We start from the raw sequence: 243569 nt of genomic DNA on the forward strand, positions 1-243569 counted from the left end.
TCGCGACCGTAGCATATCTTCGCATAACAGCTAACGACGATTCAATATATATAGCTCACGTAATGGGGAAAACGAGAGTCGCGCCGGTAAAGCCGACAACGATCCCGCGACTTGAGCTGCAAGCTGCCCAAATCGGTGCGCGTTTAGCCGTAACTATTGAGGAGGAACTTGATATCGAAATTAACGAAAGGATTTTTTGGACAGATTCTACTACCGTTTTACAGTGGATTAGATCGGGACCGCGAACAAAGCAAGTTTTCGTGGCAAATAGATTAGATGAGATCAATACTATTACACGCGCAACGGAGTGGCGATGGGTACCGACGGAACACAATCCCGCGGATGACGCAACGCGTCGCTCGAAAAAGCCAATGTGCTCCACCGATCGTTGGTGTATTGGTCCGTCATTTTTACGTGAACAGCCACATTCATGGCCAAAGGCGAAAGAATTGAGTGAGACAGAACGAAAAGAAGCTGATAATTTGGAAGCGAAAAAAGAATTCATAAGCGCGTTATGTGTTGATAACCCGAACGGATGGGAAGTGTCTGCTAGAATTAGAATTTTGGGTTGGAACAGAATCGTAAAAACTGCGAAAATTGTGAGAAAATCATTTTATACATGGTGTTTAAAAATTAAAAACAAAACCCGTAAATCAATAACAGAGGTCCCAGAGGCAGCGAAAAGTGAGACTTCCGTGCAAGAAACTTTAGCCGCGGAGAAATTTTGGTTTCGAAAGATTCAATCTACGTATTTTCCATTAGAAATCGAACATATTAATAAGGGTGTAGAATTACCGAGAGGCAGTAAATTAATTGGATTACGCCCATTTGTAGATTTCGAAGGGCTATTACGTGCTCGAGGACGTGTATCAAAAATTTTCGATCCGAAAGATGGGAAATCCAAGCAACAGATTATTGAATTTGAAAATCAACCGATTATTTTAGACGCGAATCATTACGCGACTAAGCTACTAATAGAGTCTTATCACAAACGCTACAAGCATGCAAACAACGAGACTATCGTAAACGAGCTACGCCAGCAGTTCTTTATCTTTGCTTTACGAACCCGTCTCAGATGGCTCGCGAAAAAGTGTTTTATTTGTCGGCTTCGACGCGCTAAGCCACAGAACCCGCCTATGGCAGATCTGCCTGCGTGTCGTGTAGCTTACGATCAATGGCCCTTCTCTAATTGTGGGATAGATTACTTCGGGCCGATATTCGTAAAAATTGGACGGCGACGCGAGAAAAGATGGGGGGTGCTATTTACTTGCATGACAACACGTGGAATTCATCTTGAATTAGCCCATACCTTAAGCGCTAGTTCAACTATCATGGCCGTACAGAGATTAGCCGCTAGAAGAGGTTTTCCCCAAAAAATATTCAGCGATAATGGAACAAATTTTAAAAAGGCCAGTAAGGAATTGCGTGAGGCGATTCTCGAAATCGACACTGGGAAACAAAAGGCTTTCGCGGAAAATCATAGATTTACGTGGACCTTTAATCCTCCAGACGCGCCCCACATGGGGGGAGCGTGGGAGCGGTTAATTCGGAGCGTAAAAGTCGGAATTGATCACGCTTTAAATGAACAATCCGTCAACGAAGAAGTTTTACTTACTCTATTTGCTGAAGTAGAACATATGGTCAATTCAAGGCCATTGACTCACGTGTCGGTAGATCCGAACGACGAGGAAGCGTTAACGCCGAATCATATTCTATTGGGCAGATCATCGGCACACCTCAAATTAGCACGTTATGAGACTACGATTTTGAGTCCGCGTAAAACATTTGAAATCGTACAAAACTTAGCTCAGGGATTTTGGAAACGTTGGTTGCGGGAATACCTGCCAACGCTATTACTAAGGAAAAAATGGAATCAGCAGGTTCCTCCGCTACAAGTTGGCGATATAGTTTTAATAATCGATTATCAAACACAACGAAATGCATGGAAAAAAGGGAAAATAGTAGAAGTTTTCAAAAATAAAGGCGATGGGATAATCAGATCGGCGCGAATTCGATCAGGAAAGAGTTTTCTCGTACGACCAGCTCATAAATTAATAAAGATCTTCGGCACAACTTAGTAAAAAATAATAATATTTTTTACGGGGGGAGGATGTTACGGATGTAATTTGAAATATGCTCTCACAGAATTTTTGGACAAAGACATTGCGCTTGAATCATTTCATTGCGCCGCGGACTGTTTGCTAATCGATGCGCGCGTGCGATGTCGAACTCGAAAACAAGATCGAGTGACCATGCGTAACGACATCGACACTCTCATTTTTAAAAAGAATCTCTAATCTGCCGACATTTGTCGGTTGGTTCCTTTGTTGTTAAGTTCAGTTACGGCCTCTTCGAAACGCGAAACTTAAGCAACACTACGAATATTGTTTAATTTAAGATAAGCGTGTGAGAGAAGCGTACGCCGCATCAAGCTGGGTTACGATTTAGAATCAAATTTTGACTATTTACCATTGCTACGATCACTGCCTCCAAACTCGCAAAAATGCATACATCGCTAAAAAAGATGGCAAATGCATTGTGGCAATCAGACTGGTTGAAAGGTTACCTTTCAAAGCTGATTGTCGACGACGGACATTGAGCGTCCGTCACCCCGTTGTTTGAGCCGAAAGCCGGCGATATCAAACAACGCAACACGAGCCACCAAAACACGGCACAATCTTTAGCGCACGGTCGGAATCATCACAGACTTCGACTCGAGCCAATCAAACAGAGAAAGGAGCAGTTGACACATGAATAAGGAAACCTCATTGGCAGGAGGTCAAGAAGTTCACGCCTTCGACCTTCGTGCGAGGAAAGGGAATTGAGATAAGAAAATTTTTTGATCGGACTCAGCTGGCGCGGCGACGCGTCTCAATCATTCTAGATCCGGTACTTGAACAAGCAGTTCGCCTATCTTTAAGCACGCGTGCGTCAACTATATTTCATTAATTGTACTTCCGTTAATTATACCTTTATACTCTTTAGAATTACGATTCTCGTGTCGACACAAATTTAATCCTTTCTTATTTTAACTAGTTTAGCCGGCGAACCTTTATAAATGTAATTTGTATCGTTAGTTGTTAGTTTGATTGTAAGCTTACTTTGATTACGAGCGTTCCGGTTTATTTATTATTTTAAGTAGTGTTATTGTGAATTAAATAAATCCGGTGTTCTTTATATTAAATATTTTAAAACCCCCACTCTCAGTCCTTCTCACCCTAACACATAGAATATAAATTAGTACTTGTACAATCCTTTTTAATAATGTTTTTTACAATGCCACAGGTAAACTATCTTTAACTACTTGATAAATCATTTACAAGGCAATCTACTGCTAGTTACAGTTTTGCTTGCTCGAAGAGCACCAAAATCTACAGATATTCAAAAAAACTTTAGATGTCATAAAAAATTGATAAAGACCCGGATACAACTGTTGCTGATAAAAAAAGAAAATACGATAATGTTTGCTAAATTTTCTAACAAATTCTATTATATCAAAGAATCGATCCATCCAATTTTATCGGAACCGTTCTAAAGTTGTGATCATAGTTTTTTTAAATCATGCGTATCTACGATACTGCGATTGCGAATCTTGCAAGGCACTGCACACTCGGATTCGACTGTCTGAGGAATTTTAATAGTTTAATGAATCGATATATCGAATTTTATTAAGAAGTATCTTTTCGCTTCACAAGCATGAGTCGGTAAAAATGGTTTGCCGGTTTGGTTGCTCGAGAAGGGAGACTAGTAATTTTAGCGATTGATAATTTGCAAACGCAAAAAAAAATTTTATGAAATTATATGTGTCTATTGTATATATTATTAAAATTCATCAGCAATTGAATTCGGTATAGTCATGAATGTAGAGTTGAATAACTAAAAATAAAGAAATTCAAAAATGAAAAACTTTTTTAACTTCGGTAATAAGTAACGAATGATTTTGTAAAATTAATCAGTTTTAAGTGCAGAATTCTTGTCAGGATGAAGTTGAAGTTGAGACGTTAAGCAAACACGTTACGAGAAGTTTCACAATTCATTTCTCATGTTTACAGAGTTTGACTGTTGCCTCAACCAGCAACCAGACGCTGAAAATTGACTGTTGAGTGTTATATGAATACCGTACCAAAGATTCAAAATTGTTTAAAAAATCACACATTATTGAAAAAGGACGGAATATGTCTTGTAAAAATAAGTAAAAGTGTACGCGTCGAAGAATAATAATTGTTTCAAATACAAAATCACTAGAAAATATTCCGCAATCCGTAAATTGTTTTAGCTACTGAAAATTTCATATTCAGTATTAAATTTCTTAAAAGCGCAAAACTAAACTGGAATTAGAAAATTATCTAATTAGTGTAGTTTTCGTGTAAAGTGTTACTTACATTTTCTCAATAGAGAATATTTTCATTCAAAGACGTTATAATTTTAATTATTGCTACGTTTTGGCTATTTATGTATCGTCATCGATAATATTCAAACGTTAATGTCTGCAGGTATACAGTATATGGTTTTCCTCCAGATAAAATAGACTTATTTCCAACAGAATGAGGGCAAATAGCGTCAATATATAGTATGTGGGTAGGAATGAGCATTGAATAATTTCAATGTCACTATATCTTTCAGGATGGTAGCCTCTTTGTGTAGCAAATTGAAATCGTTTTTCGGATCATTTAAAGAATCAGCACTGATTCTAAAACCACTATAACATCATTCATAAATTGCGTAGACAAGCAAGTTGTCCCTACCAAGTTCTTGTCTTCGTTCGGCATTCTGTTCGAGTAATTGACGATGTTTTTGCACACTTCACCATCAACTCGTACATTGATTTCATCTTGCCAGAAGTGATAAAAGAACTCAACAAATTTCTTGTTTGTTTTCATCGTTTGCCGGCCATCGAAAATAGACTCCTACCGAACAGAAGATGGAACTTGTCGTCTATAAAAATCTTGTGTTCCAGAAAATTTTCGACATTGTTGATTGTGATGGAACCACTTAATCAGATCTAGATCTCGAATCATGACTATAGGACACACAAAGTTAATAACGCGGCTGTACTTAGTATTCGAATGAGCGTTGAACAGGTCAATCACGGTTTCCGAGATGTGCTTTCGGCAGAAGAAAGGAGCCATGTTACTCAACAATAGCTATCCTACTACGTATGAAAAACCATTTTCTGTGAAATATTCAACAGATGTTTAAAAGTAGTAATAAATAGTATTAAGATAGCCACACATAAAACGTTAAATAGCGTTAGAGCCCATAGTTTCATGATGTATAGAGGTCTTGCTCTCCCAATATTATACCAATCGAAAACTAAGGATTTAAGACGACGTGTCGGTGCTCGTATGAGCAGCTGCAGTTCTCTTGTTACGACAAATGACTGATCCTAATGTCTCCTATGATGGAAAATACTACAAAAATACTGCATTGTCAGGGAGATATTCGTTTTTCTCTATCTCAGAAGCAAAGGTATTGTCGCACAGAATGACACATAATTAAAGAATTAATTCGCAATTTATTTTTGACACGAATGTTTACATTTGTATAGATACGAGTTCTTATAAGTGACTTTACTTACTATAAATATATGTATCATCTGTTTTGGTAACGAATTCGACAAATTATCTTATTTTTCAGATGTCCTCGCCAATTGAGATATAGTGTGCGTGTATTAATGGACTTGAGGCGGTCAAGGTTGTTCTGGATTAGTGTTATGTAATATTGCAGTAGAACTATGCAGCAACATACGATGAGATAAGATAAAGATACTGGTTTTTCTCTCACTAATAAATAAGCTTATTAAAAATATAATTCATTTACTTTCGTGGTATGATAGATAACCAGAAACCTCCATCAGGTTGTATGGAAAAAGTTTTTTTACTGTATTTGAATGGAGCACATGTTTTCTCATTGGCGCACAAAGTATATTTACTAAGCAAATGAAACAACAGAATTTTTATTTCTAAAATAGCGAATCGATTGCCAATACAGCTCCTCGGGCCTATGCCAAATCCTAGAGTAGTCGCATCGTTTATTGTAATTTTTTTGCCATAATATCTGTCAGGATCAAACTGATTAGGATTGGCATAATGTTTGGGATCTCTGTGTATAGCAGCCGCAGGTATCCAAATCGTCGATCCCGGCCGTAACATTATTGGCTTGCCACCAGGCAACGCCGGTGGCAACTCAAAAGGTATTTTACAAACTCGATCCAGAAACGAAGCTTGTCCATGCAAACGCACTGTTTCGTGAAAAGCTGCATCAAGATATTGCATACCTGCGATAGCCTCGTACGTCGGTTTGCCGTTCGTTTCTTTTATTATTCCATCGATTTCTTCTTGTAGCTTACTCTGCACGTTGTGATGGAGAGCAAGTTCATGAGCAAAGGCACACAAAACCGAGGTCGTTGTGTCAAAGCCCGCGAAGAAGAATACAAACGCTTGACATGTCATCCCGTTGATATCGAATTTCACATTTTTTTCATCTAGCTTGCGCGCGTCCATCATCAGTTGCAGCATGTCAGGCCTAGTAATACCATTATCGTCTCTTGTTTTCACAGTCTCGCTTATGACGTCAGTGAAAAAATCGCTCAATTCTTTGCTAAACAGTCGGATCTTCAGAGCCTTCATTATGCCGGGAAATACTCGGGACACAATAATTTTTAAACCCAACAATGGGCCTATAATTGCAGCTTTTTTACTGAGAACGAAAAATTTATTTGTTGGATTTCGAAGTGAATCTATTTGAATCCCGAATGCGCAAGAGGCTATCACGTTAGTTGTGTATCTTCCAAATAAGTCTTTTGTATCGACTATTTTCAGTTTTTCACTCGGCTGCTTATCAATAAAACCCACGAAATCATCAGCACAATCCACCATCAAGCCAAACATCATTTTCATTTTACTCGACGTAAACGATGAACTCAACACTGTTCTCGAATCTTTCCATCTCTGTCCCTTCAAATTGAATAGATTCCCGCCGAATAATGGATCGAGGCTTTCATCTCCAATTGGATTGTGATCTGGAAAATAGTCGAAATTCTTGATGGTTATATTTTTTATTAGTTCAAGATCCCTTATGACGAACACTGGCTTTGTAAAGTTGAAGGCACCGACGTATTTTGCATCAGAATCGAGATCGTATAATTCTTGGAACACTTGAGTCATGTGTTTTCTACGCAATATGGGTCCCGTTAAGCTTCCTAGAATAGGCCATCCAGATAGGTACGGAATTTCCAATCGTTCAAAATAGGAATAATTATTCTTCAAGTAAATGTATATCAAGTAGACGATAACAAATAGAAATGTGAGGATATAGTAATCCATTGTTGAATAGACCGAGAGCAATTGAATTTGCTTTTACATTAGATCATTCGTCTTGCACGATTGTAAAGCAACTGGCTTGATAGTTAATTATCATCTTTCCCCTCGTATCCAGTGTATCCCCTCCTTCGTACCACTTGCAATATGCTTCCCACTTCCACAAGACAACTATCTACTTTGCTCTTAACATTGAAGCATAATAAGTAATTTTGTAAACATTAACAAAAAACGTACATAAAATTTTATCCATTCAACTATCGCTCGAGCTACATAATGTATAGAAAAAATTTGCATAGAGTACATTTGCTTGATTAATTGATGCATTCCAACATTGACAAATGTGTAACTATCAATAAATACTTACCATTTTTTACTTACATTATAAGATATTAAATTTGCTGCTCTCTACGACTGTTCTAAAGCTTCAAGTACTTTAAAAGTATTCGAACTAGAGGTTTCACATTTTTTAAATAGACCTTTCTTTTGATTCCTCAGTATAGGGTTTCAAAATTGTAACGTTATACATTTGATTAATAGCTGCATATAATAATGGCTGCATAATAAATTAATATATATAATGATACAAAAAGATTTATATACCGTTACGGAATCAATAGCCTGGGTATGGCGCTTTTTTGCTGTTTTTCCTTTGATGTTGAGAGGTCCAATTGGATTCCGAAGGTACAGTATGAGTATAGTATCGATCATTTTCGCAATGGTATTATGTGGCTTGGTTTTAAAATTCCTTTATGGATCTGCTCTCTACACTATCAATGTTTTAAGGTAAAAAGATTATTTGTTTTCTATTCGATGCAGTTACATACATTGATAAACTGGAAATATATATTTCAGAACACTAGAATTATCGTTGTCAATAGTTATATATAACGGTATACGGCTACTAAACGCTGTGGCATTTATCGATGGAGTGGTCATCAAATTGATCTACGGAAAGGAGGTATTGTGAAGCGTTCTTAAGCCGTGTTATTAATTTCAATTAGAATAATGTATGCATCTTTTAAAAAAGATTTTAGGTTTTTTTGAAAATCTTGTAAAGCAGGACAAATATTTACGTAACATCGGCTTTCACGTTCAGTATACTATCTGTACGAAAAAAAGCCGTTGGTATATTTCTACATTATTAATTTTCTTGATTACGCAAGTACTATCTTATATACTTACAGACTTTAAAAGGTAAGAGGTCCGCATAAATTGCCGATGTGTCTTTCACTTTGTAACTTTCAACAGGGCCAGGCCATTTTTGTTCAAAGCCTTCGAAGTGTACTTGACTCTTGTACAGATTAGTAACATAATGCTCTTTGCTTGGATGATACTCAATGTTGGTTGCAGATTTCAAGTTATGAATGAAGGAATTCGACGCAGAATGTCTAAAACAAAAATAAATGATTATACGGTTCTTTATTCAGGAAATTATTCCAGTTAATATAAGTATTTAATAACTAACTTTAGTAAAATTTTTAGATACAAGACAATTATACATTCTTGAAAACATCGGCAAAGGTCCATTCAGAGCTCTGCAATATAGCTAGAAGAGCTATGAAACCATTCATTATAAGCATAGTAATATATCACGTTTCCGTGTATTTATATTCATATTCAAGCATGAAAGTGCACTCATTTTTTTGCAGATAAATTGCGTTATCATGACGTTCGGCATCACCACATCTATTATATATGTGATTTTTATTGAACTGAAAAATAGACTCAGTGCTAATCATGCCTTCTTTTATTTCACTTTGATCATGACATATGTTTTACTAACGATCCTCATTGTCAGCAGTTGTAATTGGACCAGTCAAAAGGTCAAAATTTGTATAAAAATTTATCTAGTACTTTTAATTAAAAAAAATTCCTTGTTATAGGCAGCTGAAACTATGAAAATACTTCATAAAATCACGATGGAAAATATTACGAAAGATCATCAATGTCTTGATGAAATGGTCTGATCATATTTTATATCGGATACGTCTTCTGGCTCATTGAGAGAATACTTTTTTTCAGGCACGTGCGTTTTGCATGCAAATAGTTCATCATAATCTGCAATTCAATGCATGGAATTTGTTTCCCGTTGACTCTACGCTTCTGCAGTCGGTAGTAACTTTGAAGACTATGCTACTACACATTCCAACGGTCAATTTGTATTTTAAGATCTGCAATTTATTTTTTTAGTTGGCAGAAGCAGTTACAACTTATTTGGTTATTTTGATACAATTTGATCCTTTAATAGCTTAAACTATAATACTGAAAATTATTTTTGCAACGGTGAAAAATATATGTACTATTTTACAACATTAAATGACACAAGTAGCTAACGTATTTATAAATTAAATCCAATTAGCTAAACTGTTATACCACATATTGTCAATCATTAAAGTAAAAACAACAATGTCAGTAAATGTGAACATCTAACGGATCTATAAAAGCATTAAAGCAAATGAATATTAAACCATTTTCTGAATTGACCGTACAGTTCAGATAATGTAGTGAACTGCAAAGAAAGAAACCGTATAAATTTTATTGTATCTTGATAATTGTTACAGGAACTTTTTATTATTAAAGTTAAATATGTATTACGATTTGTACACCGTCTATGAGTCAGTAGGATGGCTTTATAGGCTGATGGGATGTTTCCCATATGTCCTTAGTGGACCTAAGAAATCAAGATGTTATGTGTTGAGTACGATAGCAGTGACGTTCAACATTTTGTTCTTTATTATGGGTGCAAAATATTTTTACGACTATTTAAATATGGTAAAACAACGTTTTATGTTCTCGTGAGTATATATTCTAGAAAAAAGCGGAACATGTGTTCTTATATCGTTATTATTTTTCAAATATCTTGTTGTTTCGGAAGATTATTATTGAACTTCTTTTACAGGATGGATGACGATTCTTTATCAATTCTTATTTTGGCACTGCGACAGTTTTTCAGTATCGTCTGCATATTAGATGCTATGATTTTAAAGATCTTTTATAGTAAACAAGTTAGTTTTGACAATGTTGTTGTTGCTTCCATTAAGTATAATTTTTGCCGTTCCAGATAATTTTGTCTACGAAACAACTTGCCATCCAAGACGAGGTATTAAAAAGCTTTGGATATCAATTCAAATATAAACAAGCAGCCAAGTTGAGCTTTATAGTAGTAATTATAATACTACTTATCTCATATAGTATAATTAATTTAGAGTTTTTAACACTAATAGCACTGTAAGAAATGAATGTATTAAAGAGATTGAAATAGCGTTGTCCTAAAAACTCTTGAATCTGTTGTATAGGCCACTTCCTATGATGTTAAGAATTTTTGGGAATTTGACCGTACTGGTTCAATTCACTAATATTACGTTATTCTGCTTTCTGATAATTAACGTTGGTTTTCGATTTAAAGCACTCAACAGTTGCATCAATAATCGAAGATCCGATTGTAGTAACACTCTTACGGTATACGTAAAGCCATTTGACAATTAATACCTATTATGTATGTAAATAAAAATTCATTAACATTAAAGCATCAATTTACAGGTAATCATGATTAAAGATATCTTCAAATTTATAAAAGTATCTGCTAACGTACACGCCAACCTCTGCAAAAAAGCAAAATTTATTAACAAAGTCTTTACTGTTACAATAGTACGCCAAACTTATGATCTCGTAATAATATAGAATCAAATCAACATAATTTATTCATTGGTGAAAATTATTTTAATATGTTTTATGTTAGGTTGCAAGTATTGTCAAAGTATTTTTTTTATCCGCAGCAATGTCATATTTCATATATCTTGGATTTAAGTTTGGTAGAGAATACGTAGCGTTTGAATACATGCTGCTCTTCTTTAGTGTTCTGATTACAAATATTTCAATATTATTTATGATTGTACTTAGTTGCAATTGGACATCCAGTCAGGTACAAGCATTTTTAATTATATCTGCAAACAAATTTGAAAACGTGCTATTTTTTGTTTGAATTTTATAGGCAAACAACACCGTAAACATCCTCCATCAGCTAGCTTTAAAAGAAATCTATCTAAAGGATGAGTCATTAAGACGTATTGTAAGTTAATACTTTTATTGAAAATTATTAAGAAACTTTAATCAAATTGTTTTAGATAAGGACATTCTTGGTGCAAATTTCTCATCACGGTCTAAATTTTACCGCTGCTCATTTATTTTCTATTAACTCGGGATTGTTGCAATCCGTGAGTATTATTATGGAATATTAAATTGATAAAATATTACAATTTCTTCTATAAGTTTCAGTTTACAATAGTTATCACGACATATCTCGTTATTCTCATAGAAATTAATCCAAAAGTTATTTAAATGTATTAACTTCAGATATAAGTCAGTGAGTACAACTGTTCCAATGAAACCTATACGCATCTCGTTGATTGCACAATTTACTATTTTTGAAAAATGTAATACTATAAAATTTAATTCATATCAAATATTGATCGACTATGGAAATAGAAATATTTATCACCTTATTACCCATTTATGCAATTACTATTTTCGCGTATGTTTGTTTTTTTTTGTAGATGTATGGTGTATTTAAATCAATCATTTACATTATTTTGAGATGCAGATAATAAATGAGCATTATGTGATATTAATCAAATCATTTTTCTAGAAACACAAGCCTCATGCTGTCTCCGTTTACAATGTTTCTTGTGTGAAGACCATAGCTCGGCTATACCTGACAGATTACGACCCCAGCATTATCTATACACTCAAGTTAAGGCACAGTAATAACAGAAAAATAGACAAATGTTATTTTTATTTCCATCGACAATGTGTCTTGTATCGAGTAATTATCAAGCTGTCGAATCATTGACAGAAAAAAGAAATTCCATCAACAATGTTTCTTGTACAATCCACCCTACAAGCTACCGGATGATTGACAGATTACAAACTCATCATCATCTATTCATCCAGCTGAGGCACATAAAGAGAAAAAAATGTTACAGTACCTTATAGCGAACACATAATTTTTCTGACATACTATTTCCATGGATAATGTTTCATGCAGCAAGCACCCTCCAAGCTATTGAATGATTGGCAGATGACGAACCCACGATTATCTACATACTTCAATTAAGACACTAGAAAAAGAAAATACAAAGAATAGGGTTACAGTATCTTGAAACTAATAAATAGTCGCCTTCTATGTACGTTATCTACTTGCTATTTCCTTGTATCAAACTCCCATATACTAGCGAATGATTGACTGATTTTGCAAACCCGTCATTACCCATGCGCGGAACTTGAGGCACAATAACGCGAAATAAAAATAAAACTGCTGTTGCTACCTCCGTCGTCGATGTTTCTTCTCCATGCTATCGAATGATTGATAAATTTGATCTCACCAAATCAACATGGCTTCAGACACCACAGGTCGACTAATGAAGTGCTAGTAAATCTAATACGTGTGAAGCCTTCGTAATCAAACAACACTTGGCAGCTTTATGTATATGATATGGAAAAAGCATACGACATGATATGGAAAAAACGAGTAATCAAACTTATGATTGAATTTAAGATCAGAGGAATGATATAGAGGAAATATGATCAAGTTCGTAGCCAACTTTCTGAAAAAGAGATTCATAAAAGTAAAAGTAAACAATACATTGTCTGACAAATTCGAAATCGAGAACGGTGTCCCCGAGGAACAGCAATGGGTATCACACTATTTTTAATCGCCATAAATGTATTTAAAAATCGTATACAAAAACCCGTAAGACATTCCTGCTTCGTCGATGACTGCACAGTCCTAGTAGCAGGGAAAAATCCAGAAACGACAGCTCTGTTACTCCAAAACTCACTTGTTTATCTTTTGCTGGAGATATAAATTAACGGAAATTGTTCGTATTAACAAAATGACAACCGCAATTTTGAGAAACTGCTTTGTAATATGTTTAATATTTTACCTTCCCAGGGTAATGATGTTACCTACAGGATTTTCTCAATGAATTGGCTGGAGCTTCGAAAAGAGACCAGAAAGCGGCTACGTTTTATGATGTTGTCTGCATCCAAAACTATTCCACTATTCAATAACTTCATAGTAGACTTATCGCCTGAAATGTTTTTGAAGGTGATCCTGTGGAATAATTAAGTTTAATAATAAAGTTTTTCATCTAAATAATATTTGATAATGTTCATAGATATTGAAGGTTTCATATTCTGCTTTCAATTTACTGCAAACGCAAAACTGAAGTATTGCTTTGAAATTAGCATATTGTTGCAGTTTTATGTAGAGTAAATCAATATTTTTTTTCTGGGATGCAATATTTTTTTTAAATTTTTGTTAGATGTTTGTTATGCTGTACAGCATAAATAAATCATGATATAAAATTATATTTCGCAAAAGTTTACATTTGTTATTAAAGTGCTTAAAGATAAAAGATCTCGCTTTCTAATTAGCATTATAATGAAAACAAAAGTTATTAATTAGTATTTCTAAAAATACGTTCTTTGATGAAAGTTGCTGAGAATAAAAATATTAATAATTAAACAATTTTTCAATTAAAAAGTTTACAATTTTATACAATTTTACAACAGCTACAATCAGATCCATTCAAGTCACAACATATAACATTTACGAATACCAATTTAACAAGTGGAGATAATCAGTTGTTGTTAATACCTGATCAATTTAAGGTTTGTTTTGTTGCATAAATATAGTGGTCTTTTTCTTGCACCGTAGCATTTAAAAAAGTGCACTTTAAATTATCCAATATCTAAGTATCTTATAAACAATTATTTTGTAGAGTACTATTAATAACTCATATTTGTGAACTTGTAATTAATAAAACTAAATTATAGTTAGTATGTCAAGATGAATAATGTTTCGTAACGATACGTTAATATTCATATAAATGTAATACTTAACACCTCTTTAATACGTACTTCACACAACTAAGTAGATACTAAACTTCGGCTGTGTTTTGCGTCACAGACATCCACGCGTTCTCCGCTAGTCTGACTCAATGTGAGTTCGTTACTATAAAAATAGAGAGCGATCAATTGTTTCCCCTCAAATGAAAAATGATCGCAAATATGACTAGCAACTAGACGTAAACGCTCATTTACAATTAACGGCAACGTAGGTAGCGAGAAAAGCCACACAATAAGCTCTTGTTGTAAATATAGAAATGTAATTTGAATCTTATTAGAAGGTCTGCGTACAGTGTTTCAGTTAGTCTTTTAAAACGATTCGTGGTACGAAGATTATTTCAAATTAGAGCTATGAACTTTAATATTTATTTTTAACGAAATAAAAATGATCAATTAACTATCAACTTGAAAATAATTCTTTTAAAAGAATAAGTTGAGAAGAAATCACTTAAAAGATATCGTCATTGAAGGATATCTTAGAAGAAATTTCCAGATAATATATCTTGTTGACAATTTATTAATAATTTTACGAGAAAAAAAGAAAAAAAGTTCGTTATCTCTTTTCATCGGTTATTGTTTATAAAAAGTTATTTAACGGAAAAGTAATCTGATTTATTACTATTTCGCCATGGAAAATGAAATCGACGAAACCGGAATCGAATATAAAATTTTTGCCCAGACTTTTTTCTTTTTGAAACTTGCTGGATTTTGGAAACCTACGACTATGAAGCATCGTTGGTTGCGATCATGCTACGATGCATACACAGTTTTTGCCTTCATTAGTATTAATTTGATCGCTGGTGGAACATTTTTAGAGATTATATTAGCGGAAGACGATATGTTATCTCATTTTTTAGAAAATTGGTTTATTACAGCCATCATTACGCACACAAGTTACAATGGTCTAAATATTGCGATAAAAAGAAGACAAATTGTCAATGTACTGCAGAAAAAGTTCATAGCAGAACGCTGGACAAATTTGCGAGATGCCGAAGAAATGAGAATTATAGAATCTTCTAAAGACATCGAACAGTAAGTAATATAAAATAACATACAATAGCTTTATATCACCTTTCTATTCGTAAAAAATGCACATACCATTTAATAAATCTATTTTACAATGTAATCATTTCTGTCTATCTATTATCGTACTTTTTTTTGTTAGAAAAGTATTGAGATATTGGATGGATTTAATAGCAGTGAATGCTGTAGTGAACCTGCTTAATCCGATAATCACTGAAAATCCAGATAATGATTTAATAATAAATAGCTGGATACCTTATGACAGAAATGTGCCTTCTTGTTTTTGGATGTGTTACACGCAACAAGTCATTAGCTGGACGATCGCTACTATTACTAACGTGTCTGCGTGCACTATTATTCTTAATTTCATCGAAAGAATTTGCTCTCACATTCGAATACTCCAACGCAGACTAACAATGTTACCTGAGCTAGTACAAACGGGGGTGATAAATACTGCCAAAGATGAGTTGTTCTATATAAACGAATGCATTCTTGATCACCAGAACATCTATGCGTTAGTATATTAGCACAATTTTTTATAAGTCCAAAAACCAATCCTCTTACTCTCTTATAAGATCATTATTGTGTAATTTTTTTCAGTGCTGTAAAGGATATAAGCGAAATATTTTACGCTAGTATGGTTATGCAATTTATTTTAATTTTTTCTATTCTGTGCACAAACATATATTTTTTATCGAGTCAACCGCTGTTTTCTAGTGCTTTTATCGCGGTAGCTCTCATTTTGTGCTGCATGATGTCGCAATTTTTTCTCTTTTGCTGGTGGGGATATAAATTAACTCAAATTGTTCGTATAAATTCACTACAATCACGATGGCAAATAAATATTCTCTGTAAATAGCACATTAATATTTTATGTTTTCAGGGTAATGAGATTGGTTATACAATTTTTTCAATGAACTGGTTTGAGCTTCGAAAAGAAACAAGAAAGCGTCTACGCTATATTATGCTGTCTGCATCAAAAAATATTACATTATTTGACAATTTTATAGTTGAATTATCACCCGAAATGTTTTTAAAGGTGAGGCCATGAAATAAATTATTTAAACTATGCGAGCCAGAATTACATTTTTTATATATTTGTTTTAGCTAATGAAAATTTCATATTCAACATTCAATTTGTTAAAAACGGGAAGCTAAATTATCATCAGAAAATGATCAAATTAGTGTAGTTTTCATGCAAAATCGCTACTTACGTTTCATCAATAGATAATATTTTCAATTATGATGCAGTAATTTTAATTATTTTTACGTCAGATATTATAGTGACATGAAGTTTGGAAATGTCACAACTATTTAATTTATTATTGTTAAACTCAACGATGAAAAACTTGGCCGATTGACTGCAATTATTATTATAAAAGTATAATGATTAACAGATTAATTAGTATAAAAGTATAATAATCTAACAAAGTTGCTGAGCGAACCATAGAATATAAATTAGTACTTGTACAATCCTTTTTAATAATGTTTATTACAATGCCACAGGTAAACTATCTTTAACTACTTGATAAATCGTTTACAAGGCGATCTACTGCTAGTTACAGTTTTGCTTGCTCGAAGAGCACCAAATTCTACAGATATTCAAAAAAACTTTAGATGTCATAAAAAATTGATAAAGACCCGGATACAACTGTTGCTGATAAAAAAAGAAAATACGATAATGTTTGCTAAATTTTCTAACAAATTCTATTATATCAAAGAATCGATCCATCCAATTTTATCGGAACCGTTCTAAAGTTGTGATCATAGTTTTTTTGTATCATACGTATCTACGATATTGCGATTGCGAATCTTGCAAGGCACTGCACACTCGGATTCGACTGTCTGAGAAATTTTAATAGTCTAATGAATCGATATATCGAGTATTATTAAGAAGTATCTTTTCGTTTCATAAGCATGAGTCTATAAAAATGGTTTGCAAGTTTAGCTGCACAAGAAGCGTGACTAGTAATTTTAGCGATTGATAATTTGCGAACGAAAAAAAAAATTTTTATTAAATTAAGTGTGTCCATTATATATATTATTATAATTTATTGGTAGTTGAATTCGGTATGGTCATAAATGTAGAGTTAAATAGCTAATAATAAAGAAATTCAAAAATGAAAAACTTTCTTAACTTCGGTAATAAGTAACGAAAGATTTTGTAGTTCAAAAAATTTGAAAATGCAAGAACATAATAAAATATTTAGGTGGTTAATAAATGTAGCCGTAGTAGTTAAAGCAATTCTATTGGCATCAGACTAACCTTATTATGCCGATGTGCAGAATTCTTGTCAGGATGACGTTGAAGCGTTAAGCAAACTCGATACATGAAGTTTCACAATTCATTTCTCATGTTTGTAGAGTTTGACTGATGCCTCAACCAACGATCAGACACTGGAAATCGACTGTTAAGTGTTATATGAATACCGTACCAAAGATTCAAAATGTTCAAAAAATAACGCATTATTAAAAAAATACGGATTATGCCTTGTACAAATAAGTAAAAGTGTGAGGGCCGAAGAAAAATAATTTTTTTAAATAACAAAATCACTAGAAAATACTCCGTAATTCGCAAATTGTTTTAGCTACTAAAAATTTCATATTCAATATTAATTTCTTAAAAACGCAAAACAAAACTGAAATTAGAAAATTGTCTAATTAGTGCAGTTTTCGTGTAAAGTGCTACTTACACTTTCTCAATAAAGAATATTTTCATTCAAAGACGTTATAATTTTAATTATTACTACGTTTTGGCTATTTATGTATCGTCATCGTTGATACCCAAACGTTAATGCCTGCAGCTATACATCATATGATTTTTCTCCCGATAAAATAGACTCATTTCTAACAGAATAAGGGCAAATAGCGTCAATATGTAGATAGGATTGAGCGATTAATAATTTCAATGTCACTATATCTTTCAGATTGATAGCTTCTTTACCTAATAGTACGACACAATACAAATCGTTTTTCGGATCATTCAAAGAATCAGCACAGACTCCAAAAACACTTGTATCTATAGTATCATTCAGAAATTGCGTAGATAAACTCATTGTCCCTACCAAGTTATTGTCTTCGTTCGGCAGTCCGTTCAAGTAATTGACGATGGTTTTTGCACACTCCGCCATCAACTCGTGCATTGGTTTTATCTTGCCAGAAGTGATAAAAGGGCTCAACAAATTTCTTGTTTCTTTTCATCGTTTGCCGGCCATCGAAAATAGATTCCTACCGAACAGAAGATCGAACTTGTCTATAAAAATCTTGTGTTCCAGAAAATTTTCGACATTGTTGATTGTGATCAGTTAATCAGATCTAGATCTCGAATCATGATTATAGGACGCACAAAGTCAATAACGTTGCTGTACTTAGTATTCGAATGAGCGTTGAACAGGTCGATCACGGTTTCCGAGATATGCTTTCGGCGGAAGAAAGGAGCCATGTTACACAACAATAGCTATCCTGCTACGTATGAAAAACCATTTTCTGTGAAATATTCAACAGATGTTTAAAAGTAGTAATAAATAGTATTAATATAGCCACACATAAAACGTTAAATAGCGTTAGAGCGTATAGTTTCATGATATATAGAGGTTTTGCTCTCCCAATATTATACCAATCGAAAACTAAGGATTTAAGACGACGTGTCGGTGCTCGTATGAGCAGCTGCAGTTCTCTTGTTACGACAAATGACTGATCCTAATGTCTCCAGTGATGGAAAATACTACAAAAATACTGCATTGTCATGGAGATATTCGTTTTTCTCTATCTCAGAAGCAGAGGTATTGTCGCACAGAATGACATAATTATGTGATGATGCGTCATCACTTGAAAATCACGCTGCCTTATGCTAGCCCCGCTCCCACTAGAAACGCGCGGCCAAGCGTCTATTGCCATACACCCGTCCACGCACTCCCGGACCTCGCGAACTATGACCTCTAGAAGTCCCCCTGACCGATTCGCACGACCCTTACGCTCGCGTACAACCCCTCGCGCACTCACGACCCGATCCGACAACCCCCCGGGGAGCTAGAAGCCCCTAAAGTCTCCAGCCGCGATCAGCTGATCGCAAGCCCCCGTTAGTTAGGCAGGCATAGCTAGACTAGAAGTAGGAGCGACCGAGCGCGTGAGAGCGAGCGAGACCGCCGATGCTAGACCGATCGGAAGCGAGCGAGGGGAATCGGTAAGACCAACGAGCGGTAGATAGAAGAGGATAGACAAGTGACGCTATCTGACCGGCCAATCGTTATCGGCTTAGGGGTGGTTGGACTTATGAGAGAAAACCGACGCTATCTTCGCGACCAGTAGGCAAATTAGGCGCGAAGGACCGACCAATAAATAAATTGCGCGGGTAAAAAACATTAATATAGACGGCGCTGAGACCTGACTTAGCAACAAGCTAGCCAATCGGCAACAACGAAGGGGAAGTAAACTAGGAGAAGCGGCGCGTCGCCGAAAAACGGCGCGCCAGTAGTAACCGTTAAGCCTCGACGGTAGGACGTCCGCCGAGCCTCGCTGTTGCGCGGTACTAAGGAGTGAGTACAGATAAAGTAAAAGTGAGAGAGATAAGTACAGCAGAGGAAATAGTGAGAGAGATAAGCCTAGCAGAGGAAATAGTGAGAGAGGAGTAGATATAGAGAAAGAATAGTGAAAGTGAAAATAACAGAGGAATTAGTGAGAGAGATAGGCATAGAAAAAAAGGAATAGTGAAAGTGAAACAACAACGGAAATATAACAGAAATATAACGGAAATATAACAGAAATATAACGGAATAACGATAACGGAAATATAACAGAAATATAACGGAATAACGATAACGGAAAAATAGCATAAAAATAATAGAATAACGATAACGATAATAGAATAAAAATAATAGAATAACGATAACGGAGTAACGATAACAACAAGAGTAAGTACCCTTCCCTTACTATCGATTTTCTATGCATGATCAATAATCGCGAGTTTGCCGCGCATTGTCGACCGCCGCGTTTTCGGGAGTGCCGTACGACCTTCGCGCGTCCGACAGTAGTATTCGACCGCTTATTGCTAACCACCGAAAATCCTTTGTCGAACCGACGTATAATCATTGTCCGCAATTTGAAGTTGTCGAACGCCGCGTTTTCGGGAGTGCCGCATGACCTTCGCGCGCATTACGCCTTGACCGAAAACGTTTGCCGTTATCCCCAAGTTTTCTTATTACGTCGTTTCTTTGTCCCGCACCTGAAATAATCGCATGACCGCCGAATGTTCGCGCGTGGAATCCCGCATGACCTTCGCGCGCCCGTTGCCGTTGCTTTATATGTTTTCGCCACCGACCTTTCGGGTATAGTTTCGAGTCGCCGTGTTGCTATCATCCGTGAAACGAGTTTTCCTTAGTGCGCGTCTTTGGATTCCTTTCTGAGTCGATCTAAACATCACACGAGTCGCGTTAGACCTTCATTCGACCGGTAGAATTCGGATACATTCGCTTTTATTTTGTTCGCGATCGTCGCTATAAGTATCGTCAACACCGCGAACAGTAGTTAATCTTCGCGTGACCGACCGAATTCCTGAGCGCAATTGTTTTGAACGAACTGGAATTCTCGCCGCGAATAAACAAACCGACGTTACGTATTCGAACCGTATCTGAAGTCCGAAACATTCAACCGAATGATTGTTCGTCTAAGCCGACTTCGTGCCGTAGTACGCCACTCGCGTCCCCAGTAACCTAAACCAGGCTGACCATAGCAACGGGTAGATCGCTGGGCTGACCTGGGAAATTCTTTCGATTAATAAACTTGAGTTACCCTTAAGCCTGATTTATTATTGACTATACCCACTTGATCGCCCATCCCCCGTAGCTTTCGCGATCGGTGAGATTGGTAAACGCGTGCGCGAATTCTCCGACTGCCCTGATCATCGCCTAGCCGATAACCACCGTCGCAGCCACTACGCCACCAGTCCAAGGAAGGAGCTATTCCCCCTGAACCACTAGCCGTCAACCGGGGCGCCCCTGAGACGCCCCCCCTCGATGTACCCGCTTCTGGGTTAAGAGCCGCCATGCCCCGAATTTTCTAGCTAGCCGAACGAGCCGCAGCCGTGGGTGGCCTTGAAAACCACCCGTTGCCCCCTTCTTTCCCCTTCGCTCGACACGATCTAGACTCGACCGAATCGTCGCCTAGGACTTCGCGCTCCCGCTTCATTCCTCACAGGTGATAGCCGGCCACGCGCGCAAGAACACCGACGGCGACGAGGAGGGGGGCAACGGGGAACCACCCGACCTCACAGCGACCAGCAGGACCACCGAGCCGAGAACCAGCCAACGTTGCAGCGCTACCACGCTCTCCTAACGCGAGAGCACGGTAGCTGGCGCCCAACTCAATAAAATAAAGCTGCACACGTTGTCTCGGCTGACTGCGCGCCGCTGGCGACAGTGCGAGACCGGAGAAATACCGTCTGTTATTTTTCCCCTCCCTCTCCCCCGTCGCAATTAAAGAATTAATTCGCAATTTATTTTTGATACGAATGTTTACATTTGTATAGATACGAGTTCATATAAGTGACTTTACATTTTACTTACAATAAATATATGTATCATCTGTTTTGGTAACGAATTCATCAAATTATCTTATTTTTCAGATGTCCTCGTCAATTTAGATATAGTGTGCGTGTATTAATGGACTTGAGGCGGTCAACCTCCACCGGGTTGTATGGAAAAAGTTTTTTTGCTATATTTGAATTGAGCACATGTTTTTTCATTGGCACACAAAGTATATTTACTAAGTAAATGAAACAACAGAATTTTTATTTCTAAAATAGCGAATCGATTGCCAATACAGTTTCTCGGCCCTACGCCAAATCGCTTATTGTATTTTTTTTGCCATAATATCCTTCAGGATCAAACTGATTCGGATTGGCATAATGTTTGGGATTTCTATGTATAGCAGCCGAAGGTATCCAAATCGTCGATCCCTGCTGTAAAATTATTGGCTTGTCACAAGGCAACGCCAGTGGCAACTCAAAACGTATTTTATAAACTCGATCCAGAAACGAAGCTTGTCCATGCAAACGCACTGTTTCGTGAAAAGCTGCATCAAGATATTGCATACCTGCGATAGCCTCTTACTTCGGTTTGCCGTTCGTTTCTTTTATTATTCCGTTGATCTCTTCTTGTAACATAATCTGCACGTTGTGATGGAGAGTAAGTTCATGAGCAAAGGCACACCAATCCTAGGTCGTTGTGTCAAAGTCCGCGAAAAAGAATACGAACGCTTGACTTGTCATCCCATTGATATCGAAATTCACATTTTTTGTATCTTGTTTGCGCGCGTCCATCATTAGTTGCAGCATGCCAGGCCTGGTAATACCATTATGGCATTTATCGATGGAGTGGTCATCAAATTGATCTACAGAAAGGAGGTATTGTTAAGCGTTTTTAAGCCGTGTTATTAATTTCAATTAGAATAATGTATGCATCTTTTAGAGAAGATTTTAGGTTTTTCTGATAATCTTGTAAAGCAGTACGTAACATCGGGTTTCACGTTCAGTATACTATCTGTACGAAAAAAAGCCGTTGGTATATTTCTACATTATTAATTTTCTTGATTACGCAAGTACTATCTCATATACTTACAGACATCAAAAGGTAAGAGGTCCGTATAAATTGCCGATGTGTCTCTCGCTTTGTAACTTTCAACAGGGCCAGGCCATTTTTGTTTAAAACCTTCGAAGTGTACTTGACTCTTGTACAGATTAGTAACATAAAGCTCTTTGCTTGGATGACACTCAATGTTGGTTGTAGATTTCAAGTTATGAATGAAGGAATTCGACGCAGAATGTCTAAAACAAAAATAAATGATTATACGGTTCTTTATTCAGGAAATTATTCCAGTTAATATAAGTATTTAATAACTAACTTTAGTAAAATTTTTAGATACAAGACAATTATACATTCTTGAAAACATCGGCAAAGGTCCATTCAGAGCTCTGCAATATAGCTAGAAGAGCTATGAAACCATTCATTATAAACATAGTAATATATCACGTTTCCGTGTATTTATATTCATATTCAAGCATGAAAGTGCACTCATTTTTTTGCAGATAAATTGCGTTATCATGACGTTCGGCATCACCACATCTATTATATATGTGATTTTTATTGAACTGAAAAATAGACTCAGTGCTAATCATGCCTTCTTTTATTTCACTTTGATCATGACATATGTTTTACTAACGATCCTCATTGTCAGCAGTTGTAATTGGACCAGTCAAAAGGTCAAAATTTGTATAAAAAGTTATCTAGTACTTTTAATTAAAAAAAATTCCTTGTTATAGGCAGCTGAAACTATGAAAATACTTCATAAAATCACGATGGAAAATATTACGAAAGATCATCAATGTCTTGATGAAATGGTCTGATCATATTTTATATCGGATACGTCTTCTGGCTCATTGAGAGAATACTTTTTTTCAGGCACGTGCGTTTTGCATGCAAATAGTTCATCATAATCTGCAATTCAATGCATGGAATTTGTTTCTCGTTGATTCCACGTTTCTGCAGTCGGTAGTAACTTTGAAGACTATGCTACTACACATTCCAACGGTCAATTTGTATTTTAAGATCTGCAATTTATTTTTTCAGTTGGCAGAAGCAGTGACAACTTAGTTGGTTATTTTGATACAATTTTATCCTTTAATAGCTTAAACTATAGTACTGAAAATTATTATTATAACACCCAGTCAGGTACGAGCATTTTTTATTATACCTGCAAAAAAATTTGATAACGTGCTAGTTTTCATTTGAATTTTATAGGCAAAGTACACCGAAAACATCCTCTATCAGCTAGCTTTAAAAGAAATCTATCTCAAGGATGAGTCATTAAGACGTATTCTAAGTTAATACTTTTATTAAAAATTATTAAGAAACTTGAATCAAATTTGTAGAGAGAGAAAATCATGTTTCCTCTGGAGCTCAATATTGGCGCTTCCGACTGTGTGAAGGCCGGGGTGTCAACCTAACGGCTAGTTCTGTGAACTATCTTCCGGACGGTTATGCAAATTGAGGGGAGCTAAGACACTTGCAAAAGGTTCTCCGAGCTGTCAACACCACAGCCGCCAGTCTCCGCTTGTGCTGATTGGCATTCGACTTTGTACTGAAACCAACATAAGGAGAGCAAGATCATCGAGGCCCCGAAGAAACGAATCAATACGCTACTCATCGGAATGAATACAAGAAAGCAAAATCATCAAGGCACCGGAGCGACGGGTCAACCACAGCCTGTTTCTCATTATGAGCTAAGTCCTCAGCGTTGATGTTTGTCTGCCTCATTTAAATATTTGTATACATTTTATGTTGTGACTATGATACAAGATTCGCACGAATTATTACGGTTACTGAATGCGTCGGACTCCGACTGTTTGAGAAATAATAAATAGTGTTAAATAGATATTGTTTTCTTATTATAAGCCGGTTGTCCGAGGTAAAAAAAGTAATTGTTATAAATTGTTTTAGATAAGAACATTCTTGATGCATATTTCACATCACGGTCTGAATTTTGCCGCTGCTCATTTATTTTCTATTAACTCGGGTTTGTTGCAATCCGTGAGTATTATTATGGAATATTAAATTGATAGAATATTACAATTTCTTCTATAATTTTCAGTCTACAATAGTTATCACGACATATTTCGTTATTCTCATAGAAATTATTCCAAAAGTTATTTAAATGAATTAATTTCAGATATAAGTCAGTGAGTACAACTGTTCCAAAGAAACCTATACGCATCTCGTTGATCGCACAATTTACTATTTTTGAAAAATGTTATACTATAAAATTTAATGCATATCAAATATTGATCGACTGTGGAAATAGAAATATTTATCACCTTATTACCCCTTTATGCAATTATTATTTTCGCGTATGTTTCTTTTTTTTTGTAGATGTATGGTGTATTTAAATCAATCATTTACATTATTTTGAGATGCAGTTAATAAATGAGCATTATGCGATATTAATCATATAATTTTTCTAGAAACACAAGCCTCGTGCTATTTCCGTTTAAAATGTTTCTTCTGTGAAGACGATCGCTCGGCTATACCGTACAGATTACGACCCCAGCATTATCTATACACGCAAGTTAAGGCACAGTAATAACAGAAAAATAGACAAATGTTATTTTTATTTCCATCGACAATGTGTCTTGTACCGAGTAATCACTAAGCTGTCGAATCATTGACAGAAAAAAGAAATTCCATCAACAATGTTTCTTGTACAATCCTCCCTACAAGCTACCGGATGATTGACAGATTACAAACTCATCATTATTTATTGATCCAGCTGAGGCACATTAAGAGGAAAAAAAGATACAGTACCTTATAGCGAACACGTAATTTTTCCGTCATACTATTTCAGTGGATGATGTTTCATGCTGCAAGCACCCTCCAAGCTATCGAATGATTGACAGATAACGAACCCATCATTATCTACATACTTCAATTAAGACACTGGAGAACGAAAGTACAAAGAATAGTGTTACGGTAGCTTGAAACTTATAAATGGTCGCTTTCTATGTACGTTATCGACTTGCTATTTCCTTGTATCAAACTCCCTTATACTAGCGAATGATTCACTGATGATGCAAACCCATCATTACCTATGCCCGGAAGTTAAGGCACAATAACGAGAAATAAAAATAGAAACGCTGTTGCTACCTCTGTCGTCGATATTTCTTCTCCAAGCTATTGAATGATTGACAGATTACGAACCTATGATTTTCCACGTACGTCAGCTAAGGCATAAGGTATAGCAGAACGAATGAAGAACTTCTTTGCTGTTCCTTTCAACTTATAAATAATAATTTTCTACGCCATCGATATGCTGCTTTTAACACAAATGTTAACTACATACATACTACCTCAAACTGTTATGTGATTAACAGATCACCAACCTTCCATTACGCACATTGATAGAAGTAGAATAAAAGATTTCGATAAAGAAAAACGTTGCACCACCTAACTGTTACTGGCAAATTTTTATTCGATGTGCTGTATCGTTTTAGGTTTTGAAGAGACAATCTTATTACTTGCCCTCGGATCATAACACCATTGTCAGTACGTATGACACTCGATGCTTCTATTGGACATCCATTCGTAGATGGGAATCTTTCGAAAGTGTCGACTGAAAATAAAAAAAATTTTACAAGATTGTTATTACAATCTCGTGTGAAATAAAAACAGTACATCTCATTAATGTTTAATGTTTAAAGCTGTTATTTTTATTTCAAAACTAGTAATCGTGGGATATTAGTTATTCAATAAATAAATAAATGATACTAAAGATTTGATGTGATTATTCCAATAAAAAATGATAACTCTAAGTAATACTAAATTCACGAATACAAAATAAAATGTCTTTCGAATTTAGTTTACATTGTATCATTTTAACTTACGCTATCGCTGTTGAAAATTAGAACGCTACCATTGTTTGCATTACCGTAACTAATCCAAAATTTAACAACAAGCTACATAGTGAAAATCTGCTACGGTTCTGTAGGCTACATAGATAAAAGGCAATTCATTTTTCTTTAGTAAGTGGTAATGTATTTGCGCACTAATATTTCACAAACTTTGAAAATAATTAAAGGAAAATAAATGTAATGGTTAATCGAATTGTCATTGAACATAAAATTTTTCCCCATACGTTTTGCGTATTAAAAGTTGCTGATTTTTAGCATCTACGACAATTAAAAATCGTTGCCTGTAAATGTATTGTCATCGTTACGCATTTTTTTCAATTACTGATATTCTAATGCATATTGCAACGACAGCTGTGAATCAAATAATATTCGAAAAGCAACATTTTTTACAACAATGGAACATTGATACGTGATAACAATATATTAAATGTTACAGTAATAGTTTTAAACGTATTATTTAGAAGAAACAAAATAATCAATATTTTACATTCGTGTATGCTGCTTAGTAGATGTGCTGAATTACGACGGAGAAATTACCATTATAAGTGAATTTGAAAAGAAAATCGGTCAATTAATTGTAAAAGACTAATTTTAGTTTAGATACGGATTTTAGATGGTTGTTTTTTATTATGAAATAATATTTGCTTTAAGAATAATCATGTATAAAACAATCTATGCTCAAGAATTACCTAAAAATTGTTTTTTTATTTTTTATAGAAACATAAGACGACTCTGATTCATAGTGCTGATCTTCATCTTAAGAGTGCGCTGAATTTGATTGTTAATAAAATCCCAAAAAACATTTTTAAAAAAGCGCTACACGCCTTGTAAGAAAAACATCCTAACATTTTCTTGGATTTATTATACACATCAATTCTATAATTAAGTTATTCCCAATATTGTTCACGTTGGAGATGACTACTTAATTTATTATTTTATCGTGAAGTTTGTGCTCGTGTAAATATATTTCAATGCAGATTGAAATCGTTGCCTGGGCTCCTCGGAAAAATTAAAATAGACGATTTTAAATTTAAGCAACTTAATATTTATTTATTTTTTAAATATTAAATTTAATAATTGAATTTCTAAATGTTGATTGGTAAGATTTTCTTTGAATTTGTCTTTGGATTTATTACCTATTGCTTTTAAACTTATATCTGTATCCATTCTCAATATGCACAGCAAGAAAACTGACTAATACATTTGATTAATTGGTATTCACGCAATTTTTATTGAATATCTCAGTTTTGTGCATAAACATATATTTGTTATCCACATAAGATCTATTTAGTGTTGATTTTATCACAGTTATGCTATGGTTCAAAATTTCTTTTACTTCTGGTATGGATCTAAATTATCGCAATGTGTATATTTCAATGATTGATTTTCAAAACTGACCTTTTGGTACTGAACACCTAAATGAATCCTTTTTTCAATCAAGACTGGAGAGATTTGATACACAATTATTACGATGGACTGGTCAATACAGCATAAAACTTCAATAAAGATATTATATCAAACAGTCTAACGTTATTTAACAACTTTATCATAATTTTGTCACCATGTTTCTGAAGGTTAGTATTTCAATTTAACTAATTTTATCATATACCAACTGAATGATTTTATTTACTTGCAGATGGTGAAGCTATGGTATTTAACATTCAACTTGTTAGAAATATAAAATTAATCAAAGGAAGCGTTTATCGGAAACAATATTTAACTATAATTAATTTTTAACTAAATAAATTACAAGATTTATATGAATTAAATGAAAGTTATTGTGCATTAGTACTACTGTTGGTATATGTATATCTGTATTGGAACGCAAGCTTTCTATATTCGTTTTAAATCGAAACTAATTTAAAATAAATATTAAAATTTTCTATAACATAAATTTTGTTCCGCAATTTTGTGCGATTATTCCTCAAAAAAGTATAATCCCAAAACAATTTAATAGTAATTCTGTTATTTCAATACATGATTCACTTCAACACTACGAAAAGAAATGCACTACATTTTCAATGAATGTAACTTCGACAATGAACGCGCCTTGCGCTTATTGTTTTAGCTTCTAGTAAGTAGCCAGTGTAGTCCAAGTTGCCATGGAAATGATATCAATTTTTTTCCCTTACAATGTAAAGTGATTGTAAGTAAGATTAACAACGTAATTGATTGGCATAAAAATGATGACGTAATTGAATATAAACGACCACTTACGATGCTTAAAGTATATTATGAGATAAGAAACGGAACGCACATCTATATGTACGCGTAGTCGTGTTTTCTTTGGTTGAAAAATATACTTAGTACGTAAGTTTAAGATCTAAAAAGCTGTGCAAGTTCGTTTCGTTACAAACTACCAATCGTATGGAAATATATCACGAGTAACTCGTTTGAATTATTGTCATTTCATTATGAATAAAATGACAGATGCAACAGGAATCGAAAACATTATTTTTCCCAACACTTTCTTTCAATTGGCAATTTGCGGAGTTTGGAAACCAACAACTATACAGCATCCCTTGTCAAAATTATGTTTCCGTCTGTTTTCAATTTTTTATTTTAGTAATATGGCTTTTTTTATTATTGGATCGTCAATAGATATGCTAACACCAAGAGAAGATATGCTATCACATATTTTGGAAAGTTGGAGTCTTACAGCTATATCTTCTCATACATTAATTAATTGCATCAACATAGCAGTGAAGAGAAGAAAAATTATTAAACTATTAAGAACAAAAATTGTTATAGAGCGTTGGACATGGTTGCGAGATAATGAAGAAAAAGAGATCACAGAGAATTCTAAAAAAAACGAACAGTAAGTTTATTCATACAATAAGTATAAGTAATATCGTCGCTTAAATTTTTACTTACACAATTATAATATACGTTTTGATGTCAAGATTGACAAGTGACTATTTTGAATTTGCAGGAAAGTCCTTAAATATTGGACGACTATAATATTAATTAATGGAATGTCGGCATTACTTACTCCGGTAATTGGTCACAATCCAGATAATCACTTGTTGTGGGACAGCTGGCAACCTTGCGATGTGCGTGTATCTTCTTGCTATTGGATATGTTATTGGCAACAAGCAATCACTTACACAATTGCCAGCATCGCTGCCGTGGCCGCAGGTTCCCTTACTCTCAATTTTTTGGAAAGAACTTGCTCGCACATTCGAATACTGCAACACAGATTGATGTTATTGCCTGATCTAGTTCGAGCGGGAGTCTTAAGTACTGCCGCGGATGAGCTGCTTTATCTAAATGAATGCATCAATGATCACCAGAATATTTATTCGTTAGTATGCTCGATTAACGTATTTATTCAGCAAACGCATTCTTTGAATTTGATTGTGAAAGAAGAAAGACAATTTTTCTATTATACGCATAACTTTTACATTTTTAGAACTACAATAGAAATAAGCAAGTTATTTTACCCTGCCATTGTCGTACACTACATATTGGTAATTTCTATTTTATGCACCAACATATATCTCCTATCAAAGGAGCCGATTTACAGTATTCATTTCCTAGCAGGAAGTCTTTTTCTATTATGTATGCTGTCGCAATTCTTTATATTTTGTTGGTTGGGGTATAAAGTAATAAATACAGTTTGTATAATTTTGTTATTTACGCGTTTGTGGCTCGAACAAATATTTCGTTTAAAATTAATCAAATTTTTTTTATTTCCAGAACACTGAGATTACTTATACAATTTTCTCAATTAATTGGCTTGTACTTCAGTCGGAAACTAGAAAAAGACTACGTTTCATTATGCTATTTACATCCAAAGAAATTCCACTATTTAACGATTTCATAGTAGAATTGTCACCCGAAATGTTTTTAAGCGTGAGTTTATCACATTGCTTATTTTAAACTGTTTTTTTCACAAGAAAATTCCTTATTTTTCTTTTAGATGCTGAAAATTTCTTATTCTGCATTTAATTTATTGCAAACACATAGCTAGAATATTATCTACTGTAGACGGGGAATTTTTCAAATCTTAAATGTCATATATACAAAAAAAGTTGACTCTCTTAAATACTCAATACACTATTGTAATATTTATTATGACAAAAAGTAAATTTTAGAATATATTTTTTTTAATTAGTTTTTAATTAATTTCTTTTAATATTATGAATTTTAGTTACTATTATATTTTGAGTGAAGCAAAAAAATCGTAAAATCAAGATAATTACTTTTTGTATTGGATCTTCATTTTAGATTTAATTAATTTACTATCACCTATTCAGAACATATTATACCATTCCTATGATACTTTTCAGAAAACTGTACTTTCAACATGAATCGCAATATATTATATACAATTTTCATATTAATAATGAATAAAAAATAAATATTCGTTTGAAAAGGTTACATCATATTTTATAAATAAGCCTTTCATTGACAAACAGATAATTAAATACTAAATATAGGAGAAGTGTGGATAGAAGTTTTGTCCGTTTATTTTTCACAATGGAAAATTGAAATATAATTTGCTGGTTCCATATAGCCGCTGATCTAGATTTAGACATATAAAGGAAGATATATCATACCAAACCCAAGATCTAGAGATGCTTGTTTCAACTTGCTTGAACATTTTTTGTTATATGTAATAGCTATGGATTTCGTATGAAAGCCTTTGATTAATAGTACAGGGAAAACCCTAATTATTCTATTTAAAAAAAAGAAAATACCGAAACCTGTTGCGATTTGTCATGTGATCATCACAATTTCTGACATCTTCTACGTGATACTATCATTATAGGCACTTGGCTCAACATTTTTCAATTTTCGAATATATATTCACACAGATGTAGAACGTCCGAACAGCTTTTGGTTGTAACAATCAACGAAAGAGTTTCTAAGTTTTATAATTGAGAAAGGCAACTCAATCTACGAAGTACCAATCACCTATACTTGAAAATCACGTGATATAATCATTTATCTAAAATTTCTTCAGAAGACATAACATATTTGCTATTATTACTTACTAATCTGTATATAACATTGCTCTCAATTTCATGGAAAGGATTGATTCCCACTTTCGGATACTTCGACACAGATGAACGTTGTTGCATGATTTTATGTAAATGTAAGTATTAAATACCATCAAAGATAAATTATTTACTTGAATAAGTATTTCTCACTTTCAGAACATCTATTCATTAGTACATTATATTAATACAATATATAAATCATCTACATATTAATGATGACTGTTGTTGAAGTTTTCTAGTAAAATGAGAAACAATTTCTTTCTATGTACTTTTGTCTATTGCTTTATACAAAAAGTTGAGTTGAATATTTAACACTGTTATTTTTTGCCATTTAATATGAATGTTGTACATTTTATGTCTATTTATTTATTATCATTTGTTTTTTTGTTCGTGTTAAAAAATATTTCACTAATTAACAATTTTTTAGTAAAATGATCACTCGAAGTGCTTTTTAACTACATTAACTTAAACTTAAGTCATAGATTTTAGAGTAGGCTACTTGAGTTTTACAAGTACATAGCATATCTTAATTGACAGAAGATGAAAGTATGAGTAATTAGTTAAATATTGAATATTTAATACTTTTTAGACAACTTTTACCACGATATGGAGTAAATTACAATAGTTTATATTAATTATCATTCAGTATTGTTGATTGAATATTCGAGATTTACTTACAATGTTAAGGAAAATAGAAACTTATGTATTTCAGGGTAAAATAATTATTTTTTGCTGAGAATGCATAACTTATATATTATAAAAGTCAAAACTCATATAAATAGTTAATAAAAGTTGATTAATTTATTGTTTTAAAGACAAAATTATGTTATTCGCGTGACATTACCTAGACAGTAGGATCAAAATATATGAGAACAGTCATTTCAAGTAAAAATGATTAGATGATCTATCAAGTAATAATAAAATGAAACTATAACAACTTTAAGACTGAATAATTCAAAACTTTAAGAAACTTTAAAGAAGAATTGGATATATTTTTGGTATGTGAGCACATTGATAATAATCTAGCAAAATCTTAATGTTGGTTCAAGAGAATGCACTGTAGTTATGACGAATACAGCTTAGACAACTGCCGCGTTTAACGCATACGGCTTCTAACTTCGAACTGGTATAGTCGTAGTTGCCATGGAAATGCAATCAATTTTTTCCCTTACGATGGAAAATGGTTTTAAGTATGATGACTCACAATTATAGATAAACGTTTTCTTGTGATAGAACATATAATGAGAAAACAAGCAGAGTAAAACTTCCTGGTCAGTTAAGAAATGTACTTTGCATACAATTTGAAGTTCTAAAAAAACAGCTGCTTGAGCTGGTCTAGTGAAACATTTCGATTACATCAAATCTTTTAGCGAAAGAGTATATTAAATTACTACTATAACACTATGAATGAAGTAAAGGATAAAATACCCCTCGAACATAAAATCTTTTGCGGAACATTTTTTTATTTAAGGACTGGTGGATTCTGGAAACCAACAACTATCAAGCAACAATGGTTGCGATCATGCTTTAGTTTCTATACAATTTTTGCCGCTTTTAGTATTGGGCTTATTGTTGTTGGATCAGTTGTGGACATGCTAACACCAAAAGAAGATGCATTTGGTCATTTTGTAAAAAACTGGTGCCTTACAGGTATAGTTTCTCACACATGGTCGAATGGTGTAAATGTTGCACTAAAAAGAAAACGAATTCTTGATGTCTTACAAAAGAAAATAATGATAGAGCGTTGGACTTGTTTTCGAGATCCCGAAGAAAGTAAAATTATAGAGGATTCTAAAGATACAGAAGAGTAAGTAAATGAGCATCTCACAATAACTGTTTCGTATCACATTTTATTTACAAAAAAATGCACGCATCGATGAAAAATTGATTCTTATATAATTGTTCTCATGCTCTTTGGATAGTCATCACTCTAACCTTTATTTGAAGGAAAGTACTCAAATATTGGATGAGTTTAGTATTTGTCAATGGCATAATGAACATGCTTGTTCCGGTAATTACTGAAAATCCAGATAATAATTTGATGTGGGATAGCTGGGTACCTTGCGATAAACGCGTGTCTTCTTGCTTTTATATATGTTGGTCACAACAAGTAATTAGTTTGCGACGGGGGAGAGGGAGGGGAAAAATAACAGACGGTATTTCTCCGGTCTCGCACTGTCGCCAGCGGCGCGCAGTCAGCCGAGACAACGTGTGCAGCTTTGTTTTGTTTAAGTTGGGCGCCAGCTACCGTGCTCTCGCGTTAGGAGAGCGTGGTAGCGCTGCAACGTTGGCTGGTTCTCGGCTCGGTGGTCCTGCTGGTCGCTGTGAGGTCGGGTGGTTCCCCGTTGCCTCTCTCCTCGTCGCCGTCGGGGTTCTTTGCGCGCGTGGCCGGCTATCACCTGTGAAGAATGAAGCGGGGGCGCGAAGTCCTAGGCGACGATTCGGTCGAATCTAAATCGTATCGAGCGAAGGGGAAAGAAGGGGGGGCAACGGGTGGTTTCCAAGGCCACCCACGGCTGCGGCTCGTTCGGCTAGCTAGATGTTTCGGGGCATGGCGGCTCTCAATCCCAGAAGCGGGTACATCGAGGGGGGCGTCGCAGGGGCGCTCCGGTTGGCGGCTAGTGGTTCGGGGGATGATAGCTCCTTCCCTGGACTGGTGGCGTAGTGGCGGCGACGGTGGCTATCGGTTAGGCGGTGATCAGGGCAGTCGCGTACGCGCTTACAAAACTTAAACCGATCGCGGATGCTACGGGGGATGGGGCGATCAAGTGGGTATAGTCAATAATAAGGCCGGCTTAAGGGTAACTCAAATTTATTAATCGAAAATATTCCCAGGTCAGCCCAGCGGTCTACCCGTTGCTATGGTCAGCCTGATTTAGGTTATTGGGGACGCGAGTGGCGTACTACAGCGCAAAGGTCGGCTTAGGCGAATAATAACTCGGTCGAACGCTTCGGGCTTCAGATACTATTCGGATACGTGATGTCGGTTTATCTATTCGCGGAAAATTCCAGCTTGCTCAAAACAATTGCGCTCCGGAATTCGGTCGGCCACGCGAAGGCTAACTACGGCTCGCGGTGTCGACGATATTTGTAGCGACGATCGCGAACAAAATAAAAGCGAATGTATCCGAATCCTACCGGTCGAATGAAGGTCTAACGCGACTGGTGCGATGTTTAGATCGACTCGGAAAGGAATTCAGAGACGCGCACTCGTTTCACGGATGATAACAACACGGCGACTAGAAACTATCCCCGAAAGGTCGGTGGCGAAAACACATGCAGCAACGGCAACGGGCGCGCGAAGGTCATGCGGGATTCCGTGCGCGAACATTCGGCGGTCATGCGATTATTTCAGGCGCGGAACAAAGAAACAACGTAATAAGAAACTTGGGGATAACGGCAACGTTTTCGGTCAAGGTATAATGCGCGCGAAGGTCATGCGGCACTCCCGGAAACGCGAGCGTTCGACAACTTCAAATTGCGGGCGATGATTATACGCCGGTTCGACAAAGGATTTTCGGTGGTTAGCAATAAGCGGTCGAATACTACTGTCGGACGCGCGAAGGTCGTACGGCACTCCCGAAAACGCGGCGGTCGACAATGCGCGGCAAACTCGCGATTATTGATCATGCATAGAAAATCGATAGTAAGGGAAGGGTACTTACTCTTGTGTTATCGTTATTCCGTTAGATTTATTCTATTAATTTTACTCTATTATTTTTCTGTTATTTCCGTTATCGTTATTCCGTTAGTCCTGTTATCGTTATTTCGTTATTCTATTATTTCTGTTATCGCTATTTCTTTATTCTATTATTTCTGTTATTTTTTCGTTATCGTTATCCTTTTATTTTATTGCTATTCGTTATTTCTGTTATGCCTACTTCTATCACTAGTTTCTTCTACTATTTCCACTTTCACTGTCTCTTTATGCCTACTTCTATCACTAGCTTCTTCTACTGTTTCCACTTTCACTATCTCTTTCTCTATTTCTATCACTAGCTTCTTCTACTATTTCCCTTATTCTCACTCACTTCTTCGTACCGCGCAACAGCGAGGCTCGGCGGACGTCCTTCCGTCGAGGCTTAACGGTTACTACTCGCGCGCCGTTTTTCGGCGACGCGCCGCTTCTCCTAGTTTACTTCCCCTTCGTTGTTGTTGATTGGCTAGCTTGTTGCTAAGCCAGGTCTCAGCGCCGTCTATTTTGATGTTTTTTACCCGCGCAATTTATTTATTGGTCGGTCCTTCGCGCCTAATTTGCCTACTGGTCGCGAAGATAGCGTCGGTTTTCTCTCATAAGTCTAACCACCCCTAAGCCGATAACGATTGGCCGGTCAGATAGCGTCGCTTGTCTATCCTCTTCTATCTACCGCTCGTTGGTCTTACCGATTCCCCTCGCTCGCTTCCGATCGGTCTAGCATCGGCGGTCTCGCTCGCTCTCACGCGCTCGGTCGCTCCTACTTCTAGTCTAGCTAGGTCTGCCTTAACTAACGGGGGCTTGCGATCAGCTGATCGCGGCTGAAAACTTTAGGGGCTTCTAGCTCCCCGGGGGAGGGTCGGATCGGGTCGTGAGTGCGCGAGGGGTTGTACGCGAGCGTAAGGGTCGTGCGAATCGGTCAGGGAGGTTTCTAGAGGTCATAGTTCGCGAGATCCGGGAGTGCGTGGGCGGTGTATGCGGTCGTGGCTGTTCTGCCGCAGTGCCGGAAATATTTGTGTGATGACGCATCATCACAAGTTATACATTCTCCAGTATTATTCACGTGTCTGCCGGCACTATTGCTCTTAATTTTATGGAAAGAATATGTTCCCACTTTCGGATACTCCAACACAGATTGACGTTGGTGCCTGATCTCGTGAAAAAGGGGGTGTTAAATACTGCTGAGGATGAGTTATTTTATCTAAACGAATGTATCCGTGATCATCAGAACATTTATTCGTAAGTATATAATGCATCAATGCAATTTTTTCATTGCCTAAATAATTGCTTAACAAACAATATGATTTTCTTTATTTTATTTACAATGTTTATATTTTCAGTACTATAGTGGATATAAGCAAAATATTCTACCCTGTTATTTTCATGCATTTTGTATTAATTCTCTCCATTTTGTGTACAAATATATATCTGCTATCTACCGTGCCACTTTTCACTGGTGATTTTACGGCCGTAGCTCTATTTTTATGCTGTATGATGTCTCACTTTTTCATCTTTTGCTGGTGGGGATATAAATTAACGGAAGTTGTTCGTATTAACAAAATGACAACCGCAATTTTGGAGAAACTGCTTTGTAATATGTTTAATATTTTACCTTCCCAGGGTAATGACGTTACCTACACGATTTTCTCAATGAATTGGCTGGAGCTTCGAAAAGAGACCAGAAAGCGGCTACGTTTTATGATGTTGTCTGCATCCAAAACTATTCCACTATTCAATAACTTCATAGTAGACTTATCGCCTGAAATGTTTTTGAAGGTGATCCTGTGGAATAATTAAGTTTAATAATAAAGTTTTTCATCTAAATAATATTTGATAATGTTCATAGATATTGAAGGTTTCATATTCTGCTTTCAATTTACTGCAAACGCAAAACTGAAGTATTGCTTTGAAATTAGCATATTGTTGCAGTTTTATGTAGAGTAAATCAATATTTTTTTTCTGGGATGCAATATTTTTATTGAATTTTTATTAGATGTTTATTATGCTGTACAGCATTTATTATGATATAAAATTATATTTCGCAAAAGTGTGCATTTGTTATTAATATGCTTAAAGATAAGAGATCTCGCTTTCTAATTAGCATTTTAATCAAAACAAAATAGTTTATAATTATTATTTCTAAAAATACGTTCTTTGATGAAAGTTGCTGAGAATAAAAATATTAATAATTAAACAATTTTTCAATTAAAAAATTCAATTTTACAACAGCTACAATCAGATCCATTCAAGTCACAACATATAACGTTTACGAATAACAATTTAATAAATGGAGATAATCAGTCGTTGTTAATAGCCGACCAATTTCAGGTTTGTTTTGTTGCATAAAAATAGTGGTTTTTTTCTTGCACCGTAGCATTTAAAAAAGTGCACTTTAAATTATCCAATAACTAAATATCTTATAAACAATGATTTTGTGGAGTACATAATCAATATTTCTAAACTTGTAACTGATAAAAATAAATTATAGTTAGTATGTAAAGATAATAAAGTTTCGTGACGATACGTTAATATTCAATTAACTATAATATTTAACATATCTTTAATACGTACTTCACACAACTAAGTAGATACTAATCTTCGGCTGTGTTTTGCGTTACAGACATCCACGCGTTCTCCGTTAATCTGATTCGATATATGAGTTCGTTGCTATGAAAATAGAGAGCGATCAATTTTTTCCCCTCAAATGAAAAATGATCGCAAATGTAATAACTAGCAATTAGATGTAAACGCTCATTTACAATTGACGGTAACGTAGGTAGCGAGAAAAGCCACACAATAAGCTCTTGTAGTAAGTTCAGAAATGTATATTGGATCTCTTTGGAAAGTCTGAGTACGGTATTTCAGTTAGTCTTTTCAATCGATTCGTGGTACGAAAATTATTTCAAATTAGAGCTATGAATTATGCTTTAATATTTAATGTTTAACAAAATAAAAATGGTTAATTAATTATCAACTTGAAAATAATTATTTAAAAAAATAAGTTGAGGAGAAATCACTTAAAAGATATCATCATTGAAAAATATCTAAAAATCCAGAAATTTCCAGATAATATATCTTGTTAGCAATTTATTAATAATTTTACGAGAAAAATAAGAAGAAATTTGGCCATCCTTTGCCAACGGTTATTGCTTATTAAAAAGTTATTTAACGGAAAAGTAATTTGATTTATTACTATTTCGTCATGGAAAAAGTGGCAGACGAAACCGGAATCGAATATAAAATTTTTGACGAGACTTTTTTCTTTTTGAGAATTGTTGGATTTTGGAAACCTACGACTATAAAGCATCGTTGGTTGCGATCATGCTATAGTGTATACACATTTTTTGCCTTCATTAGTATTAGTCTGATCAGCGGTGGAACATTACTTAATATAATATTATCGAAAGACGATCTGGTATCGAATATTTTAGAAAATTGGTTTCTTGCAGCCATCGTTACGCACACAAGTTACAATGGTTTAAATGTTGCAATAAAAAGAAAACAAATTATAGATGTACTACGGACAAAGTTCATGGCAGAACGCTGGACAAATTTGCGAGATGCTGAAGAAACGAAAATTATAGAAGCTTCTAAAAGTACAGAACGGTGAGTAATACAAAGTAGTATGTAATAGTTTTGTATCATCTTCTATTCGTAAAAAATGCACGTACCGATTAAGAAATTAAATTTCCGCTATAATCATTTGCTGCCTATCCATTATCATACTCTTTTTTATTAGAAAAGTATTGAGATATTGGATTGATTTAATAGCATTAAATGCTATAGTGAACATGCTTAATCCGATAATAAGTGAAAATCCAGATAATAACTTAATAATAAATAGCTGGATACCTTGCGATAGGAACGTGCCTTCTTGTTTTTGGATGTGTTACACGCAACAAGTCGTTAGCTGGACAATAGCTACTATTACTAACGTGTCTTCGTGCACCATTATTCTTAATTTCATCGAAAGAATTTGCTCTCATATTCGAATACTCCAACACAGACTAACGGCCTTGCCTGAGCTTGTACAAAAGGGGGTGATAAATACTGCCAAAGATGAGTTGTTATATGTAAACGAATGTATTCTTGATCACCAAAACATCTATACGTTAGTATATTAGCACAATTTTTTATAAGTCCAAAAACCAATCCTCTCACTCTCATAGAAGATCATTCTTGTAAATTTTTTTTCAGTGCTGTAAAGGATATAAGCAAAATATTTTACGCTAGTATGGTCATGCAATTTATTTTAATTTTTTCTATTTTGTGCACAAACATATATTTTTTATCGAGTCAACCGCTGTTTTCTAGTGCTTTTATGGCTGTAGGTCTCTTTTTGTGCTGCATGATGTCGCAATTCTTTCTCTTTTGCTGGTGGGGATATAAATTAACACAAATTGTTCGTATAGATCCACTACAATCATGATTGAAAACAAATATTCTTTATCAATAACTCATTAATGTGTTACGTTTTCAGGGTGATGAGATCGGTTATACGATTTTTTCTATGAATTGGCTTGTGCTTCAAAAGGAAACGAGAAAGCGTCTACGTTTTATCATGCTAGTTGCATCAAAAAATATTACGTTATTTGACAATTTTATAGTTGAATTGTCACCTGCAATGTTCTTAAAGGTGAGGCCATGAAACAAATTATTTAAAGTATACGAGCCAGAATTACATTTTTTATATGTTTGTTTTAGCTACTGAAAATTTCATATTCAGCATTCAATTTATTACAAACGCAAAGCTAAACTAGCATCAGAAAATGTTCAAGTTAGTGCAGTTTTCGCGCAAAGTTGTTATTTACATTGCGTTGATAAACAATATTTTCAATTACGATGCAGCAATTTTAATTATTGTTACGTCAGATATTATCATGACATATAAATTTTAAAATGTCATAACTATTCAATTTGTTATTGTTAAGCTTAACGATTAAAAACTCGGCCAATTGAATACAATTATAAAAAAGTATAATGATTAATTATCATCTGAAGTGTTACTTGTTCTGCGAAAATTGCTAAGTGAAAAATAGAAAATAAATTAATACTTACATAATCGTTTTTAATAATGTTTATTACTATTCAACAGGTAAACCACCTTTGACTACACACGTTTCAAATATCGGGCGACGGTGTGATCGGGAAGCATTCGTTGGCGAGTCGTGCCGACTCCTTCCAACTTGAAGCCACTAAGGGGTGCACGAAGTAAGCCCTCAGGGCTCAATCCCGAGGGATATCCAGCTGGAAAAGCACTCTGTAATACTCCCACGTACTTCCCCTATGGGTTGCAATACCTTGCACCTATGAGGCTTGAAGATCAAAAGTTCACCGGGATTGTCGTCACCAACGACCACCGTGAGCTCATAGTTTGGGAAAGCAGGAGGCTTTCGCGACAATCTCGGTAGACTTTTGAGCCCATAAAGCAGTGGTCATGGTTTTCTTGAGTCATGAAGATCTAAAACTCGGATTCGACATTCTGAGGAATTCTAATAATTCAATGAATCGACATATAGAGATTTTTTGGGACGCCTCATTTCACTACAAAATCATGAATTAGTAAACGGCTTACCAGTTTTGAGTTTACGCGAAGCGTAACTAGTAATTTTCTTGACTGATAATTTGTGAATGCAAATAAAATTTTTAATGAAATTGTATGTGTCGATTGTACATATTATAATTCATTACACGTCAAATTCGGTATGGTCACAAATATAGAGATAAATAGGTAAAAATAAAAAAAAATTTTTTAATGATAAAATTTCAATAACTTCAGAAGAAAGTAACCAATAATCTTTTAAAGTGAAACAGTTCTAAGTTCGAAAAACTATAAACATACGACAACGTAGTAAAGCATGTCGGTGGTTAGTGAGTGTATCCGTAGTAGTTACAGCAGTTGTGATTGGCATCATGCTAACCGTATTATGCCGATGTGCAGAATTCTCGTCAGGATGAAATTTAAACGTTTAGCAAACTCGTTACGAGAAGTTTCACCATTTATTTTTCATGTTCATAGAGTTTGACTGTTGCTTCAACCAGCGGTCAGACGCTTTAAATTGACTGTTAAGTGTTATATGAATACCGTACCAAAGATTCAAAATTGTTTAAAAAATCACACATTATTGAAAAAAGACGGAATATGTCTTGTAAAAATAAGTAAAAGTGTACGCGTCGAAGAATAATAATTGTTTCAAATACAAAATCACTAGAAAATACGCCGCAATTCGCAAATTGTTTTAGCTATTAAAAATTTCATATTCAGTATTAAATTTCTTACAAACACAAAGCTAAACTAGAATTAGAAAAATTATCAACTATCAAACCCGAATAATTCAAAGTTTTATAAAAAATTAGCACAACAATAGGAATCTACAAAAAATCTAACGTAGGTTTGATAAAGTGCACCGTGCTTTCGACAAACGCAGATAAGACAATGTATCGAAATACGCATATTGCGTGTAGGTTCGATCTGTTGTAGTTTTAGTTGCTATGGATATGCATCAATGTTTTTCCGCTGGCAATATGAAGTGGTTATAGGTATGATTATGCTAAATTATGGATAAACGTTCACTATGATACTTATGATCAAATATGCAACAAGAAGGAAGTAAACACAGTAGAATGCTAGAATTTAGGTAACAAATGTATCTTGAGCACAGGTTGTAGATCTAAAAATACCGGTTCCAACTCGTTGGTCAAAGACCGTCATTCTATTAAAAGTTGTTGACGTGAAAGTATTTTTAATTATTTTCATTTCACAATGTCTAAAGTTATAGATGAAGTGGCAATAGAGCATAACATTTTTTTCGATACATTCTTTTGTTTGTCATGTTGTGGATTATGGAAACCAACTACATCAAAGCCTCGTTGGTTTCATTTATGTTATAACCTTTATAGAATTTACGTTTCCATCGTCATTGGTCTGATGGCCATTGGACCGCTTACGGACATGTTGACAACAAGTAACAATAATTTTGCTGAAATCATGGGAAACTGGTGCTTTGTAGCTACAGTTACTGACACGTGGTTGAATAGTATGAACGTGATGCTCAGGAGGAAACAAATTATGTATGTCTTAAAAACAAAGGTACTTATAGGGCGTTGGACAAGTTTGCGGGATGCTGAAGAAAATAGAATTATAGAGGATTCCAAAAATGTGGAACAGTAAGTGAATTAATAAAATATATTTTTTCAATGCATGACATTTCCGTTTAAAAAAATATACCTCTGACGGCATTGATTCTCCATAATGGTTATCTCTTCGCGAACTCTCTGTTTAGTTACCACTTTAAAATTTTAGAAAAATATTGAGATATTGGATGTGTATAGTGATAGTCAATGGAATACTGAACATTCTTAATCCAATAATCGGTGACAATCCAGATAATAATTTAGTATGGAAAAGTTGGGTACCTTGCGATAGAAGCGTATCTTCTTGCTTTTGGATTTGTTGGGCGCAACAAGCGGTCACTTACATGATCGGCAGTACTGCCCACGTGTCTGCAGGTGCCATTGCTCTCAATTTCTTGGAAAGAATATGCTCCCACTTTCGAATACTTCAACACAGATTGACGTTGTTGCCTGATCTCGTGCAAAATGGGGTATTGAGTACTGCTGAGGATGAGCTACTTTATTTAATCGAATGTATTCATGACCATCAGAATATTTATTCGTTAGTATATGACATTGATACAACTTTTCAATTATTTAGGCAATAATTGTTTGACTTTGTAAGGGGAAATCTTTTCTATTACATTTGTAAACTATTTATTTTCAGTACTGCAAGAGAAATAAGCAGAATATTCTCCGCTGTTATTTTTGCATACTTTGTAATAATTTTCTTCATTTTATGCACAAATATATATGTTTTGTCGATCCTACCGGTGTTCACTAGTGCTTTCATGGCAATTGGCATTTTCCTGTGCTGCATGATGTTACAATTCTTTCTATTTTGTTGGTGGGGATATAAATTAACAGAAACAGTTTGTATTATTTTTCTGAAATTTATGACTTAAAAGATATTTTTAATTATTTATTAATGTTTTACATTTTTAGGGTAATGAGACTTGCTATACGATTTTTTCAATGAATTGGCTGGAGCTTCGAAAAGAAACTAGAAAGCGCCTACGTTTTATTATGTTATATACATCTAAAAGCATTCCATTATTCAATAACTTCGTAGCAGAACTGTCACCAGAAATGTTTTTAAAGGTAAGTTGATTGAATAACTAAAGTCAGTGTTGAAAAATTATTACGACATTACGGAACTGAATGGCAATAAAATCGATACAATAATAATTGTACAACAAATTCTAAAGTCCTTGTATATTTATAAACGAAAATGTAATGTTAGACTCGTTCAACACTGAGTCGAGGTAAGATTTTTCATAACATTAACATTTTTTATTATTTTTATAGATGCTAAAAACGTCATACTCTGCATTTAATTTATTGCAAGCACAAAGCTAGATTGTTATAAAAACCTATTTTCTCCTCAAGTTAATGCAGTTTTGTGTAGTAGACCAAACAGTACGCGAGTGATATCAGGCAATGTCCAAAACTGAACTGTGAAGCAATCAAGAACCGTTGCTTGTAAGACTTGTTATCATTGAAATGATTTATAAATAATTAATATTATTAAACGTTATGCGTAAAAAAATGTAAACATTGTGTTAGTTCAATAAAATAATATTTTGAACATTGAAATATTAGTGCTTTTTGTTTAGAAGAATCTTAAAGTCCCGATACATAACATACAAAAACGTTCATACTTGCATGTCCAAGGTTGCTATAAACGTGGTATCGAAAACGATATATAAACGTCATTATTTTTGAAAATTATAGCAAAAGAAGTTTATTTTGACATAAAATTGTTTTTTTTTCAACATCTCAAAAATATTTTATAAATTGGCCTATCAAAAAAAAAACTTACTACTTCCTGAAGAAAATATTCTAGAAAATTTTTAAATGAGGCGTCGAGGTGATATTTTTGATAGAGCCTTACATCACCTAAAGATTTCTAAGGGTAAGACATACAATTTAGTTAACCCGTAATAGTATCAAAATTCTCTCTCATGTATGTTTTCAGCTATTCAAAATTTCATATTCAACATTTAAATATCGCAAGTGCCAAACTAATTATATCAGTGTTCTGTTTGAAAACCATCGTCTTTTATGAATTATTCTGAATAACTGTCGAACAAAGAAAAAATATATAACATAAATAGATTGTCTTTAACTACATATGATATTAAATTAGAAAATTAAATTCAACTTTAGTACAGTAGTTATGCGCGATGTCACTAATGTATCACAGATGATACAGTATTTCAACTTAAAATACATTGAAACTTCGAGATAAGAGTAAGTAAGAGTATATTAAACTTATTCACTCCATATAAAAATTTACAAACAGTATAATAAAGACTTTTGAACAAATATATGCATATTGATACGTAAGAATTGTTTAATATACTTTACGCATAAATTATGATATTTAATTTTTCTTAATCAAAATTGTCATGCCACTATGAGATTAACTATATATAGGGAATTCTAGTGTTTTATTAAGATGCATCTAATCTATTTGTATGTATAAATGTATAACTTCCGGTTATCTGTAAAAAAATCGTCGCGTGATAGCTAGTAGCATTGCTATGATTTTTGTTTACTAGTAGTTTTGTGGTTAAAAAAAGAACGAAAGATTAAATTGTAAATAAGTTGAAATAAATTTATTCCAGTTCAACAGAAATATTGTTATGCCTGCGCTTCAGTTCATGAGTATGGAAAAGCAAATATTTTTTACAATGACGTGTAACCTAAAGTGGCGTGAAATTGAAGAAAATTTTTTACCTAATCAACAAGCTTGCGATAGAAAATAGATATAAAATATATTGTGTGTAATAGAAGATTATACGTACGTTATTAAATTTCAAAATCGAGGACTCCCTCATATACACCGGTACTTACTAGATTAGCCGATGATTATAAACTAAGCGCTCGTGAACCGATTGATAAATATTAGAAAGAGGTATAAAAATTAGTACAGTTAATTGAACGATCAAGAAAAAGAAATTATTAATATTATTTAGAACGCTGCTCGCAACCACTCCCGCAATCTCAATTACTTATACATTGATAGACCAGCCATGGATTTTCACATTAAATATCTTTTTACATTTTCATAGCAGAGATATCTTCAATTCTGTTCAAGTAATAAATTGAGTTAACTTTTTACGATGATATCTCTGAGAAATGGTAGACAAATGTATGAATAAATAAAAATAATTTAATAGTCAAACGATAATTTGATTTATTATGCTGATAGTTTGAATTATTTAGAAAGGGAAAAAGAGAAAACCAACTTGGTCTAATAGCCATTATCTATATGCTAAACATCTAAAATTCTGATACATAATTATTAGGTTCAATTTGTTCTTGAATCTGAGTATTGACGGAATTTAATATTTATTTGCAAATTAACATCGATAGCTGTTCAACATTTCAAATCATTGAATTACTTTATATATGTAACATTTTATAGAATTTTTAACGCCTGTAATAATTTTGATGTGATTCATACATCAAACTAAATAATAACATAAGCAAGAAATGAATGTGCGAAATGCGCTTGATGACACTCGTAAAAGAAATTGGATTGAGCAATGGAATCTAGACGGCAAAAATAGAGCTAAGAAGTTCTATACATATGTTTATCAGAAAGCGTAAGGGTTCAGACATAAGTAAATAGTTTAGGATATAGATATTTGCTATAATAGTGTAATTATTAAATTATCGTCATATGTGTGCATATATGACTTATGTGAGTTTGAAATAAAAAAGTTGAGTGGGAAAAAGATAATTCAACAGAGTGAAAAGTATATCTAAAAATGAAAAAAAAAATTAATTATTGAAACAAAATTTTTAATAATCTTTTTCATAGCAGATGCGAAAAAAATATATTTATACCTTAAAACAAAAACAAACAAAGTTTACATCGAATGAAAATTGAACGACAGACTGCCCCTCTCCAAGCCTCGACTGGCCACGACGGGGCGCTCGAACTAGTATCGCTACTGGCACGCTCTAAAACATTACAGTCAGCTGAGTCAACCAATCTCCCAACACTTGAACATAGGACAGATGTATTGTGATCGCCTCAAAACATACCGGCAAACATTTAATTTATTTATTTATACGTAAATAATTGTGAAAATTTTCATAAAAAATGGAAATTTGTGATATTTTGATAGACGACGATTTAGAAATTCAAATTTTAGATGATAAAAATAATAAAGACTCTACTAAAACAACTCCATTAAAATCAGTGAAAGAGACTTCTCAAATTAATCCGGTACAGGAGTACCTATCTATACAATTGAATGCTGTACAAAGTCAAATAGACCAAACGGTTAATAATATTGAAATTATTGACAGTGTTACAAAAGAGATTTTATCAAATTTGTCCAACCAAGCAGCTTATCGAGCAGATGAGCTGTTTGATTTGACGGACTCTGATAATGATGTAAGTAATATTTTTATTTCTTTTATAAATTTTGGTTTATTCTATATTCCTTTGTCTTTAAAGTTGTTCTCCAGTACTGGTGAACCAGTTATTAAAAACAGAAAAAAAAAGAGAAGGAATAAGATTTTTGAAAAGCAAAGAGTAATTGTTGTAAAAGATGTTTGGCAGCGTATTGTTGATGATAAATGGGTGATTGGAGTAGTTATAAAGAGCACTACCACATGGTAAGAAATTTCTGTATAATTTATATTTTTAAAGATTGTTCAACAAAGAAAATATTTTATACTTTATTTTTATAATTGAAGTAATACATATTGGAAAATTATTCATTGAAAGTATATGTTTCGTATGCAAATTATAAGGCTTTGATATCACTATATACTTAAAATATTAAATAACTTGAAAGATTTATTCGATGTATCTTATATGATACATATTAACAAGGAACAAAATAAATTAAGACAATTAGATTTCATTATCAGTGAAACAAATATTTTTTTATATTTCATAAGTATATTTTTTTTTTTACTTTATAAAAAATGATCAATGTTCGGAAATAAATATTTAACCTGGACAATTAAAATTTTTCAACTCGTTCAATTCATGTAGAATTCTGCTTATATTTTTCATTCTGATTTTATTTGATACAATTCTTGTGATAGAATGAAACTTTTATTACAATACTGAATACTCCAAGTTATGAGATGCGTGATAAGAAACTTATCAACAATTTTATCTGTTGCTTGACCAGTAAAAAAGCTATTTATATTCTATACATTTAGTGCAAAATTTTACAACCTAGATTACTGGCAGCATTTTTGGAAAAAATTAGAACCTGCATTTTCTTTTACAAGAAATTATCAATTTTTGTACAATTTGAAAAATTTTTTTAAAGTAGTGTTATGTTTTTCATATTTGAAGCAAATATAATTTTGCTTTTATTAAAAAATGTTTTACAATTGTTTTCTCTACAATGCTGCTGAATTCAATCCAGCCATTAATGATAAATTTAATCTCTTTAAAAAAACATTCTCAGCGTCATGTTTTATATCACAAATGTATAAACGATGATTTACAATTTTGAACTACAAAAATAATGTATTTAAATTCTGCTTCGTTTGCAGAATTATAGGTGCTCCTTTTTATTTGACCTTTACATCTTAGCTTATTTCAATATAGTTATACTCATTATTGTTCTAAATTGTTTATAGTAAAAGATTATTTTTATATAGATACTAATATTAACAGTTAATAAATTTTTAAGTATTCAAAGCATCACAAATGATCCCGTATCCTTATCTATAATAGTAATTAAAAAAACGTGCTTTAAAATCTCATTATACTTAATTAATACAACTTTTTATCTTTGGTGTCCCAATCATATTTCATGTAGGCTCTTATATTCATCACAATAGCGTATAATGACGTAAATTTCATAACCAAATTTAAGCACTAATTTTTTTTTCAAACAATCTATTAAACAATAAACTGCTGAACAAGTTTCGTTGAACACATAGAAATTTTAATATTCATTCAATGTATCATATTATTTTAAAAATGTTTCCAAGCGATTCAAAATTACAGTCATTGCTTAAAAAACTTATAAACAATATCAAACGATACAAATTTGCTCGAAGGAGCGGGTCGCGCGAACAATATATTTACATAGAAAAACTTGCTTGAATCAAATGCTCTACAAGCTCCGTAGTAATTATGTGTATGTTTTATTTTTATCTTGACCTGCATCAGAATAAAATCAAGGCTTTCGATGGTTGTAATTCAACGAATTATAAAAAGTGTCGTGACCTTGGGAGAAGCAGTAGATTATTTAGTTTTGCAGACTAACTTTGTTACTTCGTCTTGTCCGTTCTCCAGATATTCCGTCAAGGAATAACCGAACAAAACAAAATCGTACCTGGAAATCGAAAAAAGAAATTAAATTTAATTGTCTTACTCTACTTTACCTTACGTCATAAAGATGATGATTTGTTAACAAACCTAAACATTTCATAGAGTTCTTTTATTTGCGTCTTGGAAAGCTGTGAGAAATATTGCTTAACGACGTCTTTCGTCTGGACACCCCGAGTCGGATTTTTCCATTCGGGTTTTATGATGTGACCCACGCGAGCATGCTTTATGAGGTAATTCTGGTCGTCCTGAAGAGAAGAAGGAAAATTTGCTGTCAGCTTTTAAGGGTGGAATAGTCAAACCAGCAAAAATTGTTTTCTGATTCTTTCGGTGAAATTTCAGGAACATTTCTCGTTATTAACGAGAAGATAATCTGCCTATAAAATTTTCACTCAGCGGAAATTCAGAGCAGATAAGAGCGAAATATTTCGTCCACATCGAATCGATATGCGATACGAGTGAGACTTAAATTACAAGATCGCAGTAATGTTATTAGCGTTTTTCTTTTACGAAAGACAATTCGATTAACTCGAGCAATCGCAGCGAAGAAAAAAAAGCCAAGTCCTCGTCATACGCCGTCTACTTGGATCTAGGCCGTTCCGATTGCATCGCGAGCGAACATTTTTTCTACTTCTCCGTGTCGTTAATTCGACGTGCAACGCGCTAAGCTTCGAGAAAGGCAAAGCGCTCGGCGTGTGCAACGCGAAAACGAGGCTGGGGCGGCAAGAGAATAATCGGACGACGCGCCAGGGAGCTTTGGTAATTCAGCGCCGCGACGTTTATTATCGAAGCCCTTGCCGCCGTGCTCGTTGGAAGAAAGCGGCGCGCACCGCGGCTAAGCCACGCCGCTCGATTGCTCGCCGAGGCTGCGCGGCTTTTGAGAGCGCTCCCATCGATCCGCGGCTTTTCAGATCGCGCCAGTGCTGCGTTTCCGATTTCGCGCTGCTCGCTCGCGATCGCCTTTCGGGTAGGAGCTTTCTTTGTCGAATCGCTGATAATCCCGACACGGCGACGCGATAACGAGAAGAAAAAAAAAAAAAAAACAGGGATCGCTAATTAATCGCGGCGGCATTCCGCGGCTATCAGCGGGAGCAGGTTCGCCACTCACGTGAAGCGTCTCGAATTTCGCAATGACATCAAAGCGCACTTGGCACGGCGTGCAGAAATTGGTGATCGGAGTCCAGTGCATGTCCAGCTCTTGGCCAGCTTTCCACTCGCAGAGCAGCCATCTCACGAATTCCTCGAACAGCGGGTACCTCGGCCCGTGTTTGCCAGCATTCTTCGGGCTCTGTGCGACGGACGTGGAAAACGAGACAAACCAAGAAAAGAAAAAGAAAGAAAAAAAGAAATATTCTTAGTTAGTCTAATCACTTTTCCATTTTCCGGAAAATCGTAGCTTCGCTTTCAGGCAGGACTCAAAGAGCCCGTCTCAAAAATTGAAACCGCTTTCCGAAAGCTTTCGCGTGTCGCACTTTTTTTTTCTCTTTTTTGGCTCAATCGAACAATCGTTCATCCCGGAGAGAGGGGGAAGGGGCGCTCCGTACAAGCGCCACGCGAATTTTCCGTAAGATCGGTTGGTCGAGCCGCGGGAACTTCCCCGAGCAAGGACGGCAGTCACCTTGGCGCGGTAGTGGGCCACGATGTGGGAGCCGAGCTTGCTGTGGAAGGTGTGCGGCAGGCTGTGCTCCAGCTTGTCCCGGTAGGCGCTGAGCAGCCGCTCGAACGGGTGGCGCACGACGAGGAAGCTCACGCTGTCGTTGAGGAACCTGGCCAGCTCCTCGGCCGTGGGCCTCGGGTACTTCTGGCGGGCCAGCGACACCGGCACCGCCTTGGACGCCTTCAGGAACTGCGCGCTGTACCTGCGGGCACAGGCCACGATGAGAGCGGCTGCGTCGCGGCTGCGTCGCGGCTGCGGCCCGCTCGACCACACTTACCCCGCGAGCAGATTGAAGTTGTACATCCACGAGGTGGACGCGGCCTTGAAGACGTTGCACCAGATGAGGTGGTGCTCACGGTTCACCAGGAACTCCCAGGCGTTCGGCCGGTGTAGCGAGTCGTTGCCCGGCCTGTCGAGGCCCTCCTCCGCGCAGCGCTCCGTCAGGTACCTGCGTCTCTCGTGCATGCGCTGCTCGATCTCCGACAGCCGGTCCATCTCCAGCAGACGCTCCTCCACGCTCATCGCCGCCGAGTCCTGCCGATAAGCCAAGGTTGGCGCTCGTGCTCTCTGCTCGTGTGTCGGCGGGGGACTCGTCGACCGGAAAGGGGAAGGGGGAAACCCGCTCGAGGAACCCGGCCCGCACGAGCGAGCTCGGCTAAATCACAGTCAGGCCGCGTCTCTAATTAGTCCGCGAAGCCTCTGCGCGGTGCTCTTTCCCTTGGCTGCGCGCGAAAGCGGCGCAGTTTGGCAACTGCGCGTCAAGCCCCAACTGCATAATGCTGGACTTTGGATTACGAGCGCGCAGTTAGCGCGATCAATTCGACGACGGGGCCGGGAGAGCAGTTGCAATTAGCGCGACGCCTCGCGAGGTACCGAACGTACTGGACGATCGATGCCGGCGAGAAGGCTTCTGACGAAACTGGACACAAGGGTTCAGCGGCTTCGCGGTGAGGCATTGGCCACGCAAATCCCGGCCGATTCTCATCTCTATTCACGCGACGCATTCAATTTGCAAATAATCAATCGCACGCTCGCCCGAGGCCTCATCTCGATCTCCTCCGCCTAGCGTCTTGCGCACGAGGGCCTCGAGTGGAAGTGAATTCATCGACGATCCACTCGACGGCGACAAGTGCCTATGCGTATCTCTTGAGCGCGCATCGAGCTTCAAACTCGGCGAGTTGAACCTGAAAGCACAATAGGGAAAAAGGAATACGGTCGACGACGAAGGCGGCGCAAGCGAGAGAAAAACACAGTCTCCGTGCGGATTCCTCATCGAGTTGGAAGACACTTCGCGAGGTGGTCTCCCGCCCGAGCTACCCTTTACTTCCTTACCACGCCGCCTCGGCCCGCTCGCGTGCAGCGTAAAATCAATCGACCCGCGTCCCGATCCATTTAGGCGTGCCGGCTGTGTCAAGGCCACGTCGGGAAAACCGCTCGCACGGCTTCCGCTTATTGATTCGCCAGTGAGCGTAGTAGGCCACGCCTCGACCGCCGCGTCGTTTTTTGACAAGTTTTTTAACCCTCCAAAATTGCACCGCACTCTCTCTCTCTCTCTCTCGCTCAGGGATTTACGAAAGAGGCGGGAAACGAAGGTATTTATGAAGCTCGAGAGACTACTTTTTTTTCAGTGCTTTCTTCGTCGTTGTTGTCGAAAAGTCGGCCTTCGACGTGACTTATCTCGTTTTCACCGGCACGATTATTAAAAATGAAGGAAAAAAGGAACAAAAGGAAGGACCGGGGGGCGATGGCGAGTGGGGAGGGGGGCCGCTTTGGAGTAATGAGCGGATGGAAAAGCTCCGACGACAGCGACGACCACGCGCTGACGATGATCGACTCGAGAGCCACGGGACACAGAACGCGAGCGATTCCGATGTGTAAGCGCATCAACCTATAGCCATCGCGCGCTCGTTCTACTTAGAAGCGCTCGCGTACAAGTCCACAAACAGCGGCTTCTCTAGATGCCTCTATTTGATAACCTTCGAGGGCTAGGCAAATTGACCGCGCTTGCCGTCGCGAGGTAAGCATTTGCTCGTCGCGACAACGCAGCGGGGAGGTGGGTATATCCCCGCGTTGCGCGCTGTCGGACGTACACACACACACACACACACACATGCGCGCGCGCACACGTTGTAACGTCCGACGGCTAGGCTCGCCCACGCGCGCGAACCAAGCGCGGGAAGCGCGCGAGACTGGCGCTACACCAGTTTACCAGCGCGCGGCCCGACGCTCGTTACTGCCCCGCCCGCCGACACGAGTGTCGATTTTCGAGCGGGCCGTCGCGCCCAAGACGCCGCGAATCGCGAGAGATAAGGTTAAGGTCGAGCGAGGCATACGCGACCGATACGCCGACGATTGATTGCACCGGGAAGGAGCGAGCTTACACCGTTGATCGACTCGGCTCGCGAGCCGTGAGGAGCGCCAAGCGCGAGGACTCCACACCTCCGCGATCCCTCGCGCGCGACGACGCATCGGAATAAAGACGGAGAGCCGCTTAATCCCCGCCCCGTAATCTTGGAGAGAAGAGCACGGCGCGCTTTGCCGTCCGCGTGCCGAAACCTCTCTGCCATCTGTGTCGCAGTGCGCCTGGATCGTTGCCAGCGACCTACTGTAGTGCGTTTCCACGTCGATTTTCGCGTGTCGCGACCCGAACGGAACAGTCGAACGATACGGACGCAGGCGAGCGAAGAGCGCGTGCAATGAGCGATGAACGGCGTGGACCGACGGACTATTGCAGTTCCTGTTTTGTCCTGGCAAATCGAAGGCTATCGGACGAGGAGTCGCGGGAGGAGGAGGAGGTAAATCGGTGATCCAGACGCAGACCGGACTCTTTTCCTTTTTCCTTTTCTTTTTTCGCGGCGCTAAGCCGAGTTTTGCTCTGCGACGATGACTCAACTCGAAGCGCGAGCCATTTAAACGGCCATAAAGTGTTTCCGCGCGAGCTGCAATTAGCATTTTAACCGCTCGATCGTTACAATCTCCGTGGCATTGAAGCTCGAGCCATATGACTCGTGGCGGCCCCAATCAATTTTACTGAATGAGATAACGGCGATACGCAAAGCCAAAGAGAGAGAGAGAGAAAGGAGGGGGAGATTCAATAGAGCTTGACGAAGTGATACTAACTGGAAAAGCAGAAAAAGACCAACTACGGAATAACGAATGGAGGTAAAATGAAGTAGACGCGACTTGGGAGGACAGGGAAAAAGACACAAAGAAGGACAGGAGATTGCTATGAGAGAACTTTCAACTTGGAAAGTATAATCAGCTGTCTGCGCTCGCGCTCTTTTTGTCCCGGTGCTAACACAGGAAAAAAATTGTAAGCGATGCTGTTTTCTACTTCTCGTCGTGCCATCTTCAAACGGCGTATTTTTTCTTGTTTTATTACCCGACGATAAGCAGTTTGTTCTTTCGCGTGTACGGCGATCGTAAATCACTTTTTTTTTTGTTTAGCCGAAGGCAGCGAGTTTTTCGCCTTGTTTTTTATTTTTTCCTGGATCGAATCAAAGCGGACAGGAAAGAGGAGTTTTGCCGCACATTTCGTAAGAGTAATCGCAAGCGAGTATTCCGCGTGATTTCGCGAAATTCAGATCGGCAACGGTCCCGGCTCCGCACGAGCAGCGGCGCCCGCGGTCGAGCGGCGCAATCGTCGCGCGGAGACCGGTATTTATCCTCCGGCCGCGGCCTCGTATTTTCCATTCGTCAAGGTGGTGGGGACTCGATTTCGCGCTTGACGTCGCGTACCATCTCTGTTTTCGTCCCTCTCGGCGCGCCGTTATCATCGGCCTGGCCGCGCGGAAGCCGCTAAGCGGAATAATATGTATCGGATGCGCGCGTCGCGGTTACGTAAAGGCGCGCTACGTCCGCGCGCCGCCATCCTTTACGTAAAGGACGCTAAAGCGCTGTTCCTCTCTTCTCATCCGCGAGTCGTTACCCTTGACTGCCTCCAATCGGAGCGACGCCCCGCTCCACCGCGACGGCACCCGGCGACGCGCACGCGAGTGCCGCGATTACCGTGGAAATGCGCAGTCCGCGAGCGAATAGCCGCCGCGAGTTTCGCTCTTCCGCTCTTCGCTGCGCCTCTTGGCAATGAGAATAGCGCGGCCTCGATCGCGCGCGTTTCGAAGCCACCGAGATGGACTCGTCGCCGCGAGGGTCACGCTCGCGACTAAAGGCCTCGCGAGATCGCACCGCACGCCCAGCCACGTGGCGCCCTTTACGCGCGCTTCGCGAATCAGCACGTTCATCGGCGAGTCGTCGAAAGTCGAAAGGCGACGAGCTGCGTAACCGCGGTATCGATTGCAAGTGCGGCGCGCGAGGCTGCACGCGGACTCGTCAAACATTTAGACGCCCGTAACCTTCGTTCGCGGCGACACTTTTACAGCCAAGCCGCGAGCTTCGCGTCGCCGGAACACGTACGCCCAGTACGCCGCAACGGGGCTTTTACTTTGCTCGACCGGGCTCGGCGTTGTCGCTGTCTTCGTACTTGGCTTCGCGCGGGGAGATAACGACGTCTGAACTCGACGCTCGCGGGGAAGAGGAGGGCGCGCATTAAGCGAGAAAGAAAAATCGAATTTGCCGTCGTCCCGCGCTCGCATTCCAATAACTCGAGTCGAAATAAAAGTCGAATGGCGAAAATTCAAGCCTCACTAGCTCTCGAGCGATTTCCCCGCGAGTCCGCCCTGGAGCAATGCGTCCATATATATAAATATACATATACGTGCAATCGCGATTCTTTTTCCTCTCTCCCTAACGATTCGTCGTAGTGTATATTTTTCCTCTCTCTTTCTCTCTCGTCGCAGCTAAGGCTCCGCTCTGATTTCGCGTTGTCAAAGGATCGTCGTTCAAACATAAATCCCTGCAAGAATTGAATCCTTGACGTGGCGATGCAAGCTGATCGGGAAAATATCGGGCTGCCTTCGAGCGCAACCACCGCTTCCCGGTGTCATACGCGCAGACGGGACGTTTGCATTCCCGGCGTCCCGCGCCTTTACTAATCACAAGCGCGTTCGCGAGCTTTTGTGGAAATTCACGGGTTGCGACTTTTGCCCCCCCCCCCCATACTCTTCGACCCAGAGCTTTCGTCGAATCGAACTGCTCCGATCTCTGAGCGAGATAAAAGAAACGAGCGAGCAGCTCTTGCGCAGGCACGCCGTTCGTTAAGCCTTTCGCAGAGAGCTGCCAACAAAGGAAAGCTCGCCGGAGACAACAGCCGCGCGGCGGCGAGATGTATCGTGGAAAAAAAGAACGGCCTGCGAGCCGATGAAAGCAATAGAGGGACTATCGCCGCGCCGCGCGCACCACACACACAGCCCAGCAGCGCGGATCTGTTACATCGATAGCGACTGGCCTACTTACTCGCAGCCTTTTCTCTTTCGGCAAACCCACTGGTCGCGGGGGGCGCGGCGCGTAAGGGCCACCGGCCGCCTCTCGATTCGCGAGCGCAGTGGTACGCGCGAACGCGCAATCGCGATCGCGTTGCGGGAAAACAGGGGCGAGAGCGGGCGGACGAACAGGAACGCGCGCCCTGCGGTAGACCCGCGCGTGCCAGTTTATTTGCGGGGGGGGGGGGGGGCTTGGCGGGAAATCGATAATCGAAGCCACCGCGCGCTCTCGCTGGAAAGATTGGCGAGGCGAGTAGTCGCCGAGGACTGCTTTCCCGGTTGGCCGTCGAGAAACATTCCCGATCCGCACTCATCGAGTCGCCGGGCAAGCAAACGCGCTCTAATCACACGGATAAAATCCCGACTTTGTAGCTTGTTTTCCCTTAAACACACACACACACACACACACACACACACACACACACACTCTCTCTCTCTCTCTCTCTCGTCAAAAAGCGCTAAGGGATCACAAGCGACAAATAATTTAGCGGCTGCCGACAGGTGCAAACAGTAAAAAATGCAGTGTGTCTGTGTGCTCCAATTATTACGTAGTAGATCCGATCGGACTTTCTCTCTCTCTCTCTCTCTCTCTCTCTCTCTCTCTATTTATCTCGGGCGTGGAAAAGTTTTGATGGAAAAGTCACAAGGGTGAAACAGCTTTTTTTTTACCACTACTCGTCTACGCGCGCTCAAATCACGTGGACGAAGCCCTGTTTGCTCTGACTGATTGTTTGACATTTTCTCCTGCCCGGAGGAAAATCGATCGTTCCATTGTTCGGGAAAATCGGCAACGCCCGAGCGCGAATGGTTCTCGTTCGCTCGCGCGAATCCCGGACGAGCGACGAAATTCACACAAAAATTTGAGGGAAGCGCGAAGCGGAAGTCCATCTCGCGTTACGTAACAGTGGGACAACACCTGTGACGATCGATCGTCGAGCGCCGGCGGAAGAAGCGCCGAGCGAGCTAACTTGGGGCGACGCCACGATTATTCAGGGCGAGGAAGACGCGAGAGCGGAGCGCAGCCCGTCGCCAGAGATCATCGGAAATAGAGAAAGAGAGAGAGAGAGAGAGGGAAGCGCTGGAAGATTAATGCGCGACTTCGGGACCGTGAGTAAAGTCGCTGTCGCATTGGGCGCATTTCTCGGCAAGTGCGCCGAAGACCGTCGCTTCCTCGCGCCGCGCGCCTTACCCCAGCGAAGGCGTACCTTTATGTTTCGCCGCGAAGTTGGTCGGCCTAATTACAAATTTCCGTGCGAAATGCGATTCGATTCGCGGGCGCCACGCGAGCGAACCGCAGCGGCTTCGACCTTCCTTTTTTTTTAGCGCTTCGCGCCTCGAAACGAGCGCGGATCGATAGAATCTCGCAATCAGTATGGTTCTCTTCGCTCACTTTGCCCACTTTCCTCGTTGTAAACCCAAAGGGATCGCACGTCGAATATAGTTGCTCTGACTTTGCAGACGCCTCGGTCACAGCAGCGCATTAATTTTGATTACGAATATAATACTACTGCAAATTACTTTCCGCTCGGTACAACTTCAGAGCTTTATCTTGGTTACCAGTTCGCGCGCGGACGCGTCGCTGTCTAGAAAATCAGCCCATACCTTCCCGCGAATTTCTGGATAAGCTCACGCGACTCGCCGCCAAAATTCCCCGGCAAGAGATGGAGGAGCCGCCGGCGTTTTTTGCGAGCGAGAGACCGAGAAGAAGAGCAAAAGGAGGGCAATTACCTCGAGGCTAATGTGCTGCCGCGGCAGTAGGCTGGTGTTGGTGCCGTTGCTGGCCCCGCGCTCCTGACTGGATAGCCCGAGAATCACGAGGGTGAGCACCGCCGCCGCTACGAGGGCACGACGCAACGCCGACAGCACGTGCCTGCGTGGCGTCATCTTCTCCCTGAGAGATGCCTGCACTGGTCGCCTCTTGTACTCATAACGGACTGCAACACATTCGCCCTGGATTAGTGACGGTTCACGGGCAAGCTCCGCGTTTCCCTCGCGGCCCCGAGTCCAAGCCCACGAGCATTCGCAGTTGCGGGCTCCGCTCTCCTCTCCCCTCGATTCTCCTCGAGTATCGATAATTACGAAGCGAAAATGCAAACCTCTCGCCAATTCGCAGCTGCCCGGCGCGAGGGCAGAGGAGCGAGGGAATCGATGGAATGGCAATAGAATTTCTTTTTTCATCTTCAATTAGCTCGAACCGACCGATCTCTGACGAGCTTTCCTCGTCGAAAGAGAAAATAGACATTCCCCCTTGCCAACGCGGTCGTCACTTTCGACGAGCAAAGGGAGAAAGGAAAATTGCGGGATTTTCATTTTTGTTTCAGCGCGCAAACGCATAGTTTTAATGGAATCGCGATCCCCCGTGAATAATGCATAACCGTTGATTATCGTTCGATATTTCTCCCTTTTGGTCTCTCTCTTTCTCACGGGCTTTTTCACCGGCGACGCATATGAAAATGCAACATTTGAATAACTTATGGATGCTCGAATAGCTACTATAATTTTATTTGATACTTACGGTAACTGTAATATTTCACATCGCTTGAATATGCGTAACGCTTTACTCGAAGAAAAAATAAATAAGAAACCTCGCTAGATGGTAATGCCATTTATTATGTAGCTAAATTGAAATCATATTCACTGAGACTCCAATAAAAAAAAACGTCTTATTATTCGTAACCTATTTGAAAAAGGCTGAGTTTTTTAAAATCATATATAATTTTATAGCACAGCATTGCGTTAGGATGCATATCAAAATGAAATTCGAAATGAATAGAAATTTGACAATTTGTAAATGTCTTTCAAGGATTGGTTAAGCAGTGCCGGTCGACAATAATTTTATTTTACAATTTGAACGTTACCTGCGCAATGTTATAAATACCGCAAAAACTCTGCTGGTATTGATTTTCATCAATCTCTCTAGCAAATCCCGGTAGTAACGGATAAAAGTAGATGACAACAAGATAACGATATGCGCGTTTGACAAATCAAATTTCAAAATTCAAGCAAGTAATAACAGTCTCCATGGAAACTAGAAAGTGAAAGGAAACAAGCACATGAGTATTAGCGCCATTCGCGGACTTTTCGTGCATTCGATTGCTTAAAGTCATCTGTCGTTCTAAATAAGCCTTGTTATCTGAATGACTTATGGATGCTCGAATTTTTCCGGTCTGCTTTTTCTTCGTCATTGAAGCGCGCGTCGATGGAGAATTTCGTTAATCATCGACGGACAAACGCACTCGTTGCGGATCGGCTGTTCAGGCACGGTAGTCACGTATCCACGCGCTAATTGGCCTCGAGCCACGCATAATAGAAGAGATAGATGAGCCCGACGAAATTCTAAGAGAGAACAAAACTGACTTCCGATTGAATCTCAAGGCTGATTCGCGCGCGTCGTAATACGCAACGCGCGTGGCGAGTCATGGAAACAGCGCGCGTATCACGGAAGTGATCTCGAAATGAAAAACGTGCAAGTGCGGCGCGGTTGCGCGCGGTCTCTTCGGCGGAAAGCCGACGAGCCCAAATCAACGCTGCAATGCGCCAGCGCGGCATCGGAACGGGCGTACGCCCGCGAAACAGTACTCCGTCGCGTTCGCGCCCGCGCGCGTGAAATTACGACCGAGGCCGTGGTCCGCGGCGCCGACGGCGCTCGGACCGTGTCGTCGAGCGACTCGCGCGATACGCGGTGCCCGTCGTGCCCTTCCGGTCGATCGACGAGGCGCTAATGGGGGGAATCAGCGCGCCAAGGTGTCGATTAACGCGACGCGAGCGAGACGGCATTTTCCCTTTTGCGCGCGAGCCGCTAATTGAAACCTATATGTATACGCGCGGCCGGTTCGCGTGCATACTTGTCGCCGGCGTTGCTTGCTGCTGAACTTCGCATCGCCGGCGCCGTGGACTCGCGGGGCTTTTTTTTCGTAATTGCGAGACTCGAGAATCGCCGACGAGTGGCGCGCAGACGGCGATGCAATTCCCACCGAGCGCCTCGCTCGTCACGCTATCGTCCGCGTGTCGAATAAAATTTGCCGAGATATTCGTGCTGCATTTCACATCCTTGACTATTTCGAGGTCGCTGTATTCACTTGTAGAGATCGAGAGAGAGAGAGAGAGAGAGAGAGAGAGAGCTAGTGGCACTGCGGGGTTGCGCATCGATTTCACAGCGCTGCAGATGTAATTTTCGAAATCGCACTATTACAAGATTATATATATTTTAATGAATTGTTGTTTTGCTACACCAAGCTCAATTGAATTATTCGCGCATGGCAATGCTCTCGTTTGCGTGCGCTCATGTGCGAGCCTCTCGTTTGATGCTGCCGCTCGATTATTTTACCAACGAATGACAACACAAGAAAAACACGAGATGGATAAAACCGAAGATCCGCGTGCGTTTAGGGGAGGAAACTACGCTGTAAAAGTAATTTCTCTCCGCGACAGCAGCAAAGTGTAAACAGATTTCGGACGGGACGGAGAAGGGAAACTAATTACTCATCGTGTCCTTTTCGCATATATATACGCGAGGAGGGGAGTGTGGATAATTAAAAGCCGCCTCCTCGCGACGACGATCGATTCGAGCCGGTAAGGAAGGCCATTTAGCCTACGAGAGACGCGCGAGAGAGTCAACTGAATCGTTTTGCATATTCATTCGCGTATCTCCAAGCGCATAGCCGATTAATTCGCTTATACGCCTATAGATCTATATCGTTTTCGACGCGGAGGGTTAGAACTCGCCGCGGACTTGGTGCGATTATTGCCCTCGAGTTTCCAGAATGCATTATCGGCTAATTGGGTTCATACTCCGGCGAAAGTTTGCCCTTCCCTTTCCCGCGCTTTTTGCCACTATTTTGGCTTTTCCTTTCGGAGATTGACGTTCAATTGGTCGGCGAAACGGTAAATAGATCGTACGCGCTCGCGACGTCACGACGGAAAACTAATATTGGCTTCGTAAACGCCGCTATACAGTTGCGCGATTTTCCAAAGCGTAACGCCTCTGCAAACGTCGTAAAAAAAAACAAATGGAAACCCGAACCCCACTCTTCCGCGTCACCCGTTGCTTTTCGATCTCCACCTCGTGCGAAATGCCGCTCGCGATTCCGGCGAATGGGAAAACCGGCGCGTCGGCGAGCAGCAAAGCGGCAATGAAAAAAAAAAAAAGAAAAAAAAAAAAAGAAAACACGTTGCCTGCGCACGGTGGGAACTGAAGCAAAATCAAGCAAAGCCGCAGCGTATTCGGATAAATCCCAACCCGTCAATCTAGCCGCTATAATAGATCCTCCTCGTGATCGAAAAACTGCCCTTTCGTCACGTCTGGTTGGTAATCCTTTGCTCTGCCTGTCCACTTATCGCGCGCCGGGCAGAAAAGCCGGGGAATAATGAGAGAAAACGCCGACTATTGGCTTTCTGTCGACCGCACGCGCAGCCTCTTAGTCGTAGTCCTCTTCAAAGGAGGCTGTGCGGACTTTATAACGGACAGCTTCGTGGCTGGTTCGACGTTGAATCCTTCGTTCGCCCGAGACAGAGAGAGAGAGAAACGACGCGTTTCGCGAGAAATATTAAACATTCATTGCGCGACGTTGTCGACTCGCCGCGCGTCGCTCGGCCGTCACAACAACGCGCTCTTTACACGCGATTTGCTGTCCCTTCGACGCCCTCGTTACACCTGTCAATCGAACTGCACGCCCTATTCTATTTAATCGGGTTATGGATTTGCTGTACACACTTTCACGATTGAAACTCCATCACCTCTCTCTCTCTCTCTCGCTCACTCTTTCGAAAGAAGGATGCGATTATTTGAATTATCTGACCGTCTCCTCGACACATCCTACCAGCGAGATATAACTGTTTCGTTGACAATGAATGAACTGCGATTTTTCTTGTCGAACGCACGAGTGCGTATCGCTCGAACCGCGAGTCGGCGTACGAGTCAAGACAGTGATTAAAAAATTGATCGTGGCAACGCAAACACGCAGATATGCGCGCTGGAGATGGCTTTTATGTAACGCGGCCTCTCCGCCGAGCGACTTTTCTATTCGATTGCACAAAAAGAGAAGAAAACCTCGTTCGCGCGTGACTGCCCGAAGTGGCTTCCCCAGTTGGCGAAGAGTTACGTATCCCGCCAGACGGTCCTCTCGACTCGCCTCTCGGTTGCCAAATCGCTCGGCCACCAACGGGAGGAAGACGAGCAAGAGGGAGAGCAAGAATCGCCCATTCATACCTGCGGATCGCAAGGTACGGTCCACACCCTGTCGCGGAGCTTGCAACATCGTGGCGACGCGACTCCCCTCCCCCGGTCGTGCACTCCGTGGGAGCTACTCACTTTCGCCGGCTGGCATGTGACTGCGGGCAACGTTCCCTCAAAGAGCGCCGGTCGACGGGCGACCGAGCATCCTCGGGATTCTGCGGCCACTCGACAACAAAAACACGTGGTGCTGGCGGAGCCGTGCACGGGGTCTCTTCAGCGCACGTTCCACCGCGGCGACATTCTACGGCCGACTGACTGACGCCGCCGTCGCCGCCGTCGCTGCTGCTGCTGCCGTGCGAGACCGGCGGCCCGCTCGACGCCTTGCTCTCTCTCTCTCTCTCTCTCTCCCTCGCTGCGCGCGCCTGCGCGCCTTCGACGCTGCGCTCCGTGCCCACATTTCTCGCCCTCTGGCTCTCGCATCTCCGCATTGTCCGGCTTGTCGTTTTCAATGCTCATTGTATTCCTGCGCTTTTTCATTATTCACGCGGAAGCGTCAAACTTCTCGAAGCGTCGTTGTTGTTTCGAGAGCGTGCCGAGCTTCCCACTCGGACCTATCTCCCTGCCCTCGCGGCCCTAGGGGTTGTCAAAACATTGCCCGAGCTTGAATAATGTGCTCTCCAATCCCGTGGCCACCGTCGAACGTGCAAGTCTCCGCGACTGTCGTCTCCCGGAGGCGCGCACCGCGGGAGATGCCCTCCAGCAGCGGCGAGCCGCGCTCGCCGAGTTGCCCTCTCCGATTCGGCAGCGCCATGGGCCAGTCGTCGTTACGCGTTGTCGAGGCGATCGCAAAGGCGCGCATCGCCGCATCTCTACCCTTCGCTCGACTTGCCTCGCTCCCAAAAATAATCGTGCCTAACGCGCGCGTCCACACGGCCGCACGCGCTTTTTTTCCCCTCTCGCGAGAGACTCGGCCGCGCAGTCGTCGGTCGATCCCCCGTTTGGCAAGGCGACGCGCACGCGCCGCAGATAGTGGCTTCTCTCTCTCTCTCTCTCTCTCTCTCTCGTGCGCGCACTTTGTGCACGGCACATCGGCGCTCTGTAATAATTGATGAGATTTGCACGCCGAGACAACCGGAACGCTACTCGGTCGTGCCGCTTCTTTCCTGCCGTTTCACTCGCGTTCCCCTTTACGATGCCGCGCTGGTCTGTCGCGACCGGGTTGTTGAACGCGCGGTTCCCAACACTCGTTCGGATGAAGACTTGTCGACGGCTTTGCCAAGTCAATGGGTTATTTCTGTCCACGGATCGCGAACTCAAACCTTAGCTGCCGTATCGCCGGGTTTTTCATGTTTCCCGTGAAAAGCCGGCACCGTCCGGAGTCGATTAGCCAAACGACGCCCGAAGCTCGCCTCGTTGAAGATAAAAAAAAAATTGGCGTACTCTCACGCACAGGTCAGTGGCGCGAAATCGGAGACGCCACGCGCGCTACTACTTGCTCAATCCCATCGCGGCTTGACATTATGACAATTTGCACCTCGCGATCAGCATCGTCGAATGGCGCCGTCGCGTGCACGTACGGCCCAACGGACGACGACCATTGGAACTCGATTGCCTTCGGCGTGGCAGAAATATATATATCCTCGCGCGCGCGAGTGAAAGAGAGAGAGAGAGAGAGAGAGAGCGAGGCGACCACGCACTTCGGCCCGAGAGTGCCGCTTCTAAATTTGTACGGACACGCGAGCGCGCTCGGTCTTTGGCTCGGGTATGACTGCGGCGCGACAGGCTAGTACGACTCGGCAGTGGCCCGTCGTAAGAAATTTTTCAAGCGCTCGGCGGTCACTTTCGGACTTTTAGCGACGCGTGCTTGGCAGCTTCGCAACGTGCCTTCTTGGGCTCGAACGCACGACGAAAAAACACGGAAAAGAGACAAACGCAAAACGCGTTGCACGAGAGCTTCTTACGGCATTGAGCCTTCCACGGTTTTTCTAATTCTACGTTTTCTCACAATCGAGCCGCGATCGCTACTCGCCACTTCTGACGGAACGCACGCGACGATCCACGCGCGCTCACGATTGAGAGACAATGCAAGGGCCTCAACATACTTTGCAATAATAATTAAAACGCGACAACGTTTCGAATCGCGTTGTCGAAGAGCGACGTGGCTCGCGCGCGCGCGCGTACTCGAGTCGTCCGGTAACCCAACTCTGACTCACAAGATCGTGTGCGCGGAGCTCTGAGAATCTTTTTCTTTTTTTTTTTTTTTTTTCGCAATCGAGCACTTCGCGAGAGGACACAATAGCGCGAGTATCGGAAAACGAGACGCGCGCCAGTCGCCGACTAATTACCGCGGCTCTCCCCCGTCGCCTTTTTTTTCCTCTTTTCTGACGGCAAAGCAGAGAGCCGTAAAAATCGTGACGAGCACAAAAGCTCCTGGCTGCTACTGGCGCCGATTTATTTGACAAGCTCGCACTAGCGATGCCTCGCTTTATGTGTGTGTGTATGTGTGTGTATATCTGCATGGGCACGGCTGCATAATCGACGGCTATTGTGTATGCGTGTTTTTTTTTTGTTCCTCGTTGGAAAAAATATCTCCTGGAAATTAATTTCCGGTTTATCGGCGGAAACTGCTCATTTTCACGCGGTTCGTTACGATTGAACGGTCGTTCGATGAAAAACAAAAAAATAAAAAAAGAAAACGAAATGCGCGATGCGTTCGAAATCGTAGGGATATTAGATACAGCGTGAAAAATTGATTTGGTTTAGATTGTTTTCCGCTCAATTTCAGCTGGTCGTCGGAGTAACAGCGCGCTTTCTAATTTTCGCATGGAGCTTCGGCCGTCGAGCTCGAAACCGCGCTCGCGCTGCCGTGACACGGTGCGCGGCCGTAACGAGCTTCTGCGCCTAAATATATACGCAGTTTCAAAGTCGACACGCGACAGCTCGCTGGCTCGCGTCGAGAATGTAATGGCCACGTAGGATAATGCGCAAGCACACACAAAGGATCATCGCGTCGACGCTGCTAACGTCGATAAAAGTCTCTCTGTGTGATTTCTTTTTTCGGCCTCGCTTGAAATATGCTACCGCTGATATAGTAATTTCTCTCTTTCTCTCTCTCTCTCTCTCTCTCTTTCCCAACAAAGCCGCTTTTTTACTCTGATGCCTCGCATTATTCATCCGCGACGCTGCACAATTTTTTTTCTCCTTCCATTCAAGAGCGCACCGTTGTTCGGAACTCGTCTTTTATTTTCTTTTTTTTTTCTTGTCCCGCGCACGTAAATACACGCGAAAGTAAAAGGAAAAAAAGAATTCGCGTTTGAGAGCCTCCAAATATGCGCAGCGCCGGACGTTTACGACTCGACCGCGCGTCAACGGTGCATTCGCAAATAGGAATTAGCCCTCCCTGAAATTACGGCGCATTCTCTCGATAGGATCGCGGCATCGGCTAAATACGCTCTCTGTGTCTCGGCGATAAAACAATGAAACGTTCCCGCAGAGTACATTAGCCGGGCACGCGAGATCAGTTAGCGCGAACGCCCACACCCGATAAGTTTTTATCTGGCCACAGGGCGCTTTGCAGTTTTCGGCAGGGGCTTATCGATCGTCGACGACCGCCTTCGCTATAAGGCCTTATCTGACTTTCTACTTCCTTCCGAGAAACGCGCGCGCGAGATAATCGAGTGATGTCTATATATGCCGACATGCCTTTTAACCCCCTCAAGGGATCAAACGGTACACGCATATGCTTTCGTTTTCCCTCCTGCTTGCGTGGCTTTTTTACCGATGCTTTTCGAGGAGAGAGAGCGAGGCAGAAGGAGATCTGACATCGTCAGCATTCTATAATCTTGGCTTCTTTCAGTTCCCTTTCATTGTGGGAGCTTGATTTTGCCGATTTTATAGGATTTTAGGACGCGACATGTATTTATGACGAAGCTTTTGTTTTCCTTGTCTGACAAAAATAATTATCTTTATATTTAATTTGTATTTGTTAAAAAAAGTTTATTCATATTAAGAGTACTTATAATGAAAATCGTTTAACAATTTAAGATTTTTTTCGCGATGTACATTTATTTCATGATTTCGTATATCGTTCGGTGAATATTGTCGACTGTACATCCAAAGAGCGCGAAAGCTCTGAAAACTCCCAAAATTCCCGGAGACCCAAATCGTCAGTAGCTGGTAATCCATTGCCGAAATAAGAAAAAATAATCTGCATTGAGTGAATTTTGCGAATCAAGTGAAAGGAAAAAAGAAAAAGTTGAGAGTTTCATGTTGTCTCGCAAACAAGTAGAAATCCCACGGACACGCGCGCTTGGTGACAATCCCATTGCCGATATAAATTCTCGGAAAAATCACTTGGACGCGTCCCGTATGCGGAAGTCCGTTCTCCGCCCCCCCCCCCTCCGGAGAGTTTTCGAGTGATCGGGAGATACGAGCAGCGTGCGTGTAGTCAGGCGGCGCGCGAAATCATTAGTCTGTTGCGATAAGTTTCTTCGACATTTGCGTCGTGCGGGTATCGGTGCTGATAAAAGCGCCGTTAGTCTTTATCGACTTCAGAGTTGGGTTTCATCTGCCCTCTCTCTTCCTCGACTTCTTTCCCGATCCCCCCTTCCCCTGAAGACAACGCCGATCGCGATGTTTACGGGTGGTCAAGCTCACGCATGGATATCTGAAGTTACGTTGCGACGCGAACGTTTGTTTTAGCGATAAAAGTACATAAACTAAAGAAAAATTTTTTTTTTCAGCGTGCTGAAGGAACCCACGTTATACATGTGCCCGATAGGCCACGAGGACAACTGCTCGGGCATTTCAGCATTCTGGACGCTCGACAATGGATTATGGTTATTAGCGGAGGACATCGACTCGATGGAGGAATTGGTAGCGACGGCAGTTTTCGATTTACCGCCATTCGACGCCGACAACACGTGTCACGAGGTGCACGGCACCATATTCTGCGAGTTCGACGGCAAACTCTTTCAAACTCCCGTGCCGTCCGTTAAGCTTGAGCCAATCGCTGTCGTCGACGGCAGTTGTGCCGTGGATTTTGACCAATTCAAATTCAGCATTTTGACGCTCAAGGTACGTAATCTTCTGCTTCGGTCGATGTACGCTCGAATGGCAAAGTTAATAAATGGAATTTTCTAGGCGCTGTCAGTCGATAAGGTGGTGGTATTGCCCATGAACCCGAACTCTAATACAGGCAAACGATTGATGAAGTTTCTGGAAACATATGCATTCCAAGAGATTGACAAAGTTTGCGTGGTGCGCGACATTGGCTCTCTGCAGTACTGCATTCTCGAGGTGCTGCAGACTACGGACGACGGCGACTTGAAGATTTTCCTATCAGCCAGGTATTTTTTTAGAAATTGGAAAGGTAGACTTGGACCTCTACCGACCTGCCGCTAATGCTTGCAGTTTCATCAATTGCAATGTTGTCCCGTTTTGTCTCGACAGGTCGGCCGGTCAGCTCTCTACGATGGTTCAATTGATGCGAGAGGACTTCCCGGAACTAATAGATCTGGAAAAGCAGCAAATGTTGGATGACGCTGCCGAGGTTCTGTGCGAGGAGCTTCAGCTTTATCTTACCTGTGACGACGAAGCAAAGCTGCAGCGCGCTCGAGTGAAGACCGATTTACTCATTCCCTAGGATACTCAAATCTCTACATAGATATTATTATTTTTATTTTTGTAATCATTTTAAAAGATTACTGTTTACTGCGTGCTGAATATCATTTAGGTGTTTTTATTTTTAAGCTAAATCGTCGAGCAATTAAAATTTAATAGACGCCTAAATGGTTTTGTGTGATTTAATTAATAAGTTAAATAAATTTATATCGAATTATTGATAATAAACATCATGTTTCATTCGCTGTAACTTTGTTTTATTAGTGCTACAGTTAACCGAGGCTCTGAAAAAAAATTTAAAGCATACAAAACAGGATCAAGGTATAAAAAGAAGTGTACAATAATAGGCAAATTTTTTTTCAATTTTTTATTTTGTTAAACTATATAAAGCACATATTCATAGTAGATGTTCTGAGTGAGTGAATGATGAGTAAGTGACTGAGTCAGTATGGACCTCGCTGAGCACTTTTGATAAAAAATATCATTATCTGCAATTTACTGCACTCCGCTGTCTGTACAGATAAGTCCAACCATACGTAACAATTTTTTTTATTTTATGTTATTTTTTTGCCATACTATTATCATCAAATAATGCAAGCTTTCATTAAAAAGCTCAAAAGCTTCATATTAAATTTCGTTGACACTGGTAAGCTGAATAATGTTTGTGCGCAGAATATCGTCGTCTACCAAAGATAAATTTTGAAAAATTTTCATTTCAAATTATTCGTGAATACGCTTTTATTATAAAAAAAACAATACAAGGAATGGAAGAAATAAAAGAAGCGTTTTACTGGATGGGTGAATTTCAGGATTTAAGCCAATTTTGAAAGCTGTCGCTTGTTGTTTTCGCGCAAGTTTTAATAACGATGAGAAATCAAGTTCTACGTGGAAAAATCAGAGACACATGCGCTGCGCTTGGAAAAATTTTTTAATTAAAAAGTCCACTCTTGTCGTCGTATGGGGTTGGAAAAGAGCGAGGAGAGAGAAAGAGAGAGGTAGAAAGTAAGAGAGAGAGAGAGAGAGAGAGAGAGAGAGAATTCCCTCGTTGTCGAAAACCATTCTTTTTAATTAATCCCGGACGCGTAAAAGCCTCGGACTCGCAGCTTAAAAAGAGCAGAGACAAAAGATCGATCTCATTTCAGCTCTAAGGCTACTTCAATCTAATGCGCGGCCAACGACCCTTCTCTTCGTTTCTTTAATTTTTCCAACGAGCTTCGGTATTTCAAACGAGTAATCCCGCGATGAATTCTGACGTCGCGGATAACGAAGCTTTATCGGCTAAGCTTGGATTACACCGTGAACGCGCGGCCGCGGCAAAAACAATTCAGCACCACAAACGACCAAAGCTTATTCTTTTTTTTCTCTGGTCTCACTGATAAAACCGAAAGCTTTCTATAAGAACAGCGGAACGCGGTAAATGGATACAGTACTCGCTCGCTTCCTCATCATCGGTCTGTTTGTCATTATTTGCTCGCAAACTTTGGAGAACGTTCACTTTTCTGCAAATGTTCGTTCGTTCTGCCTTTTGTTGACTTAGGTTTGTTTTAAAATTTAGAAGATTACAAAACGACGCCTTTGCTCGAAGTTCTTATTTAGGGTTAATTCGAAAACATCGCTTCGTGACATCTCGACCGTTTTTCCAACGCGCTCTTTGCCCTTGTGTCTCGTTCTGTTTTTCCTTTATGTATAATTATTTATATAATACGCGTGATCGAGCGAAATCGCACGCTACTTGATAAATCGTAAGTGTTTCTGTGATTTTTTTGTATACTTCTACGCTTGTTCGCGCTCTCTCGTAATATATATACTTTTCATCATTTTTCATTTTCTTTTTTTTTTGTCTAACTAACGCATTCGAACGAGTTTAACGAAGTTTTTATTTCCTCTTGGTATTATTTACGTCATCTTTTTTTGTCACTTATTTTGCCCACTTTTTTATTTATATAGAAAAAGAGAAAAGCCGACTACGAAAAAGTCGATAAAGCGAGTGGTTTTACACTGTCGGCAGCGTCGATTTTTTTTCGGTGAAAAGAACTCGGATTTATACTTTTTTTACTATTTAATTACATTATATATCCATTTGCTTAGAAAAAGAACAGAGGTGAATTCTCACTGAGAAACTTCTCTCACATGACTCACTCTAAAAAGTTCAACTCATCTGTATAGTGTGCTTATTATTTATTTTTTTATTATTTTGTTATAATTCTTGTTTTATTTTTGCGTCTCATGTTGTCTACGTGTTTACATATCAAATATACGTAACTGAAAACTGGTATATTCAATATGTAGTTCACTAGTGTATTCTTGACTCAGATTTCTTTTTTTATTTGTTGTCTAATATTTACAAGAAAACGTACAGACATACGTTCGTTTTTTTTCACCGCTCATTCATGTCAACGTTTGCTTCTGCGGTTTCATGAAAGTTTTTTTTTTAATACGTAACCCTATATATACTTTTCAATTTTTTTTTCATACTTTATGTGTACAATACATTATGTTCGCTAAGGCATTCATTATGGCAAGTATATTTAAAATTGCTGGTTTCAGGACATATGCTTGAAACTTGTTTATCTTCTTATTCCCTTTTTTCATCAACATATCTGTGTTTTTTTTCTTCCGAATAAAGAAAATGTAACGCTTTGAATATATATAAACTAAATTCTCTTTCATATAGTTTTTTGTGATAGTAAAGACAGAAAATACATTATCATAGTAGTTTTTGCCTTACACCTGCCCGTGAAAAATGACATCCCACTTTTCTTGATTTCTACATAATATTCAAAACATGGATTTTTAACGGTTGCAGTAAAATAATCATCATCCTACGTTACGCAATACTTTTATAAAAATATCAACTCGTTTATATATTTGTCCTTCCAACATAAATGAAAAATACACATTTTCATTGAATGAAAACAACGACAGCGAAGTGTTACGCCGAACAGCGAGTATCAAGAAAACTGAGAAGTCAATTTATACGAATAATCTTATTATCGTCGTCTCTTCGTTACGCGTTTTTTTACATAGGCTGCTTTTTCTCTCTCGTCGCACTATACAAACGAAGACGCTCGCGCCGCACTTCGATGTCAATAGATTTATACACAGAATATAGGCATTCTCGCACATCTCACGCAAACTTTCTCTCGCTCGCTAGAAAAATAAATTCCATAGAACAAGTGAACTTACGCCAGCTCGATTAACAAAGTATTAAATATATAGCGAATAATTGATATTTATATATCCATCTCTTTGTCGTTAATTGTATCAACAGCCGCTTGCCGAACACTTTCGCAGTGTAGGCGCGTGATTATGAATTCTATTGTTAATTTCTTATTGAGAATGGAGTGAGTATTGGAGAGACTACAAATAAACGTGCAATTATTTTTTTTTTCGACGCGCGACATGTCCGGTAATGAGAAATGCAACGGAATTGTATTTCGGGGAGCGCGATTCGCAATAGTTATGCTAATTCAGGATCAGTGGAAGGCTAAATTCAATTTGCGTAAATTCGCAGTAACAGATAGTAGATTCGATCGATAGAATATAATTGTCGCATAAAAATAAATCGTCTAAATTCAATCAATCTAGGAACTTGATTCAACATTCAATTTCTTCCCATAGGATTACCGACGAAGCAAACAGTATCAGCGAGATAATTTTACAAATGGTCGTTATTTACATATAATCTAAAACTCGCACCTCGCTTGTTTTTTAAATGACTTTCATTTTCTTTTTTTTTCTTTTTTTTTTTCTTTTTTTTCTGCTTTTTTTAGATTTTCCGCTACGACGAAATCAACGAAGAGAACGATGGCGAGGATATACCAACTACGAATGATAAAACGATCTATCTAAATTGTTCTATAGCCCCACAGTGCCTATTTAAATGCATATTCACGCGCTTACACCGTCGTTGCTATAAAAGCCATATGTGGGATTCATCATACGTGTGCGCTTTTGTTTTTCTTTAGTTTTTTGTTTTGTATTTTGCTGCAAAATCCCGGCATCACACGTACAATATACTACAATCGTCTCGTAGAAAATTGACACTAGGGTGATCGTTTTATTTGTTCACTTTTTTATCCTTTTTCTCTTTTAAGGCGTACTACAACTGGACTCACACTCTTTCTCATTCGCTCTCACTATATATGAACGCGAGAAACGGAATAGTACGTATGTCGTATTGTACTTGCTTTTTCAGACTTCAATTTTCAAGTCGCAGTGATGAGGTTATTGCAATCGATTAGTCTCGTTTTATTAGTTTTGTATTACTATTTCAGATGACGTTTTCACTGATGCGGAAGTATTTTGGATTTATAATTGATTTCTTTTTATTTTGCTGTTAAGATGCTGCTGCCGACTGAAAACTGAAGTGTGAAAATTTCACTATGAGAAAAGCTCCGTTCAGCAATTGCACGAATATAATCATAAACATGGTTTTACTGTTTGAAACGCAGCCGTACAGCAGGATAATCAGCCATGCATGAAGTTTTTATACTTTGCAATAAGTTTAGAAAACTGGAAATGGAATTATCATCGGGAGTGAAGATAAAATTCAGTTTGAATTTATACGGTGATAGTTACAGAAAAGTGCATTTATTTTCGATTCTAAATAGCGAACGAACGCTAATCATGCTTGATAATAATTTTCGAATAATTTTCTGATATGCAAGGTTTATTTATTTATTTATTTATTTATTTATTTATTTTAGACATTTCCAGTTTTCGAGCTTGTTATGTATCACGTTCGCGCTTGCATTATAGAAAAAGATATTTTTGTCTCTTTCACCAATCCCTCGCAGCCAAAATTTACACGCTCGGCATTTGCACTCAGTTAATACTTGGGAGTTTTGTTTGTTTCATTTATGTCTAAATCACTATAGATGATACTTGGCCTACAAAGTTATTCCATCCTCCTTTTTTTTGTTAATTGTAGCATTTAAAATTGCGCAAAATCGTCGCTTTCGATAAATAAGACTGCAGAATATTTCTTAAAATTAGTAATTGTTGACTATATACTGTAGCAGTAATCTCCTATTTTCATCGTACAAGTTTTTTTAGAAACTATAGAGTTCATTTTTATTGCGCGATCGATATATCCGTTTTCGAAATGATTTCAGTTAAAATATTAGTAGAATAGTAGATTGTTTTTATTACTCATTTAATTGTTTTATGCAATACGTAACGTACGTTTATTTTCTTTTTCTCGAAGTGTTTTCAAATGTTTTAAGGCAAATTCAGGGATACGATAAATAAAGGCAATAAGACCTATCATTTTTGCTCTACGAAGACGAACAAAAAAATAGACATTGTTAATTTGCTTACTCTGATACTCGTAAGTATGTTTACATATGTATAAGTGTTCATTTTTCTTCTCATTACGCGTGCGAATTCTTAAGTGTTTCTTTTTTTTATCTCGTATAAGACGTATTTACATTATATGCAAGTTATATTGTATTCTTATTAGGTATGAATGCACTGCATGCCAGAAATGAAGAAAGCACTCTTACGCTCTTTCCCCCTTTCCTTTGTTATCCTAAAATAAAATGTCTTGCATAAGAAACTCAATACGCGAACTAATGTTACAAAAACTTCTAGCCGTGAAAAAAAACAGTACGTGAAAAGTATTCGTTCACAGAAATAATACTTTGTCTAATTTATCTACCTATTAGAACACGTCAGCGAAAGAAAAGTTGAACGAAAACCGTCACTTCGGTTTCTCCTTTTTGATATTATTGCTACGTCAATGTCAATCACTTTGTTTTACACGTGTATCTCTCGTCAAAAATAAACAATTATGTTTTTGTCAACGGCTCGTTCGATAAATTTGACGCAAACTTTCAACCAGGAATAACTTAGTCTTCACCGACTATAAATATTATTTTTGCTGAGAATATAATATTGTATGAATATATTTATAATTCGTCTAATAATGCAGTTAATGTTCTATTAATCATTGCAATTATAATAGTAACAATAAATTCATCATATTTATAGTATTTATAGTAGTAATCGCATCGTCTAATAGTTTTTTTGTTCTGTTTAAATTTGTTTTCCCTCGTATTTTACAGTACATCGCATTCGTTCGTAATGTAGGTATATAAAGACTTCGCTCACCGTGCTCTCAGCGACTTTCTCACGAGCCCAAAGAGCACTCAACAAGATAACAACAGTTCACTTTGGGCTCTCACTTTTTTCTTTCCTTTCTTTCAAGATTTGACATCTCTCTGACATCGCGTGTATAATACCTGCTTTTTCCTCAAATCTTAACAGTCTTTCAGACTTCAAGTTTTTGTTCTACAATTTAATGTTTACAATTGACATTCGTACGTTGAAGTATTCGACGTTACCGCAAAACAAATTTCCTAAACAACGGAATGTAAAGTGGAGAAAAGCAGAAGGGCCAAACTTGCCGCATAAAAATGCACAATTCCAATCGAAGACGTTAAAAATCCACGTATACAAATATCAATTGCAAGCATACGTCACTTCCTCCCCCACACGGTAGGTTTTTATTTGTGTTAGCCTATGGAAACGCCCTTTCCTTTTATTGTACAGAAGTCTGTATCGTTACGCTTTTTTGCTACTCAAGAATAAAGTTTTGTTCCTTGGAAATAAAAACTACAACTGCCTTGTCTTATCCGTAGCTTTGTCAACTTGCTTTTATATTATTATTATATCGCTTGTTTTGTTTTATCTTTTTTTTAATAGAAAATCGTGCGTCAGTTATATTTTAATTATCTTTTTGTTAACCTTTCATCTGCTAAGAGTTTTACATTATATTTATCTGTATATATATATATATATATATATATATATATATATATATATATATATCCTAATAACAGACAACGTAACACCACCTTTTCGAACTTTTCATTATCAGGTATACACGCTCCGATAAGCTCTCTCTCACAATGCTCTGCAATCCAACAAAAAAAGTCAAAGAGTCTTTCGTCTCTATTTTCGCATCGTGCACTTTCAACCGAATCTCACGCACTTCTTTTTACGTTTTCTCTCTCCCACCCTCCCCTCCTTCCCCTCCCTGCCCCTCTCTCTCTATCTCTCTTTTGGCGATATTACTTTTTACAAAGGTTTGTTTGTTTGCTTGTTTGTTCGTTTCAACAATCAAACGAAGAGCTTGATAGGCTTCAGCAGTACTAAAGATGTGTTCGTTCCTCTTCCGTTCGCGTTTCGGGAGAGGAAAGAACGCTCGCACGGAACTCCCACGTCGGTTAAGTTATTCATGTGTTTTTCAGCTTCTGTCAATTGTAATACGTCCTGGGAGAGCTAAATTTCTTGCGCCATGACGAACGAAAAAAAATATACGCGCGTATTTATAGTTCACAGCACCAAAAGATTTCCATCTAGCATCTCTGTGATTCCGCTTGGAGGAGGAGGGGGAGGGGGGATTTGAACGCACGTGGTCGAGTCCCGTGAAAGCACTTTAGTACCGCTCCACGGGCTAGCAGGAGTGTCGTCATTGATACGAGTCCTTGTGGAAGGTGTCGCTCTTGTGGAATATCCTACGGTTTTCGCTTTTCAGCTCCTGGCTCGCGAAGTTGCTTTCCGACTTCGGCCGCGGCAGCAGTCCCGCTGGCAGCGACCTCAATTCCATGCTGTGGACCTGACCAATGGACAAAAACGCAATATTACAAATGTCTTCTTTGGTTTTTCGGAAAGAGCGTTGCAATCCTGAAGTAACTTTCGGAAGAAAAGTCAGCCTCGAATGATTTCAAATTACTTCGGGATTGGTATATAATTCGATTGCAAGAAACAAATAAGAAAAAAAAAATACGTACGTTAAATCGGTATCAAAGTAAAAAAGAAAGTAATTCACCGGTTTTTGCAAATTATTTGTTGTGCAATTAAATCACCACTATTGTTTGAGAATTAGTAAAGTCGATGCTTTTGTCAATCGTCATCATTTGCCGCCGTGTAGCCAATAACAGAACTTGGATTAAAAAAGGGATATACAAAATTAACAATGGCAAAAAGCTGACAGTGAAACCGCCCTTTCCATGCCCGCAACCAGTGCATTTTTTAGTCAGTCACGCTCTCTTTTTCAGCATGCACAAAAGCGAGCCGGTCAGAAAAATAGGCCAACCTCCTGGCCGACTGGTACAGTGCAATTTTTCAAAGGGGATTTCCAAAGGCTCAGAATTTATTTGGCTCAGTTTCAGGAACAAAAAAAATACATTTGTCTGAACACTATTAATCCGGCAAACAAAATCTTTTTATTGTCGAATTGCCATTAAAGGATAACTCATTATCTACAAAAGAAACGGTAAAACTCATTGGAGCTGGGAATCACAAAAAGAATCGATAATCGACTACAGCGAATTATGTCCAACAGAATAATTCCTTTTCTATTCGGTAAAAAAGAAAATTAATGCTTTAATTTATCATCTAGAATTGCTAGTGTAAAGTGTATTTTAGTCGAAATAATGACTAAACCGCATAAGTAAATGCTTATACGTTTCGGAGCACAAAATAAATTGTCTTATACGAATAACAAATTAATCGCCAAATCAATAACGTACGGCAACATCAGTTCCAACGACGCAAAACGAAAACAAAACATGAAAGAACGAAGACGAGACAGAAATGAAAAGAACAATCGGCGTCTCGAGTAAGCAGCATCTTGCGGCGACATCGTCATTTTTTACGGGCAACATCGACGGCACATATTTACCGATTCCTCGCTGGCGCTCGCATGGGTCGCCTGCTCAGCTAAAGCGTTCACCACTGCGTTAATGGTCTTGGACTCGCTGCCAAGGTCCTCCTCGCGATGGGCAACCAGATTCGGATTCTTGCCGATTTTGTTCAGCCTGTAACGTAGCAAGAGCTCGATTAAGCGTAGGGAATGTCGCACGGGACGTAACCATCGATTAATCACGCTCTGACCGTGAGAAACCTTCGACAGCTGCAGCAGCCTCACCCAACTTCTTACGATCTTCGCCGCGGGTTCTGAGCATCTTTTACTGTTTCTTTAGGGGCGTTCGATAGTGCATTAAATATCATACATTTGTTAAGGTGTATAAAGTGCGTGTTGCCTCCTCCAGACACTTATGTTTTGGTTATTTTGCTCGTTATAGATTTGCTTTTGCTTACAGTTTAATTTTGCAACCTTCTCCATAATTGTGCGCCAACATACAATTGTAATTATTAGCTTCTCGTGCTCAAATTAATGTCATTTGCCATTACAAAAACAAAAAAGAAAAACCATCACACATTCGTCAATAACCCAAGATGAACTTGTATCTCAAGAATCATTTGCCTAGAGTATGAAATCAACGATTGCGTATATTATTTAATGCGTCTTCGAACTTGCAAATTCAAATGCCAAATATCGGTACCGTAACAAAAGTGGTGAGAGATATCAGGTGAGCGCGCGACTGCGAAAGGTTTCGATTAATGACGGAGTTTGTTTGTCGACAAATTAAAACGTAGATGTTCTGAATCGAGGGTGATTTATGTTTGCATGAAAAGGTTGCCGTGTTAATTGATAGATAGCAACACACACAAGATTGTTTAGCGAAATAGCAACAACACTGTTTTTTTTTATAGCGAATTAGCAAATTTTTAGCAAGAAGTTAAAAGGGTGGATTGTTTGCGGCGACATGTGTTTAAAGCACGCACACGCTTTCCTTCTTCGATTCGAAAAAAAGCTCTTCTCATTCATCAAACAGCATGTTTATCAAAGTGATTCACCACCCGTTTACTTCGTGGATGAGTGCAGCGCCAACCTTTCTGCAAACTTGCCGATCTTTGCATATTTGCATTTCTACCCTTTTGTAGTTGGAATTTGGAAAATTTTTTTACTTGAATTTTAATTTTGCCAATTGGTTTATTGAACGTATATATCGTTTCGATTGTTAAAAAGCTCATTCTGTTCTGTACTGAACAACGGCTTCTACCTTCACTCGAAATGATTGTTTGTTACGGCAATCCAATCTTAAGCTATCGATTGACGTAATTACGAAAAAAGAAGGAAAGCTTATATTCAAAGCTCATTTTTTAAATATTTTCAGATGATAAAAGACGCGACAACGTGGAAACGTGAAAAAACGTGCAAGAGGTCAGGACAAGACACTTATTGATCCGTCCAGAAGCTCGAGAGTGAAAGAGGAAATCAATCGAGCGAATGAGGTAGAAACCTGCAGTAACGCAGTCGGTACAGCAGAACGTACTCGCGAGGTAAAACATCCGCAAGCTCCGCGGCGCGAAAATTTAGTCCAAATTTGAATGAAAGAAATCAACAAAAAGGAATCAGATGGTGGGCGCGACGGAGAGACGTAGTAAAAAGAGGCGTATGGCTGATCTTGTCGATTCGGACAAGTGGGTGATCCACACTGAATTGAGAGACAAAACAAGATAGAAAGAAAAGGAAATCCGGTCGATTGGCCAAAAAACATCATAAACAGAGTATCACACATATATAAAAGAGTGAGAAAGACAGAAAAGAGAGAGAAAATTTTTGGCTTGAATGTGGGGCGAGAACTGTAGATGGTAAGAGAGGGGTGTTCGGGAAAACAGGGTAGCGATCGACATCTATGGTATAGCACACCAACTCGATAGAACAAACCTAACCAAAGCTTATACCTCTCGGCGGCAACGCTCTCCATGGTACGGCGCATCAGCGGGTACTGATCGAGCACAGCGTTGAAGTGGTCCACGGACAGGCTGAACAGATTGCAGTAGGTTTCGGCGCGCACCGACGCGACTCGCCTCGCGTTCGTCAGCAGGCAAATCTCGCCAAAGTACGAGCCGTCCGACAGCGAGGTCGCCACCTCTCCGTTCGCCATCACGATGTCGACGATGCCCTCCTGGATGAAGTACATCTTGGAGCCGATCGTGCCCTCCTTTATGATTATGTCACCTGCGATGCGAACCAATCTTATAGCTCATTTGCGAGTTTCGAGGGGGGCGTGGCTGGGGCTGCGACGCGAAACTTTCGCGGATATGGTCTTTTAAACTTTCGTAGCGCGTCTGGCTCGCGGACCAAGGAATTTAGCTCTCGCGATGTACTACGCACGGCTAATCTTCCGAAAGTTTAGGCGAGAGCTGCGCGGCGAGGATCGACAAAAAAAATTCATTACCGAGCCCCGAGCTGCGGCGTCCACAGTTTAATTAGTTGGCGACGTGAATTTTCGGACGCGAAATCGTCCCGAAATGACTGAACTTTTTGAAATCTTTATCGTTAACTTGTCGACGGCGCAGCCGTCAGAAGAGAAACAAGTAAATAACGAGTGAAGATAATTGTACCTGGCTGGAAGACTTCGTATCTGAGCTTCGTAACGACGTCCGAGACAAAGTTCGAGTCCGCGTTGGCAAAGAACGGCACGGACGCGACCAGTGATCTGCAGTTGTAATTGATGACATCCTGAAAGGAAGATGGAAAGTGAGGAGGAGCGCTTGCTTGGCAAACGACCGATCGACGAAACGCGACTTACCTCTCGCAATTTCTCGGACAGCTCGCCAAGAATGAGCTCCTCGTCGAAGAACTTTCCCTGGTAGCGGTGTTCGAAGTACTCGGTTATCCTCTGGCGCATCTCCCTCGGTAGCTTACGGTAGGCCATGTACTCCTCGACTTGTTTCACCTGATTTGGAACAAAGGCCCTTGGTGAATCCGGCGCCTACTGCGTGCGACGCGCGAAGCGAGAGCTACTCGCCAGTTGTTCACCGATAATCGTATTTCTCAATTGCGAAATGGACAGTTGCTCGAGCGACGCGCCCGTTTCAGAAAACGATGGCGCGCAATAATACAAAGCGACAAACAAACGAGAAAGTATCTCGTTACATTTGCTATGACAATGGGTTATATCGATCATCGCGTTAAATGTAAATTCCAGTCACGTATCGAATCGGAATCAGAGCGCACAAACACAGCAACGAAAGGGAGGAGAGGTGAAGCCTTGCCTTCTCGCGATATTGTCTTCTGGAGGAGTCGAGCGACTGGATGAGATTGGTCGCGTGACCGAGGAACAGAGCGTAACACGTTGCCCCGCTGATCATACTGAGCATCGTCAGCCACATGTCAGTCAGCGATTGCGGCGGAAATCGCCCGTAACCTATGCACAGCATGTGCGACATGGCCTTGAAAAGTGCCCACGAGTATTGCTCCAGCCAGAAGGAGTCCTGCAATCAGACCGGCGAGATGACATTAACTTTGCCTGCGCCGCTCCGCGAGGAAGCTCCAGATCTCGATACTCACCTGCAGCTCGTTGATGGCCACCCAAGAGTTGCTCGGGAAGCCTTGGAGCATCGGCACGAGGAATTGCAGGCAACCGCTCCAATGACCGATGAGGAGCATCATGCAGATCAGGTTAAAAATCCGCATAAACACCGACGCCATATTCAGGAACTGCCAACAACCAGGCCCACAGTTTTAGTCCCGTCGAGCAGCCTTTCTTGTGCTCACCCCCACGCAATCTTTCACTTTCCACCCCCATACTTTCCTTCGCATCTCTTTCCACGTTGTATAGTAACAAGAAAACCAATGGAGATTAACCAACAACAACAAAATAAATTACAACGTCAGGGGAGACAGTAACGAAATTTGTAATCAATGTAAAGAAAAAGACAGTAATTCCATCCCTCTCGACGTGCGACTTATTAATTTTTTTTTTTTTTTTTTTTTTTTTATCAACCCGTCACCAGTCAGCCTCTCATTCATTTTCCACAGTCATTCAGAAGGTAACCTTAAAGCGTCTTTGCGCAGTGTACAGCTAACAAGCGCATTGTGCTTCGTAACATGTAAAAGTCCAAACATAAGAAGAATAAAATTAAAAAGTAATAGACTCGTTTATAATGCACCTCTCAACTACGCTCTCTTTTTTTTGTTATTGCCTTTCTCACACACTCCATCAGATTAAACTCCAAAAAGAAAAAAAACAGTAATTAGCAAATAAAGAAGTAAACAACGTCTGCCAACAGAAAAAAATCAGCAAGTAACAACATAATCAGTTATGTGGCTAGCCAGTTAATGAGGCGTTGCGTCTTTATCGAGAGCATTTTTTTTTCTAAAGTAAAAACAAAAGAAAAATAAATGATTTTCGTCACTGTCACCGATGCTCTCATCTAAATCGTCGCCGTTTCAAAAAAAAGCATGCTACATTAAAAAATTACGCACGACGACTAGAAACACAAACAAAGAAAAGTATGTAACGCAACAAATATGTACATCTGTCGAAATAACTAAGGTAACATAAGGAAAAGCGTAAAATATAACTAAATTAAATGGGTTATGTAAGCTACAATGCTGAAATTATAGTATATGCCATTTGCAAATAAATCGTCATTCTCAGATCGTCTGTATAAATCTCCATTCTCACAAAAACATAGTAATAGTGATAACAAAAAAGTATAAAATAACTCGGCAAAAGAAAGGAAAAAACGAAAACATCACTTTTGCAGTCCAGAAATACAATGAGCCAAAAGAGATCTGAGAACTTTTGGTGCTTCATGATAAATGTCACTAAAATTCATAGATTTGGAAGGAAGACATTGTAAAATACCTTGACCAACAAATAAAGAAATATACATATAGTCGCAAGAGAGAAACGTGCCAGTGAGATAGTCAAGTTATCCGACGAGCATGTATTCTTTTTTTGAGCGACGTACGTGCTTAAGCCGCCTTGGGAGCTTTTTTTCTTTGATGTTTTTTTTGGGGGGGGGGGGGGGGGGGGGTAAGTGACGAGGAAAAGTAGAAAAAAAAAGGAAAAGTAAGCGAGCGACTTTCAAGGTTTCGAATCGGCTTTGGCCACGAAGGTACTAAGAACGTTCAACGGCAGCAAAATTTTCTAGCTGAATAGAGCGGCGCGGGGCATTCGTGGGGGCGGGCCAGGGTGGCGAGATTGAATATTTAAAGCCGGGCGCGCACACGTCGAATTTGAAAAGAGAGTAATGGCCGCGTCGTAAATTAGATTAACCCGAAAGTGACACAGATTGAACCTGAATGTATTACAAATCGAACAGCTATAACACAACATTATCGTGCTGAATCGGCGAGTATTAGCAATTGACTGCATTAACCTCCCTCCAGCGGCAGAATGCGACAATCCAGCACACATACGCGAGCGCGCGTGTCAATAGAAAATCTGCTGTTAATAATTCAAAAGCTCGCCGGCTAAATCCAATTCAAGCTCTCGGGGCTGAAGCAGCTACGTCGCCTCTGCAATAAACAACCGCGCTGAGAGAAACTCGCGGTTGGAAAAGCAAAAGGAAATGGGCGAAATATTGATGAACATCATTGCAGTCCTAATATATATGTATATATATATATATCAAGGAAGACTACGTTATAAAAAGGGCACTTGACCAGTGCGTGTCATTCTTTTTTCGTTGTTTTTGGGTCACGCGCACGTACAAAGCTTTGCTCGTACGCTCTTTTACACCCCGAGGAACTCTGGATGCACGTATGTGTAGGCGGTCGGGTAACAAAACTTCAGCTTTATAATGGGGATGACAATTTTCTAAATGTGACCCTTCCACGCCTTCGCATCGTGTGGAAACGCGTTGCCGATAGGTGTTTAAATATACTGCAGACAACAAAGATATAAAATATGAGCATATGTTATGTTTATAGATATATATGCGCGATGTCAAGAACAACAGCAACAACAACGACAATAACAACAACAAAAGTATAAAAAAGCAAAGAAATATAACAACAAACAAGTAAAAGAAATAATAAACAAAAGTAACATAGTATCGTCGAATGTCGTAAATAGGCAACACACTCGCGCGCTCTTTCTCTCCTTTCTCTCAAGATAACACGTGAACATGTGATAATACACCAAAAAAATCAACAGAAAAAACAACGGCAACAATCTTGTGTTTTCACAGCAATAATAGCAGCAACGACAAATAAGCGGTTATCAAGCTAAAAAAAAAAAAGGAAAAAGAAGCTGTTCGGTTTTGTCGAACGCTGTGTTCTATATTGTGTCTTAGTTTTTTTTCAAAGCGGTGTAAGCTCGCACACACAAGGCCAAGCGCTTCGGCAGAACAGAAAGCGCATCGTATACAAAGCCCAACGAATTACTGCTGCTAAGTTCCAAAAAAACAACAACAATAACAACAACAGCATCAACAACAGCTACGGTAGGTCTAATTTAGCTATGATAATTTTCAGCATTCCACACGCAAAAGCAATCATAGATGTGTGCCTGTGAGTATATATACAGAAATATATCCGTAATCTGGGGCTGGATCTATTGTTTATAAGCGGTGGTAGGCCTTTTCCCTTCCTCTCCCGTTGTACAACTGCTCTATGCTGTTTCTGCTCGCGGGGGTGTTGAATTAAAAAAAATAACAACGTATAACACACACGTACAGAGTGGAAAATAAAAACGCACACAGAGAGACGGGGAAACGAAAAAGTAATATTCTGCCGAAGAGCCGCTTACGCGGCGCAAATCGATATTACACGGACGAAAAGAAAGGGAACAATAATAAAAACAGTTACGAGGAAGTGGCAAAGGCATTGCGATCGTATGCAAAAGTTTGGTGTGAGGTTGACTTTGTAAAAAAACAAAAAAAAAATGAAACGGTATTGTGCAAGAGTATAGATCGGTAAAGCGCGCGGTTCACAAAAGCGACAGAGAAGGGACGCCCAATCACGTGCGTTATACAGGCTGTCATAAATTCAAAAAGGAGCATTACGCCGGCAGCCCGTCTAGCGATTATCGGCAACTAGGCCCGTAACCTATCGTTTACTCTATATGCCTTTTGAAATCTTGTATTATCCGAGCGTACTTGGTTAATTTCAACTTTATGCAGACTATATGCACTATTCAAAAATGTTACATGTACAAAAAATGTCAAAAATCGTTTGAAAAATTCATTTGTGTGTCTGTTTACGAACGAGTGTGTCTACATTGTACTCAACCCTCACATTAAAAAAAAAGAACAAGTCCGATAAAATTGTAGATAGCAAGAGATTCAGATTATATGCATTAAAAGATAGAAAGTTGCAAGTCAAGAAAGTAAGTGTAGAAAGGTTTAACATATAAAGTTGAATCATAGAGTTAGAGTCAGTAGTAGAGTACATTATTTTGGTTTAAAATTAATGTTTTTTAAGAGTTAGTTTTAGTTGGAATTTTAAATGATATTACAAAATGTCTCGAAATCTCCGGTTCTTGAGCGAACTTCTTCTGTGCGCATCGTATCTTCAGATGGCCTGTCTGTCAATTAGAGCATTGCGTCATCTTGAAGTGAAGCTTCACACGTGAAGAAAACATCTTCATAAGTTACAGACTATATGGTGGTTAGTTGTATAAAAAATATTTCTTCGATAGGAGCGATTTCGAGCAGTCGAGATTCGGAAAAAAGCGCGCTGTTTGAATGATATATTTCATTTCAGATGGTGTTGTAAATGGGTTAATTTTTGGCTGTACTAAAAAGAAGTCACAAACGTACACATGTAGACAAACCTTTAATGACACTCGCGTGAATCCCAAGCTATGATAAACTCTTCCCATCGCTATATACGGGTGCCAATAACACTGTTCTGTATATATGAAATACGTTTATAAGCGTAGCCTATATACTGTGATTACAAAGTAATCTAAAAGAAATATGTAATGTAACAATATGCGGCGCAAAAAGATTGAAAAGCAAATGTTTGTAATGTAGAAAAACAAAAGATGTAATAATAACCAACGAGCCAATCAGCGTGCAGCTCCTCCTCCCTCCACTGCGCTCACACGACACAGCAATTGCGACAGAATCTAGCAACTTCCAATCGTAACAGAGGCTCTCTGTCTCCGTATCACATAGATCATTGCCGATTAAGGACTTTGCGTTCTCCGAAACGTCGATTGCAAGTCTCGGCGGATGTTCCAAGCTATTTGTGCTTGTTTCGAATCCTACGCGACAAAGCCTGCGTTCCGAACCAATTAACAGGGAGAAAGAGATCCTCCGCGGTGATTTAAAAGTCGCTAGCTTTATTTACAATATGCTTTACTTTCCGTTTCGAGGTCATGGAAAGCGTCGCTGGGAGTGCGTGGGTATATGAGAGAGTGAGCGAGCTTTTCTTTTGGTTATCGTTTCTGAGCGCGTTCGTTTAAGGGCGGGTTACCTTAAAAATAAGGTCGCTTTTGCTGAAACCAGACTTCTTTTTATTCATATTGTCAGAGCTTAGGCGCCCCCTCCGCTCAGTGCGTTTTTTTTGTAGGTTCTGCAATATCTAGAAACAAAAGAAAGCCGGGACATAGCAAGACATAGTAAAGAAGAGGAAAAACAAGGTTACAGAGAAAATTTTTTTGTTTGTTCTTCATTCACCTTTTTAAATCATTATTTTTTTCATGTTTTTTTTTTTTTTTTCTTTTTTTGTTAGAAAAGAAAAGAAATCGTTGAAAAGAAAATAATAAAAGAGAATTAATAAAATTAGTAGAGAAAAGAAAAGTTAGACTTTGATTGTTTAATATAGCAAAGTTTTGTTAAAGAGAGAGGGCATCGAGAGGCAAAGATGCAGAGTTTTATAAGGTAGGCCCTTCGCTTTGTTGTTTAAGCTATGGTCGTTTTTATCGAAAGCATTTTTATTTAGTAATTGTTGTTCAAATTCGTCCTTTCACTGACTTGTTTTGCATACTAAAAGTCGGTTCGTATTATTGTCGAAGAAAAAACAATTAAATAAAAAAGAGAAGTAATTGTATCGATTGATTCTGCATATCACATGACGAGCACAAGTGCAGAATATAAATGTTCTATATAGTAATAATCAATGTAAACAACAGTATCACAAATATATATATATATATATATATATAAATATAGATAATTCGTCGTTCACGTGATAGTTTAACTGAATGAAAAAAAAGTAAATATATATCTCGACAAGTGTGTATAAAGTGAGTCGTACAAGTTGACCAGTCATATATAGTACGACAACAAAAGCAAAACGAAAAGAATAAAGAAAACTAAAGATTGTCATTGACAATTCTGTACTCGCACATAGGCAAAACAATCACCATGTTGATATATGTATATATATAAAAAATAAAGCCAATCAATTTTGAAAGCGCACTCCATTTATTCAGTCGCACAAGCGGCATGTATAATCACTGTTACGCTGGTTTGTCTCATCCCAGTAAAATATAAAGCTCGAAAGAAATGTGTAATAAAGTATATAGGCTGTTTTGAAGTCGAGGATTCTTGTTAAGATACATGATGCGAGGGCAATGAGTCAATTCGACACATACACACGCTCAATTATATATGGAAAGCATAGCCACACGCGCGCGCATTCACGACGATCTGTCGCGGCAATAGTATATCGTCTTCTTTACCATATCGCTGACAATGGTCGTTAATTATAGATCTCGAGGGCGAGCCAGAAGCGTTAGGCTGTTAAGTAACTACACTACTTGGATATCTAATTGCTTGGCAAATGCGGATTACCTTTCTCTAAATACACTATTGGTGGAATTGATGCATTGCCATCGCATTTCGAACAAAGCCTCTCTGCGGCATAGGCAGATGTGGAAATTCTAGATTTGTTAAAGTAGCAGCGCTTTGTACTCTCATCCCGTCACTCAACGTACAAATCAATATGTAGCAAATAAATAACGATTATTTGTAAGAGAGAAAGAAAAGAGAACTAGCCGTGTAAAATACTAAGAAGACTGAAAGTTTTGTGCTGTTGTTGATTTCAATGTGGATGGTCGAATGTGTGGTCCGAAATCCAATTAAAAAAAATAATACCGCAACTTGATGGAAAATCTTGGCCAACTTGCACATTGACTGTTCGAGTGGAAGTATGTCGTAAAGAAAAGTCAAACAAAATGTAAACGAAAACAAATGTGTACCATAAAAAAACCTCATCATTTATCATAATTATAACATATTTAGATAATAATTATATTTTAAAATGGTATTTTATCTGATGTTGCTGTAAAGAAATCATGCAAGATTTATAGCGTAAAAAAAGAAACACCAAGATACTTCCTAGAGGTATCTCTATACGTGAATTTCTTCAGGAACCTGCGGCATTTGTCTCAATCACAAAAAATTATTCCACATGTTTGTATGTTATATGCGAAAGCTCACAACACTGAATAACCCTAAGGGATAATTAAATAATACTTCGGAATCTCCAGAATTTCGATCAAGAATATATTTAACGTATCTAAGCGTTCAGCAAGTCACTGGGCCGACAGCAAGTCGACAAGTAGGCATTAGCCGATACTACGACAATATTATTCTTATGTCATCCTCTTAAAACACACATTCGCAAAAAACATGGGGGTCAACGATAACGCCAAGAGGCATATCATTTAATACATTAGATCTGATAGAATATTCTTGCTCTTTTAGCTGAGTAGTAAATCTTTTTTCAAGTACTTTATATTAATTATTCTATGAGATCTTAATTAAATGGTTATCAACCTAACAACTGGAAAGGTTTCGTGCATTGGTCAATACACCGCATATGCTAATTGTCAAAGAAATAAATACTTCATCGCGATTTAATCAACAAAAGTTACAAAATCTTCGACATTCGCTAAGTACTTTAATCGATTATTCAGCTCTAAGTTTGGCTTTGCTCAATTCAGTATCAAAAACTTTGTTAATTTACCAAAAAGGATTTTTTTCAAAATTAAACTTCGAATTATTATTTAAATAACATAGTGTTTTTTTAAGAGCTTGTAATAAACGGCACATTCTCATTGTTCAATATCGACATTATATTTCGTTTCGTTTCATTAATTTCATTCAGCTAGTGCCCTCCTGAAAAGGGTAACGATGAAAACTACAATTTCGCACAACTTTTAGCAAAATATAATTCTCACCGAATTAAAAAAAAAAACGCACACTTATATTTTTTCTGAAATAATTTCTACGGACAGTTCAGTTAGCTCGTTATAAATGTATAAAATTCATCATGCTAACGGTCTTACTCTCGAATCTGTGGGTAACTAGACTGCTTAAACGCACAACCTCAACAGAGACTTTGCATTTGCTATGAGGCAGAGCTTCAAACCCAAAATCCACTGTGTCTCAAACCACAGTGACGTCTGCTCGTTTTCAATCTCAATTTGATGTCTTTTGGCTACGATGTGTGTAGTTAAAAACCTACATTTAATATGTACTCGATTTGCCAAACATCGACTAAATATTACATTATTAATTATAGTGAATACATTTCTAAAACTTTAGATTAACAACATATAACTAATCTCGCGCTGGTTTTAAAATCTAGTTAGTCCAAACATTTATAAGTCATTCTATTGACTATTCCTAACTAACCAACAACATGTAACTCATAACATTGAAAGGTGTAACGCGTTGATAGATCTTCAATTGTAAAATGAAAGTTTTCCAAAGAGAAATCTTGTCTCTTGCACAACATTGTATTATAGTTACAAAGTGTCTATTGTAAATCGTTGAAACATATACTTTCCAGAACGGAATATGAAAATACATATAGACATCAATAAGGTTTTTAACATTGAGAAGGGGACAATCGAAAAAAAAGCTTAAAAAAAGTTTTTATAAAAACAATTATTTTTATACAAGAAATAAGTGATGGCCATTACGAGAGTTTATTCACATTTTAAACAATGATAGTTTTATAGTACCAGTTTAATTGTTCATTTTTTAGTTGTTGATCTTTTATAAGAGCCAGACGTAATGAGAAGAAGTTTTAAATAGCAAGCAAAGTGAAATACAACCTGAAGAGAGGTGATGAAAATGGAAAAGAAGAGAGAAAGAGTGTGCGTATAGAGGTGGCGTAAAGAAGTCAGAAGTAGTTAGAAAGTGAAAAATGAAAAAGAGGTTAGATTAAGATAGAGGCGTGCGAATGAAATTAACAAATACAGAAACAAAGAAATAGTGCCGTTGTTTTCTCGCTCTTAACAAGTTAGTTCTTCCCTCCCCCCTTCCAGAAACGAATCTTTTGTTCAATTTAGCTTCGTTCGCAATCGAAAAAAATTAATTCGAAATCGAAATAAAATGGTCCTAACGCTTGAAATTAAGAGGAAAGAGAAGTTACTCTAAGGATCCACCCCGCGGCGGTAAAAATAATTTCTTTTCGAACGATTAAAATAAACATCGTGGTTCTTTTCAAGAAAAACAAGCAGCTATGAACATCAATGAGAGAGTAACAGCAGGCAGAGCAAGTTGTCTCAATGGTATTACACACTAGGACACAAATGGGCATTGGAAGGAAAAGGTCACACATTGGCATTGTGGTAAACATCAATGGAAAAATTAAGTAAAAAGAAAAGTCCCACACACGTATAAAAATAAAAGGTAAACACGTTCGTTTCACTATGACAATGCACTAGTTTCCATCGATCCTATGAGTAATCAGTGCATGTTTACTTACTATCGCTTTCCTTCTACAATGGTCGGTAGTTTTTACAGCTAACCTCCGCACGAGCGAGAAATGTGGGTTACAAGGGGAATTACGAACAGACACACACGGGCACATTGCCAACTTAGCAGACACAAGTGGGTATAGGACAAGTCAAATATTTTTTTCTTTTGCTCGTCGAGCTTGTCGTATACACCAACAAATGTAACACTCACAGGCAGAATATTATCCTACGCTCGACGTCGATGCGTTTCACGTCTGCATCTGACGACAATTGCAGCACCGCCGCCTATTACGCTTGTACGTGCTGAATTGCCGGCGGCAAAAAAGACATGATTTCTTCTGCACGCCTGACGTGAAATGCGATCGCGTCGAGCCATAAAAGTTCACACGAAGACTAATTTTGTGGTTCTTTTACAATATACGTACGAGCGATCGTTAACGCTTTTGCCTAGTTGGGATTACCTATAGGCGGTTGAGAGGACCTCAGGTTGGTGCAAGAGTGTCTGTCCACTTGTTCAACTATAGCTCTTGTTCTTTAGTTCTTTTAGTTACAGAGCGTGACCGCGACTTGTCGAACATCTCAAGCCACGGAAACATGACAAATATCGTTCTCAGAACACACTGACATTTAGGATCTCAGCTACCGCGTGAAGCGTGGAGCTTTTCCTTTGACTTTGGCCTTTGCCGAAGGAATTCGCAACTGAAAGGAAACTGCTGCTTTGTTTTTTAGCAAACAACTACCGTTTTCGCAATTCGTCGATCGCCCAAAAGCTTCGACAGTCAGTTTATCAGTAGCAATAATGCGACAGACTACGTTGCCATTAGATAATCTCCTTTATCTAAAGCGAAAAGATAATAGAGAGCTAATAAAAACACACACGTGTATTTTCAAAGATCCACGCTCCACCACGGGATTGGTTAACACAGGTATGTGGGCTTGGCAGCAGATCTGATCAAAGCACATACGGCTATATTCACGGCGTTCTTTTTTCTCGTTTATCATCAATATGTACATTACATTACTCAGCGCGCACAGTGTATTTATCGTGTATCATGTGTATTCGGCCAGAAAGGATAATGGGCTGGAGGTATCGGGATTTCTATGCATAGCGTCGCAAAAAGAAAAGATTCAATCAACTAAGAGCTCTATGTGCTTAACAAACGAAGAAAAAAATGTCAAAGACAGAAACAAAAGAGAAAACAAGGAAATCCACGAAGTATAAAAATCAGCTTGTGATCAGTTCTGCTCTCCAGGGAGGACTAAAGAGACTCAGTTACAGTATAGGTTAATGAGAAAACTTGTTACTTGAGACTGAAACGACAAACTATTGTATGCAACTCTGTCTAGTATGTCAAAAAACCACAATCATCAATATATAAATAGTTTAACCAGTATAGTTAGACAGAAAAAAAAATGTAAAAAAAATCAGACAGGATCAGAAAAAAAGTTGTTAACTTTCTAGCTGTATAATATATATATATATATAATACGTAGATATAAAAAACATTAAGGCTTGATGTAACGAACGCTTTGATAGCGAGTGCAAGGGGTGCACACCTTGCTGGTTCGGTCTGGCTGGGGCGGTGTAGCCCGGCGCTCGTAGTGCCTCTCCGGCTGTTGGTAAAGGGGGATCTGCAAACCCATGAGTCGTGCGTTCGCAACACAAGAGCTTCATCATCACCTTGCTTTCTTTATCATACGCTCGAGAAAAAGAGCTTTCGCTAACATCTATTTCTTTATTTCGATTTCGCCGATTTCTTTTTCCATTCTCGAAGACGAAAGCCTTTCTCTTCTCTTTTTCAGACTAACCTGTAGATGCGTGAGATTTCTCTCTCTCTCTCTCTCTCTCTCGCTCGAAAAGCTTTCGCCTTCGCGTCGTCGCCTTAACTTTGTTTCTATACGGCGTTTTTTTTACAAACTTCGTCTTCTATTTTTCTTACTATTCAACGCGGGAAAATGCGTATATTGATCTACGTGGTTTCTTTTTTTCTCGAATTGCCAATGCGATTTACGTCGTTCAGCCAATGTGTATTTAGTTTTTGTTCACTCTTCACTTATTTTTTGTTTTCTACGCATCGTCTGAATAAACCTATTACAGAATTCACTGATGTTTCTGTCCGATAAGGACGTTCATTACATATTGTGACCGAGCAAAAGAAGAGGAAAATCTAATGTGAAGGATTTTTTTACGAGGGATAGGAAAAATTTGCTAAAAAATTAAGATATACCTACACAGAAAAGGAAGCGATAACCTACTTGATAATCATACTTGATCAAAATTTTTTTTTTTTTTGCATTTACGCGAGCGTTCTGATAAGTCGATCGAAGGATAAATAGAACCGAGATATAAATTTTTATGCATGTGGTCCGAACGATTTATCTGACGATCGATATGGAAAAAAATTGATTCTCTACGCAGATAAAAAACAAGAGAATATATAGATCTATCGAGTAAGACAGAGCACGTACAGATAGAGATATAGAAGAATAATTATTTAACATAATTCCTACTCCTTGCTGTCAACACAGAAGAAACAAAAGGCTAACAGGTTTTACCGTATCGTCGAGCTTTTGTTACTTTGAAAAACGCTAAGAGAAATCAAGTTTGTTCTCTAGTATATTTTCAGTTCCGTATTTTCTATTTAAAATATGAATAACAGGGGAGCTTTTTCTACTTTTTAATACATAAAAATCAATGTAAAAAAAGAAGATAATTGACAAATCAAAAAATCGCATCGTGTGTTGTTATCAAACACTAAAACGAACGAAAAAACAATATCGTGTAATACATATAGATATAAATATATAATTATTCTTGTTGATAAATGATTAAAAATTAAAATTTAAGAAAAATGGTAATGACGAGACACTTACATAGACCTCTTCCCATTGTGAGACGTATCGCACCAGTCTCGACAATCGAAGTAACCTAACGAGTGACAGGAGTTTCGCTAGCCTCAGAATCCTGAGGGCACGACCAGCATGCAGAATCTGGAAGGACTCGCTGAAATCCTGAAACTGGACGACGACAAAGCATTTTCCACGATCTTGAATCGCAGCACCGGCAGCTTTTCTCGAATCTCACTTGGTGTTACGTCTCCGAGGCCTCGAGCTTTTCATACGAGACGCTATGCGATTTGTTTTGTCGCACGAGAGCCGACGCGATCTAGAAATCGGCCAGATTTTATTAGAAAATACCGACTCGTATATTGTTCTCTGTACGAGCGTGTCTCCATGTATTTCCTCGACAGCACAGCCGAAAACGGAGCGAAAAGCACACGTGACTCTGCTCCGTCCCGTTCAAGCATCTCGGAATTTCGTAGCGTACAACCAATTGAGATCGAATTTACGCGCGCGCGCATGTATATCCGCGCGGGAAAAGTAATTTCGCCGGTGTGCGTCAAGGCCTCCCGGAAATTCTGCGAGAGAGTCTTAGGAATTCCAGTCGGCAGATAACACGCGAGCACGCCGCTTTTTTACTCGTTTCCGCGCCAGACGGAATTATTAACGATCGCCGCGCGGATGAGGAGGGAACGCGCTGTCACTTACTTGATTAAATATGAGGAAAATGTAGTCTAGCGGTATGGAGGAGATGAGGTCGAGAAAGAACCATGTCCTGAGGTAATGTTTCGCGATTAGCTTTGGGTCCAATATCACTTGCTCGGCGTTGTCCTGCTGCATTATACCTGCGGAAAAGAACAGAGGCAACGGTTTCCAGGTCCGCAGTGGCAGGCTGCCTTGGTCGGCACTGGATTTGCGCTGCTGGCTCGATCTCGTTATCCCACGGGCCGCAGACGCAGACCACGCGAACCCAAGACTCGTCCGCCAGGTCCCCCGAAAAGGGCCACTTCGTCACGAGGCCAGAGCGGCGAAGAACCGATCGGCCGCTAACGCTCAGACGAAGGAGCGGAGATAATACACGCAGCCGTGCGCGCGCGCGCAACTTTCGGCCCGGATACTCCCAAAGGGACCGCGTTATCACGTAGCGCGGCATTTCTCGTCCGAGCGCGAAATGCAAAATTCGCCCCGTGACTCGCTTGCGCTAAGGAGATCCCGCGGGTACCGTTACGCGGATGTTGCCCGCGAGCCTAATAAATCTCAGCCCTTCGACCGTGAAAAAGGAGCGCGCGAGCAATAGGGTCGATTAGCGCTGCGAGCGCCCACAGCTTCTCCTGTTTTCGGCGGCCGGTTGGCGCTCCTAAGCGGACGGCGCTTTGCCTTGGCTGTTCGTTCCAATCGAGTTTCCAGGCGACGATACGAGCTCCGCAGTCGATCGAACTCGAGTGGGAATAGCTCGGCGACGAGGCGCGGAAAGCCACCACAATGTAACGCAATCACGAGGAGCGGAAGGAAAAAGCTCACAACGCAGATCCCTCGTTCGCCGAACAATCCTCATTGTAGGAGTTTAATCAGGCGGCCCATTGACGCCAAAAATATAACGCACGCGTCGCGCGCCGCGCCACGGCTAATTTGTGACGATTGTGAGCGAGGACCCGCAGGCGCGACCCAGTTCCGCGAACTGGACGCGCCAGCACGCGTCGGCTCGTCCGCGGGGCAGGCGGCCCTGGCAGACGGATCAGCGCCGCGCACCGTCAGGCTCGTCGATCGGCGGACGTCTGCCAAGACGACGACTGGCCGCGTGAGTGCCAAGAGCCAAGGTCACATCTTCAAGGCAAACCCGCCCGGAGCACTCGACCCAATTGTAATTTATAATTGCCGTGGAATCTTTGACGGAGCTCGCACGACGCGGGCTGTTGCATATTTCACGCCGGTGTGTCGCGTCCGCCTCGCGCATCGCCGTCGGCCGCCTCGGAACCCGCGAACGATTTCGGCCCGCGGACGCTAGCCGCAGCTCACTTCCTCGTCCTCGATTGAAAGCGATATGGGGGTGAGGGGGGGGGGCGGCGGCTGGAGAACTTACCGGTCCTAAAGTTGACAACGAGGTCTATAAGGAATATCGTATCGGAAAGGCAGTTGAAGGCTATCCACCGTGTGCTCAAGTCGTCATTGAAAAAACTAATAGCCACCGGCAGAATGATTAGGTTGGCCACCAGCAGAAGCAGCATGCACAGGTCCCAGTAAAACCTGAAAGGCACACACGACAAAAAGGTCAGGTTAGTCGAAAGGATGTGCCGTCGCTGCGCGTCCCTCACTTGAAGCGCAGCGAAAGGATCATCGTAAGGCTCGGCTCTCCGAGTCGATTCCCATTCGCGAGAACAATATTGGCGATCGTTGATCGAAGGAGCGGCGAGTGCGTGCGCGCCACCGCACGTGCGGCACCAGTAGTGCGTCACGATCGGTCGTCGCGCCCGAACTGATCGACGCGCCGAGCTACGAAATTTCTCCGACGCAGACTCATCGATCGCCTTGGCATTTTCGTCCCGGTGCGCCTCTTCCTCTTCTTCCTCGTTTAGTCTTTTTTTTTTTTGTTTTTTTCTTCGCTCGCGATTAAATCCTTGTCGCATGACGAACGCCCGGACGTGCCGTTCGGGCAAATGGAATAGCGTCAGCGCGGTCAGTCGGAGAGCGAGGCGACCGGTCGCGCGCGGCCGGTGCACGAAGCCGCGATTACGAGAGCCGCGACGGCAGCGTGATGCGCCGGTCACGCGGGCCTAGATCCCAATTAGCGCAGCTCGTAAAGCCCCCGGACTCGCCCGGCGCGCGCTCGCTAATGAGATGCCCGCGAGGGCGTGCGTCGCGGCAACGGACGCGATTTTATTGGGCGTGCGCGGCTTGTTTACAATGCCGCTTAGCGGTGGACCGCGGAATTATTGCTACCGCCGCATGGCTTCATTGTTTCGCCGCTCGTAAATGGTAATAAATGCCGGTCGACGCTGCCTCGCTCCCGGCAAATGAGCTTCGCAAATGCAGTGCGCCCGGATGCGGTTTATATGCGCGTTCGGACGTCAAACTTCCAGTGGCCTCTTTCAGCGCGCGGAGACTTTGTTGCCAGCGCGAAATTGTCTCCCAAACTGAATGGCGCTTTCGATTCGCAGATGGAAACAAAACAGGGCTTCGTCGCGGCATCTCCGGCGAAGCCAAACAGAGAACCGAGCTCTCTCGGCATTTAATCAGTTCGCTCGTAGCATTGGCCCATTTCTCTTTCGGCAGGTGTATCCCACGCGAACACTAATAACACGCCGTGACTCTCTATCTTTCTTTGTGCCGAGCTAACGAAATTTTCGTCGTTTCGCGAGGTTTTTTCTGCCTTTGGTTTTGGTCAGATCCGCATCGAGCTGCTGCAAAAGCTCCCCACCCCCTCGCCCCATTGATCAAAGAAACAGAAAAAAGCCGTTCTCGACCCGTGATAACTCTCCCACATCTTTCTTCCGTCTTGTTTGCTTGCTTTTCCGACGTCCTCGTAAAAAGATATTGTTAAATCGATGAGGATACGAATACAGTTGTACAATTGTCAAAGAAAAGGTCGATGCTTCGAGCTAAACGCCTCTTGATATTTCGACACGGCGTGCCAGCGAGGCAGCCCGTTAAAAAGCTATGCGTGACAACGACAAGAGGAGGCACTTTTATCGAGGATATCCACTTGCGTCCGCGCGATCGTGCGAAGCAAACGCATTTTCGAAATCCAGTTATTCGTGAGATGGCGACTCGGTTCCAACGTAGGCGAGATTCACCAATTGTCGAAATTAGCATTCAAATACTCCTGGCCTTGTTTCGCTAGTTTCAAAAACAGGCGTTGCCGACTTCTCGAAATGAGTTTCTTTCGTTCGGCTACTCAAATAAAATGCCGACTGTCCAATTTACATATCGACGAACCACGTAACACCACCTAGCGCGATTTGTTCCAATTACACGCAATGCACTGTATACACGCATGAAAACCACTGCAATGACAAAAGTGAATCACTCGAACGGCGATCGGGAAAACCGATAGCCATTCGAATATCCAACTTGTGACCTTGAGCACGTCCAAAGAGAAGATTGAAATTTTAAATCCACGCTCGATGTCCGTCAAGCGAAGGTGAAGGTGCGCGAGTTCGGTAATTCGCCTGGCATTCCGGAGAGTCCACGAAAAAGCCGCTCCCTGCGCGCGGCGGAAAAGGCGCGAAGAAACAATTGCGTGCGAACTCCGTCCGACACGCTATACCCGGCCGAAGACACGCGATATCGTTTCGTCGATGTACACGCGCGATAATTGATGGCTCGCGACTGTTCGCGCGCTCCGATGACACACTCGACGCTTTTATTTACGAGCCAACGCCGCTCGCCTTTTGCACTTTGGCGAAATGGCACGGATGCGATTTCCTCTTCGCTTTTTCGCGAATCGAATCGTCGAGCAAGGTTAATTGAACGTTACGGCTGATATCAAGCGGGATCAGTGTGGTTTTCCGGTATAAGACGGTGCGTCTAATCAACTCGGACTGTACATTTCCCTTTGATTTCCCTCGGGATAAACTGGCGCGGCCTTCTTTTCAAGAGACTTGCTGCTGCTGATTTTCCTCTTTTTTTTACAATCAGAACGTGAGTTGTAAATTTTAGGGACACTATTTCCTTAGCATTTTCGTCGTCGATCTCGTCACTTTGCTCGCCATTTTTACGAGACATAATGACCCACTGCCGTGAACAAAGTTTCCAGAGTCGCAAACGTAAAGCTCAAATTGCGCAAGATTTCCTTCTATACAAAAGAAAAGATCAACGCGGGTATAATAGTTAAAGACTTCCCACTTTCGCCTTGTTAATTAGCAAGACACTCGAAGTTAACGTCTACCTCATCAAGGGAAGAGGGTGTGGAAGCAGAAAAAAGCTGCGGCGATAGAGACTCATGAATTTTTCAACGGATTTCTCTTTTTCTCCGCCCTCGCCGACACACACACAAATGCACACACGACGGCGGCCAAAACGCCTACTTCTTTTTTACTCGGTTCCCCGAGGCTAATCTTTCCATCGCCTGTCTACGCGAATCGTCCGGCGGGAAAGCTTCACGCGAGCGCAACGTGCTTCAAAAATTCAATGCGGATATTATTTATCCGTGCGCGGGGGCGTTCTTCTTCAAGCAGGTTTACGATCTGCTTGCAGCTTTTACCTGGAAAATCGAGGACGAAAGTTAATTCGGATGTTACTTCTTTTACGGCGCGCCGGCAAGTTTACGTCCACGTAAATTGAACTTTGCTGCGGAAGGGGAGGTTTCGTTGGCCGCCGCTGCGTCGAAACAACAACAATAGAAGGAGAAAAAAAAATAGGAATATCGCGATCGATCAAAGCGAACGGACGCATATGTTATTGTACAGGCGTCAATGCCAACGGCAACGAAAAAAGCAAAAGCAAAAACAATATTTCCCGCACGCGGAGAGGCTCGGGTAGGATGAAATATGAAGGGCGAGCGCGAAAAAGAGGCATCCCTTTGTTTTGCCAGCCGAAAGTTTTTCCTCCACTCGACCTCCGCGACTTATACTTGCAAATGGCGCGCACGGAGTGTACTTTCTTGAATATGCTGAGACCTGATAAATCGCGCGTCCGCCTTTTTCTTTTTTTGTTGTTGTTGTGTGCGTACGTGTACGCTGCACACACAACGCTGCCATACATGCACTTCGCTTATTAAATTGTGTACACGCTCTTCTGTGATCTTGAGGATGCGCCTCTTCTTTTCCTTCGCCTTCACATACGTTTTGACAAATCGCGAGATAATGAATACGAAATAAAATTAGTCGTAGTTGAGAGTCATCGATTAATCTTGCTTTGTGAGGCAAAGCGGAAAGCTTCTACGTAATGCGCGTGCTAGATAAGAATTTTTCGCAGACGCTTTCGGGCCGATGCAGCTAGGCGCGTTTCTTCATGAAAATTTTATGAGCTGGAATGGCGCAGAGAAGCTACCTTACCATATAAAATTCCAAACTTGCAATTTTCAACGCGAAATTCCTCCCCGCAACGAAATATCGAACGTAACGATCCTCTTAATAATTAATTACGCTAATGACTTTACGAAAATCCAACAGAACGCACATCCGAACTATTCACGGCACACGGCTGTAAGTAAAACTGCCCACGCGGAAATTGAATGCGCGCAGTACGTCCGAAAATTAAATTTGCAGCGCTCGTAAAAGAAAAACAGCGTAAGGCATCCGAGGCAAACGCAGCGAGAGAGTGAAACACTCTCAAGTGCAGCAATAAAGGGAATAAGCGCGGTGAGTGCGCTTCGCAAGCTCGCGACGCCACATGTTTTTGCGCGCGGACTCTATGTGTAATTTGCTTTTTATTGCACCGATGCAGTATACCTCGCCGAGCTGCGTCTGGCAATTTATTCGCGAGTATGTATGCCTGCGCTTAATTGCGCGAAGTTGAAAAAACAAAAAGGCGAACCACGCTTCGAGTTTCAGCTCGGGTGTCGAGCTTGCGATCGCAGCCGAGTCAGATTAGTTAACGGAACGAGAAGGGTCATGTCGAAACCGACGAGCCCTCGAGCTCGCGATAGAGCGAGCTAGACTTCAAGCGCGATTAAGATCTGCCGAAAAAGCACAACCTCAGCGGAATGATCCAAGATCGTCAATTATTTCGAGTATTAATTCGTTGCGCAAAGGAGAAGAGATCCAATTAGACGAGCGGGAGAGGAGACAAAGATGTTTCACAATTGCTGACGATGTAACCTGGATTCGCAGGATCGGATGCACGAATCCTCGTTTTTAATGCAGTTGACACGCGGCCTCGTTACAGTCCCGCTGCGACCCCTGCTAATGAGCGTCAAATCGACGGATCAATTCGACGGTTCCTACCGAGCGCCGCCTTTACTCGACCAGGCATGCACGTCGTGCAACGATGCCATCGTGTAATGATGTATCGTCGGTTATGTTGATTACCGAGTGTATTGTTAACATTTGAATTTCATAATTTCATGGATTTGATTTGTGCGAACTCACTTGTATCGGATATAATTTACACGAGCGCTTTGGTCATTTTCATAGTGATTGATACTATGACGTGCACTGATAGTGCTGTTTTACCACGTAGTTAAAATTTGGATCTGTCTGAAACGTTGTTTTTTTAAGTCCACGATGGGGAATTTTCTCAATGAGTAGTCCTTAGTCTTCTTAATCGAATACGCAACCAGTCAAGCAAGGGCCACCAAGCGGTAAAACTGATAACGACTTCGCTCTCACTGCTCGTATTCCATCGAAAGATCGACGCGAATTCGTTCAGCAGACTTGCCTGTCAAAAGGGAGCCACTTTGCCTCACTCGAGTACCAAGAGGGAAGCGGAGAAAAGAAATCGATGCGGTGCGATCGCAGGTGGGTCCTTACGTAACGGGGCTCGCGGGGCAGGCCTTTAAAAAGGGACGCGCGCGCCAGGAAAGATATAACGCCGCTGGGCATAAATCGCCTAGCGGCCTCGTCGACGCCGCCGCCGGCTGGACTGTCGACGGTAAATCGTCGCTCTACAGCGATCAATCCGTCGACCGACTGAACACGACAATTCAATTCGATTTTACTCTCTCTCTCTCTCTCTCTCTCTGTCTTTCTTTGGATTTCTCTTTTACCATTTAATCGTTCGTGTGAATAGATTATTAAAGAGAAAACGGTCGACACGCGACGGAGCGGAGATTTTGTTTTCTTAATTATCAACCCTCGCCGCGGAATAATCACGCCTGGCCTGAATATTAACAAGCCCAGTTAAAGAATCATAAAGTACAATAAAATAAAAGTGTTTTCCAACATCATAGTGAATAGTCAGCGGCAGATTCGTTGTCGCGTCGCGAGCCAATTGAAACCACGTAATGTACGAGGAGGCCGCGCAACCAAGAAGTCATAACGCGCCGAAATAATAACACACGATCAATCACCGACGAAGAGGCGGAAGAGTCGTCCCTCTCCTGCGCCGAGATCAATCCAAATTTTGCCGTCGCTGTCGTCGTCACTGATCTACAATGCAACGTGGCGCATGCGAACTCGAGGCCGAAGTTTTCGCCACTGCGGCGCGGATGGATCTGTCTCTTCGTCGCTTCGTCGGGCCATCGTTTGGCGCGGCCGACGCGCATCTTTCTGCATTCGCTTTGATTGAAAAATGTCTTCTGATTGATTTTCGATGCGACTCCTAGTCGCATGGGAAGGGGGAGGGGGGGAGTAATCGCGATGTTTTTTTCTCTTTCTTTTTTTTATTTTTGTCGTGCAACGAGGATTGGAAAAGGTTAATTGACTTCGTTGCCGCGGCATGTCAAACTGACAGTCGTGCAACTTTGATCCAACTGGATTTCACATCGGGCGATGGCTCGTTTGCCGATGCAAAATTTACGAGGCTTTCTCGCGTCGCGCATGGCACAGCGACAATGCGGTTTTCAATTAGAAATATCGTCAGCGCCGAGCGATCTCTCGTCGGCCCTCCGTTCTTTTCGGCGAACGCTCGATGCGCGCTATTACGAAAGCGGGTAACGCGTAAAAGTGTGATTCCCATCGAATTGAGCAACGAGCGAACGTTCCGTATATATTTTTAAAGGCGCGCGGCGAGCAAACAATTCTATAACGCGCGGAATTTGAAGATTGCAGGATTTGAATGCCAAAAAGCAGTGGCGCGCGCGCGCGCACGACTAGAATATGGATTTGCCGGAGGTAGAATAGAGTGTTGCAGCCGTTACAGAGATTCGGTAGAGGCGCTTGGTATAATGGGCTTACGCAAGCGCGCACGGTATTCAACGCCGAGTGCGCTGCATTTTTCATAAGCTTGCGTATAGGCAGCCAGCGAGCTGAAATGCATCTCGATCGAGCGCAGAAGAGTAATTAGACGTTTCCCCGTTGTAATAACCAAATTTTCGACTCCCAGGCCAAGTTACCACGGCCAACTTTCGAGCGTGAATAATTGACTTTACTCTGGCTTCTTCACAAATTTCTCGTTAATTGTTCGAACTCCGCAGATGAACATACCCGCGCGTGAAGGGTACAGCGTCGGCAATTTTTGGAGATGAGAAAACTTTGCCGTCTCCCTCGGATAGTGAATTTTTCAGCGATCACTCGGAGAGACAACAAAAGACGCCCCCGATGTCAAAACCGCATCTTGCCGGTATGCCGCTCTCGCAAAGCCATCCTGCGTCTTCGTAGAGCCGTCGCTCGGAAATAAATGCGAATATGGCCGAGGAACGCGGTGGGGGCATCGCTTGATTGTCGAGCGACGCAACTTGCACGTGGCATACGCACTCGAGGTAGAGGACAGAGAGGTAATATCCGCTTTTGATGCGACGCGGCATATCGAGAGAACTGAAGCCAGCTATTGTTTTATACGCGTCGCCGTTGCCTGCTTCGCCAGTGCTACAGCCAAGTCTCCAAAAAGCCAATGCCTCGATCGATATTGCTGCGATCTTCGTGCTGTTTGGTCGAACGTACTGACGCCACGATTGAGCCCAAAACACCAATCGAATTTAACCCCGGACATCACATCTCGATTTCGTCGCGACACCCACGCGCGTTCGCCAGACGAGCGTGCGAGCTGTAAATGGCAGCGCTACGGCGGCGAGTCGGACGCGGACCGCCAGCGAGGTTCGCGCGCGAATGACATCGGGAGCGATCGAGTCCTAGCTGTCGCGCCGCGTGCGCTCGTAGGCCAATTAACGGCAATACGGCTGCGTCCCATTATCTGCCGCTGCGGCTTGTGTGTGCGCGCTGACGCAAGCGATTGATGGACCTCCTCCTCCTCGAGATCATTCGGAGTGCGTGGCGTTCGCCTGAAACTTTTCGACCGCGCGGCGTCGTTTGACGCCTCTGACGAGGCGTCGCCGAGGGAAGATCACTCATCAGCGAGCTTCCGTCGCGACCGCGTTAATTTTGGAACGGACTCGAATAAAACGGCGTTCGAGCGTAATGGCGCCAATTTGATGTCGTTTGTCGAGCGACGCTGTGCCGATGGTGTTTGCGCGTCGACGGGACGTTCGCGAACAATAACAAATCGCAATTCAATATGTAATTGGCTTTCTTTCTCGAGCTATTGATTTTTGCGAGCGCCATTGCTCGGCGTATTTTCGTTTGCCATTGGCGCGCGCAGTTTATACGCATCTCGTGTCGCAGTAAAAACGCATCCTTCGCATGAAAATGCGTCAAACAATAAGGAACGCTCTATAGAAATGCAGGCCAAGCTTTTTTTCACTTGCACTCCGTTTATTATTCGGCCGAATTTCTCTAGTTGCATGATAAAACCGCGTTAACATATTCCAAAATTCCCTTCGAGGCAGTCCCGCTTACGGTAAACCGCAGAAAATACAATATTCAACGTTGCAGCTTTATCGTTGTTGAACTGTGACTTAAGAAATCGATGAAACACGTACAATTCAAAAGCCGAGTTCAAGGTTGCGTACACGCGAATTTTTTCGAAAGTAACGACGACGTTGAGGTCACGGTCGCCTCGCGTAAGAGAGACATGACTTCGGATTATGATGACGACGCCGTGGTACTATGGAATAAATACACATACACACACGCGCGCGCGCGTACATATATATACGCGTTAAGGCGACACACGGATTAATTAATTAAGCGTCACGTCAATTTTGCGGTTTGCGGGTGAATAATATTCCTATCCCTCCTCTTATCTCGCGTCGACTGTGGAAAATGATGATGATTGCTTTGTCGAGTGACACTTGACCGTGGAAAACAATGGCCGTCTGATTTCAAGCTTTGGAACGAAGAAAAAAAGAATTAAGGAATTTCGCTTCCTTGAAGTGGAAACCTTGAAACGACGATTGCTTAAACATTGTTCTCTGTATTTTTTGTTGTTGTTTTTGCGTTTACGAAGATCACTTATTTTTTAATTGCAATGTGTAAATGTACCGTATATACTTAGAAGAATTTTTTTATTCATCTGGAAAAACAATATATTCACATTTTTCCTTCAATCAAATTCACCTTCGTTCAAAACAAAATAAAAGAAAATGCTTGAGAACAAAAGATATAAAGTTACGGCGACGATGAAGTTCGGAAAATGATATTTACAGTTTGATCAACATAATCGAAAAGACTTAACTTAACAACTGAATATACTAGCGTTTTATTTCTGATATATCTTTCAGTTGTTCGCGAGAACAGTCGTATACTTTCAGTTATTTGTTTTTCCGCAGCACTCAATTTAGATTCACTTTTTCGATTATATGTAGGAAATTGCGAAGTACATCATTAATATCTCGCCATGTGTATTTTCATCTGCAACGGCTATTCAGAAACATCTTTTTCCATGTTCTACAAGTCGCTTTCTCGGCCAACAAACAGCTGAAAAATAAGTTTTTTTCTCATTCACAAGGCTCCGCGTAAATAGTTTAACAAAGCGAGCGATGGCTTGCCAACTTTCGACGCAGTACTTGGCTGATTTCGATCGGAGGATAGTGCGAACAAGCCACGCGTCTCCCTTACGACCGCGGAACCACGGGCTTGTCACCGCGTTTCGCGTTCCCCGCTGTCCACCGTGGCGGGCTTTCGGGGCGTGCGTGCGCGCTTCGCGGTCCGCGGAATCGATTGCCAGGGACGCATATTAAACTGGTAATGTATCGAAATTATATTGGCACATGACTCGGCGGACTCGTCAACAGACTTTCTTTTAATGTATTTTTTGAAACATTTATGCCAATCATCGATTGTCCGTTCTTGTATCATTCCTTTCTCCATATCAGAAATAACAACATTTATTTTGATAATATAATATCGCCAAGAAAATTGTTTGTATATCTCACTAAGCGCATATTTTAAATTTCCAAACATTTCTTTTTCATATTTCAGGATACCAAAAAATATACTATAAAAATATACCGATTATTATAATTATTCAGTCTTGGATTTGACTACGAATTCCTGTCAAAATCTAATATATTGACACTGTCAGGTAAGACAATGAAATTAAGGAAAATCGATGAAGTAGAAATTTATATAGACGCAACTTTCAAACATTTTTTTTCAGAGAACTGTATTTATTATTCGATTTCATCCAAAACAATTTGCTTTGCCCTAACAACTTAAAATTTTGTATTTTAAATAAGTTCAAAGGTTAGGAAAGAAATATTTGAATAAAAGTACATGATTCAGGCACTTTTAATCTATCAAACTTAGAAATAATGATTTTCCAGTTTTGTCATATTAATGCAAGCATCACGTATTGGTTATTATCATCTCTGCATAGATGTTGTCCTTGGAAAAGGTAAAAGCGATTACTTAATCTATCCTTGCTTATAATAATCGATTTTACGATTGTAAGTTTCTTCTGCTAGTTGTTAGATAATCCACTCTGGATTGTAATAAAGGATGTTACCGATCAAAACTAATTAATCATTATGGAATTGTAAATGTAATAAGCTTGGAATGAAGTATTGTAGAAATTATTATCAAAGATAAAAAAGCAATAATACGAATTCCCGTTAATTTAATGGCGGATAATAAAAAAAAAACAATAATAATTTCAAATCGGATGGGTGGCATATAATAATAAAAAACATCGTTACAGGTGCATTCGATAAATGACAAACATGCCACTATAAATCAGCACTCGACTTTTACTGCTGGGCTCGTTCTACTTTATTATCATCACGAAAACTTCATTCGGCGGACTTAATTATAAATGTAATTGAATGATCTCTCATTAATTTTCGGCCTATAGATGTAAACATCAACAATTTCGAAACATGAAGACATATCTAGACCTACACAGGCAATATTGACGTTTTATTTGAAAAAATCTATAAATGTACGAGGGCTAGATGAACCAAGCTTGTCGGCAGGATGTGCTTGGCCTTAAAAGCGAGTTTATTTTAAAACCGAACCTCGCACAACATAGCACGTTAAGGAAACCCGCCCTACCCCACAAAAAAAGAAAAAGAAAAAAGTTTTAATTAGTCCACGATGGGAAAGTTTTGCCAAAAATTTGGCTCGCGTTATTCTTAGCAATCAAAACGTTTGCTGAGAAAACCTCGCCATTCGGAAGGTTTCCGTAATGCATATAGAGTGACGTCAAGGAATGGAAGTTTTTTTCAATGAGTTATGCCATGAGAAAGTGAAAAAAACAAGTGTATTTATGCGAAAAATACGATGATATAATCTTGGCAAACTAACTTTCTACGAGCTGTCCAGACAGATGGTACGCGTTGTATCGAGAGAAATAATAGATCGCCAGAAGCGATAAATTGCAGCGTCAGTTTCAAGTCGAGTCTGCTGCAGATTCCTACTTTATCATCTTGTCTCTTACAAGAGCACGTGGCGCATCCTTATTAAGTATATTGATCGGTGCATAAACTTTTTTTAGACTGTATACGTCCACAGTCACGGATGCACTTTGAATTACATTTTTATGTAATTTTCATACAATTATGAAATAACCATCGCAAAATAATTAACCAATTTTTCATACTCCACTAGTTTTGTATCATCTGCAAATTATACTTTGATATTTCGAAAAAATAAATAAGTAAAAAAAGTGATGATTCTTTTTTTCAATTCTTTTAACAAATTTTGGTTGTAAAATTTGAAAGGTACTTAATGCTCAAGCACGCAAAACGGCAAGGACGTCCTTGCAGAAAACTTAATCGACACAGCCAATCTACTTGAAAGGGCGGCATACAGTCAGAGTCGGCGCAGCAGTGGACAAGCCTCCAATAGTCATAATATACAACGGCTAGCAGAAGATAACTACAATATTACTTACCGACATATAAGGTATTAACGACTTTACTATACAGAGACTGAATAATATTAAACACTTAAGTGTACAGGTAAATTTTATTGTGGCCGATATTGTAACTATTATGATTTTTACTCATATGAGTTTTTCACGATGCCATAAATTATAGAATAAAATATAATATATATTTATGTCGTTTAAATAAAATATACTAAGATATGTTAATAATAAAATAAAACATGTTAAAACGCGAGTAAGTTGTGAGCAAGGAGACCGTCCATTCAATCTCATTCTTATTTATTTATATAGTGCATTATTCAGCATAACTGTAAAGTACAGAAAAAAAGTGTAGCAGTTATGTTGAATAAAAAGGATGTTAAAACGTAATATCTAGAAGATGAGATTTTTAATCTCAAGGACGCGGATTTAAGTCACATTTTGGGTGATTGCTTTTCAAATTTTTTGAATAATTTAAAAATTAACTAAATTTTACGAGTATCGTAATAATAATTTTTTTAATTTTTCAACTATTTGAATGTATCTGAAACCATAATCAATCTTATTTTAATACAATTAAATTCATTCCATTGACATTTTTTTTATTTTTACGAATAGAAACATGAAAGGGTATCATTAAATTATTTAATAATTAATTTTATGGTTTATAAAATTTGTCTGACTAAACATGACCCTTTACTACTACTTTTGTGTATTTTCACTGTTTGTATTCCATGATTTTTTATATATTATTTATTTTTATATTTTCAGTCGTTATCAATAGATTTTCTTAAAGAATATCTTTAAATGGCTAAATTCATTACAAAGTTCGTCTGACAAAATTAATCCTTTTCTACTGTTGCTTGCTTGAAGAGCAAACGTTGTTTTGAAGATTAAAAAAATATATTATGCTTGGCTGTAATTTTACTGCTTTTATAGTTAGCTACAATACTTTTTTTCTTCTGGCGTATTTCAAATTGCTGCATGTAATAAAAAAATTATATTTATCTCTATCTTTTTACTCGAGTAAATGAGAAACTTACAAAACTTTTTTTTTGTTTGTCCATTTTTATGTATTTTTTGTTTGTGTCATCGCCTGTAATTTTTTTAATTTTAAAGATAGCTTCCTCTATATTGTCACATCTGACAATCATGACATCACTAATATAATAGTTTAGTTGCTCAACTGTTGAGTTCAAACTAACAAATTAAATCAATTATTTTAGAAAGTGTATTTTTTTACGTTTTATCCTGTATTTATGTATACGTTATCACCTAACAGTTTTTTACTTGTACACACGTGATTCTCAAAAAAAGTATCTTATTCCAAGTAGAACCGATATTTTACTGTTTTTTTCTACAAGTTTTTTTTATTTTGATAATTAAGATTATTACTGTTATTCATGGAGATCCTTGAAGACTAACCTGAACTTTTTAAAATAGCTTTGTTAAACTTATTTTATAAAGTTTATCTAATTAAACATGATCTTCTACCATTGCATTATTTTTTTTTCAAGCTGTTTTTATGTGTTTACATTTATATTACATGATACCTTGAAACAATTGATTGGTTTTCATAGCTATTATTTTTTTTGGGGGTCAATGAATGTCTACGAGATGCCACCAAATAATGTTTAATATTTCATAAAGTTCGTCTAATGAGCGTTGAGATTTAACTGACGCATATTTAAAAATTTTTGAACTATTCATCAGATTTGTTTCTCTAATACAATACATTGTATTAATTTATCTATCAACATTGATCACTAAAATAAATATCTTCGCCCATTATGTTGAACAAATCCAATCTATTGCATCTACGAATTTCTTATCGGCATGAAAGTAACGGGCTGACGTTGTTCCACGTTAAAAAAATAAACATCGACCAGCAGATCGCGTTTCCCGAAGCTACAGAATTAATTCGTCGTCGATTCTCGTTTCGCGCCGAATAATTGATGCTGACTCTCTCTCTCTCTCTCTCTCTCTCTCTCTCTCTCTCTCTCTCTCTCTCTCTCTCTCTCTCTCCGGGTGGAGAATAATAACGGAGGGACTCGATTGTTATTGGAGCTTATTGTCAAGTGTAGCACAGGTATTGTTTCAGCCGTTGATTTATGGATCTTGTAACAATTCTAACTGTTTGGCCGTTCTGCATACGTAATGTTTTAATTGAAAATTGAAATTTCTCTCTTTTTATGCTTTACATTACATTTCTGTTTTCAGTGAGAATGCCTATATTCATATTCCTATAGTAGTGTTATTAAAATTATTAACGATGAATTTTGAGGAAAAATCGCGAATGTGGCCCGTTTTCAACAAAAGTAGAATTATCGCGCACAATCATTGGAAATGAAACCCATCGTAAAAAACTTGCGACTTCATAAAGAATTCGCATAAAATTTCATAGATGGTCCATGAAGAGCGAAAAACGAGAAGAGTAGCCACAAGTGAGCTGATAACGCGGCTGCTTTTCTGCAGCAGCAGCAACCCGCGGATGCAGATATCTCATCTCTTGGCAATTTTTCCCAGAAAAGATGATGGACGCCAGTTGCGGTGGCAGGCTGTGCCCCAGACCCGATGAAACTTGGCTCTGCGGTCGCTGGAATTGTGTTTCTGGGAGTTCCGTCCGCGGGAAAACGACGAGATACTACTTTTGTGTTGGCGCACGATACCTCCGACATATCTGATATTTGCATTTAGCGAGCAAAAGTGAAATAGAAAATCGTTACAAAAATCTACAATATGGAATCGACGCTTCGTTTTGAGAATATCGCGTTAAATTGAATTCAGGAGTCTCGCCGAAATTTCCAATGATTTCCGTTTCGAAATCTCGTCAACTGTTTCAATAAACTTTTTCTCGGACCAGATAAATAATTGTAACTTTTTCAATTAAAGTCGCGCTGCAACTTCCATTCGACGGATCGTTAAATCTCACTCAAAAAAATTGTAGATTTTTATCAAAACGAGAAAATTAAAGGAGCGAAGTTTACCGGTGATATGAAAGTTAATGTAACTTTGGAATGGGCCCGGGGCTGAGAGTCCCCCACAACGTAAACTAGAAAAATGTCAGAACCACAAAAACAAATAAAAATCCACGAGCCAATCCGTAAAAACATGCCGCTCGACTTGCTACTGGCGCACGTCCGACTCTCGCGAAAACAAGCAGAAAAGAGCAATAGATCGCAGGTGCGCGTCGCCACTCGCTCGGAGATTCTTAATTAAAAACAAAGAAAAGCGAAGGCTTTATTTTAGCGAATAAAGAGCGAAGATAAAAAAGTCGCGTCTATTTTTCGCTCTTCCCCTCGAGGAGAAAAACAATGTATTATTCATAAGCTAAATCGTCGCGGCATTAGGAACCGAAATATCACACACAGCGGAGTTTCGAGGCTTAACGAGGTCGAACGTTGTTAGTTTACACTTTGGATGATACCAATGGCGCGGATGCCATCGATCGATGAGGCGGAGACTGATGATGATGCTACCGTGTGAGTGGGAAAAGTTTTGAAAAAGTCCTCGAAAAGTGAATCTTTCACGTGTATTTTTGCGCAATAGCGCTACTTGTTATAGCACGTTAAGGAACTCTGTCGCAAATGAGCTGGAAAGAGAGCAGAAAGAAAAGCCCTCGAGTAAATGCTTATCGAGGAGTAGGATGAAAGCGATTAAAGGTGCAATCGGTCGTGGCTAATGAAATATTCGATCCTCGTAAATCAGCGATCTCTCAATAGCGTTTTTTCGTTGCTGCACCACTCGTCGATTCGTGTTACAATCTTTCGTGAGCGCTATCACGTTCAGAAGAGAAAGCTTTTTGGTGGATAAATTCAATGCAAATTTTACTATTCCAACGTTGTCCTCTCCCTTTCATCCAATTAGAATTGTCGCTTTGCGGTGTCGAGCGAAACACGAAAATTTCGTTGCAGGGAGGTATCGTAAAGCATCGTTTTTCCGAAGGGAAAGCTAGTGTGGCGTGCCTTATGCAAGTGACGATCGCGCGTCTGCAGCAGTAGCAGCAGCAGCACCAGTAGCAGCAAGTCCTCCCTCGGGGATTACAGTTTCTCCTCGAGCGGCAACCGATTGACTTCCCACGGGGATCAAGGCAGAATAGCACACGCTAGGACGCCACGGCCGGTTCTCGAAAGAGACAGCCTCGGCTCCTAATGTCACGGCCAGCCTTTCGACTCCCCGAACGCCGAGCCCTGCCCCGGCCAGTCCGAGCGATCAAAAAGCAATTAAGCCCTCGGCTGTCAATGAAACCGACGTAACGCGCGACGGCCTCGAACTCAACTGGGCGCGCGCTGTCGTAGCCGGTCAGCGGGCCACTCTCGCGCCTCGATTGATGTTCTGGTATGCGCGACGCGGGGGGGGGGGGGGGGGGGGGGGGGAAGAAGCGGCCGCGATCGCAGTCCGCCTGCACGACGGCCCAACGCCAAGTGGGCCGTCGACGCTCTCTCGCGCTTTCTCCGATCGATGACGTCGCCAAGGCACCCCACGGAGTCCGTCTCTATCGCGCCTAGCCTCCACCACTTTTCACCCTCCTCTCGAATCGTGATTTACACGCGCTAGCTTTTTCCGACGCCCCCGTTGATTTCGAAACAGCGGAACTGGATAATTTTCTAATTAGCTGACTCTCAACTGGGCTACCAAAACTAAGCTGCTTAACGATCTTAAAATTAGTGTCTGTTAAGGCAATTCTTTGAAACACTAATTTAGCTTGGTTTCCATTTTAGAATGCAAGGAAAAGAAGACTTCCGCCAAACATGGGCGCCAAATATAATTTTCTAAATTGAGTAGATCAGTAGATTTCAGTTACGGCTAGTTAAAGCGGAATGAGATTAAGTTTTAACATAATTACAAAATAGACAAGCCATCTAAAAAGTGCCTTTTCGCCGTCAATTAACTTTGACGAAAAAAACCAAGAATCCCACATTTGCCAGAGCCATTAATATAACCTAAAACTCACACGAAGCACAGAAGCTTTTAAAGCTTTAAAACCCTCAGTGCTGATCAAAGCGCAAAGTCGCGAAGGCTTTTTTTCTCTCGTCGCCTTGAAAGCAGATTTTTCGTAAAAGCGCACACGGCGGAACAATTAGATCGCTCGCGGCAAAAGACGAAAAAACCGCTCTGCCATTTTTTTTGTCCGTCGTCGACGATTTATGCGCAACGCACTATACACATCGCTGAATATCTAATAACGCCACGCGGATGTTAATTTGAGCGTTGTGAAATGTGGCGGAATTGAAAATATGTTAACACTAATTGCGACGCTATATTTTTTTCTTCGCGGCTCTTTTGTTTGTTTTTTTTTCCTTTTCATTGTGCGATGAATTGTCATCAAGTAACGCGTATTCGCGTTGTTCCACTCTTTCATCGAGAGCGCGATCGCAATAATAATCCGACAAGCGAGCTTTTCGCTGCTAATGAGGGAAAATTACTAACGCCGAGTGAATCATTAATCAACGTTACAAATCCCCGAGCTTTAAAGCTGCAAACAAAAATTTACGCAGCCGCGATATTTCCTCCAGTTGCTAGCCTGACTAAATCATCGGCAGGCGAGCGAATAAAAGAGCGTGCGTGCTTTCTGCGTCGGAGGAAGTCATGACGACCGCAGCGGCGCTGCGTAAGCGTAATGAGGGACACCGAGATCGATATCGCGTAATCGTTTTCTTCATTTTCAAACGAGACAGTGCGGAAAATCGCACGCGATAAAAGTTGCGAGTCGTCGACGCGACATTCTCCGATCAACGGCGCCGAGTTATGAAAACATTTTGCCGCGCGCTGGAGTGTCGTTCTCAACGTTTCAGGGAAATTCAGGTTTCGAGTCAGGTCGAGCGATGACAATTATTCCTCGAGAAGCAGATAAAGTATAAAAAGAACGTGGGCCGTTATGCGCGTGTCGAGTAATGCGGATAATCTCATTCAAAATTTATTTATCACATATAGATGTATGTAAGTTATTCTCTGCCACCTTGTGTGCAAGATGAGTCGTGCGAAGTGATTGCAGATCACTCATAGATTACTAATAGACGACACGTATATATAGATATAACACGGAGCGCGTCGTACGCAAAGGTAGGCTATGCGCACAATCGGAACACAATCAGATATAGATCAACACACGGATAGCATAAAATATTATAAGCTGCGATATGTTAAACTAATCTTCCAGCAACTTGTATAAATATGCGAGTCCAATAGGGACCGGGGGTTCATTAGCGTAGTCGCTTTGTCGTATTGTTATAAGTCGAAAGTCCCCACATACGCTGCAAACTTGTTGTCGGGAAAATTCGGGGAAAAGTTCCTTTGACTACCCGCGCGAGCAAAATAAGGTCCAGACGAGATATTCTCGGTTGCATTGTCGCAGGAGCTCTGACGCTTTATTAAAATCAAGTTCTGCCGATTATATCTTTATTTGATCATTCATTTTTGCCTGATTCAACGCCAAAATTCTTGCCGGTACACACGCGTATCATCAACTCGACCATCATTTACACCACAGCAGCACAGTTTTATGCTCTTCGCGAATAGATGACGACGTCAATAGCACGTCTTTTAACTTAGCCTGTCGCGCTGAAAAAAAACAGCGCACAAAGCGGAAACTACCTGCAGCAGCGCCGAGAGATTTTTATCCGCCGTTCTGAAAACCGTATCGAGGCGAGTGGAAGGTCTCCCGGCGCCATTGAGGAGCGCGCTCGCGTGTTGAGCCATGGCGATTTAGTTAAAATTGGAAAGTGCGCACGCGCGACTCTTGAACTCGGCGAAGGCCGAGTTACAAGGCGAATTCCGCGGAATGTCAAGTTTGAAAAGATTAAAGGAAATTAGCCCGAGTGATATTGGACGCGAGCGGAAAACGATGCCGCGGCTGCAGGCGAGAGCAAACGTTGGAAATTCCGAAGATTGCTTCCGCGCGCTCGTTTGGCGTTGAAGATCAAATTAAACGCGAGCGTCGTAAAAAAAAAAATAGACAAGAAGGGCATCTACTTTCGGAGAGGAACGGAGAACCCGACCTCGACGAACGAAGCCGAGGGAGCGCGTTTGGAAAAAGAAAAATTGCGTCGTAAAAAGGCGTCGAACGTTCGCTCTCGACTCGACGCGGCGGCTTACGCTCGCGAGGATACGCACTGGAAGCTGCGTGCGAGCAGCCTCGCGCGCACAACCGCAATGTCGTACTGTATTAGTTGATTTTGCACGCGCGTCGGAGTGCGAATGCTAAAGCGCGTAACGAGGTACAACGACTGTAAATTTTTTTTTTTTTTTTTTTTCAGCTCTCGCTCTCTTTAATGGATGCAATGGATGCGTTGATTAATCCGCGGGATCGTATTGCCACTCTGTGCTAATCCTCGTTTTTCTCTTTTTTTTCGCTCTCGCTGCGTCATTTTTGACAACGATTTCGAAATTCCTGCGCGACATAACGACCGCGGCGAACCGAAGGCATTCAATGGCACTGCTGTTTCCAACAATTCGAAAAAAATTTTCGAGCAAATGAAACTTGATTGCCAGTAAACAATAAACGCAATTCACGTAGTTATGATTGATGTTATTAACGGCGTAAGTGAAGTCCGTCGATGATAATAATAAGAGTAAGAAAATGACGTGCATGCAAAGTGAGAAGAGGGGGGAGGGGAGCGCGAGATCGACGTGCTTGGGAGAGCGGTGTCGAGCGAATCGCGGTATCAACGATCGCGGCAGCAAAGCGGTGCTGGCGGGACAAAGAATTTCGGTCGGCTGCTCGCGCATGGATTATCGGCGAGCGCGTCGCGCGTGCATCGAGGCGGCCTCGCATATGAGCCATTAAGTAGTTTGCAAATTTAAGCAGCCGCTTCCTACCGGCGGCCAGGCGCTCAAGTGACGTTACGCAATTGCGCGCGCGTGCGAGCGCTATACACCCGGCGATTTCTCTGATTGACGAGAGTTATGGCCGCAGCCGGCGCGCTCGGCTTCGGCGACGATATTGTCATCAGCCTCGATGCGACGCTCCGCGCGCAAGCGATTCGCAGAAGCCAGTGTCTCGCTGATTCCATCCCGGCGAGGCGCGCGGCATTGTCCGATTTGTCGACGCCCGGAATGCTCGCGTCCAGACGCGACGAATAAAGGAAACCAATGACAGCGAAAATGATGCCGCGCGATGGACTTTTCTCTCGCGGACGCGCGGACTGCGAATCCGTCGCACGCGCGGGAATTAACTGTAATTAAAGCGACAGCCTCGCTGCGCGCATTTTGATTGAGTCCGGTTCGCGCTACGCGTCGCGCTCCTCCCGGAATGGAAATCTCGTATTTGATATTCATACGGCGCCGAGCGTTCATTCTCGAAAAAATGACGCGCGGCAATCGCTCGCAATTTCGCGCGATACACCGAGCCAATTGATATTGTAAAATTTGCCGTTGTCGCCTAGTTAGAATTTTACCGCCGTAACGCGGAGAAACTCAGCGGGACCCGTAGCAATCGACCCTACAAGCGAAATACAGCTAATGATAAGCTTAGCTATCTACGTAGCAATTGTTGCTGCTTCTTTTATTTGTGTTCTTGAGCGCGACAGCGATTTCAGGTGTCTCGGCGTTGCGCAGTCCGTCGTCGAAATTGTCATCAGCAGGAGATGTCTGCAACGGACGCGCGTCAGCGGCGCCTCCGATCAAAGTTTTAATGAGAAATCAAAGCGGCGAGAGCGAAAATTGACGCTATATCTCTCGACTTTGCTAACGGAAAAGCGATACTGTGTTGCAAATGCGCTTCTCGCTCGTCGTAGCTCGAGTTCAGGTAACTTCTGGACACAAATCTCAAGCGTGTATAATGCACGTTGATATCAAAGTTTGCTCGCGCGTGTGTACCTCCGTGACATCTCTCGGGATTCAAAGTGTTCGCTTATGAAGAGCGACTCGATGGAACACAGCTGCTGCTTGCCGAAATGGTTAAATAGCCGAGCCGAAAGAGCCTCGCTCGCGAAAAATTGCAAAGGGACAGCTCGAAAACGAGGCGAATGCAAAGTCGAGTGCCTAAGACAACGAGGAGCGATGACCATGACAACGTGGATAATGACGATAATGACGGTGTAATGACGACTATGATGTTAATCGAGTTAGAGAGCAGGATAAATTAGCCCAATCTACGCCGGGCGAGTAAAGCGTTCTCCCACTTGAAGCGTGTAATAACTTAAACTCGAGAGACGGAGCGAGTCGCAGGGTGATGGGCTAACTAACTTCCGGGAATCGCATTGGCGTAAGAATCCCATCTAATTAACACTCGAGAGAGAGAAGTCCGCGTTGGATTTCGTTCGTTTCCGCATTTCGGATTCATCGGTCGCAGTATCGCCAGCAACGACCTTTGGCGCGATCTCGGCGAGAGAACAATCATCCGATTAGCTCGGCGGCTGCGAACAAAGCGCGTAGGCGGTACTCGCACAATTGGATCCCATTGTTCGCCCGCGCTACGGACTCGATTTCAGCTCTGTCTTGATTTGCGAGGTAAACAGGCCGCGCGCGGACTCGCGATCTCGACGCCTCTCCGTCCGGGCGGCGCCGCTCCGTGGATCTCTTTTTCTCGCTTCGGGATGCCAGGGACACTCTGGAGTGGCGCGATAAGCTTGAGATTCCGACGCCGGGGCTATCGAAAAACTGCGTGTGCGTGTGTCCTGTGCCGTTCGTGGTAATTTCGCGATCAACTCCGCATCGACGGCGAATTCGTTTTACTGGCTTGCAAATGAAGAGGAAAGAAAAGAACGATCCATACAGCATGGACGAGAAAAATATTTTCAACTCCCGCGCGTGCGATATAGTACGCGCGTTTTCTTTTTATTTATTTTTTTTTGTAGGCCATATTTCGTGCTTATGGAGCGTTCGACAATCGATAGAGGATTATCGTTCGAGCGTTCGACTCCCAAATCCTCTTTAGCCCAAGCTCTCTCCGCGAGAGACTTCGTATAATCTTCCGTAAACTAAAACCATATTCCGAGTTTCCGCACGAGGTAAACGTTAATGATCAAAGCGTAAACTTGAATGGCATGAAAAGTTCGTGCCGAAGACGGTTATCGGTCATATATCCTTTTCCGGTCTCGGAGCTTTACCTTTTGTTCGATTACGACGATATTTAATCTTGAAAATTCGAGCGCTCTCTCGTGGAAAAATTCTATTCGCCGAACGACGGTAAAACTACCATAATTCAAAGTAAACATCAATCCTTCAAGAGGCTGAAACAGCGAGTCAAAGGCCGCGCACGGTTTCTCAGAAAACTGCCGAGCCGTCAAAATACCGTTGTTTCCGCGCCTGGAAAGTCCCCGCGTAAGCTGCGAAAATTCGTCGGAAAAATTCGAAGTTAAGTTCCCCTGACGATCCCCGCCGAGAGAACCGAGGTCCGGACAGGATATTCTCGATCGCATTACAAAGCTGCTTAGTTTTATCAGCGGCCCCACTGCAATCGAATTGATGCGCGAAGCCGACGGCTATTTCGGTTACGGGAAAGGCATCCGCACGCGCGCGGCTAATTGCGTCTTCTCGGAGCCCATTTGATTGCGCCCTTTATATTTAGACCGCGCGCGCTGCGCCGAGGAGCTTTTGCCTCTCCGCTTCTATTTCGAGCGAGCTACGTGCGGGCTCCTCTCGCCTGCGCGACGCTGCAGCTGCAAATCTGATAAACATATCCCTTTGGAATCTCGGATGACGGCAGTTTGATTGTTCGCCGAGTCAAAGAAAAAATTAGCGAGAGAAGGAGAAGATCGATCGTTCGAAACTCAACGAATCGCCGAAAATCGTTCGTTTCATTACGGAGCAAGCTCGATTCCTTAAGAAGCCACTCGACCCGATTTGACCAAATGCCCAAGAATACGTGCGACGGTCTAAAGCGCGGAAGGATAAACAACGCTTAAGCTAAGTGAATTAAAGAGTCGCGAGAGCGAACGATTATATAGCCAAATCCCTTCGCAAGCGTAAGCAGTTGGATGCAAGCGATTGATCGGGATTATAATTACGCAACCACTGTTAATTGATAGTTGCTAATAAACGAGTTTTCATTTTTTATTTTTTTTCGAGCTCGCGGACGTATCGGATAAAGCAGCCGCCGAGTACTCGCTCCTCTCGACTTGGAAGTTAGACAGTCGTTGGTGCGCTCACACACGACGAGCTCTACTCGTACATTAATGAGACTCGCTTTTGCGTGAAAAGCCGCACCACGCTTCAAAGAGTCGAGCGCACACGTATCCAAGGAATTGCAGTCTGAAGGTCACTCAAGCGCACGGGACTCACCGCGTCGATGCTTTTTGCGCGTGTAACTGTCTTTCTTGGGAGAGGGGAGGGGGGCGAACTCACCGAAAACTGGAGCACGGATGTATGACCCAGTGGCCGGCAGCCTTTTGCCTGATGCGCTCCTTCATGAGGGCCTTCTTGCTGCCGAACAGCTTCATGGCGAGCTTGTTGTCGGTCGGCTGGAACAAGGCCTGCAGTTGGTTCTTGATGAAGCTCTGCTTGACCTCCTGGCCGGGCAGACCGGGGCCCAGCTCCTCCTTGGGCGTGCCGTACAGGGAGACATCGTCCACCCCGAAATGGACCTTGCCGCTTCCCTTGTAATTCATCTCGTTGCCTGCAACAGCGATCCGCTCGGTCAGTCAGCTGACTCCGCTAGGGGGGAACCCATTAATCTTCGCGCGCGGACTTATCGCTTTTACAGGAGATAAACAGGGACGGAGGGGCCTTATCGACTCGACGCTATTTTTAGACGGTACGTAGATCGGAGCCGCTGTGTCCAAGCGCACGTCACGCCAAGAGGAACCAAAATGGCATTAGTCGCGTCTTATTAAAAAACGCGGGTTATCCCCACGCGATCAGCCAACACATATCCTGTTGTGTGGGAAAGTGGGTCAAGACTAATCGAACCACCCGTAAGTTACCGAGGGACAAGGCATCCGTTCACTTATTAACGCCTTTATCACGCGATAAATAACATCCTCGCGCGACTTGTAAATCAAGATTCTTTCGAAAAGAGCGAGAACAATTAGAGGCGCCGGCGCGCGCGCGCGCGCGCGCAGATGATTAACGGCACTCCGAAAATCTGCCTTGAATAATTATTGGTTGCGAAATATAGTCACAGAGTAAAACACACGCGGATCGAGTCATTAATACTAGAGGCGACAGTTGACGATTTTCCTCGATGTGATAAACGATTTTAAATCCACAACCGTGCGCGCTCGCGTTTCGTAAGCGTCATTTTTCACGTGCTCTTCTTTTTTCTCTCGGCTCTGCGTCGTGTCTAATGGCATTACGGCGGCCTTCGTTACAGAAAGAACTCTGCGGGGATCGACACACCAGCAATCATTTGAATCAAGACAAGCGAGTTTTTCAAATAGGATGAACATATTCATCGAAATACCAACGAAAATCCGACGTATGATGAGCAGCGACCAATAAAGCCGCATTCGATTTTCATTTTCGAATGGAAGCGACGTCTTCGCGATTGAATGCATTCGTATTTACGCAGCGAGCGCACATTTCCTATGCCAACGAGAAAAGAAAAAGAGAACGAGTTTTCGTTGAGCAAACGATAGAGAAAGAAAATTATGATCGACGATTATCGCGCAGCCGCGTTTTCCTATTCGCGCAAAAAAAGAAGAAAGGAAAAATGCCATTGTTCAATCGCTGGTTTTCGTGTTATAAGGTAGTTCGATAACATTCCGTGATGACCGATAAGTAGCTCAGTTACATACCCTAGTGCATTGTTCGTTGCAAAGTGCCAGCGGCACGTAACCGACGTTAAAGCGGAAAAAACGAGCCACAGCGGTTTTATTATTTTGAGCATCTCGCGGAGAAAAAAAAACTATAATTATTGGACGGCGAGCGTATACAACAATATTTTTTCGCGCTCGCGTATTCCGCGGGGGAATAAATATTGTCCTTCCGTTCCGAGCCAAGTGCACACGGCGCGCGGTTACGTGACGCGCCGTTGCACTCCTCCCGGCTATCGCCGAGTCGAGTTCGTTTTCGCTAAAAATAATAGCGGTTTATTTTCACCGGCTGCCTGCCCGCCGATTACCTTCGCACCGATAAGAACGCGATATTATTCGCGCGATACTTTCAAGAGCATAGCCCCGCGCCAAGAGGGTTCAAGGTGGGAGCATCGCCAACGAGTCTAATTTACCGACGGCGCGGTCGCGTTGGCGAGCTGGACTAACCTGTGTCTCCAAGGAAATCGGTAATGAGGAGGGTCTCGTCGTCTAGCGCGGTGACGAGGCTGTCGGTGCAGGTGTTGGTGTTTTCGATGCTGATCTTGATGCTGTCATCCTTGTTGAGCCTGGGATGGTTGTTGTTGCCGTAGTGATTGGCGGAGGGATTGTAGTGGACACCGTTGTGCGAGGCGCCAAGGTGATGATGAGGCGACCTTATGGACTCGGTGCTGCTGGTGTGAAGGCCAACGCCAGTGGCCGCGCGTCCGTTCACCAGACGCAGGCTTGGCGCCCGCCTCCCTCCGCCGCCGCCGCCGCCACCACCGCCAGCGCCACCGACGTTACCGCCGCCGCCGCCGCCGACTTGTCCGCCACCGCCACCGACGGCGCCGCCGATCGCAGAGCCAGTGCGGCCACCCCCGCCACCTCCTCCTCCTCCTTCGCCCTCCCTGCGTACGTCAACAGCAAACAGCGAAAGTGCATTTGCACCGGCTTTAGTATGTCTGTACCAGCGATATATGGCTCTTGTATCCTACTGCACACGCGTGTTAGCAAGATACCCGCGGTCACGGCTTTGCTTCACAGAGCTTTGTGATTTCGCATTGTGGATGCGATGATTTATGGTTGGCTCTGTTTTACCGACTGAGATCTACTTCCTCGAATGCACCTATTTCTACAGATACGATTCATCTCGCTTCGATTTTCATTCACATGCATAAACGACCTTCTATCTCTCACTTTTTACGCACGCAAGGCCACGCGAAAACAATATATCCGGTACCTGAGAAACTCCGTCGTTAGCGATTCAATAATGTATACACGACGTCTCTAAAATTGCGTTGTACGTACATGTAGGGGTACGTTGAAAAATTGAGAAAACGGTGTACATGCGCGTGCACGCTCGTGGAATCGACACGTCGATTTATAGAACTGCGAGATGTCCTTTTCATCACAGCCCGCTGGTCAGTTAAGCTCGACAAAAAAGAGGCCTCTTTTTTTTTCCTCGCGCGCAGCTTTCCGCGTTTGTTCGTTCATCACCCCGCCATTTTTCGACGCCGCAGCTGTTATCGCGAAGCAAAGGGCTGAACGATCTCTCGCGCGCGGACTTTTGTTTTCATTGTTCCCTCGTTCGCGCGATCCATCGTCCTTTCGATAGCGATAAATCACGTAGTTTCGCGATGATCCCTCGCGCACGACGCAACAGCAGTAACCGATCGTCGTGCCTTGAAAACCATACGGCACGCACTCGACCGCTACGTCGTCGCGTGGGTTTTTGCTGCGCGACGTATGGCCACCTGTTGCTGCGTTGGCCGCCGGAAAAGTGCAAGCTCGTAATTATTCCCCGCCTCCTTTTTCTCTCCGTGCCGGAGAGAAAGGTCGAACACGCCTGTTATATATTTTTTTCCTTTCGGAGAAATGAACGGAGCGGTGTGCCTGCAGCCAAGTTCAATTGGGCGGCGAGAGAAGATTCATTGCGGATATCTTTCTCGAGAGATTTGCTCATTACTTTGCGAGAGTAGAGATGGAGTGACCTAGTTTTTACACCCGGCCCCCTTCCTGACTCGAGAGATTAATTCTCAGTGTTCTCTGATTCTCAGTGTTTGCAATCGGTTACTCGAAAGTCCAGCGTGATTCAACTAGAAGACAATCGAAGATGCCCAATTCCGCGACAAATGGAAGGGAGGGAAGTTGCAAAAAACGTTCTTTTTTCTTTTGGAGAAAAAAATCTCGCCCGCGAGAGAAAACTACTCGGGGAGGTGCTGTAATTTGTGAATAGTTCAGGGCAGACGCGAAACAACGGTCGGCTTTTTTTTCTCTTGGCCTCATTCTTAAACTTGTTCATGATTTACGCGCGAAACGGTAAAGCACCAACGTACAAGCTTCAAAGACGAATGGCGTTTTTTTTCCGTCGAAAACTTTTTTCTCAAACAACGAACTATTCAGCAGCGTCAACGACAAAGGACGGGATATTATTATATCAACGTTTCGCCAGCGGCACAAGGCCTGTGAAAAACGCAAAGCAGAATGTAGCCTATATGAATTCAAGCGTGAACGTTAAGATCCCCCGCTGCGGGAGATGTAAGCGACGACTCGTACAATCGTATCTCTCTCTCTCTCTCTCTCTCTCTCTCTCTCTCTCTGTTGCGGTGTATACATACACACGCGATTAAGCTTCTTACTGGCTCGTAACTAATGTTCCGACGCGAACGTGCGATTTTCCAAAATAAAAAACAAGTAAACGAATGCGCTCGCCGTGACGAGCGAGCTTGCGAAAATGCTCCCGGCCAGCCTCGAAAATTTTGATAGTTGTATAACGAACCCGCGCCCAATTTGCCGCAGTGGCGCGCGAGCACGCTAACAATCCTCGAAAAGCGCCCGGAAACTCGACAGCTGACAAGAGCGAAGCGCAGCATCCCTGAGATCAACATAAGCAGTCGTGGCTACGACACCCGCACACTCGAAAAGTGCTATTTTAAAAGAGCAAGTGTCAAGGTCGCCCGGCGCACACCAGGTGAGCGCGTAAAAAGGCTCATCGATTGTTATACGCCGGCGCCGCGGCTTTTCAAAGAAAGATTTCGTGCCTAGTTAGCTGTGACCTCGATGGAGACCGACGGGCCACTCTGCAGACGCGCCCTATCAGCAAATGAACAGAACACTCGATTTACTCTGTCTTTTTTTTTCGCTCTTCTTCTTTTTGCTCCTTTTTGCGCATTGTGCGATTTCTAGGCGTCAAGTGCCGGCAATAATATTTTGCTGCTCGTGCTTTGCGCAATTTATCGTATTTCTTTTTTTCGAGCTCGATCGACCTGATTGGACGAGAAAACTACTTTTCTTCGCGAACCATCTTTCGCCTGAACATCTACGACTCTCTCGTGCAATTTCAATATTTTTCGACACTTCGCTAGGAAGTCAAAGCGTGTAATATAAAGTCGAGTAACGAGGCCTGGCAAAGGAAAAATAAATATTGAGCCGTTCGACAAAAAAGAACTCGTAAGTCATGCACAGTTTCCGCTCGAGAGACAACGCAGGAATTTTTACCTCCGAGGCTGGCAACGATAAAAAGAGGGAAGAGAAAAGATACATCTTTCCGAGCCAATTTTCCGTACTAAGGCCTCGATTGGATTTGAAATTGCTGGCAAAAGAGTGAGCAAATTGAACGCGCCGATCGAGACTTTAACGATTCCGGCGGGCTGAGCGCAGCATAATTTCGCCGACGCGTTTTCTTTTGCAAAAAAAAAAGGAGAAATCGACGCGCGTCAAGTGTCATTGGCGCTCGCTCATCGGCGCCGAAGTAAACTTGAACCGCGGCGCCTTCGCGCCTCGGCAATTCGCCTCGATTAGTGTGCCTTACGCGGTGCGATACGCCGATGCGCGAGTCCATTTCCCGCGCAGTGACCTCGAGAGAGTCTCGAAATTCCAGATCCATCTCTCACTCCTCCCCTCCTGCGATTTTGATCGGAAGCAACCAGTTCCATCGGAATCTCGTCAGCTCTTTTCGTGCTCGCTTGTCCAGTAGCAATAATGAGCGTTCATAGGCCGTTGGCTTGTCTTTTCCGCGGGTCGTGAGCGCCGGGAGTTCCCAAGTTATTGATGCATGCAACAACGATGTTTACGCTTATCCCGCGGCTATTAATAGTCGACTTGCGCGCACGATGCTTTTGGATTTGTCGGATAGCTCTGTGGTGAACGGCGCGATCGTTTCTGCGCTCTTGTGCTCGCGAATGCAGTTCGTTAAACTGCTTTCCGATCGAGCGTAGAAAAAAAAAGAGAAAAGCGAAATGTCATCGCCGCATTCCCAATTGCGCGCGCCCTTGGCCCAGCCGACCGGCTCGAAAAATTGCCAACGTGTAACAATAAATTGTCCGCATCGGCTGGAGCAAATGAACGCCGATAAATGCAAAGCCCCACTGCAGCGCAATCAATATGCAAATTTAATAAGCGCGCGCGAGCAGTCATAAGCTCGCACGAGGGGGGAAGTGAAGTGGCGAAAGAAAAACGAAAATCACGCGGTGCGACGCGCGAATTATTAATGGGTGAAGCCCTCGATCGGGCAGTCGAGCAAAAGAAACGCGCGATATGCGCCTATCTCCGAAAATAGCGGCGGAAGCAGCCCGACCTTGACTTTCTTTCTATGCGAAATGAAGCACACACGTCGACGCGGGATTTAGGATTAATCTGTCACTAGCAATTGCCTCTGAAAAATTAAGTGAACGCACGCGAGAGAGAATTCTACTTTTTTTTTCTATTCGTTCGTTCCCCCCTTCCCCAACTATCCGATATAGCGGCGGTAGTCTAGTCACGCACAGCTGTCGCCGACGCCTCCGATGCATTCGGAAGCGAGCGTCGAGTGAAATTCATTGTTTTTTTAGAGCCAGAAAGAGAGATAGAGAAAGACAGACAGAGAGGGAGGAAGGGGGGAAGAGTATATCGGGTCGGCTTTGCCGGCATTGTATTAGCGTAACGACGTTTGACGAGAAACGCACGGGCTGAATTTCTCATTCGAAATATCCAATGGCTATCAAAGCTCCGACATTGCCCGTTGAAAAATTTAGTGTACTCGTTATCGCGGGAAATCCGCAGATTTTTGCCTTCGCGCTAATTGGCCATTTGCGAAATTGAACATCTCGGCGCGCGTGCATATTGTCAACTGGCCGTAGAAAAAGGTCGCATGCACGACGCTTGTGAATTACGTCATCCGAAAACACGACAAAACACGCCGACTTCCTGCCGTCGCGCATTTAAAATTTCAACCGTGATATAAAAAGAAGTTCGAACGCTCTTGACATCCGACGACGACGCTAATCACTTCGTTCCTTGTCTCTCTCTCTCTCTCTCTCTCTCTCTCTCTCATTCTCTCTTTCTCTAATACGAAACTCGATGTCGGTGTAAAAACACGCACTGTTCCGCGGGAACTCGCCTCGCAATACGTACGCGCGTGCGCGCGGGCCATGCAAGATCGTCCTTTCCGGCGGACGTGCGACCTGTTGACTTCCTCGATCGTAATCTACGAGTTTCCGGCATTGACTTTTTTTTCTCTCTTTCTCTCTCCCTGTTTTTTCGGCAGACGTTGTCTTTCGGTATATCGCCTTGAGGTTTTATCCGCGTGCGCGCGAGAGACAGAGAGAGAGAGAGAGAGAGAGAGAGAGAGAGAGAGAGACTCGACCATGTCGTCCGCGCTCCATTATTTTTCCAATAACGACCACGAACCAATGCTAATCTCTTGCTTTTTTTACGATGTCGTTGGAAGTGAAAAAGATCGAGTCGCGCCGCGCGCGGCACGTTTCTCTAAAACGACACGAGCGTGATTTTCTCGGGTCGAGCATTTTTCAACTGTAAGAGGGGTCACAGCCAACGGCTGTTAAACTTGCCTAAACGCACGGCCTTGGCAAATTAAAATGGATTGGCTTTTATCTTGCGGAGAGTAGGAGAGAGAGAGAGAGAGAGAGAGAGAGAGAGAGAGAGAGGAGTAGTATGCGTTTCGTTCCCATTAATCACTTAACGCCGATGTTGGGCTGGAGGGACGAAGCGATCAGCGACGCGAATTCTCTCTCTCTCTCCTCGCGCGCAAACGAAATCTACGTGCGCGTTCGCGGCTTTTGTTCGTGCGCGGCGGTGTCGAGGCTTTGATTTCGCGTGAATCAGCGAGCGCGACGATCGCGAACTTATCGAGCTGGAAATTCCTCGCGTGGAATTTTTCGAAATACAGGCGCGGCGCGCGCATCGTCAAAAACCGACGGACAGCCCGGCACAGAGCGCGAGCCATCGACGTCTGGAATGACAACAAGAGTCTCGTGTTCACTCTCCGGTTAATTGGAGAGCGTTTAACGAGCTGGCTAATTAGCCGAGCCGAGCGCCAGCAATTAATTTCCCACCGTGAGTCGTCGCGATCGCTCGCTGATTAAAAGTTCACCGGCCGGTCGATCGACGCCAAAATAACTTACTCGTGGAAATCACTCTGGATCCGCCCGGGTCACAATCGCCGACCACACCAGCACTTCGCGGAGAAGGAAACTCGCGAGAGAGAGAGAGAGAGAGAGAGAGAGAGAGAGAGAGAGAGAGAGAGAGAGAGAGAGAAAGAGCGCGTGTCGCCGCTGAGAAAACGGAGCAGAAACGCGAGTACAACTTTGCACTTCTGCGGCCAGCAGGCGCGACGACGCACTGCACGACGCGAGCGCTAGACGACGAATGAGCCGAGAGGGAGAAACAGAGAGCGAGAGAGAAAGAGACAGAGGGAGAGAGCGAGAGCCGCGGCACAGACCTCAATCAAATCGAATGAGCGCCGGGCTCGAAACAGTCCTCTTTTTGGAGAGAGAGAGAGAAAGAGAGGAGGACAGGCGTACGGAGGAGGGATAGTTTCTTGGAAGGAGTCGCGCGAGAAGGAGGAGGAGGACTTTATTTTTAGGGTCGCGCACGCCGGATCCGGCGACGAGGCATCTCGCTTGTTTTACACCACAATTACGTTAGAAGCGGGCAGCGCGCCGCTGATCGTCGCTCGATCGAGATCGCGATCGCGCGCTTCCCGTTTGCCAAGCGCAAAAATCCGGCGTTGTTTGCTTTTGAACGATCGACGAGGCACAAAAGAATCGCGTCGCGTCAGCGCTCCGACGAGCGGCTTGGGTAAGCCAAAGCAACGGCGCTCTAAAAGCTCGCGTCGGCGAAAGGGAAACGAATTGCCTCGCTCGTGACGCTCGAGCAAGGCATTTTCGCGGGACCTCGCCCGGTTAATTGCTTCCTCGAAGAATTTCGACGACGAATGAAGCTGAAGGAGGCGCGCGCGGATTCAATTTGAGATACGTAAGAAAAATCCAAAGCTGGACTTGTTCCAAAGTTTGCATGCTTCAGACAGACTGAGAGAGAGAGAGAGAGAGAGAGAGAGAGGAAAACGAAATAAAATTGTGTATTGTGATTCCAGAGTTCTCGTCGCCGGCGCGCTTACGTGGATCGATCCTGTTCTAATGAGCATACTCCACTGTTCCTTTTAATTAGCAGTTGTTTTTGGCAATCTTTCAGCATGTAATAATTGTAATAACCCATTACAAGGCAGTACAACGTTCTCTTTCTATGCCAATGCCCGTAGCTAAATTGAATTCGAGTAAAGTAAAATCGAATCCAACTTATATTTTCCACTGCAATTCTTCGAAACAAAAGTAAAAGTACGAGTCTGCGGTGATTCGATTGTTGCCAGGCTAGAGAAGTTCTCGGAACTAGCGCAGGTGTTTCGCGTGGGCCGTCGACGCAAGTACAATCGTAATAGAACATTTTTGGCTTCCTCCCACCCGAGGAGAAAGACTGTTTCACGCGCACCTCGTCGACGATCCTACGAGTAAGCATGTGCGCGTGACAAACGACGATGTCCTCACCGCAGAATAGTGATATGTCTATTCTCTAAATAGGACAGCCAGAGAGAAAGAGAGACACAGAGAGAGGAGAGAGAGAGAGGGGGGGGGGCGTGAAAAATGAAAAAAGGACAATGAGAGAGAAAGAGAAAGTAGCGGAAGCAGTTGGACAAGCTGGTGTCACCTATGAGCACAACAGCTGAGAGCAGCGGCGCTGGCGAGCTCTCAAGGTTGGCCTTCTTCTCATCGGGTGGGCCGCTGCGACGACGGGGACACACTCGACGCACTTCCTCTGCAAAAGTTGCTCGTTCTCTCTCTCTCTCTCTCTCTTTTTCTCTCTATCTCTTTCGCGGCTAATCTATCTCCCGATGGTTGGTGGACTATTATCGAGGTGTCCGCGAGCGAGTGACCGGATAGATAATTCACGGGATAGTTAGTTCGGACATCAGGACAGGACGAGAGAGCGAGAGAAAGAGAGAGAGAGAGATGACAATGCTGAAAATATTTTACCGAGTTTATGTGGACATGCTGTACCGCGGGTGGCTGTAACGAATGTTTCGATTGAGTCTCCGCAATTGGGAGTTCATACTCGTGCGCTCCCTCGCTCGATCGGACGCCTGGACAAATGGACTTTCGCGCTACCTCTTTCCAGCAGAGATCGTTACTTCAGGGGGCAGGGGGAGGGCCTCGCGCGCTATCGATCTCTCCTTCGTGAACTTCATGCGAATTCGACGTGTCTCGGTCGACGAAACCGACTTGCAACCTTCGGGAAAGCAACAACGTGCAAGCATGTGCGGCGATCACTCATCCACCAACCATAACGGCGGTGAAAGAGAGATAGAGAGAGAGAGAGAGAGAGAGAGAGAGAAAGAGAGAGAGAGAGTGAGAGAGAGTGAGAAAGAGAGAGAGAAGCTACTTCGCCCACCTTGTTCCACTCTCCTCGAGAACTCAAGTCTCTTAAAAAAATTAAGGGTGGGTGGGTTGGTTGGTTGGTTGGTTGCTAACAAATAACGCAAGACCCTCGCGCGTGAAGGATGTTGTAGTCGCGCGCGCGAGAGAGAGAAAGAGAGAGAGCAGAGGTATCAGCAGCAGCAGCAGCAGCAGCAGCAGCAACCCAGCGAGCCGGCCGCGAACTGACTGTGCCTCGGAGTGCCTTCGGTAGCAGTATAGGCGTGCGCGCGGAGCACGGCACGAGAGCGAGCGGACAGAAATGAGCGCCAACTGGCGGCGCGACCTCCCTGTCCCACGGCCCCCTCCTCGCGCTCCTTTTTCGAGCTCTGCGCGCACCTAGGGAGCATCCTTGCACACACTAGGCCTATACCGGTGTATGACCTCTAGGCCTGGGCACCTGCTGCTGCTGCTGCTACCGCCGCCGCCGCCACCGCCGCCGCCGCCGCCGCCGCTGCGAGCCCGGCCGTAGGTGTCAGGTGCCACGAGCCCTTTTTTCCGGAGCTGACCGAGTTGCCTTCTTTTTTAGGGGCATAGCAGCGCTGGACTCGAAAAAATAATATGCCCCGAGAATCGATGCTACGGACATCATCGGCCGTGACTTTTTTCTTTTTCGCCCGTTTCGGCGAGCGTTGATAGTGACTTTCGACGGAAGCTTCCGCTAACGCGACAGCGATACCTCGGCGTGCCAGAATTTATCTTATCGCCACTTAATGACGCGAAGCCACGAGTTTTCGTTTTGTTTTTCCATTGCGGTATACCTGCGACGAGAAGCCTGATTTTCACGACGGCTACGATTTGTCGTTTATCGATAAAATGAGAAAACGCGCCACCAACGTGAGACCTCGCGGTTCGTGTTTTACATTTTTAATTTAATTTAATTTTTTTTTTTTTTTTTTCGCACTTTATGAACTTCCCTCGGGGGAGATGGAGAGAATTGCTGCACGCAGACTACACGCTCCTTTTTCTTTCCCTTGTTGTCGCGTTTTATTACGAACTGCGTTGCGCCGCGCTGCGAAGTACTAACAAGGCTTGCTCTTTTTCCCGCATAGGAAGAGAAAAAAACAAGCGACGAGTCAATCGACGTATCGAGAAACGAGTTTGTTCGCCTCTTCGGGAAACATTTCGACTGCGTCATCCGGAATAATAAAAACCGACGGCGCAGCGAAAAGGCAGGAAAGATAGGAAATACAGAGAAAGGAGAGCACCGGCGATCGATCTACTTATAGCTCTGTCGAGCTGCACAACTTCGCTCGAGTTAATTGATTATCTTCAACGATCATGCCCTCTTGAATTTTTACCCTCCGACTGGCGTTTTCTTCCTGTTCCCTTTCCTTTTTCTATCGCTCGTGAGTTTTAGATTCCAACGATTAATCAGCGCGAAAATCCTTCAAAAGTTTCACGACAATTTATGAGCTCTCGCTGAAAGACGAGCCAAGGATAGATTGATTCCATCATAGACCGCAAAGATATCAACACAGTTTACCAACAATGAACGAGGCGTATGTACATACAAACTTTGGAATCGACGCGTACGTGTACTCCTCGTGTCGAAGCTATATGCAAGAAGGTTTCTAGTCCAGAATTTCATTTACCAAGTTGGACCGTCTAGTTAAGCCATCGCAAGTGCCTTTCAATCAGACCCTTGCGCTCTTGCGCTGGCTCTTTCCACGGATTTACCAGTGCTTTCCTTGCCAGAGAATTTCCGCGACTGGATCGCGATTCTCAAATTGTAGGTTGCGATTGTTTTGCGCGTATACGCGCGCGTAACTCGGGATTGCATTACGGGCTGCACGTAGTCGATCGATGACACCCTCACCCTTTGACCCATATCGCCGAAGCATTCGTTTTGATTTCCCAAACGAAGCCGCGTTCGCCTTGCCAGACGAACTCGCGAGCGGTCGCGCGTTCGCGTGCGAACGCTATAGGTCACGTTGGGTAGCAAACTCTCGCAAGCTCCGACGAACGGCGTCGTCGGCGCTTACCCAGCTGACCACCAACTGTTGCGACCGCGAGCGCCAAGATGGCGTGGCTCGGAGCTTTATCGCTGGCTGCCTGCCTTACCGGCCACGATAACGCGCTACCGTCGCCCGCCACCCGATCAGCACCACGGGAAGAGAGGCTCGACAGGCCGAAAATTTCAGGGATGCTGAGCTTGCGGAATTGACGAAGTGACTTTTATGCCCCTCCCCCTCCACTTCCGTCAATGCTGCACGGAGATTTTTCGGAAAGATTTCTTCTCGGAAGACGAGTCCAGAAGTTTTTATAGATTTCATTCGGGTGTAAGCCAACATCTTTTTGCGAAGTCATGAAAATTTTGTTTTCGAAATGGAGTTATCGAGCGACGGTCGTCAAGCGTCTTTTCGCGCTGATATTACGGAAAATTAAAGTGCAGATTCTTTCGATGGGACGACAAAAGAGAAAAAGCAAACAAAAAAAGAGAAAACGAGAAATTTTTATTGTCGAATATCGGAGCATCGGGACAAACGTACACGCGAGCCCTTGACCGCGCAGCCTTATTAATTCGCGAAATTCATTACGCCGCAAAAATTGCCAAGGAACTCTTTCGAACGAGTCATGACTCTTTCACGGCGCGCGGCCCGCACGCGCGCATCGATCGTGAATTCCGCGCGGTCGATCGGCATCCGCGCGAGCGCGATATCCGTACTCGCGACCTCGCACTCGATCCGGCGTGCGTCGGCCGAGCCAGCGGAAAAGAGAAAGGCAGAAAGAGACTTCCGCCGAGGCGCGGAGCGAGCCGATCCGAGATCGAGCCGCGGATAATCTCGCCAAGCCCGCGACGGGCCGCGCGAACGTTCGCAAGCCTCGCGGGGGACGCGGTCGATAGCGATGATTATCGGTTCGCCGGGTGTTCGGCGTGCCTGGTTCGGGATCCGGTCTCCGTCGTTGCGCGCAAAAAGCAAAGGACCGGAGAAAAAGGAAAGAGAGCTCGGTTGGCCAATCGTGCGTCAGGCCGCGCGCGAGCTCTCGCGATCGATCGACTCGCGCGTTACGCGCGTGAGCCGGACGCGGAGTCCTCTTCCGAAAACGACACGCAGCGTCGTAAAATCCAGCCGCGTGCGGCCGCGGCGTAGGTACTACGGGGTGGAGGAAGCATTCGTGCTCGCGAGGGGGTAAATATCGATTGGACGGATACCCGCTCTAAATCCCGCCCTCACGCGCCACCTATGTAGGTCACTGGATCGCATAACCGCACGCGCGCGCGCTTTCTTGCAGCTTCTGCTGCTGCTGCTTCCTGCCTTTCAGCGGGACGCCGCGGCTCGATCGATCGGTCGGCGCTTTCGATCCCGCTCGGACCGAACGGCGGGCGCGCGTCCAAGTCGCCGCGAGTGAGAACGCGCAGATCGCTGATCGCGGATCAGCGCGAGTCGCCCCGGCGGCAGCTAATTAACCGTGAGGCCCGCGACGATCGATGCGTGAGTCGCACTTGTAAACACCGCGCGCACTGGGGCCCCGATGGGCGTACGTCCCTCCCCCCCCCCCTTCCTCGCCGTCGCTCGCGCGTCACCGCGGAGGCGCGAGGAGCGTCGGGTAAGAGTCGCTTATAGACCGGCGGCGCGCGCGGATTAATTTTATCGCGGAATCGACATTGCCCCGCTAAGGTCTCGCCTGCGGGTATACTTGTACGCGCGCGGCAATCGATACGCTCTCGCCCTTTTCTTTTTTTATTTCCCTCCTACTTGCGCCAGCGCGGGATTGGCTTTGATTTTCCGCTGTTCACCTCGTGGCCGCGGTGCGATTGTGCCTGCGAGAGCGAGCGCTGTCTCCAATGCGAACAATCCAGTCGTATGTCTTCTCGCTCGCACGCGCTTGCGACGACGTCCGGGACAGCTAGCGCGCAATGGGAAGCAAAAATGGCAAGCTCGTGAATTATTCATTGGGCGAAGCGAGAGGTAGCTTGTGCAAATGCCGTTTTCGGCTAACGAGCTAGTGTGCTTTGATCGACAAGAACGCATTTTCGGATCTTAGTCCACGGGGGAAAGTAGCCCCGTATCGTCGTCGTCCTTTCGTGCGAAAGCACCGAGAGGCATAATGCGGGTCAGTCGATTGTGTTTGCGCAGGTGTAATAGCATATAATGGTCCGTCTCCGTTTGAGGCCGATTCGTCTATTTCCGATGAGGAAGGTAATAACGGCTATCGATTTCAAAGCCCGCCGCCACTCTTGCCGCACAAAACCTTATTGCCAATTGTCTGTCTGTAGATGCAGTGTGTAACAAAACGAAAAGATCTAGATTTTGCTTTATTGACCAAAGTGGACAAGCGAATAGTTATTTTGGTGGCTGTTCTATTGTCTATTTCTAGAATAATACTTTTGTCGAATTTTTTTTTTAAATAGTCGTTAACTTTTTTTTCGATGTATTTAGATTCGGGCAAAAGCTGTCAATTTTACTTTCAAACGGTCTTGCCAATATCCTAAATGCCGCAAGCAATTCGGCTCTGATGTGACGAATGAATTTCTCGATAAAAGCGCATCGCGTTTTAGGCTTCGCGCGCGCTTGCGTCCAGAAAATAATTTGCTTCCTTTCGAACGAAACCCATCCGCTGGTGGAATGATTGTATTATTATTCGCAAAAATAAGATCATCCGACGGAGTATCGATTTCTAAATTGAGAATGCAGTTGGTCGTGACGTATTACTCCACGTCATGAACTGTTTCGCAGAATGGAGGATTTTTCGAAAAAAGAGGAGGCCACTTGGCTGGCTGCCATTCAATTTGCAATTCCCGAAACGGCTATTCAACGACCAAAAAAAAAAATAACAACACGTTGAAAAATCGAATTTAACTCTGTTGCCGCGATTAGTGTTCGGGCAGTCAACGTTCGACGTCGAAGTGCACGTCGAGTAAACGTAATTAACGCCGAAACAGCCGGGACGAAAAATCTCTGGTGGCGGGGGTCCGTAACCGCGCGCGCGAGGCGCAGTCCCCATTAGGTGCAACGGCTCACGTGTGTCGGGGAAACGGAGAGGATCAATACGACGATGACGACGGCAGCGGCAAGCGCGCGCGCCGCAGCGACAAATTTCATAGCTCATCGATTCCGATTCCATCGATTACACACTCGCAGGCGGCGCCGGCGGCGCCGGCGGCGGCGGCTGTGGCGGCGAGGTCCGAGCGCGCGATCGGGCCGGACGTCACCTCTGCCGCGCGCGCCGCGGGAGCGCGGGCGTCGCTCGATTCCGCGCGCAGATTTGCCGTGTCGCGGACGGTGTCGCACGCGCTTCGATTGCTCTCCACTCGGCGACGGCTCGCCGAAGTCGAAAGGCGGAATTGCGCGCTGCTGTCGGGGCCCCGGGGGCCGCGCGTAACAGGTACAACGTGTCGACGTGTCGCCGCGTGATTTTTCGGGGACCAAGGCTCGAGCGAGTCCCGCGCGAGCGCGTACGCCTCGCTCGGCGCGTCGATCAATGCGAAAGGAGTATACGCGACTGGCTTTTATACCGAGCGATCGCGCCTCCTCGCGAGACCTTGAATTTGCTCGCGACACTCGGATATCGAGACCTCCGGCGCAGCAAGGAGAGAGAGATGAGCGCCTTGGCGAACGTTAACTTTCGGAAACTCGATAAGCGCGAAGCCGAGCTCGCGCTTAAAAATAACACGTTCCGTCGATTTCGGGAGCGGGGGGACGGCTTATATACCATTTCTCCCACCGTCGAAGGCTGTTGCACCAGTGGCGCGCACAAGAGGCCCGCGGCTCGTGTACCTATGGGCGGGCATAGAACGCAATAAAACATTCTATCGATTGCCATCGGCTAACTCCGCGCGCGAGTTTTCGCGGCGATCGCCCTCGTTGTTTAGCGGCCGCCATTACTTGGGCTCCGCTTCGCGAGGGACGAAGGCGCATTCTGGCATCTATAGATGACTTCGCGTTCGCTTCAACAGGCAGATCTGCAGACCGCGAGCCTATTGTCGCTCGCGTGCCTCGCGCGGACGTAGGGCCGAAGAGATCGGCATCTCGATGGCATTGCCGCGATATGACACGCGAACGCGGACGACGTCGCGCGCGAAGCGACGACGGGCGGGGCTGCTGGGCGGCGAGCGACGACGACCGTCGATTGATCTCGCGGCGGCTCCGACCGTTGCGCCTGGCCCGCATCTCGCTCCGTCGAGCTGGCCACGGGGGCGCCCCGTGCACGCACTCGACGCGCTCGCCCTTAGCGTTACCTTCGGCCTGCAATCAGCGTGAAAGCAAAACAAATTGCACCGGAAGCGGGCGAAGCCGTCGCGCGCGTTCGATTCGCCCAGCTCGCTCCTGCCCGCCGGCGCTATCGGTTCGCATCTGTGGTCGGCAAGCACCTACTGCAAGGTCCCTTTTTCCAAAGGAAACGGGCAATTATTGTTATTTTTATGGACGTTAATTTTCACCCTTCTCCTTGGCTGCCGGCGACACGCGAGACGGAATTTATCGATTAATCGACAAAGGGGCGGCAACGAAAAGAAAGTATCGAGCTTCTTGTTCTGTGTATGATGTTAATACGAATGAGTGTAGGCGAACGGTGCATAATTAAGCGTATACGTATATTTACCTCTCATTGCCAAGTCTTCGAAAGTGGAGGCGGATAAAGAGATAGACGCAGGCCCCGAAAAATAAAATAGACACAAGTCATGTTAAAGGAGAAACCAAAACCATGAGCAAATATACACATACAGCCAAAGTATATCGACTGGCATTCTTACGTAAGCTGAGGCAATTTTTTTATTTTGTGCAATACAAGTGCGCAAACATCGCTCGAACGGGCGGTCTATACATCACGTTCATTTTTTTAAGCAGCAATAATCACGTGCACCTGTGCTGCAGCTCCTCAGTCATATCTCTCTCTCTCTCTCGCACTCTCTCTCTCTCTCTCTCTCTCTCGTACGTGTACACAACGAAAGCAACAATGGGAGGCAGCTTTCAATCATCGTTGCATAAACGCGAGCGCGCGCTAAAGCCTGCGTCCATTATGATGCTGCTCATTCTGAGCTGCTGTTGCTGTAAGCGGGTGATAAGGTTCAATCATAGTGAAAGCAGATTTTTCTTTATTCCTCTTCATTTTCTCGGGTGCGTTTTTCAAACGTGTTTTTCTTTTTCTTTATTCGTCAAAATTCGAAAGATCTCTGTTTGTTTACACAAGCTGTGAACATAAGTGTGTGTCTTGTTTCTTTTCCTTTTTTTACTCTGCTTGCCAAACGAGTACAATAAGCGTTGCGCTGTCTTTTTTTTTTTCTCAGCGAATAAAGTGGCAAACAAACAACTCAACGGAAAGGGTGAACGACTCTCAAAGTGTTTTTCAAGGCGTCTTTAAATCTATTAATGAATAACTTTCAACATTTCAATGAAGTGTATTTTATTGCGCTTAAAGTTTATAAAACAACTGTTATATCAAAGTTTATATGAAAACAATTTCGTCTGAAGCTTTTGGAATGATCCATCAATTTTTTGCTGATTCCAGCTTGAAGAAATTATCTACCGTAAGTTAACGTAAAAGAAAAAAACAAACAAATAAAAGTGAAACAATGAGAGAGCAATTCACATATATAGGCTACACGGCCCTTCTAGTAACATGACGGCAAGCAGCAAACAAAGGGGTTGTAGGATCGAGGATCAAAAAAGAAGAACGAGGGAGCTATACATGAGTGCTCGTCAACACATCGTGCTCAAATTGCAGTGTCGTGTGTTTGTTGCAATACACAAACTATCATCGTCATAGCATCCGTACATGAGAGGGTTGTTCTCCTGGTTGTTGCCACCGGCGGGATTGGCATTGGAGCGCCGCGAGCGCCAAAGTGCCAACCTTGCAAAGCCGTATCTCGTCATCCTTGCAGCAGCAGCAGCAGCAGCAGCATCCGCCCACTTTCCTTACTCTGTCTTTCAGCTTCTCAGCCCATATACATAGGTCCGCCGGGTATACCTCGTTTCTTTTCTCTTTTCCACTGTTGCTGAATTGCAAACGCGCGTTCGTTACAAAATTTTAGAAAGCAGGAGAGAGTGATCAGCGTGTCGAATCCAATAGAGAAAGCATCGATCTGTTGAATGCTGCCACGAGGCTCGTTGCGCCATTGCCGCGATAATGACGGACGGCGGCCGAAAAAAAGAAGGAATCACAACTATTACGTAAGAATTGCGCGGCGGTTGGCGTTGCAAGGTGCACGAGCTCGGCGGAAAGTCTTGCTTTCGTCGCCGAAGCAACACGATCAACCCGAAAAATGCAGCGCTACCGAAGTTCTGCGCGCGCGCGCGCGCTTCAAGCCTCGAAGGGAGAACAATAAAAGGTCTTACTTCGAAGAGAACATCTTTTCGCTGTAACTCTCATTGGATTCGCGCGAGCGTCGATGCTGAACTCTCGCAGGAAGTGCCCAGGAATGACGGAAAAGTCAAAGCGCATCAACATCGACGCTCAGCTCCACACTGAGAAAAAAATGAGTGACGGGTGGCGGAAAGGCAACTGCGAGCAGTAGTACGCCAAAAAAAATTAACCAACCTGTCACAGAGACATCCTCGCGCTAGGAATAGCAACAGCAGCAGCAGCAGCAACACCTCAGTCTCGACATATTCGCGCAGGAATGTCGGTGTGTACGTACATGTATAGCAGGCGCACGACTAAGCTTAAACTTACAGACGAGAATCGATCGAGTTTCGCTTCGACGCTTGTTTTCTTTTCTTTTTTGCTTTCGTCGTATTGTTCGCGAAGCGATTGTCAGATCGACGATATTGGCAGCAGCGAGAAAGGCACGAAATCGATTATTCGCCCGAGAAAATCCGTGTACGCTCATTCATGTTTGAGTGATGAAAAAAAAACGCAACGCACGGCACTGACCAGCCCCAACGACCACTCGCGTGATGTCTGCGAAAGCAAAGAAAACCACCAGCCCGCGCAGTTGCACGTCAGACGCCGCTAGATGGCGCTCGAGAGTGTGCTTGCAAGCTCGCTTCTGCATGTGTCGAGCGCTTATGTGGTAGTAAGTACAGCCCGGTGCAAGAGTATAAAGCGCCACAGTGCAGCATATGTAATATAGTTGTATGTACGCGTGTGTGTGTGGGGAGGGGGGGGGGGGGGGGGGGGGGGGGGGGAGTGTTGCCGTCATGGTTTTTAACGATTGTTTTTTTTCAATTTTTTTTTTTAATATGATCATTGAAAAATAATTAAACAGGACAATAACAATCTAAAGAAATATAAATCTTAATCTAGGTCACGCGAATCAAAATTCGCGGCTTAAAATTTTTCCAAAGCAGTAATGCTTACGATTTTCCGGATGAGTAAGATTTTGTTTGAATTCGAAGAATAGCGATTGGTTCCTCAAAAGCTGCTGTATTTCCTAAAAATCGCGCGAATTCAGAATTTTCGTTCTACAAGTAAAAGAATTGTTGTAAATGCTTTGCGTTCTTTGGAAGCAACGTTTGCGGTATGTTATTCGAGAATGTTTCATTATTCAAGTGAGTCCATATTGGCGCTATGAAATCAAATGAAGGGATATTCGGTGCGGTGGTGTGCATTGGATCATTACTCCTCGATCGTTTGTCAATGAAACGACGACAAGTAACTAGAGATTTAACAATCAAGATAGCGCTCCCGGTCGACAAATGAAAATTTATGAAAACGTTATGAATCACGGCGGTGCGCGCGGTGATACCGCGGGTAGAGAACGGGGCTAAGGTAAATGGCGGGGCTTATCTTGGCGCGCGTAGCTGATAAAACCATGAGTTATCCCGTGTCTAATGGCGAAATTAATCATTTGCTATCGCTCGCGCGAGATGTTAGCGCGGGACAAGGCGCCGCGCCGCGCTCCAATCCCGTCCCCAGTGCAACATCGTGTCGGTCGCACGATCCGATATTTTCGCGACGCGACCGCGGGAGCTACTGTTCGCGACGACCGAGACGCTCGGCCGATTGGGTAACGGTCGCGCGGGGCCTTAGGACTTCTGGACAATCGAGTTGGGTGGCGCAGGGCCGCGCCGATCGACGTTCAAATTATCGGCAAGTTCGGATCGGGCGCTGCACGTTGATTACGACGTTACGGCTTCCCGGCGTGTCTTGTGTGCGGCGCCGAGTTCGACACGGCGAACTCCAATTTAAACTCCGCGCGGGGGAGTCGACAAATACTTGCATGAGCTTCCGACAGCTGCAGTCTCGCATTCGCAAAATTCAACCTCTGCGTTCACGCGTTCAACACGGTTCATTTGTTGGCTTCTCGATACTGGCGTCATTTTGTCGTTTTGTTTATTTTTTTCAAGATTGAATTGGCAGATATGGGGACTCGTCTAGAGATACAAAAAGACCATCGTTCGAAACAAAAAATATTATCAGTAGGCAAGCTGCGACGTAACTAATGATTTGCATCTCGCAAAACTTTATAAATAACATCCTTGCAGGCCTGTCTCTAGAAGGCAATCAGATAGGCAGAGAGAGAGAGAGAGAGAGAGAGAGAGAGAGAGAGAGAGAGAGAGAGTGCGAGTAGCTGCTATTTTCAGATATCGATCAATCGGTGTTGCCGCCACGGCGGCTAAGGTCAGCCCCGGCAGTATGATAAGTTCGGGGGCCGCCAGAGCGAGAGAGAGAGAGAGAGAGATACTGCGTGATCCTTGACTCAGTTCGCGCTACTTCTAAAGCTGCAATTTCACTCTGCCGCTCGGCTCTGTGTTTACCTTAATGAGCCGCGAGCGCCGTTGTTGCTCTTACGCCTCGGCGAATCGATGGACCGCCCGTGAATTTCGAGCGATGCAGATTGCCCTCGGCCGTGTTTGCCGTTTCAGGCTTATACGAAGACGCGTTCGCCAAGGGAACGGAAGGATTTTTTGGCATATCACAGTCGAGCGAGAATCGCAAGTCGATAATCATTGTTCGTCGGGGAAAGACACCTTCTCATCTTCGAGGGAACGAGCTTCGACTTCAATTGGCCGCCGCCGCTTGACAAGCTGCCAGCCTCTCTCCGTCGCGCGTACCCGAGAATTCCGGCTCGAACGTACGCGTATTTTTCTGCATCGGTGATGATCGATCCGCTCGTCAGGAGGAAAACACACGCACCATAACGCGTCAACGGCTACACGCGAGGAATTAATTTATTCCACGGCGTCGGCGTGACGGGCCCTGTGTGCTGACTGCGCGCGAGCAGGTGTAACGCGAATCTGACGGTGCGCGATCCACGATAGGCAGGACGAGCTAGGGGGCGTCTGGGAAATTGATTTTCGCCAACACATAGCCGAAGTAACAAGTTGGCTCGCGAACCTGGTAGCCCATAGTCCCAGCTGGTATCGACCTCAAAGGCTGGACGCGCCAGTTCGCTCTACGCGTCGAGCTCTGCCGGAGCGATTCGAAGAGGAGGGACGCGGCGAAAGGGCGTCTCCGCGGGCGTCTTCTCGGCGCGCCGAGGAGAGGAAGAAGAAGAGACACAAAAGGTGTGAATTCCAAATCGCGTCCGGTTGGCGAGAGGTCGAGTCTCCGAAAGCTCTCGCCCGTGACACTTCTCACGCTCGTAAGCTCGCGCAACTCTCTTGTATTGCTCGGGGCATGAAGTTTAACGGCGCGAACAATAAAGATTTCTCCGCGCGACGTTCTCGGGCGAGGCTCTCGCAGTTGGGCGAATTATCCCCCCCCCCCCCCCCCCCCGCCGGTGCGCCACATAAAAAGCTCACTCTGGCGCTTTCGGCGCTCGACGCTCTTCACGCTGGACTGCGCGCGTTTAATGCTCGACGCCGCGAACGCAGCCGGCCGACGGCGTTAACGCGCCGTTTGTTTTATCGTCACGTGTCTCGCCCGAGGCAGTTATCCACTTCGGCGCCGGTCGAGTCGTCGGCCAGTTATCATCGTTAACGGCGACTAGCGAACCGTGCGCGCGTAGAGCGCCGAGTGGCGCCACCTGTGCCGCTCTCTCGCAAACCCGTCGCCCGAAAAAGCTCGCGGCGCGCGAGTTTTCGGCAGCGGCGGGAGGGGATGCAGCGAGAAAAGTCGTGCCATCTAGCAGCGGCGGGCGCGAAGCGACGCCGAGCCTCGCCGTCTCTGTCTCTCTCTCTCTCTCTCTCTCTCTCTCGTTCGTGCATTATTGATCGGTGAAACGGCGCCAACTCGAAAAATTGCAAAAGCGAAATGCTTCGGTCCGCGCGTGTGCGGCACCCGTCTCGTACCTTATCGCCTGCGCTGTTGCAACTCCTTCGGCGAACAGCTTTCGCGAAGACTTTGCCGAGGACGGAGATTCGCTAACGCGCGCCTCGGCAATCGATAGGGGCGCAGATTGTCGTCCCGTGGGACCACGCTCAAGTGGCTACGAATTCGTGGGAAAATATGCCGTTCGCGGTGCCCTTGACGAGGATTTTCCACGGCGACTGGAGAACACGATCTACGCTTTGGTAATCAATCGTGATTGGCAGATTTTCAATGTACCAGATTTGCGGCAAAGGGTTTTTTCGTTCTAATGTAAAGGGCCCAATTCGGTTAGCGCACTACTGCCGTAAAAACTTAGGTACGGCAGAACGAAATGACCAGCTGTACTCACGGGACGCCTGCACTTCTGGCTCATCCTTCTGCATCAACGTCGATTTGCTGCTTTTTATTCTTTCGGTTGATTCGTTTATTCTCGAAGTTACGATGTTCTTTTCTTCCCGAGGAATGAGTAGTTTGACGTTCAACCAAATATTCGGACAAGATATATCGTTTGATTTTGCAATTGTCCTAGTTTATTCATCGGGGTTAGGACGTTTCGGATGACCCAGGGTCAACCGATTTTCTTTCAACTGTAATTGCTTTTATCGCGATGAGTTGCTGGTTGCTTCACGAATTGTTCACGAATATTCGAAAAATACTATACAATCCAATAGATAAAGCGACCAATTTTGTTACGAAGTACAAGCAAAAATCGCAATCGATACATTAGTCCCAATGCGCAAATTGATAACGAAAGCCGCGGAATTATGATCGGCTTATAAGCAGTGAATTCACGCGATAATTCATCAGTCATTTCTCGAAAGGAAATCAATCGGAGGAATTCATCTTTTTTCCCTTTTTCTCGGCAACGTCGAGGCAAACAACTCTTCCCCGTCGCATCTCCCTTTCCCCATCCTGTTCCGGCCTATTTTGCATGCTAAGTACGTTGGACGTACGCGGGGGAGAGATCGAAGATGAGCGATTACAAGGGTCCGGCTGCTGCTGCGGACACGCGAGACGCCGCGCGATATATGAATTTTCATGAGGGCGCGCCTCGGCCGTCGAGAATTCCGCGCGGGAGCGATCGATTATCGATGCCCAAGCGGATCTTCGTCGACGGAACGACCGTGCATTTTCGGCCGCGAGCCGACAGAGACTCGTTCGCTGTGCCGCGAATCGATCACCGCGCCAACGTCCAGGCGACACACGAGAGCAAAAAGGCAGCGCGCTAGACTGCCCGCTCCGCTCCCTAAAGAATGACCCGCGGAAATTGTCCGTGTCGCCGGCCCGAAGATTGCCTTCGCGCGCACACTTTCGCAAAGAGAACGGAAGCAGACGTCGTCGTGCTAATGAAAGTCCGCCGAGTAGACGCTTGGCGTGGTGCGTACTGGTGCGCCGGGTACGGCGTCGCGGGCGTCGCGCGACCGGTTAGCCGCGCCGTGCCGCACATCGGGCAGGGGCGCGGATTCGCGGTTGCGACCGAGCTATGCGACGAGGGCGCCCCATCGGCATTGGCCATCCAGAGCGAGCCTTGGCCGCGCTCGGCCCTCGTCGCCCTACAACTGGACATTATTTCAGTGAACCGCGCGCGTGCTTCCAGTGGCGCCTGGCCGGAGCGATTTCATCGGGGACATTGGCGCACGCCAAGCGCACATTGAATTATATAACGACGGCGGTGCCGCGACTGCACGCCGAGCATTCGCGTCGGCTCTCGCGCGCGTGTATACTTGCGGACTGTTTATTCGGCCGATGAAAATCGATTCGCGCCACTGCGAATCGTGTCCCGTGCGATCGGCGGCGCGATGGAAACGAGAGCGCGACGACCGAAACGCGGGCGAGAAATAGACACACACACACACACACACACACACACACACACACACACACACACACACACACACACACACACACACACACACACACACACACACACACACACACACACACACACACACACACACACACACACACACACACACACACACACACACACACACACACACACACACACGTATACATACATATGTACATGATCGTACTCACAGGAAGAACGGCCAGGAGGACTCGAGCTTCTGCGACGGACGTTTCTCGTGCTTGGCGGCATGCCGGTGCTCTGTTCCGTGACAACTGCAATGCACACGCAGACTGAATTAATTACACATTACTCACCGCCGTGCGACTGATATTTTTGGTGCTCGACGTGGACAGAGAAACAACAGAAAAGAAAACAGCAGGGCATGCACGTCAACTCGTCGATGTGTCTGCGTATACACGCCACAAAATGTGTGTATATCGATTATTAAAATCCACGCGTGCACAGCTGAAGCAGTTACGTAAGTCGGTTGTCCGCGAGACAGAGCGAATATTCAAACGCGCATGTATTCAAATAGAGCGCGAATAATGCGTGTCGAAAAATGAAAAGGGGGGAAGGCACGCGGGTACGATAGGGTTCCGCAAGCAAGCAGAGGCTCACAGATGAGAATGGTGCTGCGAGGCGGAGAGCAGACCTTGACACTGCGCGAACACTATTTATAGCGACGTGCGAGTCCGCGTCTCAAACACGTTCACCCGTGATAAGAAAAACGAGACGAGGCTGTCTCTGCTGCGCGAGCGAACCTTGGATCGACTTACGTCTCACGCGTAACCAGACAAACCGAATACACGTGTGTACCAGCACTTCGCTCGTTATGTATGTTCGGAGCGCGACTCGCGAGAGAGAAGCTCGTTAAACGGGGCGGCAGCCAACGAAACTCGGCAAAATGCCGGCGGGACGCGGGTGGAACGACTAATTGCGATGCATCGAACGACGAGCTCGCTTTCCCTTTTCCTCGCTGCAGCGACGCGCGCAAGCCTACTTCGTTCTCATCGTCTGCCGACGCCCGGGTCGCCGAGTTGCGAAGAGCCCGCGCTTTAACTTTGCTCGGCGACGGAGCCGACGATTATCAAGTTGCCGGCGTCAGCTATCCGACGGCCCGGGCTGATTTCATTGAAAGCTCGAAAACTTGGCGGGAGAAAAGAAAAAGGCACACCGCGCGCGGCCTTAAATAATTCATTTTAAGCACCGACTGATTAATTGGACCGACAACGACCGCTGAAGGAGCACTCGTTGCAACGAGATACCGATCGCGGATTGTAACTCTGCAGCGGAGCGACGATACGTCCTTTCGTCGCTGGCCGCGTCGACTCGTACGAGTCGCACTGATCGCGATGACTTTACAGAAAACGTTCGACGCGACTTGCAAACATTCCCATTTCCCTCGCGAATACTCAGCTCCGAGTGCAGGCCGATCAGATAGAAATCTAAATCTGCCAAGTCGATAGCCATTAGCCCGCAACCCCCCGTCGATCGATATTCACTTGCATGACGTTTCAGTTTATCGCTAAGTATAATTTGATAGCGATCCCGTCCTATCGGTTAACGCCTAAAGCCGGCTCACGGCGCCGAATCGGAAGCAAACATTAACGCTATTCGACGTCGTTAATGACCGTCAATAATTAATCGCTGGAAAAAACCCGAAGCAATAGCCATAAAACAGCGAACTGAGAGAGAGAGAGAGAGAGAGAGAGAGAGAGAGAGAGAGAGAGAGAGTGATAGGGGGAGAGTGGAGGGGAAAAAAGGCCTCGCGGCTGAATAATACATCGGAGTCGCAGCGCTCGATAGATACTTTCTCTCGGTTGCCCTTTAAAAGCTCGCCAAGCCGAACCGCGCGTTGCTAAAGAGGAGTAGGTGCTTCATTGTCTAGCCCGGAGCACACTTGACCTTTCCTCACATGCATACCCGAGGACACGAGAATCTCGCGAACCGTTCTTCTCCGCGCTTTTGTCGCTCGGCAAGGCCACTGCAGAACCTGTCGATTCCCAGGTGCATTTTATTTTTGTATTTCGCGCTAGAACCTTTTGGCCAAAGACGGTACAATGGAGTTTACGAAAACTTTGCTCCGGCTGGCCTCCCGCGCCGCGGAGAACGGGTTTAAGACTCTAGCGGTTAACGTGACGAAGATGGATTTCGGGGAGCGTGCACGAAGCTTGAATTTCGGAAGCGGATCGCGATGATAAATCGTTTTCGGCATCTCGAAAGAAAAGAATGCGCGCGCGCGCGCGGTCAATTCGACGCGGCCGATCACTCGACACGGCGGCTCGGGAGGGGGAGTCGTTCGTTTCTACTCGTTTCTACTGAGATGCTAGTTGCCATCGGTGATTAAGTCTGTTATGGTTAATTAATGCCGAATCAATACTGATAATGAGCTAACCAAGCGGCACAGTTGAAACTCCCTGCGCTTTGTGCTGTGTTCGAGATTAAACGCGATTCGAATATTCATATAGATCCGTCCGATTTCAGATAACCTTTCCTAAGGGCCAATTAGGTTTTATATCGGCGGGGCACACTTTCCACCGCCGTAAGAAAGACAAGAGACGCAGACGTTGACTTGTAACGCCCCGCGAATTGCGTTGGTTATCGGCTCTAAAAAATTGACGAAATAAAAGGGAAGGAGGCGGCGCGGTCGTAAAGCCACGTGATCCGCGCGTCCCCCTCGCCCCGCGCAAAGTTGGGGACGCGAAGTACCGAGCGCACTTAGCCTATCTCAGGCCGCAAGCCGATATATACACAATGACAGGGAACCTCGCCGACGATAATCTCCAGCCGTCAATATATAGCCGACTAAATTGCTTCTCTCGCGCTCGCGCGTAAATTATCGATAAGACCGCGAAGGGGCGCTCGGCTGGAGCCCGGCCGATTACCCGACATCCGAAAATTTTCGATTAACCTTATCCCAGTCAGACGCGATCCTTGCTTCTTGTTTTTTTTTTTTTTTTTTTCTTTCCGAAACTTTCGCCCCGATTACACGCCCCGAGCCTGGCTTTCCGCGGCTTCGTCTTGCGACGCGCAACTGACTGAACGCACGTTGGAGAACAAAACAATCGAAGATTCTTGATTCGGTTGCTCATTTTCTAATTATTCTTTTCGAATTCGAACTATTCCTTCCCACTGACTAAGATAAAAGTTTTCAGGCGATCTTTATTACTACTATCGTGTAAACGATGTAATCTCCGGAAACAATGGGTTACGCGTCGCAGGTTCCGAGAAAAAATGAATTACGAAACTATGTAAAACCTAACGATCTATTGTTTCATTTATGCAATGACTTGCATATTTCTATCATAAAAAGCGAAAAAATTGTCTCGAGGGAATGTTTGCGTTGCGGCAAACTATAACACTGGCATCTTAAGACGCAGTTACTGGTAAGAATTGTAACACGATTTTTCGACGTTAAACTGCTGAAAGCTTTGGCATACGGGTCATTCGTCAAGTATTGAAAATATTCGTTATGAATTTTGAAATAAGAATAAATAACTGTTGAAATAAACTTTTTCTTCGTTTATCAGATCGTACAATAATCTCATTCAAGTACATGTTAAATTTACAGTGCATAGATTACGATCTGAAACAGTGCTCAGTGCAATCATTTTATGAAGAAAAAAAAAACAAGTTTATAAAATCACTATTATCCGCAAAAGAAACCCATCAGTATTCGATGAAACGTACAATGGCATTAACGTGCTATTATTAGTTTATTCCCGGGGAAGATATCGTTGTTGTGACTAGCGCAAATAGAAAGTAGAAACGGCGGGCAAATAAACGGCCAACTTTTCGCATTAACATACAAAGAGGCGCGTCTCGCACCTGACAGAAAAGCAATTTGCCACCGCTCACACTCCGCGCGTGCGCGCGCGCTTTTTCCTCCTCGAAACGCGGCCCAACGCACTTGCAATCAACCTGCGAAAATGCTCGAGGCCGCGACAACGCGGACGTAAATCGCTTGATTGTTTTCGAGATCTCCCACGGAAAGCTTCGCGATTTATGATCTAGATCGAGGGTCAACAGAAGGATCGTCCACTTGATCGCGGGACAATTTTGACAATCGAAGAGAGATTGCGCATTTTACACTTCGCCTTCTTCTTTTTTTTCACGCCCGTGGCACTTCATCCAAGGCTATTGACGATGATACGTGCCGAGCCGCGAGGACGTGTCCTTCCGCCGTCGATTATATTTATTGTGCGCGCCCGTGTATTATTTTTTTTTTTATTTCTTTCCTTCGACGCTGCGGGATTGGACGATCGAATGCGCGAGAGTCAATCGGAAAATCGATGCATTTCAACCGTCGCTCCATGTTAAGTCGCCATTCGGAGCGAGCCTCGGCTTGGTCAACGACGTAAAGAGCAATCAGAAAGCAGCTTGTCGATGTTCAGTGAATAGAACCGTTAATGCGCGCGCGACAGTACGTACAATTACACTGCATGTCGCGGTTGACAGCTCGGCGTAAGAGAATAACCACTGCCGACTGACGAATCGCTAATCGTCGTGATATGCAAGCGCATCGGATGACTTGGCGCATTCGACGCGCATCTTGTCGGACGAACGCGGAAAATACATAGGCTTTCTTCGTCGTCACAATACTGTTTCCACAAAATCGCTGACTCATCGCGTTACGAAATCAACTGCTCCCTCACCGTCTACTTATGTCGCGTGCATGCGGCGTGAGTCTCGTTACGAAGTACGAATATTAGTCATTACAGCGCGCGAGCGGGAAAAAAGGGCCAACGGTTGACTTTCAATAAAGGCGCTGCCGAGCTTTACATCAGTTGAAAATCACCGGCAGCGAAAGAAAGAAAGAGGGAGAACGGGGCACGGGAGCTAGAGAACTCGAGGAAAGGGATCTCTAATAAAGCCTCCCAACGACTGGATTCCCTTTCATTCTTGCGCCTCGTAATCCCAGCTTAGCCGATTTGTCAGCGCCGAAGGCGACGCGCAGATGACGAGCTTGCGCTTTCCCAACAGGCATCCATCCGCTTTTTTTTCGCCGTTTCCGCTCGCTCGTCCAATCTGTTTATGACGCGCGCGCGAGGTCGAATGTAATTCGGAGTGCGGCGAGTGTCCCGGCATACTTTTGACGGCTGATTCGCAGAAACGAGTATTTACGGCGATCAAAACCAGACCCAGGAAGCTCGAGTCGATCGAATTCGCATCGAGGTTCATCAAGCGCGAGAGATGAATAATTCAATCCGCTTGATTGAAATACAGGATGACCGAAGTCGGGATGTCTCGCGAGTGTCGATCGATTCGTCGACTGCCGCGCGCGGTCGAATAAAGAGTGCATCGAAAAGCCACGGCAAGCGTGCAGGGATACATACGTGCTACGCCTCGGAGAGCGATTTCTCATCGCATTATCCTCGGCGGCCGACACCCGAATGATTGCTGCTGCTGCTACCACTAGCAGCTCGCTCCACCTCTCCACTTCTCATCGCTGCCCTCGAGACACTTTGGCGATAGAAAGAACGAAAAAGAAAAGAAAAAAAAAACAAGAGAAGAAACAAACGAACTCCCTTCCTTTCACTTCCAATGCCCTCTTTGTATTCCGACTCTGGTTCGCGTGTCCCGTTTCGTTCGCTCGTCGAATCCACTGGTCGCTCGAGTCCCTTTGTCGCGATGGAAAAAAGCAATTAACAGCGACGGCGCGCTCCATCGAAACGCGCGCGCGTCGCCGGCTCTTGCCTCATTTTTTCGGCGTATCGCGTCCGGCGCGATCGCCCGAGCGACAGACCACTTGGCGCTACGCGTCGCGTGGCAAATCGCTATTTCATTTTTACGGCGCGATATCGCGGGGGCGAAAAACGCACGGCCGAAAAAAAAAGCAATTAACAGCGACGGCCGCGCTCCTCGCTCGCAATCAATTCCAACGTGTTTCCTCGATTGCCGCTTGCTCGCTTTTAATTTGCGTCATTGCCCGTCGCGCTAATGCTAGCTAATTTGTCGGCGCGGCCGTTGCGACTGTTCGCCCATTATCGTCAATTAGCCGGCACGCTGGTAACTGTTTCTTTGTCTTTCGGCGCTTCGCCGTCGCCTCGAATCGGCAGCACTCTCGTTGTCTCGTCTCGCGGCCCGTTTACGCGGATCGCGGAACAGCGACATCGGCAGATAAATCGTCGCGTGCCAGCGTGAGGCCGCGTCGCGCGGGCGCCGGCTGCTCAAGAAACAACTGCCGGCGCGGAAGACGCGAGGATCGGCCGCCTCCCTATCGCGAGTGGCGCGTGAACAGGAGAGTGAGAGAGAGAGAAGAACGAGGGTCGTCACTCGAGGCGGCACACGATGGCATCGCGCGCGCGAACAAGGCGACCGCGCGCCGCTCCAGGCGTCCGTTTCTCGACTGAAGTTTTGCGCCTTTCGATCCACACTCCTGTCCGCCTTCCTTCCTATTTGCACGTATAGAGAGCGAGGCGCTCGCGCAAGCGCGAATATACAATGAGATGCTTATCTCGGTTGGCTGCCGGCCATTCGTCATACGGCCACTTAGCGACCTCCCTGCCTACACGCGAGAATTTTCCTCTCTCTCTCTCTCTCTCTCTCTCTCTCTCGACGTGAGAGATTGTTTCCTCAGCGACGCGATCGTGGCCTTTTTTTAATTAACCTTACGTCATAATTGCGTGATTTACGAGCGCCGCCGAAACGCCATTTGATTTATTCGACGCCGGACGTGCGCGGACTCGGATCGCCGACACTTTCCTTTCAACTTCTCGTCGTTGCGAAATCGCGGCGATCGCCGGCAAGCGAGTGGCGAGTCGAGCCGAGCTGCGACATCGCCGAGGCCGAGGATCTCGGCCACGCACGTGTCCGCCGTAGCTCGAAAACCGGCCGAGCGAAGAGCAGCTTTCGCGCGACGCGGACTCCGCAGGCAAAATAACCCAATTGAACGTCGGCGTTTATCGTCGAAGAAAGAGGAGGAAGTTCACGGCTGGGAATAGCTTCCGTCTAGACCAGCGTGCCTTCGTTTTTCGGGGATCGGGGGGGGGATGAGGAATTAAGGCTAATCAGAATTACGTGATTATCCTCTTGCGCGAGCGCAAAACTCCGCGCTAACACGCGAGCACGCGACCGAGCGATAGCGGGGCCCCGTCGCGACTTGGAGCGGCGCGCTTAATCGACCATTGTTTTTCGACGAACGGCTGGGCTCTCGCGCAGTATCGGCCGCTCCACGGGCCAGCCAAGTGGCGTCCATTAGCTTCTGATTATATCGAACTCGCGCGCATCGGTGAGAACTCGCGGAGCACTCGTTGGCGTACGATGGGCTCTCGCTGTTGCAGCTGCCGAGTCCCGCGCTCGTTCAACTTGAATGTTCAACGACCGCTAATTGCGATTAGCTTCGACAGGCGCCGCACGAAAGCTTCGAAGATCCAATCAGCCGAGAACGGAAGAAGAAAGGAGGGCCTCTGAACGCCCGAGTTAACCCAGCCGCGGCAAATCCCTATACAACGAGCACATCTCGCCGTGGTCTGGCTACTCGTGCCTCGGCAAGCTTTTCACGTGCGCCGAGCACCGAGTGATATCTACTCTGAAAAGAGGAGGCCTCGCTCTAAAGGGCGTGTGCTAGCCTGAAAAAGACCGACGACGCGTGTTTGACGTTCTGATTTTGCCTCGTGAACTTTATGGCGCGGAAACGTCCAACCGTTCCTCGCTTCTTCGTCTTTTTTTATCGTTCGTCCGACGGAAAAAAGGAGAAAAAACCACTTAGTTTCTTTCCCGCTTCCGAGAGGGATTGGATTTTAGGCTTTTCAGCGATTTTCCGCTGCGGTCGAAAAAAACTCTCGCGGTTCCTGTATAGAAACTCGTCGACGGATCGGCAAGCCGAACTCTCTCGGTTCAATCCTCGTAGAAGCGGAAGAGGAAGCGCGTCGAGGAGGGGAAAAAAGCAATCTCATCGGTGCTAATTACTTGCTGGACGTAAAAAATCAGCGGAGAAGTCGGCCGTTGCAGCGTGCCTCGATCGACTACAAAGGATCAATCGCGAACGAGAGAGAGAGAGAGAGAGAGAGAGAGAGAGAGAAAGAGAAGCGCGCGCGATTCTCCTCCTGGCTTTGCATTCTGATTGCGATAGAGATGGAAGACCCAAGTGAATCGGTGAAAAAAAATTCTTTTTTCCTTCTCTCGTTATTAGCGGATCAAATGACGGAAAGATTGGTGCGTATCCCAACGATGTATTAAATTTGTTTTATATCTCTGCTGAAAATATTTGTGCCAGATCCAGACTTCCGCTTGCCGGAGCTTTTTCATTTCTTTATTAATTTTTCATCAACGCCGGACAATTTCCACTCCACTCGAAAGAAATACGCGCGCAGGCGCATTTATGTTTATTTTACCTAAAATGATGAAATTCGATAATTCAACAAAAAGCGCCGAAAATTTCTCTCTCGTTAGTAAAATACAATTGGTAAGCTAAAGCTCCACGTCAGTCACATTGTAGTAAAATCCGAAACAAAAAAAGGTATCGCAGCAGTAGCCTTTGATAGTATTATCACTAGAGACAGAGAGAAGCACTTCAAGCGAGAAGATAAAGAGAGCAGAGAAAGAGAGAGGGAGAGAGAGAGAGTGAAAACACATCTTTGGCCGGACCCGCGCAACTGCTTTACGAGGCCATGCAAACCGAGTGGGTAATAATTCGTTCTCTCTACTCCCTCGGTTTTTCTCTCTTTCTCTCTCTCTCTCCCTCCCTCTCTGTTCTGTGAATGCATCCCCCTCGTTGTTTGCATTTTAATGATAGCGCCCAGTGCGCTTTTGAATTCATTCGGCATGGAAATATCCTTTGAGACTGCATCTGCAGAAGGGATATTGTAACAATGAGTGCTTGGGAAATATTTGACTATGCCTCCGAAAATACTTTCTCAAGATTCTTTTTAGTGTTGCGCGCGCATGTATTTTTGAGGGATATTATTGAAAAAATTAAATTGAAGAGTCTCAATTTCAGGATAATTGAATATAGAGACGTCGGTTTCGAAAAATCTCTTGATTGGAAAACTCATGAAAAAAAAAAAAAGATTAACGCAATCTACCGTTCCGCCATGCAGTTTCAGATGAAAAGGAAAACAATCGGTCGATCAAACCAGCATACCCGACCGAAAGAAAAACTCTTCGTTGGCGAATCTCACGCGCAGCGAGAAAAAAAGAAAAAAAAACCGATCGCGAAAATAATCTGCACCGCGAGTGAAGATCACAAAAGCGCCATTTCATTTACAGCGAGTAAACATCGCCAGGAACAAAAGCTGCGCGGAGGAAAACAAACAAACAAGCAGAGCAGGAAATGCACGTACGCGCAATCGCGTTACGCTTGCGATAACGAGTGCGCGATGACGACTCGCTTTTTTTCTTTTTTTTTTCCCCACGCGCGCGGAGGTCGTTTATTGGTTGCCTCAGGCAAAGAGGAAAGAGAGAGAGAGAGCTTGACGCGGAATCGTTTTTTTCCGCGCGAACGTTTGATTCCGACCTACTCGTTCGCTTCGGCCGATTAACGCCTCTCTTCAGCTCCAAGACTTTTCCAGTCGCGTGACGGTCGTAACGCCAGAGTAACACTCGGCGAAACGAAACTGCGTTATCCTGCCAAAGTACGTACGCGCATGGGCTGTACCGAAAAACAATAGCGGTCGTTGAACGCGATGGTCGGAAGGGAGAACAAAAAACCAGAAAACGAAACGTACTCGCAGGTCGTTACCTGCGAAGCGGAGAAACTTTTTAATGGCGCGCCAACTTTCTCCTCGCGCGCAAACTTTTCGGGCGGCGGCAAATTCATCCCCCAGACCGCTCGCCAGGCCTTAATTTCTACGGGAGGACCGCGCAGTTTATTATACGTCGCGTCGATAGATGCCGCAATTTCTACGCCGCCAGCGGGCACATTCCACCTCTTAATTGCAGTCATCTTCATCCTCCTCCAATTCTTGCGTGCTAATGCTTGGCCAGCGATACCAGCGTGGCGAATGACGCCGGTTAATTAACAACCCTGTTCAGCTGTCGCCGCGCGCGCGAGTTCTTTCTCCCGGGGCCGGCTAATGTGGTCGGTGAGCAAAGAAAGAGCGTCCGGCGAAGAGAGCGAGAGAAAGAGAGAGTACGCGCTCGCGGGCTTGGCAAATTGAGCGAGAAATCGGGACGGCGGGCGCGGCGAAAAACCTAAGCGATGAGACGCAGAACGGGTCGACCCGACGACAGCCGTCGGCGACGAAGCTTTCGCGCGCTCGATAAGTCGCCGCTATGGTCCCGTCGCGCGTTTATCTGGCCTCGGGCATCCGCGACAGGCGGGAGTACAGTCGCGGAGAAACGGCTTCCTCCCGCGGCGTCCGGGCGTATCAGGGCGCAAGTAGTAGGAGTCAAGGTGCGCGTCGACAAGCGCGGCATTGTCTTCTGCCTGAGCGCGCGAGCGAGAGCGAGCCGATGTATCGATAGCGCGGCGCGAGCAGCATTGGCATCCGAGGGCAGAGGCGAAGACAAAGGCCCCGGCCGGCGCAGAAATCCGTGCCGATTGCTATCTCCCTCGGGCGCTAATTACCGCCGAGCGCAAGCGGCGAGGCCTTTCGGCCTTGCGCGCTGCTCTCTTCTAATAGCCACTTGCTCTCCCTAAATAATGCACTGCCAGGCATACACACACACACACACACACGTGTGTGTTTACCGCACCTGCGCTCATTAGGCGCCTGAGACCTGCCCTCCTAATTAAGGCCGCGTTGTCTTACGTAAGCCGACCGCGCGTCGTAGCCATCGATCTCGTCTCTCTCATCTCTCTCTCTCTCTCTCTCTCTCTCTCTCTCTCTCGCTCTCTTTCGCCGTAGCTCGCTCGATTGCCCCGTTTTCTTTCTTTTTCGATTTATCGCGCGAGATCTCGAATTCATCGCGCTTGCCGGGAGAGACAGCAGTTTCGTCGATCGATTCCCGCGAACAATAAGCACCCGAAGAATGATCATCGGCGCGATGGCAGCCGAGAGGCAGTGCTTTACCTGCTCCCTGAAATGGCATTAAAACTTGAGCCGGCGCGTCTCTCTCTCTCTCGTTTTCTCGCTCGTGCTCGAAGTATCGAGGAAAATTGGCAACCTTGAAAATCGATATGCGCGCACACGCTCGAGTAGTCGCGCGAGCTCGATATTAACTCCCGAGCGCGGTGTGCCGGGGCTAAGGGGAGGGGGGAATGTCGCAACACGCACACGCGCCACTGCCTTCGAAAACTAATTTCTCGCATCTCGCGGCTTGTCGATGGTGCGCTCGCGAGTTCTCGAGGTCGCGCGCCTCCGAAGCCAGCGAGAATATGAGATTTTTCCGCGCGACGGATAATCGCGGATGCGCGACGCTCGCCGCGGGCCTTCCGGTAGATCGCGCGCGACTCGAGGGATAGACCGGCCGATCGGTCGGGCCGGCCGTCGCGGAGGGACCGTCCTCTTTCTCGGTTGGGTAACGCTCGCTTGACGGCGGAATTGCCGCTCCAGCGTTCCCTCGCGACGAGCGGCCCGCCAGAATTCTCGGTGATTTCGTGAGCCCCGGCAAAAACAAACGACGGCATGGCTGCGCCGTCGTCCTCAAAACACCATGAAAATTCCCGGTAGTAAGCATGCAGTCGGCGCACAAAAGCTCTCCGGGGGTCCGGCCGAGAGACAAACGCGTACGGAGGGGGCTTCGGCTGCTGGTGTCGCACTCTGCGATTTTTGCTGTAGGCGCGTGCGAGCTTTACGATCTTTTGAATTTCCCGGCTCGTCGCGCGGCTCCTTTTTTCCGAAATACCTTTGTCGCTTGTTTGGACAGCTAGAGAATGTCGACAGAGGGCCTGTAAACTATGGCATTCAATTGTTCGCATGATGTTTTGTTTGACGGACGTGCCTTCTTGCGTATAATTTACGGCTACTCAGTATATGCAATTCTTTGCCATAATTTACCTTGTAAAATTGACGGCATTTCCTTTAAATTATCGAAAGTGCAAATCTGAGAAATTACATAAATACACTGTAAATAATTCAATATAATCAACACACGCATACAGAAAAACAAATTTGATTAATACAATGTTAAATATTTCGAAAGACTAACGATCAATATATATGCAGTATTTCAACATAATGAATAAAATGCACGTGAAAGTAGCGATACATTTAATGAATGTGTCACTAAATATCAAAGAAGAAGAAGAGAAAAAAAGAGAGAAGTCGCAAAGATATTCTATAAAAGTTGACAAACTAAAAAGAGAAAGAACGAAAATTAGAAGATTATCGTAAAAAGTTTTATGACATGCTAAAAATTTCTAAGAGAAAGAAAAAGAGATTATAATTTGAGTTTTCTAAAATGTGGTAATAAAATATGCATAATCTGTGAGAATCTATGAGTGGTGTTAGTATAGAAAAGTGGCAGGCAAATGTAGATATAAGTCTTAGAGAGAGAGAGATGAAAAATAGATTAGAAGAATGAATAGAGATTTTTTGTTTAATGTACCCCTATGTGCTGCTTTTATTTTCGAGAGAAAGAAAGAGAGAGCTGCATTGATGATTCGGCCGGAAATCCTAACAAACATAATAATAATTATCAATTTTTCGCTTGCATTACGTGACTAATCGCTTTGAAACAATAGATTCTTCTCGAATTTAAAAAGTCAATCGTGTAAAAATCTATTTTTCAAAGCGGGAGAGGGGGAATATATTCGTCTTCCTGGGCGTTTAAAAAAAAGTAAAATAAGTTGCACGGTCTTTGCAGATGACGACACAATTATTTCTCTCTCTCTCTCTCTCTTTCTTCGAACTTTCCGCTTTCAAGATTGTTTCCGAGGATTTTTCGACTGCTCGCTCGCTCTCGGTCGTGTTATCGGTTTCATTATGTGCGTCCGCGATGAATATTCGTGGTCCTCGCGTGGCGTAGCCCGGCGGCGAGTCGGCAATATCAAAAGTTAAAAGTGTCCCGGTTGCTTCCCCGTCTGTCCTTCGTTTCCTCCTCGAGGTATCTATTGTTTCGATGAAAATCCATTTCTTTCTTTCTTTTCGTTCCATCAATGCGAATAAACAAAGACAGCTCGCGCAGGAGTTGTGGATGAGATCGAGAGCGGCGACAACAAAAAAAGGAGCGTCAGTAGCGGAAGAAGCCCAGCGAAACATTTTTTTCGGCAGCGCCACGCGTTGTAATATGTAGATTAGGGAGAGAGACAGAGAGTGCAAGGCTGGCCAACACTCGAGGCGGCTACCAGCTGATACACAACTGAGATATGAGCGACGTCAGCTGGCGTTGCAGGTGCGAGAGTGAGCGAGAGAGAGAGAGAGAGAGAGAGAGAGAGAGAGCCACTTGACGAGTGACGAGATCTGGGTCGCGAAACCGACGTCGATCGTCATCGGCACTCAGGGCTGCCGTGGATTCTTCCTATCTTGGCTATACGAGATTCGCTCTTTTTTTTCTTTTTATGCACGTAAGGTGTCTTGAATTGTTTTTGCGAAAATCTATGGTTGAAGGCGACGCCGTTCCGTTATACACTACTATTAATCGACGTAAATTAAAGCATCGAATTCAATGGTCTCGTGTAAACAGAAAACACATTAAATTCGCACGAAACTTAATCGACTTCGTGAAAAAGTTGAATTGCCAACGATTCGTCTGAATAAAGAAATTTCATGAATATGTATTTGTCAGGTTCCAGCTAATCAAAACAGAGAGAGGAGGAGGGTGTGCCTCGTGTTATTTTTTAATTAACCGCGTAGTGTGGATCTAAAAAACAGGTGAGATATAGGAACTCGCAGATGGATTTTCGGCGTGGCCGTATATATATTTGAACGATGAGAGCCGTGAGATGCGGTGATGACGTAAGCTTTCTCCGTAGCTGACCGTTAGTGCACTTAATTTATTTAATCGATTTGGTTTGTCAACAAACGATGCGAGTCAACGTAGGACTATGCATCGTTCGTGATACACCTGACGGCGCAATGCGACAGGTTCGCCAGCATCGAATTGGCCAAATTCGTAATTTGCATTTACACCGCATTCGACAACGCTGGCTAGAATCGATCAATTGGGCGAGTCTTCCGAATTCATCGCTCATCCTCTGACTACGCTCGCACCCATCTCCGGCATAATCCTTCTTACGGAATCCTCGAGACTCAACGATAGACGCAGTCGGGTGGTGAAAGCGTCGCGCACCGCCACCTCGGAGAAATCCGAAGCCAATCCTCGCGCGAGAAGAGATGAAAAATTTGTCGCGCGCGGCAATATGGCGCGTGACATATAACAATCGCGGCCCCCGTTGGAATAATCTCGCGCGCGCGGAGCATTCAAATGGCAATATTCCAAAGAAGAAAGAAAGAAGAGAGAGAGAGAAAACACGAGGAAGATAAGACGGGAGATGGAAGATGCGAGCGCGCGCAGTCGACGAGGTATCAAACGCGCGAGAGATAAACTGCAATATGGGTCAAGCTATCGATTGTTCCCCACTCTGGCTCTCGCGACTTTGCGAACGCCTACGTGCGCGGGGCGCGCTCGTCTTTAAGATTGCCGCTCCGAGCCACGTGGACGTCTCGCCCTAATTAATAGCAGAGCTGAGCGGCGGCCGAGCCCGTTTTTTTCCTTTTCCTCTTCTCGCGTCGGCGAACGATCTCCAGCCGCCGACTGATCGGCGGATAATTGTCGCAGCGCCGAGATCGTCAGCGGCTACCTTCCGGCGCCCGGCAATCGACGAGCTTTTGTCGGAGTGGTTGTTTCGTCGGTTCATTGAAACTAGCGTCGAACTCGCAACCTCGATAACGTCCGCACTCGCTACGCGAGATTGATCTCCTTTGCTCCTCCCCCTCGCCCCAGCGCAAAGAGTGTCTGCTCGGTAGCTTTCGGCCGACGTTGCCAATCAGCAAGTCCTTTGAGAGCGGTAAAAGAGCCGAAGAGAAGAAGAGAAAGAAGCTCTCTTTTGCTCTTCTTCCTCCTCGAGACTTTCACGTCCGCGCCGAGAGCCTAATTCCCTTTACATCCGTATCGTCGACCTTCTTACTATTTATCTTTGTTCCTACCTCTCAATCCGAAAAAAATCATCTCTTCGTCTTCACTCCCCTCGCGGCTTCCCTTATACCGAACGATGACTTAATTATTGCTTCTTTTATGGGAAACGGAAATTTGCCTCGCTTTTTTCCAATTATCGCGCCGGAGCGTGTTAATTATTCTTATTCACTGCGTTTCACTTTTGGCAACCAATTGTTCATCGACAATGAAACGCAACCTTTCAACTGGTGTCTGCTGGTCGTCTTTCGGATGCTTTGTTAATATGCACCTATAAATGTGCCGACAGGCACTCGCAAAGCAAACGCGGAAGAGGGTATAATCGAGCGAGAGGAGGACGCTCTTTTTTTTCCTTCTTTTTCTCGCTTTCGCCTCGCCACGCGTAATCGCAAATCAAAGGCCTTTCGATTGGCGCGTGGAATAGAGCGGAGGGAAGGAACGAACGGGACGATTCGGTCGCGCGCGTGCGCCGAGCCAAAAAAATCGTCGATCAAAAACAGCAGCGCAAAGGAAAAACTATCAAACGAGACTCTGGAAAAACAATACAAAACGAAAAAAGGCGCCGAGAGAGGGTGGTGGGGGGGGGGGGGGGGGTGAAGAAAATATCGCCCGAATCAAGTGCAGATGCAGAGCGAGAGAGGGAACGAACAAACGGCCGAGAGGGCTTCCCTCTCCCTCCGCCGGATATCCTAGAAAAAGAAAAAAAAACTCGAATGGCGTGCGCAATTGTCGAGGCAAAATATTCGTGCGAGCAACAGCGTCGCTCGGGGCATTCTCTCATTTCTTTTCCTTTTTTTTTTTCCTTTTTTATTTTCACCTCCCTTTATCTCTTTGAGCGAGAGCCGGACGTTTTATGCCGGGTGCCGTACGTGCACTGCTCAGCCCATTGTTCGAGCCATCTTGAACGCAGAGAAATATATAATTCGAATCAAAGCGCGCGAGCTGGGCGTCGATTAGAGGAGAGAGCTGGAAAGTCGAGGCTGCTTTGTGGAAGAAGTAAGCCGGTGTGCGCTTCACGCACCGGCTCTTCCTTCCGCCTCTGTTTCTCGTGCCTTTTGTTTGTCTCGCGAGTGTTTAAGCCGGTCATCGTCGAGAGTGCTTTATCACTCACTCACTCTCTCTCTCTCTCTCTTGGTGTGTCGCTGCGCTTTTCTTCATCTCTAAGTGCAAGCTCGCGAATGTAATTGCTCGTGTAGGACAATAGCCTCTTCGACTGTCTCTATCTCTAGAAAGAGGGAACGGCGCGATAGAAATGAAAACTCTTGTACGTCACTCGCAATATCCAACGGCCAAGCTCCCCGAGACGTAATTAAGTTCGGGGCGAAATTTTCGGGCGGCGCGGCAGTCGTCGCTACGTGTCGTGCCCTTTCAGGCCGAGCCGAAAATCCAAGCCTCGCCGGGATCATCGGATTAAACCGCGTGGCTCGAGGCACGTAGCCTGGCAGCTCGCCGCTGCGCCTCGCAGGCGCACGTGCGTAATTGACCTGCATAATTGCTTCACTCCGTTACCCTGCGCGCGCGGTAAGTGATAGCACGTCGGATTCTTCCCGCCGCTACCGTCTTTTATTAATCGCCCGATCGTAGTTTTTCTCGGTCGTTACTTTTCCGATTACCTCGCTGGAGTATGCCCCTCCTTCGCCTCTCCATCAAGACGTCGATGTGAACTAAGCGAAGTTATTACTCTCGCTCGCGAGGCTTGTTCCTTCTTTTTTTCCTTACTTTTAAGAGGACGCCTTTTTTTTTAATTTCAACCCGATAGCGTGGCGAAAATATTGCGCCGTTCGAGGAGAAATTTCGCGAATACTCGGTCGACGGATATAACACGGCGACGCCGGGTGGGGTGGCCGAGTTGCGATCTCTCTGCGGTGCGGCTTCGTCTGATTCTCCGTCGAGGTGAAGAAGCTCCTTCCGGCGGCGACACACGCGCGTAGAGAAAGCGAGGTCGCTCGCTCGGCAATAAGAAAAAGATAGCCGGGCACCGACACATCAATTAGCTGCGTCAGGTTTCGCGACGAGACGGCGCGCGCAAGTCGATATTCTTCCTCGGTCCGAGCTACGTCAAATATTAGCCTTATCGATGTCGGGCGAAATCTGCGGGCGCGTCGATAAATATTTACGACGCTCCATCGGCTTTGCCCGCGACGATTTCACTCGGCGAGCAGCCCGAGACTGCGTCCGCCGTCCCTTTCTCTCACAAGCAATTAACGGTCTTTTCTCCTTCTATCTCTTCCCTGGTTCCGTGCAATTTCAATATTTGCCTTCTCTTTAAAAAGTTTGCTCTGGCTCCGACGAGCGAGCTAATGCATTCCGAAATAAAAATAATCCGCGCGCCGGCGACGCGAGCGAGCGCCGCGGAAACTTTGATCAGGCGGCGATCCGTTAAAAGCCTCGGCGGAGGGGGCGCGCAAACGGACGCGCGCATCGTCCTAATTTGTCAATGAGCCCGGCGCGCGTCCGTATACCCATATCTTTGCCAGCCGGAAAATTGAAATGCAGCCGAAACTGTCCGCCGTCGCGCGCGCCCGCACCGGAAGACTAATTCATTATATATATGGTCCTCGACGTCGCTAAAGTGGCGCTCGCTTTATTAAAAGCTCACTCTTCGTCGGGGTTTGACGAGCGCTTAAGTTACTTAGCTACGCGAGAGGAATTATATATAAATGTATGTAAGAGAATCCAATAACTAACGCGGCGGTAATTAGGTGGATTTATCGGTAGGAAAAAAAAATGATCAGTTTTTCATTATCGTCGAGAGTTTATTTTCTTTCCAGTGGAAATTCGAATTAATTATTGACGAAGGAAAATATATATATTTTTTGATTAATATCGAAAAGAGATTAACGGAGATTATAGTCTTTCGAACTCAATAACCGAGAGGAATAAAGCCCTCGCTGAGATAAATAAATACGAGTTACCGGCCAACTCCGCCGAAAGGGAATGTCGAGACGTAGTGCACGGTGTGTATCGTGGCTTAGTGATTCGCAGATTTTGCGGGGCTGTCGCTCAGCGCGCTTATTCTGGAGCAATCGGGTGGATCGCTCGGCGCTGTTCGACGATCATCAACCGTGGGACATTCCGCGGTAGCGGGGATCTCGATGAAAAAGCTCGCGCGACAGTGACCACAAAGACGACAATAGCTCGCCACAATGGGGGTCGCGGGCGCGCGGCTATCGAGAGAGTGCGGGCTGCGCCTAGACGCGCGCGACACCGAGCTTCCAATGTGCCGATCGAGGATCGGCCGGGTGTATCGCGGCGCATTCATTCTCGGCCATTTTCGGCGGGCCCGTACGCTTTGGTCGAGCGGGCGTCGTAAAACGCGGCAAGGCTTTCCATTTGGCTGAGTGAGGCGCGCGCCCGAGCGAGTTCCCCGGCGATTGATTTTTAACACCAAGAGAAATCAACCTGACGACAGAGAGAGAGAGAGAGAGAGAGAGAGGAAAAAAAAAGAAAAGAAATGAAAGAAAAAACTGATGAATCCGGACTAAAAATACAACGCGACGAAGGTCGAGACGCCGACGAGCGCTCAGGAGAGAAATTAATTTCAATTATAACGAGCTCCGTCCCCTCCCATCGATTTCTAATACGGCGGCCGCTGAATCCCATTACTGCGTCTTGGTTTCTTTCCGCGCTGAGCCACGGAGTGTAAGCCAGAACGAGAGAGCGAGGGCGGAACGACGATCCCGAGGTGGCTCGCGAACGACAACCGACGCTACGCCCGTTCGACCGACCTCCGCGAACGGCGAGCGTCGCTTCCGTTTGTACCGGCTCGCGAGCTCGAGTGCGCTAATGCAGTATCGCTGGTCTGACGGGAACGCGCGGCCTGCAATCAGCGCCTCGCGAAAGCCTCGTACAATTTAATCAGCTTCAAAGGGCGCGCAGAGCGACGGCGGCTCTTTCGAGAGCCCTCGTTATACGCTATGACAAACAAAGGCCAGGCACTCGTGAGTAGCACCCTCGTGCTGCGAACGAGATAAGACCTTGAGAAAGGAAGAAGAGAAAGAAAAGCGAGCGTAAGAGACGGAAAGCTGACGAATTTGAAAAGCTTGCGTTTCACGGTCGGCGAAGGCAAGAGGTGGGGGGGGGGGGGGGGTCTGACTCTTTGTCACGGGCGACTGCGAAAATCCGGTCCTCGACACCCTTTGGAGTCGCGCGGGCAAGAAACAAAGCAGCACCGCAGGTCAAGGGCCAGCAGTCGATGATGATGGAAAAGAAAAAGGAGGCCGGAAACACTCGTGTGCTTCTCTCTCTCTCTCTCTCTCTCTCTCTCTCTGCCTCTCCTTCGAGGCTGAACGAACATTCTTCAATGGCGCGCGCGCTCCACGTAATTATGGAACGAAACTCGAGTTGCCCTTTTTTTTATCGCATTTAAGTCAGGTGAATCTCGCCGATTCAGAAACTTGGACGTGGTCGAAATTCAAATATTAGCTGAAAACTTGGACTTTGATTTATGAAGAGTTTGCCGGTCGGCGGCGAGAGGGAGGGTAATTAAATCCACTATCGCGTGATTACAGCGAGCCAACTTGCGAATTTCCGACCAGGGAGATCTTTACGCGCGAGCTTTAGCGATTGCCATTGTCTCGGGGAGCCAATCGAGGAGTCTCGCGTGTACCGCGTCGAGAAGAACGAGAGAAAGCAGTACGACTCGACGGGGACGGCGAGCGCACGTCCACGTGAGGAACGCCTTCTAATCTCGCGCTTCGAGCCAACGAACGGCTCTCGACTGTCCGCCGCTATTTCGCGTCGTTTCTCTTCTGGGAGCCCGTGCCGTGTTAAGCCAGCGACGTCGCTCGAGACGACTGCACGCTGCGGCTGGAAGGCGGGAGCGGAATTTGAAAATGAACCGACGTCGGAGCGGCCCGTCCTCCCATCGGGGCAGTTGAAGCGGAAGGGAGTTACGAGAATTACGTCGGATGAACACGCGACGCCCGGCCGAATTCCTTATTGAGGCGTCTCTCACCGACGACAATTGTTATCACCGCGTCGCGTGCGGTGAGCCGCGAGACGGAGAGAAGAGACGGACGTGCGCGTCAATTAAGCCGTTAGAACACTCCGTCGCGTAGCTCTCCGGGGAGGAGGACGGCCGTCTGCCCGACGCCTCTCTCGATGTCGAAATGAAGCGAACGAGCGCGACGCCGACATGGCCGCTCGCGGGCGCACGCGTGTCGCGTCGTTAGGATAGGCTGACGCGGATTAATAGGCTGACCCTCTCTCTCTCTCTCTTTCTCTCTCTCTCGCTTTCAGCATCTTTACGGCCGAGCGTAAACCGAACTTGCCAGAGAGAGGACAAAGACAACTTTGGCGACCGTACGACTTTCCGAATGTGTTCTTTGGCGGTTATGCTTGGATTATCGCGCGGTGGCTTTGTTCGGCAGGTGCAGTGAAAGGCGAAACGATAAAATCGGGCGATAATTGCGATTTCGGCGAATGCACTTCAGAGATTCGTCGAACGCTTTCCCGAGACAATTAATATAATATAACGCAATGTAACTATAGCGGTAAAAGTGATTCACCTCAAGTTCGTCAATAGGCTTCTGCGTAGACTCGCGCACCCGAGCTTTTCCAAAGCTCTGCAATCTTAATTTTTGGTTCGAATGAAAAATGTAATTTTAGAGCTCGCAATCAAATTAAAACGTTGGCGAGACTTGCTAACTAGCACGGCACAACCGGCCGGATCAATTATAAGCTCGGAAACTCGGAAAAGTTTGATTACCGTTCGTTTTTACCGCGAAAGCCGATCGGTAAGCTTCGCTTCGATAATTATCCCGTCACGAAAGCGACAAAAAAGAAAAAAGCAGCTTTCGACTCCTCGATCTTCGCTCGAAAATGTCGCGTTCGCCTTAAAGCGCGTGAGAAGAAAAGAGAACGCAAACACAAACACATACACACACACACACACACATAGAGACGCAGGCGCGAACGAGTGGATACTCGAGAGAAAATGCGCGCAACGCTTTTCGTCGAGTGGCCGCCACTCCGTGCGTCAAAGCCCAAACGTGCCGCGCGCCAGTTCCGCTGCTCGCTCACCGAGTCATCGGACCATTAATAATGATTATCGACGACTGATAATGCGCCGACGTTGGTCGATTATCGCGGTCATATGCGGCGTTCGCCCAAATCTCGACGCCGCGTGATACTGATTCCGAGGATGATTAATGTTCTCTCGTGCGTGTGCATACCTTCGCCCTCCGGCCGGCTCGCGACGGTCGTTCTTAGCTCGGAAACTCATCGAAAAGTCAACTGAAAACTACGTCGTTCGAACTTCGCGATTAATACGGAATCTAAAGCAAATCAAAAGAGCCGGGTTGAGGGAAGGGGGAAGGGGGTAGGGCGCAATTCATCAGGGAACAAGGAACAAGTGCATTCCTGGAGCGGAAGCCGACGCCGCGATAAGCCGCGGCGGCTTGATGAACGAGCTGTCAGCTGGGCTCTCCGAAGACGCGCGGTTAATTTCGAATCGGCCGTTTTTACCTCCCGCGCGACTCGCACTTTATGAGAGCTTGATTAATGGGCCTTTGCTGTTCTTTACTCCTAGACCCCCCCCCCCCCCTCGCGCCGCGATCCTTATTCTTCCGCGAGTTGCGCGAGCAAACTCTGGGGATTAAAAATCGATCGACCTCCTCTCTCCCGTCCACTGAATATTCAGCGGCGATAAGATTTCCACGAGGGAAAAACAAGCGAACGGCATCTATGTGGGCCTCGCGTGTTTTTTCGCTCTCGAGTGGTGTGTGCCGTGCGCTTCGACGCTATCGCCCGCGACGCCACCTCGCCAAGTGGACGCGGACAGCGACGAGCGAGCCTTGAATAGCGCCCGCCTCGAGCTGCGTCGACGGATTATCTTGCAAATTGTCCCGTCTCTCCGCGCGGGCTCCCTTTTTGTCACGCGAGCTTTCTTTCAACGTGAGAGGGAGATGCTAACACTCGAGTTTAATTCTTTCAAAGCTACGGCGCTTCAGCGAAGAGCACGGGACCGTTGAGTGCGTATTCGAGCTTTCACGAGGGAATATGTTCGCGCGCGTGGCTTGACAGCCCCGTTAAATTTTTTACCAAGTTTCCCGCCTTTTCCACTTTATTATCGCGTTCATCGCAATACTCGGATTGTGAGCCGTAACGTCATGATTCGGTCAGACGAGAAGCGAGCCGTGTCTCTCGAACGCGCACGGCGAGAGGCTAATCCTTCATTCCCGTCGTGATTTTCGCTTGGTCACGTTCGGGACACTTCGCGCTGCAGGCGCATTCCCATTAAACGCAGAATAAATCTCGCGCTCCCTCGATACTCTCGTCGCCATAAATCTCGCCTGTAACGTCTCGAGCATAGAACATAGAAAAAAGGCGAAAGACAGTCTCGAGAAGGTCGGTGACAAAATGACGGATCAACGCGAACCGGACGATATTACATTTTTTTTTTCAGGGAGCTCGTGTCACCGACACTCCTCGTTTGTTTGTTTGTTTTTTCTCGATGATGAATTCGAACGCGGGGATGCGAAATTGAACGCGATACGGCCGCAAACAACAACGGAGGCGGCAGTTCATAAATTTGAAGAGCAGCTCGGTACATTCGTGCCGTTTGCCGTCGGGGAGAAGAAGCGCCACGCGAGGCGTCATCGCTGCCCTCGGCAAACAACCAGCTCCTATTTCGAGGCCCATCAACGTGCCGCGCATCTCCGCTCCTCTTCCCGATCCACTTTCCTAAAGTATCTTTCGGAAATCGAAGTTTCAGGCAGGTTGCGGATTATGCGGTTGCTCATCGGTGCCAAGTTTCGCGCGCGAGCGCCGACTTCGGATAACGAGAAAATCGCGGGAGCGAGCGAGGCTTCTACGCCGGTGCCGTGGTAATTCGTTAAACGGAGCTTTTTTTTCCTTTCATCCTTGCACTCCGCGTCCACGATAGATCTGAACCGTCGGCGGCGTAATTAGCCGGGGCGCGCAACCTTTTCCTCGAACAAAATGCAATTACAATTTTCATTAACGTTAGTTGCCTCTGAAAACAAGCTCTTGGCCAGACCAAAAGGCGCGCTTCAAATCGAAAACGAAGCTCGGGGGGGCGGGGAGGGGGCTCGGCACGCGCGTCTCGTTATACACGCGACACGCCTAAAGGATTTATGGTCCGGAGCGCGAGGAAAAAATAAGCCAATGGGCTTGGTTCGTGCCTGTCGCCTTTGGATTCTCGACTCGTAGATCGGCCACGGCGGCGTTTTACCGCTGGCTCGCCCGGAATGTCAAAGGAACCTTCTTGGGATATTTTACGAGCCATGCCAACGCTTTGCCGATGTTTTCTCATCCACTGCTATATTTTTTCTGCTTCGAGGTGTTTGACGAGATTTTACTTTCAAATTTTTTTTTTTTCGGCTCGCTTGAGTCGCGAGAATATAATAATAGTGCAGATGTTCAGGAAGAGGAAGGGAGGACTAATTTTTTTTTTTAGGGAGAATACTTGATATATCGAAGGTTGAGCGCGTGTGTTACAGATATATTGAGTGCGCGTTAGCAAATGTTCCGCCAATTTGTTTGGACAAAAACAAATTTGATGTATTCCTTTTCTTAATTATTCATACCTTTCTTAATCTTGACAAATATTAGATCACTCAGACGCAACTACGAGGTCCCTTTTACCAGTTATCATCCGCATAATGAAGACAAACTCCGTAAAGCCATTACGCTTCCATTTAATTTAAGTTTAACGAAGGTATGACGTATAAATTGGTCCTTCCTGGCTGTAAAGTGATTTTAACAATATGTTAAGCTTCGCTCTTACAATAAAAGGCTAAGGTTTTCGACTCAAATCCATCGATATTTACTTAGCAACAGCCAATTCCGGCGTCGTTTATTTTTAAGCCCCGTGGATTTTCAAAATTTACCTGCTGAGCCACAGGCGAATCTACCCACACTGAATTATTACGCCACGTGTTTTTCCTTTTCGTATTTATGGAAATTGGAATTGGAATCGAAAGTTTGATTTATCAGCGACGTTGCCAGTAATTAAAATTCGAGTTATTTATGGACGAAAAAAAGCCATGTGCGTATGGCTTTGTTTTCCCAATAATGCCGCTGTGATTGATATCGACATCTGCGCACACACACAGACTCACGCTCGGCCCGTAATTTTTATTGGCAAGTCACCCTTTCTGCTGCGTCGAGAATAAAGGCGAATCAGCATACGACACCTAAAGGAGGCGCATAAACAGCTGATCTCTGTCTCTCAGTTCGCGCGCATATGCAAAAATAGCGAGGAGAGAAATGTAGGTTAACAATCGGGACGCGACCTTTTGCGAAGTGTGAGATTAGCGCGGAGAAACGTCCTAGTAGCCCAAAGCCAATCGATCTGGCATCTACTCCTCGTGCTCTATCTGCTTAATCGAATCGTGGCGCGTGAGAAAAGTGGGGAACCGGAACGGATTCGCTTATTTTGCCGCGACTAATTTTATCGCCCCGTTGGCTTCATTACCGCGTGTTTTTCTCTTCCCCGCGTCGATGCTCATTTTCAAAATCTCCGTGAAACCTTTTAACTGCTACATTTTTCAATTTCATTCAATTCACCATTTGCATTCGTAGAAATGCAAATGCTTCGTCCAAAAGATCGAGGGATAAGGCATAATATTTCAATTTCCATTCTACTTTCTCAGGCACGAATTTACCGAGCTCTCCTCTCCATCCGCAATTCTCACGGGGAACAAGTACGAGCAAAGGGAAAATTTCAAGAAAAAATTGGTTCTCCCCGTGGAGCAGAAGAAAAAGAAAGTAGCCCATTTGGACGCGCGCGGCAATTAATGTTCGCGCGCACACCGAACAGCACAGCCACGGACAATAAAACTCCAGTGGAGAAAAAAAAGCCTTAACAAGGAAATAGCTGGAGAGAAAGAGAGAAACCGAGAGAGAGAGAGAGAGAGAGAGAGAGAAAGGAAAAAATTACGCTACACTCGCGACCTGTATTTAATCGTCCGAACGTTGATTTCATTTTAATTTGATTGCCGCTGGGATTCTCGGATTTATCTAATTGGGTCAATTTTCGCTTGTTTTTCAAATTCACATTACCGATCGTCCTGTCGACGAAGCCCACCCATAAGCTCGCACGCTTCTAAGAATTACTTTTCCACCGTTCGCCCGCGCGCCTTGGGACGTCATCGCGGCTAATTATCGCGAGTTCGACGAAAGCCCTTTACGCGCTAACGTCCCTTCGCGTCGCGAATATTTATCCTCCGATGCACAGTGGACGCTCGTTTCCCGAAGAATATTAACACCCTTGTTACAGTGACATCAATGACAACCTATTCCGATAAATCGCGAATGTCAATTGACGCTCGATTGTCTTACGGCGCGAACCAACAGAAACGCACGTCAGTCTAATGTGTCCGGTTACGTGTTTTACGAAATGCAGAGACAGAGAAAGGAAGAGAGTCGCGTCGGTCCACTTTCACCTAATTGTTAATACGCACGCAGAGAAAGATCTTCGAACTTTATGGACCAGCCGCGGTTGCGCAAGTCGTATCGCCCAACTCTTGCGCAAGCCAAGCGTTGTCGGCTCAACCCGCCGGTTGTATGTGCGAATTGGCCTGCTCATGGGTTACGGCGGAGCTTTACTCCGCTCGTCGTCTTCGTCAACTCGACGGATGGGCTGCCAGAGATCTGCTCGCACGCTTGGCGAATCCACGTAGGAGGACCTCTCTGGCCGGAGCGAGATGTTACGCGCGAGGTAGACGATTGTGTAACGGAAACCCACTCGACGACGCGCGTTACAATTGAGCTAATGTCGCTCCTCCGCGTAGGCCGTGATAACGAGGATCTCGCGGAGGAAGAGAAATGACGCTCGTTTGTTTTTTTCTTTTTTGATTTGACGCCGCCCACCTAAAAATCAATCGTGAGCTGTAAAAATAGGCGAAGCGACAAGCGAAGACGTAAAGGAAAAAGCTTTTAAGAGTATTAGAGGCGCGCGCGTGCGTCCGAGAATGCTGTGTACGCTTCGAGTGTGTTGACTCGATTTTCGAAAATCTTCCTTCCTAACTTCCACGCTGAGTGACCCTCTCTCTCCCAACTCTCAATTAGCTTCCTCTCTCGAAGCGCAACGACCATCTAGGAAGTTTCTCGAAACTCCGCTCTCTGTGTGCACATTTAACCCTCCAAGAAGCGAAGGATGCATTTGTCGTCGCGCCGTGCAATCGATAGTGTGCACATTTTTTCTCTCTTCGAAAAAAGTAAATAAATAAATAAAAAAATGTCGCTCGCAGCCGTGTAAACAAAAATGTTTTGAAAATTCGAAAAATGATGCTCCCCCCCTTACGCGCTATCAAACTGAAACTTTGTATTTTCTCCTCGGGCGGTCTGCATGTAAGAAACGTAACCTTCTCTCGATACAGCAAAAGTAAGCTGCACCGGCGTTGAGTAAACTTGTCAGACGGTTACGTGTGACGAGGAGAGCAAGCAATAAGTAGTGCAAGTCAACGTTATGTAAGGCAGTCGCATGAACGAACTGCTGGCCTTTGAGATCCAACGCTCGTGACCTTACACCACTTTCCAAAAAAATAAAAAGAAACAATGCTTTTGACACACACACACACACACACACACACACACACACACACAATTGCGATTGGTTCTTTAGAACAAAAAAAAAGAGTGAGAGAGAGAGCGTCTTCGATTGTTCCCTGACGCGATGCTTTTGTGCTGTTGCACGTGCGAGAGCATTTTGTTCCGTGGCGTGTTGTGTTTTTTCCTCTCCTCCTTCCAGCCCAATTGTATTGTCGCGTGGCTTCGAGTGGTTCGCGATACTGGACAAGGCTTCTTTTTTTTTTCCCCTTTTGTCTTGTTTTTCTCGCGGCATTCGGGTGTACCGGGCCGCGGCATCAGAAAGCGCGGGGACTTGACGATCTTCCGAGGTCCATTGGTTGTTGTTCGACGTCGAGTGTCGATAGTTCGAAGGCGTTAAACAATGATAAGAAGAAGCACGCATCTTTTAAATTAAAATCGGGCAGCGGGGAGCGGGGGAAAAAAAAGCGCGGCGTCGCGCAAAATTCGATCGGCCTCCTCCTCTAACTTCTCTCTCTCTCTCTCTCTCTCTCTCTCTCTATCCCAGTGGGAGGATGTGCAGCAATAGCAGCAGCAACCTCTCGAAGAATCTCAGGGGCGCCCAGAGCTACGAAATAATCGACCTGAAAAGTTTGCGGCATGATCGAAAAGAGAGAGAGAGAGAGGAAGGTGGGGGGAGTTCTCTCTTCCATTGACCTGATTTCTCTTCGCGCGCGTTCTCTCTTTCTCTCTGAGATCTGCAAGGGCAAACCGACACAGACGCCTTTAGATCCTTAGATACTCGTTTGCACAAATGTTTACTGGTGCTTTTGATACTGTGACTCGTATCAATGATCAAATGACTCGCGCTTTCTCTCTCTCTCTCTCTCTCGCATTTCTCCTTTTAATTGTCGTCTTCATCTAATCGCTTATGGAAAAACTTTTCCAACTGAAAAAAAGCAAACGAAGTCGCTGGAGCGATCTTTCATCGTAATAACGATAATGCACGGTTGGATAGCAATGAAACAGAAAGAGCTCGGATTCTAATATTTGCCGGACACTCGTTGGATTATTTCTCTTCCGAATTAACTCCACCCCACCTGGCGCTCACCAAAGGAGAAACCCCCAGCCAAAGTTCCCAGAAGCAATTCAAATGAAACCTTTCGTTATTACGGTTTCGGTTCGAAACATCAGTAGTAAAAAAAGAGAGAAAAAACTAGGATGGAGATTTTTCTCGTTAATTGACTTTTCTCCGTCCGCAATTCCGAAAGGATTGCTGCGTGTCGTACTTAATGCGTTATTGCCGTTCCACTGTGTCGTTAATTTCACTCCGATTTTCGCTTCTTGGGTGTGAAAATAAAGACTCACAGAAGTAGCAACTCCCGATGAAAAGGTTTTACAAACTGTACTTATCGTCAAATGCCTTTCTCTCTTTCTCTCTCTCTCCCTCTCTCTCTCTCTCTCTCTCTCTCTATCTCTCTCTATCGTAAAACGGACGACGATATTGCAAAAAATATAGTCTCTATAGTTTTACGAGCTAAAGGACAGGGAGGGAAGGGAGGTGATGAGCGACAGAGAGCGTTGCGTGATATAAAAGTCCATGTCCGGTTTTTCTTTTCCCCAAAGAATCGATGACTATACTTCTCTCTCCTTCAATACCGACAACTGCAAAATGAGAGCTGAATAAATGGCGAACGAGAGAAGAATTAAAATATCTCCATGATTAACAACGCAAACGCCGGGAGCGAACGAGCGCAGCCCGAGGCTGCGCGCGATTAAGCGCAATAAAAATGTTGAGCGCGAAGGAATAGTCGCGACTGCTGCGCAAAAAAAAAGATAAGAAACGTCCCTTAAAAAAAAAAAAAGGAAAATAAAAGCGAGTCTGGTCTGGGAGAGGGGAGCGATAAAAAGGCGGACGATTTATCGCCGTGGGAAAACGTCCGAAAGTAAAAACAGACGGGCTCTCTGAACGATAACGATTAACACGCGGCGAGTAGCGCGCCACTGTATTCCTCTTTTTCCTTTCTTTACGTACGTAATTAACGAGCGACTTTCCGGCTGGTCCCTTTTCTTTTTTGTTCATTCGCGGGACTGCCGCACACGACAGCCGCGTGCTCGCGGGTTTTCATTGTGGGCCGAAGCCTTCTACCCCTTTCCTCGACGGCACGTGTGCTTTTTGGGCTTACTCTAATCGCAGTCGCACAAATTTACAGACGATTGAACCTGCATTACTAGACTTGGCGATCAATTATTTGTTCGTGTATGGCGTTCAACGTTCGCAGCAGTCACTCGTACGACCCGCAATTCAGTAAACAAAACAACGAGGGTCATCGTCTAGACAACAAATGAAAATTTCATTGAATGAAATCGCAATTTAGCGCGCGTTTCTTTTGCAAAGATAAGGAGGGAAAAGCAGGAATCTCTCTCACACGGTTGGTTGTGCCGAACGAGAAGGATAGAGGTGAGGGGGGGCGTTCGCCGCGTATACATTTATAATGCGACTTCGCTGTGGCGCATAATGGAGTGGGCGGGGGCGAGTTGCCCCGCTGCCTGCCACTGTAGGCGCGAGCGCAATTCAATCGGCGAAAGTTTCGCGAGCGGCACTAAAGCGCGAGGGATCGGGGATCCACCGTCGGAGAGAGCCGCTGCCCGACTACTCTCGTTCGCCCTGGCCGAGGTGCATTTCACAGTCGACCGCCACGACTGCCATTGCGTAACGAGAGCGCAGATTTTTTTGTGTCGGCAATCAAGAGGAAAAAGGCCGGAACTCCTCCTCGATTCCCGGCCGCGCTTGGAAATATAGGGCTGACGCGGCGCTTTGTGCGCGTCGCCGCGCGCAGGACGTACTTATTCCCGGGCGCCCCGGGGCTGGGCGGGCGAGCGAAATCGCTTTCTTATCGGCTCGCCGGCGGGGCTTCCCTTCCTTTCTCGCCGACGATTCAGGCCGCAAGACTGGAGGCGCGCGAGGACGGAACAGCCGGCTCGGTCGTGCTGGAACGGCGACACGATCAATCGCTCGGATACGTCCGAATGCGATGGCTCCGGCGCGCTTCTTTGACCTCCCGGATCGGGTAGCCTCGCGCGCCCCGGCGATTAAACGCCCGTGGGACGAAATTTCAACGGGGATTTCGCGCCGCTCCCGGCGCGGCTTTTTCTTTGTCATCGCGGTACTTTAATATCGAGCGCGCGGCCGTTACTTCGTTGAGCCGTGCAATCGCAAGTTCGGCAGTTCTCGACCGATGCCTGGAGCGTCGTGCTCGCCATTGAAATGCCGCGTGCGGTTGGATCTATCGCGCACGCTCGGGCGCGCCGCTATGTCGCGAAGTCGCACGGAAGAACCGGATGCTTCGCTGCGACGACGCACGATCGTCGCCAATGGGCGCGGCAAAGCTGGTCGCGGCCGTACATCTGCTGCTCCTTCGTCTCTGTCGGCGTGTGCGCAGGTCGCAGCGCGACCGCGACGAAAACGGCATCGTCGAGCGTGCAGGCACGGGAGCTCGACGTATCCGCGTAATCGCGTCACTATGGGGGCGTCGAGACAGAGCTGCGCACCGAAAGATGTGCACGCGCTGTCGCGTCGAATATTGTCCACGATCCCCGCCTCGAAAAAACAACGACCGTCGCGATGAATTCACCTCCCTCGCGGGGAGGGTGACAAGTCGATTCCGCTTTTCGATCTTGGCATTACGTCTGTTATGGACGTTTTTTTTTTCCTCCGTTCCCGAAGGCGCCTCGGACGCGGACTCTTCGGTCCGAGAAGAATCGAGATTTTTAAACTTTCCGCCTCCGGCCTCCCTATTTCCCGACGACACGTCACGCTTGCTGGGCACTGCTCTGTTGTCGAAATCCATCGCTTGACGCGTAGACTGAGCTTCGAGTGAAACTCCTTCTCGTCGCTCGTCTTATGCACTCGATTGTTTCTCTCAGATGTATAGCTGTGCTTCGAGCAAATTTCTATAATATCCGTAAGCGGCTGTGCATCTAGAGCGCGTGGCATTGCCAGCGACCCGAAAACTGTAGGTCGCGCGCAAGTCTCATGCCAAATCGTCGCTTGAATTTCAATTAACGAACAGGGCGATCGACTGAAAAAGGCCGCGAATAGTTGCGCCGATCTTAGCGATTTGTCCCACTCATCAAAGCACGAACGCGGAAAGAAAAATGGACAGGGACACCGGAGGTTAGGAAGCAGTCGCGCATCGCGAAATACACACGGTTATCCTGCCTTTATAGATGCAAGTCATGCGAGTATGTCGAGCGCATCGTAAGCGCGCGCCTACGTCAAACTTATCTCTATGATCTCCTTACTCATCAGCTTTGCCTCGGTTTCGCTGTCGCCTCGTCTTGTCGTCTTTGAATCGGCTTCGCGTTATTGCCAATTAAGGATGAGGACTCGCGCGGAAAGTCGTAAAAACGACGGCAACGATAAAGCGACAGAGCGTCCACTTTCGCTGCAGCGCGCCTCCACGGGACAATCGAGTCGGCCGAAAGCCTCCCGCGGAAAATCCGCCTGCGCATAGCCCAAAAAAGCGAGACACACGCGCATCCTTCGAGCCCGAAAAAAGCCATATTGCCTTGCCAAGACCGAGCTCCGTCTTCGGGGCTTTGTCGGGTGCCGCTTACGGTTCTGCTCGCTCGTTATGCACCTAATCCGTATGTACTCGGAGAACAGAGAGCCCGACTACTTTCTCCTCCCTTGTGCCTTTGTAGGGCCGTTAGAGCTGCATTTGATCAAAGCTGCCGTTTGGCTGCTGTCGCTTTCGCGTCGTACTCGGCGGTGGCGAATGCAGCCAAACGGCGACAGACCGAGACTGCGATGTGGCGAAGCAGTGAGAAAGCGAAAGGGCGAGTGGACTTACGGATGGGAGACGCGTCGGTGGAAGCTCCTCATGGAGAAGGTCCGGTCACGGTGTCGGTAAACGTGGCTGGCCCAGCCGCAGCCAAGGTCGCCGTCCCGCAGCGGCGGCGGACTGTGCTGTCGCTGGGCGGCAGCGTGAGCAGCACTCGGCGGAGGGCCAGGCTGGCCGGTCGAGTGCACGTGCTGGAGCGGCAGCTGCAGCTGGGGTCTCTGCGGCGTGGTGGCGCTGTGGCTGCTGGCACTGCTGGAATTGGTGGTGGAGGTGGCGAAGTTGGCATTGTTGGTGCTGGTGGTGGTGCTGATGTCGTGGGTGCTGGCGTTGTCGCTGCTGCCGCCGACGACGAGGACAGCCGGCTGCTGGTGCTGCTGCTGATCGGCAAGGGTGTGGGCAGCGGGAGGCAGCACCGCCTGCGCCGACGCCGCCGACGCCACGCCTGCGCCGCCGTTGCCGTTGCTGCCGTTGGTAGCCAGGACTACGAGGCTGCCCGAGGATGATTTGCCGCCCCAAGCCTTCGGGCTGCTGCTCGCGGTGCCGTCGCCGAGGCCGCTGCTACTCGTGGACAATGGCGCGACTGTACTCGTCCTTGCAAGCACCTCGCACGACCCCCCTCACCGGCCCCCTTTGGCACACCAGCAATGCGATGCGACCAAGGGGCTGGCTCAGGCGCGGGGGGCCCGACCGCTTCGCCTCCTCGACTGCCCTCCTACTGGCGCGGAGGGCACTGCGCGTCACGATCGTCACCGTTAGCGCAGCGGCTGGTGCACTCAGCCGCCGACCGCGCCAACTCGTTCGACCCCCCTGCCCCCCCTTCCGACTGAGAGCAACGTCCACCTGCTAAATCCAGGTTCGGCGGTTTGCTCCCTTCTTGCTCGCTCGAGAGTGGCTCGCTACCACTAGCTCGATCGACGCGCGATGACCGAGCCGACGCGATCGCGCACGATTTGTCCTTGCTGCTTCTCGCTGCTGCTCTGGTTAACGTTGCTGCTGGTCTTCACGCTCGTCGCACGCGGAGACTCTTGACGCTGCGGCAGCTCGCCTATTAGCTTCACCAAGCCGCCGCTGTTCCAGACGCTGCTGCGGGGCCGCGGGACGGCCAGGATCGGGGAGGGGTGCTCCGTGTCTGCAAGCACAAAGAAAACGCACAACCAGTTTTTCCTCGGACTCCAGGCTGACCGAGGCCGCGACGACTCTACCGCGGACCTTCGAACTGCGCGGCGTCGTCGCATTCCAGCAGTGTTCTCCCGGATAAGCTCGGAAGTACGTACGAATAATCTCGCAAGCGCAGTCGCGCGCGCGCCAATCGCAATAGAACGCACGCTTGTGCAAACTCAACGTTACGTCCCAGCCAGCCGGTAAGAGTTTATCAGCAGTCTCTATCTATCCATCCATCTCTCGCTCTCTCGCTCTCCCGCTCTCTCGGAGTTATACGTCCAATCCACTTGGCAAAACAAGCTGCGCACACACCGATAAGAAAGTGCAAAACTAGTTTTCGAACTAATGCAAATCAATTAGCAGACGTACACAGCGTCGGCCACTTCTCCGCGACGACGGAACGCGCCGCGCTCCACTTGCATAGAGATGAGAGCGGAGGGCCGAGGTAAGTAGCTATATTCCGACTTTGACCGAAACGTCGTGACCGCGCGCCAAGCGCCGAAGGCTTGCGCTCGCACGGGACAGAGGAGCGATGCGAATGCTGATGTAGCTGCTGCTTTCGATGCTTCGGTGTGCGACGGGCAAGCGTCGTCTTAATTTTGCTCTTTTAGCTCCATTCCACGGAAATAGATTCGCGATCGCAACTTTGTCGGTGAATTAATAAGAGAGTGGAAGAATTCGATGCAAAGTGGAACTTGAAAGTTCACCGAAGATGCGCGACAGAGTGAGTTCGAAGAAGGGGGACGAAAGCAAAACAAAAATATCAATTTCTCACGATAACCGGCTGGCGCTGCGAGACATACTTTGAAAAGTCCTAGCGAGAAAGGCCTATTAATCATTCAAGCAAAGCGTCTCCGAGAGAGAAAGAGAGAGAGAGAGAGAGAGAGATAGAGACAGAGAGGAACCGTCGTCTGAATCCCAATGTGTTTAATTCAGTCGAGCTCTCACAATGGGACGCTTCGGCAAAGTTGCGTGAAGAAAAATCGCGCGCCGAGTTTAATTCGAAATAGAGATGGGAGTTGCCAGCTATCCGCGCGGCAGCGAGTTTCGTTCGAGTTTTAGCTGCAAAAAGGCTTCGTTAAAATGTAAATTACTGCCATACTTTTATGCGGCTCGCGCGACGCGAGCCCTCGAGTTGACGAATTAAATTCGAGAGAGAATCAGCGAGGCGTCGAATTTTAATTGCGCCGAAAAAGGAAGGAAGGAGTCGAAGACGGAGAAGAAGAAAGAGTAACGAGAGCAACGCAACCTCGCTGGCGAGCGTCGTTGCCAGAGGCGAGTACGTCGCGGCGGCATCGAGCAGGTCGATTGCAAAAAACGAACGGATCGAGAGAGGCCGAGCCGACGGTATAGGAGAGCGGTATAACTCACAGCTATGCCATCGATCTCGTTTTTTTATTTTTTCTTTTTGTTTTTTTTTTTGCTTTATTTTGCTCTGCCCCCCCCCCCCCCACGTCGCGCTTGGTTTTGCCTGCTCCAGGCTGGCTGACAGGGCGCGCGCCGCGGCCGTACCCTTCTCTCGAGCGACAGCTCAGAACTCGCTAATTCCACGATGTAAATGCGAAATTCACAAGCTACTACGCCTTTTGAAGGGGACTGCCCATATCCAAGCTCTCTGACGGAATTTAAATTTAATTTGAATTCGCTTCTGCCGCTGCAAAGTGAGAACTGTCCCGGCAGGTGACAAACGGCTTTGCATTTATTCGCGGCATCGTTATAGAAGCGCACGCACGCGGCAGAGAACTCTCCCGATGCCAATGGAGCGCGTTCAGTGGCGAGCACATCGCGCGCTCGGAAAAAAACAGAAGAGGAAAAAATGAGCGATGGAACGGATCCTCGAAAAAGTCCTTCGGGGCTTAACGATCAAGAGTGCCAGAAGGAGAGAGAACTCGAAATGTAGTCGAGTCAGGAAAGAAAGACAAGGAGGCATCCGCACATTCCAACTGTGTCTTATGACATTGCAATATTTTAATCAAAGGAGTGATGTAACATTTGGCACGAGACAAGAGCCGAGCTTCGCCGGATTAATCCGACTGTATTAAACTGCAATGATGGCACATGTCAGCGTATTGATCTTCCCTTTTCTCTCTTTTCTCTCTCGCTGCAGCAGTGGCGGAATGCAGTATCGGACGTTGCGATATTTGTGTACAGTCGAAACTCGATCGGACTCGAACGAGAGAAAAAAAAGAAAATATTTATTGGATTCAACCCGGGTGGGGAGAGAGGGAGTATATGTGTCGACGGTATGTCCACTTTAAGTTCGTTTGTAAAAAAAGAAACAGAGAAAGCTCCGTTTAATCGTGTCATTGTTCGTGTCTTCGGCGAAAAACATGTCTTTACCGGAGCCCTCGCTTTCTTTATTCGAAAAATCCATGCGCGACGTGCGCCCGAATATCGGCGATAAAATTAACGGCGTCGTTTGTTATCTCGCGCGGTTCGTCGCCGGGAACGACACAGTCGTTCGCGCGCTAAACGAAAACGCGGCTCGCGAAAACCAACGCGATATCGCTAAACTCGCGCGAGCCGAGGCTCGTAATCGTAGAGAGTACGCAAGCGCGAACCGCGTCGTGACGACGCTTTACGCCGTCAACGTTACGGTGCATTATTAACGGAGAATACGCGCGGACGAGAGATAAAACGCCGTCTAATATTTTATTTTATCATTTTTTTTTTTTCAATTTCGGCACTGCCGTCGCTTCTTTGCTCTAACAAGACAATGAGACGGAAAGGGAACTGATTAAAATGAAAATCGCGTTGCTGCGACGACACACCGTTATACGGACACCGTTCTTTTTTTTCGTTTGTTTTTTTTCTCCAATTTGGCAATTTTTCAAAATTTCGAGAGCGCTCGCCGCTCGCTCCGTGCGCTATATGGATGTTGACCTCTTTCTTGGCTACACTATTTTACCCACTTGCTGCAAAAAAGGAGCTACTATCGCACAAAGAATCGCGCGGTTTGACAATCTCTTTTATATTTAATTAAAAATTTTAATTATGATGGTGATTATCCTCTGTCGAAGTTTACGCGAAAGAGAACTTTAACAAAGATCTGGCCTATTAATATAAAAAGTGCAATTCACAAAGATGGTGTAAAGTACCTATTCAACCTTATTCGAAGACGTGAATAAGTATGCGTAATCTAACTTATTAGCGAAATGTAAAAGTCCAAAAGGTAATAATGTACGTCGAGGTTTTAGAGATGTTTGTGCATTCTGCATGACAATTACAGCGAATCGAGGTATCGACAACAGAAGTTTCGCGTAGCGACATCGTCGAAATCAACGATCTGATTACCGCGAGGCGCGACAAAGAATGCCGCGTGGCTTTGAGGAAAAATACAAAGTCAAAACGGCCGAAGAGAGAAACGCTCTGCACGACGATCGATGCGTCGTGCGCAGAAGGTCAGAAGCGAAAGCACATTAAAAACTCGAGCACGGCGCGAAAGCCGCGCGCTCGCGCCGAGCATTCGAGCGCGAATCGCAAGGCGAGGGTGACACGCATCAACACCATTGTCAATTTTCAATAATACACCAGCCGCGCGCAATTCGTTCGATCGGCAAAGTGATAAAGAAAGAGTGAAAGAAGAAGACCAGTCGCACGACGTTGGCAATCGCTCGTTAAGAAAACTCAATTGTTCGAAGCTTCAGCCGCTGCTGCCGGCCGCTCGCATACGCGTTGTCGCGCGGCGGTGGGGCACGAATGCCGGACCGTTTTTCCTCGACAGCGCTGTCTCGAAAAGTGAGAAAAGAAAGACCCAGCATCGCTCGTAAAGCAACAACTGAAACATTGGAATGGGAGCGGCGTTCGGTCCACGTCGCGGTTAGCAAGCGGACCAATCCCAAACCCTCGCTCCGTCGAAGTGATTACGGCAGTGCGCTCGAGGAGAGCGATCGCTCTGGGAGACGCGAGCAACGGCGGTTGGATCGCGACGAGTTTCGCCGCGTTCGCAGCGAAAAACGCGTCGGGCGGACGCGACGCGGGAGCCGCCTCCAGAAATCGAGAGCGAGCGCGCGGAACAGCCGCCCCTTCTCGCCCCCGAGACCGCGCCGACGAGTGTTCGACCTCCCCCTCGGGCGAGCACTGCAACAATGATAGCCGCAAATCGACGAATCGCTGGCTAATTGGGTCGCTCGCCGTCGAAACATCAAACGTATGCGCGCCCATGCGTTCGCGCGCTTCCGTGTCGACGGAGTTAGGACGATGAGTATGTGTGTGTGTGTACGTGCGCGCGCGCGAGCCATCGCGACCCTCTTGGCGAATCGAGGCTCGCCAATGCTACTTTCGCCGAGCTAATTGGACGTTCGTATTCTGCCGCGGCAAGGGATTTTTCATTGTCTAATTATAAACGCGACGCTGGGACAACGTGTATCTGGTGGCTTGGTCGCGACTAATCGATCGAGTTACATCGAGGCGCGTCGCAGAGAGCGGGCCGCCGTCCCTCGTGTAGTTTCCGTCCGCGGACTGGGCGCATACTGATTCTTTTTTTCTTCTGTCGCACGTCGACGCCACACTCGATTGCCGACTACCAGGGACGTATCTAGGGACAAACTCGGCACTCGAGCCAGAAGAACATGGAAAATTATGCGACAAATCAGGCTCTGCGAAAATGCCAAATCGATATTCTATGTGAAAACGTTTGTCGGCGATTAACGTGAGATCTATCACTTTATTCTTCTGTGAATTAACGTTATACAACTGTACCATAAAATTTGCAAATCCAAGCAGTTATCAATGTAACCGTACCGTGCGAATAATTCAGTTCGCGCGTGAGACGTAAATTTAAGCGTTTCTATACCTCCCATCGCGTCGCGTTCAATTTTAAACTGGAACATTCAGCGAAAAAATTGCGAGCGATTATAGCGAATGATTGGGCATTCGGACGAAAATTCATTGTTATTAGAAGAAAAATACTTTTTGGGTTTCTACACGACTCCTTGGGTCACTTTCTTAACGTACTACTTTCATTCGTTTCAACGAAAACGAAAACTTCACTTCGGCGCTGCTTCCGTCTACGAACTGCAACTATAAGTCTTCGAAGTTTGCCGAGCAAACGTCAAAAATAATAAATTTGGTTAAAAAGCAGACGGTTTGGTCGACGCTTATCCCTAATCCACTCTTACATTCTGGACTAGCATTGTCCCGGCCTCACAATTGGGAAGCAACGCGAAGGAAGCGCACCGCGCGCAAAATTGTCGAGCCGGTACATCGTCATTCAGCGGTGAATTCCACACTGTAATGATACTAACCAACGTTCCGCTCAAACCCTACAAAAGAGGCACGAATTAGCTTTTGCTCATTCCTCGAATCCCTCAGAACCACAAAAAAACGAAAATGGAAGCTTTGCTGTCTCTTTACATTCCGATTACACGAATCGTCGAGTGAAATTAGCTGCAAAGCACTTAAGTGTAGTCTCGCGTCTCGCGCGGCAATTACATAGAGACGTCGAGGCGCGTGTTGAGCTGCGCACGCAACGCAGTTAGTAGGTTAACCGCAGCTTTTAAAAGGCCTCGCGCGCGAGCTCTCGAGCATCTTTGCGCCGAGCTAAATGTCCTCGAGGAGTGTCGTCGCGAGCGCAGCGATTTTCGAGATAAGTGCCTCGTTCCAGGGCATCGGATGCAATTTCACGAGCGCGCGTTTCATTTTCTCTCTTTCTTTCTTTCTCTCTCTCTCTCTCTCTCTCTCTCTCTCTCTCTCTCTCTCTCTCTCTCTCTCTCTCTCTCTCCTCCCTTTCCTCCAAGCCGAGCGGGCGTCTCGCACTTGCCCGAAAGTTGCGGACTGAATTATCGGGCAATCGAAGAGAAAGAGCGGGAAAAAAGAGGGCGGAGGTAGGGGGCAAGCGCACGTGTTACCTGGACGGAGAGGTAACCCTGACCCGGCTTGACGCATCACGGAGCAGAGCGAACGGAAAAAAAGACAGCACAGCAGCCAGCTCCGGCCGCCAGAGGAAGACAATTAAGGAGCGTAGTAGCGGCACTGCCAGCAGTTGCCAGATCGAACGCGTCCGCCGGGAGTTTCGAATGAAAGCGAAACGATGTTGCCGATCACGTGGCCGTAAGAGCGTGTATACATCAATGGCCAGCTTCGACGCTGCGGACGGATTGGTGTTATTTTTGGATATCGATTCGACGCTTTACTTTTTTTTGCTCCTTCGCGAGGATCAAGCGCTCGCGACTTGGCCGCCACGTCGACGCGGGATCACTCCTTTCTCTGAGCATTTTCAATTCGATCGAACGGTCGGCGATTCGCTGTCCATTCGACCGCGAAGAGTCTGAAAAATTCAGAGGATAAAGCCACTTGCCACCCTCCCGATTTCAATCTAGAATTTGGCATAGACACGCACAACACACCCACACACACAACGCGAGCGTCAGATGTTATCCGCCAATTTCTCACGAGCGCGTGTACAAATCCTAGCCAACTGCACGGGCTGCTTCAACGAGAAATCCACGTGCGAGTAACCGGATAAGAGTAAGCCGGAGCGTGGCGATAGCATCTGTTTGTTGGTTCGCGAGGAAGGGGTAAAAAAAAAAAAAAAAAGAAAACGGAACTAGCGCGCAGTAGTGAGTGTCAGCGTCGAGTCCGACGTCCGCGGTCGCGTCGCAATTTCTCGTTCATCCACAGCGGCATAGCTGGGCGGAGAAGGCTGTTCCGTAATTACGTAACGCAGGCGAATCCACGGAAATAGTGGAGCGGAAAAGCCAGCGGCGCTTAGGGCGCGCGCGAGAGCGAGAGAGTTGGCGACGCTGCGCCTCTCCTGCGTTGGCACTAAGTTGTTGTCAGTGGCGCTTTTAAAATTCGGGGCTCGTTCGCCAGGTCGGCAGCCCGTCTCCAGTACGATCGAGCTCGCTCGCTGCCCGCCCGGAGCCTCTAGTCACCGCCAGCTTCCACGCCCGGATCTAATCAGCGATCTGCGATCGCGCACTCGAGCACACGCCAGTGAAAGGCGCGCTGTCTCACCTTCGATCAGCATCGTCAGCAGCTAAGAGATTCGCGAGCGTGTTCTTCCCTGACTCCTTCTTCTTATCAGTCGCGGCGTCGTCTCATATCTCTCTCTTTCTCTCTTCCTTTATCTGTATTCCGCGGGCAGCGCACAACGACAGCAACAGCGTCGACGACGTGGGACGACGCAGCAGACGAGAGTAATCGCGACGAAGTGAAACGAGCTACCGCGAGCGTTCTCGATTCGCTCTCGCCTCTTGGATTCGGGTGTCTTGACGCACTCCTCAACACGGTTTAGCTTAGCTGCTGGGCGGCAGGCAGCCGGCCTCGCACTGACTGATACCAGCGAGCCCAAAGCCACACGGCAATGAGACTCCGCAGCCGCGAGAGGGCGTCGAGTGATACGAGCCAACTCTCTCTCTCTCTCTCTCTCTTTTTCTCTCCTGTTCTCTCTGCCCCGCACACTCGCATTTTTACCATTGATGCGCTCCGCTGACGTCGAGCAAGCGTCGAGTGCGCTTATTCTCCGGCGAGGGCAACGGGCGATCCGATGGCTGGCCGTTGGCAAAGGGACGCGTGCTGGCCGTGTGCGCAGGAGGAACGTTACGTAACTCGGCGAAAGGGAGAGTTGCATCGATTTCGCGCGGCTCGCGGCGACGCGCGATTCATCTCCAAATTGAATTTGCCGACGCCGCTCGACGTCTCTCCCTCTCTCGATCGGATGAATCGCGAATCGACAAAGCCGCCGATGAAAAGACAACACCGATCCAGCTCATCAGTCGGTCGGCGACTCCTGGAGGATTGATACGCGCGCGTAAAGCGAACGATGAACTCGACGATTTGATAACGAGGGAAGATGGTACTATGACGGCTCCATCGATGCGGACGACGTCGCGAACGAGACACGTCGGGATCGGTGTACTGTCGGCAGGTACGAGCGTTCCGCGGATAATGCCCTCCAATCGTCGTGATTGCGTCGCGTCGAGTAAGCGCGGCAGACAGCCTCATGGAATCCCACATTCCCACCTACGCCGACGACACACGGAGAAGGCAAATCATCCGCGAGCGGCGAGAGCAGCCAACGGCCGTGCCAGAGCAGAGACAGACACTGCCGACGAGGGATCAAGGCGCGCGGTTGCGGGGCGCGAGAACGCGCGCGTGGATAAAGATACGTTGTTCCGCTAAAGCAGGCGTATCGCCAGCGCGACAATCCCACCGAACTGAACTTGCAATAGGTCGAGCGCGCCGTTATTGGAATGCCGAGAGCTCGCCGCCAACTCGTTATTTTATTCTCGAGCGAAGCGCAAAGCTGCGCACTCGTCGCGTCGCGAGGGGATGTGAATTCCGCGCCCGCAACTTGCGCTCCGCATCTCAGACCGAGGAACGTCCACTGACGAGCAGCGAAGCATCCTCTGGCGACCTTGAACTCGCGCTCGTCGTGCGCTAGGAGCTCGCGGTTCGCTCGGCGTTTTCATCGCCAAACCTCGCGCGCTCGCCACTTGAACTTCCAACGCGGCGTACTCGAGACTATACAGAAAAAAGAAAGAAAGAAAGAGAGAGAGAGAGAGAGAGAGAGAGAGAGAGAGAGAGAGAGAGAGAGAGAGAGAGAGAGAGAGAGAAAGTCCTCGGTTTGTACGCTTGTTGAGCGGAGAGAAGAGGGCTATTTCCGCCGCCGGCACTTCCGCAGCGGCACTCGTCTTGCAAACTTATCGCGGCGGCACTCGTGTAGCGCTCATTATGCCGAGGCTTTTCTTTTTCAGTCCTCTCACGAGAGAGTTCATTAAGCGGAATTTTAAATCACCCGCGATGCACTTTAGGATTAGGGCTGACAGAATTTACGATTCGGAGTGGGGGGAGGGGGAGAGCTGAGAAATTCAAGGTGTGTCTTGTTTTTGTTCATTCCTTTTGGAAGCTCGGGACGAGTAAAACGAACTAGTCGCTTTTTCAGACGGACATATTTTAATTAATCGTATTTCGACAAAAATGCTGTGTTTTACAAAATATAGACGAATAAAAGCATCTGCTCGCTGTAGTACATGTTCGGGGGAAAAGGTGGCACAAATGTTGGCCACCGTTAACAAATATAAACTATGTGCAGCGTGATCGGCCGTTGCGCAACGGTGTGCAGCCGCAATGAGCCTCCCCGCGGCACGTCAGAAAGGTTGAGCATATCGTGCGCGTACTCCTCGGCCAATATTTGCATAGCTTCGTTCTTCCACGCGAGCGCAAAGAGGAAGGAAACCAAGACTTGGAGGGTAAAGCGGCGAGCCTCAGAGTATGCGACACTGACAAGAGAAGCATCCGGAAGGCATGTAAGTGTTGGTGTGCGGGTGCAGATCCGACTGCGAGCTGCCCAGGTGCAGCGAGTCCTCGCTGCCCTCGCTCAGCTCCTCGACGCTGAAGGTGTCGGTGAGGTCTTGCTTGTGCCTGAAGTTGCCGTCCCTCGTGGCGAACAGCGTCATCTCGTCCTCGCTACAACGAGAAAGCGAGTTGGTGGTGGGTTCGGGAGGAAGCTACTCGTCCGCGGCGCTCACCTCTCGCTGTCGCTGCGCCAGAACTCGATCAGAGCGCTGTGCCTCCTCTTCCTCTGCGGTATGGGTAGTCGCTGAATCGGTATGAGGGCGGCGTTGGCGGTCGCCGCGGCCGGGGTCGACGACGCCGCCGCGCTGCCGTCGGGCTCGTTATCCGGCAGCTTGGTGTACTCGGAGCCGCGCTGGATGCGCCTCGCCTGCTCGATACGCGCCTCTGCAACGTCGTTTCGTGCGTCGGGAGATCTCGCCGCGGGGAGCGCGTCGCCGTGTGCCTTACCTAATTTCCTCTGCAGCTGCTTGGTCGTCGACCTCGGCGCCGCGGGCTGGTTGTTGCCGCTGCCGCAGCTGCTGTCGCTCGCCTGCGCCAAACCAAATCGCTCGTCGATCTCTCACTCTGCCGCGACAATCGATTAAGCAACGCTCGACTCACCGCCAACGCGTTGTCATCCTCCACTCTGTTGCTGGTTTTGGGATCGCTGTCGATCCCGCTGTCCTCCATGATCAGAATCATCTCGACGTTCGCCTGCAACGCAATTCGCCGTGGCCATTAACGCGCGGCCGGTTCGATCCACGCGAGCGCTCGCGGCAGGACGACAACGAGCCAGAGCTGCCGTTGGCAACTTGTTGGCTCTCCGTGGCGCGCGCACGCACGCAGCGTCGGGGCCCGCATATTGATCTCTCTTTGCTCGCGCTCTCGGATGCGACGTGCAGCGCACGACGTCGTCGTCGTTGCTACCTCTCTCCCGCCTCCTCGGCGCTCGCGGTGCGCAAGCGTACGGGGCGGCTCGCTTTCGCCCGCGACCTTCCACTCGCGTTCCCGACGACCCCGACACCGGGAAGCACTCACCTACGGCTCCGTCGTCCGCGACGCCGCCCTCCGGCCAGTCGAAAGCTCGAGGATCCCTGGCGCGCGGAACGCCAGCCGCGGCGGACTCGCCTCCATGACAGACGCTGATCGACTGCGCGCCGGCGTCGACAGCGCGCCTGCGCTCGAGGGCCGAGCCCGCGAGGCTCTTTCGATTTGCCGACCGACGATTCTCGGGCCTGACGTTTTCTCCGGTGTACGCGCGCCGCGACCAAGTGGATCCCGTGCCGGAGCTCCAATTCCTTCTCGCATGGGGAAGCCGAGGCACGCGCGGGGCGAGTCGCGGGCCAACGAGGCGGACCCGCGCAGTTTCCATGGCGACGGCTCGCTTGGCGCCCGAGGGATTTCGAACAATCAAAGCGAGCGGGTTATGGATCATGCAGGGGCAGCTTGGAGCCGCTCGTGACGTCGCGGCGAAGGCGCGGTAAAGGCGCACCACGCGCGAGCAGCCAGCAAGGGAGATCATGGCGCCGCCGGTGTCCAAGAGGCAATCGTCCAAGGTCTCGGAGGTGAGTGGGCGACGATCCGACGGGGAGACGCTCTCGCGCTCAAGCGTTCGCTCGGCGCTTCCAGCTGAGCCTCACGAGGGGCCGCGCGTCGAGGCTCGATCTGGGCGGGGACGTAGACTTGTCCCGGGGCAGGATGCTCCTGAAGCCCGACGATCAGCTCGCGCTCACCGAGGCCGAGCTCAACGAGGAGATAGCCCGGGAGCTGACGACGCGCAACAATCGCAAGCCGGATAATCTGGTGCAGTGGTCGTACAAGCATCGGGAGTTCGTGAAGATGCCCGATCCACCGGATATCATAACGATACTCAACGTCTCCGGCACCATGCTGCACAAGGAGAGCGAGGAAGCCAAGAAGCAGACGTCCGGTGGATTGCTAGGTATCGCCATTTGTACGAGCTCCTGCCGATACCCAATCGATCTCCGGCACAAAACCCTTGCTTGTTCAAGCCGACGAAGACGAGCACGAAGCACAAGAGGCGGCCGAAGGGGAGGGCGAGGACGCCGATGCGGAGGACGAGGGCATCGAGGAGGACGAGGAGGAGCGAGGCGAAGAAGGTTAGCGGCATCGGTAAACACGAAAAGTCAAGCTCAGTCTCGCCCAGTCGACGCGACCACCGAGCGAAAGTAGCAACGGCAACTCGGGCGGCGTTTCAGGCGAAGAGGAGACGTCGAAAGCGGCCGACGGCCAAGCGAACGCGGACGACCCGGAAGAAGAGGAGACCGAGCGAGCGAGGCCCAAGAAAATCCCCAATCAATTCAACTTCTGCGAGCGAGCGGCACTGACCTACCCGTGTCCGCACCGCGACATGTCCACGCAGACCGTGCCGCCGCCCACCGCCAGCTTCAACGCGAGCGTCTTCCAGTGGACCATCTTCGACGACTACCAAGAGGATTACGCAGCGCAGCAGCGCGAGAAGGAAAAGGACCGCAAGGTGCTCGCGCAGCAGACCAAGAAGGACGACCCGAAGAAGAAGGCCCAGCTGGAAAGCGCGGCGACGACCAACCGAATGCTGCAGGCGCTGAAGACGCTCGAGAGGATGGTCAATCAGAACATCTTCGACGATATATCTCAAGGTGCGACGGTCGAATGCCCACGCCGGACCGCGACGTAACGCGCTACGTCCGACAGATTACAGGTACTGGGACGACCCGAGTGACGAGTTCAAGGATGGCGAGGGCTCGCTGCTGCCGCTCTGGAAATTTAATTACGAGAAGACCAAGAAGCACGACGTCACGGACCTCTGCTTCAATACTCGCTACTACGATCTGTTCGCTGTGGCTTTCGGATCCAGTTGAGCACTGCGAAAATCCAACGAAAATCGCTTCTTCGGGCGCGTGACGCTTCGTTCGTTGCAGTGACCTTCGACAATCCGATGCCGAGCGGGGCGGTCTGCCTGTTCTCGTTGAAAAACCCATCGTATCCCGAGTGGATTTGCACAACTGACTCGCCGGTCATGTGTCTGGACTTCAACAGAGACAATCCGCATTTGCTGGTCGTCGGCACGATGGACGGCTCGGTGGCAGTGTACAACGTTCAACTGTCGTCGTCGGCGCCCCAGTACAAGAGCAACGAGGTCGTTCAGAAACACGGCGGTATCGTCTGGCAGGCAAGTGTCCCGTGAGCGTTTTGGGTCAAGAATCGTCTCTGACGAGGGTAGTTGTAGGTCGTATGGGCACCCGAGACAGAAGAAGGTAACCTGGCGTTCTTCAGCGTGAGCATCGACGGTCAAATCAATCACTGGGTGCTCAATCAGAACGATCTCGGCGTCACCACTGTGATGACGCTGTTTCTCGACAAACCGCCGATTCCCGGGCCCGACGGCACTCAGATTACTCTCAAAGGTAACACAGCCGACTTCGTTCCCTCTGTGCTCTTTCGCTCGAGTTCGTGCTTTCAGGTTGCGGTACTTGCATAGCGTTCCACCCGACAGACCCTCACGTTTTTCTCGTGGGCACGGAGGAGGGTGCAATTTACAAATGTAACACGGCTTACAGTAGCGTGTACATGCGCACGTACGGCAATGCTCACGACATGCCCGTCTATCGTATCGTCTTCAACAAGTACAACTCGAGCATATTCGCCAGTTGCTCGGCCGATTGGCGAGTCAAGATCTGGGAAGACGACCGGCCGTAAGTAGTCGCGCTCGGCGATCGATCGGACAGTCACGTTGGCGCTATGGATGCATTCCAGGGAGCCGCTCTTCATGTTTGACTTGGGCGTACCCATCGGTGACGTACAGTGGGCGCCGTACAGCTCGACGGTTTTGGCCTGCGTGACCAACAGTGGCAAGCTCACCGTCTTCGATCTCAATGTCAACAAGTACCGGCCGATTTGCAGCCAAGCCGTAGTCAGCAAACGACGCGGCAAACTTACTAGACTCGCCTTCAATCATAGCCTGCCGTTCCTCATCGTCGGCGATGACAAGTACGTGCATTCGTCTTTGGGAACAATGAATTACAAGTAGTTGATTTTTTCAAGAATTTAATATTTTCCAAAATGTTGGGCTTAACTATGTATGCCGAAGGTTATTCACTACGGTAACATGAAAGTGTACAGCAAAATATTTGTAGACGATATGAAGCGCTATACATCGTTGACTTCGTATATCATAATATTTCAATAATCGAGGTAATGCTAATTTAAAAAAGAAAACAATCAATAAACAAATTTGAGAGCAAACGTTTCAATATATACTCGATTCTCATTATCGTCATCTCGCAACAAAAACACCAAGCAACATTCAACGCTCGTTAACAAAGAAAATTATCTTCCAGGGGTACGGTTAACACATTGAAACTGTCGCCAAATCTTCGAATGAAAGTAAAACCGACGAAGAAGCAGATGCATCTGTCTCACATTGAACTCGAGACGATGAAACTCGAAAAGCTGCTGAGCTTCGTACGTGAGCCGCCGATCTTGATGCCACCGGAGGATGGAAAAACCGATAGTGCGCAATAAATTTTTTAGTCAATGATGAAAAATCATTGTTTCTTTTTTGCTTGATAACGCAATGGTAATAGTCTCTAATTTTTTCTCAACAATAACATATTTTTTACTTCACTGATTATCGAGTCGTAGGTATATTTGGCACTCAGCTTTTTGTATAAGTTTGATCGCAGAAACATTTACGGTGAAATGCTTACTTTACAAATACTATTTGTAAGCAATTCCAATAGTTTTCAACTAAACAAGTTGCTATCTAGACGTAAAATCTACCTAATCTCTAATAATAATCTATTGTTCCAGCCAATATTAATTCAAACGGTAATTATGTTTCAAAATAATGTCATATCTACAACAATCACAATAAAACATCAAAAAGTAATTCAACTAATGAAAAACTAATTATTTAAAATCACAGCTCATATTAAAAAACTAATAAAAAATAACTGCTGGACGTATCTTATCAATTTTTGTTCTATTTTTGGCATGGAACTGTTTGTACCCGAAAATGTTCAATGCTTACAAAAATTTGTAGACGCTTGGTATTTCAAAAAATATACCGACAGCGAATTCCAATGTAGTACTTATACCCTGCTACAGCGAAATCGGTACATTTACTTAGTATCTACATAGTTTTACCATGGATTCTCAATTTTATAAGAAAAGGAAAATTGTTTGTTAAAAGTCTTACAGTGAGATGGCTTATCAGTGATACTATGCTCGAGATAAAATGTCAATAATTCTGGTGCTGATAGAGAGGAAAAGTTTTAAAAATATTCAGTATGTAAATTTAACTATTTATGTCAAAAATAAAAATAAAACAATTATATATAATAGGTCTACTCTTTCTTCAATCTGAACTGAATTAATTACGATGTATATACGATGTATAAGAGTAAACAATGATAAATGACAAAGAAATATTAAAGAAAACTTGATTTTTTCACAACAAACGTTAATAAAGGAATTTCCACTTTAAAAGGATATTCAAGAGTAAATACCCTATTACAACTGAAACTATTGCCATCAATTTAAAGAAAGCTTCCCGGGTACCTCGGGATTCTCAATGACTCCCTTATAATACTTAATTTCTAAAAAGTCCCTAATATTATTAGGACTTGGCACTTGTCGGCCAGCGAAATCGATGCTCGACATTGGATGCAAAAATTGCTCGGGAAAGTCTTTATTTTTAAGAAACCACGAGTCCCTTGTCATCGTGCCATTCTTTGCATAGAACGGTAGTAAATTCACATGCAATCGATTGACCTTTGAGTATTGAATTTTGAAAAATTCTCCTTCGGTAGCTTTCTCCCAGACGAAACCATGACTGTCAACTACCGCCTTATTCTTCGCTTTGACAATCCATGGAGATCTATTTAAGTCATCTCTATTAATACCAATGACAATCTCATGATCCCATGGAAGAATATCTCCATTTCGCATTGCTCCAAGTAACGAACCACCTTCGAGCCAATATCGTATACCGACTTCTTCGAGTTTATCGAAAACGTGATGTGCAACCTTACGCAAACCAGCGAGACAACACGGTGGAGTAAAACGATTCTGATATAAATATGACGGAATTCCGTTCACTACTGAACCAAAGCAATGCGAGCTCTCTCTGGTACAGCCAAACCATTCCGTGTTGCTTGTCGTTCGGGTAACTTTCTTGATGCCTAGTTTATTAAACATTCCGCGCTCTCTGTTTCGATGGATCTGCTGCAGTTTCCATTGTGCCTGTGTGCTGCAATACAACGGCTTTCCCTCGTTGAAACGAAGGTTTTTGAGAATATGTACCTGAAAAAATGTAACAGATTTTATCCAAGTGAAATTAGTAATATTGCAGATAAAATACATAAAAGTACTTATACATATTATATATAATATTGACATTTCTAAACAACATTGCACAGAAATTATCAAACCAAACAAATAAAAATTTGTGCAAATCATACATAAATTAAAGAAAAACAACAATAAAATAAAATAAACAGAAATAAATGATAATAAAACAAAAGAACATTGAAAATCGAAAACATTGAAAAGCAAAATAAAATTAAATTAATTATTACATTTGAATTTGGATTTCTTACCTTAATTCCAAGTGCTGTTGTCTGAAGATATAAGGCATCTATAAATGGCATCATGAATGGATCTGATAATCTTTTGAGCAACTTGGCATCTGCAATTGTGACATGCTTTCCAACAACCGAATCACACTCTGGACCAGATGCCTTTGTGAACTGTACACTCCATTCCTTAATCTTGAGCTTAATATTTAAACAATTGAGTGAATTCTTTCCAACTGGAACAGCAACAATTCCTAACTTTGCTGCCTGATTGACTGTCTCCTACAAATAAACATAATTGATGGTGAAACATTAAGCAAATAAATAAAGAATTTTGATAGCAGTCGATTAGATCATTGTTAATTTAATTATTTTCATTTGATAAACTAATAACAGATGGTAAATTTAGGAAGTATAATAATTTAGACTTAAAAATTCAACAGAATAAAACAAAGTAAGAATATAGTAAAACAAACCTGTAGAGTCTGCTTAGTAATCAATCTCGTAGCATCAGGTAAGAATGCAACATACTTAGTGTGGACATAAGACAAAGGATCTCTTTCATCGATAGACCTATTGAAGTTTGGCTGCAAATTCACAAGATGCACATTCCTCATACTCTCATTATTGAAATCCAATTCCAATGGTGGATACAAAAACTCATCACAAACAATAACTATTGTCATAGTAGGAAATGAATTCAGAATAAATCTCACTGTGGTAGCCACATCATTCTCAAAACTTTCAAATTGGCGTATAACAACAGTGACCAAGCGAGCAAGTCTTCGATGCAGTTTTTGTGGTATTTCTGACGATGAACCAGCTTCGGACAAGGTTTGGGACTGATTGACTGCAAAAATTCTCCATATCTTATACCATATGATAACATTGCCTAAGAGTATAACTATCAGCAAGGACTTGGCTAATTTTAAACGCATTCTTGATTGGACTATCAATTTGTACATGTATTGTCAATATATTTCCTTAACTTTGGCATACACTTCCATTTTGGCATTGCACAGTCTCCTTAGCAACTAAGTCATGAATTTTACATTATAATTGCAGGCTCTATAAATACTTCAGAATAATCAACTGAAAGTCATAGTAAAAATCAATAATTTTTATTTATATCCTAATTTAAAATACATCAATAGTAAATAAGTACCTTCCGCAGACTCTTTCTCACACATACTCGCGTATTCATCCATCTTCACCGCTAAATACTGTGTGTTATTTGTGCATTTAAAGAAATAATGATGAAACAAAAAAAATCAGAATATTCCGCTTCCCGGTATTTCCACAAAACTAACCCCATCGTACCACCCACAACTCGAAGGACATTGAATCTCGAAACGCATCGTCCGTCAACATAGTAAATGTTTCTTAGTGTAAAAAAAAATACACAACTACGCCAAAAGCACTTTAAAATAGACTACAAACATCCTCATCCATCTTTATAGGCGAAAGGCTCGTTCGGCTGCACAACAAAGCTTTCAACACTGAAAGTTCAAACAATGCCGGACTTTTCACACTGTGTGCCTCGTACTTGCAGCTCGATTGGATTGCCGCGTGAAATAAATACTTGAAGAGCTTACGGATGATGATAGCTGGCGAATGCCGAGTCTCGGAAAGCACATGGATCACGGCAAGCGAACTATACAATGTGAAAGGATTAATTCGATTTCGACTGCTTTCCACGCTGTTGCGTGCGCACATATGCTACCCCTCACGAGAGCTTTCATTTCATAAGATGGCACGGGGGTTGATAGATTTGGCGCAAATTTTAATAATTAATTTCCGTTTTCGGAAGCAAATTATCTAGCAATGTCGCGCCTGCATCTTATCTTAAAGATGGAAAGGTTTTGATAAATGAAGCCTCTATTGATTATAACTGATCAGTTGAACTTGAACCCTCATCAACCGGAATTTATCAGCAACGTAACGAAAAATTACCTCAAGCAGTTAGTCAAGTGCAAAGTGGTCGTCGAATTGAAGCAACTCAAGATCTTCCCAAATACGTCGATTGCGTTCGAATGTCACTCTAAATTGGCATCGACGAGTAAACGTCAAGAGAAGGTCCAGCTGCGAGCTATTAGTGATCTCCTTCGTGAGAACCTTCGACTTGATCAGATCGCTAGCTATATTATACGTGGATGCAGTATGAGTTTATTTCTAATGCGCCTGCTCTTCAACGGGAGCTTTCTCAATTTCTTCAACGAGGGGATTCCCGATTTCTCGTATTTCTCATATAAGAGGCATTCTAATACCTCAAAGTGAACAGTACACCGTTGTAAAACAATTATTTTCAAATAAAGTAGTCTCGTATATTTTCAATAAAACATTTTCAAAATTTTTATTGTACATTAGCTTGTAAATTTCGCAGAACCCATTACAGGTAAGAAATAGGCTTACCTTTATATAGCACGCATATGGCTGTGCGCATATGTATGGATCTTTTTAACTCTGGCTTAATATATAAAACAAGATAAAAAAATATTTTCTGCTTTTTCACAAAAAGTAAATCAAAATAAATTACGTCACACTACTACAATGCTGTTCGAATTAAGTTTAATCTAAAATGTGTCAGAGAAATATACAATAAATATGTAAAATGAATAAAATTCAATATAAATAATCATACTAAAGTCTTCGATTAGCGTATTAGTATTTTGACAATGTCTACGGAGTCAGACATTCTAAAATTGTTTAAAGTTTACTAAATTTTAAAACATTCGCACTTTCACTACAATGTTTAAAACTTCATTGTTTTATAATGCCAAGTTTTAAGTGAATAGGCAAATAATCTTAATTTTGTGTGCAAGCATGAAACTCTAAACATTTAACAAAACAAAACGCAAAAAAATTAGGTTTTTGTTACAATATAGTTATTTATTGCAGGATGTCTTTTTTATGGATTACATCAAATTATTCAACATTAAATAATAAATATAAAATATTATTTTTTCCATTTTGTATTTATTTTTGTCTCAAATTCTCCTAAAAAGAAACAAACTTAAGTACAAGCTGTGTCGGGCATAAAAATTGTAAACAAACAAAATCATTCAAGTGAGCGAAAGGATAAAAAAAATCTACGTGATCACTTAAAAACCATTTTAGATCATAGTTTCACTATGATCATACTTCAAAAGGGGAAAAATAAAACTTAAAATAAAACTAATTTTTTTCTTCGACAATTCGAATAATACTAATAAAATCCGACTCACAGAGATAATCACATTACAGGATCGGGAGATTTCACATTGAAAAAACTCTCGATGCATTTTTATTTTATTTTTTTCAAATAAATTAAAAAATTGATTTTATTTAGTGAAAAGCAAGTGTCCTGAAGGAAAGAAAATCTATAGTGATGTTTTTGAAATATAATAAGTCGTAAACCATATTAACTATTTCCTTACAAGTTTGAACTTCACAGCAAATATGAACATTCTCATTTTGCGAGTTTTTATACAATCCTTGTTTAATTGGCTGTCTCCTGGACTTTTTTCGAAGCTTCATCATTCTGCTTAAATTTTTCATCTATTCTTTTATTTTATCACGGTGGTTGTGGCATTAACCATAGTTATTACGACGATATAATTGTAGTAGCATTAATAATGAATAATTAATAAATCATTCAATTGTCCTTCAGAATTATTATACATCGATATATATTCAATATAATCCATTTCATATATTTTTCTATATTAATATAGACTTCTATCTGCTTCTTTGTTCCATTAAATTTGTTCTTCACTCTCCCGCCTTTCACATACATTTTTTTCTCACGTTTAAATAACCTCTTTAACTGTCGTATGCCATACAAAAAACACGTGGCAACGCAAAAAACACTTAAAACAGATTTTTTATTATTTTTTTGCCACTCAACTTTATAATCGCTCGCTCAGAAAAATTACCACAGCGTGCAAGGCACGTCGTAACGTTACATACACTTTTATTTGCAACAAAAAGAGAGTGAATGACATTCAAAGAGAACAAAAAATGCAGAGAGGACGTGTTGCTTTACGGTTTTTCATAATCCCATGATTCATCTTTATTTCTACAACATAATATATACTCTGCTTATCTGTTAATTTTAAACTTTTCGCGTCAATATCTCTTCCCCTCTCACCCCATAATGAATTACACAGTAACATCACAATCGCTTGTGATTGGAGCAAAATAAAACGATAATAAAACGCTAAAGGACTAGAGTCTACGTTAGAGTTGATTTTTTTTCCTAGTTGAGACACGACTGTTACTGTTACTTACGTTTCTTTTACAAATCACAAATAATTGTCTTGTCATTCCACAAATACACATTTCATCTCTTCAACCAACCAATTAAAATACAGAAAAGTCATACGTCTAGAATGTCAAAATCTTATTTTCAATCTCAAAAACCCACATATATAATCATTTAGAAATAAAAATAATTATTATTATCATTGATTGTATTTTACATCAGTGTTGCTAAAAGAGACTGAGCGCGTACCTTGATAACTAATGAAATATTGTTTAAAAGCCTACAGCGTCGTGACTCGACTTTACCTTGAAACAAAGACTAAATGTAAGCAGGGTACAATAATTAACGAAGGGACTCCATTATAATTTCTTTGTACTCTTTTGATTAAGGTTTTAATCGTTTGGCCGAGCGATTATTTAATTGTAAATTATATATCCATTCCACACTTGTATTTTATTTATTTTTTGTTGTATTAACCATTACAATCGCGAATTGGTAAAGGACATTTTTACTCTAAATTAGATGCAACTTTCTGGTTTTTGAAACTCTTCGATATAACACGATTAGACGGAAGTGCACTGACTTTTATTTTTAAAATACTTCGCTTTTACGCCATTAAACACGGCATCGTTGTTTGCGACTTTATGGTTAATTTTTTTTTTCTTATTTTCAGTTTTGCCATTAAAGCTAATTCAACAAGGAACGCTTCAGAACAAGACGATTTGATTCCCCAGTGAGAACCAGTAACGATAATACATCATATGATTTTATTTTTTTATCATTTTTTTCTTTTTGTTTCATTTTACTGTATTGGAGTCGAGAAAGGAAGAGGCTACAGCTGTGTATTAACTTACTGTTGAAAACACTATCTTGAAAGTATTAAAAGTATAATCACAATTAATTGAATTATCATGATAAAGCCAGTTAAAAATATTTACAGATAAAATGTTATGTTTAGTTTGTGTAGAAGTATTCTCGAACAATGATTATTCTGCATGAAATGAAAATACATAAAAAAGTTTCTTTTGTTTTTACTCTAAATTTTCTTTGAAAGCCTCTACATCCTTCGTACGATAAATTCAGCTATTGGTTAACAACAAAGTCTAGTTATAGACTCAATCCGACAATACGGACAGTGTAAGGATTTTACACACGACTCAAGCTCATCACGGATTGAAGGTAAACGCCTATTGCGTCAAGTAGTAATTGATTTGCAAATTTTATTTTATAGAGTTTTATTTACTTAATTATTTGTTTAGCAGCACCGGTACATCCCTAGTGGAATCAAAAAACTGTGGTTTTTTATTTATTTTGTTTCGACCTCAACCATTACTATAATTAAATTTATTTTTCATCTAAGCTTTCTGATTTTTACTTACGACTATGCGAAGCAAAAAATAAGAAATCCGACGTTTCTTTCACTCTCTCATTCATTCATTCTCTCTTTCTCTCTCGATCTCATTCGCCCTCTTTCACTCTCTCTTCTCTCTCTCTCCCTCTCTCTCTCTCTCTCTCCTCTCTCTCTCTCTCTTCTCTCTCTCTACTTCAATTTCATACACATACAACATATGTGAAGTCAATAAAGTTAATAAATAAACTTATTATCTGAAATTATTTTTCATGTACAGCTAATCGTGCGAATCGATGGAGATTCGAAAAAAATTAATCGAGTTACCTCGCTAAGTAACTTGATAGAGTTCTAGATTTCTGGTTTGCTCGTCTCTTAAAAATCTTCATTCAAAAAACTACAAGTACACTATAACTATTTGAAAGGTTTTTTAAAAGCTCTGAAAAATCATTGGCGAGGAAAATTACTATACTTTGTTCACAAATTAAGAGAACTGTAAAAATATTGTCATTTTCCTATAAATTTGCAGTTCTTATGGTTCACTCAAGCATAAAATGGATTTTCCTCGTCCACAATCGTCATTCTTTCCACCCGCACGACTATGATAAAGACTCAAAAACAGACGAGCAAAGCAGAGACCCAGAACATGAGTTCTTATATAATATACATTTATTTATCGAAATTTGAAGTTCCGAGCACATTTATTCTCGAGGATTGGAAGCTACGCGTGCGATTATTTTTTGGCGACATTGTCCTGATAATAACCATAGGTCCCGCTGATATTTTTCGCTTTCTCTCCAGAAATTAATTAGCCGACTTACTAATCATTCACAAATAGGCATTTATCCGTGTTAGCTCGAGATTTTGCAATACTTGGCATTCGCTCGCGTTATTCATCTTCAGTATCGCCGTCGCTACTGTAGTCCTGCAACATGAGTGTTCTCGAAAACGGTGCTTCATTCATCTGACTATTGAAACGTAAATAATTACAATTAGTTACTTGTTTCTATAATTTTGTGTATAGGGTACATCAAGAACCAATGACTGACAAAATTCTGTTTTCTATATCCCATTGTATGATTCAATTAATAATTCAGTCATTAGTTGATGATTAAAACCATATACATTTATCTGGCAGTTGCGAATTTTTCAAGGAGAAAATTGTTGAAAATTCAAATAGTACTTATTTTATTTTAAAAACAATTTAAACAGCAATGAAATCGCATTTCAAAAATTTACTTCCATTGAAAATATTCGGTGTACCGCCAGTGCCCTGCTCATTTAGTGACCTTGGTCTTCGTTACTACTCACGCTAGTCTTCTGTAATGATTGAGCCACTCTTCAAGCATCTGTGCGACTAGCAACGGTCTTTTATGTAACTTTTGTTGAGCAACAAGAATACCACCTTCCGTAGTGCATACGTCCAGCCATTGCTTGAGTATCGTTTCTTCCCTGCCAATTTCTTCGGGACTGAGAAAATGTATAGATAACAGTTTATGATCACGATCCATTAGTGGCATGAATGTTGTTTGCATTTGCAGTTGTTGAATTGGACTATTGCCGCCACCAACTACATTCACACTGCCGTGAGCCAATGCAGGGATACGGGATGAAGAGTATGGTTCGATGGGAACGAGAGCAGTGAAGTGACCACGAGTATAGCCTAATGCTATTGGTGAACGAATACAGAAGGAAGGTTCCCAGAGGAGAGGCAGGTAGACTCCTTCGAATCTGGCATAGCCTGGGTAGAAAATTTAACAATTTTTTTAAATATAATAATTGGAATTCCGTTAAAATTTTATAAAACAAAGTCATACCTATATCTTCACCGCGGAAACTCTTAACGTATTTAACACCATAAACAATAATTGGTCGTCTCAGTATGTGAGCCAAAGCAAAAACGTGTAACTGCTCGAGTGCACTTCCGGGTTGAGCTGCCGTAGCCAACAGGTTCTCCCAATCTTCCTGCCACTGCGTCTCCTCAAGAGTGAAATCTAACATCCTGGAAGCTTGCGAAGCTTCATATTCCCGCCAACGAGGATGGAAACTGCAAAATAAAAATTACATGAAAAATTACATGAAAAGTGCATTACATGAAACTAAATGAAGGTGTTATTTACAATTCTCCAGCTTGTTTGAGAGTATCAGCAAGGGTACGTCGTAGTGCATTGTCACGGTCGAAGACACCCCAAGTAGCCTGCATCACAGAGTCAAGAAGGCAATCGCCGGCAGAACGGTTCCATAACGCGTGAAGTCGACTGCCAAGTCGTTCCGTTATCTCAAGAGACCAATTCAACGCCGGTGGTTCGCCACCTTCCAATTGTTGTTGAGCTTCCCTGTCTAACAACTCTTCTAACATTTGTTCTTGTACCATACTTGGCAAATCTTCTACCTATGGAATAAATAGTTAATATCTCTAGTATGACTATGAAAAAATGAAGAAGTTCATGTTATACCTCGGCAGGTAAAGCAAATGTTGCCATGTCGGTGACGAAATAGCAGGGAAAAGAACCCTTTCGCATACGTATGCTATTGGTAACATGACGGCGTATCTGAGCTGCAAGATCAGGTGCAACATAACTCGGCACTCTCTTTATCCCAGAACCTGAACCCTCGATTTGTGATAACAGTGTCGCCAATATATCTTCTCTCTGAAACCTGCATACCAACAATTTTCATTTTAGTAAAATTATTTCATGTTAGGCAAAATATTATACAATGAAATAATCAAGAAAAAAATGTTTATACAGACGTTTATTAGAAATTAAATATTTGCACTTAATCAAAGAAAACCATTATCGCAAAGTTCATCGTCATCTGTAACGAGTGTCAATAAAGAGAAAAAAAATGCCAACAACGGCGAAGAAGAGATCACCTTCGCTTTACTAACTACACAAGAAAGAAAGAAATAAAACCACACAAAGAAAGATAAGCAGTCACTACAGTTCGCAACTGTTTCGACAAAATGTATATATGTACAACGAAGACGAACTTTCTAGGTCAATGCCTCTATTCGGTGAGGCCGACTACATAGCCTCCGAAGCGTGCACTTTTGGAGGTTCTCCAAACGAAATTGTCACTTGCTCGCGGTAAATACTATCTTCGCTGCAACCTTGACTACTGCGAATTGTCAAATGTATAAATAACGTTATGTATCTCCATTTTCTTTGTGGGAGAGAAGAAATTTGATGCGCAGACGAGCTGTTTTAGCAGAAATTTGTTTTTTCTTATTGAAATGGACTCAAAACACGTCAAAGAATTTGTACAAAAACTCGTTTAATACTAATCGTTTATCGCATATGTATGTATATATGTAAATAGATTAGCATATACGATTTATATTGATATTATAAACGCGGAAATATCACTCTTTATTGAGAGAAATATATTTATAGTACACACGTAAATACTACAATCTCTTCTACAATTCCTAATAAACTCATGAAACGTGGAATACTAATAAAATTTATAATTTTGCAATTAGACAAAGAAGTCATTTCAAACAGGAGATAATCCAATAGCATATACAACTTACCTGATCGCTAAATGAACTAAGGTGTGTCCTATGTCAAAAGCACTGCTTCTGTTCAACAGTAAGACCTCGGAATGCGTTAATTGACGGGCTGGATCGCCACCACTAGCGAGATAAGCCTCTACAGCAGCATTATCACCCTCAACAATGCCTAGGCAGGCGTTTAACCAGCACCAGTCGTTGTGGCGTCTCAACTGCTTCAATCGGCGCTCGTAGTCGCAGTTGTTTGGTGATTGCGGCGCGGGAAGACTGTCATTTCTACCGTCTAATCTGTGTGAACTTCTACAATCAAAGTAGTAAATGTCTTAACTTAATAACGGAATAACATTATAGTTCACACGAAGAATAGTCCTAGTTAATATTTTTTTGTTTATTATAATATAAAATAGTTTTTATGTTTTCTAAAAGCAATTGTTTTTTAAGCTAACTCACATTTCTACTCATAAACTTAATAATTTACCAAAATGTGTAAAAATTACATTTGTGAAACGTTTTCAAAATTATATTTTCCACAGAACAATAATGTTTCCAAACATATTACCGCCTAGCTATCGCGAGGTTGTCTTCACGCTGTGCTTGGTGAATGTAAGGCGTGTGTGGTGGCGAGGGTAATCCGCGCTGATTGTAGTGTAGATCCCTCTCGGGGCTTGGCAATATCATGCCTGCATTATTCGCGGACCTCTCACGCTGCTGTTGGTGCTGCTGATGATGTTGATGCCCTGCTCGTTCTCTTTCACGTTGATGTGCACACATCACGCATTTATTCGCTTTTGGCCAATTCTCATAGGTACACGTTGTGCATGACCATTTTTCCTGCTACAAGCATGGAAAAAATAGTTGGTTTGTCTTCTCTGTAAAATGAAATTATAAATGAGAAAGAATGAAGTTTACCGATGGTGCATTGCACTGCGAATTTGTTGGAGGCGTGGGCGGTGGATCACCAAGTCTGAGCGGTGCAAGTTGCTCGTGAAGATTGGAGGCGATAACCGGTTGATGCTGATTGTGCTGTGGTGTGGTGTTTGTTGGCGAGCGTCGAACTGAGCATATTGTACAACGAGTTGCATTCTGATAATTGAGATAGGTGCACCCTTCGCAGTACCACTTTCCATCCGGTGGCACATTCTGACTGTAATTTTGTGAACCTACGAAAAAACAGTTATTGATATAGAAAGAGTGAGAGAGAGAGGGGGGGGGAGAGAGAGAGTGAGAGAGAGGGAAGGAGAGGGAGAGAGAGAGAGAGAGAGAGAGAGAGAGAGAGAGAGAGAGAGAGAGAGAGAGAGAGAGAGAGAGAGAGATTGCGAGTTTGCAGAGATCGAGTGGGAAAGTATGTCTACACAAACATACATTTGCTAATTACTACTGACAAGTCTTTCTCTTTCGCGCATCAAGAGACATAAACTGCAGCTGTGTGTATACAGACGAACTTTCACTATAATCCCTGTTTCCTTATGTTGTTGTAGTTGTTTTTTATTCTTTCATATACCCGTTAATTCGATAATATTTATTCGCATTTTATTCATTGAAAGTGTTGACCTATACGGGAAAACACTCGCGAATAGCAATAAAAAGAACGTTACGCCAAAGCCACACGCATTGTTTGTACTTTCTCACACTTGTCATCTCTCATAAACAACGAGGGTACGTTAACCTCTCGAGGAATTTCCCGCAATAAGAGAAATTCGTTACCTAAATTGTATGAATCACTGTCTGGTGGCACAGGACCCGAAGCAACATTTGAGGTTGATCGTTGTGGACTAGTATCCCTCAAACGATAAATGTCTTCACCAAGAAGTGGCTTGGCCCCTCTGCACATTGTACATTTCAGCGACGACGGCCAGTTCTCATAAGTGCAGTATTCACAGGTCCACTTAGACTCTGTCTCAACATCAGAGCGACTACTCATTTTTCCACTGCAGCTAACGTCGACTTTATTTCTCTTGATGGCGCCACAGTAACTTTATAGCCTACATATAAATTAACACTTTGACAATTGTGCACTTTTTTCTTTGTAGTACTAAAATAAGATTAGTCACCTTTAGTTGTTTGATGAACAACTTGCAGATTATAGAAGTAGTATCAGTGTGTGGCTTGTTAATATCAAAAAAAGTTTTACGTTTTGCCTTTTGGCTTTGAAAGATCTGGGCTTACTTTATAGTGTAAAAACTTTGGCCAAAGTTTTTCTATCAGGAATACTTGTATCTTAGGTCTGTTATGTAATGGTGTTTGCATTATGGGATAATTATCTGAATGGAGATCATGGTGATGTCTGACTTTTAATCCTACTCATAAATAATAGTACTTATCTGAAAAAGAAATAGGTAAAATAATAATAGTTAATACTCAAACTATCATTGATTAAAGCTGTTTATCATATTGAATTATATGAAATATCAGTCAAATGAACATTCCAGACTTGTGTCAATTTAATTGCATGCCAAGAAACCTAACAATCTTTTGTTCAATTGAACATTTGCATAACTTTAGTCATGATCAAAAGTAATTAGAAGCATTAGAGGTAAGATTATACAATCAAAAAATGAGAAGGACAGAAAGAAAGAGATAAGGTTGTTTTACCTGGTATGAAAATTAGTCTCACAATCCACGATTGGCTGTCATGCATAAGCAGATTTCATTCAAGCAATAAGTCCTTGCTCTTCGTGGTCTTGTGCTCAAGGCAAAGTGGTAAACTGCTATCACCGTAAACTCACTGAAATAAAGAAAAAAACCACTTCAATTCCAAATGGTCACTCTCTGCAATCCAAGCGTGAAAATGTATCAAGAAAACTAGCGATTTCTTTTTGGTTATTTGGTAAACACTCAAGGTTAAGTGTCTGCATTGTGTCTACACTCTTCGCTGAAGTAAACATACACAGGTCAACTATTCATATGAAATCATCAATAGCGAGCAATGTTTACTGATAGGAAAAGTGATTTATTTTCATATTTTCTATTGCCTTTCCGTGATATAGCGGGTCACGCATGTGCACTTACAACTCAAATTCATGAGCTCAATTAAACATACCTACACTATAACGTTTATCATGATAACCTCTGAATAATGTCTCACTATATGTATAGCAGGTAAAAAAATGGAAAGAAAAGAAAGTAGACAAATGCAGAAGGAAAGACGAAAAGCTATATCATCACAAGTGCGATGCGCGCTCGCACAGCAGAGTAAAGTCCAATTATATATATTGGAGAGCTGCTGGCTGTCTCTCGCGACTAACTGTTTACGTCCTCGAATTTTTTTCTCTCTTTCTTTCTCTTTCTCTCTCTCTCTCTCGCTCCCACACACGTATATAGTCGAGCGCTCGATGGAAACTCACTTGGGCAAATAATTGTCTCCTCTACTTCGCGCACGAACGTTCGCTAGACACTACGAGTAGCTGCTGCTACAACACCATCTTCTTGTCGCCGCCATGATCGTCGTCGTCGTGTCGAGTCACAGCAACGTCTTCCACAGGGACACCACACGACACTCCAAGTCTCTCTCTCTCGCGCGCGCGCTCACTCACTCGCGCTCCGTTGATGCTCTGCTGCGACGTCCGAACTCACACTGCTTTATCCAACGAGTGCTGCTAATTTAGACACATACATATATATATTATCTGGGTATATGCTACAGTTGCGCGAGCACTTGCCGAATGCCGATTGCCGATTGCCAAGGTGGTTCTTATGTTGGTAGCAATGTATTTTGACTTTCTTCTTTTGCAAGCTGGAAAATAAACGTGTGCGGAAAGTTAATTCTTGTATATTTTATACAAGATTTATTAGTTTACTAAGTGGTCTAATACGCTGTTTATTAATTCCATTATTTTTTCTTATTAATTCCAAGTTAAAAGTGCAAAATTACGTTCAAACTAGAATTTGAAGTTAATATTAATGATTAATCAACGAAATAGAACAATTTAAACAAGTAGGTCAAACGACGAATAGAAATGGTTTTGAATGATAATTAACAGGTTACTTAATCGTGTCGATGAGTCTTAATGTACTTGTTCGTAGATTAATGAAATTCCTAATGATGTCATTTAAAATATATCTATATTCGATTTTCTTAGATAAACTGACGAAATTACACGCAGATAAAACATCTTTCAATTATGTCTTGCAACATTTTCTAATAGCAAAGATTATGAAATATTTACACGAAAGCTCGTGCAACTTGCGTAATTGAAACAAGAATAAACCAATTGTATTTATTAATGATGCGAAAAATCAAGCGCAAACGCGGAAAGCTTTGAACACAATGCTACCAACGAAGCTAAAAACCCAATTATTAAGAAAATCTAAAAATAAAAAAAACCGTAGTAGCACGTGACCAATGAATGATTGCAGTACAGCTCATCGAAAAACGTAGACGATTTCGTTGAAAGGTACACAAACGTGAGAGAATACCCCCCACCCCCCAAAAAAAATGTTATATGAATCAGCTTTAGGGACCCCGGATGGTTATCCTCAGCTTTCAACTTCAATTCACACGTGTCGTACTGGAATGTACATAGGTTACAACACTCATCTCTTAGGACGTAATAACGTTTTTTTATTCTGTGCGAAAATCATTGAGATTACACTTGATGTGGATGTAAACAAGCAGATTGATGTATCGGGAGGAGATGAAAGTCAGTGGAATTTGTGTAGGTAAAGTGAACTGACATGGGTCCACGAGTTCGCTATCTCTTTTTTTTTTATAAATAATTATGAGCCTGATGCCAAATGGGCTTTGACCTAGACATTTTAAGTACCCTTGACATTTAACAATAAAAGATGACTTGTACGTGCGATTATTTGAATTCAATATTGGACAAATATTGATTAACTGAACCAAATTATTAACTTTGACCATGTATCTCAAATTATAATTTCTTTTTTCAATTGAATATAAAGTTTCAGTATAAAACTAATTATTATTTTTGAATAAAATTTTTCAATAAAACAAAATTAATCAAAAAATTGTTTAAAAATTTATCAGATGTGTAATGTTGATATGATTGTTCTTATCTTACAGGAAGGCAGAGGCATATACACAAAGGTAAATTCGATGTATTATATCACACTCTTATCAGCTGAGCAGCAACAGGCTCAAGCACAAGTTTTTATGAAATACCATAGATAATTATTTAACAAAAGAATATCAACAAAGTTTTGAAGCTTAGGAACTCATAGTCTTCGAAATGCCTGGTCCAAACATTACCATCCTCTATGGCAGTGAAACAGGAACTGCTCATGATATTGCAGAACAGATTTGGAAGCGCTCCAAAAGGTTTTAGTTTATTGTTATTTCCTTACATGTATACATACTAGTTGCTGTGATTGACTTTTATTGTTAATAGCTGTTAGCATGTTCTATATGGTAATTTCATATTTTATATTTTAGAATTGATTTGAAGAGTACTGTGGATGCAATGGATGATTACAACATAGCACACATCGTAAATGAGGAAGTCATGATTTTCGTTGCTGCTACTTCAGGTCAAGGTGATACACCAGTAAACATGAAGAATTTTTGGAAATTTCTTTTACGCAAAAATCTGCCAACAAAATTTTTAAGTAGTTTAAAATTTGCTGTACTGGGATTAGGAGACAGCTCATTTGAAAAATTTAATTTTGCTGCTAAAAAATTAAACAAGCGATTAATACAATTGGGTGCAACTGAATTAATACCAATTGGTTTAGCTGATGACCAGCATGATTTAGGACTAGATGCTGTTTTTGGACCATGGATGGAAGATGTATTTAATACAATTACCAGTCAATTTAATTTATCTAAGAAAAGTATATATGGAGACCATGAGATAGTTCAAAGATTCAATGTAACTGTTCTGAAGGGTGAACAGGTGCAAGAAAATTTGAAAAAAGATATTTACCTTTACGAAGCTGAGAAAGACAAGCAGCTTATTACTAGTCTGGTTGCAGAAAATATTAGAACAACAACAACTGATCATTTTCAAGACGTAAGACTGATCAAATTCAAAATTCCTGAAGTGGAATATTCACCTGGGGATATTGTATATATCAAAGCCAAAAATTCTGATGCCCAAGTAGATAAATTTTTCAAGGTCTTGAATGACAATGGTGTACATGTAAATCCAAATATAATAATTCAAGTATCGAAAAAAGAAATTAAGCTACCAGTAGCCTTAGAGCCAAAGCTAACACTAAGACAAATTGTTCAACAGTACTGGGACCTGAGTTACAAACCGAAAAGATCAACAATGCACACCTTGGCATTAATTAGTGATAATGAACTTGAAAAGGAAAAACTGTTTGAGTTTACAACAACAGCAGGTCAAGAGGAGCTCTTCAATTACATAAATAGACCAAGAAGAAACATTGTAGAAGTTTTAAATGATTTTCCTCATACAACCAGCAAGTTGGATGTAAAATTATTGTTTGAAGTTATGGCTCCTATAAAACCAAGAGCTTTTAGTATTGCATCTAGTTACAAATATACCAAAGATGAAATACACTTATTGGTTGCAGTTGTACAGTATAAATCAAAATTAATTGAACCTAGACTTGGTCTTTGCTCAAATTGGCTTGCAACGTTGAAACCAGGAGACAAAGCTGTGTTTTGGATACAAAAAGGGACTTTCAAATTTGACTACCAGAGGCCTATGATTTTGGTTGGACCTGGAACTGGCATTGCTCCATTCAGATCATTGCTGTTGGAAAAAGCTATTGTTAACTGTGACTTGAGTTCATGCCTTGTCTTCTTTGGCTGTAGAAATAAAGAAAAAGATTATCATTGTAAAGAAGACTTTGATATGTTAACTAAGACATATAATTTGAAAGTTTTTTGTGCCTTCTCCAGAGATCAACCTGATAAAATGTAAGTCACATAATATTACTAAGTTTAAAATGTAATAGTTACATAAGAGAGAAATTTTTTAAATCCCAGTAATTACTTACTTTTTATTAATTTTTTTAGTTAAAAAATTCAGACATGTTGAATTTTTCTAATCACGATTTAATCAATCAGCATTTTAACTTACATGCAATATCTATTAAGTAATTGAAAATTATAATTATAAGTGTTAAATATTTTAAATAAGCTGAAATTTAGTTATGTAATACAAAATTTATGTTTGAAACCTTGTTTAAAAATAAATTTCTTGTCATTTCCAGATATGTACAACACTTAATTAGACAGCAGAATAAAGTATGCTGGGAATATTTGCAGAATGGTGGAAACATCTATGTAGCAGGAAGCTGTAAAAATATGCCAAATGCTGTGAGAGAAGAGTTTATGAATGTAGCCAAAACTCATGGTGAAATGAGCCAAGAGCAGGCCGAAAACTTTATTAGGACACTTGAGAAAATCAACAGATATCAAAGTGAAACATGGTGAAACACTGCATCTGTGATAATTTTATGAACTTAATCCTAGTGAGATTCATATAAAACTTTAGTAAGTTTTTATCAAATATAATAAATATTATTTTGAAAGATACTCATCCACATTCAATAGAATGAAAGCTTTCCATATAATAACTAATTTCTTAGATTAATTTATTCTCTTTTTTCTAAATTAAAAATTTAAATTAATCAGTATAAATTACATTAACCATATCAGCATAACAGGTTTTATATGAAAAACCTGTACGTATGCCATAGTATAAACATGGCCACTCAAGATAGTAATAATTTACATCAATTTCACTCTCAATTCTAAAGCTCACTATAATTAAATTCTATGATCCATGGACATCTATATCTACTTTACTTGTATAGTTGCTTTAGATCTTTCTTTTAACATTGACATATTTTTCTTGATGTATCCCATACCTATGAATGAATGCCACATTCAAAGTAGACCATTTTAAGAATTTACCTAATAAGCAACAAAGCTTTGTAGCATACTGCGAGTAACGTAGTAAGCACCCACACCGTTGATTTCGCTTCAAAAATTATCAAAAAATAAAGGTTAATTACAAGTTTATATAAAGTCATAATAATTCCTAGGATAGCATCTCTAAAAATAAATGAATTCCAAAAAAAGCAAAAGCCGCTCATCTTCACTTCCTGCACGTGGTTCGCTCTCTCAGTTCGATAAGCCGCCCGTACTGGTTCGTAGGTACATCCACAAACACATATAACCGCACAAGGTGTATGTATGTACACATGATGAGAGAGGAAGGAGTAGTAGAAACGGCGGCGCGGGCGCTGACCTAACCTAGTTCGTCTCGTCAGTCGACTCGCGCGCGTGCGACCGATAGGGTGCCGTTGTTGCGTTTTCATCCGTTCAAGAAGAGAATATATAGTGCAATGGCGGGTACCTACACGAAGAGGGAATTCGGCTTGGGCCCAGAGGAGCAAACACTCCTCAAGGCCGAAACCAATGGCACGCGCATTTTACCTAGCAAGGGTGAGGATATTTTTTTATCGAGCCTTGCGAAGCTCGCGTGTATTATGCGTTGTTTGACGAAGGTTGGAACTGTAAAGAGACACTCGAAGAAGACAGATGACTTTCTCCCTCTCTCTCGCGCACGTACATCACTGATGGATTTATCGTGTTTATCTCGACCACGGGTGGTGTTTTGCTAGAGCCCTGTTGTCCGTGCTGCTGCAGAGATTGCTATAAGGGAGTCCTAATTGTTTCTTTATAGGGGGAATGAAACGAGGTTTGAACCACGTTTCTTACTTCTAATTCTCTCTCAATGTCAAACGCTTGAGAGTAGGTGCATTGCTCTGTAGTTAATGCAATGTCATCCTATTTTTCCACAGACAAGTTTAATGAACTTTTTCAATTTTTCTTAAAATGTTCCATGATAATTGTAATCTCTACAGTGCCCTATTCAATTTAAGCATGATTGGATTAGAAGCATAATTTCATTGACAACATCAATATCATTCATCAGTGTAGTCCATAATTCATATAGATTAATCACATAGGCAGTCCATATAATAATTAAACTCTCAGTATACTTGACTGCATCCATTTAGCCAATAATCAAATTGCCTAGTTTGGATAGTATCGCTTGCAATTTATGTTTGTCGTATACTGGCTTGGCAGCAGGTTCATTGTACTGTCTTGTACGGCTCTGTGGCTTTTATGTTCTATTTGTGCTTGTTCCGATTCACTAGTCAACCATCTCTCATAGCTAACTGTAGTCAATGCAATCTGCCTTTATTTTTCTGTGTTGCTGGGTAAATGAAAAAAAGAAACGAATCAATGCCAAATCAATATTCAATTGACTGTTAGAAATAAGAAAAACGTATTTTAAAAAACGTCGCGTCAGTCGGACTGATATTTCTTTTGTGTGTAAAACAATGTATGTTATCTTAGTGCTTGTTATAACGGAAAACAGATGCATTTATAACGGCCGAAAAATGATATGCAAGATAATAGGTTTCTTTTCTCCTATCTCACGGTAATTTGTAGTTGCTCTTTAAGTCATAAGTGCTTGGAATTCCGTTTAGAGACGAAAGATAATGGGTGTTGATTGAGTCTATAAAGGCGGCAAGGCTGTACAATCTTGGTTTAGTTTCGTCTGTGTGCGATGGGGAAAGATACATGGCAGATGTCGTCAACTCCTAAGAATTCCTACTTTTCATTTCTGCTCGGTCATCGGAAAAAAGGTAATTAATTTTTGAAGGTCTTCTTTGAAGTTTTCTATGATAATGTAAAATATTTATTTCGGGTGATTTTTGTAGAATTGGGTATTGTAGGTATTTCTTAAATTTAAAACCCTTTATCACTGCGCCAGTACCAGCAAAAGCAGCTTAAAAACATTTTTATTAACAGTAAGAAAAATGTCCTCGCTTGTGTACATTCACTTCAGGTGTCTCTATTGTAATTTACAATTCAGTAATGGCATATGCTTACGATAATACCCGCCGAAATATTTCGCTATTAATTACACAGATGGTTTGTCGTCGATGAATCCTGTAATTGAAGTTCGCGGCATAGTAAAATCGATTCGTATGATGTCGACGAAAATAAGATATAATTACTTAGCTCAGGCGTCTTTGTATAAGCTCGAATTTCCCTACGAATCGACCCTCAACAATCACTCCGATTCTGTAAAATTAAAACCAAACGAAAAACGATCGAAGGCATGTTCTTTTGTTTCACGTCACTCGACCACTGTAGGATTCCTCACATGCGTATAACCAACATGATCCAAAAGAATTTTCACCACAAGTAAAGGTTTCTGCTTCTACATCTGGTCATCAACTTACATTATTATGTCTCGTATCTATTTCACGATTACCGGTAACAATCGCAACAAAAAATGATGCAGCTCCAACGCTGACTTAAAAGTCAGACCGTGTGCAGCGAAATCGGGTTACGACAGTTCGTTTATTCAACCTCGCGTCAGTATTGCTTTGCAAACGCGTTGCTTTTTTTACAGAGGAGCGGGCGCAATTGCGATATAATACCTTTGGCTACGGCGGTATCTATTTATTCTGAACGCCTGTAGTACGTCGAAGGAAAAAAAATTGTGCTGCCGCAGTGAGCTGCGTGAAAGAAAAGTCATATTTCACTGACTCATCGCGCCACACGACGGCCGCATTTTTCGACCGCCCAGCGCGAAAATCAGGTCCGCCGATGGAAGCGCTAACTTCATATCAATCCCACGCGGCCGGCCAGCTTGATCGAGCCACGCGCGACGTCATCCGAAATTTGGCGAGGCGCGACCTTTCCTCGTCTGCACGGCGCAAGAGCATAGCTGCCAAGCGAGCGAAGCGTCGTCCCTCTGTCTCGGCGCGCGTTGCGACGGACGCGCTGCCTCGCTTCGGCGTGCCTTTGGCGTTGCTGCCTCGACTCCCCGTTGCGCAACGCAGGTAGAGAAGAGAAAAACAAAAAGCATAGACAAAAGAAAGTCCACGGACGCTTGCACTCTTCGCAGAATCCAGCGGAAAAGAGACGGGGAGCGAGGTCCGACAGGCATGTACACGCATACGCAGCAGCAGAAGCTTGCGCACCGGCTATTAGCGTCGCGGAGAAAGGGCAGCTTTTCGGCGTTTTGTCCCCGCGCACGCTCCTTTGACGCGCATCCGGATCTCGTGATCCACATGCACGCTCGCGCGATACAAAAAGCGCCGGGTCGCGGGTAGATGAGAGCGAAGCAGAGCCGGAGGGAGAGAGAGAGAGAGAAAGAGAAAGAGAAAGAGAGAGAGAGAGAGAGAGGAGTCTATGGAAATTCTTTCAAGGTGCAGAACCAGTTAGGCTGTCGCCGGGATGGGAAGGAACTGGTAGGCCCGACGACGAGCTCAACTTCAGAGGCGTCAACATGGACCTCGAGCTGAATCCGCCCAGAGACAGGTGAGCGTCTTGCGAGGCGGCCCTTCGTGATTCGGATTAGCTTCCAAATCGCCTCGTTAAATAATCAGCTGTTCGCCCGCGCCACGATCCCGTGAATCCCGTATTTTTGTGTAAAAATGCGCTCGCCCAAGTAGATGGCATTGTTGTTAACAGGCGCAACACATTTATAGGAGCGAAAAGTAGGGGGGGGGGGGGCATATCGTTGCCCCGGTTGTTCTCCGAAGTAAGAGTGGTGCTCCGTGATCGCGTGACTCCGCGGTCACGGCGGCATGCGTTCTGGTTCGCCACGATCGGGTCAGCGCCGTTCGTCCAGCGTGCGAAAATAGTGCGCGACGGATCGTTCGATGTCGCCCATTGATCCGATAATCCGAGGCGTGACCCGAGCCTTGCATCGAATCAGCGACGATCGGCTCGAAAGAGAGAGAGAGAGAAAAGACCAAGCTTTGTTCGTAGATTGAACATCGTGCTGCTGATAATGCTGCTGCACGGAATCGGCGCTCTCATGCCTTGGAACATGTTCATCACAGCTAAAAAGGTAAAAACAAAAAACTGAAAAATGCTCGATCGCCCATGTGGTTCGTCGCTTCGCTAACGTTCTGTACTTTAATCTCGCAGTACTTCGTCGAGCACAAATTGAACAAGACCGTTATTGGTCCCGATTCCAAGTTGGACGAGTACTTCCTTGAATCAGTTAGCCTGTGTGCACAAATTCCTAACTTGATATTCAACTGGATTAATGTATTCCTTCCTCTTGGGTAAGTTGACAGTAAATTGAAATCGTCTCTTGTGATAAAACAGAACGTTAATTTGAATAAAAAACCTGTTTTCCTCTTTGATCGACGATCAAGCTTCAAAAACAATTATTCAACCCGTCAGTTTTAATATACTAACGCTAATCGTTTTCCATTCGCAGAGGTAACCTGACAACACGAATGGTATGGGGGATCTTCGTGCAGGTGATCATCTTCGTGGAAACCGTGATATTGGCAATGGTCGATTCTTCCTCGTGGGCACCAGTGTTCTTCTGGGTCACAATGTCGTCCATTGTCATAATGAGTAGTGAGTTTGTCAATTTGACAGTTGTTACGCCGCTAACGAGTTGGAGCTATCACTTTATTAACGCGCATGTATTGTTTTATCAGCCTCTAACGGTATTTACCAGAACTCGGTGTTTGGCATGGCTGCGCAACTGCCGGGAAAATACACGGGGATCGTGGTTTTAGGATCGGTGAGTTCCAGAAAGAGAGCGGCAAGTTGTCATTTGTCGAAGCTTGATTTCCTTTTATCGCGTTACTTTTTAGAATCTCAGCGGAGTCTTGACATCAGTAATCAATCTTCTGACAACGTATTTCGCTCCAAACCACAGAACCTCAGCGATCTACTATTTTATAACGGCGCTGTTCGTGCTGCTGGCCTGCTTTGATACCTACTTCGCGCTGCCGATTAACGTGAGTACATTAATTCACACACACATTAATTCCTGCCAGTATGAGATTCTTTTTTTTTTTTTTTTTTTTGAAATATCATCGGTTTTTCGTAACGAATTGCAGATTTATTTTCAGTTAAGCTTGTTTGGCAGATTGAATGAATCGTCCGGTGGCACTAATAATATTGTAATTCAAAATGTTGACTGATAAATTTACATTCAAGTTTAAATACCTCCAATTATTCGCATTTAATCTGATTGCGAGTCAACTGTACACAAATGAGTACACATCTGTAGCTTCTTGAGAAAACTGAAAAAGTTACATCCACAGTTTTAAATAAAATTAGTTTGATATATTGGTTAAATTCAAGATCAGGATTGCTGAATAATCGAAAAGTTAAAGTACCATGCATATACCTAACCCAATTAAGACAAACAATTCTGTAACAGTAGTTTTTGCGTAAATATTTTCACGTTTCGAGGAATTTTAAAAAACATAACATTATCTTCTGGGAACGGTGTGACTTATTAAAATTCATACCATCGGTGATAAAATAACAATCAATATTTTTCCATCATCTACAAATGCTTCAAACACGCACGAATCATAAATAAATTTCAGCGCTTCTACCGCTACCACGAGTACCTCCATGAAAAAGAAGCCAGGAAAAAGAAATTGGAGTTACACGGTCGTGACGTTACTAAGCGACCACCACTGTGGACAGTTTTTAAACAATGCGCATTACAATGCTTCAATGTCTGGTTCGTCTTATTCGTCACGCTCACCCTCTTCCCATCGGTACAGTCCAACATCAAACGCTCGAGCCCTGACTTCATTGTGCCCGAAAAATTCTATGATACCGTCATGTGCTTCCTCACTTTCAACATTACCGCTATGCTTGGCAGTTTAATGGCATCTCTCTTTCAATGGGTAAAGTCACCCGTCGTAAATTATTATTGGCATTTTATATAATGAAACTAACGATTCCATTTGTTCGCAGCCGAGTAAAAACTTCGTCATCGTTCCAATTTTAATGCGTGCTGCCTTTATCCCACTGTTTTTAATTTGCAACTACGCTCCAGCTAATATTGTCCGAACACACGTATACATCAACGATGATTGGATCTTCTTTGCTATCGCCACAGCTATGGGTCTCTCAAGCGGTTACTTCTCGTCTGTTGCCATGATGTACTGCTCGACGTAAGTGCCCGAACCGCCGCGTCGATTAGATAAGAAAAACCTCATTATTGATTTTTATCTACCTTCGTAAACATTGTTATTTATAGGATGCTTTTATCTTTATTATAGAACTTTCTTTGAATATTTATGAACCGCGAAATATTCGTTTGAAATTTTCAGAAAAGATTTTTTTTTCAGCACTGTGGAACCTCAATACGCAACAACAGCAGGAATGTTTGGCGCGGCATTCCTAGTTACGGGTGTCTTCTCAGGTATTGCCTTTTCTTGGCTGGTACCTTCAGCAGTGGCGTATTTCGGATAATCGCGCAAACTGCATTTAAAGGCTGCATAGATCTCACAAAAGCTCAGGAAAACAGGAGAAAGAGTAAGAAAGAACAAGAGAGAGAGAGAGAGAGAGAGAGAGAGAGAGAGAGAGAGAGAGAGAGAGAGAGAGAGAGAGAGAGAGAGAAAGTGAGAGAAAGAGAGAGAAAGAGAAAAAGAGAGAATGCATGTACCTCATCAAAACTCGAGCTTCAAAAGGAATGAACAGGAAAGGAAAAATGACTAGTTCTTTGTTATTTTGTAAAATCCTGTTGTGCTGTTGTATCGTGCTTGAACTGATTTGTTGAAAATTTGATGTGCGAATGAATGAGAGAGCGACAGAGAGAGAGAGTGAGAGAGAGAGCGAAGCATAAGTCTGAAAAATCATTGGTGTGAGTACATATATATATATATATATATATATATATATATATATATATATATATATATATATATATATATATACATATACATAGATATATATATGTATATATATGTATACATATATACATATATATATACACACACATACACATAATATATTTTATTCATTCGAGAGTGGTTTATCGTAACACTTGTGTCAACGGTTCTTGTGTACGCGAGAAGAAATATAAACGTTGAAAATCTGTACGTTATTTTTGAAGATGGCGAGCAATCAATATTTGAATGACTCTTGATTTATATTTTTATCCCAAGCGCGATTTATATGTATGAATTTCATACACGCGTATACAAATTTGTATAGGATTAAATTGTAGCTTTGACATTGTATAATTGTATAACTTACTATATACTTATGTTAAATGTTCACCTCTTTTGTTTCTTAATAATGTGTTAACTCATCTACTATTTTCTCTTAAGAACTGCACCACTTTTGTGTGTTCTATAAACGTCGTACAGATTGTCAAACTTTGCCGTGTAGGGAGGAATAAAAACGCTTTTTATTTCATAAAACATCATAGCACAGCTGGACCAAAAAGCCTTATGAACGTTGACAGAGAAAACCAGCGATGTTAATTAAGCCGCTTCATAAGCACACGTATATCATGATGTAAAATCAGCATGAGCTAAAAAATGTGTACATTCTACAGCGAAAGAACATCTTTCACTAACAGTGCAAACGCTGTCATAGACTTAAATATGTTTTTCTCCATTGATCGAAGCAAAATATTGATGAGATTTTTATTACTATAATACATTTTTATACCAACGTTTTTATCTTTATACGTAATACAACTACCTATTTCTTTTTTAAAGATTTGCGGTTATGCGTTCAATCGCAAGTATATAGTAAAATTGCACATCACTTTTTTCGATACTTAACAAATCATGTCTTGAAATCTATATACATCACTCACCACCTTTGGCATGACTAAACTATGAATCTATACAAGTCAGCTTATCTTTGACAATCAGATAAAGTCTTTTTCTTTTCATTTTGTAGTATTATTTTAGATTGAATTTTTGTGTGAATAGTTTTATAATTTTCAATTTCTCACTTAAGAGCATACGTTTATTTGAAGTGTTCTTTTTTTCTGATAAATCAGAAAGTTAGTCTTGTAGTTATTTTTCTTTTAGTGTTAGAGTATTAGTTTCGTAATTATTGATATCTAGTTTTTCCTCGACATATCCACTACTTTTTCATAGTACATTCATTAAAACTATATTCTGTAGTTAAATCAAAAAAATGTCTCTACGTCCACGACTATTCCTCACAATTTTTCAAATCATATATACGATTTTAACTCTATTTACTACGGAGAAATTACGGTAATAATTAGTTTTTAAATCGTCTTAATCACTTTAGCTTCAATATAACTAATTTATTCACAATATTGAAATCGCTCCACAAAAGCATATAACGTGCCACGTATACGAGTTATCGATTTCTCACAAGAATTTTACGTCTTAAAATCATAAAATACCTTCTAGACTGGATGTATATTGTCGGTAAAGATTATTTTGTTAAAGACATTTAATGATTCTGAAACAATATAAAAGTATGAATAATTGTATTCAAAGATAGTTCGTATCGTTTTATATTTTATCTGTGCGATGTAGGCTATATAGCAGTAAAGCTTAGTCCAATATCCTTATAGAAGGACAATCCTCTCTAACAAGCAATGCAGACAATAAATTCAAGAAGTTTAAAAGGCATGAATGAAAAAAAATTTCATACGATCCGATTTTACTAAATAATAGTGCGTCGAACACTGATATTTAGAGTAGATGGAATATTTTTATATGTGTCGATTCAGTCACAAAGTGTATATTGTTGCACTTTTTTCATTCACATTAGTCTTAGACTTTGAGTTTCCTTTTTTCTTTACGACGGAAATCTAATATACAAAATTTCGCCAGTCAGCAAATTGCGTTCTCGCTACGAGCAATAATTACATTTTTTTCATCGTGTAAGCAATCATGAAAAAAATAAATGAACATTATGCGTTCGTCGTTAAAAAATTTAATTCATCCATTCAGCATTGTCAAATTAGAAAAATCCATAGTTTAACATACTCGTGTATGTATACATGGAAGTTTCTATGCTGTTTCCATCCTATTAAGTAGGTAAATAAAGTTGAAATAAATGATTATATAAAATAAAAAGATGTTAACATAATTATTGTCCCTGATTGATGAAAAAAAAATTAAACATTACTGATAATTTTCTGGAAAATATATTTTATTTTTGACGTAATAATTTTTTGTATTTTATACAGTTACGTTTAAAATTAAACAGTATGAACGATAATCTACATAACCAGAAAGAAAAATCCTTAGTCTAGTTGTGAGATAATAGATAATAATGTCCTAAATATGTATGATACAAGTTGCGCTTCAGTACCTTACATGACGTAAACCTTTTCGATTTTCTTAAACGGGAATACTTCTTTGGTCTTTGGACAAATCACAGTACCATTATTTTCCTGTGCCATTTTCTCGAGAGCCTGAAAAATTATTGTTATTGTGACTTCAAAAACTACATCCGTATGGAACAAGAAATTTATTTTATTAATTTAAAAATTTCAAGATAATGAGACAATAGAAATTACCTTCTCGCCGTAGACGTAACCGTTGGGCATCATCATAGGTTGATTGTACTCGTTGAGTGGCTTACCACTAATGCTACAGACAAGTCGTGACTGCGAACAATGAGCGAACGGCAAGGGAGTAGCCAACTCGTTAAGACTCTCACTGCATACTGGGCAGCTTGGATTTTTACCCTCCTTATTGGCACTGTAACATTGTGGCGTTTTTAGGGCTGAAAGACCTGCCTGTAACGCCACAGTGAATACACTTTGACTGGCTAATTGGAATAGTCTGTAATTTTCATGGCGGAATTGTTCTATTAATCTGTCCCATCTGCAAATTCAATGAAATTATTAATGCTCAATAAACAACCGAGTTAAACGTTTCAATTAAAATAACTACCTTTTCTCGTCTAACAAATCCTTGTAAGGACTGCGTTGAGGGTCAGCTGGAAAAGCCAACTGTCCCATACAAGCTTGAATCTCCTGCAATTGGTAATCTTCATAATTAGCGAAACATCTACGTGCATGCATCACGGCGTCGAGTCTTCGATCAGCGCGTACAAGTTCGATGAACTCTTGGACGCGCAAATTGAACTCCATGGTGCTGCCTAATTTCCGTAACTTCGAGCGATTGTCGTGGCACCAACCCAAGCATCGAACTGTCTCGTGATTTGCTAACGATTTCTCTACTTCTCGCGATACCATAAATACGTCTGTAATTCAGTTTTTTTGTTACAATGCTGTAACGAAATTGAGTAATTGCATATGATTGTAAGGTATGCATATGAATTTCAAGCTTACATGAAATGTTAAATGTGAATCTAGAATGGTATAAAGTGATAAAAAAGATTGAAAAAAAGGAAAAGTACCTATGTTAGTCAAATCTCTAAGTTCACTAGCATCTGCTAATTTCATAGCAGTTTTGTAGTATCCTTTTCGCAAAAAATACTCCACCAACATTCTGTCAAGTCTTTGTCTTCTCCATTGAAGTATTGCACCAGGTGTTGTACTAGCATGTTCTTTCAGGTGATCTAGCCTTCGCTTACAAACCATTCCAGCTTGCATTTCTTCATTGATGGACTCCTCTGCTTTCCTTTTCAACACTTGGAGCTTTGCCACTACACCACCTAATAAACGAGTTATCTCACCAGTGGCAACACCATTACCATCATTTTTTAACCCTATCTTTTCGAGTTCATAGGCTGCTGTTTGAACATGGGACACTTCACGGTCTAAATTCTTCTGAGCTGAGCGATACTTTTTATTTAATAGTTCGTACGGTACCTGAAATAAAATTGAATGACTAATTGAGCTTTATTGATTATTGATTAAACCATTAAAAGTAATTTTAGGTTAAGTTCATGGTTTGTGATATTTTTCATTTGTAAAATTATTAGAGCTACTCTATAATTACATAGATATCCTTGCATTTATTGATTCTTGCTGTAAATACAATTATTCAAATTGAAGAAAAATAAAAGGAAACTACTTTTGTGCTTCAGCTTTTATGTAGTTGTTTGGAACATTTTTGCGAAGTAATTTACTACAGATCATTTTATCATTTATCCAAACAGAATATGCTTCTAACGAATTTTCATACTAAGTAGCTATTAGTTAGAAATTGAGTTGCAAGTCATTCTAATTACAATACATAATAGTTACACACGTCTGTGTTTTAGATACTATTTGTTAATATCAATCTGCAAAATACTTGGGTAACAGAAACAATATATAATGACTCATCATCCATATAAGTAAATCATTATCACACTGGCGAAAAAATTTCCGAAGTGGATAAAAAGATAAAATATCTATAACAAAAAGAAAAAAGAGAAAGTTATCTCCAACGGAATATTGGGTTCTAAACAATGGATCTTTGTTTTAATTCATCAGATCAAAAACAATCAAGCGAGAGAGAAAGAAAAAAAATTTGAAAGTGTGCATTAAGAAATACAAAGTGAACATAATATCCGAAATAAACAGACGAGCGTACATCGTAAGAAAAACGTAACAAAGAGAAGAGAGAGAAGATTAAAGTACGCAGAGGAGGGGAAGTGCCAGTTACAGTTAAAGAGCTCCAAGTGCGACACAACACAAAAGACATACGTAGCTTGTCATATGGGACCTCAAATGTTGGCTTTTTACTGAATGTTTATTTACCTTGAGCGTGGGATGCTCGAAGCTCTTGATATCCGACATGGCGAGGTGTGTCCGCGGATCCACCACAACTACCTCATAGGTTCCACACAGCTGCACGAGATTTGCACACGTTTATTATTTTGTACTTTCTTTTCACGGTCAATCCTCTATCATCTTGATGTATTTGGGGATGGAGTTGAAGCAGAGATCAGCAGGGAGATTGCCAAAGCCAAAGAGCAAAGGAAAGCTATGTAGACCTAAGCGAAGGTCGACGGTGGCGCTCCTAGCGAACAGCAATGGAACATGTATCCGACTAGGGAAAGCCCGAACACTCCGAAGTCCGAAGAAAAGTCTCCAAGATTATAAGGGTCTGTCTCCATAGGGCCTGCCTGAGTCCGTCCGAGCCGGCCGAGATTTTTTATGGGCACGCCATCTCTATAATTTCGTATCCAATGGCGAGTTTCATAGTGAATGGCTGCGTTTACATAAACGAGCCCGATCGGACGCAGCCAATACGAGAAACGCATGAACACGAAATTATAGAGATGGCGTGCCCATAAAAAATCTCGGCCGGCTCGGACGGACTCAGGCAGGCCCTATGGAGACAGACCCTAAAGGGTTACGAAGGCCAACTAGGGACCTTCAAGGAGCGAGATACATATATATCTAGATACATTTTCATTGGTGACTAAATCATCGATTATATATCTTTTGCGAACCGTCTTCAAACTAAATTATTTAAAATATATTTATGGAATAAGCAAGAGAACTTATCCACCGTTAATGCAAATTATCTGAGCTTGCAAGTTGATTAGAAATTCATTCATAAATACACACACACACACACGCGCGCGCGCGCGCGCACGCACAGATATATGTATAATTGCAATTCGAATTTAGTACTTCATTAAATTACTATTTGTTCAACCTCGGTGTTGATTTCAATAAATCATTCATATCCTGTTTTCCTCCTCTCAATTATCGTCTGTCTATTAAAAAATCAATTATATTTCTATAAATAAGCTATACCACAGAATTTGTAGGATAGAATTCCTTTTATCAATTATTTATACTTTAGATAATAGAATCTCAATGTAATTTATTTACCCTCGTTTGTTGTATAACATTTATTTTAGTGAAGTATTTTTATTAGACAATGATTATTCAAGCAGTGAATGAGATATAATCGATATTAATTAAACTGTTTCAACAAAAATTAAGGACTTTCTATATAAGGCGAGGTAACGTAGTCAAATGATATGTTATTGTACTAATAATGATAATATAGTAGATCATTATTTTTCCTGGCAAACAAACAGCTTTTCGTCATGTTGGTCGCTTCGGTCGCTATAGCTAGGCGCTCACAAGTACTATACAATTGAAGCTCGACAACAATGAAAGTTATCTAAAATTTATATGAATTGTTGATTACAAGCATTTTAACATATAAATTGCTTAAAACATTGTACAATTATTTTTATTTTATCATTACTTCCAAAACTCTATGTATTCCAAGATTGTAATTGTCATACTTTCAAAATTTTTAAAATAATATTTAAGCCGATTCGATATAAATAGTTATTCATAAATGTAATAACTGTTTATTTAATTAGTTGTAGAGTAAATTTAATATTCAATAAGTTATGTAAAGTATCTGAAAGTAAGTTAGATTTCACTATTTTCAAAAATTTGAAAACTATTTTCATATTACAAAGAGCTTTGACAATAAGGTATATTTTATAATAAGGTAATATGAAAAACATGTAATATATTAACTTTGTGAATTTTTGATCATAATGATCGAAAATACGTTTAGCTTTTCTTATCATTCTTATGTGCGAATCAGTATTATATACTTCTGAAATAAACTCTCCCAATTATTTCCACATTACAGCAACAGATAAGCTTAGATTCATAAAATTAGAAATTTTATTGAAAGATAGTAACTCTCCATTGTAGTTGTGTCGATAATCAATATTATTACTCTTAAAGAGAAAGAAAAATGAAACATCCATGAATAGTTTCATTCGCTATATAACATGTCTTTAATGTTTTAATTTAATATATAATACACCGTTTGCGTATGTTATATACTCTGAATGATGTCAGAAAATTTGTCAGTAAATTCTTATATTAATCTATTATTATAAATTTAAACATTATCATCTATGTTAAATTAAACTTTTTCACTAATTTTATTATAGCTGTCTAACTGTAGAATTATTGTACGTAATACATTAATTTATGCAATATTTATCCTATTTGCTTATGCTTAAGACATTACTGAAAATGATACTTTATAATTATTCAATAAAAAATTCATATTGTAAATTAGATTTTTCTACGAGTTTTATAAGCGACCAGCCATCGAAGCGACGAAAAGAGCGACTATATGTGGTCGCTGTTTGTTTGCCAGGGTTTTATCATCATTTGTATTCTGCGCAATTAAGTATGCACCTAACTGCTAAATAAACAATTATGTTTTTACCTCAAATATTTATAGGTACACGTACGTTGTCTCTTCGTGTAGGAAGCCCCTTGGATTTGAATTTTTGAGGGTACAAATTATATGCAATCTCAAATGTCGTAAAAAAGTATTTACATTTATTAATAATGAATCGCGAATAAAGGTACGTATCACAAATATGCTGTTGATCGTATGGATTTTCTTTTTCTTCTGGAATCATTTTCTGGTTATCTCATATACGATTACCGACAAAGCGTAATATGCGAATGTCCCGGCACTTTTCCAACGTAGATAATTTGACTTTCTAAGCTTATCGGACGAACGTACAATTACCATGCGTCATTATAATGAATTTATGGGAGTGTGTAGATGATCGGCTTGATAATTTTATTTTTTAATTACTGTCATTTATAACGGAGTGCTTTCATCGAGTATGAGGGTTTCAAACTCACTGACTGCATATATCTATAAAATGGTTATCAAATCAATAAACTATTATTGGTGAACCACGCTTATGCGTGAATCGTAAAAATTTTATTGTTAACCTTCAAAATAACAAACCAAATCAAATATTGATTAATTATTAAGTATTACTAATGATACGTGTTTTAACGCTTATGCAGTCTTATGAATAACTTTTGATTAAACAATCCTAAACATGCATATAAGTACATTTATTTTAATTATAATTACAAAATGTTAAAATCAAATAAGTTTTCAGAATTGAATAATAGACTATCAACTCACAAATTTGACTTGAACAAATTTAAGGGTTTTCCCCAATTCGTATCAGCCGCCATTTCGGTAATGGCTTCCGCTTATTTCGTTTTTGTTGTTGCACCCACTCAATATTAATCCATTTGATTTTTAAATCACACGTAAATCTCTTTTTAAAATGATCAATCGATAAACCATAAAAAATTTCACAATAAACTGTGAAAACCAAAAACAATTTAATTTTATGGCTCATGCGCCATCCGTGATATCACGCGGCTGGCGCCGCTTACTTGACTTCATGCTCTCCGTTCGTCAGATGTAGTTAACGCATTTTACGCAATATATTTCTCTCTATACCTCATATCAATCATCATCTATAAAATCTGAGTCTTTACTTTTGTATAAAAATCATCAATCCTTGATAAATCTTAAACAAATGCGTGAACAATCTTTATCAAAGCGCGTTATTCTCTGCAGCAAGTCTCGTAAGCCCCGTAGTACATCCGGTTTGTCCGAAGACCGTAAGCGCGTCGTCAATTCGTCAATCCACCAATCAACGCCATGCAATTGTTGCGTCTCTCTAATAGTCACTTACAGCATGAACCGGCCATGTTGGCGAGAAACGAGCGGACGCCGATCGTTATTCTGCAGCGCGCAGTCTTTGCAGCAGCAGCTTCGAGTGTCGTGTAGAGCAACATTTTCCTGTTGACGACCACGAGTTTTTTGCACACGACGCTAAGCGCCGACCGTCATACAGGTGAGCAATCCAGACTAAGCTATCGTTTTTCTATTCCTATGCTGCTTTATTTTCTCTTTTTGCGAAAACGTTTTACAAGGAACCATCACAGCTTTCCGCGTCTCTCGAGAATGTTGGTCACTGCGTCACGCGATATACGAAATGTACGGTGGGATTCCGATAGTGCGTATGTGTGGTTGCCGTAGTGTGCCAACACAAACGCCCTAGTCCGTTTATCGATCACGTATCCCGGCATTTTTTACTACGTACGCCCACGTCCTCGTCGCTGGCATTACGTAAGCAGATGTAAGAAATTGTTGATGTTTATGTCGAACAATTCGTTTGCGTGCCGTAAATGCAAACAAGCTCTTCGTGTCTCGCTGCTGAATCGGCGAAATTACCTATACGCGCAATGGCCGCTGTGCATTTCAATCGGTCGCTCTGAGATGCTAGATTAGTCGGATTACAAGAGTGCAATCGATAAACGTTACGTGATAAGAGAATAAGTATGTGTGTGCGTATTTTGTATCCGTGTGTGGCTCCGTAAGAAATAGGTTCGCGTAAACAGTTTTCCCCTAATCTATTTTTGCCGCGTCATTTTGTGAAGCCATGCTAGAAAATTTCAGATAATGCCGCGCGCGATATCCTTGTAAGCATATTACCCAATTCGAACTGATATTGCGTTTATTATGATAAACGGAAATTTACTTAGAAACGTGTGTGCAATAGGTTACGTGAGTTTTTTATATGATAAAACACGAGGTTTCACATTGGAGAGACGCGCGGCGGCGGCCATTTGCCGGCATCTCTGTGCGCGTGGCGGCAAGACCTTTTCGAAGGGGAGCGGGAGAAAGAGGGAGGGACGGCGGCCCCATTTGGAGCGACGCGCGTGGGATACGGCACCGTTATACGTATATAAACGAGAGCGAGAAAGCTACAGATCCGATGAACGCGGAAAGCTGTGTCGGTGCCGACAAGCGTGTTAACTAACTTTTAGCTAGACGACTGTTTTGTTGTTGTTGCTGTGTTGATTAATGATACATACATATAATAAAAAATTGTTGGATATTTGTTGATAAAATATCGACTGCTACGGAAGAATCGATCGCGCTACCGCCGCAGGAATTCTAAGGAATCCTGTTGTTTAAATGTCATATGTTTTGTTCTGTTTTAATTTGTCCATAAAGAATGAGCACCCGAGTATTCGTTGGCGGTCTAACTTACCGGGTGCAAGAGCGCGACCTCGAGAAGTTCTTCCGGAAAGTTGGTAGAATACGAGAGATATCCATGAAGAACGGATATGCCTTTGTGGTAAGTCGGCGAACGCCATGTCATTCATCTTCGTCTTTTTTGTTTCTTGTGTTTACAGTATGGTAGGGACAAGGGTCTATGTCGGTGGGCTTCCATACGGCACCAGGGAAAGAGATCTCGAGAGATTTTTCAGAGGCTACGGACGTTTCCGTGATGTCCTCATCAAGAATGGCTACGGCTTTGTCGTAAGTATAATTACTCCGACACGCACGCAGGACAAAAAAGGCATCGTCGAGTCTGCCTGTCTCCTCATTTACTTATTTTTTTCGGAGAAGGAGGAGAAATGGAGAGGGAGACACTGATAACCGCAACTGTTATCGCTGACTATATCGCTCTTTTATTAGTAGACGGTTTTTTTATTATATTTTTTTGTTTCCTTATTGAAGAACTTTATTTTTTATGTGTATATATTTTTATATATTTTTGTAACCTACCTCTACATCCTTAACCCTATAATTGAATTATTGAAATGTATAACTATTAATTATTTTTTGTTATAAGGAAATAATTGAAGCATTATTAAAATTCGAAAATCATATTTTTTAACAAGAACTAAGTGACCAGGCAAAAATTATGCCTTTTTGTAAAATCCAATCAATCTTCATGTCAAATGGACATGCCATAAAATTTTTTTCATGCTTTAATTTTAGTTGCCTAATTTGATTTTGTTAGTTTAAATTGACAGATAAACTAACTATAAAATTCAAATCAGGCAGAAATTTATCTATAATATTTTTGTAAATTTAAGTTTTTTTAATGACGAATCTAATTATATAGAAACATTTTTATAAATTGTAAATAAAAATATTACTAGGATATGGTAATATTTATGCATGATTTTTGTTTCTCCCACAGGAGTTCGACGACTACAGGGATGCCGATGATGCAGTCTATGAGCTCAATGGAAAGGAGCTCCTTGGAGAAAGGTAAGATTTATCAGACTATCTTCTTTTACTCTTTGGTAATTGGGATAATTTTTATTAGCATGCTGTATAGATAAACTATAAATCTATTTGTTTAAAGTCAGTTACTCTAGATTAAATGTTATATATTGATCTAAACATTGAACAGTTGTGATTTCATGTACATTTGTCTATAGCCTAATGTACTTTCATTATGCTCATTCAAAGTACTTTTCAGTGTTTTGTAAATTTGGTTCTCCATATAATTAATGTATCATTAATTTTATTTGAGTATATAGAAATTCATGAATGAAAGTTTTATAGACTAACTTTTTTCTCATATTGAATTATTATGATAGTTCACCAATTATTACTTTGTTGAATATTTTATAGCACATCTATTTCATATCTGTGTCAAGGCACAACCATATTGATTTCAACTCTTCAACTAAATCGAAATTAAATTAACATTTATGCATGATTTAAATATTGTGCTACTTCATTCAATCAAATTAAGCTAAAGTTACTTTTCATTTTAAAACATTTCTTTTATCATTATATAAGAACCAACCAGTGCTACCAATTTATGCTGTGATGATGTTTTTTCCAGATATAATTTTTTTGCCTATAAATATTTATTCAGATATAGAAAGTGTGCTTCTTTATTTTTTCAACCATATTTATAACTTTCTTTTATCTATTAAGCTCTTTTGATTTTTCATGTCATAATAACAATGAGTAAAACATTTTTTAATGCATGAAGGATTTACTGGTTAATGTGGAGTTTTCTTTATAAGTATATAACAATCCTATGTTAAAGTAGTTAAGTAGTATAAAATGGTAATATTTTTTTATTGTTTTTATAATTTATTAGATATTTATTAAATACATAACAAATTTCTTAACGTACCCCAAAAACCCCAAGAAAATTGTTAAATTTTCATGGAAAAATGCATTGTCTTAAAGAAATTTTGTAAAGATCCAGAAGAACAATGAATCTTTAGGACCAGTGCAGTGTGACTTACCGCCATTTTGAACTACTTCCATCAATTACCCCTCTGGGAGTTATGTATGAACTATTTAAATGAACATTTTTTAACACACCTCACAATTAAATTACCGACAGATCAGTTAAATAATTTTGATTCTTTTATTAAATACAAAACTCGCGTTGCGTCGATTTTAATATTTGTCTTTTTCAATCGTGTCTATATTTTTGTAATATGGGTACGATTGATAATGGAGTAAAGATTAGCTGATAGAACGAAAGGCAAATATAGAAATGCATATGTAACGGTAGCAAAGTTCATAATAAATTAATGGTCGTTTCCTAGGACTGGTTGTAAATTACATTTCAAAGGAGCCTTGAGATGTTCAAATCAATTCTAGCTCAGTAAAGTGAATCAGAGAGCGAGAAAAAAAAGGAAAAATGAAAGAAAAGCAAATTAAAGAAGGTTCAGCGCGTTTGTCGAGACGAGATGATGGGCAGAGTTCGAGGAATTGTTTTGTTGCTAGTTTGATCGGTTATTGACTTAGATCGGGGTGTTTTTGTTGGGTGTGTTTCAGAGTGGTGGTGGAGTTAGCGCGGGGTGGTAATTCAGGGAGGCGCGGCGACCGTGGCTACGGGCGCTCACGCTCCTGGAGAGACAAGTAAGCATGAATTTACCTTTCACTCTATTCCCCGTTTTTTCCCACCTGTTACAGAATAACCGTCGAGAGGGCAAGGGGCACCCCTAGGGGTAGTGACCAGTGGCGTTACGGTGACTCCCGTGGTGGTTACGGCGACTCGAGGCGATCAGCGTAAGACCAAAGCTCACCCAACATTTTTTTTGTTTTTCTTCTTTTTTTCACTCAAAACTACCCCCATTCAGCATTTTACAGAGAAAAGTTTTTTTTTTTCTATTTTCTCATTCTTTTCTTTTGTTAACGGTGCGCGCCGCGTTCGTGGGCTACTCTTCATTTTTTTTTTTATTTTATTTTATTTTTTTCTTATCTTTGTTTTTCTATTAAATGTTCAATTTTTTTGTAAGCAAGTTCAAGAAGTAAGTTATGAACAAGTTACTAAGAAGAAATTTTTTCAAATTTTCGAAGTTGGTTGTCTTGGATTTGGCAAGTTTTAGAAATAAAACACGTTCGATATTAAATCTAATTACTAACGATCATTCTTTTCAATAAATAATAATATTGGCAAAAAAGAACGGAAATGATATATCCAACTATTACCACGTACGTCTGTCAAGCAAACTAACAGTATGTGTGATGTTTGTGTCTGTTACAGCCGAGACGATATGAGACACGAAAGGTACGCTATGCTGCATTGTGACATAGACACATTCTTTTTTTTTTTTTTTTTTTTTTTTTCTTTCTTTTTCTTTCTTTTTTTTTTTAATTCAATTGCAACAGGTGATCGTTTCTGTGCCTGTGCAATGAATGCTCTTTTCACTCATATTTTTTTAATTTCTCCTTTTTCTTCTCATTCGACTGTTACCACTCTTATTTCACGTAGTTGCTTAGATTTTGTTTTCATTTTTTTTATTATTATTTTTTCTACTATAATTTCTGTTCACATGACATCCCTTTTTGCAGAGATAGTGTGAACAGAAACTCAAGGACCTCATCTAGCTACAAGCAATCATTGCCCAGGTACATATAAATCAGTTTTGTTATATAAAAATGTCTTCTATTCTCCTTCAAGCTCCAGTCAATTTCATTCTGCCACTTATGTTTTGATTTGCGCATAGATTCTCACATCATCTATCCTTTTTTTTTTCAACATAGCTTACCTTTATAGTCCAATCCAAGACAAACCTATTTAATTTTTACCCTTTTTATTAAGGTAATTCTTGCCCATTACGCTGGAAATTATAAGTTCAGTTTTTATAATAGTTATGCAAGAATCACTTCAGTCATTATCATCTTGTAACATAAAATCGTATAAAGTCTAATCATACAATTGAACTTTATAGATATGGACCACCAACCAGGACAGAGTACCGTTTGACCGTAGAAAATTTGTCGAGCCGTGTCAGCTGGCAGGTAAGTTTTCCTTGTAGAAACTCTTATTTTATCAATTATTTGCGTAATTTGCTTGCGTGTTATATCGCTCACTTTCGACGAAATTGCTCGGTTACATTTTTATTGTTTACTTGCTCGTTTTTTGAGGTTTCGTAATAGTCTCATAACAGTCTCGAGTATTAAGAAACCATAATTTTATTACATTTTTTTATTCGTGTATGACTGAAGAGACTTTTCAACTCGCTGCACTTTTGTTGCTGAAAATGTACTTTTTGATCAAGTAAGTCTATGGAATCGAACTTTGAGGAAGTAGATAGAGCCAGTCTGTGAAAATCCAAATAATAAATCTACAAGAGTTGGGAACCAGATTTTTTATGCCATGTTTGCGTATGGGAACCAGGAAGAAGGAATTGCACATCATTTTTGAAGATTGTTGAGGAAGACAGAGGATGGATGATACAGAGAATTTATCAGAATGGATTAGGGAAAATGCTCGAATAACCAAGTCTTACTTGATCAATTTACATTGTTACAGTCGTTTCCATACAGAAGTCGAAATTTTTGCATATAATTTAATTCGTACGTTAACATCTCTGGCAAGCAAAATTAATTTATTGTGAGAGCGAACATTATCTATAAAAACAACAAACCAAAAAAGAATGGATAAAAATACGATTGATGTTCTTTTCGAAGAACCATGCCCTCTTCGCCGTGGAGGTTCGGTGATGAGGGACCAATTAGGGCCGAATAAGAGAGAATTGATCAGACACACACGATGATGAGAGAAAAAGAGAGAGAAATAAGTGCGATTCTCACACACACACTGGGCCTTGAGAGAGAGAAAACCGGCAGAGAAAGCGAGAAAACGATAAATATAAAACCGATAAATGTGTCCGAGAGAGTCCTTCCTCTCAACTACCCCCCAATGGTGGTGCAACACACACGCTCTACTACGACTGTCCACAATGGTGTGTCTCACTCGCAAACCATCTCCTTCGCTACCACAATCTGCCACAACTGCGCGTGTGTGTGATACTTCCTCCGCAATATTGTCACTCTGAGGGTCATTTCTGTCAGGCAGCGGGCTTTTGTGCGCTCCAGCGAGAGAAAATGAGAGGCAACCTTTTGCAACTGGACTTTCCACTGATTTGGCACCATTGCTCGACCAACACCACCTTTTCTTTTTTTTTTTTAACATCATGTCAACTGAGAAAAAATTTTTTTTTTCTTCAAAGTGTACTACTTTTTTTTACTTTGTCCTTTTTTGTTTTTTTTTCTCTATTCATTTACTTTGATCACTTTGTTACTTATATTTTTTTTTACTTTGTCATTAGCTAACTAACATTTAAAAATTTCATTGACCATTAGAGAAAATTAACTAGAATTATATTTACATTTTCTAAAAGTTCAATTTCAGAGAAGCATGAAATTTCATTGAAACTAATTTTTCTTTTATTTTTAACATATAAATTCAATAACAATTTCAAAGTAAACTGCATTAATTAAATTTGATATTTCAATAATAAACATTACTGAATTACTCAAGTCGAAACAAAATTGATCATAAGATTGAACTTTAAATTACAAAAAAAAATTTTTTTATAAATTCAACACATATTTGTGTACATTTCAAAATTGAAACATTTCATCATTTCCATGTAACATTAATACAGCAATTTAATTTACGCCTGACTGTCACATCTACTGACAATTACTGATTGAACCAACAGCTTTTCTGTTGTCTGATTAACATACTCAAAACAACATAAACTGACACACAGACGCATTGTACGCCAAGAAACATGTCAAAAACAGCAATACACTTTGAAAGAGAATTTAAAAAAGAAAAGACTGGTATAAAAGAAATGGCCCACTGTGACTGCAACCCGACAACCACCCACAACCCATCTACCTCTCGACGAGTTGCCACAGCGCTCTGGTGGTTACTGCACACGAGAGACGACCGTGTGAGGCGCTCCAAGTGTCTTGATTCTGGGTTGGCCAGTGGCTCATTCTCTACCACTCGAGAGAGACTCGCACTCACACAGTCAAAGAGGGAAAGAAAAGTCGAGGGTTGCGCAAAAAAAAATGAGAGAGAGCGATTCCTCTTCCTACCCATGACAATACGAAAGTGAGAGATGGGGCAAAATTGTGAGAGGGGCAGGCACGTTCACGCAAAAACTCTGACGAGAGAAGCTCACTGTCTGTCACACTCAAGTATCTGTCGGTCTCATTCAATCAATCTCTCGGGGTGTAACGAGTCAGTGTACCTCCGTTGGCGCCCAGCCTCTCAGTCCGTAAGCAAGGTGGTGCCTGGGCCGAAGGTAAATTTGCCGATCACCTTAACCGAGTGTATATCTCTTTTCTTAGAATTATGTTTACCATTCATTGTATCTTTTTTTATCGTTACAGTCGAAATTATTTGCATTCTGCAATTATTATGTCTCTGTACAAGTTTGTAAATGATACTCTTTTTTTTTCTTGAACTTGTCGATAAATTCAGGTCTTAAACTCACATTGATATGCAAAGAGGCTTTTTTCATATGTATATGAATTTTTTCATTTTATTTGTGTTCGAAGACTTTTACAGTCAGTGTTTGATGATTCAGGATTTAATATGACTTTTTTTATACTTTACAATATGGTACTAAATTAAATAATAGCTTATCTCTCTGTGCACATGCAATGTAGAGCCTCATCAGAATCTTATTCAGTCTTATTTTATCAAGTATTCCAAAGTTAAGCTTCGTGTGAATTGATTAGGATGTCATTGTGCTCGAAATTAGGAATCTTTTTATAATCTTTAATAAACTGTATTTGTATACTATCAAAATATTCTAATAAAGTTTAAGTTTCAACTTTTCTTAATGCAAAATGAATACAAAAGAAGTTAATATTTCTTAGAATTAAGTAAATAGAAAAGCGGATTCACACAAGGCATCTTGGTATATTATTTTATGGATTTTTGGGTTCATCAAGAATATCTTCCTTCCAATCAACTTCACCTAAAACAAAATGCAAACTGGCCACCTGGTTCCCACAAAATAGATATACTAGAATGACTGGCAACTACAGTTCTGTGTCTAAGAAGAAACGAAACTATCAAGATCTACTCTAAAAATAAGCTTTCAATCAGTTTAACATAGGGATTAGTTGAATTTTTTTTAGTCTATTTAATTGGACATTTTATCATACAATTTCAATTTATAATTATATATATGAGAATACCAACATTTGATAATAATATTATTGAATAAAATCAAATTAGTTTCACAACATACATCCAATTTGTATATGGTAACTTCATTAGTATAATTTCATTTCTTTTTGAAAACTGTAAATTCATCCATATTAAATTTTACACTCATCTACACTAATGAAATTGTAAAGCTGTTTTGCAGAAACACGTAGATGAAGAAAATGTTTTTTTTTTACTCATACTTTTTCTGCAGGACAGCTGTGAACAAAAAATTGTAAAATTTTAATTGTGAAAGGTTATAGATTCTGCATAATTAGAAAGGTTGTAACTGTTGATACTAAATTCGAGCACATAAAAGTCTAGGAATAGTTTATTTTCTTATTCTTAAGTTAGAATATCGCGATCATTAATTTATAAGTGCACAGTATAATATTAACCTCTTTTGATGTCCGCATTAGAAACAAAGTTCGTTATTTATTAATATTAATGTTACTTCTGTTTAATTTTCCAATAAATGTTATTAACCTTCTTTTATCGTATTCAGGATCTGAAAGATTATATGAGACAAGCTGGAGAGGTCACTTATGCTGATGCTCATAAACAACGTAGGAATGAAGGGTAAGCATCTACAATGTTTTATAAGTTCAAAAATATTGTTTAATAATATTCATGTTAAAAATAACATATTTTCTTATTTTTAGTGTTGTCGAATTTGCGACATACTCTGACATGCAGAAAGCTATCGAGAAATTGGATGATACTGAATTGAATGGCCGTCGCATTCGCTTGGTCGAGGATAAACGTAGCCGTCGTCGCTCACGTTCTTCAAGCTCAAGATCTCGTTCAAGATCAAGGTCCCGCTCTCGTCGTCGTAGTCGCTCTCGTTCAAGGTACACCCTCCCTCTTTACTTCCTACCCTTAGGCACCAAATTTTAGTTACCTTGTTGGTGCTTTTACCTTTAGGTTATTCTAATTATGTTGTTTCTGGATCTTCCCCTTTTTAATTTTATTTAGACAATCTTGTTCGCACGTGCTGCCGCTTGGTAAAAGTTAGTTGCTCTGAATGTAAATATTCAAATGTTGGTGTAATTTTTGATTTTTTTTATTACTTTACTTTTATTCCTGATAAATAATTACTAGTTCACTTTTACTATTTGACTGATCTAATTACTTTTTTATATTACTAAAGCATATAATTCTATTTCTGTTTACTATTATCACTCACAAATCCTTTACCTTTCCACGAACAATCCGAAGTAGGGGAAAAACGAAATTTTGTTATATACTTTTATTGAGCGGTTGCAATCGTCGTGGCAAATATTCTTAAAATTATTTGAACAACTCGCGGAGCTATGATTATCTGGTAAATTCAAAGAGATTCGTTTGCCGGAATCATTACTTTTGAATGAAATTTTTATTTTTATTTTCGGTATAACCGCGAACGAAGAAAATTATTTGAATTTACCTCGTAATCGGCACGAGTTTAACAATAATAATAATAAAATCGAAAAGAAAACGAAATTTTGATTTTGTTTACACGGATTAGGAGCCGACGCAGCTCTCGCAGTCGTAGTCGTCGCAGCAGCCGCTCGAAGTCGAGGGCACACACGAAATCCAAATCAAAGTCCAAGTCCAAATCTCCTGAGCGCAGTCGCTCACGTTCCAAGTCCAAGTGAGTACCTCGTCCTACTTTTTTATTTGCTTTTGATTGGTTTCTTCTTATTCTGCACTCTTCGGTTATTTGTATTAGTAGATTGCTTGCGCTTTATTAGTTGCAACAAATTGCATAAGACTATTTCGCAAGCATAGTCCCAATTATAATTTACTAACGAAAATATGTTCTTACAGGTCCCGTGATCGTTCAAAGTCAAAGTCCAAGTCAAAGAGCAAGTCGAGGTCTCGCTCACGATCCAAGAATGATAGATCCAAGTCCAGATCCCAGTCAAAATCTAAGGCCAAGTCTCCATCAAAGTAAGTTTTTTTCCTCGTAAATTACAACAACGCCCAATCGTAAAATAATTAACGCAAATTACTTTTTTTTCAACAGGGAAAGGTCTCGTGAGAGTCGCGAACGTGATCGTTCCCGATCACCATCCGGCAGTAAACACAGCAAGAGTCGCAGCCGATCTGCATCCCCCGTGAATGGTGATAAATCACCAGAGAAAAAAGACGATTGAAAAGCTAGCGTTGATTAGCTAGCCCCAGATTCATTGATCCTTTTTTTTTCTTTTCTTCTTTTTTATACTATTGATCAAAAACTCAACCGATCTTAACCTCGCGTCCTCAATTTCAATTTTTACATTTTATTAACAATTTGTTCTAAGATATCTTCATATAGAATCACTGCTTAGGGATAGTTTCCATTGCGTAAAAACGCATTCTTTTACGTCCACTGTTTGTTTATTGTGTATCGAATAGTCTGACATTAAATTATAATATCCCTAAGAAAGATTTATTAAATATTCATTAATTTGATCATTTTTCGTTGACATTTCTTAAACTTCAATTATTAAACGTGCTGTACAGTTGATTGACTCTCGTGAGCTGTTAAAATTACAGTAGATTACTATACGTCTATCTACGGTACCTTTGGTTTCAAAGATATCAAAACCAAATGTATGAAAATAATAGCTGAAGGATAATTTCTAATGTTTAAACGATACATACCGCCTATTACGTTATTGTGACGATTCCTGAATCACTTATTTGTTTAAAGTACATCACATCATTCATTTCTTTTTTTTTTTTGCGATAGAGTTAACTATGATGTACATGAAAAATAATTGCAAAGTTACTGTAGAAGATAGATTGGTAAGCTACATTTGAGATAATTTTTAATTAGAAATTTTTGAGGTTACCACCATCCGCTTTGTGGTATGAGTTTTCCAGGATTTTTGTATATATCCCCATTTGCAGTACTTTAGGAAATATTAATATGTGATGTGTATTAAACATAGTCCTAAGTCTTACTGTCAAGAATGGCAAAAATAAAGATTCTCAAATTGTAGACTACCATGTATTTCGAATTTTATTTCATTGTATTGCAAATTTTATGACCATAAATTAATTTTCCTTTTGAATATTTTATTAATACGTTACTTTACAGTATGAAGTAACACAAAATTGGCACATATTTGATTAATAAAATAATAAAGGATTGAATTATTGAATTTTTTTTAATTTATCATATGTTGTAAGCAACTTGTTTGTTCAGAACTCTGACAGTAACTAATAATCTTTGTTTCAATGGTCATATTTTAGATACTCGTTTAGTAATAACTAGCCTCTGAAAGATTATATGCTTTTTTTTCAATGGTAGCTGCTAATGAAAACTGCCTAATTAAAAGTTATTGTGAACAGTTTTTACATTAATCATCTGCCGAAATTGCATAATTTTATTGCCTTTACGTGCAGAATATCAGTTGAAAAATAATTTATAATATATTCGTTCTCTGAAAAGAAACATTACCATTTATTTATTTCTTAAGTACCATTCTGGTTTTATCATTCAAATTTGATAGTTTTTCTTTTTCTCGCGTTTCCTATTATTTTTATTTGCTCTCTTGCATCATCTAGAGGTTTTACATTTGCGTTTTTTTACTCTTTTTTTTTTTTCGCTTTAGGTTCAAAAAATCTATAAAACAAAAATTTATTGCAATGTCATTTCCATCTATTTATTCCAAGCGACGTAATTATGAACTATTATTTAACCAGTTGCATTGATTAAATAATAGAAGAAACGTAGATGAAAAAGTGCATGAGAAATCAAGTATACTTTTCCGCATAAATTAGTAGTACTATTTTATTTCTCAAGCACTATGCTCAATTCAGAGTCATAAAGCAGAATGTCAGTAAATAGTATCATGAGCGTGTAGGAATTGAATGTTCATATAATTGTCAATTTCGATCAGTTATCTCCGCGCATAAAGTAAAATGATCAACTTAGTTCCAGAGAATATGACAATTTCTTTGACGTTGATTTCAACTCGCATCACTAAGAATAAGAATGTTAGTACAGATTTATATATGCGTTATATGATATTTTCAGCAAATAATTTTTAAAATAACACAAAATTCGATTGCAAATAAAAATTGTGTCGACTTAGGTCGCAATAAATATATTTATAAAGTAGTATAAAGCAGCTAATCAAAACCAAATGGCTAAATGATTATACACATCTGTCTGAAACTTGAATTTGTTGTGACCAGCAAAATATGTTTATAGTATATGATATAATTTAAGAATATGCCTGAAATTTATGCACGTAAATTTCTATTCGGAATTGAAGTTTATTTATAACATTCATTCCGTGATTCTGCATTCGTATATATTTATAAAACTTTATATTGAAAAATACCACGTAAGTGCTTTAAATAACAAGAGTTTGGACTTATTGAATTGTGCTTTAATTCATGGGAATGTCGATAAGGTTATAGTTCTATTCAAGCAAGGAGCCTAAATCAATAACCATCTCTTTGAACTTCCCGATTTTTGAAAATATTGAATAGATCAAAAACTATTAACACTGAAACTGAGTAAAAAATAGGACAATTTAACTTGGAAAATTTACAACATTGGAAATATAGAGTTTACGGAAAAATTACAAGAGATATTTTCGTCTTCAAATAGCTCATTAAAAATCCATTTTCTAAACAAAATTTTTCCATTTTGAGGGTCTTTTTCATAATTTATTTACACAACTACACTTGAATAAGATTTCTACGTATTTTTCGAAAAATCTAATTATGGATTGCATGCGAAATCATACCCGGCTCCCCGACTATTAAGACTCAAGAGCGTTTCGGGTAAAACGGCAGTAGCTTAGCCAGTAAGCTTTTCTAGTTGTCTCAACTTTAGCTCACGTGTTTCAACATTTAACTCATCTTCGCCAGCTCAATAAGTAAAATGATTGTTTCCTATGACCTACATTGATTTTACTCTACCAGACTTCATTGTATTCGAAATTGTTCAACTTATTTGCGTGTTAGTAATTTTTGACTCTAAAGACCTATTGCAAACACAAAACTACTGTAATTCATTATTATGATTTAGAACGTGTAAATTGTGTTTGTGTGAGCGCATGATGGGTAAAAACATGCGCTCAAAATTTTGTAGCAAATTCGGATAATGTAAATAATTACAAATATCGGTCAATTTGATGTTTATTACTCAAAATGTGATCCGCAAAAAATTAACCGTTTATTATATCATTCATTTATCTTCAACTATGCCAGATTGTAATCTAATTATAAAGAATAATTATAAGAGAAACAATTGGTATCATCCATAAAATATCGTCAGCTGAATCACACACGATACGTATCTTCTTCCAATAATGAGAGAACGCAACGTAGAAAAATTCATGATTCAGAGTTCTTCAACATAAATGACTCATGCATACGTCTTCGATACATTGCAGTGTAAAAGTGATAAATTTTCGAGGATAAACTTTGACTTTCTGTGTCCATGATAGCGTATATTTAACGTGATCATGGAAAAAAATTTTTTTTTAGCAAAGCAAAAATACTAATAACTCGAGTGATGAGAAAAAAACGAGAGATTGTATATATTATTAAAGACATCGGGTGAGTCAGCTCCACACACACATACGCACGCGCGAGAGTCCCTCTCCGTCAAACAGGCAATGTACACGTATTTGCTCACGCGCTTCACGACGTTTCTCTTGTGCCGATGGGTAATGCGCGCGTTAGTAATACAGCAATGAATTCAAACCCATGGTCGTGCTGATGGACTATTCGTGTTTTGCCTATTTTATTTATATTGTTTTTTTTTTTCGTGACACGGCGTCTGATGCATTTCGAAAATTTTTTATGGAAGATTCCAGGAAAGTTTTTAACAGATTCAATTTCGCATTGACTGAGTCGAGCATATTGATTAATAGTTGCAGAGAATGTACTTTATTTTTAGGAGAGTTGCAAACATTCAATTATAAGTTATAAATAATTGTTTTTTAATTATTGCTCTCTATCAAACGTATTCACAAATATGTAATCGCTCATATAGACGTTGTCCATTAAAAGCCCATCGCACTTTTCTCAACACAATTGAAAATCAATTATAGCCGTAAAAAAATTGCGCCAAGCGTGTCAATACTGCCGAGTGAACATAATTATCAACAAAAGATTCAATGACAAGGTGCATCGACCGCGGATCGTTATAGTTACCGGCCGGCTCGCCACCGCAGCCGCGCGCGCGCACAGTATAAGGATACGGCACTTTCTCTCTCCCACTCCCCTACCATGCACGCACGCACACTCACACAAGCGAGCTCGCATGGCGCGGCGACTGCTGCTGCTGCTTTCTCGGTGCTACCGGCTTTAGTCGACGCCGTACGCTACGCCTTTGAAGATCTCTCGTGTTTTCCGTTCTCGTTTTGCCGGTAAGTAAGAAACAAAAAGCAACATCTCGCCAACGATAATTCTCCTTTGTGCGTGATGTCTGGCTGGCTGTTCCGTGCGATGCAATTTGAGCATCGAAAAAATTGAGTGCTGTGTGTCTGTGCGCGAAAGGTCTCTACAGGGCAATATATAGGCGTGCAACAACGCCCACCCGCAAGTGTGGATTGGCCGCTCTTCGAATTCCTTGTATCTTTTCTTTTTTTATATCCTAGAGGATTTCCGTGTGAACCGCTGACGCGTGTAGTAACGGTTTCTCTCTTTTTTTGTTCGAGCATTCGTAGGATGTACACTCGTAAGTACAGCAGCAGTAGCAGCAGCAGCAGTAGAAGAGAGGATCTGCCATTTTGCCATCACACAGCTCTCCCCCATCCCGACATCGAGTCCTGCGGAATGCCTCGAGGCGCTTTTTTTAGCTTTTTCTTCTCTCTCGGAGTGAACGATTGTGTTTTTGCGCATTTCCTGCGCGGGACTTACTTTGATAAGGGACGAGGCTTTTGTTCTCGTTAACGCATGTCATCATTAGCGTTCGTGTGTGTAATTCTGGCGATAAAACACATTTTCAAGTAATAAACTATTTGCTGGTACTCTTTCCTCATCTTATCGGTTGATTTGTTCGCCATGACGATCCGAAAATTTACAATTTACGGAAAAAAAACGTCATATCGCCGCCAGCACGATGTGGTTTCTGTATGACCCGCGAGTCACACAGAAGCCAAACTTTTGTAATACCAAGCTAATCAATTGAGCTATAGAATCCGACGGCTGTTTGTCTTCTTTTCAACCGAGGGAGAGCATGCGTCTCATTGATTCAGAGGAAAATTAGATGTCCGCGTGCGTGCAAGAGCCTCCGTCGAAAAGGCAGGTGTCATGGGGTGGTTCACCTCTCGCGTATGTACGCAAAGCGTACGTGTGCGTGTACGTGAAGGAACCGGAACTGATGTACGCGAGAAAGAAATTGTGACGCACGCGAGAAAAATTGCGAGGAATTGGCGAAGGAAGTTCGCTAGCTGAATCGACGATGAGCGAGGCTGATATTTTTATTTCTCTCTTTCCAATTCGCATTTAACGTATTTTTAGTCCGAAGGTCATCATCGCAATACGTATCGGAATGTTTTTAAATACAAATTTGGCAAATAGCTCGCAATGAGTGTGCGTATGCACGTGGATCGTACCAGTCAAGTGCGCGTTGCAAACGGGACGAGGCGGGTAACGACGAAAATGTCGCACCTTGTACGGGCAATTGCATTTCTGCACGAAGCCCGTTCACCGCACTTAAATTTTTCGCTGACTCTTCGGTTAGCCGAAGTGATGCTCGCGCGTACGCTGTTTGTCGTAATCATCTTTGTCTCCAGAATTCCTTGCGATCACGTGCAGGAGGATAAAACCCATCGTCCGTGATTCATTCATTCGATCAAACGAATGATTTCGTAATGCGTCGCTTATTTACTGTTGACAGTGAGTAACTCGTGTACGCAAAAGCTGCAAGCGTCAGGTATTTTTTTTTTCTTTCGCTGGCAAATTTTCATTATCTCGTACTAAAAATATATCACAAGTCGTTGAGATTAGCTACCTACGAGTAAGTTGTTAAAATAACCCGGGACCGCGTGACTCAGCGAATGACACTATCCAGAAGACGGAGGAAAGAGAGAAATTTCGGCAAGGGCGTGGTGTTTAATCACGTACGGAGGATACTGGCGGTTACCAAGTGGCACGGTTCGACGCTTTTGATAAGAAAATTGACGCGCGCGTGCGTGTTTAATTTATTTTTTCTTTTTTTTCCGTAATAAGCGCGCATTCTCAAGCGAGCGATGTCGGATAAATTGCTATCTTCCTACTTTGCACTTGGCGTCCGCCGCGCTTGCAACGTCAAATTGATAAAGTTTACGCGGCCCATCGTTATTGTCGTTGGCGGGAACAATGAGATAGAACACGACTTAATCCTTCCTCGTTGCACCAAAGGCCATTCGCGAATTATCGCATAATTAAAACAAAAAGGAGGGACGAAGCCTTTGAAAAATAACCCCCAGCCGACGACCCACAAAAGCCACTTGCCCCCTTGCACCATTGTGTGGGATGCGACTCGAACGCCAACGCGTGCGAGGCGTGATTTTTTTGCACTCGACAACGACGACAAGATAGAAACGAGAGAGAGAGAGAGAGAGCTTTTTTTGTTTAGCTTTGACGCGCGTGGTATTGTCCCTGCGCTGTGTCTGTCTTTCGTACGAACGCATGGGAGAAGAATGACGCTGCCCGCAATTTTCGTCGATACCATAACTTTTCTCGGTGGTCAGTCGTGCCGAACGTCAGAATTTTGTGCTTGAAACGAGCAGGAACGTACGTTGGTTATCTTGCCGTCTTGGCGTCTCCGTCGCGAGGGAGGACCATTGGTAGACGCGACGGGAGCTCGCGAGACAAGGACACGCGTCTCCACGCGCGCGCGAAGAACCGGCCGAGGCGAAGCTGTTGCTGCGCGCGCGAGGGGCCGCGTGTTGCTCTCGTCGCGTCGCGCCCGCGACCTTCGGGCGATCCCGATATTTACCGAAGCCGGTTCGGTCGGCCGCGCGCTCGACTGATTTACTTCTCCGAGGCTTGATTAACGACGTTTTCAATTGGAGCGTCGGCGCATGAATTATTCATGCGACTTGCGGAGCGCACTTACCTCCTCCCCGAGCGAGTCCGACGGCTTGGACGCGCGCTAAATGGAGCTCTCTCTCTCTCTCGCTCTCTCTCGCGGGCGACTAGTGAATCGACCGCGGCCCGAGGCGGCGAGCGAAGAGCGACGTGTAGTTGTGCCGACGCGATGTCGAAGGAAACAGGGCACCTATCTCTCGGCAAATAAGTGCCAACATCCCCCGTCGTGCGGGGGAGGGAGGGGTGAACGCGACAGTCCGTGACCGTGAAACACCGTCCGATCGATGCGAGCCGTCTGTGCACATGCAACCCCCTGCTCCCGCACCGTCATTCAATTGGGCTGCTAGCTTTCTTTCTCCTTCTTTCTTTTTATCTTTCTCTATCGACCGGGAGGCTAAAGCACGAAGAGGGCAACTCATGCTCGGCTCGCAAAACAGCAATTCGAAAAAAAAGCGAAAAAAAAATTTTCTCGTGCCGGCGATTTCTCTGCGCCGTGAGAAAAGCGAGAGGAGAAAGCCTCGACGACTGAGATCGTGATGTCCTAAATTTGCTGTGTGTGTGTGTGTGTGTGTGTGTGTGTGTGTGTGTGTGTGTGTGTGTGTGTGTGTGTGCGCGCGCGCGCGCGCGCAAAAAAAAAAAAACAGAAACAAAAAAATGAAAGAAAAAACAAACGTCGCTCGCCGACGCTGTCTGCGAAGAGATAAAATCGCGCATCCGAAAACAAAGGAGCTGAAACTTTCTAAAGCGGGAACGGCCTTCGGCACGCTTTTCCATCGTATGTCGCGGTTGATAACGCGAGCGCGACCACCCGGTGGCGTGCATGGCGGGAAAGCCGCTAGCACCATAATTGGCCGCGGGGCGCACGCGCGCGTCGAGAACGCGTCCTCCCCGCCGGAGGTGCGCGGGGGGCAGTCGGCCGCGGGTGGGTTCCTGGCGATCTCGCCAATTGCGTCTGTCGTTCGCGCGAGGACGCTCGATCGTTGCACGGCACGGAGCTGGAACGCGGTATCCACAAGTCCGCCGATCCCCCCGTGGCTCTCTCGCCGTCGAGCGCGTCCCTCGTTAACGGACGGCTCGGTTTTTGTTCGTCCTTCGGTTCGCCGGCGCCGTTGGTCGATAATTAGCCGCGCGGCGTGCATCTGAAAGTCTGATCGGCGAAACGGGCCGTCGGAAGCGGTCGGGGCGAGCTTTCTCGCCGGCGACCGGTTGCCGCGGAAGTCTCGTCGAAATCTGGATGTCGATCGAGGCGACCGTGTTGCTCGCAGTTGTCCTTATAAGGCTCGCGACCGACTCTTCGCGTGGCGCGGCGGTGGGGAGGGGGGCAGAGAGAGAGAGAGAGAGAGAGGCGGAGAAAGAGAGTGTGATCGCACGGGATTAGGGTGTGTTGCATCTCGCTGGCGGAGGCGGCGAAGGAGAGCGCAACGGTACTTCTCTTTGTTCGCGCGCAATTTTTTTTCGCAGCAACGAAAATCGAAAGTGATTGCGGACGCGCGTCTGCGTAGCTCTACAAGCGACTCGGTGGCTCTCGATTGACCGCGATGACGACGCGAGGTCACACCGGTTATTTCTCTCTGCGTCTCGGCGACATAAGTATGTCTTTCGTGCCTCTCTTCGATCGTAATTTCACCAACTTGATGCAGTTATCCGTCGTTGGCTCGTCGACTCGACTTACGCTCTAAGCGATCGGAATAGGCGAGTGTCGGCGTCTCACGAATGAGTCAGCTCGATCGGAACGCCACGGCGAGCTGCGGCATGGAAAAATTGCCGATGTCGAGCTTTTTCGATCGCGCGCTGGTGAGATCATCGCGCGCGAATGCGCATTCGCGGGTCGAACGTGATGGAAACGGCGGCCGATCGATCGAGCTTCGCGCCGGAAAATCGCGGCTTGACCAATTTCGAAGTGTCGTGAAATCACGACGCGTCAACGATACTCGGCGGATAACGCGGGCGAAAAAGAAAAAAAAAAAAAAAGAAATAAATAAACAAATAATGAAGCAAGTACGATATCGCCTTGGGCGCGCGTCTTGCGACGTCAGCTCTATTGCCGCCTGGCATTGAGCTAGTTTAGAGTGAATTAGCGCTAACTGCGACTTTCGATTCCGCCGTGCGAACCAACGTCCCCTCCCCCCTCTCCCCCTTCAAAGCCATTTTCTTAAATCTCTCCTGTCCAATTAAAAGGCCGAGACACGGCATCGCGAGCACGTTCCCTCCTCCCACTCCCATTGTCCAGCTGACGTTGTTGCCCTCTCATTAAGGGAACCTTTAACGATCGAGCATTTAATCGTCTGTGCGAAAAATCTAATCTGTTTTCTCTGTTCTCCGTCATTGCAGGAAGTCGATAAAGGATAATAAATAAATAAATAATTAAGCAAAGATGTCCGATCCAGTGAGCCCGTCCCTCAAGAACCTTCCTAAGGTTGCCGTGGACCTCAAGAGCGAACTCGAAGGTTTCGATCACAACTGCATGAAGAAAGCCGAGACTTCTGAGAAAAACGTTCTGCCGTCTGCTGAAGGTACGCTTGAATTTTTTACTTTCATTTTCGATGTTGACGCGAAGAAGACTAATATTGTGAATTTGTGTGCGTTCGTAGATGTAGCAGCTGAGAAATATCAGCAGACTTTAATCGCTGGTATCGAGCATTTCGACACCTCGAGGCTGAAGCACACGCAGACTCAGGAAAAAAATCCACTTCCTGACAAGGATGGTAATTGTCGAGAATTCTTGCTAATTTATTTTATTTTTGTATGTATTTGGTGAATTTTTCGAAAAGCCAAGCAACTACAGTAGCATTGCAAATTCATGAGTGAACTTTATAAAGCAGAAAAGATAGCGATCGAATTGTTTCGTGATATTTATTATTAATTTCAGCTATTCAACAAGAGAAGGGCAAACAACAGCTAATCTCTGGAATTGAAAATTTCAATCCTGCCAAGCTGAAACACGCGGAAACGCTCGAGAAGAATCCTTTGCCAACCAAAGAAAGTAAGCAGTCTAACACCTCTACCACTTAACTTTTATCTCACTTCAAGATGCTAATCAATGTTATTCCTGTTTCAGCTATTGACGCAGAGAAAACATCTGCGTAAAAGCAGGAAACTCTTCGGCGAAGAGAAGACTCGTGATGCAGTGAAACTGCAATTTTTTTCATATTCTTATATATTAATTTTACAATTACCAATATCATATGGAGAAAAAACGTCGATGCTGTCGACACAACATGAAATCGTATTAATGTAATCTCATGTAATCTCTATCGCTCGCATATCGTGTGCTTTTCTTTTTTTGATCGTAATGGGGAAAAAAAATAAAAACGAAAAAAAACCAAAAAAAGAATTGAATAGAAAAGAAACCACCCTAGGAAAGGTGAGAAACGCCGCTCGATTGTGTCGCTTGATAATTAATGACTGTTCCAAAGGCGTTTTCAAAGCCATACCGTCGTATGCGTTCACCTGTCACTAAAATTATGAGCTCTCATTTTTCCATTTTCAATAAACAACACAATAAATAAAAAAAAATGGCCTCAACTATTCCATTTGTACGTTTTTATGATACCGGGAAAAAAGAAAATGTGACAAGTTATTGTATGCGTGATGTGCTCAACACAAGAAAAAAAGGCAAACGTGATTTCAGTTTCATAGATGCGAAAAACTTTATTTTTCACGGCAGCGGCCAAACATTTCGTATCCTTATATATTTACGCTTTAGCATGCGATTACATAATAATTCAAAAAAGGTGCAGCGGTATAAATATTTGTGTAAAAAATATTTTATATATCAGGCTATTGTACTTTTTTAATGTTCACTTTGCATTCTTCATAAAATAATTATGATGAAATAAACATTAATTTGTACGAACACTATTCCATATTATGTCCTATCATAATTCCTAATGTTACTAATTTGAATGTGTTATTAATAATTTATTTGCATAAATTGCTATTACTCTTGATCGCTTAATGTATTTAAATAATTGCATTTCAGTAGTGTGTTTAAAAATTTATAATGTTACAGGTCAACTGCATTTTGCTTTGCTTTGCAGTAAATATATTTTTTTCAAAATAATAAATAATAAAAAACTCCATATGCCTATTTATTATACATTATGATGAAATTTAAAAAAAGTTATTTTACTGCATGTTTTTTTTTGTTACAATTTGGAAATATTTTCACTAATATTATTGCATTAAATATAACAATTGAAAATTTTTTCATTCAGCAAAATAATTTAACCATTATTAAGTTTTGAATAAATAATTTTGTCTTGCAATTAAATTGAAAATAAAAATACCAAGAAAACATTATTTTCAAGTTAATCTTACCTCCACACTAGCCATTTCCACTTAGATGTAATCCGCGTTTGCGATATCCAT

At 42.9% G+C, this 243569-nt stretch overlaps 19 protein-coding genes and 1 long non-coding RNA gene across 45 annotated transcripts; 13 read left to right on the top strand and 7 right to left on the bottom strand.

Annotated features, from left to right (window-relative positions):
* Positions 1–5504: 5504 nt before the first annotated feature.
* On the bottom strand, positions 5505–7380 carry LOC131667041 (cytochrome P450 9e2-like). The gene is made up of 2 exons (XM_058940212.1): positions 5821–7380; positions 5505–5732 (listed from the first exon to the last, which is right to left on the bottom strand). Exons 1-2 carry the CDS (start codon positions 7323–7325, stop codon positions 5690–5692), a joined length of 1548 nt encoding a protein of 515 aa, XP_058796195.1. The 5' UTR covers positions 7326–7380; the 3' UTR covers positions 5505–5689.
* A 576-nt stretch (positions 7381–7956) lies between these two features.
* Positions 7957–9630, top strand: LOC131666965 (putative gustatory receptor 28b). The gene is made up of 9 exons (XM_058940095.1): positions 7957–8003; positions 8175–8280; positions 8350–8516; positions 8571–8736; positions 8805–8903; positions 8972–9145; positions 9206–9283; positions 9345–9434; positions 9513–9630. The coding sequence occupies exons 1-9, from the start codon at positions 7975–7977 to the stop codon at positions 9573–9575; spliced, it is 972 nt and encodes a 323-aa protein (XP_058796078.1). The 5' UTR covers positions 7957–7974; the 3' UTR covers positions 9576–9630.
* Positions 9631–9729: 99 nt separating this feature from the next.
* On the top strand, positions 9730–10554 carry LOC131666996 (uncharacterized). The gene is made up of 3 exons (XM_058940146.1): positions 9730–10117; positions 10222–10327; positions 10384–10554. The coding sequence occupies exons 1-3, from the start codon at positions 9909–9911 to the stop codon at positions 10552–10554; spliced, it is 486 nt and encodes a 161-aa protein (XP_058796129.1). The 5' UTR covers positions 9730–9908.
* An 892-nt stretch (positions 10555–11446) lies between these two features.
* LOC131666968 (uncharacterized) lies at positions 11447–12620 on the top strand. Of its 2 annotated transcripts, none has more exons than XR_009302155.1 (3): positions 11447–11536; positions 11598–11685; positions 11968–12620. It is a non-coding gene; the product is annotated as an uncharacterized LOC131666968 (long non-coding RNA). The 2 variants fall into 2 exon arrangements; XR_009302156.1 differs by having other exon boundaries at positions 11497–11536; positions 11592–11685.
* Positions 12621–14859: 2239 nt separating this feature from the next.
* Positions 14860–16522, top strand: LOC131666997 (odorant receptor 67c-like). The gene is made up of 5 exons (XM_058940147.1): positions 14860–15263; positions 15397–15768; positions 15855–16059; positions 16138–16293; positions 16362–16522. Exons 1-5 carry the CDS (start codon positions 14860–14862, stop codon positions 16410–16412), a joined length of 1188 nt encoding a protein of 395 aa, XP_058796130.1. The 3' UTR covers positions 16413–16522.
* A 5906-nt stretch (positions 16523–22428) lies between these two features.
* LOC131666998 (uncharacterized) lies at positions 22429–23899 on the top strand. The gene is made up of 8 exons (XM_058940148.1): positions 22429–22435; positions 22718–22810; positions 22870–22879; positions 22934–23099; positions 23168–23266; positions 23335–23508; positions 23569–23646; positions 23708–23899. The coding sequence occupies exons 1-8, from the start codon at positions 22429–22431 to the stop codon at positions 23897–23899; spliced, it is 819 nt and encodes a 272-aa protein (XP_058796131.1).
* A 9219-nt stretch (positions 23900–33118) lies between these two features.
* Positions 33119–37306, top strand: LOC131666999 (odorant receptor 2a-like). Its single transcript, XM_058940149.1, has 8 exons — positions 33119–33228; positions 33274–33522; positions 33663–33835; positions 35107–35119; positions 36463–36648; positions 36750–36954; positions 37030–37185; positions 37256–37306. Exons 1-8 carry the CDS (start codon positions 33119–33121, stop codon positions 37304–37306), a joined length of 1143 nt encoding a protein of 380 aa, XP_058796132.1.
* Positions 37307–38245: 939 nt separating this feature from the next.
* Positions 38246–40875, top strand: LOC131666906 (putative odorant receptor 92a). 2 transcript variants are annotated; one of them, XM_058939976.1, is made up of 7 exons: positions 38246–38297; positions 38859–39015; positions 39149–39520; positions 39607–39811; positions 39890–40045; positions 40114–40186; positions 40505–40875. In XM_058939976.1, the coding sequence occupies exons 2-6, from the start codon at positions 38942–38944 to the stop codon at positions 40162–40164; spliced, it is 858 nt and encodes a 285-aa protein (XP_058795959.1). In that variant the 5' UTR covers positions 38246–38297; positions 38859–38941; the 3' UTR covers positions 40165–40186; positions 40505–40875. The 2 variants fall into 2 exon arrangements, with proteins under 2 accessions (XP_058795959.1, XP_058795960.1); XM_058939977.1 differs by having other exon boundaries at positions 39416–39520.
* A 1290-nt stretch (positions 40876–42165) lies between these two features.
* LOC131666904 (putative odorant receptor 92a) lies at positions 42166–43955 on the top strand. Its single transcript, XM_058939972.1, has 5 exons — positions 42166–42576; positions 42713–43084; positions 43190–43394; positions 43468–43623; positions 43831–43955. Exons 1-5 carry the CDS (start codon positions 42173–42175, stop codon positions 43879–43881), a joined length of 1188 nt encoding a protein of 395 aa, XP_058795955.1. The 5' UTR covers positions 42166–42172; the 3' UTR covers positions 43882–43955.
* A 2576-nt stretch (positions 43956–46531) lies between these two features.
* LOC131666902 (uncharacterized) lies at positions 46532–67911 on the top strand. The gene is made up of 5 exons (XM_058939971.1): positions 46532–46936; positions 47000–47160; positions 66797–67130; positions 67197–67402; positions 67506–67911. Exons 1-5 carry the CDS (start codon positions 46640–46642, stop codon positions 67696–67698), a joined length of 1191 nt encoding a protein of 396 aa, XP_058795954.1. The 5' UTR covers positions 46532–46639; the 3' UTR covers positions 67699–67911.
* Positions 47251–62562, bottom strand: LOC131666905 (carbohydrate sulfotransferase 11). Of its 2 annotated transcripts, none has more exons than XM_058939973.1 (7): positions 62088–62216; positions 57608–57813; positions 50779–51035; positions 50463–50703; positions 49953–50132; positions 48935–49092; positions 47251–48851 (listed from the first exon to the last, which is right to left on the bottom strand). In XM_058939973.1, exons 1-7 carry the CDS (start codon positions 62134–62136, stop codon positions 48761–48763), a joined length of 1182 nt encoding a protein of 393 aa, XP_058795956.1. In that variant the 5' UTR covers positions 62137–62216; the 3' UTR covers positions 47251–48760. The 2 variants fall into 2 exon arrangements, with proteins under 2 accessions (XP_058795956.1, XP_058795957.1); XM_058939974.1 differs by having other exon boundaries at positions 47252–48851; positions 62190–62562.
* A 124-nt stretch (positions 67912–68035) lies between the features above and the next one.
* On the bottom strand, positions 68036–180709 carry LOC131666969 (potassium/sodium hyperpolarization-activated cyclic nucleotide-gated channel 3-like). 14 transcript variants are annotated; one of them, XM_058940099.1, is made up of 18 exons: positions 180408–180709; positions 172299–173418; positions 141177–141260; positions 133545–133559; positions 118723–119162; positions 116867–117137; positions 93921–94084; positions 92549–92685; positions 91874–92017; positions 90557–90631; positions 84757–84864; positions 79891–80040; positions 79596–79814; positions 79130–79276; positions 78942–79059; positions 78279–78555; positions 76369–76504; positions 68036–75300 (listed from the first exon to the last, which is right to left on the bottom strand). In XM_058940099.1, the coding sequence occupies exons 2-18, from the start codon at positions 172328–172330 to the stop codon at positions 75154–75156; spliced, it is 2664 nt and encodes an 887-aa protein (XP_058796082.1). In that variant the 5' UTR covers positions 172331–173418; positions 180408–180709; the 3' UTR covers positions 68036–75153. The 14 variants fall into 14 exon arrangements, with proteins under 14 accessions (XP_058796082.1, XP_058796080.1, XP_058796084.1 ...); XM_058940097.1 differs by having other exon boundaries at positions 78267–78555; XM_058940101.1 differs by lacking the exon at positions 133545–133559 and having other exon boundaries at positions 78267–78555.
* A 1623-nt stretch (positions 180710–182332) lies between these two features.
* On the bottom strand, positions 182333–183904 carry LOC131666974 (uncharacterized). The gene is made up of 5 exons (XM_058940118.1): positions 183768–183904; positions 183351–183443; positions 183198–183279; positions 182924–183134; positions 182333–182861 (listed from the first exon to the last, which is right to left on the bottom strand). The coding sequence occupies exons 2-5, from the start codon at positions 183429–183431 to the stop codon at positions 182660–182662; spliced, it is 576 nt and encodes a 191-aa protein (XP_058796101.1). The 5' UTR covers positions 183432–183443; positions 183768–183904; the 3' UTR covers positions 182333–182659.
* A 47-nt stretch (positions 183905–183951) lies between these two features.
* LOC131666972 (dynein intermediate chain 2, ciliary) lies at positions 183952–188180 on the top strand. 2 transcript variants are annotated; one of them, XM_058940115.1, is made up of 10 exons: positions 183952–184294; positions 184359–184671; positions 184742–184849; positions 184949–185368; positions 185424–185585; positions 185651–185901; positions 185959–186136; positions 186193–186424; positions 186486–186719; positions 187070–187266. In XM_058940115.1, exons 1-10 carry the CDS (start codon positions 184250–184252, stop codon positions 187251–187253), a joined length of 2127 nt encoding a protein of 708 aa, XP_058796098.1. In that variant the 5' UTR covers positions 183952–184249; the 3' UTR covers positions 187254–187266. The 2 variants fall into 2 exon arrangements, with proteins under 2 accessions (XP_058796098.1, XP_058796099.1); XM_058940116.1 differs by lacking the exon at positions 183952–184294 and having other exon boundaries at positions 184533–184671; positions 184742–184862; positions 187070–188180.
* A 70-nt stretch (positions 188181–188250) lies between these two features.
* LOC131666973 (ribitol 5-phosphate transferase FKRP) lies at positions 188251–191281 on the bottom strand. Its single transcript, XM_058940117.1, has 5 exons — positions 191261–191281; positions 190473–190530; positions 189784–190399; positions 189332–189589; positions 188251–189035 (listed from the first exon to the last, which is right to left on the bottom strand). The coding sequence occupies exons 3-5, from the start codon at positions 190270–190272 to the stop codon at positions 188265–188267; spliced, it is 1518 nt and encodes a 505-aa protein (XP_058796100.1). The 5' UTR covers positions 190273–190399; positions 190473–190530; positions 191261–191281; the 3' UTR covers positions 188251–188264.
* Positions 191282–191682: 401 nt separating this feature from the next.
* LOC131666971 (ubiquitin thioesterase trabid) lies at positions 191683–203530 on the bottom strand. 2 transcript variants are annotated; one of them, XM_058940113.1, is made up of 13 exons: positions 203437–203530; positions 201757–202145; positions 201005–201137; positions 200464–200733; positions 200117–200394; positions 199322–199572; positions 198972–199246; positions 198434–198712; positions 197355–197556; positions 197019–197290; positions 196716–196945; positions 196210–196639; positions 191683–195866 (listed from the first exon to the last, which is right to left on the bottom strand). In XM_058940113.1, the coding sequence occupies exons 5-13, from the start codon at positions 200331–200333 to the stop codon at positions 195788–195790; spliced, it is 2235 nt and encodes a 744-aa protein (XP_058796096.1). In that variant the 5' UTR covers positions 200334–200394; positions 200464–200733; positions 201005–201137; positions 201757–202145; positions 203437–203530; the 3' UTR covers positions 191683–195787. The 2 variants fall into 2 exon arrangements, with proteins under 2 accessions (XP_058796096.1, XP_058796097.1); XM_058940114.1 differs by having other exon boundaries at positions 191684–195866; positions 196188–196639.
* Positions 203531–203556: 26 nt separating this feature from the next.
* LOC131666970 (NADPH-dependent diflavin oxidoreductase 1-like) lies at positions 203557–213019 on the top strand. The gene is given in 12 exon segments (XM_058940112.1): positions 203557–203693; positions 203808–205262; positions 205559–205644; positions 209597–209702; positions 210156–210237; positions 210318–210457; positions 210616–210761; positions 210845–210930; positions 211004–211150; positions 211751–212059; positions 212130–212329; positions 212507–213019. Coding segments are annotated over 12 exon segments (2970 nt in total). The 5' UTR covers positions 203557–203604; the 3' UTR covers positions 212631–213019.
* Positions 213020–215302: 2283 nt separating this feature from the next.
* Positions 215303–218081, bottom strand: LOC131666895 (E3 ubiquitin-protein transferase MAEA). The gene is made up of 5 exons (XM_058939955.1): positions 217822–218081; positions 216531–216945; positions 216062–216374; positions 215683–215992; positions 215303–215577 (listed from the first exon to the last, which is right to left on the bottom strand). Exons 1-5 carry the CDS (start codon positions 217858–217860, stop codon positions 215476–215478), a joined length of 1179 nt encoding a protein of 392 aa, XP_058795938.1. The 5' UTR covers positions 217861–218081; the 3' UTR covers positions 215303–215475.
* Positions 218082–221590: 3509 nt separating this feature from the next.
* On the top strand, positions 221591–233164 carry LOC131666896 (serine-arginine protein 55). Of its 7 annotated transcripts, none has more exons than XM_058939957.1 (12): positions 221591–221741; positions 222908–223031; positions 223887–223957; positions 225638–225733; positions 226212–226235; positions 226520–226576; positions 226900–226969; positions 230692–230765; positions 230849–231037; positions 231694–231819; positions 231996–232118; positions 232195–233164. In XM_058939957.1, the coding sequence occupies exons 2-12, from the start codon at positions 222909–222911 to the stop codon at positions 232322–232324; spliced, it is 1083 nt and encodes a 360-aa protein (XP_058795940.1). In that variant the 5' UTR covers positions 221591–221741; position 222908; the 3' UTR covers positions 232325–233164. The 7 variants fall into 7 exon arrangements, with proteins under 7 accessions (XP_058795940.1, XP_058795941.1, XP_058795939.1 ...); XM_058939958.1 differs by lacking the exons at positions 222908–223031; positions 225638–225733 and adding exons at positions 223090–223216; positions 225500–225583; XM_058939956.1 differs by lacking the exon at positions 222908–223031 and adding an exon at positions 223090–223216.
* A 3247-nt stretch (positions 233165–236411) lies between these two features.
* On the top strand, positions 236412–243216 carry LOC131666949 (thymosin beta). 2 transcript variants are annotated; one of them, XM_058940059.1, is made up of 5 exons: positions 236412–236548; positions 241530–241711; positions 241790–241903; positions 242068–242181; positions 242257–243210. In XM_058940059.1, the coding sequence occupies exons 2-5, from the start codon at positions 241573–241575 to the stop codon at positions 242283–242285; spliced, it is 396 nt and encodes a 131-aa protein (XP_058796042.1). In that variant the 5' UTR covers positions 236412–236548; positions 241530–241572; the 3' UTR covers positions 242286–243210. The 2 variants fall into 2 exon arrangements, with proteins under 2 accessions (XP_058796042.1, XP_058796041.1); XM_058940058.1 differs by having other exon boundaries at positions 241530–241903; positions 242257–243216.
* Positions 243217–243569: the final 353 nt, after the last annotated feature.

The sequence above is a fragment of the Phymastichus coffea genome, unplaced genomic scaffold, assembly GCF_024137745.1.
Source record: "Phymastichus coffea isolate CEN01 unplaced genomic scaffold, Cenicafe_Pcof_1.1 PCOF00062, whole genome shotgun sequence".
Classification (NCBI taxonomy): domain Eukaryota; kingdom Metazoa; phylum Arthropoda; class Insecta; order Hymenoptera; family Eulophidae; genus Phymastichus; species Phymastichus coffea.

Coding starts and splice junctions, on each gene's coding strand:
- LOC131667041 (XM_058940212.1), bottom strand. CDS start 7,325: ATGGATTACTATATCCTCACATTTCTATTTGTTATCGTCTACTTGATA. Junction 5,733..5,820: donor TTATCTATCATACCACGAAA/GTAAATGAATTA, acceptor GTTGCTGCATAG/TTCTACTGCAATATTACATA.
- LOC131666965 (XM_058940095.1), top strand. CDS start 7,975: ATGTTGAGAGGTCCAATTGGATTCCGAAG. Junction 8,737..8,804: donor CAAAAATAAATGATTATACG/GTTCTTTATTCA, acceptor TAAAATTTTTAG/ATACAAGACAATTATACATT. Junction 8,904..8,971: donor AACCATTCATTATAAGCATA/GTAATATATCAC, acceptor ATTTTTTTGCAG/ATAAATTGCGTTATCATGAC.
- LOC131666996 (XM_058940146.1), top strand. CDS start 9,909: ATGTATTACGATTTGTACACCGTCTATGAGTCAGTAGGATGGCTTTAT. Junction 10,118..10,221: donor AAACAACGTTTTATGTTCTC/GTGAGTATATAT, acceptor CTTCTTTTACAG/GATGGATGACGATTCTTTAT. Junction 10,328..10,383: donor AGATCTTTTATAGTAAACAA/GTTAGTTTTGAC, acceptor TTGCCGTTCCAG/ATAATTTTGTCTACGAAACA.
- LOC131666997 (XM_058940147.1), top strand. CDS start 14,860: ATGGAAAATGAAATCGACGAAACCGGAATCGAATATAAAATTTTTGCC. Junction 15,264..15,396: donor TCTTCTAAAGACATCGAACA/GTAAGTAATATA, acceptor TTTTTTTGTTAG/AAAAGTATTGAGATATTGGA. Junction 16,060..16,137: donor GATATAAATTAACTCAAATT/GTTCGTATAAAT, acceptor TTATGTTTTCAG/GGTAATGAGATTGGTTATAC.
- LOC131666998 (XM_058940148.1), top strand. Junction 23,100..23,167: donor CAAAAATAAATGATTATACG/GTTCTTTATTCA, acceptor TAAAATTTTTAG/ATACAAGACAATTATACATT. Junction 23,267..23,334: donor AACCATTCATTATAAACATA/GTAATATATCAC, acceptor ATTTTTTTGCAG/ATAAATTGCGTTATCATGAC.
- LOC131666999 (XM_058940149.1), top strand. CDS start 33,119: ATGAATGAAGTAAAGGATAAAATACCCCTCGAACATAAAATCTTTTGC. Junction 33,229..33,273: donor ACAACTATCAAGCAACAATG/GTTGCGATCATG, acceptor TGCCGCTTTTAG/TATTGGGCTTATTGTTGTTG. Junction 36,955..37,029: donor GATATAAATTAACGGAAGTT/GTTCGTATTAAC, acceptor TTACCTTCCCAG/GGTAATGACGTTACCTACAC.
- LOC131666906 (XM_058939976.1), top strand. CDS start 38,942: ATGGCAGAACGCTGGACAAATTTGCGAGATGCTGAAGAAACGAAAATT. Junction 39,521..39,606: donor GATCACCAAAACATCTATAC/GTTAGTATATTA, acceptor ATTTTTTTTCAG/TGCTGTAAAGGATATAAGCA. Junction 40,046..40,113: donor CACCTGCAATGTTCTTAAAG/GTGAGGCCATGA, acceptor TGTTTGTTTTAG/CTACTGAAAATTTCATATTC.
- LOC131666904 (XM_058939972.1), top strand. CDS start 42,173: ATGTCTAAAGTTATAGATGAAGTGGCAATAGAGCATAACATTTTTTTC. Junction 42,577..42,712: donor GATTCCAAAAATGTGGAACA/GTAAGTGAATTA, acceptor TTAAAATTTTAG/AAAAATATTGAGATATTGGA. Junction 43,085..43,189: donor GACCATCAGAATATTTATTC/GTTAGTATATGA, acceptor ATTTATTTTCAG/TACTGCAAGAGAAATAAGCA.
- LOC131666902 (XM_058939971.1), top strand. CDS start 46,640: ATGGAAATTTGTGATATTTTGATAGACGACGATTTAGAAATTCAAATT. Junction 47,161..66,796: donor ATAAAGAGCACTACCACATG/GTAAGAAATTTC, acceptor TTTTTTTTTCAG/CGTGCTGAAGGAACCCACGT. Junction 67,131..67,196: donor TCAGCATTTTGACGCTCAAG/GTACGTAATCTT, acceptor GGAATTTTCTAG/GCGCTGTCAGTCGATAAGGT.
- LOC131666905 (XM_058939973.1), bottom strand. CDS start 62,136: ATGTTGCAAGCTCCGCGACAGGGTGTGGACCGTACCTTGCGATCCGCA. Junction 50,133..50,462: donor TGGCCCACTACCGCGCCAAG/GTGACTGCCGTC, acceptor TCCGTCGCACAG/AGCCCGAAGAATGCTGGCAA. Junction 48,852..48,934: donor GAACTCTATGAAATGTTTAG/GTTTGTTAACAA, acceptor TTCGATTTCCAG/GTACGATTTTGTTTTGTTCG.
- LOC131666969 (XM_058940097.1), bottom strand. CDS start 172,330: ATGAGGAGCTTCCACCGACGCGTCTCCCATCC. Junction 92,686..93,920: donor CGTTGTCAACTTTAGGACCG/GTAAGTTCTCCA, acceptor TCTTTTCCGCAG/GTATAATGCAGCAGGACAAC. Junction 84,865..90,556: donor AGCCAGACCGAACCAGCAAG/GTGTGCACCCCT, acceptor TTTTGTTTCTAG/ATATTGCAGAACCTACAAAA.
- LOC131666974 (XM_058940118.1), bottom strand. CDS start 183,431: ATGATTCTGATCATGGAGGACAGCGGGATCGACAGCGATCCCAAAACC. Junction 183,280..183,350: donor AGGATGACAACGCGTTGGCG/GTGAGTCGAGCG, acceptor GGTTTGGCGCAG/GCGAGCGACAGCAGCTGCGG. Junction 183,135..183,197: donor GCAGCTGCAGAGGAAATTAG/GTAAGGCACACG, acceptor ACGACGTTGCAG/AGGCGCGTATCGAGCAGGCG.
- LOC131666972 (XM_058940115.1), top strand. CDS start 184,250: ATGGCGCCGCCGGTGTCCAAGAGGCAATCGTCCAAGGTCTCGGAG. Junction 184,672..184,741: donor GACGTCCGGTGGATTGCTAG/GTATCGCCATTT, acceptor TGCTTGTTCAAG/CCGACGAAGACGAGCACGAA. Junction 186,137..186,192: donor CACTCAGATTACTCTCAAAG/GTAACACAGCCG, acceptor TCGTGCTTTCAG/GTTGCGGTACTTGCATAGCG.
- LOC131666973 (XM_058940117.1), bottom strand. CDS start 190,272: ATGTACAAATTGATAGTCCAATCAAGAATGCGTTTAAAATTAGCCAAG. Junction 189,590..189,783: donor TTACTAAGCAGACTCTACAG/GTTTGTTTTACT, acceptor GTTTATTTGTAG/GAGACAGTCAATCAGGCAGC. Junction 189,036..189,331: donor CAACAGCACTTGGAATTAAG/GTAAGAAATCCA, acceptor ACATTTTTTCAG/GTACATATTCTCAAAAACCT.
- LOC131666971 (XM_058940113.1), bottom strand. CDS start 200,333: ATGAGTAGTCGCTCTGATGTTGAGACAGAGTCTAAGTGGACCTGTGAA. Junction 197,557..198,433: donor TTAGTTCATTTAGCGATCAG/GTAAGTTGTATA, acceptor GTTGGTATGCAG/GTTTCAGAGAGAAGATATAT. Junction 195,867..196,209: donor AATCATTACAGAAGACTAGC/GTGAGTAGTAAC, acceptor ACGTTTCAATAG/TCAGATGAATGAAGCACCGT.
- LOC131666895 (XM_058939955.1), bottom strand. CDS start 217,860: ATGTCGGATATCAAGAGCTTCGAGCATCCCACGCTCAAG. Junction 216,946..217,821: donor TCGAGCATCCCACGCTCAAG/GTAAATAAACAT, acceptor ATTTTATTTCAG/GTACCGTACGAACTATTAAA. Junction 215,993..216,061: donor GATTTGTTAGACGAGAAAAG/GTAGTTATTTTA, acceptor TTGAATTTGCAG/ATGGGACAGATTAATAGAAC.
- LOC131666896 (XM_058939956.1), top strand. CDS start 223,091: ATGGTAGGGACAAGGGTCTATGTCGGTGGGCTTCCATACGGCACCAGG. Junction 231,038..231,693: donor CGTAGTCGCTCTCGTTCAAG/GTACACCCTCCC, acceptor TACACGGATTAG/GAGCCGACGCAGCTCTCGCA. Junction 231,820..231,995: donor CGCTCACGTTCCAAGTCCAA/GTGAGTACCTCG, acceptor ATGTTCTTACAG/GTCCCGTGATCGTTCAAAGT.
- LOC131666949 (XM_058940058.1), top strand. CDS start 241,573: ATGTCCGATCCAGTGAGCCCGTCCCTCAAGAACCTTCCTAAGGTTGCC. Junction 241,904..242,067: donor TCCACTTCCTGACAAGGATG/GTAATTGTCGAG, acceptor TATTAATTTCAG/CTATTCAACAAGAGAAGGGC. Junction 242,182..242,256: donor TCCTTTGCCAACCAAAGAAA/GTAAGCAGTCTA, acceptor TTCCTGTTTCAG/CTATTGACGCAGAGAAAACA.